Genomic DNA, 278,159 nt, shown 5'->3' on the forward strand with positions numbered 1-278,159 from the left:
GTGGACTTTGTTTTAAATTTTTGTTTTCACAAAATTAGTTTGTGTAAATCCAAGTCTTGAACCAAAAACCCTAGCTTCCGAAATTGTTCCCAAACCTTTTTCGAGGCTAAAATCCATTCTTGGAATGCTAAAATATTTTGGGTACTAAAACTAAATTTCTAGGATTTTTATTAGAATATTCAATGCTAATTATTCACTAAAGAAATAATAATTAAAACATAATCACTAATGAAAGTATTTAGACAAGGCTAAGATATTATTTATTGAGTAAAAAAGAAAATTTTAAAGAGTATAGCCGCCCGGCTATACCCGTTGAATAGCATAATCTTGATTTCTCTTTTTTAATTACTCTATTTAGTAGTTACGTTTTAATTACTATTTACTTAGTGAATAATTTGTATTTAAATATTTGATGAAATAAAAATAATAATTACCGTTCATTAAGTTAATTAAAGTATTTCATTATTCACTCGAGAAATAATAATTAAATAAGTCTAAGATATTATTTAATTACTAAGAAGAAAATTTATTGGACCTAAAAGATACTAAATTTATATTTATTTTTGAATAACATCTCTCCCGACGAAATTTCGTCGGCAAAGGTATAAGACTTGCCCCGACGAAAATACCTCTCCCGACGAAATTTCTTCAGGAAAAGTCTAATCCGACGACCTTTCGTCGGGATAGACCTTTGCCGACGAAATTTCGTCGGGAAAGGTCTTATGGCCTTTTTAAAAACAAAAACCTAAACAAAAAATTATTATTGTCATTATTTTAATTTTAAACATGTAAAATTAGTTTCTTTACTTTCATTTTTGGGCCAACTTCTTTGGTTTAATATATGTAATTAAGTAATATCATAGCCTTTTTTTTAATTACTTTAATTGGTAATTGTGTTTAATTATTATTTCTTTAGTGAATATTTAAATATTTTACTTAATGAATAGCTATTAATTCTTTTATATATATTTCTTTTTGTGGACTTTGTTTTAAATTTTTGTTTTCACAAAATTAGTTTGTGTAAATCCAAGTCTTGAACCAAAAACCCTAGCTTCCGAAATTGTTCCCAAACCTTTTTCGAGGCTAAAATCCATTCTTGGAATGCTAAAATATTTTGGGTACTAAAACTAAATTTCTAGGATTTTTATTAGAATATTCAATGCTAATTATTCACTAAAGAAATAATAATTAAAACATAATCACTAATGAAAGTATTTAGACAAGGCTAAGATATTATTTATTGAGTAAAAAAGAAAATTTTAAAGAGTATAGCCGCCCGGCTATACCCGTTGAATAGCATAATCTTGATTTCTCTTTTTTAATTACTCTATTTAGTAGTTACGTTTTAATTACTATTTACTTAGTGAATAATTTGTATTTAAATATTTGATGAAATAAAAATAATAATTACCGTTCATTAAGTTAATTAAAGTATTTCATTATTCACTCGAGAAATAATAATTAAATAAGTCTAAGATATTATTTAATTACTAAGAAGAAAATTTATTGGACCTAAAAGATACTAAATTTATATTTATTTTTGAATAACATCTCTCCCGACGAAATTTCGTCGGCAAAGGTATAAGACTTGCCCCGACGAAAATACCTCTCCCGACGAAATTTCTTCAGGAAAAGTCTAATCCGACGACCTTTCGTCGGGATAGACCTTTGCCGACGAAATTTCGTCGGGAAAGGTCTTATGGCCTTTTTAAAAACAAAAACCTAAACAAAAAATTATTATTGTCATTATTTTAATTTTAAACATGTAAAATTAGTTTCTTTACTTTCATTTTTGGGCCAACTTCTTTGGTTTAATATATGTAATTAAGTAATATCATAGCCTTTTTTTTAATTACTTTAATTGGTAATTGTGTTTAATTATTATTTCTTTAGTGAATATTTAAATATTTTACTTAATGAATAGCTATTAATTCTTTTATATATATTTCTTTTTGTGGACTTTGTTTTAAATTTTTGTTTTCACAAAATTAGTTTGTGTAAATCCAAGTCTTGAACCAAAAACCCTAGCTTCCGAAATTGTTCCCAAACCTTTTTCGAGGCTAAAATCCATTCTTGGAATGCTAAAATATTTTGGGTACTAAAACTAAATTTCTAGGATTTTTATTAGAATATTCAATGCTAATTATTCACTAAAGAAATAATAATTAAAACATAATCACTAATGAAAGTATTTAGACAAGGCTAAGATATTATTTATTGAGTAAAAAAGAAAATTTTAAAGAGTATAGCCGCCCGGCTATACCCGTTGAATAGCATAATCTTGATTTCTCTTTTTTAATTACTCTATTTAGTAGTTACGTTTTAATTACTATTTACTTAGTGAATAATTTGTATTTAAATATTTGATGAAATAAAAATAATAATTACCGTTCATTAAGTTAATTAAAGTATTTCATTATTCACTCGAGAAATAATAATTAAATAAGTCTAAGATATTATTTAATTACTAAGAAGAAAATTTATTGGACCTAAAAGATACTAAATTTATATTTATTTTTGAATAACATCTCTCCCGACGAAATTTCGTCGGCAAAGGTATAAGACTTGCCCCGACGAAAATACCTCTCCCGACGAAATTTCTTCAGGAAAAGTCTAATCCGACGACCTTTCGTCGGGATAGACCTTTGCCGACGAAATTTCGTCGGGAAAGGTCTTATGGCCTTTTTAAAAACAAAAACCTAAACAAAAAATTATTATTGTCATTATTTTAATTTTAAACATGTAAAATTAGTTTCTTTACTTTCATTTTTGGGCCAACTTCTTTGGTTTAATATATGTAATTAAGTAATATCATAGCCTTTTTTTTAATTACTTTAATTGGTAATTGTGTTTAATTATTATTTCTTTAGTGAATATTTAAATATTTTACTTAATGAATAGCTATTAATTCTTTTATATATATTTCTTTTTGTGGACTTTGTTTTAAATTTTTGTTTTCACAAAATTAGTTTGTGTAAATCCAAGTCTTGAACCAAAAACCCTAGCTTCCGAAATTGTTCCCAAACCTTTTTCGAGGCTAAAATCCATTCTTGGAATGCTAAAATATTTTGGGTACTAAAACTAAATTTCTAGGATTTTTATTAGAATATTCAATGCTAATTATTCACTAAAGAAATAATAATTAAAACATAATCACTAATGAAAGTATTTAGACAAGGCTAAGATATTATTTATTGAGTAAAAAAGAAAATTTTAAAGAGTATAGCCGCCCGGCTATACCCGTTGAATAGCATAATCTTGATTTCTCTTTTTTAATTACTCTATTTAGTAGTTACGTTTTAATTACTATTTACTTAGTGAATAATTTGTATTTAAATATTTGATGAAATAAAAATAATAATTACCGTTCATTAAGTTAATTAAAGTATTTCATTATTCACTCGAGAAATAATAATTAAATAAGTCTAAGATATTATTTAATTACTAAGAAGAAAATTTATTGGACCTAAAAGATACTAAATTTATATTTATTTTTGAATAACATCTCTCCCGACGAAATTTCGTCGGCAAAGGTATAAGACTTGCCCCGACGAAAATACCTCTCCCGACGAAATTTCTTCAGGAAAAGTCTAATCCGACGACCTTTCGTCGGGATAGACCTTTGCCGACGAAATTTCGTCGGGAAAGGTCTTATGGCCTTTTTAAAAACAAAAACCTAAACAAAAAATTATTATTGTCATTATTTTAATTTTAAACATGTAAAATTAGTTTCTTTACTTTCATTTTTGGGCCAACTTCTTTGGTTTAATATATGTAATTAAGTAATATCATAGCCTTTTTTTTAATTACTTTAATTGGTAATTGTGTTTAATTATTATTTCTTTAGTGAATATTTAAATATTTTACTTAATGAATAGCTATTAATTCTTTTATATATATTTCTTTTTGTGGACTTTGTTTTAAATTTTTGTTTTCACAAAATTAGTTTGTGTAAATCCAAGTCTTGAACCAAAAACCCTAGCTTCCGAAATTGTTCCCAAACCTTTTTCGAGGCTAAAATCCATTCTTGGAATGCTAAAATATTTTGGGTACTAAAACTAAATTTCTAGGATTTTTATTAGAATATTCAATGCTAATTATTCACTAAAGAAATAATAATTAAAACATAATCACTAATGAAAGTATTTAGACAAGGCTAAGATATTATTTATTGAGTAAAAAAGAAAATTTTAAAGAGTATAGCCGCCCGGCTATACCCGTTGAATAGCATAATCTTGATTTCTCTTTTTTAATTACTCTATTTAGTAGTTACGTTTTAATTACTATTTACTTAGTGAATAATTTGTATTTAAATATTTGATGAAATAAAAATAATAATTACCGTTCATTAAGTTAATTAAAGTATTTCATTATTCACTCGAGAAATAATAATTAAATAAGTCTAAGATATTATTTAATTACTAAGAAGAAAATTTATTGGACCTAAAAGATACTAAATTTATATTTATTTTTGAATAAAATCTCTCCCGACGAAATTTCGTCGGCAAAGGTATAAGACTTGCCCCGACGAAAATACCTCTCCCGACGAAATTTCTTCAGGAAAAGTCTAATCCGACGACCTTTCGTCGGGATAGACCTTTGCCGACGAAATTTCGTCGGGATAGACCTTTGCCGACGAAATTTCGTCGGGAAAGGTCTTATGGCCTTTTTAAAAACAAAAACCTAAACAAAAAATTATTATTGTCATTATTTTAATTTTAAACATGTAAAATTAGTTTCTTTACTTTCATTTTTGGGCCAACTTCTTTGGTTTAATATATGTAATTAAGTAATATCATAGCCTTTTTTTTAATTACTTTAATTGGTAATTGTGTTTAATTATTATTTCTTTAGTGAATATTTAAATATTTTACTTAATGAATAGCTATTAATTCTTTTATATATATTTCTTTTTGTGGACTTTGTTTTAAATTTTTGTTTTCACAAAATTAGTTTGTGTAAATCCAAGTCTTGAACCAAAAACCCTAGCTTCCGAAATTGTTCCCAAACCTTTTTCGAGGCTAAAATCCATTCTTGGAATGCTAAAATATTTTGGGTACTAAAACTAAATTTCTAGGATTTTTATTAGAATATTCAATGCTAATTATTCACTAAAGAAATAATAATTAAAACATAATCACTAATGAAAGTATTTAGACAAGGCTAAGATATTATTTATTGAGTAAAAAAGAAAATTTTAAAGAGTATAGCCGCCCGGCTATACCCGTTGAATAGCATAATCTTGATTTCTCTTTTTTAATTACTCTATTTAGTAGTTACGTTTTAATTACTATTTACTTAGTGAATAATTTGTATTTAAATATTTGATGAAATAAAAATAATAATTACCGTTCATTAAGTTAATTAAAGTATTTCATTATTCACTCGAGAAATAATAATTAAATAAGTCTAAGATATTATTTAATTACTAAGAAGAAAATTTATTGGACCTAAAAGATACTAAATTTATATTTATTTTTGAATAACATCTCTCCCGACGAAATTTCGTCGGCAAAGGTATAAGACTTGCCCCGACGAAAATACCTCTCCCGACGAAATTTCTTCAGGAAAAGTCTAATCCGACGACCTTTCGTCGGGATAGACCTTTGCCGACGAAATTTCGTCGGGAAAGGTCTTATGGCCTTTTTAAAAACAAAAACCTAAACAAAAAATTATTATTGTCATTATTTTAATTTTAAACATGTAAAATTAGTTTCTTTACTTTCATTTTTGGGCCAACTTCTTTGGTTTAATATATGTAATTAAGTAATATCATAGCCTTTTTTTTAATTACTTTAATTGGTAATTGTGTTTAATTATTATTTCTTTAGTGAATATTTAAATATTTTACTTAATGAATAGCTATTAATTCTTTTATATATATTTCTTTTTGTGGACTTTGTTTTAAATTTTTGTTTTCACAAAATTAGTTTGTGTAAATCCAAGTCTTGAACCAAAAACCCTAGCTTCCGAAATTGTTCCCAAACCTTTTTCGAGGCTAAAATCCATTCTTGGAATGCTAAAATATTTTGGGTACTAAAACTAAATTTCTAGGATTTTTATTAGAATATTCAATGCTAATTATTCACTAAAGAAATAATAATTAAAACATAATCACTAATGAAAGTATTTAGACAAGGCTAAGATATTATTTATTGAGTAAAAAAGAAAATTTTAAAGAGTATAGCCGCCCGGCTATACCCGTTGAATAGCATAATCTTGATTTCTCTTTTTTAATTACTCTATTTAGTAGTTACGTTTTAATTACTATTTACTTAGTGAATAATTTGTATTTAAATATTTGATGAAATAAAAATAATAATTACCGTTCATTAAGTTAATTAAAGTATTTCATTATTCACTCGAGAAATAATAATTAAATAAGTCTAAGATATTATTTAATTACTAAGAAGAAAATTTATTGGACCTAAAAGATACTAAATTTATATTTATTTTTGAATAACATCTCTCCCGACGAAATTTCGTCGGCAAAGGTATAAGACTTGCCCCGACGAAAATACCTCTCCCGACGAAATTTCTTCAGGAAAAGTCTAATCCGACGACCTTTCGTCGGGATAGACCTTTGCCGACGAAATTTCGTCGGGAAAGGTCTTATGGCCTTTTTAAAAACAAAAACCTAAACAAAAAATTATTATTGTCATTATTTTAATTTTAAACATGTAAAATTAGTTTCTTTACTTTCATTTTTGGGCCAACTTCTTTGGTTTAATATATGTAATTAAGTAATATCATAGCCTTTTTTTTAATTACTTTAATTGGTAATTGTGTTTAATTATTATTTCTTTAGTGAATATTTAAATATTTTACTTAATGAATAGCTATTAATTCTTTTATATATATTTCTTTTTGTGGACTTTGTTTTAAATTTTTGTTTTCACAAAATTAGTTTGTGTAAATCCAAGTCTTGAACCAAAAACCCTAGCTTCCGAAATTGTTCCCAAACCTTTTTCGAGGCTAAAATCCATTCTTGGAATGCTAAAATATTTTGGGTACTAAAACTAAATTTCTAGGATTTTTATTAGAATATTCAATGCTAATTATTCACTAAAGAAATAATAATTAAAACATAATCACTAATGAAAGTATTTAGACAAGGCTAAGATATTATTTATTGAGTAAAAAAGAAAATTTTAAAGAGTATAGCCGCCCGGCTATACCCGTTGAATAGCATAATCTTGATTTCTCTTTTTTAATTACTCTATTTAGTAGTTACGTTTTAATTACTATTTACTTAGTGAATAATTTGTATTTAAATATTTGATGAAATAAAAATAATAATTACCGTTCATTAAGTTAATTAAAGTATTTCATTATTCACTCGAGAAATAATAATTAAATAAGTCTAAGATATTATTTAATTACTAAGAAGAAAATTTATTGGACCTAAAAGATACTAAATTTATATTTATTTTTGAATAAAATCTCTCCCGACGAAATTTCGTCGGCAAAGGTATAAGACTTGCCCCGACGAAAATACCTCTCCCGACGAAATTTCTTCAGGAAAAGTCTAATCCGACGACCTTTCGTCGGGATAGACCTTTGCCGACGAAATTTCGTCGGGATAGACCTTTGCCGACGAAATTTCGTCGGGAAAGGTCTTATGGCCTTTTTAAAAACAAAAACCTAAACAAAAAATTATTATTGTCATTATTTTAATTTTAAACATGTAAAATTAGTTTCTTTACTTTCATTTTTGGGCCAACTTCTTTGGTTTAATATATGTAATTAAGTAATATCATAGCCTTTTTTTTAATTACTTTAATTGGTAATTGTGTTTAATTATTATTTCTTTAGTGAATATTTAAATATTTTACTTAATGAATAGCTATTAATTCTTTTATATATATTTCTTTTTGTGGACTTTGTTTTAAATTTTTGTTTTCACAAAATTAGTTTGTGTAAATCCAAGTCTTGAACCAAAAACCCTAGCTTCCGAAATTGTTCCCAAACCTTTTTCGAGGCTAAAATCCATTCTTGGAATGCTAAAATATTTTGGGTACTAAAACTAAATTTCTAGGATTTTTATTAGAATATTCAATGCTAATTATTCACTAAAGAAATAATAATTAAAACATAATCACTAATGAAAGTATTTAGACAAGGCTAAGATATTATTTATTGAGTAAAAAAGAAAATTTTAAAGAGTATAGCCGCCCGGCTATACCCGTTGAATAGCATAATCTTGATTTCTCTTTTTTAATTACTCTATTTAGTAGTTACGTTTTAATTACTATTTACTTAGTGAATAATTTGTATTTAAATATTTGATGAAATAAAAATAATAATTACCGTTCATTAAGTTAATTAAAGTATTTCATTATTCACTCGAGAAATAATAATTAAATAAGTCTAAGATATTATTTAATTACTAAGAAGAAAATTTATTGGACCTAAAAGATACTAAATTTATATTTATTTTTGAATAACATCTCTCCCGACGAAATTTCGTCGGCAAAGGTATAAGACTTGCCCCGACGAAAATACCTCTCCCGACGAAATTTCTTCAGGAAAAGTCTAATCCGACGACCTTTCGTCGGGATAGACCTTTGCCGACGAAATTTCGTCGGGAAAGGTCTTATGGCCTTTTTAAAAACAAAAACCTAAACAAAAAATTATTATTGTCATTATTTTAATTTTAAACATGTAAAATTAGTTTCTTTACTTTCATTTTTGGGCCAACTTCTTTGGTTTAATATATGTAATTAAGTAATATCATAGCCTTTTTTTTAATTACTTTAATTGGTAATTGTGTTTAATTATTATTTCTTTAGTGAATATTTAAATATTTTACTTAATGAATAGCTATTAATTCTTTTATATATATTTCTTTTTGTGGACTTTGTTTTAAATTTTTGTTTTCACAAAATTAGTTTGTGTAAATCCAAGTCTTGAACCAAAAACCCTAGCTTCCGAAATTGTTCCCAAACCTTTTTCGAGGCTAAAATCCATTCTTGGAATGCTAAAATATTTTGGGTACTAAAACTAAATTTCTAGGATTTTTATTAGAATATTCAATGCTAATTATTCACTAAAGAAATAATAATTAAAACATAATCACTAATGAAAGTATTTAGACAAGGCTAAGATATTATTTATTGAGTAAAAAAGAAAATTTTAAAGAGTATAGCCGCCCGGCTATACCCGTTGAATAGCATAATCTTGATTTCTCTTTTTTAATTACTCTATTTAGTAGTTACGTTTTAATTACTATTTACTTAGTGAATAATTTGTATTTAAATATTTGATGAAATAAAAATAATAATTACCGTTCATTAAGTTAATTAAAGTATTTCATTATTCACTCGAGAAATAATAATTAAATAAGTCTAAGATATTATTTAATTACTAAGAAGAAAATTTATTGGACCTAAAAGATACTAAATTTATATTTATTTTTGAATAACATCTCTCCCGACGAAATTTCGTCGGCAAAGGTATAAGACTTGCCCCGACGAAAATACCTCTCCCGACGAAATTTCTTCAGGAAAAGTCTAATCCGACGACCTTTCGTCGGGATAGACCTTTGCCGACGAAATTTCGTCGGGAAAGGTCTTATGGCCTTTTTAAAAACAAAAACCTAAACAAAAAATTATTATTGTCATTATTTTAATTTTAAACATGTAAAATTAGTTTCTTTACTTTCATTTTTGGGCCAACTTCTTTGGTTTAATATATGTAATTAAGTAATATCATAGCCTTTTTTTTAATTACTTTAATTGGTAATTGTGTTTAATTATTATTTCTTTAGTGAATATTTAAATATTTTACTTAATGAATAGCTATTAATTCTTTTATATATATTTCTTTTTGTGGACTTTGTTTTAAATTTTTGTTTTCACAAAATTAGTTTGTGTAAATCCAAGTCTTGAACCAAAAACCCTAGCTTCCGAAATTGTTCCCAAACCTTTTTCGAGGCTAAAATCCATTCTTGGAATGCTAAAATATTTTGGGTACTAAAACTAAATTTCTAGGATTTTTATTAGAATATTCAATGCTAATTATTCACTAAAGAAATAATAATTAAAACATAATCACTAATGAAAGTATTTAGACAAGGCTAAGATATTATTTATTGAGTAAAAAAGAAAATTTTAAAGAGTATAGCCGCCCGGCTATACCCGTTGAATAGCATAATCTTGATTTCTCTTTTTTAATTACTCTATTTAGTAGTTACGTTTTAATTACTATTTACTTAGTGAATAATTTGTATTTAAATATTTGATGAAATAAAAATAATAATTACCGTTCATTAAGTTAATTAAAGTATTTCATTATTCACTCGAGAAATAATAATTAAATAAGTCTAAGATATTATTTAATTACTAAGAAGAAAATTTATTGGACCTAAAAGATACTAAATTTATATTTATTTTTGAATAAAATCTCTCCCGACGAAATTTCGTCGGCAAAGGTATAAGACTTGCCCCGACGAAAATACCTCTCCCGACGAAATTTCTTCAGGAAAAGTCTAATCCGACGACCTTTCGTCGGGATAGACCTTTGCCGACGAAATTTCGTCGGGAAAGGTCTTATGGCCTTTTTAAAAACAAAAACCTAAACAAAAAATTATTATTGTCATTATTTTAATTTTAAACATGTAAAATTAGTTTCTTTACTTTCATTTTTGGGCCAACTTCTTTGGTTTAATATATGTAATTAAGTAATATCATAGCCTTTTTTTTAATTACTTTAATTGGTAATTGTGTTTAATTATTATTTCTTTAGTGAATATTTAAATATTTTACTTAATGAATAGCTATTAATTCTTTTATATATATTTCTTTTTGTGGACTTTGTTTTAAATTTTTGTTTTCACAAAATTAGTTTGTGTAAATCCAAGTCTTGAACCAAAAACCCTAGCTTCCGAAATTGTTCCCAAACCTTTTTCGAGGCTAAAATCCATTCTTGGAATGCTAAAATATTTTGGGTACTAAAACTAAATTTCTAGGATTTTTATTAGAATATTCAATGCTAATTATTCACTAAAGAAATAATAATTAAAACATAATCACTAATGAAAGTATTTAGACAAGGCTAAGATATTATTTATTGAGTAAAAAAGAAAATTTTAAAGAGTATAGCCGCCCGGCTATACCCGTTGAATAGCATAATCTTGATTTCTCTTTTTTAATTACTCTATTTAGTAGTTACGTTTTAATTACTATTTACTTAGTGAATAATTTGTATTTAAATATTTGATGAAATAAAAATAATAATTACCGTTCATTAAGTTAATTAAAGTATTTCATTATTCACTCGAGAAATAATAATTAAATAAGTCTAAGATATTATTTAATTACTAAGAAGAAAATTTATTGGACCTAAAAGATACTAAATTTATATTTATTTTTGAATAAAATCTCTCCCGACGAAATTTCGTCGGCAAAGGTATAAGACTTGCCCCGACGAAAATACCTCTCCCGACGAAATTTCTTCAGGAAAAGTCTAATCCGACGACCTTTCGTCGGGATAGACCTTTGCCGACGAAATTTCGTCGGGAAAGGTCTTATGGCCTTTTTAAAAACAAAAACCTAAACAAAAAATTATTATTGTCATTATTTTAATTTTAAACATGTAAAATTAGTTTCTTTACTTTCATTTTTGGGCCAACTTCTTTGGTTTAATATATGTAATTAAGTAATATCATAGCCTTTTTTTTAATTACTTTAATTGGTAATTGTGTTTAATTATTATTTCTTTAGTGAATATTTAAATATTTTACTTAATGAATAGCTATTAATTCTTTTATATATATTTCTTTTTGTGGACTTTGTTTTAAATTTTTGTTTTCACAAAATTAGTTTGTGTAAATCCAAGTCTTGAACCAAAAACCCTAGCTTCCGAAATTGTTCCCAAACCTTTTTCGAGGCTAAAATCCATTCTTGGAATGCTAAAATATTTTGGGTACTAAAACTAAATTTCTAGGATTTTTATTAGAATATTCAATGCTAATTATTCACTAAAGAAATAATAATTAAAACATAATCACTAATGAAAGTATTTAGACAAGGCTAAGATATTATTTATTGAGTAAAAAAGAAAATTTTAAAGAGTATAGCCGACCGGCTATACCCGTTGAATAGCATAATCTTGATTTCTCTTTTTTAATTACTCTATTTAGTAGTTACGTTTTAATTACTATTTACTTAGTGAATAATTTGTATTTAAATATTTGATGAAATAAAAATAATAATTACCGTTCATTAAGTTAATTAAAGTATTTCATTATTCACTCGAGAAATAATAATTAAATAAGTCTAAGATATTATTTAATTACTAAGAAGAAAATTTATTGGACCTAAAAGATACTAAATTTATATTTATTTTTGAATAACATCTCTCCCGACGAAATTTCGTCGGCAAAGGTATAAGACTTGCCCCGACGAAAATACCTCTCCCGACGAAATTTCTTCAGGAAAAGTCTAATCCGACGACCTTTCGTCGGGATAGACCTTTGCCGACGAAATTTCGTCGGGAAAGGTCTTATGGCCTTTTTAAAAACAAAAACCTAAACAAAAAATTATTATTGTCATTATTTTAATTTTAAACATGTAAAATTAGTTTCTTTACTTTCATTTTTGGGCCAACTTCTTTGGTTTAATATATGTAATTAAGTAATATCATAGCCTTTTTTTTAATTACTTTAATTGGTAATTGTGTTTAATTATTATTTCTTTAGTGAATATTTAAATATTTTACTTAATGAATAGCTATTAATTCTTTTATATATATTTCTTTTTGTGGACTTTGTTTTAAATTTTTGTTTTCACAAAATTAGTTTGTGTAAATCCAAGTCTTGAACCAAAAACCCTAGCTTCCGAAATTGTTCCCAAACCTTTTTCGAGGCTAAAATCCATTCTTGGAATGCTAAAATATTTTGGGTACTAAAACTAAATTTCTAGGATTTTTATTAGAATATTCAATGCTAATTATTCACTAAAGAAATAATAATTAAAACATAATCACTAATGAAAGTATTTAGACAAGGCTAAGATATTATTTATTGAGTAAAAAAGAAAATTTTAAAGAGTATAGCCGCCCGGCTATACCCGTTGAATAGCATAATCTTGATTTCTCTTTTTTAATTACTCTATTTAGTAGTTACGTTTTAATTACTATTTACTTAGTGAATAATTTGTATTTAAATATTTGATGAAATAAAAATAATAATTACCGTTCATTAAGTTAATTAAAGTATTTCATTATTCACTCGAGAAATAATAATTAAATAAGTCTAAGATATTATTTAATTACTAAGAAGAAAATTTATTGGACCTAAAAGATACTAAATTTATATTTATTTTTGAATAAAATCTCTCCCGACGAAATTTCGTCGGCAAAGGTATAAGACTTGCCCCGACGAAAATACCTCTCCCGACGAAATTTCTTCAGGAAAAGTCTAATCCGACGACCTTTCGTCGGGATAGACCTTTGCCGACGAAATTTCGTCGGGAAAGGTCTTATGGCCTTTTTAAAAACAAAAACCTAAACAAAAAATTATTATTGTCATTATTTTAATTTTAAACATGTAAAATTAGTTTCTTTACTTTCATTTTTGGGCCAACTTCTTTGGTTTAATATATGTAATTAAGTAATATCATAGCCTTTTTTTTAATTACTTTAATTGGTAATTGTGTTTAATTATTATTTCTTTAGTGAATATTTAAATATTTTACTTAATGAATAGCTATTAATTCTTTTATATATATTTCTTTTTGTGGACTTTGTTTTAAATTTTTGTTTTCACAAAATTAGTTTGTGTAAATCCAAGTCTTGAACCAAAAACCCTAGCTTCCGAAATTGTTCCCAAACCTTTTTCGAGGCTAAAATCCATTCTTGGAATGCTAAAATATTTTGGGTACTAAAACTAAATTTCTAGGATTTTTATTAGAATATTCAATGCTAATTATTCACTAAAGAAATAATAATTAAAACATAATCACTAATGAAAGTATTTAGACAAGGCTAAGATATTATTTATTGAGTAAAAAAGAAAATTTTAAAGAGTATAGCCGCCCGGCTATACCCGTTGAATAGCATAATCTTGATTTCTCTTTTTTAATTACTCTATTTAGTAGTTACGTTTTAATTACTATTTACTTAGTGAATAATTTGTATTTAAATATTTGATGAAATAAAAATAATAATTACCGTTCATTAAGTTAATTAAAGTATTTCATTATTCACTCGAGAAATAATAATTAAATAAGTCTAAGATATTATTTAATTACTAAGAAGAAAATTTATTGGACCTAAAAGATACTAAATTTATATTTATTTTTGAATAAAATCTCTCCCGACGAAATTTCGTCGGCAAAGGTATAAGACTTGCCCCGACGAAAATACCTCTCCCGACGAAATTTCTTCAGGAAAAGTCTAATCCGACGACCTTTCGTCGGGATAGACCTTTGCCGACGAAATTTCGTCGGGAAAGGTCTTATGGCCTTTTTAAAAACAAAAACCTAAACAAAAAATTATTATTGTCATTATTTTAATTTTAAACATGTAAAATTAGTTTCTTTACTTTCATTTTTGGGCCAACTTCTTTGGTTTAATATATGTAATTAAGTAATATCATAGCCTTTTTTTTAATTACTTTAATTGGTAATTGTGTTTAATTATTATTTCTTTAGTGAATATTTAAATATTTTACTTAATGAATAGCTATTAATTCTTTTATATATATTTCTTTTTGTGGACTTTGTTTTAAATTTTTGTTTTCACAAAATTAGTTTGTGTAAATCCAAGTCTTGAACCAAAAACCCTAGCTTCCGAAATTGTTCCCAAACCTTTTTCGAGGCTAAAATCCATTCTTGGAATGCTAAAATATTTTGGGTACTAAAACTAAATTTCTAGGATTTTTATTAGAATATTCAATGCTAATTATTCACTAAAGAAATAATAATTAAAACATAATCACTAATGAAAGTATTTAGACAAGGCTAAGATATTATTTATTGAGTAAAAAAGAAAATTTTAAAGAGTATAGCCGCCCGGCTATACCCGTTGAATAGCATAATCTTGATTTCTCTTTTTTAATTACTCTATTTAGTAGTTACGTTTTAATTACTATTTACTTAGTGAATAATTTGTATTTAAATATTTGATGAAATAAAAATAATAATTACCGTTCATTAAGTTAATTAAAGTATTTCATTATTCACTCGAGAAATAATAATTAAATAAGTCTAAGATATTATTTAATTACTAAGAAGAAAATTTATTGGACCTAAAAGATACTAAATTTATATTTATTTTTGAATAAAATCTCTCCCAACGAAATTTCGTCGGCAAAGGTATAAGACTTGCCCCGACGAAAATACCTCTCCCGACGAAATTTCTTCAGGAAAAGTCTAATCCGACGACCTTTCGTCGGGATAGACCTTTGCCGACGAAATTTCGTCGGGAAAGGTCTTATGGCCTTTTTAAAAACAAAAACCTAAACAAAAAATTATTATTGTCATTATTTTAATTTTAAACATGTAAAATTAGTTTCTTTACTTTCATTTTTGGGCCAACTTCTTTGGTTTAATATATGTAATTAAGTAATATCATAGCCTTTTTTTTAATTACTTTAATTGGTAATTGTGTTTAATTATTATTTCTTTAGTGAATATTTAAATATTTTACTTAATGAATAGCTATTAATTCTTTTATATATATTTCTTTTTGTGGACTTTGTTTTAAATTTTTGTTTTCACAAAATTAGTTTGTGTAAATCCAAGTCTTGAACCAAAAACCCTAGCTTCCGAAATTGTTCCCAAACCTTTTTCGAGGCTAAAATCCATTCTTGGAATGCTAAAATATTTTGGGTACTAAAACTAAATTTCTAGGATTTTTATTAGAATATTCAATGCTAATTATTCACTAAAGAAATAATAATTAAAACATAATCACTAATGAAAGTATTTAGACAAGGCTAAGATATTATTTATTGAGTAAAAAAGAAAATTTTAAAGAGTATAGCCGCCCGGCTATACCCGTTGAATAGCATAATCTTGATTTCTCTTTTTTAATTACTCTATTTAGTAGTTACGTTTTAATTACTATTTACTTAGTGAATAATTTGTATTTAAATATTTGATGAAATAAAAATAATAATTACCGTTCATTAAGTTAATTAAAGTATTTCATTATTCACTCGAGAAATAATAATTAAATAAGTCTAAGATATTATTTAATTACTAAGAAGAAAATTTATTGGACCTAAAAGATACTAAATTTATATTTATTTTTGAATAAAATCTCTCCCGACGAAATTTCGTCGGCAAAGGTATAAGACTTGCCCCGACGAAAATACCTCTCCCGACGAAATTTCTTCAGGAAAAGTCTAATCCGACGACCTTTCGTCGGGATAGACCTTTGCCGACGAAATTTCGTCGGGAAAGGTCTTATGGCCTTTTTAAAAACAAAAACCTAAACAAAAAATTATTATTGTCATTATTTTAATTTTAAACATGTAAAATTAGTTTCTTTACTTTCATTTTTGGGCCAACTTCTTTGGTTTAATATATGTAATTAAGTAATATCATAGCCTTTTTTTTAATTACTTTAATTGGTAATTGTGTTTAATTATTATTTCTTTAGTGAATATTTAAATATTTTACTTAATGAATAGCTATTAATTCTTTTATATATATTTCTTTTTGTGGACTTTGTTTTAAATTTTTGTTTTCACAAAATTAGTTTGTGTAAATCCAAGTCTTGAACCAAAAACCCTAGCTTCCGAAATTGTTCCCAAACCTTTTTCGAGGCTAAAATCCATTCTTGGAATGCTAAAATATTTTGGGTACTAAAACTAAATTTCTAGGATTTTTATTAGAATATTCAATGCTAATTATTCACTAAAGAAATAATAATTAAAACATAATCACTAATGAAAGTATTTAGACAAGGCTAAGATATTATTTATTGAGTAAAAAAGAAAATTTTAAAGAGTATAGCCGCCCGGCTATACCCGTTGAATAGCATAATCTTGATTTCTCTTTTTTAATTACTCTATTTAGTAGTTACGTTTTAATTACTATTTACTTAGTGAATAATTTGTATTTAAATATTTGATGAAATAAAAATAATAATTACCGTTCATTAAGTTAATTAAAGTATTTCATTATTCACTCGAGAAATAATAATTAAATAAGTCTAAGATATTATTTAATTACTAAGAAGAAAATTTATTGGACCTAAAAGATACTAAATTTATATTTATTTTTGAATAAAATCTCTCCCAACGAAATTTCGTCGGCAAAGGTATAAGACTTGCCCCGACGAAAATACCTCTCCCGACGAAATTTCTTCAGGAAAAGTCTAATCCGACGACCTTTCGTCGGGATAGACCTTTGCCGACGAAATTTCGTCGGGAAAGGTCTTATGGCCTTTTTAAAAACAAAAACCTAAACAAAAAATTATTATTGTCATTATTTTAATTTTAAACATGTAAAATTAGTTTCTTTACTTTCATTTTTGGGCCAACTTCTTTGGTTTAATATATGTAATTAAGTAATATCATAGCCTTTTTTTTAATTACTTTAATTGGTAATTGTGTTTAATTATTATTTCTTTAGTGAATATTTAAATATTTTACTTAATGAATAGCTATTAATTCTTTTATATATATTTCTTTTTGTGGACTTTGTTTTAAATTTTTGTTTTCACAAAATTAGTTTGTGTAAATCCAAGTCTTGAACCAAAAACCCTAGCTTCCGAAATTGTTCCCAAACCTTTTTCGAGGCTAAAATCCATTCTTGGAATGCTAAAATATTTTGGGTACTAAAACTAAATTTCTAGGATTTTTATTAGAATATTCAATGCTAATTATTCACTAAAGAAATAATAATTAAAACATAATCACTAATGAAAGTATTTAGACAAGGCTAAGATATTATTTATTGAGTAAAAAAGAAAATTTTAAAGAGTATAGCCGCCCGGCTATACCCGTTGAATAGCATAATCTTGATTTCTCTTTTTTAATTACTCTATTTAGTAGTTACGTTTTAATTACTATTTACTTAGTGAATAATTTGTATTTAAATATTTGATGAAATAAAAATAATAATTACCGTTCATTAAGTTAATTAAAGTATTTCATTATTCACTCGAGAAATAATAATTAAATAAGTCTAAGATATTATTTAATTACTAAGAAGAAAATTTATTGGACCTAAAAGATACTAAATTTATATTTATTTTTGAATAAAATCTCTCCCGACGAAATTTCGTCGGCAAAGGTATAAGACTTGCCCCGACGAAAATACCTCTCCCGACGAAATTTCTTCAGGAAAAGTCTAATCCGACGACCTTTCGTCGGGATAGACCTTTGCCGACGAAATTTCGTCGGGAAAGGTCTTATGGCCTTTTTAAAAACAAAAACCTAAACAAAAAATTATTATTGTCATTATTTTAATTTTAAACATGTAAAATTAGTTTCTTTACTTTCATTTTTGGGCCAACTTCTTTGGTTTAATATATGTAATTAAGTAATATCATAGCCTTTTTTTTAATTACTTTAATTGGTAATTGTGTTTAATTATTATTTCTTTAGTGAATATTTAAATATTTTACTTAATGAATAGCTATTAATTCTTTTATATATATTTCTTTTTGTGGACTTTGTTTTAAATTTTTGTTTTCACAAAATTAGTTTGTGTAAATCCAAGTCTTGAACCAAAAACCCTAGCTTCCGAAATTGTTCCCAAACCTTTTTCGAGGCTAAAATCCATTCTTGGAATGCTAAAATATTTTGGGTACTAAAACTAAATTTCTAGGATTTTTATTAGAATATTCAATGCTAATTATTCACTAAAGAAATAATAATTAAAACATAATCACTAATGAAAGTATTTAGACAAGGCTAAGATATTATTTATTGAGTAAAAAAGAAAATTTTAAAGAGTATAGCCGCCCGGCTATACCCGTTGAATAGCATAATCTTGATTTCTCTTTTTTAATTACTCTATTTAGTAGTTACGTTTTAATTACTATTTACTTAGTGAATAATTTGTATTTAAATATTTGATGAAATAAAAATAATAATTACCGTTCATTAAGTTAATTAAAGTATTTCATTATTCACTCGAGAAATAATAATTAAATAAGTCTAAGATATTATTTAATTACTAAGAAGAAAATTTATTGGACCTAAAAGATACTAAATTTATATTTATTTTTGAATAAAATCTCTCCCGACGAAATTTCGTCGGCAAAGGTATAAGACTTGCCCCGACGAAAATACCTCTCCCGACGAAATTTCTTCAGGAAAAGTCTAATCCGACGACCTTTCGTCGGGATAGACCTTTGCCGACGAAATTTCGTCGGGAAAGGTCTTATGGCCTTTTTAAAAACAAAAACCTAAACAAAAAATTATTATTGTCATTATTTTAATTTTAAACATGTAAAATTAGTTTCTTTACTTTCATTTTTGGGCCAACTTCTTTGGTTTAATATATGTAATTAAGTAATATCATAGCCTTTTTTTTAATTACTTTAATTGGTAATTGTGTTTAATTATTATTTCTTTAGTGAATATTTAAATATTTTACTTAATGAATAGCTATTAATTCTTTTATATATATTTCTTTTTGTGGACTTTGTTTTAAATTTTTGTTTTCACAAAATTAGTTTGTGTAAATCCAAGTCTTGAACCAAAAACCCTAGCTTCCGAAATTGTTCCCAAACCTTTTTCGAGGCTAAAATCCATTCTTGGAATGCTAAAATATTTTGGGTACTAAAACTAAATTTCTAGGATTTTTATTAGAATATTCAATGCTAATTATTCACTAAAGAAATAATAATTAAAACATAATCACTAATGAAAGTATTTAGACAAGGCTAAGATATTATTTATTGAGTAAAAAAGAAAATTTTAAAGAGTATAGCCGCCCGGCTATACCCGTTGAATAGCATAATCTTGATTTCTCTTTTTTAATTACTCTATTTAGTAGTTACGTTTTAATTACTATTTACTTAGTGAATAATTTGTATTTAAATATTTGATGAAATAAAAATAATAATTACCGTTCATTAAGTTAATTAAAGTATTTCATTATTCACTCGAGAAATAATAATTAAATAAGTCTAAGATATTATTTAATTACTAAGAAGAAAATTTATTGGACCTAAAAGATACTAAATTTATATTTATTTTTGAATAAAATCTCTCCCGACGAAATTTCGTCGGCAAAGGTATAAGACTTGCCCCGACGAAAATACCTCTCCCGACGAAATTTCTTCAGGAAAAGTCTAATCCGACGACCTTTCGTCGGGATAGACCTTTGCCGACGAAATTTCGTCGGGAAAGGTCTTATGGCCTTTTTAAAAACAAAAACCTAAACAAAAAATTATTATTGTCATTATTTTAATTTTAAACATGTAAAATTAGTTTCTTTACTTTCATTTTTGGGCCAACTTCTTTGGTTTAATATATGTAATTAAGTAATATCATAGCCTTTTTTTTAATTACTTTAATTGGTAATTGTGTTTAATTATTATTTCTTTAGTGAATATTTAAATATTTTACTTAATGAATAGCTATTAATTCTTTTATATATATTTCTTTTTGTGGACTTTGTTTTAAATTTTTGTTTTCACAAAATTAGTTTGTGTAAATCCAAGTCTTGAACCAAAAACCCTAGCTTCCGAAATTGTTCCCAAACCTTTTTCGAGGCTAAAATCCATTCTTGGAATGCTAAAATATTTTGGGTACTAAAACTAAATTTCTAGGATTTTTATTAGAATATTCAATGCTAATTATTCACTAAAGAAATAATAATTAAAACATAATCACTAATGAAAGTATTTAGACAAGGCTAAGATATTATTTATTGAGTAAAAAAGAAAATTTTAAAGAGTATAGCCGCCCGGCTATACCCGTTGAATAGCATAATCTTGATTTCTCTTTTTTAATTACTCTATTTAGTAGTTACGTTTTAATTACTATTTACTTAGTGAATAATTTGTATTTAAATATTTGATGAAATAAAAATAATAATTACCGTTCATTAAGTTAATTAAAGTATTTCATTATTCACTCGAGAAATAATAATTAAATAAGTCTAAGATATTATTTAATTACTAAGAAGAAAATTTATTGGACCTAAAAGATACTAAATTTATATTTATTTTTGAATAACATCTCTCCCGACGAAATTTCGTCGGCAAAGGTATAAGACTTGCCCCGACGAAAATACCTCTCCCGACGAAATTTCTTCAGGAAAAGTCTAATCCGACGACCTTTCGTCGGGATAGACCTTTGCCGACGAAATTTCGTCGGGAAAGGTCTTATGGCCTTTTTAAAAACAAAAACCTAAACAAAAAATTATTATTGTCATTATTTTAATTTTAAACATGTAAAATTAGTTTCTTTACTTTCATTTTTGGGCCAACTTCTTTGGTTTAATATATGTAATTAAGTAATATCATAGCCTTTTTTTTAATTACTTTAATTGGTAATTGTGTTTAATTATTATTTCTTTAGTGAATATTTAAATATTTTACTTAATGAATAGCTATTAATTCTTTTATATATATTTCTTTTTGTGGACTTTGTTTTAAATTTTTGTTTTCACAAAATTAGTTTGTGTAAATCCAAGTCTTGAACCAAAAACCCTAGCTTCCGAAATTGTTCCCAAACCTTTTTCGAGGCTAAAATCCATTCTTGGAATGCTAAAATATTTTGGGTACTAAAACTAAATTTCTAGGATTTTTATTAGAATATTCAATGCTAATTATTCACTAAAGAAATAATAATTAAAACATAATCACTAATGAAAGTATTTAGACAAGGCTAAGATATTATTTATTGAGTAAAAAAGAAAATTTTAAAGAGTATAGCCGCCCGGCTATACCCGTTGAATAGCATAATCTTGATTTCTCTTTTTTAATTACTCTATTTAGTAGTTACGTTTTAATTACTATTTACTTAGTGAATAATTTGTATTTAAATATTTGATGAAATAAAAATAATAATTACCGTTCATTAAGTTAATTAAAGTATTTCATTATTCACTCGAGAAATAATAATTAAATAAGTCTAAGATATTATTTAATTACTAAGAAGAAAATTTATTGGACCTAAAAGATACTAAATTTATATTTATTTTTGAATAAAATCTCTCCCGACGAAATTTCGTCGGCAAAGGTATAAGACTTGCCCCGACGAAAATACCTCTCCCGACGAAATTTCTTCAGGAAAAGTCTAATCCGACGACCTTTCGTCGGGATAGACCTTTGCCGACGAAATTTCGTCGGGAAAGGTCTTATGGCCTTTTTAAAAACAAAAACCTAAACAAAAAATTATTATTGTCATTATTTTAATTTTAAACATGTAAAATTAGTTTCTTTACTTTCATTTTTGGGCCAACTTCTTTGGTTTAATATATGTAATTAAGTAATATCATAGCCTTTTTTTTAATTACTTTAATTGGTAATTGTGTTTAATTATTATTTCTTTAGTGAATATTTAAATATTTTACTTAATGAATAGCTATTAATTCTTTTATATATATTTCTTTTTGTGGACTTTGTTTTAAATTTTTGTTTTCACAAAATTAGTTTGTGTAAATCCAAGTCTTGAACCAAAAACCCTAGCTTCCGAAATTGTTCCCAAACCTTTTTCGAGGCTAAAATCCATTCTTGGAATGCTAAAATATTTTGGGTACTAAAACTAAATTTCTAGGATTTTTATTAGAATATTCAATGCTAATTATTCACTAAAGAAATAATAATTAAAACATAATCACTAATGAAAGTATTTAGACAAGGCTAAGATATTATTTATTGAGTAAAAAAGAAAATTTTAAAGAGTATAGCCGCCCGGCTATACCCGTTGAATAGCATAATCTTGATTTCTCTTTTTTAATTACTCTATTTAGTAGTTACGTTTTAATTACTATTTACTTAGTGAATAATTTGTATTTAAATATTTGATGAAATAAAAATAATAATTACCGTTCATTAAGTTAATTAAAGTATTTCATTATTCACTCGAGAAATAATAATTAAATAAGTCTAAGATATTATTTAATTACTAAGAAGAAAATTTATTGGACCTAAAAGATACTAAATTTATATTTATTTTTGAATAAAATCTCTCCCGACGAAATTTCGTCGGCAAAGGTATAAGACTTGCCCCGACGAAAATACCTCTCCCGACGAAATTTCTTCAGGAAAAGTCTAATCCGACGACCTTTCGTCGGGATAGACCTTTGCCGACGAAATTTCGTCGGGAAAGGTCTTATGGCCTTTTTAAAAACAAAAACCTAAACAAAAAATTATTATTGTCATTATTTTAATTTTAAACATGTAAAATTAGTTTCTTTACTTTCATTTTTGGGCCAACTTCTTTGGTTTAATATATGTAATTAAGTAATATCATAGCCTTTTTTTTAATTACTTTAATTGGTAATTGTGTTTAATTATTATTTCTTTAGTGAATATTTAAATATTTTACTTAATGAATAGCTATTAATTCTTTTATATATATTTCTTTTTGTGGACTTTGTTTTAAATTTTTGTTTTCACAAAATTAGTTTGTGTAAATCCAAGTCTTGAACCAAAAACCCTAGCTTCCGAAATTGTTCCCAAACCTTTTTCGAGGCTAAAATCCATTCTTGGAATGCTAAAATATTTTGGGTACTAAAACTAAATTTCTAGGATTTTTATTAGAATATTCAATGCTAATTATTCACTAAAGAAATAATAATTAAAACATAATCACTAATGAAAGTATTTAGACAAGGCTAAGATATTATTTATTGAGTAAAAAAGAAAATTTTAAAGAGTATAGCCGCCCGGCTATACCCGTTGAATAGCATAATCTTGATTTCTCTTTTTTAATTACTCTATTTAGTAGTTACGTTTTAATTACTATTTACTTAGTGAATAATTTGTATTTAAATATTTGATGAAATAAAAATAATAATTACCGTTCATTAAGTTAATTAAAGTATTTCATTATTCACTCGAGAAATAATAATTAAATAAGTCTAAGATATTATTTAATTACTAAGAAGAAAATTTATTGGACCTAAAAGATACTAAATTTATATTTATTTTTGAATAAAATCTCTCCCGACGAAATTTCGTCGGCAAAGGTATAAGACTTGCCCCGACGAAAATACCTCTCCCGACGAAATTTCTTCAGGAAAAGTCTAATCCGACGACCTTTCGTCGGGATAGACCTTTGCCGACGAAATTTCGTCGGGAAAGGTCTTATGGCCTTTTTAAAAACAAAAACCTAAACAAAAAATTATTATTGTCATTATTTTAATTTTAAACATGTAAAATTAGTTTCTTTACTTTCATTTTTGGGCCAACTTCTTTGGTTTAATATATGTAATTAAGTAATATCATAGCCTTTTTTTTAATTACTTTAATTGGTAATTGTGTTTAATTATTATTTCTTTAGTGAATATTTAAATATTTTACTTAATGAATAGCTATTAATTCTTTTATATATATTTCTTTTTGTGGACTTTGTTTTAAATTTTTGTTTTCACAAAATTAGTTTGTGTAAATCCAAGTCTTGAACCAAAAACCCTAGCTTCCGAAATTGTTCCCAAACCTTTTTCGAGGCTAAAATCCATTCTTGGAATGCTAAAATATTTTGGGTACTAAAACTAAATTTCTAGGATTTTTATTAGAATATTCAATGCTAATTATTCACTAAAGAAATAATAATTAAAACATAATCACTAATGAAAGTATTTAGACAAGGCTAAGATATTATTTATTGAGTAAAAAAGAAAATTTTAAAGAGTATAGCCGCCCGGCTATACCCGTTGAATAGCATAATCTTGATTTCTCTTTTTTAATTACTCTATTTAGTAGTTACGTTTTAATTACTATTTACTTAGTGAATAATTTGTATTTAAATATTTGATGAAATAAAAATAATAATTACCGTTCATTAAGTTAATTAAAGTATTTCATTATTCACTCGAGAAATAATAATTAAATAAGTCTAAGATATTATTTAATTACTAAGAAGAAAATTTATTGGACCTAAAAGATACTAAATTTATATTTATTTTTGAATAAAATCTCTCCCGACGAAATTTCGTCGGCAAAGGTATAAGACTTGCCCCGACGAAAATACCTCTCCCGACGAAATTTCTTCAGGAAAAGTCTAATCCGACGACCTTTCGTCGGGATAGACCTTTGCCGACGAAATTTCGTCGGGAAAGGTCTTATGGCCTTTTTAAAAACAAAAACCTAAACAAAAAATTATTATTGTCATTATTTTAATTTTAAACATGTAAAATTAGTTTCTTTACTTTCATTTTTGGGCCAACTTCTTTGGTTTAATATATGTAATTAAGTAATATCATAGCCTTTTTTTTAATTACTTTAATTGGTAATTGTGTTTAATTATTATTTCTTTAGTGAATATTTAAATATTTTACTTAATGAATAGCTATTAATTCTTTTATATATATTTCTTTTTGTGGACTTTGTTTTAAATTTTTGTTTTCACAAAATTAGTTTGTGTAAATCCAAGTCTTGAACCAAAAACCCTAGCTTCCGAAATTGTTCCCAAACCTTTTTCGAGGCTAAAATCCATTCTTGGAATGCTAAAATATTTTGGGTACTAAAACTAAATTTCTAGGATTTTTATTAGAATATTCAATGCTAATTATTCACTAAAGAAATAATAATTAAAACATAATCACTAATGAAAGTATTTAGACAAGGCTAAGATATTATTTATTGAGTAAAAAAGAAAATTTTAAAGAGTATAGCCGCCCGGCTATACCCGTTGAATAGCATAATCTTGATTTCTCTTTTTTAATTACTCTATTTAGTAGTTACGTTTTAATTACTATTTACTTAGTGAATAATTTGTATTTAAATATTTGATGAAATAAAAATAATAATTACCGTTCATTAAGTTAATTAAAGTATTTCATTATTCACTCGAGAAATAATAATTAAATAAGTCTAAGATATTATTTAATTACTAAGAAGAAAATTTATTGGACCTAAAAGATACTAAATTTATATTTATTTTTGAATAAAATCTCTCCCGACGAAATTTCGTCGGCAAAGGTATAAGACTTGCCCCGACGAAAATACCTCTCCCGACGAAATTTCTTCAGGAAAAGTCTAATCCGACGACCTTTCGTCGGGATAGACCTTTGCCGACGAAATTTCGTCGGGAAAGGTCTTATGGCCTTTTTAAAAACAAAAACCTAAACAAAAAATTATTATTGTCATTATTTTAATTTTAAACATGTAAAATTAGTTTCTTTACTTTCATTTTTGGGCCAACTTCTTTGGTTTAATATATGTAATTAAGTAATATCATAGCCTTTTTTTTAATTACTTTAATTGGTAATTGTGTTTAATTATTATTTCTTTAGTGAATATTTAAATATTTTACTTAATGAATAGCTATTAATTCTTTTATATATATTTCTTTTTGTGGACTTTGTTTTAAATTTTTGTTTTCACAAAATTAGTTTGTGTAAATCCAAGTCTTGAACCAAAAACCCTAGCTTCCGAAATTGTTCCCAAACCTTTTTCGAGGCTAAAATCCATTCTTGGAATGCTAAAATATTTTGGGTACTAAAACTAAATTTCTAGGATTTTTATTAGAATATTCAATGCTAATTATTCACTAAAGAAATAATAATTAAAACATAATCACTAATGAAAGTATTTAGACAAGGCTAAGATATTATTTATTGAGTAAAAAAGAAAATTTTAAAGAGTATAGCCGCCCGGCTATACCCGTTGAATAGCATAATCTTGATTTCTCTTTTTTAATTACTCTATTTAGTAGTTACGTTTTAATTACTATTTACTTAGTGAATAATTTGTATTTAAATATTTGATGAAATAAAAATAATAATTACCGTTCATTAAGTTAATTAAAGTATTTCATTATTCACTCGAGAAATAATAATTAAATAAGTCTAAGATATTATTTAATTACTAAGAAGAAAATTTATTGGACCTAAAAGATACTAAATTTATATTTATTTTTGAATAAAATCTCTCCCGACGAAATTTCGTCGGCAAAGGTATAAGACTTGCCCCGACGAAAATACCTCTCCCGACGAAATTTCTTCAGGAAAAGTCTAATCCGACGACCTTTCGTCGGGATAGACCTTTGCCGACGAAATTTCGTCGGGAAAGGTCTTATGGCCTTTTTAAAAACAAAAACCTAAACAAAAAATTATTATTGTCATTATTTTAATTTTAAACATGTAAAATTAGTTTCTTTACTTTCATTTTTGGGCCAACTTCTTTGGTTTAATATATGTAATTAAGTAATATCATAGCCTTTTTTTTAATTACTTTAATTGGTAATTGTGTTTAATTATTATTTCTTTAGTGAATATTTAAATATTTTACTTAATGAATAGCTATTAATTCTTTTATATATATTTCTTTTTGTGGACTTTGTTTTAAATTTTTGTTTTCACAAAATTAGTTTGTGTAAATCCAAGTCTTGAACCAAAAACCCTAGCTTCCGAAATTGTTCCCAAACCTTTTTCGAGGCTAAAATCCATTCTTGGAATGCTAAAATATTTTGGGTACTAAAACTAAATTTCTAGGATTTTTATTAGAATATTCAATGCTAATTATTCACTAAAGAAATAATAATTAAAACATAATCACTAATGAAAGTATTTAGACAAGGCTAAGATATTATTTATTGAGTAAAAAAGAAAATTTTAAAGAGTATAGCCGCCCGGCTATACCCGTTGAATAGCATAATCTTGATTTCTCTTTTTTAATTACTCTATTTAGTAGTTACGTTTTAATTACTATTTACTTAGTGAATAATTTGTATTTAAATATTTGATGAAATAAAAATAATAATTACCGTTCATTAAGTTAATTAAAGTATTTCATTATTCACTCGAGAAATAATAATTAAATAAGTCTAAGATATTATTTAATTACTAAGAAGAAAATTTATTGGACCTAAAAGATACTAAATTTATATTTATTTTTGAATAAAATCTCTCCCGACGAAATTTCGTCGGCAAAGGTATAAGACTTGCCCCGACGAAAATACCTCTCCCGACGAAATTTCTTCAGGAAAAGTCTAATCCGACGACCTTTCGTCGGGATAGACCTTTGCCGACGAAATTTCGTCGGGAAAGGTCTTATGGCCTTTTTAAAAACAAAAACCTAAACAAAAAATTATTATTGTCATTATTTTAATTTTAAACATGTAAAATTAGTTTCTTTACTTTCATTTTTGGGCCAACTTCTTTGGTTTAATATATGTAATTAAGTAATATCATAGCCTTTTTTTTAATTACTTTAATTGGTAATTGTGTTTAATTATTATTTCTTTAGTGAATATTTAAATATTTTACTTAATGAATAGCTATTAATTCTTTTATATATATTTCTTTTTGTGGACTTTGTTTTAAATTTTTGTTTTCACAAAATTAGTTTGTGTAAATCCAAGTCTTGAACCAAAAACCCTAGCTTCCGAAATTGTTCCCAAACCTTTTTCGAGGCTAAAATCCATTCTTGGAATGCTAAAATATTTTGGGTACTAAAACTAAATTTCTAGGATTTTTATTAGAATATTCAATGCTAATTATTCACTAAAGAAATAATAATTAAAACATAATCACTAATGAAAGTATTTAGACAAGGCTAAGATATTATTTATTGAGTAAAAAAGAAAATTTTAAAGAGTATAGCCGCCCGGCTATACCCGTTGAATAGCATAATCTTGATTTCTCTTTTTTAATTACTCTATTTAGTAGTTACGTTTTAATTACTATTTACTTAGTGAATAATTTGTATTTAAATATTTGATGAAATAAAAATAATAATTACCGTTCATTAAGTTAATTAAAGTATTTCATTATTCACTCGAGAAATAATAATTAAATAAGTCTAAGATATTATTTAATTACTAAGAAGAAAATTTATTGGACCTAAAAGATACTAAATTTATATTTATTTTTGAATAAAATCTCTCCCGACGAAATTTCGTCGGCAAAGGTATAAGACTTGCCCCGACGAAAATACCTCTCCCGACGAAATTTCTTCAGGAAAAGTCTAATCCGACGACCTTTCGTCGGGATAGACCTTTGCCGACGAAATTTCGTCGGGAAAGGTCTTATGGCCTTTTTAAAAACAAAAACCTAAACAAAAAATTATTATTGTCATTATTTTAATTTTAAACATGTAAAATTAGTTTCTTTACTTTCATTTTTGGGCCAACTTCTTTGGTTTAATATATGTAATTAAGTAATATCATAGCCTTTTTTTTAATTACTTTAATTGGTAATTGTGTTTAATTATTATTTCTTTAGTGAATATTTAAATATTTTACTTAATGAATAGCTATTAATTCTTTTATATATATTTCTTTTTGTGGACTTTGTTTTAAATTTTTGTTTTCACAAAATTAGTTTGTGTAAATCCAAGTCTTGAACCAAAAACCCTAGCTTCCGAAATTGTTCCCAAACCTTTTTCGAGGCTAAAATCCATTCTTGGAATGCTAAAATATTTTGGGTACTAAAACTAAATTTCTAGGATTTTTATTAGAATATTCAATGCTAATTATTCACTAAAGAAATAATAATTAAAACATAATCACTAATGAAAGTATTTAGACAAGGCTAAGATATTATTTATTGAGTAAAAAAGAAAATTTTAAAGAGTATAGCCGCCCGGCTATACCCGTTGAATAGCATAATCTTGATTTCTCTTTTTTAATTACTCTATTTAGTAGTTACGTTTTAATTACTATTTACTTAGTGAATAATTTGTATTTAAATATTTGATGAAATAAAAATAATAATTACCGTTCATTAAGTTAATTAAAGTATTTCATTATTCACTCGAGAAATAATAATTAAATAAGTCTAAGATATTATTTAATTACTAAGAAGAAAATTTATTGGACCTAAAAGATACTAAATTTATATTTATTTTTGAATAAAATCTCTCCCGACGAAATTTCGTCGGCAAAGGTATAAGACTTGCCCCGACGAAAATACCTCTCCCGACGAAATTTCTTCAGGAAAAGTCTAATCCGACGACCTTTCGTCGGGATAGACCTTTGCCGACGAAATTTCGTCGGGAAAGGTCTTATGGCCTTTTTAAAAACAAAAACCTAAACAAAAAATTATTATTGTCATTATTTTAATTTTAAACATGTAAAATTAGTTTCTTTACTTTCATTTTTGGGCCAACTTCTTTGGTTTAATATATGTAATTAAGTAATATCATAGCCTTTTTTTTAATTACTTTAATTGGTAATTGTGTTTAATTATTATTTCTTTAGTGAATATTTAAATATTTTACTTAATGAATAGCTATTAATTCTTTTATATATATTTCTTTTTGTGGACTTTGTTTTAAATTTTTGTTTTCACAAAATTAGTTTGTGTAAATCCAAGTCTTGAACCAAAAACCCTAGCTTCCGAAATTGTTCCCAAACCTTTTTCGAGGCTAAAATCCATTCTTGGAATGCTAAAATATTTTGGGTACTAAAACTAAATTTCTAGGATTTTTATTAGAATATTCAATGCTAATTATTCACTAAAGAAATAATAATTAAAACATAATCACTAATGAAAGTATTTAGACAAGGCTAAGATATTATTTATTGAGTAAAAAAGAAAATTTTAAAGAGTATAGCCGCCCGGCTATACCCGTTGAATAGCATAATCTTGATTTCTCTTTTTTAATTACTCTATTTAGTAGTTACGTTTTAATTACTATTTACTTAGTGAATAATTTGTATTTAAATATTTGATGAAATAAAAATAATAATTACCGTTCATTAAGTTAATTAAAGTATTTCATTATTCACTCGAGAAATAATAATTAAATAAGTCTAAGATATTATTTAATTACTAAGAAGAAAATTTATTGGACCTAAAAGATACTAAATTTATATTTATTTTTGAATAAAATCTCTCCCGACGAAATTTCGTCGGCAAAGGTATAAGACTTGCCCCGACGAAAATACCTCTCCCGACGAAATTTCTTCAGGAAAAGTCTAATCCGACGACCTTTCGTCGGGATAGACCTTTGCCGACGAAATTTCGTCGGGAAAGGTCTTATGGCCTTTTTAAAAACAAAAACCTAAACAAAAAATTATTATTGTCATTATTTTAATTTTAAACATGTAAAATTAGTTTCTTTACTTTCATTTTTGGGCCAACTTCTTTGGTTTAATATATGTAATTAAGTAATATCATAGCCTTTTTTTTAATTACTTTAATTGGTAATTGTGTTTAATTATTATTTCTTTAGTGAATATTTAAATATTTTACTTAATGAATAGCTATTAATTCTTTTATATATATTTCTTTTTGTGGACTTTGTTTTAAATTTTTGTTTTCACAAAATTAGTTTGTGTAAATCCAAGTCTTGAACCAAAAACCCTAGCTTCCGAAATTGTTCCCAAACCTTTTTCGAGGCTAAAATCCATTCTTGGAATGCTAAAATATTTTGGGTACTAAAACTAAATTTCTAGGATTTTTATTAGAATATTCAATGCTAATTATTCACTAAAGAAATAATAATTAAAACATAATCACTAATGAAAGTATTTAGACAAGGCTAAGATATTATTTATTGAGTAAAAAAGAAAATTTTAAAGAGTATAGCCGCCCGGCTATACCCGTTGAATAGCATAATCTTGATTTCTCTTTTTTAATTACTCTATTTAGTAGTTACGTTTTAATTACTATTTACTTAGTGAATAATTTGTATTTAAATATTTGATGAAATAAAAATAATAATTACCGTTCATTAAGTTAATTAAAGTATTTCATTATTCACTCGAGAAATAATAATTAAATAAGTCTAAGATATTATTTAATTACTAAGAAGAAAATTTATTGGACCTAAAAGATACTAAATTTATATTTATTTTTGAATAAAATCTCTCCCGACGAAATTTCGTCGGCAAAGGTATAAGACTTGCCCCGACGAAAATACCTCTCCCGACGAAATTTCTTCAGGAAAAGTCTAATCCGACGACCTTTCGTCGGGATAGACCTTTGCCGACGAAATTTCGTCGGGAAAGGTCTTATGGCCTTTTTAAAAACAAAAACCTAAACAAAAAATTATTATTGTCATTATTTTAATTTTAAACATGTAAAATTAGTTTCTTTACTTTCATTTTTGGGCCAACTTCTTTGGTTTAATATATGTAATTAAGTAATATCATAGCCTTTTTTTTAATTACTTTAATTGGTAATTGTGTTTAATTATTATTTCTTTAGTGAATATTTAAATATTTTACTTAATGAATAGCTATTAATTCTTTTATATATATTTCTTTTTGTGGACTTTGTTTTAAATTTTTGTTTTCACAAAATTAGTTTGTGTAAATCCAAGTCTTGAACCAAAAACCCTAGCTTCCGAAATTGTTCCCAAACCTTTTTCGAGGCTAAAATCCATTCTTGGAATGCTAAAATATTTTGGGTACTAAAACTAAATTTCTAGGATTTTTATTAGAATATTCAATGCTAATTATTCACTAAAGAAATAATAATTAAAACATAATCACTAATGAAAGTATTTAGACAAGGCTAAGATATTATTTATTGAGTAAAAAAGAAAATTTTAAAGAGTATAGCCGCCCGGCTATACCCGTTGAATAGCATAATCTTGATTTCTCTTTTTTAATTACTCTATTTAGTAGTTACGTTTTAATTACTATTTACTTAGTGAATAATTTGTATTTAAATATTTGATGAAATAAAAATAATAATTACCGTTCATTAAGTTAATTAAAGTATTTCATTATTCACTCGAGAAATAATAATTAAATAAGTCTAAGATATTATTTAATTACTAAGAAGAAAATTTATTGGACCTAAAAGATACTAAATTTATATTTATTTTTGAATAAAATCTCTCCCGACGAAATTTCGTCGGCAAAGGTATAAGACTTGCCCCGACGAAAATACCTCTCCCGACGAAATTTCTTCAGGAAAAGTCTAATCCGACGACCTTTCGTCGGGATAGACCTTTGCCGACGAAATTTCGTCGGGAAAGGTCTTATGGCCTTTTTAAAAACAAAAACCTAAACAAAAAATTATTATTGTCATTATTTTAATTTTAAACATGTAAAATTAGTTTCTTTACTTTCATTTTTGGGCCAACTTCTTTGGTTTAATATATGTAATTAAGTAATATCATAGCCTTTTTTTTAATTACTTTAATTGGTAATTGTGTTTAATTATTATTTCTTTAGTGAATATTTAAATATTTTACTTAATGAATAGCTATTAATTCTTTTATATATATTTCTTTTTGTGGACTTTGTTTTAAATTTTTGTTTTCACAAAATTAGTTTGTGTAAATCCAAGTCTTGAACCAAAAACCCTAGCTTCCGAAATTGTTCCCAAACCTTTTTCGAGGCTAAAATCCATTCTTGGAATGCTAAAATATTTTGGGTACTAAAACTAAATTTCTAGGATTTTTATTAGAATATTCAATGCTAATTATTCACTAAAGAAATAATAATTAAAACATAATCACTAATGAAAGTATTTAGACAAGGCTAAGATATTATTTATTGAGTAAAAAAGAAAATTTTAAAGAGTATAGCCGCCCGGCTATACCCGTTGAATAGCATAATCTTGATTTCTCTTTTTTAATTACTCTATTTAGTAGTTACGTTTTAATTACTATTTACTTAGTGAATAATTTGTATTTAAATATTTGATGAAATAAAAATAATAATTACCGTTCATTAAGTTAATTAAAGTATTTCATTATTCACTCGAGAAATAATAATTAAATAAGTCTAAGATATTATTTAATTACTAAGAAGAAAATTTATTGGACCTAAAAGATACTAAATTTATATTTATTTTTGAATAAAATCTCTCCCGACGAAATTTCGTCGGCAAAGGTATAAGACTTGCCCCGACGAAAATACCTCTCCCGACGAAATTTCTTCAGGAAAAGTCTAATCCGACGACCTTTCGTCGGGATAGACCTTTGCCGACGAAATTTCGTCGGGAAAGGTCTTATGGCCTTTTTAAAAACAAAAACCTAAACAAAAAATTATTATTGTCATTATTTTAATTTTAAACATGTAAAATTAGTTTCTTTACTTTCATTTTTGGGCCAACTTCTTTGGTTTAATATATGTAATTAAGTAATATCATAGCCTTTTTTTTAATTACTTTAATTGGTAATTGTGTTTAATTATTATTTCTTTAGTGAATATTTAAATATTTTACTTAATGAATAGCTATTAATTCTTTTATATATATTTCTTTTTGTGGACTTTGTTTTAAATTTTTGTTTTCACAAAATTAGTTTGTGTAAATCCAAGTCTTGAACCAAAAACCCTAGCTTCCGAAATTGTTCCCAAACCTTTTTCGAGGCTAAAATCCATTCTTGGAATGCTAAAATATTTTGGGTACTAAAACTAAATTTCTAGGATTTTTATTAGAATATTCAATGCTAATTATTCACTAAAGAAATAATAATTAAAACATAATCACTAATGAAAGTATTTAGACAAGGCTAAGATATTATTTATTGAGTAAAAAAGAAAATTTTAAAGAGTATAGCCGCCCGGCTATACCCGTTGAATAGCATAATCTTGATTTCTCTTTTTTAATTACTCTATTTAGTAGTTACGTTTTAATTACTATTTACTTAGTGAATAATTTGTATTTAAATATTTGATGAAATAAAAATAATAATTACCGTTCATTAAGTTAATTAAAGTATTTCATTATTCACTCGAGAAATAATAATTAAATAAGTCTAAGATATTATTTAATTACTAAGAAGAAAATTTATTGGACCTAAAAGATACTAAATTTATATTTATTTTTGAATAAAATCTCTCCCGACGAAATTTCGTCGGCAAAGGTATAAGACTTGCCCCGACGAAAATACCTCTCCCGACGAAATTTCTTCAGGAAAAGTCTAATCCGACGACCTTTCGTCGGGATAGACCTTTGCCGACGAAATTTCGTCGGGAAAGGTCTTATGGCCTTTTTAAAAACAAAAACCTAAACAAAAAATTATTATTGTCATTATTTTAATTTTAAACATGTAAAATTAGTTTCTTTACTTTCATTTTTGGGCCAACTTCTTTGGTTTAATATATGTAATTAAGTAATATCATAGCCTTTTTTTTAATTACTTTAATTGGTAATTGTGTTTAATTATTATTTCTTTAGTGAATATTTAAATATTTTACTTAATGAATAGCTATTAATTCTTTTATATATATTTCTTTTTGTGGACTTTGTTTTAAATTTTTGTTTTCACAAAATTAGTTTGTGTAAATCCAAGTCTTGAACCAAAAACCCTAGCTTCCGAAATTGTTCCCAAACCTTTTTCGAGGCTAAAATCCATTCTTGGAATGCTAAAATATTTTGGGTACTAAAACTAAATTTCTAGGATTTTTATTAGAATATTCAATGCTAATTATTCACTAAAGAAATAATAATTAAAACATAATCACTAATGAAAGTATTTAGACAAGGCTAAGATATTATTTATTGAGTAAAAAAGAAAATTTTAAAGAGTATAGCCGCCCGGCTATACCCGTTGAATAGCATAATCTTGATTTCTCTTTTTTAATTACTCTATTTAGTAGTTACGTTTTAATTACTATTTACTTAGTGAATAATTTGTATTTAAATATTTGATGAAATAAAAATAATAATTACCGTTCATTAAGTTAATTAAAGTATTTCATTATTCACTCGAGAAATAATAATTAAATAAGTCTAAGATATTATTTAATTACTAAGAAGAAAATTTATTGGACCTAAAAGATACTAAATTTATATTTATTTTTGAATAAAATCTCTCCCGACGAAATTTCGTCGGCAAAGGTATAAGACTTGCCCCGACGAAAATACCTCTCCCGACGAAATTTCTTCAGGAAAAGTCTAATCCGACGACCTTTCGTCGGGATAGACCTTTGCCGACGAAATTTCGTCGGGAAAGGTCTTATGGCCTTTTTAAAAACAAAAACCTAAACAAAAAATTATTATTGTCATTATTTTAATTTTAAACATGTAAAATTAGTTTCTTTACTTTCATTTTTGGGCCAACTTCTTTGGTTTAATATATGTAATTAAGTAATATCATAGCCTTTTTTTTAATTACTTTAATTGGTAATTGTGTTTAATTATTATTTCTTTAGTGAATATTTAAATATTTTACTTAATGAATAGCTATTAATTCTTTTATATATATTTCTTTTTGTGGACTTTGTTTTAAATTTTTGTTTTCACAAAATTAGTTTGTGTAAATCCAAGTCTTGAACCAAAAACCCTAGCTTCCGAAATTGTTCCCAAACCTTTTTCGAGGCTAAAATCCATTCTTGGAATGCTAAAATATTTTGGGTACTAAAACTAAATTTCTAGGATTTTTATTAGAATATTCAATGCTAATTATTCACTAAAGAAATAATAATTAAAACATAATCACTAATGAAAGTATTTAGACAAGGCTAAGATATTATTTATTGAGTAAAAAAGAAAATTTTAAAGAGTATAGCCGCCCGGCTATACCCGTTGAATAGCATAATCTTGATTTCTCTTTTTTAATTACTCTATTTAGTAGTTACGTTTTAATTACTATTTACTTAGTGAATAATTTGTATTTAAATATTTGATGAAATAAAAATAATAATTACCGTTCATTAAGTTAATTAAAGTATTTCATTATTCACTCGAGAAATAATAATTAAATAAGTCTAAGATATTATTTAATTACTAAGAAGAAAATTTATTGGACCTAAAAGATACTAAATTTATATTTATTTTTGAATAAAATCTCTCCCGACGAAATTTCGTCGGCAAAGGTATAAGACTTGCCCCGACGAAAATACCTCTCCCGACGAAATTTCTTCAGGAAAAGTCTAATCCGACGACCTTTCGTCGGGATAGACCTTTGCCGACGAAATTTCGTCGGGAAAGGTCTTATGGCCTTTTTAAAAACAAAAACCTAAACAAAAAATTATTATTGTCATTATTTTAATTTTAAACATGTAAAATTAGTTTCTTTACTTTCATTTTTGGGCCAACTTCTTTGGTTTAATATATGTAATTAAGTAATATCATAGCCTTTTTTTTAATTACTTTAATTGGTAATTGTGTTTAATTATTATTTCTTTAGTGAATATTTAAATATTTTACTTAATGAATAGCTATTAATTCTTTTATATATATTTCTTTTTGTGGACTTTGTTTTAAATTTTTGTTTTCACAAAATTAGTTTGTGTAAATCCAAGTCTTGAACCAAAAACCCTAGCTTCCGAAATTGTTCCCAAACCTTTTTCGAGGCTAAAATCCATTCTTGGAATGCTAAAATATTTTGGGTACTAAAACTAAATTTCTAGGATTTTTATTAGAATATTCAATGCTAATTATTCACTAAAGAAATAATAATTAAAACATAATCACTAATGAAAGTATTTAGACAAGGCTAAGATATTATTTATTGAGTAAAAAAGAAAATTTTAAAGAGTATAGCCGCCCGGCTATACCCGTTGAATAGCATAATCTTGATTTCTCTTTTTTAATTACTCTATTTAGTAGTTACGTTTTAATTACTATTTACTTAGTGAATAATTTGTATTTAAATATTTGATGAAATAAAAATAATAATTACCATTCATTATGTTAATTAAAGTATTTCTTTATTCACAGAGCCCAAGAGGCCCTAAGGCCTAAGGCCCATCTTTTGATTAACTAAATATATATTAATTAACCATTGACTGAAAGGCCGAACCCACAAGCCACTCAATTGGGCCACTTGCATTTCCCGATCCAAACTATATTTTGTCCAAGAGTGTGTTTTATAAAGATCTTCAAGGAACTCTAGTTTTCCAATGTGGGACTAATTTCAACTCAAACATGTTTGTAATGCCTTGCAACAACCAACAGTAGATATAATGAAGATGTTCAACACTTACTAAATGAGCACCAATTGGACCAATTGGAGGGCTTTGGAATCTCTGATGACATCTCCACGAAAAGCTGTAACCTGTTTAAACAAAACATTTTCATTTTCCTTAAGAACTATAGTTGTTTTTGGTAAAATGGCAGCCTGAGATATAATGCACATGACATGGGCTGCATTTGCATAATTAACACAGAACAGGGTCTGCTGTTTTCTCATGCATCTAAGACCACAAGATCAAGGGTGCCAGATCTTGTTGGTTTGATTTCGCTGATGTTCGTGACGCTAGAGGGCTTTCCGGTTTGATACAGGTGTGCCTATCTGGCACATAATCAAACCCTTTTAATCATGCTTGTTTGTGACCCTTCTTTGATTCAGTTGTGAAGAATGTTTGTTTTTCAGTCAATAGCTCATACAATATTATTTGATCCATCTATTTCAGGGCAAAAATGTTTAATGTCCTCTCTCCAGATAGAAGGCTTCATTCCTCCATCCGTCGTGGGTAACTTTCAGATGATCTTAGGCATAGGATTTTCTTTAGGATGAAATCTATTGACTACCGTTAAGATATTCCTTTGAAGGTGTCATTATGGACGTTTATACTGAACTAAATCTATCCTCGTTTAAAGAGACCATAAGGTCTTCGTAACTAGACACGTGCTCAGTTAAGTAAATCGGTGTCTGATTCGTAAACTTTTTGCAAAAATGGTACACTGCGTTACACACGAATACCCCCCTCTTCCAATATTTTTGAGTTTCCCTCCTTTTCATTTCATTTTCATTTTTGGATCGTCTTCTTCCCTCCGTTTTAGTTAAATCTCTCTCGTCGGCCACAGATTTCACCCCCAAAAAAGAAAAAGGGAAACAAGAACTCAGGTAATTCTGAACTTCGATATAATTAGTTTCAACTCTATATCGTCATTTCAGATTGGATTTTAGAGAATTTTAGTTCCATATTTTGGCTAGCTATGTGATGCTGTAGATTCATGGTCGGCTTGATCTGATTCTTGCTTTTAAAGTTAGGATTAGTTGGATATGTATGTTTTACCAATTGGGTATTTGTGGGTTTTATCTCTTTTTCTGAGTTTTTAGTCTTTACCCTATACTCGGCCAGAGAAAGAAAGAAAAGAATTATATATGCTTCTTCTATGAAATCAATAAGGTCTGCTTCTATGTAACCGAAAAAAAAATAAGGTCTGCTTCTTGCCTGCAACTTGTTTGTCAAAATGCTTCATAGAGTTCATAACTTGTTGATATTTGGTATCCTTTCAGTTTGAATTGCATAAACAAGAAATCTTGAATCCGTTGGTTCGATATCTCTATAGAATCCAATTACACATCGTAAACCCAAATTTGGGTTTTCAAATGCAACCATGTCACATAAATATGGGAAATCCTAAGCAATTTAGACTGGTTCAAATACCTTTTATTAAACTACAATGTCAAAATTTTAGCCTTATATTCTATATGTCATTTCCGTTGCTGCAGGAGTCTGTCCAGGAGAAGGGAGGGAGCATTGTACGGAAAGTGGGATCTTTTCTGAAAATGGCAAGTTACTATGACATTGATGATATTCTTGTGGAAGAACAGGTTAATTCCCGTCTCTTTGTATCCTTGAAATCTAAACTCCATTTGCTTTATTTACTTAGTCATTTTAATTCTGTATTCTAAACATGTTTGCTGTTTACAAGCAGCGTGTCCCAGTTGCTTTCCAGCAAGCAGTAAATGGGGTTGATATTGATCCTAGTGCTGAAACCCATTGTGTAAGTGACCAGAGTGGATTTGGAGTGAATGGTTTTTGTGAGATATTTTCTTATATCTTCTTGGCCCTGTATTTCAGGTTGAACCCGGTTCAAAGGTAGAGCTACCTTACTGGCTTGCCCATGAGTTACACCTCAGAAAAGTAGCAAAGATGAAGGTTCCTGCATGTTTCAATCAAAGGTAATGATCTGTATAGGTTTATTTAAAAATAATTTATGGCCATTTTTTAGGGCTGAGTTGCAGGGAGTTTCATTCTGGCAAGTGGTCATTGATTTTCAGTTATTTCCGTCTTTGAAATCTGATATCCAGACATTTCTTCTCTGCGTTATATTGTGTTTTAATTGTCATATCATTGAATTTATTAGTTGGTACTGATCAAACATAGTTGCTGCCAGCCCAAGGCATGTATTAGATTTTGGGGAAGGCATGAAGAGTGACTTATGTGATTCAAGTTCAAAGTTCAAAATTAGTGATTGGTATTACATATTTAACTCTTGTAGATTTCTTCCTTTGTCAGAACAAAACTGGAACTTGGGGCTGATGGTGCATCTGTGGATTTAAGATCTCGATGTCTATACTTCTATGAATTTGGATGCAAGATAGCACCGCTGTGAGTCTCTCTCCCACCCATTTCTTGTATACATAACTTGATCAGTGTGTTCTTTTTATGCTTTTCTTTGAGTTATCTTCTAATAGGTGGATATTTCATATAAACGAACCCTAGTGTGGTAGAGGGTTGAGAAAATGGTATATGACAAGACTCCCATTCTGGATTAACTTTTTTCACTGTGAAAACTATCCCTGAAGTAATTCAATTTCTCCAACATCATATGTTCATGCTATTGAAAATTCTGGTCAAGGGATATAAAACCCTGAGTTTCTCCTATGAAAGCCAGGTCTAAACAATAGATTAATGTGTATATCTGACACACAAGTGAATGAGAAAATTGCCAAAAGCGAAAATAGAAAAAGAAAAACCAATATGTATAACGTTGAGAATTGGACATTTATTGATTGGCTTGGCACTTTTGTCTTGGTTTAACATTTGGACCTTCACTTTGTAGACTTGGCCTAGTGTGGTTTATGATCTGGTAGGAGGGTATCTAGTGTTGACTGATGCTTCTTGTCTGAATCCAAAGGAATACAACTGGATGATTTGTTTTCTGTTCTTGTTTTTGGGTGGTAAATTGGACACTGAACAATCTGTGCTGTTCACATGTACTATTTGTGGCCAGACAAACTGATTCTAACTAGTTTTTTCTTTATTTTGTTTGAATCATTTGGATGGATAGGGTTGGTGATAGAGACATGGGATCATTCCTATTATCTGCATTTAGGACCAGGTATCAGAAAATCCTGGCAAAGGCACATAACGCAGCATTTACAGCACATTCAAAATTGTTGTCGTACTTAACAAAAGAAGAAACCAATCGTAAGATTTATATCACCCTACATGTTTTATCATATCTTTCATCACTGTCTCTCAAACTTCTTCTATATGAATGTTAACTCAAAATGGTTACACAATTGTTTCTAGTGTATGAGGCAGCTCAGTCGTCAATGGCGGCCTTTAAGAAGTGGCGGATAGGTGGCCCCCGATTTGAGAGAGCTTCTGTACTTGGGAGGAAGAGGAAGGAAGCCAACTGATTAGTCGTATTGTACCCTCTCTACTCTACCTCTCATCTGATCCATCCTTTCTGAATCATTGTCCCAATTTGTAATTTTTCCTACATTGGAAAAGCTAGTTGGTAATTTTGCTGGAAGTTAATGAGATCATTGTAATTTTAATTAAACATCATTATATAATTATTTGCACTCAGTATTGCTAGCACGCACCTATTCATTTATCATTTTATCTTTAAGGCAAACAAAGAGTGAAATTTATTTTGCGGTCCCTCGTGATATATTTTTGATTGCTAGATGTTTGTTTCCTTGTCCGACCCGACCAATAGCGCACGTTTTCCATGCCCATGACCACCCGGGATTCCTCCTCCGGAGCGGAATCGAGCATGGACTTCAACCACCATGAAACCCCAACTAAACGCAGCGTTTCGGGCTCACCCTCAGTCGACGAAGAAGAGGAAGCCGAGGATGCGGAGGTGTGGGACCAGTTTAACCGCAGGTTCCGCGAGGTACAGTCCGTACTGGATCGGAACCGAGCCCTGATCCAGCAGGTGAACGACAACCACCGCTCTCGAGTTGCCGACAACATGGTCAAGAACGTGGGTCTTATCCAAGAGATCAACGGCAACATCTCCAAGGTCGTTTCGCTTTACTCCGACCTCTCCTCCAATTTCTCCACCTTCTTTCACCACCGCAACGACAACGCCAACGCCGAGCCCACAAACTAGTGTCGTTCTTCAGTAGAATGTACTCCAACCCCATCATCATTTTGGAATTTGAGTTGAATTCAATAATCGCAAACAGCTAGGGTTTTTGCAGTGTCGTAATAATAGTGTTTGAGTCGTTTGGGTTTTAGCGCGGGTTAGGCCAGTTGGTTTGGTTTGGACTTGCAACTAAGTCTTGTAAAAATTTAGACTGTCACTTGTATTAAAAAGTTTAGACTGTCACTTGTATTAAAAGAAAAGTGTGTGTTTGAGTATGTTACCCCTTTTGGTCAATAATAAATCAATGAACCAATAATATGCTGCATTGATTGGTTTGTTGTATTATGCAATTTGTGTGTTTTTTTTGCTCGTATTTCTTGCTAACACGCCCTCCTTGTTTTTTTTTTTTTTTGGGTCAAGAACACGCCCTCCTTGTTAGTTCAACAGATTCCATAGGTTTGGACTTGTGATATTAAAAGGCCTGCTCAGAATCAGCAGGTCAAGATAGAATGTTTAATTTGAATTGTCCAAGTTTGAGACCTAAAAATACAAAAAATGTTTGAGGTTAATAAACCAAGTTCTTGTTTGGGGTGATGTTTTAAGGATGTAATTGAAGAAGTGAGCCAGTCTTAAGTTGTACTTAGCCAAGTAACTGAATCAAAGACTCTTTTTGAATAACAGTAAATACACATATCAGTATTGTGTAACATGAACAGATACATATGTTATGTTGAACAAAGAAAGAAGAATCCGCTTAACATTTGTATGAAAGAACATTAGTACATGAAGTCACAATGGAAGTTCGCCGCTGTCTGTAATGACAACCTTACTCTTAGGCACCCCATTCTGTCCTACTTCTTCAACTTTGTACACAACATCCATTCCAGAAAGCACCTTGCCGAATACGACATGCCTCCCATCCAACCTTAAAATCAAAAGCAAAGCAAAATGTAGGATTTCAAGTTAGAAACATTCCATTCAAAGATGGAGGCTAAAGCATTCCTGTCAGAACCATAACCTACTTCGTAATCATACGACTCGATCAATCTTGTTGCGAGTTCTAGGATTATATATTCCCATCCCATAAATGGAAATAAAGAAACGTACCAGCTAGTTTTGACGGTTGTAATGAAGAATTGCGATCCATTCGTGTCTGGCCCGGCATTTGCCATTGACAAAATACCTGCTTGTCAGACAGAGAGTTTAAGATTCAGATAGGCAAGAATAGACTTTGCACATTTTGGAGTTTTAGCTTCACTTGAAGCTCAATAAGTCGTCATTTTGGAAGAAATTTTGCAAGAAACTATCTAGGTATATGGAGGACTTTAGCTTGCCTGGCCCAGTGTGCTGTAGTTTGAAGTTTTCATCTGCAAAGCTATCTCCGTAAATTGATTCTCCACCTCGTCCATCACCAAGAGTAAAATCGCCTCCCTGTATCATAAAGCTGGGAATAATCCTATGAAATGCACTTCCTTTGTAGTGAAGAGGCTTCCTACTCATTCCAGTTCCTTTTTCCCCTGAAACCCCGAGGGCTCGTTAAAATAACAACAACAAATATGCAGTGGCTTCCATGCAAATAATCAAAGATCACACTAAGGGAGCTAAAGTTACTTGGCTACCCGTGCAAAGTGCTCGAAAATTCTCTGCATTTGAAACAGGCAACTTTGATTAACTCTTTTCGTAGTAATATATCTCAATGGACACACACACAAAAGAAAATTGTCTGCACTTTACTGGGGTACCCACCTATGGTTTTAGGAACTGTTTTTCCAAAGAGACCCATGACTATGCGACCTGAAGCAAAATAGTACATGAATAATATAAAGGAAACAACATTGCCTCTGCCAAGTAATCTACCCCACAAGCACAAAATTCTAAACTTTGAATTGAAGTTTAGAAGTTAGTGGGAGAAATTAACAATGGGTTTTCATCTGACGAAGAATTCATACCAATGGGTTTTCCGTTGATTTCGATATCGAAGTAAACTTTGTGGGTCACTTGCTCCAAATCCTCTTCCTGTCAAACATAGAAACACCAAATATTATAAGCACTGGAAATTGGTTTCCACAGAAAACTGGTTGTTAAGAACAAGAATCCCCACCTCAAGGATCTCGGTTTTGCCAATTTTTGGCTCGTGCAGAGCCCCATCGTCGCCAAATCGAGTCTGAAATCAAATCACAAGACAATCGTAAAACAATTTAGAGAATATGTATCTTGAAGAGAAAATAAGATTGCAAAAAATAACAACAAATAGCGTTGGAGTTTCTACCACAATTACAAATAAGGTGCCGAAGAGCAGCAAAACCCACAAAACAGCTGCTGCCGAAACCAACCTTCTACTGGTGGTCATCTCTCTCTGCGTCCTCTTTCCAAGTCCGCTGGTTCACTGCATTGGTAGACTTGTACGCTGCGCTTGTGAGTCTGCGACTGTATATCTGTGTATGTGGGCCTGTCAACTGGATTAACGTATGTTTGAAAGCTGGGCCCAACTATCAAGCCTTGTCCTGACGTCTAAACCAAGCCTCTCTTTTTTTGGGTCGGTATGGTAACTCGTCTATGTTTGAGCTTCTTTTGGGTACACAAAATAAATAGTCCTTGTCCCTTTGTTACGCTAGACTTCGACATTTCAGTTTCTAATTATAATCTTCTTCAAACTTACAACTTCCGAGTATAAGCTACTCTCGGAGATTGGATTAGAACAGTTTTTGTAGAGGAAGCAGCAATCAAACTGTAAGGGGCGAAAGAAAAATAACCCTAATTATTACTTAGGTTGCCCTAAACTATTGGCGGGTGAAATGTTAACTATTCAGTACAGTGGACAGATAAGGTGTCGTATTTCCTTGTTTTGCACGTGGGACTGGGACATGCTAAACTATCTCTTACATGCTTCCGATTATGCCAAGTGGATTTAAGACCGAGTTTTGTCATTATCTAACTTTTTCATTGTTCAGATCCTGCCTCTTGGTTGATCCAAAAGTATTGGCAGCTGCAGGCAGATCTGTCTTGTATCAATCTCCACCTACCTACTCCAGTACTAAAATATATTCAATAACTCTCACCAACAGGCAAGGCAGCAGTTGTGCATTTATACTTATTTATATCCATATCATTATATAAAGGAAACACTTGCAATTTGACTTGGCTTAATATATTCTAAATCCTTGAAATGCTTTGTAATAACTAGGGTATTTGTGTAGAAGTGCGTTAGGATAGTTGGTTAAGGCAGTGTGTTTTACCCTTTTGCATGTATTAAAAAAATTAAGACTACCGCACGTATATTTTTTTATAAAAAGAAGGTGTTTGCAAAATTTTATCAGAACAGTTGACGAACTTGGTATGAGTTTGCAATGTGGTTGGCAAATTGGTTGATATATTCTGAATAGGACGGAATTTATTCATCATGACATGACCAACCAACGTGTAAAGAAAAATGTTTAGAAGAAGAGTGTAAAATATCTATCAAAAATGAAAAGAAAACGAAGAGTGTAAAATAATGCGACTGGAAAAGAAAAGTCATTGAAGGAACTGGAAAGAAGACAACAACCTCGTCAAGTCTTAAGTCTTTTGTTTTTTTATTTCTTGGACGCGTAAATTGAAATGGGCTCTCCCCTAGAAACTTAAAAATAAAATAGTATAATAATTTGAAACGAGAGAAGTTGATTGGTTGTTAACGTCCAACGATCGACCTGAATTCTAGGCACTCCCTCTCTCCCTCTTCCTCCATCGTTTCATTGTCTCTGTTACTCCCCTGTTTCTCTTACTTTCTCATCCAATCCAATCCCGAGAAGAACCAACGACCCAGAACTTGAAAAAACGCTACAAAACGAAACCGAGAAGAAGATCGAATCGAAATCGAAAACAGAGCAGATTGACAAGGCAATGGGGGATAGCAGCTACAACTACAAGATGTTCAAGTGCTTCAACAGGAAGTTCAAGGCGAGCGAGGCGGGCCCACCGCCCGACGTCAAGGCAATCTTCTCCAAGTTCGCGCAAGATGGGGACCTCATGTCCGTGGACCAGTTCCGGAGCTTCCTGGTGGAGCACCAGGGCGAGCCGGCCGACGCCGTCACTCCCTCCGATGCCCACCGCATCCTTCAGGAGTTCTCGCGACGCCACCCGGGCGAGGTTGCCCACCACCACCAGCACGTGCGGGGCCTCACCCTTGACGATTTCTTCAATTTCCTGTTTCTAGAAGAACCCACGAAAAAACAGGTAAACACAAACTCACACCCATTTTTTGTTTTGTTTTGATATTGCCACTCGAAAAATACGATAAAAAATGTTGTTTTTGGAGCATATTAGTCTAATAACATAAGTCTGGTAAGAAAACATTTCGCGGCCGCGTTAGCATTATATTAGGTTTGTTATAAGGTTTTTATTTTTTAAGAACTTATGTTTGGTAGAGGGACCACCACATTAGCATTATATTAGGTTTGTTGTTGACAAATGTATATGTGATTGCAGATACACCATGACATGACTGCTCCAATATCACATTACTTCATATACACAGGGCACAATTCCTACCTTACTGGGAATCAACTTAGTAGTGACTGTAGTGATGTCCCAATCATCAAGGCATTGGAAAAAGGTGTCAAAGTTATTGAACTTGATTTATGGCCAAATTCTGCCAAAGATGATGTTCAAGTTCTTCATGGAAGGTACTTATACTTAACCACTAGCTCAGCTCATTACAAAATCCATCTCATTTTAATTGGTGTTTTGGTTAAATAAATTGAAACAAAGTTAAATGAATTCTGTGCACTGCAGGACCTTGACCACTCCTGTGACATTGGTCAAATGCTTGAAGTCCATAAAAGAGCATGCTTTTGTTAAATCTCCATACCCCGTCGTTATAACTTTCGAAGACCACCTTACTCCCAAGCTTCAGGCTAAAGTTGCAGAGGTTAGCGTCCATTAGTTCTTGCATAATCTCTTACTTATGGTCTATTCAAATCTTGTCTATAAAGGTTTACAATTTTAGTTAAATTTTGCATCTTCTTCTTTGTGACCTTGAATTTATGATTTTGCAAAATGTAGATGGTTATCCAAACATTTGGAGACACGCTGTATTATCCGGTGGCAGAAGACCAGATGGTAGAGTTCCCATCACCTGAATCTTTAAAAAATCGAATTATTATCTCAACAAAACCACCAAAAGAAGGCAGTGGATCAAAGGATTCATCTGAAGAAGATGAAAAGGTGAGCTGAGAAATGCAAATGCAATTAGTTTATCTCCCAATTTGGTTTCTGGGTTGGCTTCTTCACATGACTTCTTTTACTGGCTACAGAGTGGGAGTGATGGTGAGCCAGCTATTGACAAGGCCAATGCAGCTGAAGCCAAATCATTCCAACAATCAGCACCTGAGTACAAACGTCTTATTACAATTCATGCTGGAAAACCTTCGGGTGAATTGAAGGATGCTCTTGCTGTTGGTGATAAAGTTCGACGTCTTAGTTTGAGCGAACAGAAACTTGAAAAGGCTGCTGAGGATCACGGAACTGATGTCGTAAGGTAGTACCTGCACAAAGTTAACTCATCCCTTCAATATCTGTGTTGTTCTACTGCTTAATGATTCTGTAACTTGCTGTTGTGCTATGTTCTCTAGGTTCACAAGTAAGAATATTCTAAGGGTGTACCCGAAAGGAACTCGATTCAACTCCTCAAATTACAAACCACATGTTGGGTGGATGCATGGAGCTCAAATGGTTGCATTTAATATGCAGGTTAGTTTCAAGTCTTTTTTGTTTGGTCAGAGGTTAGCTGCAAGTTCAAGGTTCCAAGATCCAAATAAAGGGATTATTTGTTTTCTAAAGTAATATAATTCTATCTTTGACAGATATATAGAAACCTACTAACATGTCAAAAATTCTTTAACAGGGAAATGACAAATACAATTGGTTGATGCATGGGATGTTTAGAGCCAATGGAGGGTGTGGTTATATAAAAAAGCCTGACTTTTTGATGCACAAGGGTTCAAATTATGAGGTTTTTGATCCTAAAAAGACCTTGACAGTGAAAAAGACATTGAAGGTGAGCATATTTTCTTTAACTTAAAAAGTGAAGTTCATTTTTGGCAGTTTTGCAATGGTCTCAGTCTATCAAAACATGGATGATATTTGACAGGTAAAAGTATACATGGGAACTGGATGGCACTTGGATTTTAGCCGAACACACTTTGATTCCTTCTCCCCACCAGACTTTTACACCAAGGTCAGATCAATTTTGTTTTGTATTAAGCTAATTTTATGTTTCTTTGGATGTTCAACTTGGAAGCTAATCCATTGGTGTGTGCCAACTGAAAGTCTTTGTGTTGGGGTTTATGGCAGGTTTATATTGTTGGAGTGCCAGCTGATTGTGGCAAGCAAAAAACAAAGATAATTGAGGATGACTGGATACCTGTTTGGGATGAAGAGTTTACATTCCCTCTAACCATTCCAGAGCTTGCCATACTTCGAATCGAAGTTCGAGAGTATGACAGGTCTGAGAAAGATGACTTTGGGGGGCAAAACTGTTTGCCCGTCTCCGAGCTAAAGCCCGGGATTAGGGCAGTGCCCCTTTATGATAAAAAGGGAGAGAAATTCAAATCTGTAAAGCTTCTAATGCGGTTTCAGTTTGTGTGAACTTAGAGCTGCCTAATACTTCAGGATAAAGGCACTTCCCCCCTGCATCTCTGTTTAAATTTTTGTTGTGGCTTCAACAACACCAGCTGTATGCAGGTCCATGTCTAATTACTAATCAGTGAGAGTGTTGATTATGTTTTAGCTTTGCCTTGTATTGAAGCCATGACATTGACTCATCATGACTCATGAGTTTTGCCAGTGGGATCACCTTTTGTAATATACATTAACTTTTAATCTTCACTTACTACATAGCAGGGAGAGGAATTCGAATACATAATTTCAGGTACACGAGTAATTGTTTTTAACTACTTTAAATATAAGCTCCTTATGAGTTGAGATTCTTTAATACGTAAGCAAATGAGAATTATCGGTGGTCACTTAACCCTTAACAAAATGATCAAGATTAAGCATTAAAAAAAGAATTGGAAAAGAAAAGATGCCGACATGAAGATGTAGGTAAATTATGCGGGGTCGTCGAAGTTAATGCATTTCCATCCCAAAATTGAAAAAGTCTAAGATTCGATAGATCCATCCATCCATGTATATGTTGGTGGTTAAGTCATTTTCTTTTTGATAGCTGGCATGGTACCACTACTCCACCACTATTAATGGGTGTTTTGTCCTTTTAGCTTCGAAATTGATTTATTACCATTTAATCTTTTCATTAATTTTTTTACAGAATTTTTTTTTTTTTTTTGGGGGTGAGAATGTTTTAGACATTTCTAAATAGGGAAATTGAGCATTTTCTTCTCAAAGGCAGAATAGGCAAAAACAAATATAGTTGTAGCCCAAGAGACTTGTTAATCTTAAAATATGCTAAGTTATTTTTTTAGGTAAAAAAAATATGATAAGTTTATTTGAAGCTGAATATGGCAAAGCTACACCTTATCTCGTTAATCATAATTAATAACAATTTATCATCAGCCATGTGTAAAGTAAAAGTTAACCCAACTGACTGGGGTCGGGCCCCCACCCCATTCCCCACCACCGTTCTGGAATTACTACACTCTCCCACCCAATCTCTCAAGGACAGACCGACGCATCCCCAAATCCTCCGCCTCCGGATTCCGATCCCGAACGAGCCGATACCCATGTCCAAACAGACCTATAGAGTGTGTTTCTGCTTCCGGCGACGGTTCAAGCTCGCCATATCGGAAGCACCGCCGGAGATCAAGGACTTGTTCGATCAGTACTCGGAGAATGACATCATGACCGTCGATCACCTCCATAGGTTCTTGACCGAAGTCCAGAAAGAAGAGAAGGCCACCAAGGAGGAAGCTCAGGCTACCATCGACCATTGCCTCCGCGAGCTCAAGCACCTCAACATCTTCCACCGCAAGGTTCTCAATCTCGAAGCCTTCTTCAAGTACCTCTTCGGCGACATCAACCCCCCTATCTTGCCCTCCATTGGGGTACCTCTCCTTACATTTTCATCTTTCATTTTGTGTTCTTGTCTTTTTTTGGTCGAATTTTTTTGTTCTTGTTCTTCTTCTCAATTTAGTTCATTTTGTTTTGTTTTTTTAATGAATTTTTTGTTTTTGTTTTTGTTTGTTTCATTTGTGATTAGGTTCATCATGATATGAGCGCGCCTCTGTCGCATTATTTCATATACACAGGGCACAATTCATATCTGACTGGGAACCAGCTGAGCAGTGACTGCAGTGATGTTCCTATCATACAAGCGCTTCATAGAGGAGTGAGGGTGATTGAGTTGGATATTTGGCCTAATTCCACAAAGGATGATGTGGATGTACTTCATGGAGGGTATGTATGCTTATGAAATTTGCAGTCTTTTGCTGTAATGTTGGTACCCATTTGGACAAATTTGTTAAAAATGGTGATGAAATAGTGACTTGTATAGTATAGGTATGTTTTCTTGTTGGTACCAAATTGAGAAAAAACTGGGTTTGTTTTATTATAGGACATTGACTACACCAGTGGAACTTATCAAGTGTTTGAAGTCTATTAAGGAACATGCCTTTGTTGCATCTGAATACCCTGTTGTAATAACTTTAGAAGACCATCTTACCCCTGATCTTCAAGCTAAAGTCGCTCAGGTGGGTATTTGTGATTTCCTTATTAGGATTTTAAGCTCGCATGTTCTAATATTTACTGTGTTGTCACCAATTTTTAGTTGGTCACTCAAACATTTGGAGACGTACTGTTTTCACCTGGCTCAGAGTGCCTGAAAGATTTTCCATCCCCAGAATCACTAAAGAAAAGGATTATTATATCGACTAAACCACCTCAGGAATATCTCGAGGCAAAAGATGCTGTGAAAAGTGAAAATGATCCGAAGAGCGGAAAAACCCAAGTTGATGAGGAAGCTTGGGGTCAAGAAGTCCCGGATCTCAAAGGTGCAAATGTGGTAGATGACAAGGTGTGGAGAATTTTTTGCGTAACTTGCTGCTTTGCTGATTCGGTGTGCCTATTTTTGTTTTTTGTTTTACTTCAGTTGTGTTTTTAGCAGGATGAATTGGATGAAGAAGATAGCAATGGTGAGGAAGATAATGATAAGTCCCCACAACATTTAGCACCCGAATATAAGCGTTTAATTGCCATTCATGCTGGGAAACCCAAAGGTGGATTGGTGGAGTGTCTCAAAGTAGATCCTGATAAAGTGCGGCGTCTTAGCTTAAGTGAGCAACAGCTTGAAAAGGCATCAGAAACTTATGGAAAGGAAATTGTCAGGTATTTGATCCAAATCTTTTGTGAACTAGTAAAGGGATCTCTTAAATTTCTTCCCATCTATGGCATGGCATATACATACCACTATTTTTTACTACAATACGAATGTAGCACTAGGGCGAAAATTGTGTCGTGTTATTTCAAGTGTTGTTAAGTACTAGTTAACCTTATCCCAACCTATTTACTTAAACCTTTGGATAAATTAGCACTAATTCAATTTGTTTAGTAATTGTGTGTTGACAAACATAGCTGTGAACTAGAAACTGAAGACAGAATCCTCATCCCTAAATCATTTATCACTCAGACATCCCATAAAAAGAGAAAATTCACTGTGTCTGTACTCTAGCTAAAGAAAGAACAAAAGCCTTTTGATAACACAAGCATTTATCCAATACTAGATCAAATTTCCATTCTGATGATTGGTTTCATGTAGATTTACCCAGAGGAATATTCTGAGGGTTTACCCAAAGGGCATACGCGTTGACTCATCAAACTATAACCCAATGATTGGGTGGTCTCATGGGGCCCAAATGGTTGCATTTAATATGCAGGTAATGATTTTTTATTCATTTTAAAAGTCCAGTTTTCCATATTGGTAGTGCTTATTTATTTTCCATTCTGCTATATAATTAATATTGTTTTTTTATTCTCCTTTTGGAGTGAACTTGTGTCAATAACCGTCAATCAGGTGAAGTTCTGAGGAGTAGCATTATGATTTTAGAGTAATATGTGGCACTTAGGCTTATGCTATTTTAGTGTGTTTCATTGGTCCTAGTGTTGGTTTTAGAATCAGTGCAAGATCACTCTGGTTTTGCAAGAATTTTTTTTTTCCCAGAAGTTTACCTCTTGCAATTGCTTTGAATGGGTTTCCCTGTGACAGGGATATGGAAGATCACTGTGGGTGATGCAAGGAATGTTTAGAGCCAATGGTGGGTGCGGCTACGTGAAAAAACCGGATTTTCTATTGAAGACTGGTCCACATAATGAGGTCTTCGATCCTAAATATAAGTTACCAGTTAAAACAACTTTGAAGGTGAGTGCTTTATTGCTAGGTTTCAGACTTTTGTCAGTAATTCTTAAGCTTCTTGTCACTATAATGTTCATTTCTTCATTTTGTTCTATCTCATAGCTAATGGTTATTCTTTCATTTTCCCTTGAAAAGGTAAAAGTATATATGGGAGAAGGATGGTATTATGATTTCAAGCACACACACTTTGATGCATATTCGCCCCCAGATTTTTATGCAAGGGTAAGTTGAAGACTACAACATCATTTTAATTCATGTGGCTACCTGTTCTCTGATTTGACTTTTGATATGAATGCCCTTGTTTATGTTTTTTCTTTTGGGGTAAATTAGAATTATTACAGAAAAAGAAAAAAGAAAAAAGGAAGAACCCTGAGAACAAGGAAAATACAGCGGAATCAGCCAAAAGAAGATGCCTTAAACCACAGAAAACAAGCTACCCAGCAACAGCACCAGGCCAATACAAACTAACCCACTGATGCCTTCATTTCTGTTGTCATACTTGGGAACTTGATCATTTGTGCACTTCGTTGTTCTCTCGTGGGTTTGTTCACCCACATCTTTGACCACTCCCCATTCCCAGTCTTTTGGCTTTTGTCTGGATGCTTCATATTTATAGTAGTGTTTTTGAAAATTTCTGAATCATGTAAACCAAGGAATTGACAATGTGATGATTTTATTTATACATTCAGGTAGGGATTGCTGGAGTTGCTGCTGATAGTGTGATGAAGAAGACAAAGACCCTAGAGGACGACTGGATTCCGGCTTGGGATGAGGAATTTGAATTCCCATTAACTGTTCCAGAACTCGCCGTGCTTCGTATTGAAGTTCACGAGTATGACATGTCAGAAAAGGATGACTTTGGTGGTCAAACATGCCTGCCGGTGTCGGAGCTAAGAAAAGGGATTCGAGCGGTGCCCTTACATAGCCGTAAGGGAGATAAGTACAAATCCGTAAAGCTTCTAATGCACTTCGAATTTGTTTGAAACCCTTACATAGCCCTAAGGGAGATAAGTACAAATCCGTAAAGCTTCTAATGCACTTCGAATTTGTTTGAAACCAGTTTCGTGGACGTTGTAATGGCAGAGAACAGAGAAGAAAACGCTACGATAATGTAAAGCCTTTTGCTGTTACATTGTGTGTAAAATTTGTTTGTGAGCTTGTATGTATATGGTTATACATTAAGTAGTTCTCTCTGTGTGATTAATATATACGTCGTGTACCTGGCAGTATATAAATTTGTAAGATTGAAGTAATTGAGAAGAGAACAGTTTGTACTTCACAATAAAATTTGAAATCTTTTGCATTATTTGATAATTTATTAGTTATTTTAGGTGAATGGGCTTAGTTGGACTTCATGGGCCCGCCCAAATGTTGAATGGGCTTCATTATTTTGAGGCCCACTGGCCCATAAACCGATGCACCAAATTCTGAATCCGAATAATAGAGACTCCCAACTGGGTGGCGCTCAAATTCTTAACAGACTCTGAGTCTGCCGCGCTCTGCAAAACCGGAGCAGATCACTGCTTCATACCGAAATTCCCAAAATGTCCTCACCCCACTCGGGCTCCGACACCGACTCCGACCAGAGCCAATCCGGATCCGAACCCGTCCGCCACTCCGACCTCTCGGACTCCATTTTCCGATCATACTTGGAATTCACCGGCCGATCATCAGCCACCAACACCGACCTTTCCAAGATCCAATCTTTCCTGACCTCATCGTCCTCCGGCGCTCTTTCATGCCTCATATGCCTGGAGCGGATCCGACCGGCCCACCCGACCTGGTCTTGCACCTCCGTCTGTTTCTCCGTCTTCCACCTCATTTGCATCCAGAGTTGGGCTCGCCAGGCCTCCGATTCGTCCGCCTTACGGGCTTCCACGCGCCTTCCCATTTCTGCTCAGAAAGCGGCCGAGGTATCCCTCTGGAACTGCCCCAAATGTAGGGTAGAGTACCCCCAATCCCAAATTCCCAAGACTTATTTCTGTTTCTGTGGAAAACTCGAGAACCCACCTAGCGATGACCCGTGGGTTTTGCCCCATTCGTGCGGTGAGGTCTGCAATAGGCCTCTGAATCACAGCTGCGGCCACCATTGCTTGCTTCTGTGCCACCCGGGTCCCTGCCCGTCCTGTCCAAAGCTCGTAAAAGCTCGATGCTTTTGTGGGTCTGTGCAGGACGTTCGGCGATGTGGGTTTAAGAATTTCTCATGTAATAATGTTTGTAATAAGGTGTTGGATTGTAGGGTCCACTGCTGCTCGGAGATTTGCCATCAGGGGCCCTGCCCGCCGTGCCCAGTTCGGGCAGTGTACCGGTGCCAATGTGGGAAGAGAGAGGAGGAGAGGCAGTGTTGTGAAAGGCTTGATTTTAGGTGTGAGGAGCCATGTGAGAAGGTTCTTGGGTGTGGGCAACATAAGTGTAGTAAAGGCTGTCATTCGGAGGAGTGTGGACCATGCCCATTTCAGGGGAAGAGGACATGCCCCTGTGGGAAGACAGTACATGAAGGATTGTCTTGCAAAGCCTCTGTGCCTTTGTGTGGTGCAACTTGTAGTAAGATGCTTAGTTGCGGCTACCATAGGTGCCCGGAGAGGTGTCATCGTGGACAGTGCATTGTGACTTGCAGAACAGTTGTCATCAAGTCATGCCGGTGCGGGAGCTTGAAGAAGGAGGTATGATGTCTGCTATTTTGCTCAAATTTAGATGTCTTTGGATTATAGAGGGATTATTTGAGTTCTTTTTTTATAAAATCACTAAAAGATAGTGCAATTGGATCTAGAATAGGTTCCTTGCCATCAAGATTTGACATGCGAAAGGAAGTGCCAGAGACAAAGGGATTGTGGGCGCCATGCTTGTAAGCGTCGCTGCTGTGATGGGGACTGCCCACCGTGCTCAGAGGTTTCTCTCTCTCTCTCTCTCTCTCTCTCTCTCTCTCTCTCTCTCTGCTTTCTGCTTTCTTATTTTAGGTCTACAACTAATTTGTATTGCATTGATTTTTGAACCATTAGGTTTGTGGCAGAAAGCTTCGATGTAAGAACCACAAGTGCCCATCTCCATGCCATAGGTATGTTACCCTATCACATGGCTGTGCAAGATTATGGCCTGTAGTCCATTAGTTGAAAGGACAAAATTCAAGGGAAAAATGCTGGTACATTCTGTTCATTATTATAGGAACCCTGTTTTTTTAGCTCATGAACTTGGCTTTAAAACTGGCGTGTCATTTCTTGCTATTAGTCTCAATCTGTAATGTATTTTAATCAGCTTATCATAGTAATACACCTCCATTTAGAGCAAAATAACGCACACAACTTAAGTGTTTCTTAAACTTATGAGAAATTGAAATCAATATGACAAGTCTGGCATTGCATTCTTAAACTTACGTGTTTCTATGAAAAGTCTACTTGTATTAGAGGAAAAATAAGTGAATAGTTTGAAGCCCTAGCTAAAAAAGAAAAGTTTTTAGTTTGTGAACTTCTGAAGTAGAGTTTTGTTCCTGCAGAGGTGCTTGCGCTCCTTGCCCGGTGATGGTGACGATTGCATGTTTATGTGGCGAGACACACTTTGAGGTGCGAGTTTTCTCATTGCGGATTCATTAGTTCATATTTGTACTTAGATGGTAATTCTGAATATGGCATCAGGATATATAACACATGTACTAATGGTGGCCTTGCTTGTGACTGCTGCAAAAGCATTCGTACTTTTTGTTCTTTTCTCATTTCTTTTACTTAGTTTGTCTTGGTTTCTATGATTTAGAAAAACAGACCCGGTTGGTAGCATGTCGCATAATGAAATTTACTACATCTAAGTAGCTTTGCCAAATTGATCGGAAGATGTATTTGTCACTTGCTTAATGGATTTTGATTCAGGTTCCTTGTGGTATTGAGATGGATCAAAAGCCTCCCAGATGTCCTAAGCCATGTCCTATTACTCTTTTATGCAGGCATGGAAAAAATCGCAAGGTACTAGGGGTTACTCTGGCTTAGTTTATCTCAAATATTGTTGTTATGATTTACTTAAGAGCTTTACAAGAGTGTCTTAGATTTATTCCAAAAAATGCATCTAGGTGGTTGAAACTAATGGCGTTACCATTATCATGTCTGTACTTTCCTAACATTCAACTGTTATGAATGTTCAAGTGATAGATACCTTGGACTGTAGTTGGAGGGCTGGTTTTTGTTGTATTTACTTCTCCCAACATTTGTGTATCTTTTCTTTTTGGTATTTCCACTTTTCTTTTTGTTTTATTTATTAGAGACAAGAAAAATGTTAACCTATTTAACTATGTATCTCATGCTATGGTAATAACAATCGTTTTTGTTCTTTTCCCAGCCACACAAATGCCATTATGGAGCTTGCCCCCCATGTAGATTACTTTGTGAAGAAGAATACCCATGCGGTCACAAGTGCAAGCTAAGGTTTGCAGGATTTTGCAGTGCACTATTGTTATTTTAAGCCATCCTCTGGTGTGTAGCTCCAGCATATTCTCCTTTGTTCCGCTATTTTCATTTCTTTTTAATCTTCAGGTGTCATGGTCCTAGACCTCCTCCGAATCCAGAATTTACATTGAAACCAAAGAAGAAGAAGTCCCTTCATCAGAGTGAATGTACTCCTGGTTCTCCATGCCCTCCTTGCCCAGAACATGTTTGGAGGTCATGTGTTGGCCAGCACGTTGGGGTGGAGAGAATGGTTTGTGTTTGCTAGCAGAACGTTTCAACTCAAATAAACTTGACTTTGTTATATCATCTTGTCCTCATCCACTATCATTTGTTTGTTCCTCGTATCAGATGGTCTGCTCAGATAAAACACTATTTTCCTGTGAAAACTTGTGTGGAAATCCTCTACCTTGTGGTAATCACTTTTGCACCAAAACTTGTCACCCGCTCAGGAATCAGTCTTTGCCATCAGTCCAGCAAGCAAGAAGTGAGCCTTGTGAGAAGTGTCATATTCCTTGCGAGAAGGTGTTATTTATTCCTTATATTAGACTGTTCTGCTGATTTTCTTTAGGGTTGTTTTCCTAAAATATTATCTTCAGTTTTGTTAGATACTTTTGAAACTAATGGGTTACATGATTGCTGTAAATGTCTTGATTCAGGAGAGGGAGCCTGCATGTTCTCATCCTTGTCCCTTGTCATGCCACCCTGGAGACTGCCCTTCTTGCAAGGTGCTTGTAAAGCGATCATGTCACTGTGGTTCCATGGTCCATGTTTTTGAGTGCATATATTATAACAGCTTGTCTGAAAAGGAGCAAATGGCTGCTCGTTCATGTAGAGGGCCTTGTCATAGGTAATAGTATATGTTTTCTTTCTCTTGTTCTGCTGTATTGCATGCTTGTTTATTGGCAATTTAACTCAATTGTACTAAACAAATCTTGCTTTCTGCATATTATTTACTTTTCAGTATTATTCAAGTTCTTGCTTCTTCTTTTTATTTTCTTATTTTTTAATTTTGAATTAAGAGAGGAGCTGAGAGTTGATGTTCATTGTGCAGAAAGTTGCCTTATTGTAATCATCTGTGCCCGGAGCTTTGTCATCCTGGTCAATGCTCATCCCCTGAGAAGTGCTCTAAAAAGGTACAAATACTTCTTACTTTGTATCAATAGAGTAGGAAAGAAGGATTTTAAATGAAATTTGTCATGTTGTTTGTAGGGAGAAGAATGTGAATATTATTAGCACAAATTACAAGTTCAAGTACTATTTAGCTTTCTCACCTGATTTCTAACTCTATATGCAAGGTTACTGTCCGTTGTGCATGCCAGAGCTTGAAAAAGGAGTGGTTATGTCACGATGTTCAGGCAGCCTATCGGAATGCTGGTTCTGATCCCAAAGATATATCTAAGAATCAATTTGGACATGCACTTATTCCTTGCAATTCTAATTGCAAAAGCAAACTAAAGGTTATTGATTCAGAACTACAGTTGCGTAGGCCTAAAACTGTGGAGGTAATATATTCAAATTCAAACAGGAGTTTCTTTTGCTGGTCCATTTGTATGTGGGTATTATGACTGGCAATTTTAGACTTGCTGCTGTCATCCTAATGCCAATATTTTTTATTTTTCTTTGGTCTTGAAGGTGAAGGAACCAGATACTGATAAGCATGGACCAAAGCGAAAGAAAAGGCGTGAACGGGTGCAAGAAGTGACACAAATCTCGACACTGCAAGTACGTATCTCCATGAAAGTAAAAGTGAGCACTTTGAAGTTGAACTGCCTCTATATTCACTTGCTAACTGTGACCACTGTTTGTTTCGACAGAAAATTGTTTCCAACGTGAAGCGGTTTCTTCTACTTGTCACAGTACTGTTGGTTTTAGTTGCAGTATCCTACTATGGCTACAAGGGTCTCCTCTGGCTGAGTGATTGGATGAATGAAGTTGAAGTGAAAAGACAAGGAAGATACCCCAGAATCTAAGCCATTGTAAACCTCCACGAGAGTAATACATTACACACCCACACAGATTTGAGTACTCACCCTACATTCTTTTTCCTCACAGCTAAGAAAATGGTCACTCCAAGGCAGGCCAATTCCTTTCTGCCGATAGTAACCGAAGTTTTGTTCTTTTTTTACCCCTTATTACCTCATATATACTTGTGCAACAATTACCAAGTCAATCATCCTTGCGATTTCATCATCCACCTTTGTTATGCTATTGTGTCCATGACTTGTTCTTCAACCCAAGAAGTTTCTGAATTCAACGTGACGTCTGGTTTAGAGAGGACTGGAGTTTTCCCACTTCTGGTAAATTGCAGTTTCAATAGCTTAAATTCGACGGCGCAGACACTATCAAACAAAAATCGTAATGTTCCCTCATTAGGAACGACACCTGTCTATTGCCAACGACACGTGCCTCACTTGGTCCTCTGCATCTTTTTGAAACAAAAGCAAAGATATTTCTAACGAATGAATCAAGATAATCCGGAGTATAACGTTTTTCATGTATTAGTAATAGTATAATATTTTCATGTATTCCTACCGTAGCTGGACCCCTTCTTCCTACCTTGTTTTGCAGTGTGAAAGGTTTTTTCTATTTTTATTGTTTTTGTTCAATGGAGACTCAATAGACAGAAAGAGAAAAAGAATTTACATCATGTGAAAGCTTAATGACACCTGAATTGAGGTCAACAACAACGTTTATTTTGGGCCCTAAGAAAGATTCCAAACTTTAGTCTCAGTCATAGGAGTAATTTTTGAGTGTTCCCGGTACACCACGTGGTTGGTGTACCATCTAATAGACGGAAGACATATGGAATATGTCCAATGCAGTCCGCCACATGTCATAAGAAGAGATAGATACCACCACCAGTTCACATGATTTATTTATAAAATCCCTTTTTCCCTTAATTCTTTTTTACTTCTTGTATGAAATAAATTAATACATGAATTTTGGAATTTGCTGTCCTCCTCCCTTTCCTACTCTCTACCCAATTCTCTTGTTGAAGTGAATGTCCCCATCAAAACAAAGACTTCTCAAAGGCACCAGCAGTCCATTTGGTCTCTCGTAGGCCCTAGAGAGTTAGTAAATCTTGACCTTTTCCCCTTCAACTCCATATTATGTTGGCTATTTGATTATTCCAACAGTTACCTAATCTTTCAAATTTGTGATACGATTGAGTTTGTTATCTTTAAAATTTCAAAGTTAGTCCTTACATTCTTCTCCTTTTTCCTTACATTCTTCTCCTTTTCGGCTGTATAATTCAACAGCTTCCTTCTCTTTTTTCCTCCATGATACATACATTGTTAAGAATTTGCTCCACTTTACTTTGTGATCTTGATAGTATAGAATGAATACAAAGGATTTTGTAATCTTCCGTTGATGCTGTGACTATTAATGAAATATGAGTTTTTAAGTGATCTACGATAAGAAATCGCCCTATTAAACTACGTTCATTAATGCACCATTGACAAAGATGTTACATGATACGTTGCATTTTTCATAATATTTAACTCTTTGAAGTAAAATTTAATTAAATTTTGCGGACAATCGCCATCAAACATCTCTCAATAAATACATAATCAAGGGAGGAGGTGGGTGGGTCATCGGCCACCCCCGGTCCATATTTATATATATATATATATATATATTACAGTGTTCATACTTCAAATTCATAGACAAACCCCACTCTCCCTCCATTTCTCTCTCTAGCTGTATTTAAAATGTACTTATTTATGACAAAAATAACTGCATGGTGCGCTGCGCATGTATTAATCCATAAATGCTATGCTTTCTTATTACAGTTCCCAATAGGCACCGCTAGGTTTAACGGACTAGTCTAATAGGATCTTGATGCTACACGTGTCTAGAAACTGTGGGGCCACATGGGCTTATCCGATTTGGCAGCTTTCTTTGAAGTTTCAAAGTCAAAATTGCTGAACGTGGAAACTCAAAGCTCTCTCTCTTCCCCATTCATTCAAAGGATGGGACTGGAAGTACTTTTTGCTTTATTCTTCTTTCCGTGCTGGACCATACTTTTTAGAGATATTTTAGGACTTTTGAAAAATTCTAATTTCTCTAAAATTGGCTGTTGGTTGGGTGGTGGTGTGCCATTGCGGCCTTCTTCTGCTCTGCTGCCTGCTCTCAATCAAGTACAAAGCGCAGGCCTTGGCTATCACTTTAGGAAAAAGCACATTTATTATGGTTTTTATTAGGGGTGGGCATCAAAACCGGAATACCGAAACCATCCCGAAACCGTGCCAAACCATGCCAATTTCATGCCATCCCGTTTGGTGTTGACGTGTAAACGGGATGATACCGTGTCATCCCGTTACTATTTGGCACGACATCGGTTTCACATTTGTGATCCCGGTTGGTGTCATACCGTACCGAACAGTAAATTAGTTTTATTAATTCCTAATTTAATTTCAGTTCTAACCCTATTTGAGTCCACATAGATTTTGTGTTGTCGACTGCCTCTTTTCTTTCTTTCTTTCTTTGTGTTTTTTCCTCCTTTCCTTTCCTCTGTCTGATTCTTCACTTCTCTTCTCCTTTCTCAACCAAATTGAATCCGTTCCCAACTCCTCCAACATCAATTGATCTCACCTCATCTTCTTCTCCTCCTCCTCCTCTCTCTCTCTCTCTCTCTCTCTCTCTCTCTCTCTCTCTCTCTCTCTCTCTCTCTCTCTCTCTCTCTCTCTCTGTTCTTCTCCAAAACCAAAAAATCAGTGGGAAAGGAAAACCCCAACCCAAAGTCTCTCCGAATTTCTGTGGGATCTTCTTCTTCAAGCCCGTTACCCACAGAAATTCGGAGAGACTTTGGGTTGGGGTTTTCCTTTCCCACTGATTTTTTGGTTTTGGAGAAGAACAGAGAGAGAGAGAGAGAGAGAGAGAGAGAGAGAGAGAGAGAGAGAGAGAGAGAGAGAGAGAGAGAGAGAGAGAGAGAGAGAGAGAGAGAGAGAGAGGGAGGAGGAGGAGAAGAAGATGAGGTGAGATCAATTGATGTTGGAGGAGTTGGGAACGGATTCAATTTGGTTGAGAAAGGAGAAGAGAAGTGAAGAATCAGACAGAGGAAAGGAAAGGAGGAAAAAACACAAAGAAAGAAAGAAAGAAAAGAGGCAGTCGACAACACAAAATCTATGTGGACTCAAATAGGGTTAGAACTGAAATTAAATTAGGAATTAATAAAACTAATTTACTGTTCGGTACGGTATGACACCAACCGGGATCACAAATGTGAAACCGATGTCGTGCCAAATAGTAACGGGATGACACGGTATCATCCCGTTTACACGTCAACACCAAACGGGATGGCATGAAATTGGCATGGTTTGGCACGGTTTCGGGATGGTTTCGGTATTCCGGTTTTGATGCCCACCCCTAGTTTTTATAGAAAGCGAAACTTTTGTTCACATTCCTTGTCCTACACCTTTTTAGATTTACGCAAATTCTTTGTTCATACGCAGCACAATTTGGCAATTTGGCAATGCCATATACATTTTTAAATAATAAAAACAAACCAGGAAATATAAATAAAGAGAGAACGAAGCTGAAAATCAAGACACTATTTTTTCTGGCTGTTAGTGTTCACAAAATTCTACACTACAGCTCAAATGTTAGATGGAAACTTCTCTCCTAAAATCTTCAGTCTCTATAACCAAAAAAGTAAAACGGTAAAAACGCATCCACATTATCCTAAAGAAAGACAAAGAAATTGACAAAAAATTTGAACAAATAACTCTTCTCTTTTTTACTTCTTTTCTTTTATGGGCAGAGCATCACTTACAATTCTGCAGAGATGATTGAGATTGCACCACTGGAGATGCTGCCATGGCTTTCATCGCAGAGACTAAATGCCCTTTCCAAATTGGCCACAATATCAGCCATGGTTGGCCTATCTTTCCCTTCCAAATTCACACAATGCATTGCAGTATATGCCACCAGCTCAACCGCCTCTGCTTCATTCACTTCCGGGGGCCCAACCCTTCTGTCCAACACCCTCGCCAGCTCTCCAGCCATAATCTCCGGCACGGCAAAGTCCACGACACTTATCGGCGTCCCTCCGTTCTCGCCGTCCTTGAATATTGCCCTCTTCCCTGTCAAAAGCTCCAACAGCACCACTCCAAGCCCATACACATCACTCTTTGCTGTCAACAAGTTGAGGCCATAGTACTCTGGATCAATGTAGCCAACTGTTCCAGCTGCCTTCTTTGGCCTGTAATCAGCATCTGCTTCAGGACCCATCAACGACAACCCGAAATCGGAGACTCTGGCTGTCCAATTGTTGTCCAGCAGAATGTTTGATGACTTTATGTCCCTGTGAATTATAGAAGGGACTGCATAATTGTGCAGATATTCGATGCCTCGAGCAGCATCTAAGGCCACCTTGATCCTCATTTTCCACGAATTCAATAAACTACTACTCTTTTCAACATTGTTCTTGTCATGCAAATGATCATACAGCGCACCGTTTTTCATGTACTCATAAACCAAGAGCCTCTCATCCCTCTCTTCACAGTACCCAACAAGCCTCACCAAGTGTTTGTGATGGACCCTTGACAAGAAGGCCAATTCTGAGTCAAAGGCACTCTCTTTCTCTTGAAACTTCTTCATCTTCGACGCTGTTTCGCCTCTTTTGATGGCCACCTCACGCCCATCACTCAGTTTGCCTCTGTACACAACACCAAAGCTTCCAGCGCCAATCTTGTTCTCCGATGAGAAGTCATTGGTGGCTGTTGCAAGCTCCCCCAGCGAGAACTCCTCCGCCCTGTCGGGGTGTTTCGCCGACGAGGTTCCACTCCTCTGGCGCCTCATAATTCTCGACCCTTGGCGCCTAATGGTGGACGATCTCGAAGGGGGGCTATTGTTTGATGTTGTGCCATTGCCATTGTTAGAGCTAGCAGCTCTGGTGATTGTGGGCTGCACTGAATTGTGAATTTTCTTGTCCCCAAAACAAACGCCTGTCCATAAACAATAAACAATTGTGCAAATACCTGCAAAGGTTCCTACAGAACCCACAATCGCAAACGCCAATAAACCCCTCGTCAGAGCCTTAGATGGAGGTGATGGGGGCGAAACTGATGGAGATGGCGGCAATGGCGATGCCGGTGGTGTTGGTGGTGGCGGTGGCAATGAAATTGGAAGCACACAGGGCTTGCAAATGTTACCTGAGCCATCACAGAGTATTTGATATTGAGGATAAACACCACAGTTGCAAGAAGATTGAACACAAGGGCCTGGAAGAAGTGGAGGCAAATCGAGCTCATCCCCTGACCTCAAACCAGAGAGACCAGGCCAACCAGGACCCCAACAAATAATTGAAAAATTCGTCGTGGTCAATCCACAAGTGAAATTCAACCCAGAAACAATGGTTTCAAAAAACACCCCCTTGGTTTCGTTGACTGAATATTGGCCTCCGCCCCCCCAACAAATCACAGACTGGTTTATCCTGATTGCGCAACTGTGATTACCTCCAAGGGCCAAAGCAGAGTACTCAAATGGCGAGCCAATAGGGGCGTTTAACTGGCCATGATCATTGCTCCCTTTGCAGACCAGAAGCCCAGTAATGTTGAGCCCACACACGTGCGAACCACCGGCTTCAATGCTCACCATTGACATGTTCCTGAACCCGTTTTCAATATCCTTCGCCATTGAAGTACTACCAGACCCCCAACACCGAACCCGAAGGCTAGACTTCAAAATTCCGCAAGAGAAGCGCGACCCAGATGAAATTGACAAGAATTGGTCCGACCCAGAAGGAAATTCGGAGACGTCGTCGGCTCTCCAGCATTTCATAGCGCCTGTACCGACCACTCTGGCGCAGATATGGCTGTCGCCGACTGACAGATTTTCTAACAAAAAGGTTTCGTTGAAGTAAAGGCGTTTGGATTTAAAAGTCGAGTTTTGGGACGAGAGGTTGTCCCAGCAGAGGAGGCTGTACCCGCCGGAGCGGATGCCGCAGAGGGAGGTCAGGCCGCCGGAGATGGCGGAGAACGAGATGTTGGGTTCGACGGGGACGTTTTCTCCACGGCGGTAGCAGAATATGCGCTGCCGCGGTTGGCGTGAAACGAGGCCGCATACGGTGCCGGAGGCGGAGACGATGGCGAGGGTGGAGCCGGAGCCGAAGGCATGAGTTGAGGGGAGGGTGAAGAGGAGGGTGGTGATGAAGGTGGTGAAGGTGGTGAGGAAAGAGAAGGGTAGTTTCGTCATCTAAAAGAGCGGAGATTGACGGCATGGGTGGTGGGTTTGGACTCTCTGGTCTGCTTCATTGGTGGAGCTCTCAGGCGTCTACATGCACACAGACACAGAGAAATCCGAGTTAGATTTGGGAGCTCAGAAACTGATAAAAGACTCGGGTTTCAGGTTGTTTCACAGCATTTATATTAATCCGTTTATTTCATTCTTCTTTTTCCATTTTTTGTTTGGGACATTTTCGAAACTAGCCATTTTCCTTATTCAATTTTTTTTCCCCTTTTTTATTTAATAATTTTCAAAAGCCAATTTAAAGAATACTAAAATTGTAGTCGTCTCCGAAACCTCTAGGGTCGTCGCTCCTCGAACGAACCTCTTGAGTCATGCTTGAACTCCTTCCTAGAATGTATTGCAAATATGATTGAAAATGACAATGGAGGAAAAAATATATATATATATAGGAAGGAAGAGTAAAATTTATGTGGTTATTTTCGTATTCACAATCATTATGCAACGGTCGAGAATTTGTATTTTAGTTATCACAATAGATACTCCCGCGAGCACTAAGAAGTTTACAATTTCTTATAATGAAAAATAAAAATACATTTGTGTCATACATGATGTAATCGGCTTTTGAGTGACATCCGTATAAACGCGTAACCATCTTTTAAACTTCAATAGAACCATTTAAAACTATGTTTTCTTTAATTTGATTTAATTTTTACTTTTCATTGTATTTGCTGTCGTTCTTTGAATTAATTTATTTCTTCACGTATTTTCTTTATGAAACTAGTTGTGTAGAACCAAGTTTTAGAAAGCCGCTGGGAACAAACGTAACACGTGTGGGAAAATAAATCTGAATTAGGCGCCCTGAGGGGTGAAGCACGTGTAATGTGCATGCATCATGCAATAAAAGGGATTTCAGGAAATGAAAATATTTATGAGGGAGTAGGTAGGGTGAGATATTTGACCAATTACCTACGATTAATTATTGAAGGTTTTTTTTCTTTTCTTTTCTTTTCTTTTCAAAAATGCGAAAAGCTAAAAAGAATTTGAGATCCATGTATGTATGGTAGATGATGTCAGCTGTTTTGGTAACTTAACCAATTAATATATTGTAATTAGAAACATAATCAGTGATTCAGTAACTGTAAAATAAAATTAAATGTTTTAGAGGGGGTTGGTTTCGTGGACTCGGCTTATTAATTTGCTACTTTGTTTATAGTCAAACACGTTTGACAGAGACCCCAAATAAAGGTGGGCAGGTCACTCGAAAATCCCACAGAAATACATCCCTGTCGTTATTTTTCAAGTTTACCAATTCACCCAATCTTTCACCATCACAAACAAAGTCTATCTTTTTCTTCCCATTTTTGCATATATATATATATATATATATATTAAGGCTTTTAGCCAAATTTATCAAAGCTTAATATGAACAGGGAACTGAATCTTCATTTGTTCGCTAGAGATATACTCACCACTCACATTAGTAAAAATTTAATTTTTTGACCATAAATTTGATACTACTATTAACACCAGTCCCGCTCACTTAAGGATCTACCTTAGGTCATATGCGCTCCCAAATGAGAAGGGGAAAAAAACTATTAAATGGAGAAAACTTGAGCTAATTGACCAAACAAAAAGATTGTCGTCGTCATATTGGGAAAAATAGATACAAAGTATTCAAATCATCTCAGAAAAGGTAAAGCAGACGTTTAGTTAATTCAATTGTGTAGTGTGTACGTGAATGTTGAGTAATCTAAGCACGTGGCCTAATGATAATTAATTACTTGCATTGCATTGCATTTGAAGATGAGGAAGAACCTTCTGTTCTGTTGTCTAATCGCATTTCAACGTTTGACGTGTGAAAAAGACAGAGTCTTTCTCACAATGAAACAAACTAAGGACTCTTTTTTTTTTCTTTTTTTTCATTTTTCATTTTCATTTTTTCTTCTTTTTGGGTCTGAATAGACTAATTAATTAGTAATGCATATATACTGAAGATTTGGTTGCTATGTGCATACTGCAGATTTGATTGTTTTGATTTTTTTTTTTTAAAGAAATGAAGATGTCATTACCAAACAGAGATTATAAAAAGTTCAATATAAAGTCAGAAAAAGAAAAATAAGGGCTCAACCAAAAAAGAAAATAAAAGTCCAACTTTAAGTACAAAATGCATGCCCAAAACAACAAACAACCCAAAAAAATACAGAAATTCTAGAATCAAATTCTACACACAATAAGTCACCAATGCCATCGCTGCCATAAGAAGAAGGTCCAGAGGAACCAATAAATGGGATCTGCCGAGCATATGTTTGGGGGAGCAAGCCACCAATAATTATCATACGCATGCAATCAAAGTGGGGGTCAAAATTGACCCATAAGTTACAGAGTCCACACCTCCATAGCAAAAGCTCATATTTGAGGATGGGTTGTAGGGGAGAAGCAAATGCAGCAAACCACTCGTTACTATCAATATCGATATCGTCTTCAACTTAATCACATGTATAATCCAACGAGACGAAGTTTTATAATAAAAGACATACTTTCTTATATATTGTATTTTATTTCACAATATTTACATACATTCTTGAACTTTTAGATAAAAGATGGGGATTATATTTTATCTAAACTAATGAAATAAGATAGTAAAAAGGTACTTTTGAGCTTTGACTAGAAAAAGAGTTTTGACCCAATATTTGTTGATCATTAGATAAATTTAAGCAATCTCCTAAACTGCCCAAAGAAGGGTTGAATAATTAAAGCACTCAAATGGGAAAAATAACCTCATTTATGATAAAACAATAATAAATATGTTTAAAAATAGTGTGAACTGTGACGGAAAGTTGTAGTGCATAGTTGTCAACAGAGTTAAGATATTAAAATATAAAAAAAGGCAACCAACTGCAAAAATAATTGAACAACAAATAAGCATCTGGGCCCAAGTTTTTTATTAGTATACTCAAAGCTGTTGCGCAAGATTAGGACAGAGCTAATCTAATAAATATATCCAACTTCATTATGTTTTTTCTAATTCTTTTTTAAATACATTAAAATTATCCTCACAGACTCTCCAATCTTGTGGCATATATATATATATATATATTATATGTGTCGAATGTTGACTGGCTACAGATATAATAATATATGCAGCGCAGCATACAAAGATAATGATGCAGAATTTGGCCTTTTCCAGATTTTCAGTTTTATTTATTATTGTTTTTAACAAAGGTGAAGCTGAAACCTATAAATGCTGGGCTTTTTGTGAGGTTGAGAAAAGTTGGCGATGAAACTCAAGGCAACATAGGCATGTTATCAAGATTCAGCTTGTCTGAGTTTGGCAAGTTTTGAGAAAGCGATACATTTAAAAAAAATTAAAACGAAAAGCAACAGCCAAATTACCAAGAAGGCAAGAATGAACACAAAATACAAATATAGATAATAATAATAAAAAGTGAAAAATAAGGCAGACCCCCATGCCTTTGCTTTTTGTCACTGAATATATATAAGAGCCAAGCTGTTAAAGGAAGTGCCTAACATAATGTCGGATTGCTGGCTGCTCCTAAATTAACACGACATGATAAACAACTAAACCACCTTAAAGAAGTTATGAAGAAAGAAGGGTGTCCTTCTTGCTGTGCCAGATAATTTGAGAGGCACAAAGATCAAGGTAGGGCGAGGTGAAGATATGCAGAGTTTATTTTAATTTGGCCAAGGCTCGGTGGTGGTGAGCCAACCGGGTCTAACTCAATGGAATGTTCAAACTATCATAATACTTTGGTAGTATGTGTGCGTGAGAAACCCCCTTCACCTTGTAAACTATCGCTTGTATTGAAAAAAACCTTGCTGGGGGTGAATCAAATTTTACCAGCGGTTGCAGCTGAGGCCTAGTGTTAACCATCCAACAGGCTCAGCCTAAAAATGTCAATTCACATGATGATAGTTCAGTCCAGTTTGGCCCTAAAGACTCTTTTTGGGTTTTTCCTCTGACCAAAAAGTGACACAGAGACTAGCAGTTGGGCTGAAGTTTGGTCTGTCAACGTACTTTCTGGTGGTTCAAGGGGCTAGGATTAGAATTGTTAGGTTACTTCTGGTCACACTCAACTCAGGACCAGACAGAATTGATTTTCATCCTATGTATCTATTTATGAATGCGTAGACTCGGTCTAAGCCAAGTTATACTCTGTTTTTTTTTGGTAGTTTAAGTTTCACTCTATGTAGGATTTTATGTTGTACCAGAAAAAATTGATGACAGAAAACAAAACTGAAAATATACAACCATTAGGTCATCCCCATTGCTACAGCTAAGACCATAGGATTTTATGTTGTACCAGAAAGAAACCCGTAATTTCATATTTGTGTTTGAATATAACTTAAAACCCAAATCTGGATCCAAAAATTAGAACTTGGATATTACATTTGAGATGGCCTTAGATAATCTTTGGTGTAATTCCAATTCGAGCACGTATGCTTACACGTGCAAACCGATGGCATTCCGTTGAGTTCTGACTCTTTTGATTTCATATCAGCAGCATATAAAACACAAGCACGATGAGAAACGTATAAACTGCTAATAATTATTGGCAACAATTTCAAAAAATCCTAACAAATTACATAAGGGATTGAAGAGAACAGCAAACAATATAGACAAAGTTACACAAAAATCATAGTAAACAAATCTAGATACATAAATGGTTTTCGTATGATAGTGAGATGAAGCACTTGGAACTCTGGTCAAAACACAGCCTTGTATCAACAAATTGCAGTGCACACACTGAAGCTGTACAGACACTCCCTTGAGGCTTGAACTAAGCAACGGTTGAGGATTTGCACGAAAGAAGAATGGGAATTCCATTGCATATAATTATTGAAAATCCTACTATTTCCAACTTGTTGAAGGAATCCCCTGCTTTTGAAACCATTCAAGCATGTGAAACCTTTCATAAAGCACAGGCCTTACATCTTTCTGCAGTGAGAGGTGCTTGAGGAGTGGAAGAAGAACATCCAAAAGCTGAACAACAAAGGTTAAGAGGAAAGGAAAAGGATGTGAAACCGAGAAGTTAAGTAATAACTGGTAAAGAGCCGGAAATTTCAATAAGTTTGATTTTTCTACCTGTGTGTCGTGTGTTTGCCCAGCAGAAAATGGAATGCATGGAATTCCATTCAAAGGTTGCAACAAAAAACTGAAAGGGTTGTTGTCGACAATAACAATTCGGCTCATATCCTTTGCTAGGCCAGAGAGATCCTTCACATGCTCCCGGTATTCCCTGTATTCATCCAACATTAGAGGTTTTACCAAACTAAGCAACTTAGTCTTGAGCTGGGAACAACCAAGGGTTTAAATCCTCTTAATACCAGTACTTGAGCTATTTAAACAAAATGTCAGTAACAATACTCATGGAGCCGCAAGGCTGCCTAAAAGTATACATCGACAAATTGGGATAATGACTTGAAGCAATAAAACATAGGAACACAGAAAGTGATCAACTGTATAGATATATGTCGAAAATCTTATGTTAAGTTTACATTCTATACAGAGCTTGAAATAACTATAATAACTTTATGAGCCATCAAGAAAAAGTTTGAAAATTACTAGCTGCATGCGTGCTACTCCAACATGAATACGCCTTATAACTCAATATGGCATTTATGATGTGGTTTCTTGTAAGAGCATAAATATTTTATCACACTCAATTAGAAGACAACTAGAGACTTGAGTGCTGCGGGTAATAGGCTAACTATATAGGGTGATTATATACGAAAGTGATGGTTATGAAGGACCATATGATTTCTGTGTCTGAAAGTGCTTATGACATATGACGATCTCCAAATAAAATACTGAAGCAGCAATTTCAAGAGGACAATTACACGGGCATCAACGTGAGACATATACATTTTTTTGCAAAAGCAACAGAAGAAACTCATGTAGATAGGTCGGATAAAATCTCAGATGAGGTTTTCCTTGCAAATAGCTACTAATTTTGGAAAAGAGACCCAAAACTGGTTACAGAAGATGAAAAATACAGGGAGCATCACTTACGTGCTGGTTGTTGAAGGCCGATAAAGTCGACAACTGAATAGATTATCAACATCTATTCTGTCAACAAGTGGTCTAGCATAACCTGATACAATTCAGAAACATAGACATTCCAAATAGTTAGAGGAAAAGGAAGGGCCAAATTAAGAGAAAAATAAAAAAGGAAATGGAAGGTTATAAGCAAACCTTCAAGACCAGCAGTAAACAACACCAGCTCTGCAAACTGACTGACTTGTCTTAAGAAGTCTTGCAACCCGGGACGCTCAAAGACAGTAACATAATTGACCTTTGGTTTCCCATCACATTCCTTCAAACTCCAACACACTCATGTAAACAAACTTTGCATCTTTTAAATGTAGACAAGATAATCAATTAAAGAAGAAAAGCACCTTGTCTGAAGATAGGCATTCAAGCTCAAACCACTTCAACCCACCTTCTGTAGCTTGATCTCGAACGACAGCAGGCAAGCTAGACGACTCATATGCACACACTAGAGTTTCATCCAGGTCAAGAACTACCTGTAGTATTAGCTCTTTAGTGCCAAACACACAAAAAAGAAAGAGTGGACTGCACACCCACCACACCTCCCTCTCTCTCTCTCTCTCTCTCTCTACTGAATTTCCATATCATCCATCCATTTTTAGTAAACTAATTCTTCGTCCCATTAGCTTTAATTATTCATCAAATTCGTAAATTAGCTTCTAAATTCATATGAAACACTTATTCAACTAGAAATATAGTGGAGGGAGGTGGAGAAGCTCTGATTTTTTTGTTTGAATAAATAAACAGCTATATATAACATTCCACTAATACCAAAATCAAAACTTTTTTGAATTGATTAATACAGGACATGAATAAAACAAAAAATTAGAACAAGAATTCCAGTAATTCAAGATTTTTATTTACAAAAATAGAAAGTTGCTGAAATTCGAAAGCGTACCGTGAGCTTGTGGATGCGGTCGTCGGAGTCGGCATCTGGGGTGTCGGCGATTTCAACGGCGGAGGCGGCGGGAGAGTCGTGCTCGAGCTCCGGCAACTCGACGACCGGCAGGGATTTGAAGGAGGCGGAAGAAGACGAAGCCGAAGACGAAGAAGAGAGGAGGGGGTGGTGGCCGAGGGCTCTGAGGATTTGGAGGAAGATCTGGAAGAAGAAGCCGAACCAGTTCACCAAGGCTCGCCATACTTGGAGAGTTTTGGGCGAGTAGACCACCTCGCCCTGAGTCAACTCGGCCATTGTTTTGGGTTGTCAGAACAGGAGGAGGCTGATTGATTGGGCTTTTTGTTCGTTCGTTAACTGCGACTCTTTTCTCTCTCTCTTACTCAGTCTAAACTCTCATAAGCCAATCAAAACCAAACACACTACCTCTTTGTCTCTATCGTGTTCCTTGTTTTCTCGGCGATGCTGCTTTCGACGAAGCTTAGAGCGAGGGTCGGGTTGCGGACGCCGACGCGCTGCGGAGGCGAGTGAGGGAGAGTTTTGAGGGGTTTCCGAGTGGAGGTTTTGACAAAATTTACACGCGCGAAATGAGGGCGTGGAACGTTGGAGAAAAGTGGGAAAGTAAATCCTAGTCGCGCCAATCAGAAGAGACAATCCTTTCTTCTTTAAGACCAACTTTGCTGTCGTTTTGTTAAAATCATCGCCACTGAAATAATTCAGTGTTTTTGGGTCTGCAGTCAGTGATTGGTGATGATGAGGAACATTTATTATTATTTCTGTCTTTTTTGGTCGAGGTTTTTTATCTTTTATCTTTCATTTCTACCAATGGAAAATTTGAAGGTCATTTTCTCATCTCATAAAACCTGGCACTGAGCTTCAAACAATTTCACTTATTTTATCTTATCAAGGAAAGATTTAAATTTTCTTAGAAAACAAATTCTTTGGTTTGAATTGGATAACATATCGAATGAGAAAACGACCATTTGGTGTATGGGATTGAATTGGATTGGATTGCATTGGATAACATACCGAACGAGGAAACGACCAATGTAGAAAATTAAAACTCATTGGCATCTAAAAGAACCAAATCGACGCCAAAAGGATTTTATTACATTTTCTGTGACCCAGCCACTCGGAGATTTGCTTATGGGGAGCATTTTGTACAAAGAACAAAGTATAAATATGTTAATCAGCATGAGAATATACGACAGGACAATGCAAAACAGGACATGTACACAAAACCAAAACTGATATTGCATATTGGAAGCGCATCCCACTCAGTCCTGTGCCTCACAGGATGCAACTCAACTCTGCTCACAAATGTACCCTTCAAAACTGAATGTACAGCAAATAAAGCCACGAGGGGAAACCATTACCCACCCCACAGGTTTAGAAAGGACTCGATTCGTACGTGTAGGAAAGCCATGGATGCTCCATTGCCTCCCTCGCCGTTGGGCGTCTCTCGGGATTGACCTCAACCAAGCTTTTAACAAAGTCGATAAACCCGACATCGGTTACTTGCAGGTGATTCTCCAAGGAGGACTCCTCAGGGATTATATATTCCAGTTGGCTTGTCTCCTGGATATGGGATGGCAAGCGTTAGTCCATATGCTATATTCGTTAAGTACAAATAGAAAAGTAAAGATGATTTACTATTAAGTGAAAAACCGGAAACTGCTGTAAAAGTCTATAACTACTCATTTAGAGAGAGATTTGGAGTATGCACCTCATTTATGTGGTAAAGATCTAACTCGTTTGTGAAGTACTTGTCTGTCTCCTGACCTCTCACTAACATATCCAGATCAATAGGACCAAGCATTCCAATCATACGTGCAAGGATCATTACAATCGCATCATTTGGAAAGAGCACCTGATGAAGACATAGATATTATGAACACAACTGTATTTATGTATGAAAAATTTTACCAAAGGAATTATTCCTTCAAGTTGATGAGAACCTAAAGAAAGCATCATTTGATAGGCTATTAATAAAACAGAGCCGAACATAATGAATAAAATTGAGGCAAACAGAGACATACTTCCCCAGAGCATAGCTCAGCCAAGATACAGCCCAAAGACCACATGTCAATCTTCTCGTCATAAGGGAGGCCAAGAATGACTTCAGGAGCTCTGTAGGAACGAGATTGCACATATAGGCACAAGTTGTCCGTGCGAAAACAACTGCTTCCAAGATCAATGATCTTTATTTCACATCTTCTATAACTTTTTATAAGAATGTTTTCAGGCTTTAGATCACAATGAATAATTCCCAAGTGATGCAAGTAATCCAATGCCTCTAAACATTGACGGGTTATGACCTGTTAAGAGGGCACCATTAATTTTTAAAGCAGCTGAAAAGCCATTGCTAATAGTGATGGAATCCAGTAGGGAAAACATTACAGGTTAATAAAACACGCACCTGCAACCTTCTTATTGTGAAGTAAGCTTCTCCGCCAGATTCTTGACTGAACTTCTGAAACTCGTACAAGTTTGCCCGAAGGAGTTCACAAACAATGAAGAGATGCTCCTGTTTTGCAAGAATAAATTTGGGCACATTAAATAATTTGAAGAATGCTTGCCATGGTAAGAATTCCAATCAATCAACCCAACAGAGTCATCATTCCTCCTCCTCTTACATATATAACAATTATAGGGTAATAAACTTAGCCTTGGTGAATGAAATCTATCAAGTCCCACTCAAATGAAGCAAATTATTTGAAGTTCTTTTCACATTGGATCAGAAAGAAATACCTGATGATAGAAGTAGTCGTACAATCGCAGAATGTGGTGTTCATCTCCAGGGTCATTTTTGTTGACAAACTTTAGAAGTTTAATCTCATCCAAACTCTGATCGAAAAACTCTTTATCATTTTTTATGATCTTAAGGCAAACATCGACTCCTGTGTGAAGATCATGAGCCTGTACAACCTTACTGAAAGCTGCCGAACCAAGATATTCTGTTATGTAGTATCTGCTTGCAATTACGGTCTTTAGCACAATGGGGAAATCCTTGTTTTCTTCAAATCCAGTCCTGTAAACGGCACAACACATGAGTAAAACTGAAAGCTACCTATCAATACACACGTACATGAGCTCAAACCTCTATCAAAACATAGATAAGAAAATATCCTCCCAAGGTAAATGCTTCTTCTTAGTCAAGATGAATCAATAAGTTGTCAATGCCTTACAAGTGGCAAAAACTAGCTTAACAGCACGGACATCAGAACCTAGCTTAGCTATGACAGAACCAAAACCATAGAAAGCATACTATTCCCAACAAACCTGTTCTTTCTGTGTATGATTCTTAATTCAAAAACTTCATATTCATCCTCGTTAGCATTGTACATCAGAACCTCATCAGCGTCAACACCATCTCCATCAGCAGCAGCCTCAGGCTCACAAGGTTCTTCATTTACTTCACTGTCTCCAACTCCATAGCCATCAATTCCTTTTTGCATGAAATCTTTCTCTACAACCTTACCATCTAAACCAGAGGAGCCTTTAAAGTTTTCAACCTGGTCATTTTTAGAACTCTTGCTTATTCTATGATTTGGAGCAGAAACAATGTCAGTGGGAGGAATGTCCCCCAAAACCTTTAATTGGCAATTATTGAAATCAGTTTCTTTTGAGCTCCGGTAGCAGCAATCTGCAGGATGTTCACCATAAAATCCTTCAGCTCCAACACAGCAATTGTAAAGGTGGACTGAAGAAGCAGGGGGAGCACGTCCCTCAGGCTCCTCCTCAAAGCCTCCTTCAAGGTTATTTTTCTTATCAAAATTATAATGATCTGTTACATAAAGCTCACTTTTATCATCCACGGGAGAAATATTAGTAAGACAATTCTTGTCCAAGTAATCGAGGCTTATATCTGATTGAAATGCTTCAGATTTAAAATTCAGACCCGGAAGGTTCTCGTTTTGCTTGTCGGTGTCCGAAGTCATGATGTACTTATCCTCACTGGGACAGGCAAAGAAGTCTGGCCCTTCAAAGCAAGGAGTCATGAAGTCTCCATCATCTTTCTCATCGTGCCAGAACAGGTCATTTTGCATATCAAAATCATGGTAATCACGGGCAGTGCCAAATTGAGAGAATCTATCAGATGAGGCTTTGGAACCACTTGGAGATGTTGATCGAATTCCATACGGATTTGTAAATTCTGTGAAAGAAAAAAGGGAGAGACTTCTCTAATTAACTATCAACTAACAGAAAGAAACAATGGCAAGATAATCACTAGGAAATCTTCTGTGTCCTGGCTGAAGAACTAGGGAAGCAATAGAAAATCTTACAAAGACTGAAATTCAATAAGCCTTAAGTTACTGATATTATAGGTGCTCTATGGATATTTGATTTTCCAGGATGCCTTTTCATGTGCATATCATCAGTGACTAAAAGACAATTTGCTAAAGCACAATTCAAGGAAAAGAAAATGTGAGGAAAGAAAGGAAACATAACAAAAGAAATGTCAGTTGTTGAAGTTCCATGCAGCAATGCACAAGTTTTCTTTTTGCTTTTTGGGCCGATTTCAATTTAACATATTAGAAGAAACAACAAACTGAAATGATAAGAATATGCTTATAGCAATCAACCAAAAGCTGAATTTTGATCAAAGTCAATAACTTTGAACTACCTGATGATGAGCACATATTAGAAGTAGAAGACCCCATGCTCACAAACTCATCGTCTTCCTGCGAACTCGATCTCGAGCATTCTCCGCCGCCTGGAACCTCTGATCGCCGGAAACTCGCCGGGATTCTAACCGGAGGCGGCGGAGGCACCATCGGAAACAAGAATTTCTCGTAATCGAGACAACCCAGATCGCCTTTTTCAATCATATCCTCTTTGAGAGCCGACTCTGCATCTGAAAGCCCGTTTTTCCTCAAGAATTGTAGCACTGCATCGACGTCTGCTGAGACCGCCATGAACGTGGAAAAAACTCAGAGCTACTGGAGTGGGGAAAGAGGTGAGTGCATGTGAATAAAGAGAGCTGGAAGCGGCAAAAGTGGAAGCTACAACATGGTTCAGGGTTTGCATGCTTGTAAAAGAGAGAGAAAGAGAGAAGAGTGAGTCTCTCTCTCTCCCTTCTTATGTGCTCTTTCTGTGTCTATCTCTGCTGTAAATCTGAAGCTAAAGGATAGAGAGAGAGAAAGAGAGAGAGCGGAAGGTGGTGTCTAATGTCTTACCAACTTTGAAAAGCGAGGGCCGTGGGTTTTGGGGGTTTTTGGTTTTTGGTAGGCCTATATTATCTATCATCGAAACAATCGTACACGTGTCGATATATGCTTTCTACACGTGGAAACTGGTCCCATTGATTTTCTTTTATTTCTCGTTGTTTTGGTGGCAGGTCTTTTTGGTCGTTTATGGGACCATTTTCATTTCACTTTTTTCCCCTTACTTAAAAAGAAAAAAGGAAAAACCTATAACGCGTTTTCTTTACCTTTTTCTTTATAATGACTACGTTGGTGGTTACTAGTTGCTACTTTTTTTTTCTTTGGAAGAAAACAAGGTCAAAATCAAAATGGCTTGCAACCTGCGTTGTTTGATGGTCAGATATGAAGCTTCCTATCCTAATCACCCCTTTTTAATGTCTTTGATAATTTCTTTCTATACGAGCAAGTGTAGCTTTGAAATTGAAGCGCAAGAGGATGGGTACACAATTTTAACTTGAATAATTGGTCTAACTCATGTATGCAATCTTTGGATATTTAAGCAAAGTTAATTCGAACCGGTTTGCGAAATCCAAAAAGTTGTCAAATTAAAACAATTTCTCATTTATTCACGTGGACTGATGTTGAGGTGTTCATCTTATATGCAGAATTACACATATTCTTTCTATCATTGTCTTTCTTTCTCCTAATGAATGTGTGACGAGTTTTCTATTAATTAAATGGTTTGGTCTATAATCAACCTAATAATTTCAGCTGTAAAATTGCTTAGAAGGAATGAAATTAGCAGAAGTAAAAAAGATAGCCTGAAATGCAATGCAGTAAAAGGTAATATATAAATAAATAAAACGTCGCAATCTGAATTGTTTGGTCCACCTTCTTTAATCTAACTGGCCAAAGTTCTTGTGGGGTAGGATCCAATTGTTCGATTAAATTTACTGATGCAACCTACTTTTCAATGGGGTCATGAAATAATCAACACGACCCACCGCAGACCATCATGTTGTTTTCTCAAACCAAAAAAATAAAAGTTGACAGAAACATGTATTTTTTCACTTTCTAGCTTCTTTTACACGTGACAGCGGTAAAGGATGATGAAGCCTTCATCTTTCTTCCACCTTTATTTTTTTACCGTCTGCTTCTTATCATGAGCATTCTTTTTACCTCCTTTATTTTTCTTGTCATCTTGTGTTTGCCTTTGTCTTTGAGATTTGAATGAATTGCCCGTTGGTGATCTATCATTAGGTTTAGGTTGAAACCATGCATTGCATCCAGTACAGAACTAGGTTTTTCTTTTTCTTTTTGGATTGCTTGTTTGTTTAGTTGTTTATAATGATTCATTATGACAAATGGTGTCTGTTTATCTCTCTAAAACATGAGAGAAACTCTTTGTGCTGGGAATAACAGCTATCCCTCAATCAATAACACAATGACACGTGAAATAAAACAGAGCTAGATAGATATTATAACTGACTTAGTCCAGCTTCCATCCAACCACAGGATATCGCCATTATTTTTTATAATTAGAAGCATCTTTATTAGATTCCCATGCATATTTCAGGCATTTATTAAAATATATGTTTTATAGATGGGGGTGGAATAATTAAATGAGATTATGAGACAGAAGTAGTTGAATATAATGCGTCCAAAACCCTAATCAAATAATTAAACAAAATTCCAAAACAGAATGACGTAAAGATCATTACCATCTCTATTCAAAAGCATAATTAAACACACGTTAGGTACATATATTATATTATAATCATTTCCACACAAAAAAAATATAATTTCCAGTGATGGCTCAGAGTTTTTAAAAGCAACAAATGGGCAGTTTTTCAAACAGAATTATTGAATCTTCAAATGTAAGTTTATATGCTTGATTAGAAGTGGAAGAACTTGGATGATATTTTCCTTCACTAATTTTATTATTAATATCTGACACAACACAAGACAAGAACATGTTTAATATTAAATATATTTTCCCCACAAAATAAAGATCTTGATTTTCCCTTGTTACTTTCATACGTGTGATCATGTGCTGTTGGGCAACACACGTGCGGCCATAGCAAAAACAATGCTTTCCTTGGAACAAGGATCGCTAATATCATAGATTCAAAGTGGGGTTGACAAAATAATCACATGGAGTTTAGGCCACGCCCACGCAAAATAATCATATGGAATGATGTGCATAAACCATGTGCTGAGTCTGCTGATTAATTCTAATTACAATAAGTTGCGTAAAATTTAAAGATTACGATTTATGAATTCTCATGTGTTTACTAAGAATTCAGAAAAAAAAACTTCTATTACCATCCGTACTTGAAAAATAAGAAATTAGATTGATGATAAAGATAGTTGATCTCATACACGTTCATATACACACTATTAAAGTGACGTGTGTTAGAATTTGAGATAATTGGTTTGCAAGTCAAAATCTTTTCTTACTCGACTAGTCTAGATAAGGGTTAGTTTTGATAATCCATCCTAGATTTCATAAATGAAACTAGATGACACCTTATGAACCGTGCGTGGTCTGTGTTTCAAGTTTCAATACAGAAGAGAACAAACAACATTCCCTTCCATGCATTAAACACATAAATAAATACAAACACAAACAAAAAAAGGGTTTATGGCACTGAAATCTGAATCTGGGAATGCGCAAAAGCATATCTGAGTTTGGAAAACATCGTAAGCCGAAAAGCCCACCATAAAAATCTGCAGCTTGTCTTTCTTCAACTATGAATTAGTTGAGCCCACCATGGCATGGCAATATAAGGACCCATCCAAAATGGCTCAAGCAAAGCCCAAGAATTTATGTGGGATTTAGAGGCCCAGAATTAAGCTCTGTTCGTTCCGTGTTCTTTTTGGGCCTCCTTGTTCCCAAAAAATAAAAAAATAAAAAAATAAAAATCCTATATGTTAGAAAGTTTGAAGATTTTTTCAATAATATAATGATGGAAAGTGAAAATTTGTCAAATCAAGAAACGAATGGAGGGAAAGAACTAGGTTCCCCACTAGCAAACTCATAAATTCCTATTTTTGGTAACAAATCCAAGCATCAACAACTAGGCCACTCACCCACTCACCCATGAATATGATGGCCCCACCCCACCCAATGGACTCCTCTCTCTCTCTCTCTCTCTCTCTCCCTCTTCATGTTTCACTTTTAATCTTTCTTTCTTTTTCTTTCCACATCTCCATAATTTCTTCTTTACGTGGAAAAGAAAAACTTTTTCCACAGTTCATGGATCACTTCATATGCTTGGACATGTTCATACGCATCTCCTACTAAGGAATAGGCATCCCCACCCCCACATACACATAAAATCACATTATTGGACTTGTTTCCTATCTCTTTCTAGTGGGAAAATTTTAATTGGAGTAGTATTATTGTCGCGTTGTAATACAAAATAGTTATAAAAAAAAAAAATCCAACTTATAACAAAAAAAGACACCGGTACATGGCCGCCCACGGATTGGTAGGAACCTGACTGTCAAGTTGTTTTTTATCTCTTTTTAATAAAAAAAATTTAAGTGAATTATCCTTATCACGTGACAGTACAAAATAGTAAAATAGTCACACTATACAAGTATTTATATCTTGATCGATTTTGTTTTTTGGAAGGAAGCGATTGGTGTTAGTAATGTAGGATTATAAAGTTGATGGGTGGGGCTAGAAGCCACTATTGGATTTTTGTACCACATATGGAAAAGAAGATACGAGTGGGAATGGTTCTTCCATGGCTGTGTGTAGACTTGGCACTGCTGGGTTCGCAAAGGAGCATTGGTGATTTGATTTTGAGGTCTCTTATTTCTGGCAAAGTGGGGAGCCATGTCTGAGGCTTTTCAAAATTATAAGTGTTGGTGTCATGTCATGCTCTTTGCTGTTGTTCGACTTCTTTTTTGGGTGCTCAAATTAGTGTCTTGTCACCAAAGTAAGCTTTAGGGTAATTGAGTCTGTTTAAGGTACGATAATTGACCTGATTATCAAATCTTTGAAAATTAAACATTAAGGTTTTTCTTTTTTGATTTGTTTTTTATTAAATTTTTTAAAAAAAAAAGAGGAAAAGGAAGAAAATGAAAGAATGGAAATCATATGGAGCCAGCTTTATGCGACAAGCATGTTCAATCATGGTCCCAAGGAGTTATTCAATTGCCAAGTGAAAGAGATGTTGAATATATTCGCAAATTTATATACAGCCGCAAATTTATTTATTTATATTTGTTCACATTCAAGTAAGAAATTTCGACTCATTGATCATCTTAGTTGTTTGTCCTCAAATGGACCGACCTTGCGACCTTTCAATTTTGTTTACTTATTTATTTCAATTTATTTATCCACATCTTTCTTTCAGAGTTTAATCTTATAAATAATTATGTATGAAAATAAATATCTGGTGTTTATAATGTGTTATAAATAATTATTAAGGTTATAATTAATAATCCATTTTACAAATTAATTAATTAAAACTTGGATTATCTAAGTGTTTATGTGTTATAATAACCTTTCTCCTTTTCTTTTTCCAATCCTCAAACAATTTGACAGCACCGCAGTGGACTAAAATGACAGAATGGTCCCAGTATAATGATAGCACAACGGAGAAAACCCACCGAGGAATAATAGAATTCTAAATTTGAGTAAAAAGCGTGAAAGATGGAAAAAGTTGTATACATATATATAAACACACACACACACATGGAAACGCAAATGGAGATTATGGCCCATAAAGAAAATGAGGTCAAATCCCATCAACTCCTTTTCCATATTCACACGCACGAAAAAGCTTTGAATTCAGAAAATGGTGGCAATGATGATGCCAAGAGGTTTTCAACTTCAAAAGTGAGAGGAATGTTGAATATTTACATATAATAACATGGCAAATGCATAATATAGTGACAGCCCAACACCTCTACAAACTGGAAACCCCTTATGTACTAACCTTGAATCGAATTATAGAATCAACGGCAAGTCCATCGGGCATCTGGTTTTAGTTCAAGTTTCCATCAATGGAAATTTGTTGCGATTATAAGCAAAAGCAAAGAGCTTGAATTTGTTCGTAGCTCCACCGAAAACACAAGCATGCAATATGTACCACCAAATGAGGTCTCAAATATGTCACTTTATACAACAAGGCCATCATTCAATCTAAGAACACATTGTTCTTTTCTAGTTTGTATAGCTCAGACACATCTCATGCTAGAAACGTGGGAGCAAATACTTTGACGACTAATAAGAAGGTGATACGTGGAAAAATGGATATTCTTTAGGTCGAATAATTATCCTAATTAGGGACTTATATTTGATTTAAGATAAGAATATCTTCCTAAATCAAGGAATCAATTTCTAGCAAATCTTTTTGATTAATTCCTATAATCTTTTTGGGCAAGAATAATCCTAATTAAATAAGGATTATTCTCCAAACCCTAATCAAACAACAACAAGTCTATAAATACATGGCTACACAACACACATAAGGTAATTCAAAATTCAATTTCCGAAATCCCCACAAGCTCTCTTTCTCTCTCTCTCTCTCTCTCTCTCTCTCTCTCTCTCTCTCTCTCTCTCTCTCTCGTCACCAGCCACTCGGTTTTATCGTATTCGCAAGAGACACGTCACCAGCCACTCGATTTTATCGTATTCGAATCTCTTGCGAATATTCGAACAAAACAAAGGAATAATAAAAAGATATTTAACACTATTTTGGGTGGATCTATATGCCGACCATCTTACGCTTGTAAGAGAGCCAACGGAGTCAAACCTAGGGCAGACAAGAGGTCTCATATTTGAATCTCCCTCCCCTTTAGTTAGACTATCCCTCATACTATAATAAATAAAAAGAGTTGTATGAGAGTAAAGAATAATAACATTCGCATATTGATGTAAATTTTACAAAGTGTGAAAACACGAAAGAAAAGAAAGTAAAAGATATTTTGATTCCAAATAGACTTTCGGGAGTAGTCTCTTCGGTGGTTAACTTAAAAGTTAAAAGCGTGAAGTTGAAAAATGCAGAGTTTCCAGCTTTTCTGTAAGGAAATAAAGGTGGAGAGATTCCAAACGCAGGAGATCTTCCAAGACCAGATTCTCCCTTTTCCATATCTCTATCACGAAAACATTTCAAATAAATAAAAATGAACTTTAGCTACGATTTGTGTGCGACTGAGAATGTATGTCGTCTCTTTGGCCGTCGAGAAGCCAAACATTTAATTATTTATGCGAAAATGACAGCAACTTTTTTCACTTTCGCACTCGAAAATGACACCACAGTCACCACTCTGTCTCAAAGCATATAATTTCAGCTCATCACAAACTTTATTTTTTTACTCATGTAAAAATAAATATCTCTCTCTTTCATCCTCAACCCTCCACATGTCATCCATACAAAAAAGAAATTAAAAAAAACCCCATAAATATCTCTCTAATTACAAGGCTTGGTATATATCATAAACCCTAAATAATTCATTGACGGCAATATATAACGACTAACTGTATTTACTGGACAAGACAACCCTCGGTGAAGGATTGCTCTCCACTCAACCGAAAGCTGCTTTTAGGGTACCTACTTACTAGTCGATTTGGGAAGGGGGAAGAAGGTGGCTGGGAAAGGTCTATTTGAGTGAGAAGACTGTGTTTGGTATGCGGGAAAAAAGCAGCTGAAAAGGTTAGCAAAAGCATGAGCAAAGTAGCAACAAAAAACCACATCAAATCAAACACCTACTCTATTAAGCCCTTTTCTCTCTCACTCATATACATACAGAGTGCGTTGATGAATTCAGTCTGAAAGAGTTTGGGTGAGAAAGAAGCAAACTACCAAGGAACAGGAAGAGAAGAAAAGTAGAAAACCTTTGATGATGAATCATGAGGGGTCCATTCCATTCTTCTTCTTCTTCTTCTTCTTCCAAAAAAAAAAAAAAAAAAAGGAAGGAAATCTTTTCATAAATACGATTTAAACTTGATAATGATCAATGACATGTATGTGTATGGTGGTGGTTGTTTTGTTGGGGGTTTCTTTTCTTCCCCATCACTTTTCTACCTTTACATATTTCAAGCCAAGAGGTCCTCTTTCTCCATCCCTCTCAAAAATAATAAATTTTCTCTCGCTTTTTTTTTCTTTAATAACAAATACAAAATTGACTAGATTATTATAAAGTTACCTTGTCAAAAAAGTTTGAGATCATTAGCGGAGTCTAGTCCAGTGAAAAATAATCTTGGTTTACACACTAACTAGTGATCTCATATTCATAGAACCTTAATACGTAGTGTGTGTGAGAAATCCCCCGAGCTCCTCCTCTTTTGTAATTCAGACTTTGTTTTTTTGTTCTTTTCGAAAACGATAAATTTATAATTAAGATTATAGCTTATATTAAAAAATTAATTATTCATCGTATTAATGATGGGAATAATATTATGAGGACTAGTGAGAGAGATAGATACTATATACCCATTTTCACTCCCAATAATAATATTGTTAAGTTGAAACAACTCAATGAGTCAACTCATAACACCACCCACCATGCTGTACACGTCAGCAGACAGTGACGTTGACTGTCAGTTTGTGGCCCACTCACTCAAAAAATTTAACTAAGTGGACAGAGCATCTTTCCCACAGTTCTCATTCTTTCACGCTTTCACTCTCCCCAAAACATGATGATCAACATGATCATCATGATATCTATGCTCAGCTGGTTTATTTTGCCTTTCTCGTGTGGGTCCCCAACTCCTTATGTGGGGCCCTCGTCCTTGTGTGGGCCACACCATCCACCCTCAACCAACACCACCACAGTCCAAACCCTCCACAGCAAACTTCTCTCCTTTCCTTCCCCAATAAATAATTAAAACCTCTCTCCCAAGCATGACACTTGACTCCCCCTATGCCCAAAATTCAGTCCATAATTTTTATCAAAATATTAAAAAGGTCCTCCTATTTTCTATAATCTAATCTATTTTTCTATTTGTTGGGTTCAAGAGGAATAAAAAAAAGTTGTAAAATCGTAATAAATTTTTGTTTTGTTTTGTTTTTAGTCTATTTGTATGCTCTGCGGCGATGCCTACGCCGGTTACTGTGGCCAGGCAATGCTTAACTCCGGAGGCAGCCCACGCGCTGGACGAGGCCGTGGCGGTGGCGCGACGCAGAGGCCACGGCCAAACGACGTCGCTGCACGCCGTGTCCGCTCTCCTTTCACTATCGTCCTCCACGCTGCGCGAGGCCTGCGCGCGCGCCCGAAACTCCGCCTACTCGCCGCGTCTCCAATTCAAGGCTCTCGAGCTCTGCCTCAGCGTCTCACTAGACCGGGTCCCCTCGACCCAACTCGCCGACGACCCGCCCGTGTCGAACTCGCTCATGGCCGCCGTCAAACGGTCGCAAGCCAACCAGAGAAGACAGCCCGAAAATTACCATCTCTACCACCAGCTCTCGCAGCAGTCCTCCATCTCCGCCGTTAAAGTGGAGCTCCAGCAGCTGATTCTCTCCATTCTCGACGACCCGGTTGTCAGTCGGGTCTTCGCCGAGGCGGGTTTTCGAAGCTCCGAAATTAAGCTCGCTATTTTGCGCCCTTTTCCTCAGCTCCTCAGGTACTCGCGCTCCAGAGCTCACCATCCTCTGTTTCTCTGCAACCTGACCGAGTATCCGGACCAGGTTCGCCGGACCCGACCCTCCTTTCCCTTCTCGGGTTCTTTAACCGACGGGGACGAGAATTCAAGGAGAATAGGAGAGGTTCTCATTAGAAACAGAGGAAGGAATCCTCTGCTTGTTGGTGTATACGCTTACGATGCGCTTAAGAGCTTCGTGGAAGCTTTGGAGAAAAGAAAAGATGGTGTTTTGCCTGTGGAGCTTTCTGGATTGAGTGTAGTTTCCACTGAAAAAGATTTCTCAAAGTTGATAACAGAGGATTGCGATAAAGGGTCTGTAAATTTGAAGTTTGGGGAGATGGGTCAGTTGGTAGAGCAGAGTTTGGGACCTGGGCTTGTTGTGAACATTGGAGACTTGAAGGCGTTTGTTGCAGACAATGCTTTAGGTGACTCAGTGAGTTACGTGGTTGCTCAATTGACCAGGTTGCTGGAGCTTCATCGTGGGAAAGTATGGTTGACTGGTGCCACAGCTAGCTATGGAAGCTACCTGAAATTTATTGGTAGGTTCCCGTCCATAGAAAAAGACTGGGACTTGCAGCTTCTGCCCATCACCTCTCTCAGACCTCCCTTGTCCGAATCGTATCCCAGGTCCAGGTGAGTTGTTGCTGCCCTGTAAATCTATGTATTGCATGGACTTGTTCTGTTTTAAATTTGATGCCATATGAGGTTGTGGAAGTTTTCTTTTGTTTGCTTCTGAATTATAAAATTATGTTATCTTTGCTTAGATGCTTCTGCATGTAGTTTTCCATATAATTTATTGCTGTGTAAAGTGAGAGTTGTACTTTCTTCTTATTGTTCTTTCTTTTTTTAAGTACAGATTTGTGGATTTGTGATATAGTTCTTTATTTGCGAAATTTAATATGTGGCTTGTACTTTCTGACATAGTTTGTAGTGATATAGCTTAATTTTTGGAGGAGTGAGGTGATTGACCAACGGCCTTTGTTTTTTTTTTTTTGCTGGAATATCGGCCAAATACCTGAGTTAGATAATATCAAGTTATATACTGCAATTTGAAATAGATTTATATGAGACCATATTTCATAGTCCATCCTCTAAGCTTTTGAAAAATATTTTTAGCTCTCATAAATTCATACTCCATCCTCTATGCATGTTTAAGTAATCAAAAGTGTGGAACACTTATGCATTTGTTGGAACTGTCTGTTCAGAATGTCTATTTTCCAGTTTGATTTCTGACTGTATGTGCCTGTTGAATCTCACAGTTTCCTGGTCATGATGTACTTACAGCTTGATGGAGTCATTTGTTCCATTTGGTGGATTCTTTTCAGCACCTTCTGACCTAAACCTCCCAATAAGTAGTTCATATCAGTGCGTGGCCCGCAATCATCCGTGCAATGAAAAATGTGGGCAAGAAGCATATGCTGCTCCGAAGGGCGGTGTTGCTGCTTCAATGGCAGGTCAGCATCAAGCTAGCTTGCCTTCTTGGTTGCAGATGGCTCCACTTGGCATAAGCAAGGGATTCGATACGAAGGTGTGTATCACGATCAATACATCTTCAATTCAGAAGGTTGAATTGTCAATATTGTGCTTTGTTTTTCTAGATGACAACCAGTTGGTGTTCTATCATTTGTTGGGATTTTGAAATCTTCACTTCAAACTACAGGTTTTTTTACATTATTCGTTTGAAAACTAGTTTGTATCTCTTCAGTGCAGACCAAAGATGATGGTGTGTTATTGAGTGCCAAAGTTACAGAGCTACGAGACAAATGGGGTGATACATGCCAACATCTTCATCACCCTCATCCCCTGCCTGAAGCAAACTTGTTTCCAACTATAGTGGGCTTTCAGTCTCCTGAAGACAAGGACAATCAAGGCAACAACACGAACATTTCTTCAAATAAAACTGAGTGCAAGAATACAAATTCATGCATGCCCATAGATGTGCAAACAAAATCAAGCGTTCCTCCCCAAGCTACTAATGACAGTTTCTCATCTGAAGTATGGGAAAAACCTTCGAAAGATGAAGATCTTGAGTCGGGTGGCCTCAGGTCTCCTTCCCTGTCCAATTCTAGTGTGGTTGACGGTAGCCGAACATCTGCTACATCTACCACTTCCGTGACCACAGATTTAGGGTTAGGAATATGCTCTTCTCCTGCTAGTAATACAGCCAATAAACCTCCAAATCAGAATCAAGGAGTTAAACAGGACATCTCAGGTTGCTTTTCCTCTAATGTAGATTTAGTCAATGGGAATCTCTATTCTGTTCAATCATCATCCTGCTCAAGTCTTGACAACCATGGGCAGTTTGATCCAAGTGATGCCAAGGTGCTTTTTAGAGCTCTCTTTGAGAGGGTTGGCTGGCAAATTGAAGCTATAAGTGTTATTAGCCAAAGAATAGCTCAAAATTTCGTTGGAGCAAGTCACAGAAGGGACATATGGTTCAATTTTACAGGACCTGATAGGTATGGCAAAAAGAAAACTGCTGTTGCCCTTGCTGAGGTATTATATGGAGGCCAGGAACAATTGATCTGTGTGGATCTGGATTCTCAGGACGGAATGATCCATTCAGACACAATCTTTGACTGTCAAGCAGTGAATGGTTATGATGTGAAGTTTAGAGGTAAGACGGTTGTTGATTATGTTGCCGGAGAATTGTGCAAGAAACCGTTGTCCGTTGTCTTCCTAGAAAATGTTGACAAGGCGGATGTGGTGACTCGAAATAGTTTGTCCCAGGCTTTATTGACTGGTAAGTTCTCAGACTCCCATGGAAGACAAGTCAGCACCAGTAATGCAATATTTGTTACAACTTCAAAATTCTCAAAGGGATGCAGTATTCTCACTTCCACAAACGGACCCTCCAACTATTCTGAGGAAAGAATCTTGCAAGCGAAAGGGCGGTCGGTGCAGATCACCATTGAATGTTCCTTTGAAGACAGCATGGCCATAAGCGAAAACTGGAGGGCATCCTCCAATACAACTAAAGAAGGCATATCCAACCAACATCTTCTGAATAAAAGGAAACTGATTGGTGTCAATGAGCCTCTAGAGCAGCATGAAGTCTCAGAGATGCCCAAACGTGCTAACAAGACATCAACTAGGTATCTGGATCTCAACCTTCCTGCCGAAGAAACTGCAGCACAAGACACAGACGATGGGAGCTCTGAAAACGACTGCCCATCTGAAAACTCCAATCCTTGGTTGCAAGAATTCTTTGAGCGGGTGGATGATACAGTGGTATTCAAACCGGTTGATTTTGATGCACTTGCTGAGAAAATATCGAAGGAGATCAAGAACAGTTTCCACAAGTTTGTTGACACCGAGTGTTTGCTAGAAATCGACTCAAAAGTCATGGAACAACTACTTGCAGCAGTGTATTTGACAGACAGGTATAAGGTGGTGGAAACTTGGGTGGAGCAAGTACTGAGCAGGGGATTTGCTGAAGTTCAGAAGAGATATAGCTCCAATGCAATTACTATGCTAAAACTTAAAACTTGTGAGGGGCTTTGCTTGGAGCAGCCAGCACCAAAAACTTTCCTTCCCCCCAGCATTATACTAAAATGATTTCCAAGAAAAGTGTATTCTTGTAATTATATAATATAAGGTAGCATGTAGCTTCTAGTAACCTTTGTTAGCCTCTTTCATTTTCTGTTTTCTGTGTTTTATTTATTTCTGGGCCTGTCCTTGTTTAGCCTCTTATCCCATGGTTTTAATGGGTTTTGCTTGTGCTTGTATGAAACTTCTATGTACCAATTAAGCTGTTTTGCTTTAAATGATGTGTAAAACTCCAAAAGAAAGTTGGGAAGGAATTTTATGTGAATAATTGTTACTAATTTCTTCCTAGCTTCTTTTTTTTTATTTTTTTGGGAGCAAATGCTCTATAAAATAGAAGCACCTTAAAAGAGTACAAAAGATAGCAATTTGTTCCTAGCTTTATTGTGTTCAATCAGACCATTGGTAATTTTTATTGTCTCCCATTTTATGTTACAAGCGATATTAAAAGAGGAGAAATTCGAACACAAAACCCCAAGCCCAAGCCTATTAACCAAATAGGACAAAGTTGAGGAATCAGAGTCATAAGCCAGCCCAAGCCCAAATGAAAGCCCAGGTCTCCTCCTTATCTAATCCAATCCCTTATTTTGTTTTCAAAAATATATATCAAATCACACACATTTGGGGAAAATGCCATCTTCGAGCCCTCGCACCGTCGAGGAGATCTTCAAGGACTACAGCGCTCGTCGCTCTGCTGTCATTCGCGCCCTTACCTACGGTTCTCTCTCTATCTGTGTTCTAAATTACATACAAAAAAATGCATGCTTTTTTATTTAGTGTGATGTTAATTGACGCTTTGCTTGTTTCTGCACTTTCAGATGTGGATGAGTTCTATTCGCTTTGCGATCCAGGTCGCTTCTTATTTCGGTTTTTTTATTTTTCTCTTCATTAGCTTTCTGTTTGGTTACCGAGAAAGTTGAGTAAAAATATAGGCTGGAGTATGTCTTTGTAATTATCATGAGATTTTGTTCTGTTTTGGTGCTTAGGGATAGTAGTCGTTTTAGGTTCTGACTGAGTAGAAACGCTGAAAGGCATCAGATTTAGAATTGTTGTTTCATTTCTCTTTCTACATTTTGTAGGAAACCTAACAGAGCATATTATTTTTCAGTTTCCGCTTATAGCTTCTACTAATCGTATTCCATTGATGCCTTTAGTTTAATTTCAATCAAAATTTTATTGCTTGTTTCGCTTCCATTTGGAATGGGATGCTTTACTTATAAACTGTGTGTACGTTAATATCTTTCAGAGAAGGAGAATTTGTGCCTGTACGGACACCCAGATGAGTCGTGGGAGGTGACTCTGCCGGCAGAAGAAGTACCCCCGGAGCTTCCTGAGCCTGCACTGGGCATTAATTTTGCAAGAGATGGGATGAACCGTAAGGATTGGCTGTCATTGATTGCGGTACATAGTGATTCTTGGTTGCTCTCTGTGGCTTTCTACTTTGGTGCTCGCCTGAATCGAAATGAGAGGTTTGTTGTTCTTGTCCTGAGTTTACAGCTGATATTTTCGTGAATTCAAATGTTATTTTTGATGTTGTTTTCCTGTTCTCATTCACGCAGCAAAGATCTGTCTTTCAGGCATTCATAATATTTCATGAGCTCTTATTGCCTGTTTTCATGAAAGATTAGGGGCCGTTTGGCATCCGAAAACATTTTTTTATTTCTGAATACACTGGATCGTTTTCTCTGCCAGAAAACATGTTTGACACAGCATTTTCAAAAACAAATTTGCGAAAAGATCTTTAAAAACAGCCCATTTTTAGAAAACACTATAACATCCTTTTTTCAGTTTTCTAATTGTTGATTTCAGAATTGGGGATGATATCGTATGCGGATATCTTTTCTGTATATGTCAAATCAACCACCATCTGATGCCCAAAGCCCTCAATTGGAAACTTCACCTCTTCTTTTGAGCAGTCATTTTCATGAATTTCATTTCAGCAAGCTCCAAATCGTCAATGCTCTGGTTCCCAATTTGAATCAAGCCTGAAAGTAACTTTAGAAAATCTCATCTCCAAATCCTAAAACTTGATTGAGATTAACAGTTTTTGGTTTGTCAAGAAAACCCTAGCTTTTGACCCAAATTGAAGAGATCGATGAGCAGAGGAATGAGAAGGGTCTTCTTCCTTCTCTTTTTGAATCTGATAAAGAAAAAGAAAAAGAAATCCCCCTGTGGCCATGGCCTGATTGTGGGAAAGCACTCCTCACTAAATTGTGTTTTGGTTTAGTCTGAACTCTTCCCATTTTCTTTGTTTTGCTGATTTAGGGCCTAGCAGGCTTCCTTGATGTGTATTGTATTTCTGCTGTCCCTTTTGGGTGCCTTGATGAATTATGATTTCTGACCCAAAAAAAGAGGTAATACAGTAGTAGCCCACACAATGTGTCAGTCACATAAACAAAATGTGAGGCCTGTGAAGGGTCATATACTAGCCCAAACGTGTTTATTACTTTGTTATATAATTTGGTTTGATTTACATTAACATATTTAAAATGATAATTTAATAAAATACTTTGGAATTGTTTTCAGTGCCTAATTCCTTGGAATCATTTTTAAGTGAACAGGTTCCTGATATTTCGTTTGACATAAATGAATCCTCGCTGTATATTATGAGAATAATGACAAGAAAAAATAAAGTCTTTGTTGTTACAAGATAGTTGTTAATACTTGTTATACCTGGACAATACAATGAACTGTACTTAATTGAAGCTGCTGATTTATAAGCACAGACATCCAATTCAGAAATGTCATTTTCACTTCCCTTCTATAGTATTTCCTTGCCCACCCTCTAGCTTCCTGATTCAATAGATGTTGTTCATTGAGGAACTTAGTGTTAATTGTATAATGTGGTGTGTTGTCCCACCATTTCATTTTAGTGCAAATTATCTCCTGTACCTGGCCACCATATTGAAATTGTCACTAAACTAAAAGGTGGTTTGCTGGGCCATCAATCTTGGTAACCCCAAACAAAGAAGGTTGCAAGTGTGTACATAAATAACCATTTTTTTAAATCAACAGGAAGCGTCTATTTAGCTTGACAAATGATCTGCCTACAATCTTTGAAGTCGTAACTGGAAGGAAGCCAGTAAAAGACAAACCCAGTGCAGATAGTGGAAGTAAATCCAGGAACAGTGCAAAGGTGAAAATTTCTCCCTCTCTCTCTCTGAAAATAATTGCCTGCCAACTGAGCTTTGGATGGTCTTTCCCTTTATGCAAATTTTGGGCTTATGACCAATCTCTGTGTCTTTGCAGAGATCAATTGATGGACAAATAAAGAGCAATAATAAGTTACTCGATGGGAGTTATGTGGAGGATGAAGATGAGCATAGTGAAACCCTATGTGGAAGCTGTGGGGGAAATTACAGTGCTAATGAGTTTTGGATTGGCTGTGACATCTGCGAGAGGTGGTACCATGGGAAGTGTGTGAAGATAACACCAGCCAAGGCAGAATATATTCAGCAGTACAAATGTCCTTCTTGCAGCACAAAGAAAGGCAAGTAGTAGTGACTAATGAAAAGCTCGGCGTCCAGGGATTTTACCCCATTGTAATGGTCAATTGTACGGTCGGTAGATACTCTCTGACCACGGTTTTTCTTGTTTTATTCCCACTCTCCGGCCATGCTGCCATCATTAAAACCTAGTTTTATCCCCCCCCCCCCCCCCCTCTCCCTTCTTCCTGCGTTATATGTTCCTCTGTATCCTCGTAATGTATAGATCTTGTTTCATTTGTGTTATTTATGAAATGCTCCAGAGTTTTAGTTACTAAATAATGTGGTTTATGATTTGACAGTACAACTTCTGAGTGTAGTATGAAGCTTATCCTTGTGTGAATAATTTTTCAGTCTAAGTCTCTACGAGTAATGTGTATTGTATTTATGAAATATCAATTACGTCGTCCACTAATATTATAGATCCACTTGTACAATTTGTAGATAGAGTTGAGTTGACTACAAGTCTTCACGTGCTTTGTAGAAACCTTGTGATGGCGCATTGATTGTCGTTTTTCTTACTTTAAAAAAATTTCAGGTGACATCTACATCAGCAATTTAACAAAATATGTATCAATCAACTGTATTATTGATTGGTGCTGCTACAATGACGACCTTCAGATCTTATTCTTATTTAACAAGCCCGAATAATAAAAAACGTGCTGGTATTGAGTACACGTGCTTCTTTGACTTTTACTTTTGAGGCATGCTGACATGATTATACCTGTTCCCAAACAGATGGCATGGCCCAGCTTAATAGTTAATTAAATACTTAATAATTCCATCATTAAAAGTTAAAACTTCTCCTCCTTTGCCCACTACTTGGTTGGTGCCTTTATTCCTTTTAATATATGTCATCTCCACTTGCAATGCAATCTTTAGCTTACATGCATGAACCTCCTCACTCCTGCCTGCTCACTTTTTGCAATTTACGGATACAATTCAAAGCATGAATTCAGAATGGACTTTAGAGGTAGATGGTTTCATATTTCACCCATAAGCAAATGGATTTATAATCCTTGAATTATTGGTTGGAGCATGGAGTTATTTGACTGATTCAAAGTTGCAATTCCTTGTTTTTAAAGCTCATACCGACACGGGTAGTCTCATATTCGAACTCCCATGATAATGTGTATGAAAACTACCCTTCCTCGATATCACTTGTATTAAAAAATAACTCATATAAACACGAATGATTAGAGTTGGAAGTTTCGAGCTTAAATACCATGTATGTTAGTCACTAGGCCCCAAACAGTCAAACTTTGAGGGAATATCAAACTAAACATGCCTCACCTCTTATACTTAATTATAAGGTTATTGCCAAATTGTCATCATCAAAGAAGACCTTGCTAAAATTGTTTTCATCCTTCCATGGTGTGGATGCATTCTCATAGGCATATATAACCTGATAGTGACTGATGCATATTCATAGTCCTTTTGGTTATAATCACAATTACTGCTAGCTAATCACCACACCAGTGGATATAATCAGAACATATATTATACATACGTGGCTTGCAGGGAAATGAAGCACTTTGTTCTTCTCGATTGTCAAATTAGAATTGGTTTGAGGATAAAAATCAACAAGTTTAAACTACTACGTGCCACCATATAAATCAGTAATCACAAAACTAACGTATACGCTATGGTGCTTAAGATCAATCATTTTCTTCATAGATCAAGTCTACCTTCATTAATATTTTAGGTTGAAGAAAAATTAGGAGATGTTGACCACAAATGTAAAGAGACTATAAGGAGAATACCACTATGGCATTATCCCAAGCCAATCATTTATTGTCATATATTTTAACTTTTCGGCATAACAATGCATGATAGGCTTAGAATATTGCCACGATGACATCCCCATTATATATAAATTCTTATGAACTAGAAGGCATCTCAGAAGTGATCACACATGACATGACACAATTGTAGGTTGCTATATATAAATTATTTATTAACTAAGAAATCAAACAAAACTTATTAAGAATTAAGAAGAAAAAAAGTCTTGGATTTGGATGATAGATAATGAAGGGGGCCCCACACATCTCTAGCATCTGCTAGGGACCGCCAAGGATTGCCTCACATCAGACATCACAATGAATAGAAATATACAGTGAGACTGATGTTAATAATTTACATATTAAAAAAATAAAACCATTCAAAGTTTGCAAATTTGGATCCGACAAAACTGCCCAAGATGATGTCGCCCACAACATATATTCTACCAAACGATATAAAATCAAAATAAGTAAAAGAATCTGGATTAAGTCCAATACGAGACAAAATCAAAATTATTAGATATTTGAATCAATATATACTCTATGTATATATATCTCTCTCTCTCTCTCTGAGAAAAAGCCATTCTATCATCAATACACACACATGTGCTAAATTGTTATTAATTAAGTATTATTAGAATCTAGAAGAACCTTAACAGTTGACACTTGACTTTTTCTACATGATTGAAGCATAGAAAAATGAAGCTATGCTGAAGCACGGCTTTAGACTTTAAATAAGAGAGTACATATAGAGATTAATTAACATAAATTAATGATGGATTAATAAAAAAATATTTGCACACTAATTCCACTAAAAAAAAATCGTACACTAATTAATCAAAGGTGAATCATGAACCAGTCCCCGTAATAATTAATTAATCAAAGGTGAATCATGAAACCAGTCCCTGTAATAATTAATGTAAATTGAGTCAAATTCCAATCATCCGATGTGGATGGCATTATAATTTGTGCACCAATCTAATCTATTGAACTTGTAAAATATTATATTCAATTAAGGTATTAGGCACATTTATTTCATCATAAGAAGTATTAGAATTGCAGCCAAGTTCTCCCCTCCCTCCAAGTGCATCCGGGTTCGATTCACGTATGAGACAATCTTAAGACTTTTAAATAACATCATTGAACATTCGTACACTTCTTATTTGTATGGTCTAATTAATGCCTGTTAATTTATGGTCTGAACCAATTAAAGTTAATATGATATTATGGTGTTTACCCAATCTTTACGATAAGAAGCAATGACCAACATGTTTCATGTTTTATAATTTTATATTTGTACCACAACACTAGGCTTGACTTATGAATATTAAAGAAAAAAAACAATCAATAAAACTGTAAAAAAAAATGCCATTAATATATTGTAATATTTAACCAACGGTCCAAATATGACCAAAGTATTTTATTGTCACCACAATCAATGGAACAAATTAAGTGGGAGAAAGCTGTGTCATTAGATACAATTCGAATCTTTGTAGCCCCCCTCCATAAACATCAATAATTTTTCACTATAGTTTTGTGATCCCTTTGTGATTACAAGATCTACAATTAACTCTCAGTAAAGAGGGATCGTTATATATTTATATATATATTTATATGTGCTCAGCTTCTCATGTGATTTACAGTAGGGAAGAAAATTTATAATTAATATGGTGAGGACTATTTTCGTGGAGACTTTAAAGAGTCGACTTGGGATTTGCCTCGAGGGCCATTCAATCTTATGTAAAGCCTGTACTCGTTGAATGTCATGGGAGGGTAGAGCGCAGGTCTTTCTGGGGTGACAAGCTCCTTTGCCGGCTCTATGGCTATGTCGCTCTTCGGATTGTAGAAGAAGGCCAGTGAGAGTCTCTCCTTTGCTGGGTTTACGATCACTCTGTGCTCTACGCTCTTGTATGTTGCGTTACTTAGAACCTAATCATTCAAACAAAACACAGATTAATTAGGTTTACATTAAAAAATAATTTGGTAATTCTCAAGATAAACATGTTATATTATGAACCTGTCAATCGTAACGACCGACTGCATGTTGTGGTCCACTTTTAACAATATTATACCAAACACTAAATCCGGAGTTTCTATGATTATTGTTGGGTAACGACTAATTATGCAATCAATTAGCACAAAAATGACGAAAAAAGATGAGAGTAAAAGTTTTGTAAGCACGTGTAGCTGTCTCCATAGCAAGGAAGTTAGAACTTGCGAGTGTTTATATTGTGATATATTTAATATAATATAATTAAGAATAATATTTAGTTGAAGGGGTCCTAATGATGTTCATGTTCAAGCAGAAACTTGAGAGTTTTATATATTACTTGGCGTGAAACACTGTCGCTCCAGAGTGCCAAATTAAATTAATGTATGAAAGAATTAAACTGAAGATTAAAGAAATAGTAACTTTATACCTCCATATATTGAAGAGTTTGGTTTACTTTGACCTAGTCATCAGTTGATTACCTCCCTATATGTACACGCGAACGTCTATTTTCTACCATCTCTTTTTGTTTTTTTCTCTGTTTTCAATGGCGGTCGCATAGTAATAACTTAAAATTCCATCTTTTAAGTTTGAATAGTAGGATAATGTGTGTCGCTTAGGTTGCAAAAACAAACATGTTCATGCACCCGTACTGTTTGCGCATGAATTAAATGATGCATGTTTTAGTTTTGACCAAAATGGATTGGCTTGGTTAGGTTTGGAGGAGGAGGAGCCCATCAAAACCTGACCCCTCCATGTGCCCGTGGTTCATGCATATTTGGTACCCCAAACATTTTTATTTATTTATTATTTTATTTGCAATAAGGATAATCTAGATGACAAATAAACAGATATAAATAAATAAAATTAAGAATACAAAATTATTCACCTGAATTTGATCACCAATGTTGACAATAAAAGCGTGTGGAGCTGGCTTGACAGTGATCCAAGTGTCATCTTTTCGGACCTGTAAACCTGCGACATGTTGATCTGCGAGTAGTACGGTCATGCCTCCAGGGTCTGAGTGGGATGACAGGCCCAGCGTCAGGTCAGGCTGAGGACACTTTGGATAAAAATTCACCCTTAAGCATGCCCCAATATCCTCACCACCAAACCCCTTTTGGAGAAAGTCTTGTTCTAATCCAAGGTTTAGTGATAAAATCTTCATTATCCTCCCACAAAGCTTCACTACTTCCTTCCCATACTCATCTATTACTTCCCTGAAAAAAAATACACAACTCAAATCATCACACGACACAAACAAACTAAAAATACTCCCTCGTATATTTCGGAACATAAAATTATATTTAAAATCAAAGAAAAGAGGAAATTCGACTGTGACGTTGAGTACAGAGGTAAATAATATGTCTTACTATACTCTTTTTCCAAGCATACAATAGATTATTTGAATTTAATGGCATGCGCCTACAAATTTAATTACCATGTAGGATATGTGAGACAAAACTGAAGAAAAGTATAAAGCAAGTAGGAATGGTTAATGAGGAATAATAAGCAAGAGATTAAGACAAGAGATTAGTGAGGAATGGTTAATGAGGAATAATAAACAAGAGATTAAGACAAGCTTAGAGAGCCCACTTAATTAAAGTTAGAATCACGAACATAACAATAGTAACAAACTATTAGTCTAGTAGTATTTCTGTTTCCGGTTCGAGTCTAGTGATACTTTACTTTCTAATAATAAGCAGTAGATGTCTATTTTGACTTGGGAAAGTACCTGGCATAGCCGGGGAGGGCCGGCCACTTGTCGTAGTCCTTCAAGCACAATGGAAGATAGTGAAGGAAATAATAGTCACTCCAGTCAAGAATGGCACCTTTCTCAACCCCAAGCCTGCTGCCGTACCCTTCATAGGTCTTGGGTGAGTTGGCGTAGGCTTGCTTCAGCTCCATCGGCAAATGGAAGAATTGGCGCCAAACTTCCTGGGTCCGGTCCATCAAACCGTGGCTAACGCCATGGTTCACGACTTGGAAGAACCCCCAGTCCCGGCAGGCCTCAGAAATTTGTCCAAGTGTGGTGGCTCGCAGATGATCGTGGTCCAAGCCTCGGAGGTCAATGGTTGGGATGTTAGTATGGATGGCTTGATCAGAATTGGAGAAGATTGGGGTTGGTCTTTGGGTTGGGGGCTTGATGTATCGGTCTGGAAACACACCGGTCTCGGACAAGGACTGGACCCGGACTATTGGCTCTGGCCAATCCGATGGGCAGTTCATGGTGTTTTTGTAGCTTGGGCTTCCAAGGTTTGTTTGGAAAAGAAGACGGCTGTGATTGTCAAAAGTTTGGAGAGAGATGATGAGAGAGGGGGAGGGATGGGATTGTGAGGGCGTGGATGAGAGTGAGAATGGTAGTTAAAGGAGGAGAGATGATGTAGTGGGGAGTGAAATGGACGTGAAAGAGAAACGTGAAATATATGAGGTTTTTATAACCAAGTTTCAATAAGATAGAATAGTAAATTTACGGCTGTGAATGAGAGAAGAGGAACAGCCTTTTGTATACAGCCTTCTCTCTGTCTCTCTCTCTTCACATGGTTGAGAGAGATGGCAAATTATTCTCGTATAACAAGTTTCGACTGTTGCTACAAGGAACAAAATTGTAGATTTTATATTAATCAACCATCTCAAGTACATATATATATAGTGGTTGGTACTTAATATATACGTCAATAGTCAAATTTCAAATTCACCCACCCGGAATTAATTGTAGTAGCATGTGTTTTATATTTTGTGTGGAATTCAATATCATCAGCATGTCTCGTCAATTGAATGAATAATAAAGTCGATAATCTTTCCGCATAGAATCCTCTATAATAATTTGATTGGAATTCCATATACTGCATCATGACATCGTCATATATAGAATAATAAGATACATAAATCCGATAATCTTTCCACATAGCGTGATGTTTACTAATACTATATAAAGATGTGATCCCTGGAGTTTAATTTTGATATTTTTGGAGTCTACGTGTTTGGTGAAGTTGACATGCCGACATATAAGAAATAAATCCACATAGAGGTTGGAACTTGGAACAAGTGCTTGTGGAAATAGGGCATTCAAAACTCATGGGATAATATAATTGGGTTCGTTGAAGTTAATGAGAGGGATTGGTCCCGGCTATTTCGGCGCCGTGAGCGACTTTGATTTATTCACCCCCCACCCCCACATTGTTCGTCCTTTCTTCTTTTTTTCTTTTATTTTTTTAGCAGCTTGTGTTGTACTATCGATGATACTGACTTCGCATTTAGCTACTTTTCTTTTCTCTACAAAATCCCCTTGTTTCGTTCTCACGGGATCACATGCACCATGCTTCATAAATACTTCATTTTTTTTCTTTTTTTTTTCTTCTTTTTCTTCTTTTTCTCTTTTTCTTTCTGAATACTTGCTCACCAACTCTCTGATAGAGCGTGGGACCCGTTGTATTGGCGGGCTCCACCTCTATTAGAGAGTTGGTGATCAAGTTGGTGCCTCTATTGTAAATTAACGTGGGCTGTTTTGATGATGAATGCAAGCATCTCATGTACACATGGGCCGGCTTATAGCATTTAGAGACACATGCAAATGGTAGCCTAAGTCACCTTCTCTGAGTCAAATCATCAGAGACAAAATAATATGAGGATGATATCGAGACTGATATGTATACGAATATATTATTAGTCGTACGCATTATGTATGTTCATACTGATCAACACATGTACAATTACAACTTCATGTAATAAAATAATTTATCAGGACTATATTACTAATTTTTAAGTTTATATTTTTATGTGAAGTGGAAAAACAGATCGCCATCAGGGTTGGTTGGCGGTGCCCTTACCTATCTTCATTTTGTTTTCGCTTATCGCTTGAAACCTAACTATAATTTTATGTCATTAACTTATGAAGATGTAATTTCTTCTTTTTTCCTCAAATATTACGTTGTCAGATTCGATACGAGGCTCTACATCTCCAACTCTTTCCGATGGCCATGTGTACAAAAGGTAATTTGAGGAACACGTATGAAAGAAAGAAAATAAGAAATTAAGGGCCCGTTTGATAACTATTTCAATTTTAGTTTTTTGTTTTCATTTTTGTGCTAGAGTATAGCGGAAAAAAAGGGAGAGTGGAGATGAGATTGAGAGGGAGGAGTAATAAAAGTGAAAACACAAGCTAAAAACTGAAATCTATTTGAAATTGTTTCCCCTCTCGTTCTCTCTCTCAATATCATCCTCACTCTCATTTTCCTTTATACTTATCACAAAAAATGAAACAGTTATCAAATGAGCCCTAAAAGAGAAACCAAAGAAAGCTAATCAGCCAACGAACTACGGGGAATTATATAATGTAGCGTAACTGTGTATCAAAACAAATCCAAATAAATATTCAGTGTGGTAAAGAATTTAGACATGTGAGTGACAAATGAGAACATTCTTTGTGCATAATGAAAGGGCAAAAGCCATATATGCAGCAAACTGTTCTCATAAGTTAATGCAAATATACGCAAAGCCGTCCATAATTCTCACAGTATTTGTTAGCAAGTATACAAAACGTGCATGGAGATCATCATATATATATATATAGCAGCAGAAAATGAATTAATCTGTTTAGGTGAATTTCTCATTCATTCAATAATTTCTGGGGTAATTTAAGATTCTTACTTTGCTGCGGTGCGGTGCATGGAAATGAATGTTAATTTGGGCATTGATTCTGATTGCTGTTCAAACTATTTAAAAGTAAATCGAATTTCTTGGTTGGGAAAACTCTCTGTCAACCTGGTATAAATTTCAATTCTCTGCATGTGGTATATGTGCATGTATGCATGCATGCATGGTAACTGGCATGAACATGAACATGCATGGACGTGTGGTTACTTGCATGCATCGTCGTGAGTGGAGATGACAAGTGGATGGACAGGGAACCTCCCTCTGACCCTACCTGACGCCTGCATGCCATGACTCCATCCTCCATCCTCCATGGACGATCATGATGGATGATCAGCTAAGCTAGCCAGGGTAGACTATTATCAATCCCAATCGTTATCCCATAGAACACGTGTTGCTCTGGCAATGTTCATGCCACACCTTATAATTAAACTCAATACCTTTTTATTAAATTAGTTATGTAGTGTCGATTATGTGACTATTAACTAATAATTTGCCCTTACCAAACAAATTTTTATTTTTGGAAGCCGTCATTGCTTAGGTCAGTGTTATGCCTTACATTGTACACTTGGTACTTCTGCCCACTCTTTTGTTTTTGTTCTTCCTTTTTTTGGCTAAAGACCCTATACCCACTTTCCTTTCATAGATAAACATATCACTTTGTTAAAGAACCACTAATCCTCCTAAGAGTTTAAAATGTTATAGGATTAGCCAAATAATTTATATCAAGCTTACACTTTCTCGTGCGGATCAACGTGGAAATTAAGGCAAACTAACATGGGGAGGAGAGAGATAATTTAAAATTTTCTTGTTTAGTCTAGCCTAGTCTTTATCATAGTGTGAAATGGAGAATAGTTGTCTGGGGGCGCTCTTGAACTCCATGATAGAGACTAAAAACTACTTCACTATGTGCCTAACAACAACAAATTAAGATAGCCAAGCTGTTTGGCATTTCGTTGAACACTCAGAATACCAAGACCGCTCTCCTCTCTCTCTCTCTCTCTCTCTCTCTCTCATGATAACAAAAACGTGGATTAATAGTTTGGTAGTTGGTATGCTTTCATGAAAGGGTAATGCTAGACTTATCACATTGTTATAGGGGTGGGCATCAATTCGGTCGAACTAATGAAACCGACTGAATCAAACTATGATTACCGATTTGGTTTGGTTTTGACCAAGAAAAAATCAAACGGTTTAAAAACCAAATTAGACCGTATATAATTTGGTTTGGTTTGGTTTTGACCAAGAAAAAATCAAACGGGTTAAAAACCAAATTAGACCGTATATAATTTGGTTTGGTTTGATTTTGAGCTTTAATTTTGTAAACCGGCTTAAATCAAACTGAACTGTTTATATGTATATTTATTATTTATATTTTATTTTATATGTGTAATACTATAATTAGGTAATAATTATATATGAATATTTGAATTGAGCTGTATTAGTAATTGAAATTTGAAGTTTTATAGTATGTTGAGCTTTAGGATTGTCTCGTACTCTAAAAAATGATTTAAGTATGGAGCAATTTGTGAATTTGTTGGTTGTAATTGGGCCAACAATATTGAAAAAATGCAAAAGAAAATAGAATTGCGCTTAGGCCCTGTGGGGGTCTTTTGTTCCAGTAGCCAGACGAATGGGCTTGGGCTGCTGTAAAGGATGAGCAGATGTGTGAAATTGCTCCTTTGTGTCTGAGTTCGAAAATTAAGCCCCAAGGATGCTTCGAAAGGGTAATAAGGCCTTAGGAGACACCTTGGTTACCTTCACCAATGAGAATAACAACAAATTACAGATAATTTCTTGGTGTTTACAAATAGAATCTTAGCTTAGCATGAGAAGCTTGTGGCATGGGAGCATAGTTGCCATGAGTTTAGTACTAAAGAGAAAATTAAGTGTTCCTGGGGAAATATGGGTATCAAGGAAAGGGATTTTGAAGAGAGGTTTGGTTGGGAATGAGGGAAGGAAAGGAAAAGATGGCTTGGGCGCTATTTCCGGCAGCTCGACAGTGATTCTGTCAAATGTCAGAATAGCATGACAAAGGGGAAAGCTGAGAGAGGAGATGAACTAAGCACGAAAATTGCTGGGTTTTGAAGTAAGAGAGGAAGCTTGCTCTCTGGTTGTAGATGATTTTCGTTAGGTAGAAGAGGCCCTATTTATAGCCACTAGAAGCCATCTGTTTCCCAGAAACCCTACTGACTTCCATCCTATTTTGCCAAGTTTTTGCTTCCCTTTCTCTCCTCATCCTTTCAATGATCTTCTTTTGGTAAAGTCCACTCTGCTCCTTTGCATAAAATCAGGGATTTTGAGAGCTTAATAAGGCCCTTTTCCCGCGACTGCCTCTGTGAAGCATTCATATTTCCAGATATCCTTCTTCCTCTCTTTCCCTAATTCTTTCAAGGCCAGATTTGAAGAGGGAAAGAGATGGGCATACCTGCTGGTTCAAAGGGTAGCTCTTTGCGCGCCAATATCTTTTGGTCCCTTGGATGCTTTGCTTGAAAACTTGTTCCTTCCTCCCTAGCAGCCCTTCACGTGTGGATCCCTTGGCTTCTTTGTGGCTCTCTTCTTCAGCCAAGCGCTGAGAGCTTTGGATCCCATTCATTCAAACTGTATGGGCTTTTTAATATGGAAAGCCAAGTTATCCAATAAGTGGGCTAAGTGCATCAACATTTGGGCTTCGTGGGCTATTTTGGTTAATTTTAGTGGGCCATTTTGGTTGGGATATTTTCTCTCTTATACTTACCCATGTTTTTGGGCCTAAGAAATGGGCATGCATTCCGAGGCTCCCAAGCGACCCGGAACTTCCATTTCTTGGTCCATCAATGGGCCTCATGACAACTTATTACCATCCATACCACAACCCACTCAAGTAAGCCCCGGGTATTTGAGTGGCTTGGGGCCCACTTAAGCTTGTGGCGTGACTGGGCGCGGAATAATAATCCCTTGCTTGGTGTGGCATGTCGCTTGGCGTGCTTCAATTTTATCGTCCTTGAAGAGGGACACGATGCTTGACAGGATAATTAGCATGGGCTCGTAGAGCTAGCGTATTTTATAAGCTCATTTCGATTCTTAGCATGACGGATTACACATTTATTTGGCATGACATGTGGATCGTGGCTCGTGCAAGCGTGCATGAAGAATTTCGCATGCTCCGAATCGGGTTTCTTCTTAATAAGGTGTCGCACTGGGCTGGGAATTTATTTGGGTCCAACCCTTGATTTTTTGGGCCTCAACAGGGCCAAACTAGTCGAACCAAATCGAACCAAACCGTCTGAAATTGGTTTAGTGTGGTTTTCTTCATGACTTTTGTCAAAACCTAAGTTATATTGTAATTGGTTCGGCCGTGGTTTTGAAGTGAAACTGATCTAATCTAGACCGTGTCCACCCCTACATTTTTATACCATATTGTGTACCACCTCTCTAATAGAGGTGGAGTCTACCAATACAATGGGAGGTGGTACATAATCTATATATATAAAGCAAAAGGTAGAAAATGATAAAACATTCAAAATACCAGAAAATGCTCTTAGTTAATGCAAACATTAAGAATTGAAATTATTAATTAAATGAGGATAATATGGTAAATTCACACTTTTCCACATTAAAAAAATAAAAAATCAAATTATGGATCATATTTTTATGGAACACAACTACCCATGATCTTTTTTAATTCTAAAATAAAATAAATTTTTTTTTATAAAAAAAACCTCTCACATGCGCAGAAGCGCATGCGGAGAGGTTAGTGTGGTATAAAAATGTGGTAAGCTTGCATTTTCCTTCTTGAAATAACCAAGACCAAGAATTTGATATATTCCGCTTGGCCCAATTAAGCCCTCAGTTATATGTGGGCCTTTTAATCAACTAACTCAGCTAAATAAATTTGAATGAAATCCCTAATGAAGGCCAACATAAAGCTGATTGATTAAATGGCCTCTGGGTTTCAGGTTTCACCTTGCAAAGTTTTCTCCACAGGCCACAAGCCCACTTTGTTTGTGCCCTTTTAATTTTCCTTTTCAAACCCTTGCCTTCTCTCTCTGGAATCTGATGGGGTTGACAAACCAACCCATGGGGAGCCCATATTGTTTTTTTAATTGGGAAGCAAAGATGCATAGAAGCCCATATTTTTCTTTTCCTAGGGTAATTGAGATAAACCCCATATTATAATTATTGTTTGCTTTCTTGTTTGTATTCAAACACAGAAGCTTCTCCAATAAAGATTTGTGTTAATGACTAGTTAATCTCGATCATCCATTAGATATGTTAATGGATTTAATAAATGTCACACATACATGCGATCCAATGATTGAAATTAAACGCATTAAGCAATTCTTAACACAAAATGCTTAATAGAGAGACTAACAACATTCTGTAGATACCAATTAACTAGGCATGTTTTTCTTGGACGGAAACTATAACTATGTTTCTGGTTTTTGGTTTTCATCAGGTTCTGCCTACCTAGACAACTAAAAAGGAAACACCCTTGTGAAGGAAAAGGGGGAAAACAGAAAGTTAAAATATGATCAGCTTTGTTCTTCTTTTTCTTTCTTAGAAAAATGGGAAAGGCCTGCATCTAACGAATCCTTAAGGACCAGTTGTCTTTGTCCTTGTCAAACTCAGCAAGTTCTCAACGTTTTGTTAGGATCAAGGGGTAGAAATCAAATCAAAAGTCCAACTAAACCAGAGTTAATTACAATAACATATATACATAAGATTGTTTGTATAGCACGTTTTATTCTTATTTTTATATAAATATATATATTATACAGGCTGAAAACCTGAAGGTGTGTGTTTTTTTACAAACGTCCATAGTGGAAGGCTGAGTCAGAGATTCCAATAATGAAATGGTGTCCCCCACCTCACCTCAACCTAAAGAAACGAAGTCTAACCAGAAGAGAAGATAAACGCGCTTTAGCTTGACAGCTTGGAATTTTCCTAATCCCATAATCCTCTTCGGTCACAGTTGGTCCAACCTCTTCTTCTTCTTCAAACATTTCATCTCATTTTTCAATCCCTCAGTCTCTGGTCTCTCAAATGTACAGTCTACTCGCTCTTCCCAGTCACTGTTCCTTGCCACAAAAACGACATGAAATTGAAGACTTTACGCAATTTGACAAAAGTTGAATCAATGGTCGTGTATTAGTTGCCTCAACAGCTTCTCTTACAATGTCATTATGAAAAAAATTGTCAATTAGATATAATAAAAAAGTATACTTTTTGAGGAATCAATAATTAGAGTATGAATCTTCCGAAAGACACTCGAGTTGTTAAGAAATTCCACCCACACCACACGAAAAAAGTTTCAAAAAGATATAATAGGTGGTGTCGCATGCCATTAAGCTTTTGAAAAAGTATCTCTTTTAAACGTTAATGTAATTATGCAAAATAAGCAATGAAAAAGTTGTATTATTCTTTTCAAATTTCCCATCTAAAGTAAGATTTTCTTTTATGACCATCTAAAGTAAGATTTCATAATATTAAGAAAACCAACAAAAAAAGAAAAAAAGAAAGAAGATCGAAAAAAGAATTGAAAAATAGAGTAAATAAGTAAGAAGTATAATAATTTCCTTTTCAAAAGTGATGTTCTCCGAGATAGGGCAGGAGATTGTAGCCACGTGCACAAGCGCGAAGCAGATTAAGGAAACCATGAAACATGAAACACAAGCACACGTGGCGGACAACTCCACTCGAGGCTTAGCAAATCCTTAGCGAACGAGGTGTAGGTGAGTGGGCTCAGTCAGTCTATCTTCTTTGCATTTAAGCTGAATTTGGAGTGAATTTGAATTTGAGTTTCATTTGTAGGAGAAATCCTCCCGCTGATAGGATGGTCATAAAGAAGTGGCCCTCGCTTTGAAGGTTTGACTTTGACCAAATTCCATACAAAGGAGAGAAGAAAGAAGGCGCTGAGAAAGAAGAAAAGTCACACTTTCCTGCCTTCTTCCTTGAGCAACAGGCACAGCAAGGAAGAATATAAAGGGCCACTGCCTCCCTCTTCTCATACCTCAAACTCCTCAAACTCGAGGTCTCCAAACCATTTTGCTCTCTAACAACAAATACTCAACGCTCCTCCTACTCTCTCTCTCACTGCGTGCCTCTGACGACTTAAAAGGTGAGAAAAAAGCTTCTGGGTTTGATTCTTTGAGTTTTCCTAGAACCTTAAATTTTGATGCTTTATATATTTTGATTGAATTTTGTGATGCCCTTGTGTTTTGTATGATTTTTTCAATGGGTCTTTGAAAGATTTCTGGGATTTGAGTTAAAGTTTGATACTTTGGATCTGGGTTTTTTTTAAAATTATTATTTCCAAATCGAAGTTTTGTTTGTGGAATATGGAAAGCTCATCTCAATTAAAAACCTAGAGTTTTCAAGATGTAGTTTTGGGTTGTTTCCATGGAGGCGGGTTGAATTCTCTCTCTTGTTCAATTTATGTAAATCTTAGATTCAATAATTATGCAGTTATGGAAGTTCTTATTCATTTATTTATAAATTAGATGAAGTAGACAACTTTACATATCAGCAAGCAGCTGCGGATAATTTAAATTGAGTGGTATATTGAATTTTTGTTTTATAATGATGCAGGCTTTAGGATATGTGCAAGGGTTCCAAGGATAAGCTTAGCCCCTCCAATTTCACCATGGAAAGCGGATTTCTTAAGCAGAATTCGGGTTTGGTTGAATTGTCCGCCTCAGACAATCTTGATGCTTTCAGAAGCGAAGTAGAAGAGAAAGGTTTCCATGTTGACGAGGCTGGCTTTTGGTATGGTAGAAGAATTGGGTCAAAGAAGATGGGGTTCGAAGAGAGGACACCGCTTATGATCGCTGCCATGTTCGGTAGCACCAAGGTTTTGAAGTATATTATTCAGTCTGGTAAGGCTGATGTCAATAGGTCTTGTGGTTCAGATAAGGTCACTGCCCTTCACTGTGCCACTGCTGGCGGTTCCACCGCTTCACTTGAGGTTGTCAAGCTCTTGCTTGATGCATCAGCTGATGCTAATTGCGTCAATGCCAATGGGAACAAGCCCATTGACTTGATTGCCCCTGCTTTGAAGTCACCTTGCAGTTCAAGAAGAAAGACCATGGAGATGCTGTTGAAAGGTGATATGTCAGTTATGGAAAGTGATCAGATTGCTAACCAAGAGGGAGACCAACAGAAGTTTCCAAGCCCTCAGCTGTCAAAAGACGGAATCGAGAAGAAAGAATATCCTATTGATATTTCATTGCCTGATATCAACAATGGGATATATGGTACAGATGAGTTCAGAATGTACACTTTCAAGGTGAAGCCATGCTCGAGGGCCTACTCTCATGACTGGACAGAATGCCCTTTCGTTCATCCAGGTGAGAATGCAAGGAGGAGAGACCCAAGAAAGTACCCATATAGCTGTGTACCCTGCCCTGAGTTCCGCAAAGGGTCGTGCCAGAAGGGAGATGTCTGTGAGTATGCTCATGGTGTTTTTGAGTCCTGGCTTCATCCTGCTCAATATCGAACCCGGCTTTGCAAGGATGAAACAGGGTGCACAAGGAAAGTGTGCTTCTTTGCTCACAGACCTGAAGAATTACGCCCTGTGTATGCTTCCACGGGTTCAGCCATGCCTTCACCAAGGTCTATGTCAGTGAGCGCCGCAGATATGGCCGCCTTGAGCCCATTAGCTCTTGGTTCATCACCTATGTCTCTGCCTACCACGTCAACACCACCCATGTCTCCATTGGCAACCTCTTCATCTCCCAAGAATGGAGCTTTGTGGCAGAACAAAGTTAACCTCACTCCACCTGCCTTGCAGCTTCCAGGCAGCAGGCTAAAGAGTGCTTTGAGTGCCAGAGATTTGGACTTGGAGATGGAATTGCTAGGACTGGATAGTCATTCTAGCCAACAACAGAAACATCAACATCAACAGCAGCAGCAGCAACAGCAGTTGTGGGATGAGATATCTCGTCTCTCCTCGCCAAAATGCTACAATAACGATTTCAGCAGGATCGGAGAATTGAAGCCAACTAACCTTGACGATGCTTTTGGATCCTTCGATCCTTCTTTATTGTCTCAATTGCAGGGAGTTTCTCTAAAGCCTTCAACACCAACCCAGTTACAATCTTCTGCGCATCAGATTCGTCAAAACATGAACCAACTTCGATCGAGTTACCCAACTAACATGTCATCCTCTCCGGTGAGGAAGCCGTCCTCATTTGGGCTTGACTCACCTGGGGCTCTTGCGGCAGCAGTTATGAATTCCAGGTCTGCTGCATTTGCACAGCGAAGTCACAGTTTTATCGACCGAGGAGCAATGAGCCATCCTCATGGGCTTGCTGCCCCTGCTAATTCTTCCACCATGATGCAGTCTTCAGATTGGGGCTCACCTGGTGGGAAATTGGATTGGGGAATTCAAGGAGATGAGCTGAACAAGCTGAAGAAGTCTGCTTCTTTTGGGTTCCGAAGTAGCAATGCTGGAACACCAACCACCTTTATGCCATCAGCTGTTGGTGAGCCAGATGTCTCTTGGGTCAATTCCCTGGTTAGAGATGTTTCTTCTGAGAGGTCTGAGCAGAAGTATCATCACCTCAATAAGGGGGTTCATGAAATGCTTCCCCCATGGGCGGAGCAGATGTACATAGAACAGGAGCAGAGGGCATAAGCTACAAGTCTGGCTCCTAGCTTCTCCTGAAGAAGTCGATACTTCTGAGTTTTTATTAGTATTCGATAAAATTATAGTTACTTGTAATTTAAGAAAGGGGAAGCTACACCAAACCGATTCAATTCAATCAAGCCCTGAAGTTCCGGGCAGGATAAAGGAGATCAAGTTAGGCTAGACTTTGGAGAAATCAGATAGAAGGAAGCTGCTATATTTTTTCATTATATTGTATTTATTTATTTATTTATCTCTCCATCTGGGAGATGTTAATTACTAGTTCTCCACAGAGATGATAAATGCATCAGTGGCAGGAATGTATTCTTATTTAATCTGATCAAATCTTGCAACTCATACGGAAAATGAACGTTTCTGTGTTGTAAACTTGTAACCTATCAATTAATTCATTTGAAGTTCATCCATGGTTTGTGTTATTTGTTCTGTCCAATTGTTGTGCCCCATCCATGTAGGTCTCTGTTGAACAATTTCCTGATGATCTTTGTCATTCTTGCTTCTTTAGATGTTCTTGGTTTTCTTGGTTACTTTGTCCACCAGAGTATTCTGATTCATAAGTTCAAAGGATATCTAGATAGTTCATTGCCAATATCAGATTCAACCCTAGGTCATCTCATCGGGCCAATCCAGTTTAGCTCCAATTCCATTTTAGAGACCAATTAAAGACACTACATTTTATAAAAGGTTTGATGGCAAGTGGTTAAAAGCATTTATCTTTACATTTGAAGAAATATTGTGTTCAGTTCCTTCCTCTATTAAAAAAAAAAAAGGAAACAGAAAAGAAAAAAAAAGAAAAAAGAAGAAGAAAGACACTGCGCTATGAATCATCAATGACTATGTACAACGAGCTTTGTTGGTTACCACAAACATTATCCTAATATCATGTTGGCCAAACAACATAATCAAAGGACCTAAATGGTTGCACTTAAGCACTGTCTATTAATGGAAGTTGGGTAGTCTTTTCTGCAACAGAGATGTAGACCATGAGTATGGAAAGCTAACATCATCACATCCTTGCTGGAGTGTCTCAGTGCCAGGAAAGAAAGATGCAGCAATCTGCCTTTGTTTATAATGGAATTGGAAGCAAATGGCGTGTGGGGCCCGAGCTTTTGACGTTTGTCCTTGCAAAGAAGCTTTTGGGTTTTCTGGTCCAGCCGCCCATGCGTTTTTTTCTCAATCAAACAAAAATAAAGTGTCCCAAAGTCCAATAAATGAAGCTTCCTCCAACTTTTCTTCATAGTGAGGTAGTAGGAAGGAGGATTAGAGACGCCCACTTCTTTTTTGTTTTATTGTTTTCTTTATATAAATTCCTCAATTTTATTTTATAATGAAAAACACTTTAAGTATTATCTTAAAGAAAAAAAACGCTCTGAATCCAACTGTTATTCCACCCAACATTAAACATTTGATAATAAACAGCTCTTTTATAGTTTGATTTTCAATGTGTTTTCACTAATAGTAACAGTTGCTATGAGTAATCATGTTTTTTTTATTATTAAAAAAAATACAAATAATAGTATAAACTATAATGGGAGGAAATTTCTCACATAAACTACCAATGTGTTATGGTAATTCGAACATGAGACCAATGGTTGCAGACAATGTCATTTTTCACTGGGCTAGATCCCTTTGGTCCTTCTCCCTAAACGCTGTATTTTTGTTTTTTGAAAATAACCTTGTCTGTAGTCTTTTTTTTTCTTCTTTTCTAATATAAGTGATAGTCTAAACTATAAGGGAGGACAAAGTTTCTTTCACATACACAACTAAGATGTAATGAGGGTTCGAACCTGATAACCATGTTTTTTTTTTTTAGAACCTTTCTTATTGAGAGGGGCAATTCATACACTCTACACAGATGTTAGAGTTTGAACCCAGAAACTTTCATGGTGGAGCAATTACTCTAAACCACTAAACTAATTCTCCTTTGTAACCCTGTATTCTTTTAATAATGCTAAAAAAGAACAACTTTCAAATTGCTTTATGCCAAAACTCTTAAAATATTAGGCCGGCCAAAAGAGAACTAATTTTTTTTTTCAATTTTCAAAAAGGACTTGTGGGTTTCGGGTCAAAAATTATAAGCCCATTGTGTTGGGTTGATGAAAACTAAATTTCGGGCCACAAGTGTAGTCATACGGCCCACACCTAAAGCTTTCCATTTTTGGCTACCAACCCCCAACCCAACCCGTTAAAAAAACTAAAAGAGTAGCCTTATTGCCGCCTTGCACAAGCGTCGCGCCCTTCGTAAGAAACTTTATACAAACTGGTTTGAGGTTCGCTTCGCTGCGTTTCAACGTTGTTCCTATGTACATTTCTTCGCTATTTGTGGGAGAAAATATGCTTACAGGTTTGCCTTTTGATTCTGCGTATGTTTTTAGTAGAAGTGCTTTCAAACTGTTCGGCGAATTGCCCCAGAGAGATGCTTTTGTGAATGTGAATATGAGTATGATGTTGTATGTTTTTCTGACAGAAGACATTGTGAATAAGTTTGGTTGATATGTGTAGATTTTGAAGGAAAGCATTGTTTCTTACATTGAAGTCGAGATTGGTTTTGTTAAATGATTGTAGAAGATTGGGATTCATGGAGAAGATCAATTCTTTGCCACCATCATTTCAATTGACTAATTTCATACATTGTGTGTAATCAGTGGAAATATGAAGCATTCTTGGCATTGGATTATTGAGTTTTATTATTATTTTCTTTGTTTTCAGGATTAACTACTGGAAGCCACTTTCAGCCTGACGTAGTCAGAATCTGTCACACAAGGCAAATTCCTGGTATTTCGTCTAAAATTATCTTTAGACTAGAGCTTATGTTAACTCAATCCTGTCTTTGTTTGCATGACATATCCAAGATGAGTAGATGTTAATCTAAATCATTCCCTCTACACGTGATTAAACATTTCGCAACGTTGTTATGTATTTGTAGGTTTAAAACAGGACCCATTGTGCTTTTCAAGTGCCAAATTGCATAGAAAGAAAACGATTACTTGCAGAGCTATCAAGGCGGAAGATGTCTCCTATAAGCCTGAGGAACGTAAAAAGAAGGGACCTTTGGTTAAGATGTGTGGCATTACATCTGCTAGAGATGCAGCTATGGCAGCAGAAGCTGGTGCTGATTTTATTGGGATGATCATTTGGCCCAACTCTAAACGTTCTGTTTCACTATCTGTTGCCAAGGAGATTTCAAGAGTTGCAAGAGATTATGGGGCACAGCCCGTTGGGGTGTTTGTGGATGATGATGCAGACACAATATTAAGAGCCGCTGATGCATCAGACCTTGAACTTGTTCAGGTATAAACATTTTGTCCCGTGATTAGCTTGCACATGCTGCATTGTAAGTAACAAAAACCTGTAATGCTTTTGAGGTTCTGCAGCTTCATGGAGATGGTTCCCGAGCAGCTTTTCCAGTATTAGCCCAAGATCACCGTATAATATACGTTCTTCATGCTAATGAAGATGGAACTCTTCTTAACCAGATTTCTGCTGAGCAATGTTCTCTAGTTGATTGGGTTCTTGTGGATAGTGCAAAGGGTGGTAGGTAAGGAAATTTCATTCGTAAACATTGTCTTCTTTTATGCATGTCAATTCATATAAGCAATTGTCTGAATGACAGTTTAAATGTATAATATCATATAAACTTGTTTTGATTCACTTCACTCTGAAATGCCTGCAGCGGTAAGGGATTCGATTGGAGCCAGTTTAATCTACCAAATATTAGAAGCAAACATGGGTGGCTCTTGGCAGGAGGGATAAAGCCTGAGAATGCTTGTGAGGCTCTTTCTACCCTCAAACCTCAAGGAATTGATGTTAGCAGTGGCATTTGCGGCCCGGATGGCATCCAGAAGGACGAATTGCGAATATCTTCCTTCATGAGTGCAGTAGATTCAGTAAACTACTGACTGTATCTGAGAGGAAATGGTTCAAATTTTCGAGACTCAATCAGCTTGATATAAATCTGTTACTATGGGGTTCATTGTATCCATTTAATTTGTTATGTAAGGGCAACGTTTTGGGCCTTCTGTATTGTTTGTTGAGAAGATATCAAATAAGGAGAGAGAAAAAGAGAGAAGACCAAAATGTAAGTGGTCTGATAATATTGTTCTTTTTTGATTGGTTAAGCATTGTGACTCGTTCTTGGTACCAAAAAATAAGAATTACAGCTGGTTGTTTTCTATTGGACACACTTTGTCAATTATTTCAATTCTGCGTTACGTTTATCCACTAAAAACAAGCGGTGCAATTAATGCTGCTTATGAAGCAGTCGAATTCAATTGGCCAACTTTATGGTGGGATGAAACTAAGGCTAATTGACAAAATGTATTGCCGTTTTTTCTCTTCACGTAGAAACATCAAACACCTGTAATTACCATAATGTTTACAAAATTTGGACTGGCCACTTTTCATAAAGTAAATACAATGACTTTGGTTCTAGGAAAGTGGTCCCCTCCCCTGTGTTTCTCTTTGGAGATGTGGCACAGGCACGACTTCAAAATCCATAGAATCTAAATGCTATCTTCTCACTTTTTTTTTTTTTTTTTTTTTCTGGGTCAAAAAATGCTATCTTCTCTTTTGGATCAAAATATCTAAACATTATCATTCCTTGCTGCCCAACTTGCCACAAAAACGTATGGATGCACACCTCACACATGAGGGAGGGAGAGAGAGAGAGAGAGAGAGAGAGAGAGAGAGAGAGAGGTTTTTCTTTCAAAAGTAAATCATATACTTTCACTATAAATGCCCGCGTTACAATTTAACAGCCTGCAATTATGCATGCGAGGTACCTCTTATCCTAATACAAGGTGAGGAAAGAATGGCTGCCCAGACAGTATTAATACAAAGCTGGAAAATTGTTGGTAGTTAAAAACAACTGGTCACAAAGAAGTTAAAAAGCTTTGGTACGCTTCAATTGTTGTACCTGAAAACTTAAACTTCACAACAACTTGGCAACTTCATTCTGACGTCACAGACCCAGCAAGTTTCTTATCAGTTTGATAATATACAACATCCCCAGTATCACTGACGTAATGATCAAGTTTCATGCTTCTTATAAGAACTCCCAATAAGTGAAGTGGGAGAGGCCCAGATTTCTTTGGCTCTCTGTAGTACTTCCCAAGCACAGGCTTAGCTGCCTCCGTCTGAAACGATTAATATGAACAAGAACCAAATCAAAATGGTGTACAGAATTGAATTGATATTTTTCAGCTAAATGGTGTTTAGGCATAAGTGGTACTCACTGCTTCTACTAAGTTATAGTGTGGGATTTGAGGGAACAGGTGATGTATGACATGGGTTCCAATGTCATGATGGATGTTGTTGATCAATCCATAGTCTCGATCGAGGGTTGTCAATCCTCCCCTTAGATAACTCCATTCCTGTTTGATAAATGCAGAACCAAACTTTAGCCTTATACAGTTCAATAAGTACTAAAGCATTGACATTTCTTGTATTGTGTAGGTGATAAGTTGAAGACTTCACCTTTCCACGATACCATGGGAGTTTGTCCTCATGGCCATGGTGATGCAAGTAAGTGACCAAGTCCAACCACATGACGAACAACTGCATTTGAACGCAAATCCAAAGAAATAAATGTGAGAATGAAGTCTTATTGGTATAGATTTTCGTTTTCTGCCAATGATGTAGAAGCACATCAAGCATAAAGAAATGGAACATACCCAGTATGGAACGCCATAGAGCTTAAGCATTTGGACTGGACCCATTACGAAAGACAGACCGACTAGCAGCGCAGCCATTGCTGTCCAACAGGCAGTGGAGGTAATGATATCTTTCCTTTCAATTGGGACAAACAAGTCGCTGTTTGGATCAAAATGAGAGCCACTCTTTCCGGGACTTCGACTCCACTGTGATTGAAATCAGCATCATGTACCGAATCAGAAAAATAAATCCCCAAGCTCATTAAATTATGTACATAACTAAGGAGCAAGACAGAAGGCTCACCAGATAGAAAGGGTAAGCAAGCATAGGGAATGGCAAGGTGAACCTCAATATCTGAGTAGCCTTATCCAAAGTCTTGTAAACTTTCTCAGATAACTGCAAAATCAGATGATGGATATGACTAATTCAGTGACTGAATGACTGAAAAGAGAAAACTTATATTTTCTACAAGGAGACCAATTTGCTGTCCTCATGAAAAAAAACAGAGAGATAACCATGATTAGAAACTCACCGGATGCCAAGACTCATCATTTTCGACATGTCCATGGTTCTGATGATGAGTTCTGTGACTTATTCTCCTGTGATAGTAATGACACGTATTATTATGTTAGATAATATGTTTAAAATTGTATATTGTCTCAAAAGCAGGATAGCTTATTCAGGAGTGAACAGGTTTTTCAGAAATACTAACCATCCATGGTATGGGACAAGGATTGAAGAATGAAGTAAATGACCCACCACGCTATTTAACTTTGGGTTATTAGAGAAACTTCCATGACCACTGCACAAACAAAACAACAAACAATTCACATCAATTAACTTATCGAAAATTGCCGACAATTCCATGACCAAGGAAGAAGCCAAATCCTCATTAACAAAAAGGGTTTGAAAATTGGCAATTCAATAGATTATAGAAGAAAGCAGCTTTATTTACCAGTCATGGCCAAGAACAAAGAGAGCCCAGAACATGGTCCCCTGAGCAAACCAGTAAAGAGGCCAAACAACCCAATTGTTAAAGTAGGCTGCAACAGCCGCCAACCCAAGAACCACAGCAACATCTCTCACAACGTAGCTCATGGATCTCCAGGGGTCTTTAACCCATAAATGCTTTGGAATGGCTGCTCTAATATCAGACAAATTAAAAGGAGGTGGAGCACCATGGTCGAAATCACTACCATCTTCAACCCCTTTGACACTCACTCTTCCATTATCTCCTCCATCCACAGATGGGACCCTCAATGGAGCACTCACATTTAGTGCCCAATTTGTCCCTCGAATCCCATTTGAGACCCTCAAAGAAGAACCAAGATTCTTGCTTTTGCAGACTGATAATGGCCTAGCATTGGCAAAAATGGCGGTCTTTGATGTTAGGCCTTTCCTGGCTTGAGGGTAGACTCTAGGGAGAGGTTTTAGGCCACATTCTGAGAGAACCCAACTTGCCATGAGAGACCCAGATGCAGCAAATACAAAAAAGATTTGAGCTTTGGGTGTCTCAAGCAGGCTTGAGGTATTATGAAGCTGTGAACTAGGCGACCATAAAAAGAAAAGAGAAAATGAGGAGATAACACAAGGGCCTCTCTCCTCCACGTCCAACAACTTGGGCTTCTTGTTGTTTGTCCTCTCTCTCTCTCTCTCTATCGTATTTTGCAACTGTACCTCTCCGCTGCTAAATGATAAAGCCTTTGCCTAGCTCAGTTGGTTAGTTTGAAGACTTTGATTTGTTTATATATGGATCTTGGTGCGCGTAGAGGAGAAATAAAATAAAATAAAATAAAAGCAACTTTCAATTGCAGCCAAAAGAAACAAAGTTCAATTAGACCATGTAACTATGATTAGCGGGTCCAATCAAATGCAAAATTAGGCGGGTACGGACATGGTCAAATTCTGTGTTTTCCTGTTGGTCTCTGTCAAAGTCGTTGTTGCGCTTGTATTGTACCGTTGAAAGTCAATCAACTTTCAGAGTTGGTAATTTTTTTTTCCTGAGATAATTATTTTGGTTTTCATTTTTCACCTTAGGTCGGCTTCATCAGATTGGCTGTAGTTAATTTTTCTTTCCCTTTTATTTCACAGGCCTAACTATTGAAGCACAAGTTTTTTGTTTTGTTTTTTAATCTGTTGATTGGACTCTGACCCATGAGATGAAAAACAGAAAAGAAATTGACTTTACAACAATATGAACATTGGGTGCCTGATATATTTTGGGGAAAAGGTTTTCATGGCGGGGACACCGACCCAATTTTTCACATGGTGGCTTCAGTCAACCAACCGTCCTAATATTATAATTGAAGCTGCTACTTCTGTTCTGTTCAGCGAGAAAAACATGGACGATGGACCCAAATGCTGACCAAATCAATCTTGTAAACCAAATGCTTCAATTCAGCCGCACGTGGTCCATGCAATTGTTCTCTATGAATTTCTCCCACTCGTTGAGTCGTTACTCGTTTTGGTCGGAAGAATCTGATCAATCAAAGACCAGAAGAGTATAAGTGTTTCATTCAAGAAAACCAAACCAAATCAAACCCAAATATTTAAGGAAGCTAGTTTGGTAAGTAGAAAGTATGTTAGCAAAAACATAAATGAAATGCACAGTAGATTCTTCAAGAAAGGCCACTTATGGACAGGACACGCTCATTTGGGGTACCTTTCTTTTAAATGACACTAAATGTGCCACCATTTACGATTTTCCATTCTCTTGGCAAGTTCTTTTGCCATTGATGCGAAGTCCTCTGCCCCGCTTCGCAGTTCTTCTGAGTTTTGGCTGAGCTTCTGATACATGCAAACAAGACATGCTCATCAGCAGATGAATCATGACCTGCTTAGTATTGGAAAATAAACTACACAATGCACAAATTCTGAATGTATTGATATGGAATATGAATGCATCGTATGATCTGAGACATCAAACAATAAAAAACCAGACCTCAAGTTTCTCCTGACGTTCTGCAAGCTTATCTCTTGCATGTGCGGCCGCTGCAGCGACATCCTGTAACCACCGGCCATGTCAGTCAAATCTCCATTACAAATACCGAGTCTCTTCAGGTTAAGCGTTTACAAGGGATATTCACTATTTAATTGATTTTTTCTTTTATGGAAGATTTCGTGAATTACCCCAGTATCTCTATATTTAGCCTTGATTTCTTCAGCTGTCCTCATTTTTGGTTTTGTGTCACTAGTTGCGCCTTCAAATAATCTTGCCTTCTCTGTTCCCTTGTCTGTGAAGTAAACATGGGGACATCAAGAGCACTCAAAACTCGTCGACCTAGAAAACAAAATATATTTACCTTTCTTTTCATTCTTGTTCTTTTCGAATGAAGATGAAGATGAGATAGCAACAGGTGCAACAGGTTCATTAATTACAAGATCATCTGCATCAAAACATTTAGATTACAATCAAAAAGAGAAGGGAGGTAGAGGGAAGGATGATTGAAACAAAAGATAGTTAACCTATATTAAGCTCCAGAATTTTTTGGTCATCCTTCACAGCTGTGGAAGGTTTCAAGAATGGAGGACTTGAAAATAAGTTCTCTAAAGTTTGACAATAGTTCTCATGATTTGCAGCTGCGTCCATGCTTTGCTCCATTTTACCAGCTTTTAAACCCTTAATGATACCACCTAAAATCCCAGGGACACTAACCTGTTGCTAAACATGTTCAGGTTCAGCAAGCAAAATAAATAAATAAATCAAAGAATGACAATGGAGTTTGAAGTAACACACTGCAACCTGTTTCTGGTTAAGAGATAAACTGGCGATGACATCTGTAGCAGCTGCAATCACTTTATCATGAAGACAAGGCAACGACTCCGGAATCCTAAGCCAGCCAAAAATCCATTAGAAGGTTTGATTTGTATGTGTTTTGACTTGTCAATGAAATATTTAAAGTTTAGTGACCGTGCACGCACACAACACATAGAGAGGGAGGGAGGGAGAGACCTGAATTCATTTTCATCGGACAAAAGAGATAGGAAAGCTAATTCACACCCATTTACCTAAAATGATAAAAAAGAACTTTGAAGGTTAGAGAGTGCAACACAAAGCTACAACTTGAAGATGCATAATACAAGTGCGCCTACTGCTAGAAGACTGGTTGCTTTCTGAATCTGTTAAAGATTTGGGAGACAAAATAACACATGCATATACAAAATGAAGAAAGAAAACTGACCAGAATAATTTGCCCATGATCTGAGGAACATATTGTCTTGTCCATGTTGGTCTTGAAGTTCCATCTTAGAATTGACATTAATGACAATTCTCCTACCACTTCAAGATTTGGCAAAGACCTGTTCAAAGGATGGCCTCATTTTCCATTGAACAAGTATTACTACTTTAATCATTTATGATACAATTTGGTTCAAATAAAATGATCAAACACATTGGTGCCAAATGCATAAAATTTCTCCACATAGCATATTTATTCAGCAATCAAAATGAATATATCACAGCAAAAATCAGAGAAAAAAGTGCGATGTGTTTCACCTTATTTCAAAGACTCCTGTTTGATAGAATACAATCAGTCCACCATCTTTCCCATCTTTCTTGAAGACTGTAGTCCAACAACATGGTTTTACAAGATCGACCTCTTGAGTGGAGTTACCGTCACCCTAGAATTAAGGCAGTTTCACTTATTGGTAAAAAGAGATATGGAGATGTTCAAAATCAAAATGATAGCATAAAGGCACCTCAAGAAGAGACTTCAATGAGCACAACTGTAATGTGTTCTCACAACAAAGTAAAACAGATACGTTCAATAATCTCTGTGCAAAATATGCAGTTTCTCTGGAGGTGTCCGGTTCAACATCAAGCTGTGTACTTGCAGAGTCAGCACTGGTTTGTGCATGATCGCTTTTTGCTTCATTCCTCGGAGATACTTCCAACGAATGTTTTTCACTCAACACATCGCATAAAACATCGCCATCCTCTGCATACATACAGTTCTCAGAAAGCCAAATCTACGTTTTTCTTCTAGCATAACACCCCCTCCCCAAAAAAGAAAAAGGAACTAAACAAACAGAAGCAAAATCTTATGTTTCAATTGAGAATGCTCACCAATAAGGTGCATTGAAACCGCGGTAGACTCCTTTTGTGAATGCATTGGCCAAGAGCTAATCATATTGCCAGAGGAACTGTCAATAACAACAATATGTCCATTTCTGGTCATAATGAATGTCAATCCATTTCCTGGATCACCCAAATTCTTGGACTCAGAGTCCTCTGGACTCTGTAATGAGCTACTAGTATCTGAAAATGATTTCATAGCCAGACAGATCACTGGGGAACTTGAGTTGGATACACTGTCTGTAAGAAACAAAACTGACAATGTACTAATATCAAGCATGGCAACCTGTATTATGAAATCGAAAAAATGAATCCTTGAAGTTTATTAATTTGCAATTAACATCTGAATCTAAGAACACAATTGTAGTATAATAAAATTTAAAAGATGGTTCTCACCCGGCCACATTCAAATCCCACAGCAAGTCTGCCCCCAAAATTTGCAAATTGTAGGATGCATATAGGAGAATCAAGAATAGAAAACACGGCCACACACTGAGGCCCCTTCCCTTGTTGTAAATCATGTACTGCAACCAACACGCTCTTATTAAAAAAATGAAACTGCTACTTAAAATTTAAAACCAATGAGGTACACCAACACCTTGCATCCTGCTTTGCGTGTGCAATTGATGTCAAGAAAATCTATACATATAAAAGCTTTCTGCCATTTAAAAGGAATATCTAGAGACACCTGTATGCAGTTACTAAGTATGTATGTAGCCCAACCTTCCGTCTCAGTTGTTGTCACAAAGTGCAATCTTGTTCCATCTGAACCCCCTATTATCTTATACAGACGAACCTACATAAATTCAAACAAGAATAAAATGAATGAAGTATCAAATCATGATTACCTAAGGGAAAGGCATCAACGAGGTCAAGTAACTCTTACCAGACCACATTCATCACCAACAGCTAATCGTAAAGAAACAGAACAAAAATCCATTGCTGATACTGTTGCACTTGCAACCGTAGATCTGATGGCTTTTACCTTAATTCACATTAAACAAGATAAATTAAATTTCTTAAGTTTATTCTCAAGTACACCATTAAAGGATAACAAGTAATATTAACATATAAATGTCTATGAGGACTAATAAAGTTTGTGACAGCATACACACCTCAGATCCTAGAACACAGATAAGTGACAGAGCTGGATATGTGGCATCCCATATTCGAACTGATCCATCTTGGTATCCTGCTACATATACTCTCTCAACATGATAACTTTCAGCGTCATTAAGCTGGCTGGGAACACCACCAGTCAAAGGCCACTTTGTACCGCCAGTCGTTGAAGTGTCCTCCGCATTAATCTTTCCAACTAAGATTTGCTTAATGACCAAAGACATAAAAAGTTAACAAATGCAGAAAACAGGGAAAATAAAAAGGAGTTGAATTTTGATCAGAAACTCAAACATATATACCACTTGAAATTTTCCATCTGAGACAATCTCATTAAACTTAAAAGCCTAGGTCACTAGATGGTTGATGGCAGTAGTCAAATACAACGTATAGCTTGTGATACAAAGATGCAGTACCTTAGAAAGAGCTGAGGAGCATTCCTTATCTGTATTCACCAGAGCAAGCTTTGCCACTGTCATGTATGGCTCAATAGTGGGTATGAACATAGGATACTGCACTGCTGGAACAGCAGTCTTTTCCTGTTGCTGAGACATTAAAGGAGACAAGCAAGCCTTGTCATAGACTTGCAGTTGTCCCTGATTTGTCAAAATGAATAGCAATGTGTCGCTACTCTCCATTGCAGCAGCAGCCGGTAATAAAGCCATATCTGCAAATGAACCATTAAGTGTAAGGTCTGTACGGCTTATGCATGTCAGACTTTCTATTCCTGAAGACCAATCAAGGCTTAGAACCTGTGAATGAGAGAAGACAAATTAATGCAAGTCGAGCCACCAAACGAGGCCTTAATAGTTCAGTATTGCAAGGGGTTGAAATTAGTATGTCTTTAACTAATGTGATTCAACTACTAAAACACTATCCTTTTTGAGGCCTTAAGAACATATACATAACTACAAAATGTAAAAATGCTCATCTGAATTCAAATCATACCGTCAGAACTTCTTGAGATCCAATTTCATCACCACCATAGACAAAGAGTTGGCCCCTATGATGTTTATGTAACCTATTTGCAGACCAGTGCAAAACAATTACGGGTAGTCTTCTATCACCTGATGATAATTGAAGCTTTGCAACATTGTTATCTGATTCTTCAGATTTCTGATCCTTGGTAGAGGCAGCAGTTGATAAGTCCCAAAACATTATATCACCATCTACATAGCCAACAGCAAGAATTGACCCATTATCAGATACCCAACAAAGAGAGCTTATCTCTTTCTCCACCTGTTTGCTTTCTTCGGTAGCATCAGAAAGCTCATTTCTTGTGTCTTTTGGAGAACTAGTGACTGTTTTTTCCTTCACTTTCAGGTCCTTGGAACCTCTAACAAGAACAACTCGATCTTCTGAAGCATCCCAGAGAATGATCAACCCATTTTCATATGCAATCAGCAGCCTGCAAAAGGACTCATTCTTCAAAATGCATTAAGTAGCACAAATAACCAAAAGAATATGAAATGACATAACTTGTTTTATTTATGAATCCATCTTTAATCAATGTGAATGGTAACATGTATGCAGGTGCATATTCATATGTGGTCATAGCTTGTATATGCATGTGCATATATATGTTTGTGTGTGCCAACATATATGTTCAACTTAGGAACTAGTTTGAACATCTCTTGCTACTTGAATTACTTAGCCAATACTCAATCGTGCCCAAAATATGATGAATCTCAAAGAGAGTCCATGACCACTCATAAAATGCTAAAGTAACAACTACATGCCTAATCTGGCCGTCCAGCCCATCATGTCAATACGCTTTAGATATAGAGAATTATACAAATGTTGATATGTATCATAATGCTGTTATTGAATTGTTACATGAATTTAAAAATGAACCTGGGTTTGCTAATAAGGATATGGTATCTTATTTAGATTTGCAGAAATGCACCCGCTTAACAAATTCTTGTAACAAAACCTTACAGCTACACACATCCACCACACCTTTGTCATTGAAGTAACAGATCCTCACCTAACTTAATGTAAAAATCCTTCCAGAATCGATTAGGACTCTCTCCCTTACCTTCTCCAGCTGAATAAGATCATCTTAAAAATCTATGAAGTTTTGCCACTAGTAGAAAAACATATGACAACCAAATGCATGCTTTGAAATGAAAAACCAGGATCTAGGCATAGCATTTTCACACTATTTATCTTGCCTGTTTCCAAAAGCATTAGGTTGATGGAGAACTCCAACAACAGAAAGCTGATCAGGCAATGACATTCCAGCTGCTTCTGCAAAATCAGAAAATAATTGAGCATTAGAATATAGTGGAGATTACATGACCACAGAAACACCCCAGGGCGTCTGCATTACAACAAAATATGGCATCAGCCAATTACAAGAACCTTGGCAATTACCATCTATAAAATTCGCAGTAATATAATATGGCAATAACTTAATTTTTCCATCTTCAACATCATACTTCAGAACAGAGACGATTGCATATTCGCTTCCAATGTACCTGGCAGTAATGATAGTATAATGTTATATTCCGTTGTCACGTTTTTAACTTGCATTTGCAACCAATGAATGTCAACCGAAGATGCAGTACAGAAATAAATTTTACAAGTGCTGTACATGTAATTGGCGCCATAAATAACAGAGAAAGCAGTTATATTGCATTCCCACTGTAAAGAAGAAGCTATGCGCCTCTTTTCCAAATCCCAAACCTGCCAACATCAATAACCTATTAAACCAATCTACATTGTTAGTATATAAATACAGTAAACACAACATTAAAGATAAGGATCAAGATGAAAAACTCTATGAATTGGATAGTGCCTAGTAGCAGATGTAGTTTTTAATTACAAGTTTGGATGGCTTAAGAAAAAACAATACCTGAATTTCATTTTCACTTGAGACACTGGCTAGAAAACCTTGATTTTGTAAGAACTGAAAAAAATACACAATCTACCAACTTGTTAGAGGAACAAAAAAGAAGGAAAATTTCTGTCAAACTATACACAGATCAAGTCGACTTATGAGATCCCGGAAACATTCTGAATTTACTAACCTCTAAATTTTTAAAAGGCAACGGCTTAGGAGATGTAAGAAGCTCTTGGATATTATCACCACCTATCACTTTTATCCTACCATCCCTGCATTCAGGGCAGAATAAAGTCAACTTCAAGTTAAGAAACTCCTACCTTTTGCATATAATGCCCACTTGTTAACTTTGCGTGACAATGCGCATACTGAGAACTTCTGTTAAATTGGGAAATCCGCCTAAGGATCTTCTACTATTTTGAAGAAATGACACTTTTGGACCACAAAATTTGGCTTTTGAATTTGAGCAGGAAAATTTGGAGAGCTCAGGAGAATATGTATAAAGTGAACAAAATATACATCAACAACTGAAGTGATGAAAATCTTGTGACAAGTAGAATACACATAGAACATCTATTACATAGAAAATACACATATCTATAACATGATACTTGATAGTTGTAAAAACTCACAGTGTTCCAATTGCCAACAGGCTTTGTGTGCGATCAAGTGCGAGAATGGATGCAGTGGATGGTATCCCATAGTGAACCGTGACGCGCGGATCCAAATCTGCTTGTCTGACCCTTGCCTGAAGCACATTATGCCAATAAAGAATATCAGAAAATGTTTCAGCTCAACAATTTCAAGAGCTCTCTGTTTCTCCTTCAAATTTTTTCCTTTTTCAGTGATGAAAACTTAAAATTCAGTTAGTATTCAAATTCAATCAGCGTCCATTGTAGCGAGTCAATGATTTTCACACCAAAACAATCAAAGATAAATTCAAACATTCATAAATTCAATCAAATTTTAACAAAATGAAACGCGATTAAGAAAAAAAAAACTCAAAAACAAATTAGCAATGAGAAAGCAATGGAGAGAGTACCCGAGGATGTGAAGCTGCTTGTGGCGATGACTTGTTGAAGAGCTTAGCGAACATAGTGATTCAACGACGAGATTTGGTGGAGCCTCAGCTGTTTGTATTTCTTCCTCTGCTTTTACTTGACGAAAAAAATAAAAATAAAAAATAAAAGTTTTGGGTTCGGTTTCTTGGTTTCAGGTGTGGTACGGACGGCGATGATGGCGCGCCAATCATCGCCACGTAGAGGATGTTTATTGGACAATGGACGGTGGAGGAGGGTTCGCTGACCGTCGGATGCTTTAAGATTCTTGCTTGATTGATTTCAGATGAAGGCGTTTGCATGACTCTGTCTACGTCCTAATAATGACGGGATAATGACATAACTACTTTCTCTCTTATATTTTTTCCGTATCTTTTGTATTATCCTAATTTACAAATTATTTCAGCTAATTATGAGTATTTTTTGTTACGATAAATAGTCTAATCATAACAATTAAATTTGTAATATCAGCTAATCAAATTATATCATGTAGCATGGGAAATAATATTTCGCATTGCATTTCTTAAAGCTTTTTTTAAATCATGATTTTTGAGTTCATTTTTTTGAGCATGATGCACCCTAATAATTTATGAGTAAGTCATGCTCACTCATGCTTAAGTTTTGTTCACCGAATAATACGATGAATTTCATCTATTTTAAAACTTAGGATTACGCAAATACAAGTATGACAGATTTTTGGTACAATTCCTACTTGGTATGAACGCATTTAGATCAACATACTTACTCTTTTTTATTATAGTATAATATAATCAATTATTCAATAAGAGGATATGGTATCCACGTCATTTGTTGAAATAAACAGACATCATTGTATGGCTTCAAATTCAAAGTGTCGGTAAAAGATTAAATTGTACGAGGAAAACTCAAAGAGGCAAGACCAAAACTTGATGAATATAATGGGGGCCAAACTTTAAATTAAAGTGCCCAATAATGTGATTGCTGAGGGATTCGAGATTAGCAAACTATCCTAGCCAATAATGTATTGATATGTCGAAAAGTTTTTACGCGTGTCGTTGCGCTATTAACCTAATATATCAAAAAGTGTTATTCTCATTACATGAAAGTCCATGAGAGATTAGACTTATAAGCATAAGCCAGTTTTCCAATGCTTGAATTGAAACTGGGGCTAGCTACATCCAAGAAGCAAAACCAACTGTCTCTCACTTTCTTTCCTGTATAGTCCGAAGAAAGATAAAAACACACCTTTTTAAAAATAAAGGGTTAATTCTTGGTTTTTGAGTTGATTACATGAGCATGTCTCAAAGTATATCTACCTTTTTTAAAAACATGCTGATTACTTAATGAAAACTACACATAATTTAGAAGTATATCTCCTACTTTTTTATTTTTTATTTTATGGATAAACAAAACCTAAATGGCACCCCATGCGACCTGCCACCAGCAGAGGGAGGCACAACTTCCCTCACAACAAGGCAGCAGATTGCCATTACACCTGCAAAAGTTCGGAATTTTTTGGGTTTACCAAATATATAATAACAAGAATATATATATATATATATTCAGTTCTCAATTTAGTACTCAGATGCAGCACACTCATGGTGTTCCGGAATTTTATTACTAACTGCAGCTTAAATGTCCCAAAAGCCGGACAATGTGATTCATCCAAGGTGGCTTCAAACTCATAAAGGAAACACAAAGAATTAATGATGAACATTTTTCTTTCACGTTTGTTGTACGGAAGATGCTTTATTTTTCGACAGTTTAACATGTTATCATTGTTATGCATGTCATTAAACTATTTATTCTAATCGTTGATTAAATAAATCTTTTTCATGTTTTGAAATCAAAATTAACAAATTGATAATATTTTTTTTGGGTGAAACAAATTGATAATATTGATGCATAATGATTTTATTTTCCCATAATTAACAATGCCCTACGTTTTTTTATCCATCTAATCTAGTTTCCTCCCACACGTGTCTACCCAACACACGTGCGATGCATAATGATTTTCCTTAATCTATATATATAAGCTGCGCTGCAAGTCATAATTAACTTTCACTTTCATCTCTCTCTCACTCATGTCCTCCTCAGCATACAAGCAACAGCAACAGCTACCAAACATGCACGGCGGAGCCACCTCAGCACCACCACCAACTCCGTCGACGCAGCCCAACAACCTCCTGTCCACGTCATCAGGTGCCACGGCGGACGCCCTCTCGAGGCTCCTCCACCGCCTTCCCCCCACTCTCTCCCTTCCCAAGAGCCGCTCACCCGCCACGTGTCCACCTTCCATCTCCTTATCCGACGTCCAAGCCAACCCGAGTACCCTCTTCTCCTCCTCGTCCCAGCTCGGCTTCTTCCAACTCACCAACCACTCCGTCCCGTCCCAACTCGCCAACTCGGCCGAGTCGGAAGCGCTCTCTCTTTTCGAGCTTCCTAGGCACCAAAAGGAGTCATTTTTCCCCAAGTGCTGGCCTCTGGGGTTTGAAGGGGACGACGATGACGAGGAAGACGACGGAGACGCACTCGGCGAGTCGTTCTGTCTGGACTCTTCGTGTTCTACCGAGTCTTCTACCGAGTCCACTGAGTTGTGTTTAACTTCTCTGCGTGAGTTCACTCGTGCTTTAGAGAAAGTGGGGCTGGAGATCGTTGAGCTGTTGTGTAGGTCAGCAGGGTTTGAGAATCCTCTGGTGAAGGACGACCCGACCCGGTTTTCGTCCATGATGTGGATCTCGGAGGGTAAAAAGTCACCGATGGTGGGTCGGTTTTACCCGCATGTAGTCGGGTTACAGTACCAAATAAGAAGTGGTCAGAAGTACTCTCTGCTGGCGGATTCGGGTTGGGTCTCTGTGTTACCGCCGGTTGAGTCAATTTTGGTTACCATTGGTGACATTGCTCAAGTAAGTTCTCTAAATTCCAATATTAATTATTAAATCAATAATGTTACGATGACTCGATTCATTAATCAAAAATTATTTCTTCGTTAGAAGTACTAATGTTTATAAACGTAAATTTAATTAAATAAAATATTGTCACATCATAAAGCTTATATGAGAAATCACTGTATATATATTTTTCATTTCGATAAATAAAAATGATGATATTTGCGTTATGTAGGTGTGGAGCAATGGGAAATTTAAAAAGGTGAGAGGAAGGGCAGTGGCATCTTTGGGAGAGGGTGAGTGTCGGTGCATATCAATGTCGCTGCTGGTGATTCTTCCTATAGACAGTACCAGTAGAGTGGGTCCTCTTGTTCCAATATCAGCCGTTGATGGTGATCATGATGAGGACAGAAATGACAGAGATGATGATGATGGTGGAAATCAAAACCTGAATGGGAAGAGTGATGGTGAGAATGAAGGAAGGTTGTTTAAGTCATTTTCTTTGGAAGACTATGCTTGGAGAGTGTACCATGAGCGGCTCTTTCTCAAAGACCCCTTGGATAGATACCGTTTTAATTAAGAATTCTGATAACTAGAAGAAATGCAGCATTATTGTTTTGTTTGTTTGTTTGTTTCATTTCTTTTGGGGTTTAATATACTCGGTTGTTCATTGGTAATCCATTGAATTAAAGCTTAAATGATTTGTTTAATTTGGATATCTAATTACAAGTATTTTTTGGCATGAGAAATAGTCTAAACTATCCGAAACCATAACCATTAAATTTTGTAATATCAGCGTAGTATATATGGAGAGACAAATCATAGATTATATCCTTACATGCATAGTTACTAGACACGTATGGAGAGACAAATTATGATATTGTTTGCACTAAATCTTGAGAGAAATAAGAGTTGATATTAGTAAGTCATGCTCAAGTTTTGCTAGCTCTACTATTTGCTACTAGAAAATTATCTCTGGAAACTACTAGAAAATTAGAAAATACAGTAACTAGTAGTTTTAAGAAATGCCCCAATGTTTAATGTGCTCCAATGCCCTCCTCAACCAGGAATTTGTAAACGTCTACGAGCATGTGTGGGAAGAAGGAAGTGAGCCGCTCTACTATTTGCTCTTCACTCTGCAGAAAATGAATACTAATATATATTAGGAGACGTACATTAATATAAAATTATACTTAAAACAAAAATTAGGTTTATCCTAATACCATAAGAAGCCCTTGTAGTTGCCTTGGTATTTCCTCTCTGTCTATGCCCTGCAATAATTGAATAATAACAAAGTTAAGACATATTATTATACAAATAGATTAAAAAAAAAGGAGATTCACTAATATACCAAATATAAGAGCACAAATTATAAAAATACCCTATATGAAATGGACTTTAAAAACACACTCAAAGCTCATTTATAACATAACAAAAAAACTTTTAACTTCTTTTAAATTACAAAATTGCCATTGATTTCTCAAAACAAACCAAATCCCAAAACATATAAACAAGCCAAAAATACTCAATAGGACATCAAAGTAATTTAATAATCAAAATTAAATTCAATAGGGCCAATTGTCATTTTTTGGGTTTTTTTTTTTATAGAAATTAAATGGTGTAGGGTTTATTTATAGTTTTAGTGCTAAGAATGGGTATTTGACTAAATATCTCAAAGAAATAAACGGTGACCAATTTACATGTAGTCTTTTTTGGAAGGAATATAAGACGTGATGGAAGTTTTATAAAAAAAATAATACTTACTACGTTATTTTAAGTTATTTTATATTTTACTTTTATTATTTTATTTCATATTAATTAAGTCATCTTTTTTTAGAAGTCTAATTAATAAAGGATATTTCTTAGTATTTTGAAAGTTACCCTAAATTCTTTGGGAAAAAAAAAAGGTTTCCCTAAATTATGCATTTGTCTTTAATTATATAAAAGCCTCTCTGCAAACGTTATAATAGTCTGTCTTTTCATTCTTTGTCTCCATCTTTCTCCTTGTTTTTGTGCGTTTAGAATTTAGAATTTGGAAGACTACGTCAACAATGGGTGGATCAGTGAAGGATGTGCAATTCAAGGAGCCTGATAGCGTGGTCTGGCCCTCGAGGTGCGAGGCTTCGAAGCACATTGACGAGGTCTTTGCCCACTTTTCATATGTACTTGGGTTTTTTCTGGTGCTTTGTGTGTGTGTGTTGGTGTTTTGTTTTTAATCTCTAATTATTGATAAATATTGTAGGTTGAAACTGAAGAACAGCCTGAACCTTTTTCGGTTTTTGATGTGCGGTACTCTGCCTTTGTGAAGGTATGCTTATTGGGTCAACCTGTGCATTAAATCCTTTAGCCTTTTTCGTCTCCAATTGCGGATAAAAATTACAGATTAATTGCATTAAATCAAGTTCCAAGTCTCTGTTCTTTATACTTTTATTTTCAGTCAACCTGTGCATCATGAGTTTTTTTTTTCTTCTTCTCTTTTTGGCCAATTTAAAAACGTTTAGAGCTTAAAAGGAGTCAAGCACAACTAAGAATACTTAAATTAGCTACCTTCTTGAGTTCAGTCTTAGGAGGAGGCGCCTCATAATAGAAATTAGGTACTGCATTTGCTTTGAACACCATGCTCTTCCTTGATGGCTGCTTCTTGCTCTTCCTGAAAGTGTCATGGGAAGAAAATTGCAAATTTATGACTTCTCAAACAGCTCTCATCATATGCGGAACAATTAACACCCAAAAGCAAACAGAGATCCATATTACGCCAGTGCACATTACACAAGAAAATGATATATACATGTTTGCTTAGTTATTTGAGGCTGATTGGTTTTCTGTAAGCATACTTAGTTTGTTGGATGTGAGAATATATTGTTTTCACCTTTCAACAAAGTTCTGCATTTAAATATTAATCAAATTCTGTGAATATGGGGTATTTAGTTTGAAATTTAGTTTTGGGGTTTACTATTATTGATAAATTTTAGGTCCGAGTGAATTTTAGAAGGTGGTTTTCTTTGTTATACTGCAACTTGAGGTCTTTATGAATCATGTGCTCAAGCCTGGGACTGTTGAGTGTTCTGTCACAGGATTTATGATCATTAATCAACAGTTTGGAAGATGAACAAGAAACTTAGATGTCCCATACAATATATAACGTTTACTTTGATCGGATAACTTGAAATCCGTGCAAGTATGAATTGAGTTATGATTGGAAAAAGAATTTTGCTGTTGATAAACGTTTGTCACTAATTTCATTGTTCGTTTGGGTTCTCCCATTGTTATGCATCTTGTTATTTTTTGTTTGTGCTTTCTTTTGTTAGGATGGAAAGGTGGCTGATTCATCAGAAGGTGCATATCCATCTAGTTTGGTCAATAAAATTGGTAGGGTTGCTGGGACAGTTAAGCCTGGAGAACCTGCTGCTGCTCCTCCTGTGAGCCCTGAGACAATCCAAGAGTTGACAAAAGAAAATGAATCTTCCCAAGAGCAAATTCAAGTGCAAGATGGCCTTGATGATGCCTTGAAAAGGCGGCTGCAGCAGCTGATTAACTCTAATCGAGTCATGCTTTTCATGAAAGGAACCCCTGTGGAGCCCAAATGTAAATTTAGCAGAATGGCTGTTAACATTTTGAAGGATGAGGAGGTTGAATTTGGAAGTTTTGATCTTCTTACGGATAATGAAGTCATGGAGGGGATACAAAAGTATTCTAACTGGCCACATTTACCACATATCTACTTTGAAGGGAGGGCTCGTGGTTTCTATCACATAGGAACTTTAATGAAAGGTATCCCAAGTGATAGCGACGATGATTTTGCATAGATTACACAATAGAAAAGTTGCGCAAGAGAGAGTACTGAACTTGATTACAAATTTATTTTTCTTTTGATTTTATTATTTTATGTATTTGACTATTATTTTGGCTTTTTTTTTTCCTTTTGATTTTATGTATTTGATTATTATTTTATTCAAAATTACAATTACTGAAGGAAAAAGGATGAAATTTCGAAAAACTTAACGGCAATTTTAGTTTGTCTGCCGCGCAAATCTCACGGCCTGGAGTTCCGGGCCGAGGGGATGTGCGTTAACACGGGGTTTCCTGTTTTTGGGTGCGGTGCGGTTGTGCGCGGGCGTGCCAGCACGGTTCACCGTGCGTTGATGTTTTGATGGGTGTTGGATGGATGAATGGTGCGCCTGTTTGATTTGTCTTCCTAGTCAAACGATTGTAGCCGAGAGAGGAACTGGTCTCGGCTGTTAGGTTCACGGCCTGAACTACAAGGCCGTCGAGTGATGGTGTTGGTGGTGGATTTTGGGCGGTGCTCCGGCGCGCTGCTCAGGGAGCAACGGTCGTGTGATATATGGGGTGAGTGAACGAACAACAAGGATGGTGCTCTGGCGCCTTGAAAATCAAGGGTCGTATGATATATTGATGAATGGATTCTGCTTACAATCTAGCACTACTCCTAGGAAAGCAAGTAAAGATATTAAAAGTGCATTACAGGAAAAAATAAGTTGCTCCGTGGGAGGCTTGTTTTGGTGTTGAACCCTTTGAATGTAGCTCGAGTCTTGTATTTATAGGAAGAGTCCCTGGATGAGTAATCGAGGCTGAATTTACGCATAGTGGAGTCTGATTAGCGCAAGTGGGCAGTCCAATCGACATTTGGGATCGTGAAGTATGGTGGTGAGACTCCAGAAATCCCGGTGAATCTCGGCGGCCGCTCTCGATCGTGGGTTTTGAACCTCTGGCCGTGGAGACGCATTTATTGCCTGGATAGCTGGTGAACCAACACCTCAAGCTGTCAGAATCCTTGTGAGAATGTCCACGTCTAATCACTCTGATCTCCATCACCAAATCCTGACTTCAGTCACTTCCCACCTTTCCTCATGCATTAAATGCTACTTTGTGGCCAATGGGTTCGCTGCATTAAACAGGCACTACTTCATTAAATGAAGCCTGGGACCCTGTTGTCACGTGATGATTTGCCTTTAATGCCTTGGCCGCAATTTTGTTCGGCCTCGGCCTCGGCCTCGGCCTACGCTTGAGACCGAGATAATCATGCCTTAGCATTTCCTTCTTTTATTTCAGGAAGGCGAAATACCCTGGCGAAACGCTGCGTTTCAGCCTCTGCAAACAAATGCCAGGGCCGAGAGAAAGGGCTCCCTCGGCCAGCTCATGGCCGTGATTTATCAGGCACAAACATAGTTCAAGAGGTTAAGTTCGATTGGGTCCTAGTTCCATTGGATTCTTAGTAACACTTCTAAGCATTTAAGAAGTTAGCCCCAAGCCGGATTTTCTGTGTTTTCTGATGCATCAATGGTGTACACTCCAATCTTCTTGGAAAATCTATTCAATTATATTTCTATAATGTAAATAAGCTTTTGGGTCTCAACTTATTTAAGTGCATAAATTAATTTCGAGGATGCACTCGTGCAGTTTTCTACAGTTATTGCAATTGATATTTGACAGTAAAGGCGTCTTATTGTTGTGGGGAAGGAGGAGGGGACCTTGTTACAGTATACACATCATTGAAACTATAATTAGATATAGTCGTTGAAATTTGTCCAGCATGGCGTAGTAAATGCCACTATAGTATATACCTTCCCTATCCATCTTATTTGAGGAGATTGTTGTCCTGTCTGAAAGGATATGTCCTCTCTTATTTTTTTTATTAATTTATATTTTTTCCGGTAGATGAAAATGTGTAACGTGTGGTCTATGTACCACCATTTCTTTTTTGGACTAAAAGGCTTTCATTAAGAACAAAAGAGGAGTACGAGAAGCCACTAATATGAAGAGTAATACGAGACTCAGGGAAAAAGGCTAAACTCGCAAAGTCTAGAAACCAAAGATTTTCCCCAGAGAGACAAAAACACTAAACTATTACACTTATAGGGGACTAGGAAGTCCATCAGAAGCCAGAACCCGCAGGTGGCTGGTTAGCCCATCCTTACTGAAACACCGCCCTTAATCCTATCGCTGCAGTCACATGAGCCGCACGATTTGCTCCACGAGGGATCCAACACCATTCCACATCAGAAAATCCCCCACTCAGACGCCTGATCTCATCCAGCAACGAGAGAATGGTCCAGGCCTTTGTGCACGCGTTGCCCTTTATATTGTCAATGAGGACTTTTGAATCCGATTCCATCACTATCCTTGAGTAGCCTCTCTGTCTCGCGCACCTCAGAGCTTCAATGGCTGATTCAGTTTCTGCATTTACAGCTGCGTTTACTAGCATATCCAAAGCAGAACTCCTTGTTCTGATTTCTCATCACCACACCTAAAACCCGCCACATGGTTTTTCCAGGTAGCACCCAAATTGATCTTAATTGCACCATTTGCTTTCCAGATACCAGAGGGCGGGGTGATGACACCATCCCCATTTGTGGAAGAGTCAGCTTGACGCTTCACAGCTTCAAATTCCGCCGCTGCAGAAACAGCATTGTCCACCACTCTTCCGGGATCAATCATAAGGTCTTCAAAAAGGAATTTGCACCTTGTTTTCCATATCTCTCCCACGCAATAAAACTAGCCAAAGACGGAACCCAAACTTGTTCATTCTTGGACAAAACATGACAGTTTAACAATCCATTGAACCAACGATTAATAGTGGTGAGACTTTGAGGGTTCACTCGGTAATTCAAGGGGGAGCCAAACCAGACCGCTTGGGTCCAAGGGCACAGAAAAATAGTATGTTCCTCATATTAAGCCTGGTGCAGATGGGGCAGATGGGGGACATAATAATCCTTCTACGATACACATTTAGCCTGGTGCGCAAGGCCCTCCCCATCATGCGCCAGAGAAAAAAAACTTGATTTTTGGGAGAGTGGAAATCGTCCATATGCCTTTCCAAACACATCTCTTAATCACATGGGACGAACGGTTATTCCCCCCAATGGAAGAAACAGAGACCACCAGCTTGTTGTAACCAGACTTCACAGAATACAAACCGAAATTGTTCCAAGGCCACACAATTCTGTCGTCCCTATGCAAATTGCCAATAGGATTCTCACAGATTAGCTTAATGGTGTCTTGGCTCACATATTGAGCTATAGCTTTTGTGTTCCATGTTCTGGTCTGACCATCTAAGATCTCACTTACCAATTGAGGAGCATTCAACGGCACATTGATCAATGGATCAACAAAACCGTGGTGAGGAGGAAGGAGCCACCGGTCCTGCCAAATATTGGTATTGAGGCCATTGAAAACTTGATGTCTCATATTCTCCCTTATAACCTCCCTGCCTTCCAACAGACTTACCCAACCCCAGGAGGGATGGTGACCAACCACAGCATTCATAAATTCACAATTTGGAAAATACCTGGCCTTTAACAATTTTGCCCAGTAGGTATTAGGGTCATAAATCAGTCTCCAAACTTGTTTACCAAGGAGGGCTAAATTAAAACTTGTTTACCAAGGAGGGCTAAATTAAAAGTGTTGAGGTATCTAAAACCCAGCCCACCCTCAGATTTAGTCTGTGTACCACCATGGAAAAGTATGAGAATGGTGCACGTGAAGGCAACTTTTAAACATGATATCCCCACGCCAGTCATTGGGTCACACCACGCCAACCACGCTTGTTTGCTTGTAATTTTTGTTACTCTTCTTGTCTTTTAAATGTCAGCAATATATTCTTAAATTATTACACAGTTTCTTCCCAGCCTTCTGGACTTGGTGTAGATTTTTGTCCCTTCCCATAAAGGGCCATCCAAGTATTTGACGGTTCGATTGCATTGAGAACTGGAGGAGCAATTGTAAAGCCATTAAATTCAAACCATTTAATGGTGCACATAAAAGGATTTGGGGGCAAATAATACCTTCGTAAAATTTAAATTCAAACTATATGATGGTGCACATAACAATGGTCATTCATGTCTAGTTGCTTAGCAAGTCTTTCTATTAAAATACAGTATACTAACCCCATAAGAAAAGAGCAAAATATTGAGATAAAAACCACCTTTTACTTGAGACATTTTCTGAATAGATGAATTCTCACATCTTCAAGCATAAGAATATAGTAGACCATGTGCTACAAATTGCAATTCATTTGCAATAAACACAGTACACGTTGTAGACATCAAAATGGTAGGATGCATCGCATTTATGGAAAACGACATAAAAGAGCACTCATTTCTCTTTTGCTTCAATTCTAGAGTACAATTAAGTCTCAGTTCTCTAATCTTTCAAAGGGCGAATCTCGACAGAAAAAGAACCAGTATAAGGGTCGTAAGTAAAACCACAATTTGCATCGCGTTTCGGGCACTCAAATTCCAAGTGTTCACCTTCCTTCCCACATATTGAACAATCCTTGAGAAATGCACGTCCTAGACTTGTGCCACAATCAGCACAACGTGAGTCTCTAAAGAGGCAGCCACATACAAGACATGCAACCACACAACTCTCGCCAACAATTGCGTCCTTTGGGACTTTATACTCGTAAGAGCATTGGTTTGTTGGGTGCTTATTCACCTTTAAACAATACTTACATTCACCTGTGTGCGAAATTTGTAAATCCATTGTTAAATACAACGAAAGCAATAAAAACAATCATTTTTTAAAGACAATGAATGAATGAAGATGATAAAACCCAAAAATCAGTATTGTGAGCATATTACATGGAATAACAACAAATACATAGATATTACGTAAATAGAGAAGCCGCATGCACCCTTTTCTTTTTTTTTGGATCCCTAAAATCAAAAGCATACCAATAAGATTAGGACGGAGGAGGCTATTGCTTACCAATAATATAGTTAGACTATCACTAGTACTAAAAAAAATCAAAAGCATACCAATAAAACATCCTTCATCCTCTGATTCTTCAGTCTCTGATTCTTTAGACTCTGATTCATCAGACTTACTCCCTGTTTCCATGCAATTACATTGTTAAATACACGAAGAAAAAAAATAAAAATAAAAAAAGGGTGATGATGTCAAAGAAGTTAGAAGGAATGACATCTATGATCCCGTCAACTATATTATTAAATATCGGTTTTACATCATGCAAACACCAAAGTAACTTGGCTGGAGAAGTCATCCTTTTAACATATGAGTTATTTTCCACATGACAAAGAATAACAACAAATGCATAGATATTATGTCATAAAATAGAGAACCTCTCGTCTCTAAAATAAAGAGCATACCAATAGAATTAGGAAAGCGGAGGCTAGACTATCGATTGTACTCACACACAAAAAAAAAAAAAAAAAAAAACAAACAAAAGCATACCAGTAGGACTATGAGGGCCCTCGAACAGATAAAAATAAGTACGAATTTCTTCTTCCGTTAGATCTGATAGTTTTGTACTCTCTGATTTAGTCTTTTGTTCTTCAGTCTCTCTATCTGCTTGCACGCAATTACATTGTTAAAGACCGAAAAAGAAGGGGAAAGAATGGGTGATGATGTCAGAGAAGTTAGAAAGGAATGACATCTATGATCCCATCAACAAATAAACTAAATTATTAAATATCGGATATCCATATAAGGCACACACCAAAATAACTTAGATAGGAAAATCATCTTTAAAAACTAATTCAAAATTTTGGCATAACATATGTCCTCTAATTACAGCAACAAAAATAAAAGAAATTTCATATAATCTTCCTCACAAACCCTAATAACTAAAATCAATAGCATACAGGAGCCGTAGGACATAAGGGAGGATATAATAACAATATTACTGAGTGGAGGCAAGGGCCTTCACTGGACCCTTCCGCCCATGCTACTGGACAGACCAAATGTGAAATATTTTCACTGTACAAAGAAAAATTTTCATATACAAAAGTTGTGGCATAAAATTTAAAGCCCAAGTAATTAAATTGCTGATAGTCTTGGTCACCCTTGATTAAAAGAAAAACGAAAAGCATATATACATACCGATTATTGGCGTATTGCAATTGAGGGGAATTGTAGCTGGCGAGAAAAGGTCCTTTCCGCCGCCGTCCTTATCAAGCTCTTCCGACTGAGAATCCAATTTCAGCCACTCCAAAGATGAGACGCTGTCCATGGTTGTGTAGAGTTTGGTGTTTGGCTTTGCGGTTGCGAGAGATAAAACGACGGGCGGTTTGGGTGTAGCGTGAATTGTGAGAGAAAGAAAGAATGCGTTTCTTACTTACATGTTATATAGGCGGTTTGGTGGCTTGATTGAATAACCGACCATATTAGGACCATATTAATCAATATTATTTTTTCCATTTAAGTCTTGATTAAATAAACAAATACCCCAATGCACGCATCTTTAATAACTAGGGCATTAATTTCTAGTTTTGATTTTCCGATTTGGTTTGGGATTTTCGTTTTCTCTACTGGAGCAGGAATATTTAGGTGATTTTGAGTCCCAAATAAAAAAAAAAGTTAATTTAATGTGGTTTTTCCTTTGTTTTACGTTTCCTTTTGCTTTTCAAGTTTGCGCTAATACTTCCAATCCAATCCCATTCCCCTCTGCCATCCTTCCTCTTTTCTTTCCATCTCCTCCTTGGACTCCTCCTGCTCTGTTGCATGCTCAAGCCCTCACTTTATTTATGTTTTCTTTAACAATTATTTTGTGTGCTAATTTGTCTTTAACCATTGGTTTTGCCTTTTCTTTTTTCTCTTTTGTATCATATATTTTGGAACTCTTTTTAAAAAAAAATTCATTGGAGTAATTATCTGCAATGATGGAGTTACTTCTCAACATGGAAATCAAATTACTTGTTGACACTACTAAAAAAAGGGCAAAAGACGACCAGTAAACAACGACGGTAGATCAAAAAACCGTCGTTGTTTTTTAAAAGACGACGGTAATAGAAACCCGTCGTAGAAACGTACTTTAAACACCTAAAAAACGGCACACGTATAGACATTTTGAAACCACGACACACCAAATTAAAAAAGCGTCGTCTTATTACAAAGGTATTTTTCAGAGTTAAAATCTGAACCTAAAAACAACGACTGCATCTATGAAATCACCGCCGTAGAAAGTAAAGACGACGATATAAAAATAAGACGCCGTGTTAATTAATTAATAAACACGACCCAATTTTCTTAGTCAGCGATGCATAAATTCAAAAAAAATCGCCGATTTAAATTAAGTTACCACGACTGTAAATATAAATTTATCGACTTTTTAATTATACTATACTACGACGGTATCCATAACTCTATTGTCGCATAATTGTACTAACCACGACGGTTTGTTAAATTAACGACGTACAAATTTTATGCCATTATTCGTCTATCATTACCAGAATGAACTCTGTTCCTCATCATAATCGAACAATTATTCGTTTTTTACCATTGTTCATCATCATAATTGAACCAGAATGAACAAAGGCAATGTTTTAGAAGTGGATGATGTGCCAATTACTCTCACAAGGAGTTTGAGGGCAAGAAGCTTGTCTCAGCCGCCAAGGAAGGTCTCAAGCTTGATGAGAGTGAAGACGAGGCAAAGAAGAAGGAAGAGTTGAAGGAGAAGTTTGAGGGACTCTGCAAGGTTGTGAAGGATGTTTTGGGTGACAGAGTGGAGAAGGTTGTGGTGTCTGACCGTCTGACCGTGCTGGACTGCCAACATGGAAAGAATCATGAAGGCTCAGGCCTTGAGGGATAACAGAGCGGCTGGGTACATGTCGAGCAAGAAGACCATGGAGATCAACCCAGAGAACCCCATCATGGAGGAGCTGAGAAAGAGGGATGATGCAGACCTTGTTCTCTTTCTGTGCAGAAGGACAATTTTTTAGATGATGTGTGCGTGTTTGTGTCTTTCAGATACACAAACGCGCACACACATCAACATCCAAACTGAAAAATGAAAGCGAGATGAGACAGAGAGGTGATGTGCCTCCAGAGAGTTGAGAAAAAATTGAAACCCTAATTGAAAAATGAAGACGACATAAAGACAGAAAACCATTATTTATAAACAAATCTTATATACCACGTCGGTTTTTTTACATTATCGACGTTTATATATAACATACACGTCGTTTAAATTTAAAATAAGGTCGTATAAATTATTTAACAACGACGCTATATAAAAACGACGTTGTAATTTTTTGGAAAATTAAATTATTGTGTAATTAAAAAAATTACACGTCGGTATGAGTAATTAAAACGACGTGGTATTAATTTTTCACGTCGTTATTATTGAATATAAGGTCGTTTGGTAAATTGGAAAATGACGATTCATCTTTTTTGAAGAAACATGCGTCGTGTAATTCGATTTAAAAACGTCGTTTCATTAAAACATAGCGTCGTGTAAAGTAGTATTATAGGGCAGTGTTAACAATAGCGCCGTATAATGTATCATACTAGGGCGCATACTATTAATAGCGTCGTTTTTATGAAACGGTTTTCGATTATTTTAAACTTTTCGCCTTCCTGACCCATACTTGCACTGTTTCCAAACCCGAGAAAAACTTTCAAGCTTCTCTCATTTTTCATTCTCCAAGAACTGTTTCAAACTTTCAAGCTTATCTCCTCTTCGTCTTCATCTCTGAACTGAAACACCAAACTCCAGAAGAAAGCTTTCATCGCAAGCAAAGGGTAAGCATTTCTCGAAGGATTTTTGTTCCTGTTTTGCATGCGCATATCATTTTCGTTTTTTTAAATCTTTTTACATTTTTTCTTTCCAAGTTTGATAAAATTTGCAGACAAAGACGAAAAGTTTCCAAGTTTGAACACTACTCTGGTTCTTTTACTTCAACTAAATAAGACGACGGTGGCTTTTTATTTACGTGGTTAGATTTATAGACCACGACGGTTCGTCAGTCACCCAAGCGTCGTGTGAAAGTGTTCTTCGTTGTTTTTTAAAATGATATTCTTTTTTTGTTTTTGATTTTTAAGGATATATTCATCGCAGGTTTGATTTCTCTGAACAATGGTTTGATTTTTAAGGATATATTCATCGCAAGTTTTTCCTAATTTGTTTTTGTGGTATAGACGACTGTATATTAATATTTACGTCGTTTTATTTTCAATACCACGGCGAATTTTTATTATTAACGTCGTTGTAATATTTAATACTCTGTTTTTGATTATATCATAAGACGTCGGTTGTTTATTATTGACGTCGTTGTAATATTTTATCACGTCGGTGATTAATTACCGTCGTGTAAATTTATTATTACGTCGGTTGTTTTTTTCTTACGTCGTTCGAAATATTATAATACGTCGTAGTTTATAAATAATCGTCGTGGTTTTACTTAATTTCACTGATATATTTTCACTTGCAGGTTTAATTTGTCTGTAACCATGGTTTCTCAATCCCAAAGTAAGGAGTCTGGCTTGAAAAAAAATGAATCCTCGAAGAAGGAGCTTAGAGTTGTAAATCCTCAAACCAAGTCCTCGAAGAAGATGAAGTTTGTTTCATCTTCTGAGATAGAACCAGCCAACACGGCAACTATTTCTGAGGAGGCAAAGTCAGGTCGGGGTATGAGCACAATGCCCCGTGTTGTGCAGAGAAAAATTCAAAAAATCAAGCCTGTTGTTGAGTACAATGAAGAAGGGAAACCATATGGCCGTGCACATAATGAGATGCAGTCCTACATTGGTGTGCTGGCACGCTCCAGAGTCCCACTTGTGAACAAGAAATGGGTTCAAATATCCAAGGATATAAAAGAGCAGATTTGGGAAGCCGTTGACATGGCTTTTGTGGTTGGTAAATGGGGCAAGCAAATGGTGCTATCTTCTACACTAACGAGGTTTCATATCCTTCCATTCATCAAGGAGCATGATAGATTAAGGCAGCCCCCTGAAACATACAAATTCATAGAGAAAGCTCAATGGGATGCCTTTGTAGCTTCAAGGTTATCTAAAGAATTTGAGGCTGTGCATGAAGAACAATCACAGAGGAGGGAGAAACTCGAGTACAATCATCGATTGTCTCGAAAAGGATATGTTGGTTTTAAGGAGGACTTGAAGGAAATCATGCCTGGGGTAGATATTGATCGATCTACCTTATGGAAAAAAGCAAGAGAAGACAAACATGGTAACATCCCGGATCCAAAGACTGCAGAGAAAGCAAAATTAATTGTAAGCCTACTCACTCTGTTTTAAAAATTTTATTACGTCTGCTGTTATATTTTTGCGTCGTGTGAAAAGTTTTACTACGTCGAAATATTTTAAAACGCGTCGTTAAAGGTCTGAATCTGGAATCCATGCTGTTTTTTGTAATTATATCATAAGACGTCGGTGGTTTATTATTGACGTCGTGTTAATAAATTAATAACGTCGGTATTTAGTTAGCATCGTCTGAAATATTATATTACGTCGATTGTTATGTTATTGAGTCGTGTGAAATATTATATTACGTCTATTTTTTATAAATAACCGTCGTTTGTTTCCTTATTCTGACTTTTTATTATGTCTTTTTGTTAGGATGATTTGCAAAAGCAAGTCTCTGAAGGCACTCTTTCTCTGTCAGGAACCAATGATGTTTTGACATTGGCTTTGGGTCCCGAGCATCCAGGAAGAGTTAGAGGGGTAGGGGCTGGGGTTTCCCCTAAGCAATACTTCAATTTACCTAGACAAGAAGGTAAAGTTTGCTGATCAATTGAAGGAAAGTGTAAGACTTATCCTTCAAGAAGAGACTTTGAAAATGGAGGCTAGATCAAGGGAAGAGAGTTTAAAGATGGAGGCTAGGACCAAGCAATTGGTAGAAGCTGAGAGGGAAAATTTGCTGAGTCAGCTTTCAAAACTCATCCCCAATTTTGATCCAAGCGTGCTGAAACTGAATACATTGTCCCAAATCCAAGGGCAAAGTCCCAAAAATCCAATGTCGGACAAAGCAAGCTGCTCTGGGGCACTTGATGTTAGAGCCCTACAATTTGAGGAGGATACTGCCAAGAATGGGGAAAAGCAGGAGGAAATGGTAACATCTTTGAACTTTGAATTCTCTGTTTCACTGTTTATATTTACCGCCGTGTTAACGTTATACCACGACGCTTTTTATTAAACCGTCGTTTTATGTTATTCAGACGTCTGTAATTATTTCATACCGTCTTCTGTTAAGGTTTACCACGACGGTTTATTTATTTGTTTTAATTTTTCTACAATGTCATTTATATATTTCTTTATTTCTTAAAACAGAAATCCGGGGAAGTAGAAAAGAGAGTAGAAGGAAAGATAGTTGAGATAGTTGAACAGGTAAATTCTCATAACTTTACTTTTTTCATTTTTTTTCAAAAAAATGAATTACCACGACGTTTATTATTTAACGTCGTTTAATGAATGTTACACGTCTGTAATTATTACATACCGTCGTCTGTTATTTAGTACAACGACGGTTTAATTTAATTTTTTACTTTTTGTACAATGTCATATATATTTCTTTATTTCTTATAACAGAAATCCGGGGATGTAGAAAAGATAGTAGAAAATATAGAGGAAAAGAAAGATGAAAAGGTAAATTCCCATAATGTTTAAATTGTTGTACAAGTTTACATAACGTCGTAGTATATGAAATACCACGACGTTTATTATTTACCGTCGTCTAATTAAATATAGACTTCTGTAATTCTTACATACCGTCGTTTATTATTCATTACCACGACGGTTTAATTTAATTTTACTGTTTCATTTTTTTTTACTTTTTGTACAATGTCTTATATACATTTCTTTATTTCTTATAACAGAAATCTGGGGATGTAGAAAAGATTGAAGAAAAGAAAGATGAAAAGGTAAATTCTCATAACTTTGACTTTTTCATTTGTTTTTCAATTTTCAGACGTCTATATTTTCTTTAAACCGTCGTTTGTTTTAAATTTCCACTGCATTTTTTATTTAATTGAATTTTTAAATTGTTGTACAAGCTTTCTTATATATATATATATCTCTTTATTTATTAAAACAGCAATCCAGTGTTGGAGAAAAGCAAATTGAAAAGGTAAATTCATTAATTATGAATTTTGCATTTGAATTAGACGTCGGTTTTATTTAAACGACGTAATAAAGTATTCATTACGACGGTAGTTTTTTCCCCGTCGTGTAACCTTTTTTAAGACGATGTTTTGTTATTTAAACCGTCGTATTTATTAATTTACCACGTCTTTTTATGTTGCTTTATTTCTTCAAACAGGATACTGTAGTACCAGATTATTCAAAGCTGGAGTTGCCATCTTCTTTACAATCCCTTTGTAGTTATGTGGAATCGACACTAAAGCCTCAGCAGAAGGCTATGACCTTTACTATTGAGAAGGAGGTGTTTGGCATAGATCGTAATACCTTCGTCTTGCATGAAGATATTAGCCAATTTGCTGCCATGGAGGAAATTGGGGCAACTGTAGTTGCAGTATATATGAGGTTTGTCCTTATCAAATATTCATTTGACACTCTCCTTTATGCTGAAAAAAAAAAACACTCATGGTTTCAATTCATATATTTAGGTGCCTATTTGATCATTTGAAAGCTGCAAATATGATGAATATGGTTGGCTTTATCAACCCTGCTCTAATTAGTGCCGACGCTGGTTCATTAACTGAAAGATCACGTATCGTATTCAGTCGACTTCAAAAAACAGATGGTGAACAGATTTTCCTGATGCCTTACAATCCAGGGTTAGTCTCCAAACAAAAAACAGTATTTTGTTTGTATGATGCTCTGCATATAAAACTATTTAACCTTTTTATATTTATTTTGTGCAGCCGTCATTGGGTCTTGATCATTGTGAGAGCAAAGAAGGAGACCGTCTATTTTCTGGATCCACTGCCTGGAAATCGAGTGGTGGATGAGGACGGGAAAAACATAGTGAATAGTGCTTTAAAAATGTATAATTCACACATAGGCAGAGTAGGCCGTAAAGCACCTCTTTGGAAAACTCTGCCCGGCACTCCAAAGCAACCAAGCAGTGTAGAATGCGGGTATTATGTGATGCGCTTTATGAGAGACATCATCTTCGATCCTTCCCTGGAATTTGAGAAGATGGTAAGAAGAAAATTTTCAGATTTATTTTTATGTGGGTTTTTATATTATCAACGACGGCAAATTAAAAATAACGGCGTTGAAAATATATACTACGTCGTTAAATGAAAAATAGCGTCGTCTGTGAGATTAATCTTTGTTTATGGACTGCAGTTTGCCAAGGGAAAGGATCAAGCGCCATACCCCCAAGCTGCCATTGAAGAAGTTAGGAAAGAATGGGCAGAGTTTGTTTGTGTTCATATGGAGTAGAGGAATTTTAGCATACTTAAACATTTTTATAAAATGTACAAATTTTGTTAGAATTAGACAAGTTTTTGTACAAAATTGGTTAGAATTAGACATAAACATTCTTAAACATTCTTTATTTCCCTATGAATTTCAAATAGGTTTTCATTATTTTTAAAAAACGGAAATTGTGTGACCGACGTGTAAACGCACTTGCAACGACATAATTCTATAGAATACCGTCGTCTTTATAACTATCAAAATTCAAAATATTCAAAATAAATTTAAAATATAACCAAAAAATGCACCGTCAACCTCCCTGTAAATTTGTTGAGGTTTTCAGGTTGTGAAAAACCCAAGATCACGCTGAACCAAATTTGTTGAGGTTTTCATGTTGTGAAAAACCGTAGTTTTTTAAAAAGACGTTGAACACACATAACAACGTCTCAGTTTTAAAAAGCGACGTAAAAGGATTTTCAAACGACGTTGTTGGTTCTATAGACGACGTTGTTTTCTTGATTTTAGACGGCGAGAAGTTAATAGTTTAGGTCGTGGAAAATGGTTTGTACGTCATTTTCTGTGTAAAAATGGCCATGGTTTTAACTTTAAACGACGTTTGTTTAAAAATTACGTCGTTTATTATAATTTAAAACGTCGTTAATTTATTAACGCCGACGTGGTTTGTGGGTTTTTTAAATAATATTTTATTCTATTTAATTCGAAATATTCATAATAAATTTAAAATAAATCCAAAAAATGCAACGTCAACTCCTATGAAGTCATTGAGATATTTTCTTCCCCCTTAAGCTTTAAAAAATTAAGTTTGAGTTATACAAATTTAAAATTACCACCAAAAAGAAAAATGGTTTCATGAGTCACAACATCACTTATACTTTCATGGTTTAGGGTTTAGGGTTTAGGGGGATAAAGGTTTATTTTTGGGGTTTAAGGTTTATGGTTAATATATATTAGGCAGTAAAACCATAAACCCTTTTCTAAAATTATTTAAACATATATATATATATAATTTAGGGTTTATATTTTATGGTTTAGGGTTTAGGGTATAGATGTAATAAGCGTCATGTTTATTTATATTGTTAACGACGGTTTTTTTGTTTTCCGTCGATGATTATCGAAGTGCGCATTTCTAAACCGTGGTTTCTTTAAAATGACGTTGTACACACATAACAACGTCATAGTTTTTACAAAGCGACGTAAAAGGGTTTTCAAACCGTCGTATTATAAATATATAACGACGATAAATAATTCATAACAGACGTAGTTATCACAACTGCCGAACGACTGTGTATTTTAATAAACGGACGTGGTTGCTTTGGCGTTCTGAAAACGACGTCGTTCTCTTTTTAATACTCGCCAAATGACTTTTGGATTTCTGATGTAGTTATGACGGCGCTTGTTTATCTAAAATGACGTTGATTATTAAAATATGACGTCGCTATGTATATTAGAACCGACGTTGTACTTCGATAATTTGTTTAAATATGATTTTTTCACGCGTTTTTTAAACTCTCAGTTTTCAATTAGGGTTGCAGAATGATTCCTCACAAGAAATTGTCTTTCTGAAAGCAAATGGGTTTGCAGAATGATTCCTCACAAGACCAAGCATGGGTTTGCTACATCCTCCCGTGTAGCAAGGGTGAAACCAGCTTGAGAACCTGCATGAGTGTTCCTGATGCTCGCAGAGACGGACTCAGGTGGTGGCTGTAGCTGGGAGTGGGCTTGAGGTTCAGAATGAGTATGTGGTGTCTATTCATTCTGAACCTCAAGCCCACTCCCAGCTTCACCCCAAAGGCACAACCCACAACAGGTTCTAAGGCTGGTTCCACCTTGCTACACAGGAGTTTTGAAGTTGATCACTGTGGAAAAGGGGACTACAATGTAACCAGGAATCGAGGAGTGAGGGTTCACACTTTGTTGATTTTGATTTTGATTTTGATTTTGATTTTGATTTTGATTTTGATTTTCAGGAATCGAGGCTGTGCAGGAGCTTGAGAACAAGAGGAAGGAGAGGGCCCAACTTGCATATGAGAGGAAGAAACAGTTGAACATATATTTGCCACGATGTATTTGCCAAATTTGTGTACATATATTGTGTAAATATTTAACACGAAGAGATTTGCCTTTTAAGATGAAAATGTTGTTGAGGATTGAGAATTAAATTTTGTTTTGTGTTAAGAAAGATATTACCAAAATAAAAGAATAATTAATTAATTTTAAAAAGCTATAAAAATAAGACGGCGGTTTACAGAGAAGGCAGACGTATAAATTGAAAAAATACGACGGTAATTTTTTACTTAGGACGTGGTAAATAAACACGACAGTAGTGTTGTAGGTACCGTCGTAGTATACTCCAAAATAATAAGTCGATAAATTAATCTCTCGCGTCATGGTATATTATTTAACACGTCGTTTTTTTTAATATACCGACGTGTATTAATTACATTATACACGTTTAGGTCGTGGAAAATGGTTTGTACGTCGTTTTCTGTGTAAAAATGGCCATGGTTTTAACTTTAAACGACGATTGTTCAAAAATTACGTCGTTTATTATAATTTAAAACATCGTTAATTTATTAACACCGACATGATTTGTGGGTTTTTAAATAATATTTTATTCTATTTAATTCGAAATATTCATAATAACTAGTACTTCTAGTTATTCCCAGTTTCTCAGCTGGAAATTCAGAATGTAAGAAATACTTTATTGTGTGAATCTTGTATTCTTAAATTGTTGTTTTGTTGTTTCCTAAATCGAATTAGGCTGTTACTTACGAAACCAGTTGCAGCCTACGAATAAAAATCAGGGAGAGAGAGAGAGAGAGAGAGAGAGAGAGTGAGTGAGAGAGTGTGTGTGTTTGAATACTCACGACATGAGAATCCCGGAGAACTGATCTGAAGGATTCAAACTCTCATCGCTGCAAACAACGAAAATTTGACTCGGATTTTCCGGAATGAAAAACACTAAAAGTTTTTATGTCTTTATATGTAATGGACCAATTTATTCAAAGAATTTGCGCCACTTAATTTTCTGGGCAATGGGCTCTGGGCCCAGGCCCGACACTTCAACCCCAAGGGAAATAGGACTTCGTTTCCTCTTTTTTGGGGGAAAGTCATGTTTGCATGTATATAAATAGGACTTTGAGGCTGTGAAATAAACCCTGAAAGTGAAAAAGAAAGAGACGGTACACAGAAATAAAGAGCCAAGAGCGCCAAGTTTGTAGTATAGAAAATGCCATCATTAGCTGATCTCATCCGTAGTAATGATGTTGTATGGAAGGACAATCGTGTTGTGTACAAGTACCGCAGAATTATTCGGTTAGTATCCTAACAATTGTACACCTATCTCTTTTTTTGTTTCTTTTTCTTTTTCTTATAGTTCCAATATATAATTCTATACGTCATTAACGTGTACTATTTTTATTCTTTTTCACAGTGACATTATTGAGCTATTTGCCGAATTCATGCTCTACGATCAATATTGCCATTGGGATATTCGACACATAAATATCGTTGATGATCGAGTTCGGAAGGATAGTATTTTAAATCCTGATAGTGGACCTATCATGAGAAGAAAGTGTAAGACGCAATTCATATCCATGGTTCGAGACATACTTGGGAATGATAACAATAAAAGGGAGCTAAACCACTTTTATAAAATGGCTAACCATGGGTAAGGAAACAATTTAACTAACTCTTTCTTGCTCTTTTTTCCTTTTATTACTATTTTTTTAATGGAATATTTTTATTTTTATTTGTAGTGTGGATTTTATGGAATTATGGCATCACCCACTACTCATGTCATGTGATGAGAGATTCTATTTCCCTATGCATGCCTTCTTAAGACTTCTTTTTTTTTTTGGTCGAAGCCTTCTTAAGACTTCAACATGTGCCAAAATGGAAAGAGGACTACACTACATCCTACTCGAGGTTTATTAATATCAGGGAAAACTTGGACAAATCCAATTATTCTTGGGCTTTTCAGGAAATTTACGAGGACAAAACGTATGGACATGTTAATTATGGAGATGATGTCGTGGGATTGCTTGCTTACTCAAACTACGTAATCAATCATATCGGTGAAAAGTTGGCATTGGTATGATGTAACATTATTTACTTTGTAAATTTGTTAATACAAATATAATAGATAGAAAGTATCTTAACATATCATTTTTTTCTTCTTCTAGAAAACACATGAAGTAGAAGAAGAGCTTACTTCAATGTTTCCTGAACGACTCACAGATTTATATGATTTCTTTGTTAAGAAAAGCATTAGCATGCGGTTCTTAGCGAGGTAAGGTTTCCTACTTAATGTTTTTTTTTAATTCTATTTTTTTCCCTTCTAACATCTAACCCATCATATTTGTTTTTGTCAGTTTCGACGAAGACGTTTGATGATCATCAACTCCATCTTATCCTGGCAGCAACAGAAAGAAGTATTTGATGCTTAGAACGTTGGGAAGCTTGGAGACACAAATGTGAATGGATCTTTTTCAAACCTAAGGAGATATATATATATATATATATATATATATTTCATATCGATTTCTTAGAGTGGTGTGAGAGTTGTTAGTTGATATGCTTTAGAAGTACAGGGTTTACAACCCATAAATATTTACATTTTTTGGATTTGTTTTATTCCTATAATTAAATTGATTGCAAAAGGAGTCTAACCCAATGAAATCCTTATTTTTTAAAACAAAAAGTTTTATTAACAACTTAAACTTGGTCCAAAATTTCTGATTGTAGAAGAAACTAAAAACTCACGGCAGCAAACTCACAAACAACAAACAGACCAAACACCAAATGATGGCACGCAGATGAAAGGCACGCAGATGAAACCCAAAGAAAATCAAGCAAGAAAACACTCACTCAAGAACTCACACAGACTCAGAAGAGAATAGAAGGAAGAAGACAGAAGCTAAAACTGATAAGCTTCGTTCTATCTATTTTTTTTTTTAAGTTTCAACCAACAACAGCCGCACTTAATACAAATAGAGGCAACGCCTCTTTTAAGAGAAAGAGAGAGACCTTTCAGCAAAAACAATAAAAACATTCTAGAGACAAGTGAGCACACGGCCGACAGCCTGCCTAATACAAAACTAGCCACAGTAGCCTCACTCCTTGAGCCAATAAACAAAACACATCTGACATAAAGCATGGGCATGCTTTTACAAAGTGAATAAAGTATTAAAAGTGGCTTTGAATTCGGTGGACTTGGTTTAACTCTCAACAGCCTCCCTTAAACCAAGCTCATCATAGCTCTCCATTCCCATCATCTTCTTCAGCTTCATGAACGCATCCATCTTGAGACCCTTTGTAAATATATCTGCAATCTGTTCTCCAGTTGGACAATATTGGACTTCAACCACCTTGTCATTTACCAAATCCCGAATGTAGTGGAACTTCACAGGTATATGTTTAGTCCTCCCATGAAAAACAGGATTCCTTGCCAATGCAATCGCTGAATTATTGTCACAATAAATTGTTGTGGGGCTTTTCTGTTCATGATGAAGATCACCAAGTAATTGGCGCAACCATACTGCCTGTGTAGCAGAATTTGTGGCTGCAATATACTCTGCTTCAGTAGATGAAAGGGCTACAACTTGCTGCTTCTTTGATGACCAAGAAATCACTCCAGAACCAATATGAAATGCATAGCCAGAAGTACTTTTTGCACTATCAACATCACCAGCCCAGTCACTGTCCGTGTATCCTACCAGCTTCACAGGACAATTAGCTGAATAGAAAATACCATCACTTTGAGTTCCTTTGACATATCTCAAAATTCTTTTTACTGCCTGCATATGTGACTGTCTTGGACTTTCCATAAATCTACTAATTAGCCCAACACCAAATGTGATATCTGGCCTAGTAGCATTTAAATAACGCAAGCTACCAACCAACTGTTTGAAAAATGTTGGATTAACCAACTTTCCAGCTCCATCTCTCTGCAGCTTCAATCTTTCTTGAACTGGAGTTGAAATTGGCTTGCATGCCTCCATTCTAAACCGTTTGAGGATGTCACCAGCATATTTCTTTTGAGAAATAAAAGTCCCTTGTTCAGTTTGTTTCACCTCAATACCAAGAAAATAACACATCAACCCCATATTAGTCATCTCAAATTGAGATGCTAAAGCCTCCCTGAATTCTACAACCAATCTCATATTATTTCCTGTAATTATCAAGTCATCCACATACAGACAGACAATAACAATATCCCCTTGCTGATTATTTTTGACATACAAAGTATGTTCATATAGACACCTTTGAAACTTGTGCTCCATGAAGTAAGAATCAATTCTGGTGTACCATGCCCTTGGAGCTTGTTTAAGGCCATACAAAGCCTTTTTCAGCTTATACACCATATCATCTTGCCCTTTTTTCACATAACCTGCTGGTTGCTCAAGATAAACCTCTTCTTCCAAAGTTCCATTCAAAAATGCAGATTTTACATCCATTTGGAATATCTTCCAAGCATTATGGGCAGCAAGAGAAATAACCATTCTAACAGTATCAAGCCTAGCAACAGGAGCAAAAACCTCAAAATAATCAATACCTGGTTTTTGCTTGTAGCCTTTAGCTACTAACCTTGCCTTGAAACGATCCACATCTCCATTTGGCTTGTACTTTGTCTTGTATACCCATTTAACTCCAATAGGTGTCTTTCCTTCAGAAAGAGAAGTAAGCTCCCAAGTGTCATTCTTTTCAATTGCATAAATCTCTTCACCCATTGCTTTGATCCAGTGTTCATGTTCACATGCCTCCTCAAATGATAGAGGATCACAATCTGCATATAGGGCAAAATTCACAATTTCTTCATCTGAGGCAACATTTCCTGTTCCCATTTGATAATCTTGGAAACGAGATGGCAATCGATGCTCACGTGTTGACCTTCTTGGCTCAACTTCCTGTTGAATTTCTGGTTCATTTACTTGTTGATCATCTCCAAAATTATAATTATCAGCTGCTGGAAAATATGTTGCAGGTCTGCTTTCATTCAAGGACCAATCCCAAGTTCCTTGCTCATCAAAAATGACATCCCTGCTGATTATAACCTTCTCTGTCTTTGGATTATAAAGCTTGTAGCCTTTTGTGACTGTGCTGTAGCCAATAAAAATGCATTTTTCTGCCTTCTCATCAAGTTTCTTTCTAATATGATCTGGGACATGGGAATAAGCAATACATCCAAACACACGAAGATGCTAAATATTTGGCTTCCTGCCACTCCAAACTTCATAAGGAGTTCTTCCATTCACACTTCTGCTAGGAGCCCTATTCAAAATATACACAGCACAAGCAACAGCTTCTGCCCAAAAATACTTAGGCAAATTCTTCAATTTCAGCATACATCTCACTGATCGGTTCATAATTGTATATCATTTTGTACCCTTTTAGCTTATGATTTGGTTATGTTATTGAGTTAAACTTGTGCTTTTAATCCATTTTCTGTTTTGATAAGTCCATAATTTCATACACTTGCTTGCCTTCTTTACTTAGTGATTTTGCTTAGTTTCTCTTTATTTTGAGTCACTTACCTCTATTTGTGTGTTTTGTAGGTTAAGATAGCAAGAGATCACATTTGATGCAATCCATGCATGTTAAGGGCTGATTGGCAAAGAGCAAGAGCTTAAAGACAAAACCAAAGTTGGGCCACACTTCTTGTCAGTCCAGTTTCGTAAGTCACCTTGCAGGTCTCATTTCAGCAATCTGCACAACTCGGATGAGGAGACATTCTTCATAGAAGTTGTTCAATTGGGTGTTTAGTATAACATATCCAAACTTCAGCCCAATTGAACATATGTGGAGTCCTTAGCCCGTCCAACACTGAACCATGCTCAGGAGGATTTGCAGCTGCCAGCTTTGAGCCTTGTCTCCTCCTTTAAGCCATGTGCCTCACCCATGCTGCAACTGACTTTGGATCCAACATAATGAGTGAAGTGGGGAGGCATTCCAACTATGAAATTCTAAAGGAGCAAGTTGGTACATGCTGGAGCTATTATAGAGAAAGCATGTGCATGCATGTAAAGCAAAGAAATGAAATGAAGTCAATTCCAGTCTCTGTTCGGCTGCCAACTTGCAAGGCCCAAAACGCACACTTCTACTGCTCCGATGGGAATACTTTCTTCATAGAAGTTGTTCCAATGGGTGTCTAGTATAACATATCCAAATTTGAGCACCATTGGATACGTTTTGAAACCTCTGGCCTTCCTACACCAAGACTGGTTCAGAAAACTCGTTTTTCAGCAACCAAAAGGCAACCACATGGGTTGGCAACCAAAAGGCAACCACATGGGTTGGCAGCAAAGGCAGCCACAACTGATCACCTTTGAACCCATGTGAAGATGCTTGAGGTGCAGCAAAAGATGAAGGATGGTGTGGGAGTTCATCATGATGTTCCTCCCTCTTAGCCCTATAAATAGAGAAGCCTTCAAGCTTCAAAACACACCCCAAGGGGGGGAGCTCTCAAACACTTCTCTAGAGCTCCCTTCCCTTCTCTCCCTCAAATTCTCTTAGTTTCCTTTCTAGTTTTCAATTGTTGTAATGAAATATTTGTGCTGAAATTCTCCTTAAGTTTTTCAAGTTCTACTTTACTTTTATTTGTAATGTACATTCTTTCTTAAGTATTCAAGTTTAATTAGTTTCCAAGTTTCAATTATGATTTTTGTTCTTATTCATTATGCTTATAAGTTAATATGCTAGTTTGAATGATTGATCACCATTTAGGCTTGCATGTTAGCTATCTTGGTTTGAATTAAGAGTAGACACCATGCTTTAATTCGAATTGAACTATGAATAGGAAGAGTATGTATGGACATTCGACAACAAGGATTAGATACATGCTTGGTTGTTTAAATTTTTCTTCTATGCTTAATGGGTTCCTAATGCTTAGTTTTAGGTTAGACAACAAATATTTTAATTGGATAATTAAATAATTATCCTAGTGTAATTAGGATAAATAGAAATATACATTAATTTATTTCCTAATTTAATTTGATTTCCAACATGCATTAGGGTTTAGGACGTTGAATTAAAATATTAGAAGATATCTATTTGTATATAAATAGGGGAGCTGGATGAGCAATTGAAGACATATAACAAATATTTTCATCTCCAAAATCCGTACATTAGTCTTGATCAAGTGAACAACTTCTTGCGGATCCAATTCTTGATGGACGCCTTACCCACGGAAATTCATCAAGTACCTCGACTTTTTCTTCTTTCTCCCTCTCCCTTTGGTGAACAAAGGATGCACCCATTGAAATACGATGGCGACTCATTGACAAAGAGCAAACATGCAATTGTTCCTCAATTAAAGTCCATGGGTTCTTATTATGAGCACGATTTTATTTTCTGCAACTTGTTTGGCTTTACGAGGGCTGATGTGAGGAATGGAAGATCATTTGTCTTGGTGAATCCTTTGAAGAGAGAAGTTCTAATGCTCCCAACTAAGAGTGACCTCCAAGTTCCACCTAATAGTTTCTGCAACAGTGATACTTTTGGCATGGGATTTGATAATATGACAAACACCTACAAGATTGTTCGTGTCTCCCGCTATCTAAAGGAGGACCGCCAGACAGTGGTGACGGCTGAAGTTCTTGTATTGGGGACAAGCTCATGGAAGGAGTTACCCTCAGCTCCCCCTTGCTATCCATCTTGCACTGTGGCAACATCTACACATGGAGCCGTGCATTGGCTGATTAGTGGAGATGACAAGTTGTCGGTACATATACTTTCTTTTGACTTCAAGAACGAGGAGTTCTATTGGACTCCTCATCCCCTTGCCTTAAAAATAAAGCTGGATCTTTCGCTTTTTGTTCACTTGCTTAATTTCAGGGGATCTTTGGCCCTAGTTGATGTTTCTTCGTCAGATATAGAGATATGGGTATTGGTATTGAAAAATTATGATGGTAAGAAGAAACATGAAGAAACATGAGTGGGTGCTAAATTACAAAATATTTATGCACAAACATCCTCTTCGTCTCGGGACTCATGCGTCTGGGGTTTTCGACTTTGGCGAGTGGGAGCACGGTATATTTTTCCACGAGGAGAACTATCTATGTAGGAGAAGTATATTCTTTGTGGATCTAACACGTAAGTCCATGAAGAGTGTACTACTCAAAGATAGACAAACTCATATGACGATCCATAGTTGTACCGACAATATGATTTCTCTAAAGAATTATGGGGATTTGGTTGAAGAAGAAGAACAATGGCACTCAAAGGTTATTCTATGAGAGTGAGACTAGAGGAAGTTTGTGATCTTATTATTACTATTTTATATTTTTCTTTTTTTAATATATCGGGAAAATTTTGAACTTCTGAACTCTTGTAACATTCATACAATTTTTAACGCCATGGCCAATTAGTTACTGGTGTGTCAAGTAATAATAAAATTAGAATACAGTGTTTTTTCATATAATATTAATCAAAACACTGACCCGCCGAGTTTCTTATCAGTTTGATAATATCCAACATCCCCAGTATCACTGACGTAATGATCACGTTTTATGCTTGTTATAAGTTAAGAAACTCCCAATAAGTGAAGTGGGAGAGGCCCAGATTTCTTTGGCTCTCTGTAGTACTTCCCAAGCACAGGCTTAGCTGCCGCCATCTGAAAAGATTAATATGAACAAGAACCATATCAAAATGGGGTACATAATTGAATTGATTTTTCCCAGCTAAATGGTGTTTAGGCATAAGTGGTACTCACTGCTTCTACTAAGCTATAGTGTGGGATTTAAGGGAACAGGTGATGTATGACATGGGTTCCAATGTCATGATGGATGTTGTTGATCAATCCGTAGTCTCGATGGAGGGTTGTCAATCATCCTCTTAGATAACTCCATTCCTGTTTGATAAATGCAGAACCAAACTTCAGCCTTATTCAGTTCAATAAGTGCTAAAGCGTTGACATTTCTCGGATAGGTGATAAATTGAACACTTTATCTTTCCACGATACCATGAGAGTTTGTCCTCATGGCCATGGTGATGCAAGTAAGTGACTAAGTCCAACCACATGACAAACAACAGCATTTGAACGTAAGTCCAAAGACATTAATGTGAGAATGGTAGAGATTTTCATTTTCTACCAATTATGTAGAAGCACAAGAAATAGAACATACCCGCCATAGAGCTTACGCATTTGGCCCGGACCCATTACGAAAGACAGACCGACTAGCAGCGCAGCCATTGCTGTCCAACAGGCATGGAGGTAATGATATTTTCCTTTCATTTGGGACAAACTATTCGCTCTTTGGATCAAAATGAGAGCCACTCTTTCCTGGACTCCGACTCCAATGTGATTGAAAGAAATCAGCATCATATACCCAATCAGAGAAAGAAATCCCCAAGCTCATTAATTATGTGTAAATAACTAAGAAGCAAGACAGGAGTCTCACCGGATAGAAAGGGTAAGCAAGCATAGGGAATGGCAAGGTGAACGTCAATATGTCTGAGTAGCCTTATCCAAAGTCTTCTATACTTTCTCAATTAACAGCAAAATCAGATGATGGATAGTACTAATTCAATGACTGAATGACTCAAAAGAGAGAACTATAACTGAAGAATTTTGAAGCCGATATTGAATGAAAGAATGTTGTGCCACTAAACGCAGGGTTTTTGTTGCCCCTTAGATATGCTTCTTTGAATCTCCCTTATATTTTGCAAGTAATAAGGGCAGTTTGGGATTTCTGTCACTTTTTAAAAAAGTTGCTTCTGTTGTGCTTTGAAAATAATTAGTTGTAAAGTAAACAAACAATATTTTTAAAGTGCTGTTAATACAAAAAGCATTGTCAAAACGGTTTGGTAAATTTTAATATAAAATTATTGTAACTGTGAATAATAACTAAAACAGACATGATGTTGAAAGTGTTACGCGCTAATCATATAGTGGTAGTGGTGGTGGTGGAGGTGGTGGTGGAGAGGATGGTGGTTGTGGAAGTGGAGGTGTAGGTGGAGGTGGTGGAGGTGGAAGAGGAGGTTGTAGTGGTGGCGGAGGAGGAGGAGAAGCAGTGGCGGATCTAGGAATTTTTCAGGGGAGGTGCAAAATCCTAATGTCACTCATAATTAAAACAAATAAGAGTAACTAATGGATTATAGTCTATATGGATATCAATTAATATGAACAAAATCCTTGTCATTGACATAGTTAGTTTACTAAAATTCATATTAAATATGAATAAAAATCCATGTCAATTACATAATTAATCTAACAAAAGTCAATACCAATTAATCTAACCAAAAGCACATGTAAATTGGAGGTCATGAAATAAAAGTACACGTGATTAAAAGTTTGGGGTAATTTTCGGTGAATTTTTTGGCACACATATGGGTTTTTAATGAATTTTTAAGCTAGGCCAATTAGAAATAGACATGTGTTGGCTTGCTATTGGCCATTTAAAAAAGAATCAAAATCAGAAGCACGCGGAGTCTTCTTCTTCCTTAAACTGTGCCTCTTCAACTTAACTTCAAATATTCAAGAAAAACTTCGAAAATTCATAACTTTGGTTGTGTAGCTTCGATTGATGAACCGTTTTCTCCTACATGCTTGTGAGATCGAGCCCAACAATATAAGGTAAATATTTAGGGTCTCACACAACAGCAAACAATACAACGTCTTTGAGGCATTTAGTCGAACAATTGGTGGGCACTAGCAAAGGGGCAAATTCCGGCATCCCCAAGGAAGTTTCCGGCGAGGGGAGGTGCAGCTGCACCTCCTTGCGCCTCTGTGGATCCGCCAGTGAGGAGAAGGATGTGGTGGTGGTAGTGGCAGTGGTGGTGGAGGTGGATGTGGTGGGTCATTTTTAAAAAATTAATGATGATATTTTGTGAATTAAAAAAATTCATCAAAGGTTCATCTCTGCTTCTTTTAAAAGTAGTTTTGAAAATAAACCCAGAGTCTACTTTTAAAAGTAGCTGTCAAAAGGCCACTGCTTTTAAAATAATCGGGATATTTTATTTTTACCCAACACCTTAAACTACTTAACTTTAAAGTGAAGCAGATTTTTGGCCAAAAAAAGCAATCCCATATGGAGAAGAAGAACTTGAAGAAGAAACAATTAGGGTTCAGGTAAGGTTCTAAAATAACACAAATTTCTATAAAATAACCGATATTAGAGAGAAACTACACAAATTTCTATTAATTCAACTCAATTTAGAAAAACAGCTACTTCGATGGAGATGTAAGCTTTGTAATGTAACCACTCTAGTCAAATAGAATGAAATCCAATGGGGTTTCTTTCTTCCAATGTAGCAAAAACAAACATGAGCAAGGGGAATGGTATCAACACTCATTAACACATAGTATTGAAAAACCTATGTTTAGTTAGTAGTATATATCCACACAAAAATTACTTGCCAATTTTAAGAATAAAGCATGCGGAAATAAATATTTATGTGTCGTAAGCCTTATACTTCTAAACCTAAAGCATCAAATCAATAGGAAAAATTAAGTACATTATTGTTGCAAGTAGATAATTATTATCTTCAATAACAAAAAAACATTAATATTATATATCCAACCAAACATTAATATTACACTAGGATAATTATTTAATTATCAAATTAAATTAGAAAATAAATATTTGCTCCTACTTATAACTTTCATTACGATATTAGGAAATAAATTAATGGCTATTTCTAATGCATGCTGGAAATCCAGTTAAGTTAGGAAATAAATTAATGCATATCTCTCAAAGAAGAATGAAATAATAGTATATCTCCCATATATAAATTGCATATTTTGCCTTTATACAAATTATACAAGTGATAATCTACTTCTAATCTAATCTAAACTACAGGAATGAGGATTCAAACTTGAGTAGAGTGGAGAGCATATCCTCTCTAACCCACTTGGCTAAGCTCATATATGCATGTTTTGCCTCTTAATATACAATGTATGTTTAAAATCCTCTAAACCCCAATAGAATTTTCTTAAATCAATAGAATAAAACCTTAAAATTTATTTTTTCAATTATATATACATTGTATTTAGGCTTCATCCAAACTATTTTAGAGGCTATAATTATTTCGGCCCTACAAACCTTCTCACTCTTAATTTGATGTTTCCTTTGTCTCCCTCATATTTCAAGTGTTAGAAAACCATCGCCGTCATACCTTTTTTTATTTCCATGCAAGAGCAGAACTTATTCTTTTTTTTTTTTAATGACGTATTTAGTTTTTATTTTTCATTTTCATGGATTGACATGAGCTGTAAAATGTCTGCGTTGAAGTGGTTTTGCTGAAGCATTTGGCTTGACTTGGAAAATAAGCAAACTCTCCACCCATCAAACTACCACGCAGATGAAGTACACAGCACAAACCAGAGAATGTTGGTATACTCACTACACGAAAACATAAAAAACAAAAGTAATTAAAAAAAGTGTTCCTTAGCCTTTACTTTTCTCAAACATAAAGTTATTCATAATTATTAGGATTTGTTGCTGTAAAACAAATCATTATGATCAAGAGCCTTCAATGATGCATCAACTATACGCTTGACCGGTTGAAGCTTTGTTGTTGTTGGGGACAAAGAAAGCTCACATGCATGCTATATGCCTAGACCATTCGAGACTGCATTTTACAACCCTATTTTCATATTCATAAGAAATAACTTCAATTTACCAACATGGTCTAGTTAGTGGAAAAGGCCTTGATTGTCGAGGGTTCGAATTTCCATAGTACCTTAGTAGTGTGCGTGTAAGAAACTTCATCCCTTTGTAGTTTAGACTATCGCTTCTATTAAAAAAAAGAAATAACTTTAATTTTCACAGTTTATTTACATGGACATAAATAAAAGGGTATGATTAGGTGACCTTTTTAAAAACTAATGCATGATTAGATGACTTTGGGCAAACTAATTATAATGAATTTTACAGTAATTAATATTTGTGGTTGTGGCCTAATAGTTTTAGACTTCAGACAAATTTTTTTTAATGTCTATGAAAAAACCTTTCTGTTAATTTAGTTTGTTCATTAGCAAATGTTATAATTTATGAGTTAGGTTGAGAGTAATTATTATTTTAGATTATTATAAATAAACCCAATCCTAGACACGTATTTATAAAAAAACCCACGCACTATTTAAACATAGAAACACACCCAAAATCAACCTCAAAATCAACAATTGTATATTTTTTGGGTGTGTTTATAAATGGGTTTTGAGTGTGTGTAATGATGGGTTTTGGGTGTGTTTATAAAGTGTTTTGGGTGTTGGGTTTTTTTATAATTTCAGACCCCATTTTAGGTGTTTTAGTGAAACTCCCTTATTATTTCCTATACCCTCTACTTCCTTACCCATGGCATAATAGGTTGAGAGTTATATATTATTATTTGGGAGAAAGTGGTTATATACAGTGACAAACAGGAGTTACATGCATGAATGGATTTAATAATAGCCAGCACAGGCTCAATCCAAAAAGGCAAAGCACATTATGGCCAAAGTTCATCACTCCTAAGAAGAATTTCAAGCACTGTTTCAACACAAAATCATAGTTTTGTGGACATGAATTAGTGAAAGGTGAAGGATGAAAATGGACAATGCTCATAAATCTATATCCATGGCCATCTGATTGAAACTATCCATCCTCCAACAGTGTTGACCAAACTATTTATTATTAGCCTTTTTGACTTCATAGAAATTTGAACTTTTTAAGAACTGTATATGACTGTTGAAGCTTCCCCATCAAAATCCACAGACAAAAACAGACTGCCTGCCTTTGTGTTGAGTGCTTAATTCCATATCATCACCACAACCTGCTGATCATTCTCATCTAACTGAGACTAAGACCAACTTGGCAAAGCTTTGAAATTACTTCTGTCTCTCTGTCTCTCTCTCTCTCTCTCTCCCTCTCTCTCTCTTTGGGCCAAGTTGAAGGAATTAGTTAGCCATGGCTTATAATAGAAATAAGCAAGCAGCAACTGAGAAAGACAATTCTCCCTCCACCAAAAGCCAAAGCCATTTCTTCAAGATAACCCCATTTCACCGAACACCCAATTAAACAAACTTAACCTAATAATACTAAATCAGCAAATCCACTTAAACTTAACTTCATGTTGTTCATTTCTTTCTTATATTTCCTTCTTTCTCCCTCTCCCACTCCATCTCTCACTACCTCTTCTTCTCCACTCTCTCTCTCTCATGCAGCTACCTCGCAGAAAAACGGCATTTCCCCTTGAATCTGTGTCAATGAAGGCACGCAAGAACAACAACCTCCCCATATTCGTGGTGGTCTTCTCAATATTCCTCTTTGGGATCTTCATGTACAATGAAGATGTGAAGTCCATTGCCGAATTTCCATTCTCAACGCCTAAGGCTCAGGAGCTCCAAGAAGATGAGTCAAAAGAGAGCAACCCTGTTCAAGAATCAAAACAGAGCATCCCTGTTCAAGAAACAAAAGAGAACACCCCTGTTCAAGAGACCAAACAGAGTGACTCTGTTCAAGAAACCAAACCGAGCGAAATCCAACACAGGGTTTCACTGAGTTCAAGAGCTCAATTGGAAGAAACCCAGTTGGAGAATAGCTCCGAGGAAACCCAAGAACCGGTTGATCTGAAATCCATCACGGAAAAAGACGATGAGCAGAAGATTGAATTGTTGGGTTCTCAACAACCAGAGGAAGAGGAAGAAGAGGAAGAGATTGAATTGCCTCCAGAAGACTGTGATTTGTTTAATGGAGACTGGGTTTTCGATCCTGTCACCCACCCTTTGTACAAAGAAGATGAATGCGAGTTTCTCACAGCGCAAGTGACTTGCATGAGAAATGGAAGAAAGGACTCTCTGTACCAACATTGGAGATGGCAGCCCAGAGATTGTAATCTTCCAAAGTAAGCATACATGCCTTTGATTCTCTGATTCCATCTTTTCACATTAATTTTGATTTTAATTTTAATTTCTGGGTTTAATGATGATGATTGTTGTGTGCTTAAGGTTCAATGCAAGGCTGTTGCTGGAGAAATTGAGAAACAAGAGGCTCATGTTTGTTGGAGACTCATTGAACAGAAACCAGTGGGAATCCATGATATGTTTTGCTCAGTCTATCATTCCTCCAGGCAGAAAGAACTTGACAAAGAATGGCTCTCTCTCTGTTTTCAGAATTGAGGTGCATAAAATCATCTTCTTCTTTACCCTTTTTTTTCTTCCCGTTCTCTTAATTTACTCAAGCAGAAAGTTATTTACACATGGCCCACCTTAGCTTTGTAGAAAAAGAACAATTATTTTTGTTTCATGCATGTAAGTCTGTCTGGCATTCCAGCAAGCCAACAGCTCTAGTGGTTAAGAATTGGCATATTTATGAGCAGCCGACACATATTTCTGAAACTGGATTATGATGTTTTGTTGTTTTTTTCTTCTTTTTATTTATAAAAAGTTTATTTGTTTATGTGGTTATAGGACTATAATGCTACAGTGGAGTTCTACTGGGCTCCATTTCTGGTGGAGTCGAATTCAGATGATCCCACAATGCACAGCATATTGAATCGTATAATCATGCCCAAATCAATCAAGAAGCATGGAGAAAACTGGAAGGGTGTGGATTTCCTCATCTTCAACACATACATTTGGTGGATGAACACTTTCAAAATGAAAGTTCTGTAAGTAGCTCATTTAATCACCTCAAAAAATATAAATAAATTCTGCCTCCAAATTAATAATGTTAATTTTATTTGTTGTTTTTTAATGACAAAAGACGAGGATCGTTCGATCAAGGGGCCACGGAGTTTGATGAGATCGAACGGCCTGTAGCGTATCGGAAGGTTATGAAGACATGGGCTAAATGGGTGGACAAGAACATTGACCCTAATCGGACCACTGTCTTCTTCACCAGCATGTCTCCTCTCCACATCAAGTAATTTTCACACTCCTTTACTATATTATTTTCTTATGCTTCAAAATGTGGAAACAGTTTTGCCAAAATATTTGCATTTTTATTTAAAAAAAAGAAAACGTAAAACAAAAGCATCGATAATAATTACGAATTAATATTCTCTGCATTTACAAGAGATTTATATAATCAAAGTCATTTGTCTCACTGGTAAGATAATACCAAGAAACAACTGTAAGTGTGTTCACCACATGGGCACTCAAGAATCTTAGTTTGGTGATTCTTGATTAGGGCCCTAATTAACTAATTTGTAATGGTTTTAGATTTAAACAAAGATTAGAGCTTTAGTGCCAACTTTTTAATGTAACTTTACCCGATTGTAAATTTCAATTTACCCAACTCTGCTTTCAATCAATTCATTGTGAATTTGTGAGGCAAGTCTTAGTCCTGGGCCAAGTATTCGTTCAGAAAGTGCATTTATAGCTCAGCTAACATTACTTTTTCTAATTGTCCAGAGGTTATGTGAAAGGGAAACAAGAATATAATAATACCCCCATTAGGTGAGCATGAGCTTTGGTGGTTGATAGTGGGTGTATGAATCCCCAAAACCTTTGATTAGACCCTAATTTATGGTTTTGGTTTTGGTTGGTTAACCACTACATATTTGATATTTCCAAATAACAATCATTGTATATAAATATATGTTAAACGAGTAGTTGTGCAACAGTCAGTCGAACATGAGCTCGTGATGCAACGACAAACAATCGTTGATCAAAGCAAGCTCACACAATAGCGTTTTCCACATAATATTATTGACATAATGAACATTACATGCGTGTTACACGAGTAATTGTGTCAGTTTCAGTCGAATGTTTAGTTGTTGTGCTAGCATCAGTCGCACATTGAACATTATTGACATAATTAAGTAATATTGTGCATGAAATGAAATGTAACAGGAGTTTGGATTGGGACAACCCAGATGGCATAAAATGTGCAAAAGAGACGACACCAGTTTTGAACGCAACAACTCCATTGGAGGTGGGCACAGATCGCAGGCTGTTTGTGATTTCAAGCAACATAACTCGATCAATGAAAGTGCCTGTTTACTTTCTTAACATCACAACCCTCTCTGAGTTTCGCAAAGATGCACATACCTCAGTCCATACAATCAGACAAGGCAAAATGTTAACACCAGAGCAGCAAGCAGACCCAGAAACTTATGCAGATTGCATCCATTGGTGCCTTCCTGGGTTGCCCGACACGTGGAACGAGTTTCTCTACACACGTATCATTTCCCGCTCTTGACACATAGGAAAAATTCATACTTGTCTTGTAATTTTTTGTTTTAATTTTGGGTCCAGTTCATGTAATTTCTCCTCAGTTTCTTCTTTTAATTTCGTATAGCTTGAATTTTAGGGTTCAACCTTTTTTTCTTCTTCTTTTTTGGTTCATTTTTCAACCAAATCTGACTGAGGTGAATGCTACTGTTCTGCCAAGTCTCACAATTTGCTAAGGCTGAAACGCCACCTGAATTGTATAATTCATATTCGAAAGAAAAATAAAGAAAATGCAAAACATTACTTCACATGTTTATTAACTCCTTTTCTTTTTAGTGTATTTATGTTTATTTATTTTTTAAACCAATACCACTGCATAATTGTGTTAATTAGGCAAAACTTATGATGGAGCTGTTTGAGGGCAGCTTTGACAAATAACAGGGGAATTCACCGTTGGTTTTTGCTTAGTTCTTACATTTCATAACAATTTTACTTCCCAAGCAAATAGAACATCATAGATCTTAGCAGAGCATGCCATCTTAACAAGGAGACATTTACCGTTTACCAAATACTTGCCCGCGCATAATTTTTCCTATTGGTTTCTTGTGATGCACACCATATGAAGAGAATTGTTTATGAATTAATTGGAGAAATGATTTTTTTTTATTTAAAGATTCCATGGAAAAGTAGGGGTTTATGCGTATATATGCCATTTTATTACAGTAGTTTAAAATCATTTTAATGGCTTAAACATAGAGGTTAAAATAAAACGAAATTTAAGTGCTTATCGATTTTTTTTCCTAAGATGATGATAGAGTTCAAAGTGATGCAATTAGTGCATAGGATAAGTGAAGTATGCAAAGAGAATTCTAAGTTAATTTTTCAATTTTTGTTTTCATAACCCCTCTTTGCTTTTCTCACTCATCTTTTTATAAATAAATAAATAAATAAATAAATTTCACACATCTACAATCGGACATTTCGAATCTTGAAACCAATGATTGAGAGATGATACTACTAAGATAAATAAATTTCACATTTAATTGTGTCATTTTACATATACATGTAGATAGGGGATATTGTATCCGTCCATGTTAACAGATGGGGTCGATGCCTTGCAGATGAATGTGATTTGCTCCACGATATTTAGTATTACTCGAGTGGGAAGCACAGAACAAGACCATACCAGGAGTCTGGAGATGAACATTCTGTTACAAATGGTCTGTACCATCCATGCCTCATCGGCTGCCCTAAGATGAAAATAACTTATCTATCTCAGCAATGGCATTGATGTGGGTTCTCGGAAATAGTAAATGCAATAAAGGGACCAAAGATGACGACTTCAGCTTGGGCTTGACTTTCTCCACGGCCACCTTAATTACGGATGGAGACGGTACACCAAACCACTGAACGTACCAAGAAAGGAGTAGTCGCCGTTTATCTCCCTGTGATTCCCCGTTCGGCCACCTCCCGGAATGCACATAATTACAGAAATCATCCTTCAAGTCCTGAGAACAGTTTAGGAGCTCTTCCACCTGCTTCCTAAGACATGCTATAAAGTTAGATTGAACATTGCCACCTCTTGAAGAGGTCAATCTTCCGCTCAGCAAAGCCTCATTGTATGCTAGTGCAAGCTGCAAGCAGAAGGGGGTAGATGAAAAAATACAGTGCAACAAGTTATGTCATTGACAAAACAAAAATTGATTAACAAAAGAAAAAAAAATCGATGTGATTTTAATCAATTGCACATTTAACTTGTTTTTCTTTCTTTCTTTCTTTGGTTAATATCCAAATTGCATATTCAACTCATCCTAATTCAATCAGTGATCATATTGGTCTAAAGTGGCTTAAAATATCATCCTTATGAAATGGCTTTGTAATCGAAGTTTCACTCGGGCACCATCAAAATAATACCAATGTTCAACTCTACATAATTAAAACAATTTTGAATCATTGCAATGTAAGGTATAAGTCGGAAGAATTTAAATGTCTATAGAATGCCACCTTAAGATTAGAGATAGCGAGTGAGTCACATAAAACAACAGAATCACTGCTAAGTTGCCTTGCCATTGATCCAATTGCCGTGTATAATGACAAATAGACCTGCATAATTTTCAGGAGATCACATCGAGTTCATTATAAGAAGGTCGCAATAAGAAATGGAGCATCTAATAAGCATTAATTAAAATGAAAAGCATAATCCACTTGACATTGAATAAAATGAAAAGCAAAAGTCAGGTTGCATTTGAATGTGTCCCATCTAAATAATGTCAATCTATACCTCTCTGCAGGTACAAGCAAATAACAGCCCTTTTGGCATCCAACCATACTGGAAGAACTAACTCGGTAATTCAAGGTTCATTTAAATTGACAAGACAGAAAAATAAGCTCATCCTTGCATATTTTATGGTTACCTGTAAAAGAGCAGGTCTGTCCTTGCTCACACACTCGAATAATACTTGCAAGCAAAACTCCTGGAAATCAATGTCAGATCTGCATATATATTTTAAGACTGGTTATTTGAGAGAATGGAAAAGAAAAGAAACAGAAGGTAGCAAAATGTGAAGCTAAAAACTGGAAAAAAGAAAGAAGAAAAAAAATCTGCATACTTACCTGCTCTTCCATGAAGGGTCGCAGCAGAGTTGTGCAAAAGCAATTAAGCTAGGATCAGATGAGAAGGTAGCAACCAACTGGTCAACAGTAACAGAACCAGGTCCATTGTCCCCAGTGGAGCATGAATCGCGTGCTTTTAAACTTGTCAAACCAAACACCTGGACAAAGAACAATTTGGTATCCACAGTATCATCCAAGACAGATCTCAAACATATTTACCAGTGGTAGAGAATTTTTAACCTTATGCATTGCCCGTGACAGCAGTGACTGACACCCTATAGGATCATCAATATAGGAACAAGCTCCAACTTTTCTCTTGATATACAAAACACCAGAATTAAATGGGCTATTCTTGTCCCCAGGGGTCCACCAAGGTTTATCTGTTTAACAAAACATGGAACGCAGCTAAACATTGCAGAGCCTTGAAATAACAAAAATAAAGTTTTTGTTTGACTATTAAAAGTAATCAAATTATCGGAAGTAGCATACATTAGCAAAAACAAGCAGCAACAAGTGCATACCTTCAGGGACTAGATCTATTACTTGCGGCCAATACCGAGGGCCACAAATGCGTATTGCCTTCAGCTGCAAACAGCAGAAAATCAAATAACCCATCAACCTCAAAGCTCTAAGTTTAAATTTTTTTTTTTTTAAAACATATATAAAAGAGCCGACAGATTTATTTCCAAGGTAATTAATTACGTAAAGTCACACAGGAACATAAAATCTGCATATAAATATATTGCATTTGGCGGTCCATAAAAGCTCCAGTAAAAAATTGTCATGGTAAAAAAACTAAAATATTTTATATAACAATTTCTTCAAATATTTTTCTTGAAAATCCAAGAGGACGAAAATTTCCATGCAGAGCTAGCAGCAAATTTTCCCAAGTATATGTCTCATACTCACTTCAATTATATGGGGAGAGAGAAGGAAGATAAAGAATTGACTTTATTCTTAACTGTTAAAACTTACAATGGCACGTTCTGGCAGAAGACAAGGTGTAACCTCACAAAAACTTGTTTCTGCATAATGTTCAGTTTCCCTTATAGTAACTTCAAGAGGGGCATACACAGGTAGACCGGTGTCAACATCAACCGTCTGAATCCAACGAGCTTCCGTTGCAAGTACATACAAGTGCCGGAATGCCTGAAAATACACTTCATAAAATCATGATACTAATAAACAGCAACCAGATATTATGGGGGGAAGAAGCAATCCCTCTCTATTGGCATGACATCAAAGTCACCTGACTGAAATATATATATATATATATATATATATATATAAATATCAAATGTTTTTCCTTATGGCCATTTTTATTCAAAATCCAAATAAGGACAGTTCTTCAAATTTCAGTAGCTGTCCAATGTACCACAATAACTAATATTGCTTATTGGTCCACTGATATTATATAATAAACAATTGAATGAATTTTTCAAACCCAATTATTGATGTATGTAATGCCTGAGAAAACCTTTTAAACTTCACTGAATTTTACTGTACCTGGAGGTGGCATCGATTATCATTTGGTCCAGTAGGCAAACGTGGATAGAGAGTAATCAGCAAAGCAGCAACTGAACTGTTGCTTGTTGAAAATGTCTGCGTTCCTCCCCCAAGGAACAAGAACCCAATAGCTAGGCTTACCTAGAGTCACCAGAGTTACAAATGCAACAAAATTTAAATTGGAACAGAATACAGTCCTTTCAACATAATTGACTTTCAAATTATAAATGTATAATTGCAAACATAGTGCCACTGCCATTCATTTGAGAAAAAAAAACCCCAGGAATGCTCATCTCATCTCATCTCAAAGTACATCATGTAGAAAGTCAAATGTGACTTAGAGGATGGAGCTTTCAAAGCATTTCACATTATTTTTATATTGAGGATTCTTCATAGAAATGCTAAACATCTCTTGCACATTACATGAGACTCAGAGAAAACCAACCACCTTTTCTTATCAAACTATGTTTTTTGATAACATGATTATGGAAAAAATTATAAACACAAGTAAAATAAAATCCTCAGCAGCTCCTGCGTAAATGAACTCTGCAGCATTTGGAAGGGCATTACAACAGTGTAAACATGATGGAATGCATGGATGAAGCAGAATGGGCAATGAATCCCACATCTTTTTGCATTGTGTATATCTCCCAAAACACACCACCAACAAACAACAGCTTAAAATTTAAGCATTTGCAGCTAATATCACAATGTTGTCCACATAAAGATTTGCATATACTCACATGTTCAAGGGGAGCAGTGATTTTCTTGTCAACAAGCCCAATAATGGGTATGCCGTCAAAAAAATTTCAAGCAAAAGAATGAACATTTGTATAAGAAATATGAGATCAGACAATAAGCAGTGGAAGACTTACCGCCATCTGAACACCATAATTAACATGTCCATCCGCAGAATTTCTGTTCCGGAGAAATCTCAAGAGCTTAAAGGTTTGTAAATGTCCAGAACCAGCCATAACCTGCTCTCTCAGAGAATTAGCACCAAACACTTGACGGCATTAATAACAGAAAATATTAGAAGAGAAAGCAAAACAAAAGAAGAATGAAAAGATTACCACAGACAGGGAAAGAACAATAAGATGAAGGCATATCTCCAATGTGCCCCGATCGACATAGTGAGACAATCCCCTTGGGAAGGTTCCACTTGTAGCAGCAACTGGCTTGATCTGCAAACACTAAAAATAAATTATTTACTACTAATGGATGGATGATTACAAGTTAAGAAACATCATGCCAACTGTCTGACCTCATTTAGAAAGTAAACAGCATAGTTGTAAAGTAACTCCTGAGCATTTCCATTCTTTGTACCAGCGAATCTCAACCCTGCCCGTGATAAAAGATAATGGATTTCAAGGTAAAAGTAACATAGCGAGTTTATGTCTAACTTCTACTAAAGTTTTGCATGTTTATCGAAACACAAATAAACTATTAAAAAACATTAGAATCATTTTGTTTGTAACCAAATAAAACAGCTATTCATACCATACAACTAAATATGCTCAAATATCATATAATTGAACAATTAGAACAGAAAACTGCAGGAGGCATATCCTTTATAAAAGATAATGGATTTCAAGGTAAAAGTAACATAGCAAGTTTATGTCTAACTTCTACTAAAGTTTTGCATGTTTATCGAAACACAAATAAACTATTAAAAAACATTAGAATCATTTTGTTTGTAACCAAATAAAACAGCTATTCATACCATACAACTAAATATGCTCAAATATCATATAATTGAACAATTAGAACAGAAAACTGCAGGAGGCATATCCTTTATAGCTTGCCAAAGAAAAAGCACTATATCTAATGAAATTAAATGAAAATGAAAATTGCATCAATATCCTCCAAGTCAGATACAACTACATAAGTAAATGCCATTCTCATTAAATCAATATAAAAAAAATTAAAATCACATCTTACCAAGAGAAATGCAGGCTCCAGCCACTATATTGACATATGCCTGCACAAATGCTTCAGCATCCATTTCATCAATATCATCAGTGTCATCCCCAAGGCAATTGACACCATTTTTTACAATATCAGGAATCTGAGACTGTATCCAATCTTGGGAAGGATGAACCCTACAATAAAACATTGTCAAACTATGTATGAAAAGTAGCTATATAGATTATTGAAAGACCCACTACCTGCTCCACATTATTAGATTTCGGGCAATGACACGAAGCATGATGAAATCAGGCCTCACATATTGCAACTCAAACCGTGTGTGAGGGATAGAGAGCTTAGACACAATTGCCTGTGATTCAGTCTGTTACAAAGAGCTACATGAGAAAATCTTCATGCAGACAGATAAGCTAGTGGAAATATATTGTTCAAATCTGTATAATCTTTACTGGAAATTACCTTCAAAAACATTAAAGCAAGAGCAATCGTGGCTCCAGGTGCAGTGGCATCAACATTTACTGCAGTTCCATCCATCATCTACAAGACAATATTAACACGGGGTAAAACATGTCCATATCAAAAGCTGCCAAAAAAATACAGCACAGAAGTGGGTTAAACTAAAGACTGTTATGCAATTGAAAGGTTACAAAAGCTAGTGTGAAAAATTCAAACCTGTGCAGCAGCACGGTTGTGTTCATCTGCTGATAGTTTTGATGAATTGGATCTATCCTGATGCAGATCAACAGTTAACTTTCATGTTAGAATAACCACAAATTGAATAAATGGTAGGACGCAATTCTTGTGCAAGACATTTGGTGTACAGATTATACACAACTGAAAAATAACACAGAGCAATGAAAGAATTATGGATTCAACAGCATACATTGTAAACTTCTTTTCCACCAATATAATGGAACAATTTATCAACCATTGTGTCCATGAAACCAAGAGCATCTTCTCCACGACCTTCATTAAAAATCCAGAGTTATGACCACATCTCAACACAATTGAAATAAGCATATAACTGTTCATACCCAATGCAACAAGACCCAATGCAAAGCCTGCAGAAACAGCATAACCCTCCCTTTCAAGTACATTATCCCCTGCACTTCTACGTCCTATTTCAATCTGTTAAAATGGAGCATATAACATACAAGGTTAGATACAAGGCATCTTATGAACAAGATAAGATTAAAGCGCAATTAACATCAATCACCCACTAAAGAGAATAAAACAAAATGGCATAGTATCTCATGCAAAGGATGAATGCATCTTGTAACACAAACCATGCATTCACTAGGTTACTAAGTAATAGAAAATGTGCAAACTAGTGGAGCAACAAAAAAAACAGGGCAAACCAAGAGAATCTGCATTGTTTGTGGGTGTGCTGATCCTTCATAAAGGAGCCCAACTGACATTAGACCTGCTGACTGTTACAACAAGAAAAAAAATAAAAAGGATGAAGGTGGCATGCTAGTAAACAAAGCATCAAGTGCTTCATTATGCAAAACTAGCCGGAAAGTTGAGGAAAATTAAATTAGTAATTCCAGTAGCATTATACACTAGCACAAGAGAAAGAGGTAACAGAGATGCATGCAGAAATGCAAGTTTGCCAGTAGCAAGAGTAATATAATAACAATAGCACGATGGATACCTGCACAAGGGTCTGTAACTCTACTTCAAATGAAGGCGGATTTCGAGCAGGTATATGAACATAAAGACACTGTCATGAAATTGTAATAAGATAAGGTTACACCACACACAGCATAGGCACTATATTACTTTAATTTTCAACTGAAAAAGCAACATAAGTTGCACCCGGTGCTTAAAGGGCATATGTCATTACCTTTGATATTGCTGGTTGCATAGTCCCTCTATAAGAAGCTGCCAGGCCAAGCATCATGCCAACAGTTGTGATTTCATGTTCCTAAGAAATTGAAGTGTCAAGTAAGCAAATCAGACAATAACTGGAGAACTAAATGCAGAAGAAAAAGAAAATGATGATGATGATGTCAATGACGATGGCAATCAACAAGGAACAAAAGGCTAGGCAATCAACTTCTCTTTCTCAGTTGAAAATTTCCCAGCATAAAAAGTTATATAAAGCCTCTAAACAAATCTAGTGAAGCCCCCATAAGTCAAACAATTCCAGGTAAGAACCATCAATATGATACCTCTACTACTTTAATTCACAAGAGTTGAAAAGAAATTTGAGTAGAAAAAAATTTACTGAGTCTAAAATGTTTTAAATTAAGCAGGTTTTAATCAAGACGTACCAAAAGCAGGTAAACAGCAATTCAAGGAACTGAAAGGCATTGAAAATGAAGATAATAAAGAACTGAAAGTCGTGCAATACAACACCTGATAAAGATACTGATATATGTCCGTAATAGTTAAGACACGCAGATAACCATGTAATCCTAGCGCAAGGATAAGTCCAGCATGGATAGCATTTGGCTCCTCTGGTTTGTTATATATAATCCACATTCTTGACATTTTTCCCTGGAATGAAAAGCCAAAACAAGACACAAAACTCAAGAAAGATCACATAAATATTAAAACAACATATATAACATATGTTGGGGAAATGAACAGAAGCATGAAAATAAATTCAATATAGTAAACATAAACATGAAGGCACATATCTATGTACAATTTCAAGGTAAAGCAATACATAAACAAATAACTCACCAAAAAAGGTAATTAAAAATGGAAGTCATAATACAGAAATCAGGATAATATGAGTGCTATTAAATTTAGATCTAACAAAAACCATTTAGATAAGAGAGAGCAGGGGAGAGAGAACCTGAAGAGGAGCCAGCCTTAGTCCAGCAGCAACAGCATTGTTGAATTCAGGCCAAGATTTGATTTCTTGTATATTCCTCACATTTGGATCCAGATTAACCTTTCGTAGAGAAACATTATGTAAAACGCCTCGCCTTACAGGAGGTAAATAAACACAACATTGCTAAGAAAGAAAATCTGAACATACAGTTGCATTTTGCTGGGCAGGCAACCGACCTGCTAAAACAAGCTTTGGGACTACAAAGGCCTAGAAAATGTGGAGTTGGGGAGAAGAATCTGTTAGTGCACTTTAAGCATTCGATGTAACAGAAACACACAGACAAAAAACAGAGGTACCTCTGTCAGAAGTGTATATATGGTTGCAAGAGTGAATGCCCCACGACCGAAAGGAAGGGCAGTGGTCCTTTGTGCAAGGTGCCATAGCTGGGCCTTTACAACAAAAGAAGAACAGCAAGAAAATGCAGAGATGGCATTAAAAAAAATTGTATGTCCACTGAGCAGGAAACAATAGGGATATCAAAGCTTTCATGATTCACAAATGCAATAATTGTCGTTCAATCCTTTAATCTGCCACGATGAGTTTGTAAAATGGATGACCAAAAAAATCACAAAGCTCTTTTAATTTTAATTAAATAACTGACCGTGTACTAATCAAGGGGGAAAAAGAACTGATAAACTAAGTATACTTTTAAGCTTATTACAAGCAATTAAAAATACACCTGAAGTCGCAACACACATCACAAGAAGTCAAGAAATCATCATCACTACACAAACAACACACAGGCCTGCAGAAACAGATGCAGAATCTCTGAAGTACTTGGCCTTTTTTCACCTTTTTATTTCCAAATATTTTAACTATGAAAAAGCTGAATCTAACCATGTTCAACTTGCCAACGCAACGAATATGATCAACACAAATCATGGCAGATACCTTTGTTGGATAAACAGATATGATACAGCAGCACTTCAGAGCAAAACAAGGTCGGGGAAAAACTCAAGAAGACTCAAATTAGATAGATTAAAGTTCATTAACTCTTAACAGTTTTATTATGTTAACAGCATTCTTTTAATACAAGCCAAAAGAGACAGATGCCATTAGACAAATGGTTGGTCAAGTTACGTCAGCCTCAAAGTAGTTTACAGTTGATGCCTAAAAGTTCAAAAAAAGTAATGGATAACTAATAAGGTGTACCTGTTGGAGGTCCTGATCAGAGGCACTAGGATTAACAGATGTTTGAATTGCCACAGGTCTTGCAGAGCACAGGAGCCGTCTAACCTGGTGGAAGCAAAAGTTTCTTTCAGACACGTATAGTACAGTTCTATTCAGAAGATACTTTAGAAGACCCATAACAAGAACAAGCAAATCTAACAAGTACACATGCATTACAATAATTACTATAAACGAAAGAGCAACCACTCCAACACAATAATGCAGGCCAAGTGATAGCATGTTAAAGGGAAAACTAAGGTAAGGAGAACTAAAATTCACCTCATTCAGTCGCAAATCACGACCATAGCGCAACTGTGTACTAGAGTTGAAGATATGTTCCATACCATCTGTCATAGACCCATCAGCAGAATCTGCATCCTCAAACTTGGTATTATCAAATCCGATTGTATCAGATACTGCAGAAGGAATGGTGACTGGATGCAGATGTAGCATGTAAGGTGCAGACATAGAAATTAAATTCACATTAGTTTGGGTTTCCAGTTCCTTAGATTTGCATGATCGTGCCAGATATGACAAAGCCAAATCTTCCCGACCAAGAAGAACATATGCAGCTGCAGGCCAACCAATCGGAGGAGATTCCCTGCACTTACCCAGTGCCTATAGAACACAGAAATAAAGGATTCTGTTGATTATGGAAAGTTAAAAATACAAAAAATTTGACAACAAGGAAAGCAACAAGGAGACTCACTAATATTACAATACTGACACAGAAATAAACAAAAGTAAAACTCCCTTCTTCCACAGAAAAGTAAAAGAAAACAACAGCAAATTGTCCTCTCTTTTTTTCCAAAACATTCTAGGATCTCCGTGGTTTCAATAAGTGACACTTAACTACATGGATGTAGCATTACTTACGTGTCGCAAAGGAAGAGACACACCAGAAGGCAGTGAGTCAAGCTGTTGCAATCCAAACTTTTCCCCAACCATTGCCAGTACTGTGAGTTCCTCGTTTGTGTCGTATGATCCCGTGGCAATATTGCAGTAAACACCAGATGAGAGTTTCTTCCCTATATGTTTAGCACCAGATAACAAACTATAAAATGAGACTATTTTCCGGGCCCAGCTTACAACAGAACTTCCATCTTTACAAATCAATGGCGGAAGATCATTGATATTAGCTGAATTATATCCATGTAGCAAACAGTTTTCAAGCCATCTGAATAAACTTGGAGGATTTTCCTGTGAAATGGAGGTATCACATATCCCAACACTTCCAGAAAGGCCAGGAAAGTCACGAATGTAATGGTCCACATAACTTTCCTCCCCCAAAAACTTAGCAATATAGCATGATAGGAATCCTAGAAGCTCCAAGTCCCTAAAAAGCAATTATAGTACAGTTTAAGGCAAATTTACAAATTAAATAATAACAAAAACCACACATGCACACACACAAGTCAATAAGATGTGTTTGCCAGGTTACACACCCTGACAGGTTGTAGTTTAATTAAAGTTAAAGAGCTCAACATGAAATGCCCATAGGAACAGATGAAGAATCAATAGCAGTTCATGTCTCATGCAACTCTCCAGTAAACAATTGGCGAACTGAAACACCCCTAACCTTTTATTTTAGTGCTGAAAATGTTAATGGTCCTGCACTTAGCATGGCAAGCATAAAAGAAGCGCCTTAAATAGGTAAAACATCAAAAGAGGCACTCCACCTATACTATCGATTTCCAAAAAACTTTATAAAGGTTCACCCAAGTCACTCAATTGGCACGAATCACTACATCTCACGTGCATGCAATATAGCATGCCACTGAAAAAAAGAAAAAAGCAAGAAGATTAAAAGATAACAAGACGCACCTTTTGCGAAGACTATTCAGTTTCAGGTTCTCATATACTGCATGCAAACAATGTAAACTCTCCATCAACAGCTCATAGTAAAATGTTCTTTCTGGCCTTTGTGTACCATCTGAATTTAACCAAGAGGAGTCCAGTCTTTGCACATCCAATGACATGACAGAAGAATTTTGAGTAATAAGGTTATGTTTGCAGTAATTGTTGTGAAATTTACTGTGAATAAGAAACTCCCATGACGACTGAGGCATTGGACTTGAAATCTTTTTAGAAGTGGCGCTTGATCCACAAATTTCCATCATAATGCTACAAAAAGAGTCCCATTCTGAGGGAACACTAGAATCAGCTTCTGATAGATAAGCCAAGTCACCATCTTTCCAAAGCAGACTAAGAAAATGGCTGTAGAAATTGGAACTTAGTCCCTCAGCCATAGCTGTGATGCAATCATTTGCCAGGGAAGATGCAGGGCTTCTACGTAATACACACCGAAACATCTGGACAACAATGAATAAACAAGTCCATAAAAAAAAAAAGCTTTCATAGCAAGTAACTCAAATTGATAAAGACATCAGCAGTCACTACAAATATCGAAAATGACTAGTACATGTTACATTGAAACATATGGACGGCAGTTTGACTTTAAACAACAAACATAGGAAATCAAGAAGGGATGACAACAATAAACATGCAAGCCACATTACCTGCCCATTATTTACTGTAACATTGATACGCCCCTCAACAGCATCAGCCAATCCTATAATCTTCAGGCCCTGGGAAACAGATGTTGTTTCTGGAAACTCTAACTTATGTGAAAATCGGCCTTTACTCAATGAACAAGGCAACATATACCTACATAGGCAGTGCTTCCCTGACTGCAAAAACAGAAAAAGTTGATTGCACAAAATGTTACACTCATACAATAAGAAAAAAAATATTATTAACTATGAAAATAAAAAAAAATAAAAAAAACTATAGTTTCTCAATTGATCAATTCATTACTACAAGAATCGAAAGTAATTTCCAATTCCAATTCCAGGTACTAATTGAACTATTGCAGAGAGTGTCAACAATATTATTAACTATGAGTAACTCAACGGATATAAGCTACCAAGTTGGTATAGCTTACATAGAGAAGAAGGACATTTTCCGGAGACAAAACAAGCATGTCTGAATATGGCAGCAGTCCCACTTTCACTCTGGAAAAGTAAATGGAGAAAATCAATTCCATAAAATTTTCAAACAGACTTGAGATAAAAATCAAAAGGAAAATGAAACATGAAATGCAACCATACCTAGGGCGGGTAACAATCACAGGTGCTGCTGCAACTGCAGGTATGCTCCAGCTCATATCAGGTTTAATGTCAAAGAGAATCTCATTATTTATCTCAACACTTTGAAGCCTTACACACAGCAACTTTTTTTGTTCGTGGTGAAGAAAACAAATAATAGGAGCTGCATCATCGTCCGTCGCTAGAAAAACCTAGAATACATTTTACAGTTAAAATCAGAAGAAAAGGGAAACTCACATTTACTTAAGTAAGGTACAAGCCCAAAAATTAAAATAAAATAATAACAAAAAAGAGGCACCTTACAAGCTGCTGTGTGGGCACCCTTGCCTTGCCATATTCTACGGAATGAGAACTGTTTTGCTAGAACACCAGGAGGAACTGCATCCAATAAACTAGCACCTGCCATTTCATGGTTAGAAGAATTACTAGTTTCCGCAACCCACACAGAGTGTTGCATCCTTCCTGCATAAAATGTGACAACGTTATATAAACATAACACAACATACAATAACGGGGAAATCAAATTGGAGTCGGTAATGTAGACATCTAAGAAACCTGTATTATAAGATGCCATAAGAGGAATCCGATCACTCGTCCAAATAGTTGTTTCATCAAATTCCTTCATTATGTTCAATTTTCCTCTTTCTTCAATATAAGCCAACTGAAATATTTTGAGGATTAAAAAAAACATACATAAAGGAAAAAGGGAAAACAGAAAATAGGGAAGCTAAGTAAAAAGTCCAGTGGCATACATGAGGTTCTTCCAATGGATCTTTCAGAATTAGATGTGAGGACATTGAAATTGCTTCTCCCTTGGCAATATGGTCAAGTGCAGTTACAGAATTGACATTATGCTGTGGACTATGTCCACTTTCTCTCCTAGGACGGGATAGATCTCGTAGGCCAAACAAAGGATTTGACGATGAAGGAGGAGCAGGTGCAGTTGAATTAACTTCGGCTGCGTGCTGAAGTAGCAAACCAAATGGAAGAGGCCATATCGATTTGATGGTGCGAGGAAGAGGGACAGAGACTACTTCACCTATTAAACAAAAAAGAACACAAACGATTTTTTTTTTCTTCAGTTTTTCAGGAATTTATCTACCATTAAGTTTCTTATCAGAAATATAAACTATATCAAAATTAAGTTTAAGAGGATGGGAAGGTGATTTTGTTTAATTTTTCAGAAATTTATCTACAATCAATTTTGCACACCTGATGTGTTGTAGATTGTTAAAGAAGCAATTTGTAAAACGCATAAAAGAGCTTCGGTCATATCACCCAAACGACACCAGCAAGCCTGGAATTTACAAACAAATAGTTCTCAACATAAAATTATATCATTCTAAAGTAGCAAATTCAAGCAAATTTGAATACCATGATTACTGGCGACGGCAATGTGAACCTCTTAAAGACTCGTGGACCTGTTGACCATATAATCCTGATACAAACATTACGGATAAAGTCATTTCATAATTCCACATTTTCGGAAAATGGAAAAAAATTGCAAGAAATTACCGATTTCCTCGGATGAAAAGCTCGTGATCACATCGATCGCTCAACGCGGAGGCCGATGCTTCGTCAGTTTCGTCTCTTTCTCGAACGGTTTCGGGGTCGAAGAGGAAGTAATCGTACTTATCGGTGACATTATCGGCAGGCTTTCCGTCGACGGCTTCGGCGATTAAGCCAAAGGGCTTGAACTCGCCGAGCACTGTGAGGTGACGAACGCCCAAGGACGACGACATTTCTTAGTGAGAAAAATGGAGCTCAGTGGAGTGAGAGACTGTCTCTCCCGCCCTTTTTTTCTTTTCGTTTTGCTGTGTTTGGTGAATCAACGGGTGGGAATTGGGGAGAGTGAGTTTTAAACCCTAAAGTTTTTAGGCGTTTGGTTGCGTGGATTAGCTTGTTCCAGTGAGGATTTAGACTTTCGCGGTGTCTTATTTTTTTTCTGACAACAGCATACTGGGCCTATTAGCCACAACCAGACAAAGCACATCCTCAGATAGCAGCCCAATGGGTCACGTAAGCCCATTCCAAAAAGTAAAACTCAAATTCATTTTGACTTTTTTTTTATAGCTCGTTTTGTTATATTGTAAATGGACTTTGAGTGTGTATCTAAAGTCCATTTCATGTAATGATTTTTTTATAATTTTAGCTCATATATTGGATATAATAGTGAATCTTCCAAAAAAGTAATCAATAAAACCCTAGACACACACTCTGTTAAGCTCTACTACATAGAACTATTCTCATGCACACCGTATTAAGATCTGCTACGTACAACTATTATCGTGCACACTACACTTGTATATATTACAAATATCATCTTGTAGCTTCTAGGTCTGTAGAACTGATCATGTCGAGCTTGATCTGGTTTTGTATTTAGACTCAGCAATGGGAATTCCCTCCCGAGCCGCATGTTCTCCTCCCGGCTCGTCGGTTGTGCTAAGCCCGCCCTTGCGACCCATCTCCTGGTACCCTTCATGCCCTATCTGCTTCTTCCTTGTCTGCCCGCCTTTGCTCCTCCCTAATATCATCCATCATTCCAAAATAATAACGAAAACACAAAATACAGACAAAGAAGTCAGAAAAAGGAAAGCACACAAACATACATGTAGGCGTGCATGTATATATTTGCGTTAGTATGCCCGCCTTTTGCACATGAATTCGGACTAACTCTCCGGACATTAGAATAGTTTATAAATCGCTCTTGTTAAAACAACAAAGGTATATATAGATTTACGCACCTTCAGCAAGGTGTTCCTGGGCTTCTAGAGTTTTGCCACCAGTTCCTCCAAGGACCACAGTCTGGCCCTGCCTAGCCCTGGCGTCAAGCTCAGCCCTTTCCTGTTGCGAAGACACTTCTCTTACTACTGGAACCACTTTTCGCAGATGGTAAACACTTATCACGAACGGCGGCGTTCTCATAGTTTGTATTACTAACTGCCGGAAGAGAGGTGGAAAATATATATACCAAACGGCTTGGCACGGGATCGAATGACACGTGGTACGTGAGGAGTCAATAGTTGGAAAGACATACTTGACACGTAGGGCAAAGGGCCTACATGGAGAGACACGTAATGCGCCATCCTGTGTGGAACCTTGCCTGAGTAACACGTGTGTACTGAGTGAAAGCAGCCGCAAAATTGGAAAAAAAAAGTATTACTGTGTTTCAGCCGCTGTTTTAATTAATGTGTTTAATTATACTCCGTGTTGCTTTCTGATTGGTGGATGAATATAAGAGACCACTTAACACGTACACTACCACTTAAGCTACAGTTTATGGACAAAGACAATTAATATATAAAGTGATTATTTGGTTAAATAAAATTTGTTCCCCTTCGTATAACACATGAACAACGTTGTTTTCATGCATAATTAAAACTCATGATCCACGTTAAGGGTTTGAGAATGACTGGACTAAGTTTTGCTTGCAATATATGATCAAACAATCAAAGGTAGCAGTTGGTCCAAAGTCCAAACTCAAACCACACTCTCTGATGCACAAAAGAAGACAAAAAGTCAATCCACGGCTTTAACACACAAACGTTTTCCATACCCCTACTAAAAGAACAAAAGAAAAACAATGAGATCGGTTGCAGCTTTTTTTTAATTTCATATGACTTAATTAACATATGTGATTAAAAATGAATTAGAAGCGTCAATCGGGTCTAGTCTAGTGGAATATAGTTGGATTCTTGCATATAAGTGGTGTCATATTTGAATCTCTTAGAGTACCACGATACTGTGTGTGTGACAAACCTCATCCCAGTATAGTTTAAATTATCGTTTATATTAGAAAAAATAAAATAAAATAAAATTAGAAGCCGATCTATTGTGGACATAATTAAAAAGCAAATCTCGATTTGTGTCTTTGCATCTTTGTTGGTTTCTTCTAGCATTGCAAACATCGACTGTAAATATATTTATATATAGTATGAACTTTAGTGTAACTTTTACGGAAAAATTCTGTTTATAAACCATATCACTTCAAAATATAGAAGCCTTAGACTAATTAAAATTTATAAGAAGTATAACTTGAGTTTATTTTATAATTTATAAGGGAGTCCATTATAATATTGGCGCGCATGCCACCGACTGTGGACTGCAGTTGTAGACAGATGGCCTGTAGCTGGAAACAGGGATGCTGCGTAAAACCCTGATCACCGACGTCCGCCAATCAAAATCTGCCATGTGCAATTCTATTTTTCTTTTTGTTCTTTGCAAGATTTCCGTTCGTAAAGAAAAAGAAAAAAGGAAAAGGATGGGATGCCGAATATGGACAGGGTGTTACAAATAAGAACCAGACGAAAAGGCATGTTTGACCGTTGAACAAAACTGGTCCAAAAATAAGCACCACCCACTCCACAAGAAAATTTCTCCATTGGTTTAATTTTGATATTTCTAGAGATACGGTAGGCACGCCCCTTACTAAGAGGAGAGCGTGTGATGCACTCACCTCCATCACTGTCTGACTCAATCTCAATTTTGAAAACCTTTTTAACGTTACGGATCATGCCTGATGTTATTAATTGTAAGATGTATATTATTTATTACTATAAAATATATTTTATTTTAATTTTATACATATTTAATTTGATAATACTACGTGGTGCGACGGATGCAACAACTATTTTTCGTCAATCTTAAGTCAATTCAAATAACTGATATAAGACCTCGTCCGTCCTCCATATAGTTTATAAATAGCATACAAATTCCGCTATCGACCAAATACAGAAATAAACTCAGAACCAGAGACAAGAGAAGCAAAGAGAAATACAGTCAAAGAGGCAAAAAAGAAAAACAGAGGGAGGGATACAAAGAGAAACAAAATGTCTTGCGCTTTGGTGGTGCCAAACTCTCCGATTTTCTCACCGTCGAAAATTCCTTCCATCTTTTTCAGATCATCATCTTTATCTTCTCCTTCTTCATGTTCTTCCCCTAGAGTCCTCCATGGCCCGCCTCCTACGCCGTCACGATCTTCGTCTTCTACAGCGCCTTTAGAGTCTCGGTTTCAGAGGCACGAGATAAGTGGCTGCAAGACGGAGCCTTCGGGTTTGGCTTTGAAGAGGAAAAGGCCGATGATGATTGATATTCCAGTAGCGCCGTTGAGTTTCAAGGTTGAGTCGCCTGATGGAGCGGAGAGAGTGGACGTGGTGGAGGTTGAAGAGGATGATTACTCGGTGTATTGTAAGCGAGGGAGAAGGGGTCCCATGGAGGATCGCTACTCAGCTGTTGTTGATCTTCGCGATGATTCGAGACAGGTAATTCTTTTGCTTTGTCAAAATTATGTTTGTTTGCTGAGAAAATTGTGGAAATGGAAATTAATTTCTTTAACAGAAAGGGCTGAAGCTCTCTGCTTATTACCGCGGTTTCAAAAGATTAAGATATATGTATCATCAAGTTCAATTTTTTGTTTAGCTTGGATAAGGTTGTTTCAAAATTTTGTGGGGAATTGAGCTTAAGCTGAGAGCAAGTTGATTATAATTAATAATCAAAGAGACCGCTTTTAAAATGATGGTAGCATAAAGTTAATTCTTTTTTGTTTTTGTACTGAAATTGGGCGTAGCACCATACGATTATACTAATAAGAAAGCAAAAATAAATGAAAAGAAATGGTGATGGAGATTAAGAGAACAAGAATTGGGGTTTTAGAGAATTTGGGAAACATAAAAATATGGAATTATGTTTTGGATTCTTTTGAATTTGCTATGCGAACTTGTGCTGATTATGTGTTTTATGGTGACAGGCCTTCTTTGGTGTGTTTGACGGACATGGAGGGGCAAAAGCAGCCGAATTTGCAGCCAAGAACATGGACAGAAACATTAAGGATCGTTTGACCTGCGGAAGTGAAGAGAAAATCGTGGAAGCAGTCAAAGATGGTTATCTAACCACTGATATCGATTTTTTGAAGGAGAATGTTGGGGGTGGTGCATGCTGTGTGACTGCCCTAATGCAAAAGGGCAACCTTGTGGTCTCAAATGCTGGTGACTGTCGTGCCGTTATGAGTCGAGGAGGTGTTGCAGAGGCCCTTACATCTGATCATCATCCTTCTAGAATAGACGAAAGAGCTAGGATTGAAACAACGGTAAGCATTCAAATTTGTGCATATGGGCTTGAGAATTTAATATTGTCACCTAAATAAAGATTGAAATGGAAGATCATAATGGACCTTGTCACTTATTGGATTTTGCAATTTTTCCTGTTGCAGGGTGGTTATGTAGATTGTTGCCGTGGGGTTTGGAGAATACAGGGCTCTCTTGCTGTTTCAAGAGCAATTGGAGATCGACAACTTAAGCAATGGGTGATAGCAGAACCAGAGACTACAATCTTAAGGATAAACCCCCAATGCGAGTTTTTAGTGTTAGCTTCTGATGGTCTTTGGGACAAGGTAACTTTACAACAAATCTCACTTCATGTTTCTTCTCTTTTGAATCATTACTTCAATCAAAGTTGTTTGAATCTAAATATGAACTTTTCATTTCTTACAGGTTACCAATCAGGAAGCAGTAGATGTAGTTCGCCCTTTATGCGTTGGTACCGATAAGCCGGAGCTGTTTTCTGCTTGTAAGAAGCTTGTTGATCTGTCAATAGGGAGAGGTTCCATGGATGATACAAGTGTGATGATAATCCAATTAGGTCGTTTCGTCTCATGATTTGATTTTAGGTAAAAGGAAATTCAGACCATGACAATCGACTTTTTCTTCCACTGCAAGTGAGTTTTTTCAAGAAGCTTGCAGCTTCAGAAATAAGCTAGGAAGACAAATTCTTCTGGGAGCGGAGCGGTCCTCTGTATCTGGTTGCTGTCAAAGATGGCGGCTTTAGAAATGACACTACCAGAAAAGCCATTGTGGTGTAGAATGGCAAATCACACCGTCAAGGAAATGACAAATTTTATGCTCCCTTTGATTTTGTCTCAGCAGTAGGAAGAGAGTATCAGAAAACACATTTCATGATCCTTGTAACTGTAAATTTTCCCCCTTTCAAAGTTAATAATAAATCATCAAATTATTTACCATGTGTCAATTTATCGTCTTATAATTATTGTATTTTGTTCTACATTATGATAATATGTTTTGCCCTTTGTCTTATTGAAGTCAACTCCTATTGCACATGGTCTTATTTTGCTGTTGGACCAGGTCAGTCCTGTTTGTCAGCTGCAGCCTGCAGGCTTAGTATTCTATATTCTTCTGCTCGCACTTGTTCAATAATGGATCTGTGCCTGATTCCTGACGTAGTCTCCACCAGTCCTATTTTGCACTTCGCTTTCATGTACCGAGTGAATTGTGACTGGATTGTGAATTGTGCCTATGTCTGTCTTAGCCGCTGTAATGGTTAGTCGTGAACTCTTTCGAATACTCTCTTTTCTTTTTTTTGTCAACGGGAGATTCAATTCAAACTTTGCAACTCTTTCCGGCATTAGTAAGAGAAATACCATGCATGCACAAGATTAAGAGCTGATTAATCATACTGTTATGATCTGAAAGTTTCGACGCCGACGTTGAATAATTAAAACGTTAAAAGAAGTTTAACAGCCAAAATATTAAATCTTATTTCTATATCTTCCTGTCGTTTGCTCATCAGCCTTATCTTTGGGGCCCTTCTCCTCATGCCAATCATGCTACATAGAGAACAAAGACAACGAGAATAACTATGAGGAGGACCTATGATTTTATATGCTAAAATGTACATAAACAACACTTCATCTGCTTTGTGTTTTTGTCCAAAGATGAGCCTGCTACACACTGAGTCCCATATTAACTGTTGTTGTGCTGGGGCCTTTGCTTCTCTTTTTGGCTGTGTTGTGTTGTGTCTTGCTTTTGTTGTGGTTTTTAATTGTAAGTGGGCCAAAGAAAACAAGTATGACAATTCTCCCACGCCCAAAACAGTTTGGTTGAGTGGATTTTTAGTCTGTTTGTATCTGTGTGTGGAGCATACTTAACTGTAAGTCTCTATTAAACCAACATACATAATCAGTTGTTTTCATATCAAAGTAAGGGAGATTCGAATCCGAATGTAAGAGTACGGGCACACTGCCATGATCAAAAGACCTACTTCGTATATACATTATGTTGACATTAATTTAATGGACTAAGTTTTTTTTTTCTTCGGCTATACATTAATTTGTGGGGAAGTTGTTAATAAACATCCACATATAGCCTCGTATTTTTCAATTAAACTTCTAACCCCTTCCGAGTCCAAAAAAAGAAGTTGCAAAATTTGTAAGTTTGTAACAACTGATGAATCATGCTTGCTTAGCCAGAAAGTAATGTGCTTTACAATTTTATCTGAAAAAAAAGTAGAAATAAGAGAAGAAAGATAAAAGAGAAAGGGAAGCCTTTTTAATTGTTTGGATTGAATAACAAGTATTTGTATTTGTCAAATTTTTAAAAAAGTCAAGCAACACAATATTTTTATTATTTTATTCAAAATTTTGCAGTTTTATGTAGAAAATAAAACCTATAAAATTTATTTTATGGCTTTTAAATCCAAATATATTGTAAATAAGTTATATATATTTTTTCCAAGTAAATAAGTTATTTATCACACAATGAAAAGACCTTACTATCCATTAGAAATTTAGAACAGTCGTTTAAAAAGGTCGGGTTGAATCCAGACCCGCAGAACCCGGCGTCAATATAAAATAAAACCAAGGCAAGAAAAAAAAGAAAGAAAGAAAAACGAAGCACCACAGAACATTTTTAACACGTATTGATATTTATTTATTTTTTACTCCAGACGAAAAGTTAATTATTTATTTAAATAGTTTAGCTCTGGAAGTGGCTTGGATGAGATCTCCGCTTCTCGTTATAATTCACTTGAAAATTCCACATTTTATAAAATCCCAAAAAACTCTCCCTTCTAACCCCCTTTCTCAGATCTCTCTCCCTTGTTCGCTTTTGCGGGTCTAAGGGTTTCGTTGCTGTTCTAGATCTCACAGCGATTCGAATCCCCTGCAGGGTTCGAAACGCTTTCTCTCTCAATCTTTACATCTCTTCACTTTGGACTCTCAGTTCACGGCTGGCCTAATCGCATCCGCAGATCCAAGCCTTCCTTTCCGAGCCGTCGATCTGCGCAACCATGGCGGCCGCGAACGCTCCGATCACCATGAAGGAAGCCCTAACGGTCAGTTCTATCTTCTGATTCGATGCTACTTAAGCTCAATTTCAAATTACACTTGTTTTCTGAGCTGAAATAGTTGCTGTTTGGTCAATTATTTTGCTCGATTTATCGTTTAAGCTTACTTAGTTGGTTTCAAGCTTCACATGGATCTGGTAGTGTCTAAAATTTGTGGTCTATGTTCAGATCTGATAATTATCTCACTAGGGATTGCTAACTTAAGCAACTATGATTTTGAACACAACAACTATTTACTGAGAGGTTTTGACTAAAATAAAAAAGTGATTGATGAGTTTATGTGATCTGATCTGATTGCAGCTTCCGAGCGTTGGGATTAATCCACAATTCATAACATTCACACATGTTACTATGGAATCCGATAAGTACATATGTGTTCGGGAGACTTCGCCGCAGAATAGTATTGTTATTATTGATATGAGTATGCCGATGCAACCTCTGAGGAGGCCAATCACTGCGGACTCTGCACTTATGAATCCAAATTCCAAAATCCTTGCATTGAAAGGTATGCTATAACTACATGTTTGCATTGCAGGAATAATTATTGTGCATTGACTTCTTGTCACTGTTGAGAAATGCTCTTGCTTACCGTTCTAGTTTTGATCTTAATGTGTTGTGGATGCACTTAGTTTATTATTTTGTTTCAGCATAAACTTATTGACCCTTAGTTTACTTGATTAGTATTGCAATAAGTTTAGTCATAGACTGATAGACTCACCATGTACCCTGCTAATTCATCTACAGCATATAGTTAGTTGGACCAGCGGCATTTATCATACACATGTTATGCTCGTAACCTTATTTACCTACTGGTTTTTACTTGCCAGTGCCTTACCTTTCTTTATGGACTTTAGTGTATACTTTTGTTAATGTTGCACTATTATTTATTTATTTATTTGCTCATGTGTTGTCAAATCTGTTTGAAGCCCAAGTCCAAGGTACTACTCAGGATCACCTTCAAATATTTAACATTGAGATGAAAGCAAAATTGAAATCACATCTTATGCCTGAACAGGTACGCACTTTATTGGTTTACTAATTTGTATATTTTTTCGCATCTCTTCAAAATTTTGTGAGAATATCAGGTTCTTATTATTTTCTGCGGGGTTTTAAGCAATCTAGCTTACCTATCCTGTTGGTTCATTTGTAGATTGTTTTTTGGAAGTGGATAACCCCAAAGATGTTGGGTTTAGTCACTCAGACTACAGTGTATCACTGGTCAATTGAAGGTAAGATGCCTTAAACAACTTATTGGAGTAACCAATCATACATCTTCAGCTTTTTGTCACTTGGAAACATTCAAATTTATGGGATCAACTCCCTTGTTTTGCTAATTCTTTTTGTTCTTTATGTGTTTGTCCTTGTAGGGGAGTCGGAACCTGTCAAGGTGTTTGAGCGAACAGCTAATCTGGCAAACAATCAGATAATAAATTACCGTTGTGATCCTTCTGAGAAGTGGTTGGTTTTGGTTGGAATTGCTCCTGGTGCTCCAGAGGTATGCTGTTATGTCTATTAATGCCTGTCCAGCATTCATTTCTTATGTTCTCCAGGATTCTTTTTCTCAGCTGAGGAAAATTGTCAGAAACTGCAAAACTCTTTGGGTCTTTTGTCGCCCTGTTTGAGTTCCTACAAGTGCAGTCCTATTTTCTTTATTCTTGCTCAATGAGTGTTTGTGGTCAGCCCGTTAATTGTCAATCTTTCTTTGCATTAAGATGTCTCGACTTTTATTTGGATTAGATTTGGTGTAGCTTCATAAACAATACTGTGGCAACTATGTTAGCCAATGATTGATATTGTGGAACAACTCTGCTGCCATATTAGTTTTGTTTTCATTTCCTTTTATGGAGTTCCTTTTCTTATCTGTTTGTAGAGTTTACAATATGTCAGACGAAATATACAACCCTTCTCTTTTAAGGCCACTTTTATGCTGTACTGCTTCTGATCCTTAGTCTTGTTTTGTTTGTAGAGGCCACAATTGGTTAAAGGAAATTTGCAACTCTTCTCTGTGGATCAGCAGCGCAGTCAAGCTCTTGAAGCACATGCTGCATCATTTGCTCAATACAAGGTGTGCCAATTTCATTTTCCCATTTTCTTACTCTGTATTTGATCTTTACACTCTTGCACTGCATACAATCCGTTAGTACATGTGTATTTATATACATATACCCATATATATATATGTATATGTATATGTATATGTATATTTGAATATTGTTGATCGTTTTCATTTCTTTTGAACAGGTTCCAGGGAATGAGAATCCCTCGACTCTTATTTCTTTTGCCACTAAGACCCTGAATGCTGGACAGATTACATCAAAGTTACATGTTATTGAGCTCGGTGCCCAGCCAGGTTGATATAAGGATTATATTAAAGTTACATGTACATGAAATGAGCTGGACTGCCTTGTTCTGTGTAAACACATGTTTTGTCGTTTCTTTACCCACAATCTCCGACACATTTGTAAAGGGTGATTATGTTTAGTAGGATATTGAAATAGGGTACTTCATTATTAGTGGTAATTAGTCATGGAGATATTGGTTACATATGCTTAGAATCTAATTTTGAATAAGTTTAATGTGCGCTCATAAAGTTAATTAGTGGAATGAGTCATGGAAATTTTTTTGTTTTATGTATTGTATTTTGATGATTGTAAAGTTAAAGGAACATATTGTGAGTTTGAATTTCTTTTTTTTCTTCTTCAGGGAAGCCATCTTTTACGAAGAAACAAGCAGATCTGTTCTTTCCTCCAGATTTTGCTGATGATTTCCCAGTTGCCATGCAGGTTCTGAATTTACTAATGTTTTTGACTAATCTTGTATAATACGGTACATATGTTAATAATGAATTTGTTAATTTGGCAGATGTCTCACAAGTACAGCTTGATTTATGTAATTACAAAGCTTGGGCTACTGTTTGTGTATGATTTAGAGACAGCTAGTGCAGTTTACAGAAATAGAATTAGTCCGGATCCAATCTTCTTGACAACAGAGGCTTCATCAGTTGGAGGGTTTTATGCGGTTAATAGGCGGGGCCAGGTGTTGTTGGCTACAATTAATGAACAAACTATTGTGCCTTTTGTCAGTGGTCAGGTATGTTTGAAATATTTTTCTCCTTTCTTGTTATGGTGTTCCTAGTAGGATGTTGTGCTTAAGATACTTTTTTTGTTTTAATTTGCAGTTAAACAATTTGGAGCTTGCTGTCAATCTGGCCAAAAGAGGAAATCTTCCTGGTGCCGAAAATCTTGTAAGATATTCATTATTATTCAATGTTAAGCTTGAGTAGTAGTAGGTTTTCTGTAAGAGTAATTTAGGATCCATATATCATTGCTCGATGAAAGTAAGATATCGTTCAAATGACAATTTGATTGTTAATGTTAGGCAGTGTTGTATCCAATTTGAAGTTGTCATGATTAGTCAGTATTTTTGAACTGGATGCTCAAATAAGGTGTGCTTGTTAAGGTTGAGTGGGAAAAGGGAATTTATCCATATAGTGTATTTACTTCTACTCATGGAATGTTGATTTTATATCTATTATGTTTGTCTTGTTTTTTATTACCCTTTTGAGTGAGCTATTAGAGTCCTTAGAATAAAGGAGGTGAGATGAGAGAAGGCCGTATTCTATATGGTGGTCAACAATTTCACCTTGGCTTATTGTTGACTTGGCTGTACTTGGTTATCTTGCATGTATGTCATAATTTGAGAAAGTATAATCACCTCTATGTGAAATTGCTGACATGCCTACCTGAATCTTACAGGTTGTCCAGCGTTTCCAAGAACTGTTTGCCCAAACTAAGTACAAAGAAGCTGCTGAACTTGCTGCTGAGTCCCCACAAGGAATTCTCCGTACACCTGATACAGTTGCTAAATTTCAGGTTTCATTTTGCTTCTGTACTTGTACATGTTTCGTCCATTGGCTAGTATTTTCGTAACTTCAGATGATTTGTCCTGCATTTGTCTCCCATGTATGTAGTATTATTGTTTTTAGTTGTTTTATTGGTATCGAGCTTCTGGTATGAAGCTTGTTGTGTTCAAGTAGTTCATGCCCTTTGGCCATTTGGGATGTCTTTTTAATGGCTTGATTGCAGTATTCTCTAAGAGGCTACATCTGATAAATTTTGGTATAAGAATTTTTTAAGCTTTAGAATATTAATGAGAAATGTTAATGATGCTTTCTCGGTGAGGAGAATAACAAATTCAAGTTTCTGTGTCTGTTTCAAAGCTGGTGAGAAATGAATGAATAATAAATGTGCAATAGTGGACTAAATTGAGATAAAACTTGATTGGTAAAAAGGCATAATGTGCTTGATAAGTTTAGACTTGATGTACACTTGTTTGAGATGGTGAGAGTTACAATTTTTGTGTGCCTTTTTAAGATAGACTACAACTTGATGAAATTTAACGGTCATGGTTTTATTGTCTCTCCAATGTGTTGCAGAGCGTTCCTGTCCAAACTGGGCAAACCCCACCTCTGTTGCAGTACTTTGGGACCCTCTTGACACGAGGGAAGCTCAATGCGTTCGAGTCATTGGAATTATCACGTCTTGTAGTGAACCAGAACAAAAAGAATCTTTTGGAGAACTGGTTGGCAGAGGACAAACTCGAATGCAGCGAGGAACTGGGAGATCTTGTGAAGGTTTGTTTTGCTATTTGAATTTAAACTTGGCTATCTTTTGGATTATTACATTTTTGGTGTTAATATAGTTTTTTTTTTCTTGTAGACTGTGGATAATGATCTTGCTTTGAAAATATATATTAAAGCCAGAGCAACTCCAAAAGTTGTTGCAGCTTTTGCCGAGCGAAGGGAATTTGACAAGATACTGATCTACTCAAAGCAGGTGAGGAAATGTTTCTATGTAGCAATGGTTTCTAAATGTTTTCGTATTTGGTAAATGGCTGTTGGTGTCTGATATCCATTCTCTTGGTTGCTTTAGGTTGGCTACACGCCTGACTATCTGTTCCTTTTGCAAACAATTCTTCGAGCAGATCCGCAGGTATGCAAACAATACTCAGCAAGCTTATATTTTCTATTTTAGTCCTTGAAAGCCGAAAGCATAACTAGATTACACATTGATCCTTGTTCATTGAATGTCCCATTGAAATAAAAAAAAGTCCTTCTATTTGTATTTTTTCAGTTGACACCCACATCACTGTGTACATTTGGCTTGCAATTGTATTGGGTTGAACTTGAACTTCTTTTAAGGAGTTGTATAAAGTTGAAACTAAACCAGGTTATGATGTGATTTTGAATGTAGGGTGCTGTTAATTTTGCATTGATGATGTCCCAAATGGAAGGTGGTTGTCCAGTTGATTACAACACCATAACTGATCTCTTCCTTCAGGTTTGTTCATTCTCATTATGACTAAGGGTTTACGATACGGTATCCTTCTTTTCATTTTCAGTGTTTTGTGTTCTATTATTTCTCAACAAAGTTCATGATAAGGCATAAGTTGTTTTGTTTTTTTCGTAAAAGAAAGTTATATGAAACCTTTGAAATTATGGAAATATTAAAAGATGAATAAAAGACTCACATGCTTTTTGTTTCTCTTTGTCATTTTAGAGGAACCTGATTCGTGAGGCGACCGCCTTTTTATTGGATGTTCTGAAGCCAAATCTTCCAGAACATGCTTTCCTGCAAACCAAGGTTTCTATCCTCAGAGCTATTTATGTATATCTGAACTTTCCTGTTTTCAGCTGGTTGACATATTTTCATCCTTGCAGGTCCTTGAGATCAATTTAGTGACTTTTCCAAATGTGGCTGATGCTATTTTAGCCAATGGAATGTTCAGTCATTATGATCGCCCTCGAATTGCCCAGCTATGTGAAAAAGCTGGTCTTTATGTGCGAGCTCTGCAAGTAAGCTGTCTTCTTGCAGTTCTATTTCCTTTTCTTACCCTCTGTATTTTCCAATGATGACATTTGTCTTAAACATTGTATTTCTGATGCAGCATTACTCAGAGTTGCCTGATATTAAACGTGTTATAGTGAATACACATGCAATAGAGCCACAGGTTGTATTCCTCTCTAACTACATCAAATTGGTACCATTAACTTGTAGAACTGTTACTAAAATTGTTTTTTTTCTTCTTCTACAGTCACTTGTAGAGTTTTTCGGCACTCTTTCACGAGAATGGGCATTGGAGTGTATGAAAGATCTTTTATTGGTCAATTTAAGAGGCAACCTTCAGATAATTGTGCAGGTATACACTTTTTTTTTTCTTCTTCATATAGTGATGTTAAAAAATATAACTGGAGATTTAACTGAAGCAAACTAATACCTGCACAGGTCGCTAAGGAATACTCTGAGCAGTTGGGTGTTGATCAATGCATGAAGCTTTTTGAACAGTTCAAGTCATATGAAGGGTTGTACTTCTTCCTTGGGTCGTTTCTGAGCTCAAGGTAATCTGTTCAAGAAGAGAAGTTTTCTCTATTGTCTCCTGTTGTGGATGTCACATCCAGTTTATTCTTGATTCTTATTTTCCTAATGTGTGACAGTGAGGATCCTGATATCCACTTCAAGTACATTGAGGCAGCTGCTAAAACCGGACAAATCAAAGAGGTGGAGCGAGTTACTAGAGAATCAAACTTCTATGACGCTGAGAAAACAAAGAACTTCTTAATGGAAGCTAAGCTCCCAGATGCACGCCCACTCATTAATGTTTGTGATCGTTTTGGATTTGTTCCAGATCTGACCCACTACTTGTACACGAACAACATGCTTCGTTACATTGAAGGTTATGTTCAAAAGGTACTATTTTAGCCCTCTTTGACACTTCAAAGTGCATGACTATGGGTTTTTAGTATTGAGAATGTTTGGCACTTTGCATAGGTGAATCCTGGGAATGCTCCTTTAGTTGTGGGACAGTTGCTTGATGATGAGTGCCCTGAAGATTTTATCAAGGGCTTGATTCTTTCTGTCCGTTCATTGCTTCCTGTGGAGCCCCTTGTGGAGGAATGCGAGAAGAGGTGGTATCCTAATTTATGTCCTTCCATCATCTCTTTTTCTTCGTCATACTTAATTTTCTTCTTTTTGTCCCTCTCATTAGGAATCGACTTCGTTTACTCACTCAGTTCTTGGAGCATCTTGTGAGTGAGGGAAGCCAAGACGTACATGTTCACAATGCTTTGGGTAAAATCATCATTGATAGCGGCAATAATCCAGAGCACTTCCTTACCACAAACCCATATTATGATTCACGTGTTGTTGGTAAATATTGTGAGAAACGTGACCCTACCCTTGCTGTTGTTGCTTACCGCCGTGGACAATGTGATGATGAACTTATTAATGTCACAAATAAAAACTCTTTGTTCAAATTGCAAGCAAGGTTGGTGATTTAGTATTTGATTGTTTAAAAATATTTCATTTCATTCTGGTTCCTGGAGGTTTACTTGCTACTTCTTTGTCTCAGATATGTGGTTGAGAGAATGGATGAAGATCTTTGGGGAAAAGTTCTTGACCCTGAGAATGAGTACAGAAGACAACTTATTGATCAAGTTGTTTCTACTGCCTTGCCTGAGAGCAAGAGCCCAGAACAAGTTTCTGCGGCTGTTAAGGCTTTCATGACTGCTGATTTGCCCCACGAATTAATTGAACTTCTTGAAAAGATTGTGCTTCAAAACTCTGCCTTCAGTGGCAACTTCAATCTGCAAAACTTGCTAATTTTGACAGCCATCAAGGCAGATCCGTCTAGAGTTATGGATTATATTAATAGGCTAGATAATTTTGATGGACCTGCAGTTGGGGAAGTAGCTGTGGAAGCCCAGCTGTATGAGGAAGCATTTGCAATTTTCAAGAAGTTTAACTTGAATGTTCAAGCTGTTAACGTCTTGCTGGATAACATCAGAAGCATTGATAGGGCTGTGGAGTTTGCATTCCGTGTTGAAGAAGATGCCGTTTGGAGCCAGGTTGCAAAGGCTCAACTCCGGGAGGGGCTGGTGAGCGATGCGATTGAGTCATTCATTCGTGCGGATGATGCCACCCAATTCTTGGATGTTATTCGTGCTTCTGAGGATGCAGATGTCTACCATGACTTGGTGAGGTACCTTCTGATGGTTAGGCAGAAGGCGAGAGAGCCCAAGGTGGACAGCGAGCTCATTTATGCATATGCAAAGATTGATAGGCTTGCTGACATTGAAGAGTTTATTCTTATGCCTAATGTTGCTAATCTCCAAAATGTTGGTGATCGCCTATATGACGAGGCCCTCTATGAGGCTGCAAAAATAATATTTGCTTTTATATCTAACTGGGCCAAGTTGGCAATAACACTAGTGAAGCTCAAACAATTCCAAGGTGCTGTTGATGCAGCACGAAAAGCCAACAGTGCAAAGACATGGAAGGAGGTTTGCTTTGCTTGTGTTGATGCTGAGGAGTTCCGCTTAGCTCAGATTTGTGGCCTCAACATTATTATACAGGTGATTTGCTGCATCTACTTCTCATATGTCAATCTAGATTTTGTTGCATGGATTCTTTGGATGTCTAAAAGAGGGGACCTTTCGTGTGTAAAGAAAAATATTTGTTTAAGTTGTTTAATGCCTGGAAGCTTCGAAATCTGGTTTCTCTTCGAGTATTTGCTCCTTTTTTATACATTTCTCACTAAATCTGTGTGCTGTTTTAAATTTTACAGGTGGATGATTTGGAAGAGGTCAGTGAATACTATCAGAATAGAGGATGCTTCAACGAGCTAATATCTCTAATGGAGAGTGGTCTAGGGTTAGAACGTGCTCACATGGGAATCTTTACTGAGTTGGGGGTTCTATATGCTAGATATCGTCCGGAGAAACTTATGGAGCACATCAAATTGTTTGCAAATCGTCTAAATATTCCCAAGCTTATACGAGCTTGTGATGAGCAGCAACATTGGAAGGAGCTTACCTATCTGTACATTCAATATGATGAGTTTGATAATGCTGCAACTACCATCATGAATCATTCCCCTGAAGCCTGGGATCACATGCAGTTCAAAGATGTGGCAGTTAAAGTTGCTAATGTGGAGCTATATTATAAGGCCGTGCACTTCTACTTGCAAGAGCATCCAGATCTCATTAATGATCTTCTAAATGTGCTCGCACTTCGTGTAGATCATACACGTGTGGTTGACATTATGCGGAAGGTAATTGATTGTGCATGTATTTACTGGCAGCTTAGATTCTTAATGCCCCTCCCCCATCCAACATTTTTTTTTACTGGAAGTATAGATAATGAATTTCATTTCCATGGCTCTTATGTTGAGATTCTTTTGCATTTGAATATGTTAGGCCGGTCACCTGCTTCTTGTGAAGCCATACATGGTTGCAGTTCAGAGCAACAATGTCTCTGCTGTTAATGAGGCTTTGAATGCGATATATGTTGAGGAGGAAGATTATGAAAGATTGCGTGAATCAATTGATTTGCACGATAGCTTTGACCAAATAGGCCTTGCTCAAAAGGTGAAATGCTTTCTATTTGTAGTTTGTTCTTTGTTTAATGTGTTTATGTGCAAGAGCCTTAAACTGTTTGTTTGGTCAGATTGAGAAACACGAGCTTCTGGAAATGAGACGTGTTGCTGCTTATATTTACAAGAAAGCTGGAAGGTGGAAGCAGTCCATTGGATTGTCAAAGAAAGACAAACTTTACAAAGATGCCATGGAGACAGCCTCACAGTCTGGTGACCGTGAACTTGCAGAGGAGTTGCTTGTTTATTTCATTGAACAGGTAAGGAGCTCTTTGAAAGAAAAAAGAAAATCCACTTATTGTTTTTTATTTTAATATTATTAGGGTTAATAAATGTTTATTTTTTTGTTCAAATTGCAGGGAAAGAAAGAATGCTTTGCATCATGCCTGTTTGTCTGTTATGATTTGATTAGGGCAGATGTTGTCCTTGAACTTGCTTGGATGAACAACATGATTGACTTTGCTTTCCCATATCTGCTACAGGTAATTTTTTTAAATCTTGTCCTGAACTTTCTTGTTTGTCAAGGGTCAATTAGCTGTCTATTTTGTTTGTGGTTCCAAGCATTCTGCTTCTAAGCATTCATTGGACTTTCTTTAAATTGAAGTTGTTTGGTTTCGATTGGAATCTTTCATCGAAGCACTTGGAAGAAGCACATTCAACCCAGTTGAACATTATGTAATGGCGATCTTTCACATTCTCTGTTTTGCAGTTTATCCGTGAATACACTGGCAAAGTTGATGAACTAGTGAAGGACAAACTTGAAGCTCAGAAAGAGGTTAAGGCTAAAGAGCAGGAAGAGAAAGAAGTTATTGCACAGCAGGTATTCACTTTGAGATTGCTCCTATACTATTGCCTTGTATAAAACTGTGTTCTATCAATTTGCCTACGTTCACTTAAAAATCATTCCAAATTTCCCCTTCTCGACTAATCTTTCTTTGCTTAAACATCATTTTGCATTATGATTCATTGAATTGAATATGTTTGCAGAACATGTATGCTCAGTTGCTGCCTCTTGCTTTGCCTGCACCACCAATGCCTGGTATGGGAGGAGGGTTTGCTCCACCGCCACCTATGGGAGGAATGCCACCAATGGGCATGCCACCTTTTGGCATGCCACCAATGGGCAGTAGCTATTGAGATGAACTATTCTTGTGGAACTCGATCTTGAATTTGGTGTTTTAGTCAGTAGGGCAACCTATTCGATAGAGCGTTCCATTTAGTGTAATTTTATGAAGGCTTACATGCCGTCATTTCCTTTTTATTTTATTTTTCTAATTTGTTTTTGATGGGTTGAAAGGGTGCAGCTTAAATAATTGTGTCATAGGTTGTGTGGATATGTCGTCTTGTAATATTCTTTTGTAGCAGAGGCATTTTTTTCTTTTTGGCTGTTGGTTGAGGGCGAGCTTAGAATTTTCTCCTCTGTATTATTGTTCTCGTTTTTCAAACTTGCCTGAGTATAATACAAAACACACCACTGATAATTTTGAAGTGCTTTATTTACACTCTTCTTTAATGTATGCCCCAGTTGATAATTGATTGGTGCAGCAACCATTTGTTTTCCAACTGCAAGTGCAGTTTGTTGACTGATTTTTTATCCTTCATGTTTATCTTTTAAGATTTTGAAATTATCATATCTTGTCGTCTGCTTATAATATCACCAAGAGCCTTTGAGAGCCCGTTCTTCTCAAACCTATTCAACGTTGAAGTTCCAAATCCGCTTGACATTGCTTTGGGTTCAATGTGATAGGCAAAGGGATAATAAATAATATATTTTAGAAAAAGAGAAAAAGAAAAGAAATGCATCGAAAAATCTGTCTAGGTGGGAGCCTAGGTGGAGTGCAATTTTACTGTTACCAAATCCCCTATGCTCCTATTTCCTCAGTTTTGTGACATCTCGCAAACAACTGAAACACTAAAATAACTCTCTTCAGCCCTTTCAAAACAATTAAAATACATATTTGATAAAAACACGTTCGCATGCATAGGCGATAGGATCTGATCACCATTCATGAACCAGTTTGTGATTTTCCTCTTCATTTTTTGATAGTAAACATTATAATCTCATATATAATGTATTTCTATGAATGAATGAATCGTAGTTGTTAACTCAGAGAGAGATGTGTGGTTTGACTAATGGAGAGTTGGAGAATATTTGAATATAATTATAGCTGTACCATTAAAAGCGTAGAGTCGAGCGGCTATACTATTAAAATATTTAAATACATATATAGAGTATAGCCGAGCGGCTGTACGATTAAAATATCCGAATATATTCAAAAGTATAGTCGCGCGGCTATACTATTAAAATATTCGAACATATTCAAAAACCAAAACGACATCGTGTTCGTTCTGTTTAGTGTTGTTGTATCTTTGGGTCTCGTTACATAATCAGAAAATCGAAACGATCGAGTTGTTTGTCCAAAAAAAAAAAAAAACGATCGAGTTGATTCCTTTTTCATCATTCAATTTCCGGGCCTCTCTACAAATCTCCCCAGACGATCAATCGACGTTAATGGCTTACCAATTCGTGATTTGGGTTCTGATCACAGCTCTCTCAGCCTTGATCCTCAGATTCTCTCTCCAAATATTCACCGCCAGAAACAACAGAAAACGAGCGGTGGCCTTCTTCCACCCCTACACCAACGACGGCGGCGGCGGCGAGAGGGTCCTCTGGTGCGCCGTCAAAGCCATCCAGGACGAAAACCCCTCCCTCCACTGCCTCGTCTACACCGGCGACCATGACGCCTCCCCTCTCTCGTTGACCGCGCGCGCCCTCGACCGCTTCGGGGTCAAACTCCTTCACCCACCTAAGGTACTCTCTCTCTCTCTCACTTTCGTCTTCTATCAAGATTCAATTTGTTTTTTTTACTTGAATTTTGGGTTTGAATTTGAAGGTGGTGCATTTGAACAAGAGGAAGTGGATCGAGGAAGCCACGTACCCACGCTTGACCATGATTGGGCAGAGCCTTGGCTCTGTCTACCTCGCATGGGAGGCCTTGACCAAGTTCACTCCTACTTACTATCTCGACACCAGTGGCTACGCCTTTACGTATCCCCTTGCCAGGCTGTTTGGATGCAGGGTTATCTGCTACACCCATTACCCTACAATCAGCTGCGACATGCTCTCTCGTGTTCGTCAGCGGAGCTCCATGTACAACAATGACGACTTCATTGCTCAGAGGTATGTTCATCGTCACTATTAACATGTGCTGATTGCTGATAGTGATTGATGAATGATATGCATTGCTATTTGTTTAGCCGAAAAAAGCTCAACATGGATTGCTTTTGTTGTGTTGTTGTAGCAATTGGTTATCCAGCTGCAAAGTCATCTACTACAATATATTTAGCCGGATGTATGGGATTGTAGGCTCTTGTGCCCATCTTGCTATGGTTAATTCTTCCTGGACTCAGTCCCATATCGAAAAGCTCTGGAGCATCCCGGAACGGACTATACGTGTCTACCCTCCTTGTGATACTTCTGGACTTCAGGTTTGTTACCAGTGTCTTGACATTTTACTTGGGAACATGGTTTTACCAGTTATGAATGTGACTATGATGTGCTGCAAATATGCAATTTGGATTTGCCTTTTAACAAGTTTCTGCCCGAATAGGTGCTTTCTTTGGAGAGGCCAGCGGAACCGGCAAAAATTGTATCTGTTGCACAGTTTCGGCCAGAGAAGGTGGGCATATAAACCTTATGAGCACAAGGTACTAAGATTTTTGCGGCTCATTTTTGGGGCCCTTACTTGTTGTGGCTGCTGGCAAGTCCTTATGAACTTTGGTTATTGATTTCTCAGGCACATGGCCTCCAACTTGAGGCCTTTGCAGCTGCCATAAGGAAATTAGATGCACACTTGCCCAGACCTAAGCTTCAGTTTGTGGGTAGCTGTCGGAATAAGTCGGATGAGGAAAGATTACAAAGTTTGAAAGATAAAGCAATTGAATTGCAAGTGGACGGGGATGTGGAATTTCATAAAAATGTCATGTACAGGTCTGTGCTAAGGATTTCATGTTCTGTATCCTTTTATGCTCAACAAATTAATCTAGTAAAATGCTTTTGCAAACATCTGAACTACTCTCTATTTGTAAATAAGTTTTCTTGAACTTGTTGGGTATCTTTTGTTCTTGTAATTTGATGACCCCTATTTGGATTTGTCATTGCTTTCTTAGCTTGGTTTGTTTTCATGTCTACAGGGACTTGGTGCAACTTTTGGCAGGAGCCATTGCAGGAATCCATTCAATGACTGATGAGCACTTTGGAATAAGTGTTGTGGAGTATATGGCTGCAGGAGCCATCCCAATTGGTGAGCATCTCAAGTTATCTGTCATCTGAATCTGAACCAACAAACTCTGTAACTTATCTTATTCATTCTTTCCTGTGCTGATGTTCCTCATGTTTTCCCTTGTTTCAGCACATAATTCTGCTGGCCCAAAAATGGACATTGTCTTACCTGAAGATGGACAGCAAACAGGATTTCTTGCCTGCACCGTGGAGGAATATGCAGATGCCATCCTCAGTATCATAAAAATGCCAGAAACAGCGAGGCTCAAGATGGCTGCAGCTGCAAGGAAACGGGCTGGCAGATATTCTGAGCAAAGATTCTATGAAGATTTCAAAGCTGCCGTCTCTCCAATACTTAACCAGGCTTCAAAATAGAGGACTTGAAATCAATCACAATATACTTGTAACTTAATAGAGAAGAGCCCTTCCATCAGCCCTTAGTTTTATTACATTTATTTTTTCACTCGAAGTCTTACCAGTAACTCAAAAAGTTAGATTATGCTGCTGTCTCCAATCTGATTGTTATAATTTCGATGTCTATGATTTCATGTAGTTGAGAAATCCAAGTTTTCTGAGCGACTCTGTATTGCCTTTCACATATTTACAGTTCTTCTAGACATCCAATTTAGCCCTTGGTTTCCCTTTTTTTTTTTTTTTTTTTCTCTTTTCAACGTTAATGTGGACAATGTTGAGCCGTTAGATTTTTAATTCAATCAAGTTTGGATGAAATAAATGAAAGACCGCATTGTTACTTCATTGTTTTTCATTATAAAACGACATGTCGTTGGGACACTGGAAAACAAAAAATAAATAAGGCGGCGTGCTAAGCACGAGCTAGGATAGGCTGTGGTGCCATCAAATTCTCATCCCCTTTCCTTGGATTACAGACCATCCACTCCTTCATTGCACCACAACGCAGACACACAGTGTGTAACTCTCTCTCTCTAAATGGTTGGGCCGTAGACGACCAGAAAATGGCTGTTTCATTCTACTCGGTAGTTGGCTTCAATTCTATGGTAATTTCATGCTCCTCTTATGCGCCATTCCTTCTGTTGTCTGTGTTCAATTTGTGTCTATGAATGCATGTTTATAGCGAATTACTACAACTTGAACCAATTTTTTTCTTCTTTGTTTTCAACCCCTTCTGGGTTTTTGTTTTTCTGGTAGTTACTACTGATAATACCCACTTCAATATCTTTTTCTTTTATAATAATCAACTGGGTTATGACCTTTAATTTGGATTGGAGCAATGATTTTCTGAGTTGTTTGCACTAAAGTAGATATTAGATGGTGTTAAAGCTGAACCGAAAGGATGAATCTTGGCTCAAGGGTCTTTTTTTTGGTCTGGATAAGGCTTTCTTGTAGTTGTTGAGGTTTTTGACTGTCAGGACTTAATCCGACTGATGACTATTGTGCCCAATTTGTTTTTGTTTGACCCAAGTTTCCTGGAAGAAAGGAAGGCGCCTATGGTGATTTCATTTTTCAGAAAAGAAAACTTATGCCTCTCCTTTTATGATTTTCATCTATTCCTGTGTCTGCATGTTAAATTGTTTGCTTAAGCTTCATAGTCAGAACTCAAGGGCGAATTTTTGTTTACCTTTCAAAACTTCGGTCTGTTTTATGAATGGAGAAGTACTTAGCTTCACTCTTAGTTAGACTTGATCATTGATATATGCTTTCTACTTTTTTGCATGATTGGTACGATGTCTCAATGCATCTAAATTAGAAATTAATTGTACATTTCAAAAATTGTGTTCTATATAGCTGAATAGTTTCATGCTCTTATTGCTAATGAACGGTTCAAGGGACTGTTTCTAACTATGATGGAGATGATTGTTCAACAAATGATTCTATAATTTACGGAAGTTTTTTGTTCTCCATTTGAAGTTAAAAGCCAAGCACCAGAGCGTGTCACAATTTTCTGCTGGAGCTTGTATACCTACGGCTACCCAATTCACATCTTCATTCGGAACATTTAGGCCAAAGAGGGATATAAGCAAGAAAAGATGGGGCTTATGTCTTTCAGTTGCTGATAGCAATCGTCTTACCACAGAGACCGATGATAAGGCTTCTGGAAATACTGCAAGTTCTCCTTCTGATGACCGATTACCAGTTGTGAATTCTTCATCTTTGGGTTCTTCTGCCAACGATAGTCAGTTCCAAACTAGTGTCCTAGATCAGTCAGGGACTCAAACCTCTGAGGCTTCCAATGGGTCTTCAGTTTCCTCAAGCCAGGAGCGGGAGGCACCTCTGTCACCTAACGTGCAATCTAAATCAAAAAGATTGCCGCTAACAGCTAGGGAGAGACTGAGGGCAGCCAAGGTTCTCAGGCGTTATAACACTGAAACAAAGCCAACCAAAAAATCAGATAGGGGCAAGAATGTATTAGATGCTCTCAGAGACAGTGAACGTGGGAAGAAAAGATCCGGACTTCCAGAGGCCCCTACAAACATTTTTGACGACAGCAAGCGAGGGATGCCAAAGCAGGGCCTAACTTGGGATTTTCCAGGGGGTGCTGATTTGTTTCTAATTATCTTCTCATTTGTATTTATCAGCACGGTCATGTTTGCTACAACTTACGTTGTTTGGAAACTTGGTGCCATCCATTTCAATGAAAACTGAGTGATGGACTGTGGATTCGAAATCAACGTCGGGCGAGCCACCTTGACGCCTCCGTGTACCAAAGTTCTCCTCCTTCGCAGCCACAGCTGCAGGACTAGGATTTGAAATCATTTTAGGCAAGATATACACGTCAATGTACAAAGATTTGTAGGGTCAATATTTGTTGTATCATGATCATGAGTATTCAACATTTACTGCTCGTATACTTTTGTAGCTTCATTGAAGATAAACATATGGTAACAGCTATTGAATTCCTTGAACTTCTTCCCTTTGTTTCCTTGTCTCCTCAAAAACAAGTCTTTCACTTTGTTGAAAATGAACAAAGAAAAAGCATTTCACTTTGTATTTCTGTCAAAATTTACATTGACCTTGAGATATTTTAGTGCAAAACGCAACCATGAGTTGCGGCTCATTTCATTTGGGCAGAATCTGATTCGTCCCAAATGTCCTGCCAGCACTTTTAAAACATGAGCTTTCTTAAGTTGGATCAAACATGCATTAGCTCACCCATCTGTTCTCATAATCAAACACGTGCTCATTTAATTTGCTGTCATCTATGACCAGAGAGAAGACCAAAGTGGGCTATCTACTGGAGCCATTCATATTTTCAGAGTCTTTAGACTTGTCACCTTTTTATCATGGCTCCTGCCGACGGTTGATATAATTCAAGCAAATATGTTGAACCAAATGGGACCCGAAAAGACTGCGTTTGAGATATGGATTTTTAGAAATGAAGGAAGAGGAAGATACGGGAGCTATAAACACCACACAAATATGAGAAAATGGGCAACTCTGCAAAGCAAGTGGTTGATCAGATGTCGTATCAATCTTTAAAGTCCTCTTTATGGTGAGTTACAATGTTTGAGTGAAATCAGGGCCCTATATATCCGGCCGTTGATTCTTATTGAAGTATTTTTGTCTGCTTGTGCCGTACATTACAAGCAAAACCCATGAAAGAGGACAAACCGAGCCACTAAAATGAGTGGCAACTTGTTAGGTTAATAAGGCATACAAGAAATAAATCTTGCTAGATTTAAGAGATCTCATGGAAATTATCTGATCTGACAGTAAGATTATGTTTGACAATTGTCAATAAATTCAACCCGATTCTATATATTTAACTATTAACAGTTTTAGTTCGCTATCTGAAAACATATCATGTCAGACGACGAGAAAAAACTATTAAACATAAACAATATTGCACAATTGTCCTAATTTAGTGGGGATGAAAAAGCGTAGTGGTGAGCTTTGATAGTGGTTCCTGAAAAAGCACAAGTCAGCTGCCAGCAGCTGTATCTCACTTGAATTATGGGTGATGTGGCAGTGTGCTTTAGTCTTGTTAAAGTTGTGTTAAGAGTAAGTTAGAACTTCCTAACAATGGTTGGTTTAAGGGGTTAATAGGAGCTTTGTATATTTAAAGGCTGAAAAGCATTGTGCTAATATGAGTCAATTCTCATTAAACATCATAAAATTTCCTCTCTAAGCCTCATCCTTTTTCCTTCATGGGAGCTTACATGCTCCTCAATGCACACTCCAAATTAAAGAGAAAAGATGGAGGGAAAAATGGAGGACAGATTAGACAAAGTTACAACATTAATTAGCATTTTACAAATCTTATTCTCGTCGTTTTTATCACAAATTAAGTTCTTCCCTACTATTCTGTTACCAAATCAATCCATGCACAGCAGAGCAGCTGCTATGAACAATCACTTAGTTTCTACCACAACAATTTCTATGCCATTGCCACTTGCCGGTTTTATTTCTCTTTTCATATTTGATAGTTTGATAACATAACATGATCTTCTCCTACAATATTTTACTACGATTTTTGCAAGTTTTGCTATACGATGTTTCTAAATTTGTTTTGGTTTAGAAAGTTGATGTGGTGAGACAGATCTCTATGTCCTTTTGTGAACCCAAATGCAGTGAAATATATAGTGGATTAAGCATTCTTCGATTTTTCTAATTATCAAGATCCCTTTAAGGTTTTGTTGTTTACTGATGAATGAAAAGAAAAGCAGGAAAAAAAAAGTACAAAATACAAATAAAAATCGTATTGAGAACAGCCGGATACAGCCAAAAGCAAGTTTCATTTGACAAGTTAAAGGTTTTATGGATAACTACCGATCACTATCAAAGGTGTGGAGATCACACATTATTAGTGCAATGAACAGTAGATCTTGATGTGAGATAAAAAGGCAAAGGGGATGGAGAGTAAGGTTTTAGAGAAGTGTTGGTTGTTTTTGGCTATGGAGAATTGTTATTGTGCTGGTCCTCAAGGGGCAACCTGGGCTCCCTACAACTCTGCTGCACTGAGCAATGAGTCTTCCAGCTTTCCACTTCCATGGCCTCCTCATGCCTCCAGCTCTACCCAATTCCAGTTTTGTGGGTTCCCAAATTCTTGGTCCGCAACAGCTGAAGGTGCTGATGAAGAAGACAGAGCTGCAAGTGCTTCAAAGAGCCACAGCCAAGCAGAGAAAAGGCGCAGAGATAGAATCAATGCACAGCTTGCAACTCTAAGGAAACTAATTCCCAAGTCCGACAAGGTACTTAGTACAATATCACTTAATAATTCTCGATTTTCGATTGATTGACTGTCTAACAACATAACATGTTGACGTTTCTACAGATGGACAAGGCGGCTCTGTTGGGAAGTGTGATCGATCATGTGAAGGATCTAAAGCGAAAAGCAATGGAAGTCAGCAAAGCCTTCATGGTTCCAACTGAAATGGATGAAATAACCATCGACTCTGATCCTGCTCAGGCTGCTGCGAACTCCAGCAGCAACAATATTAATATGAACAAAAGCAGGTGCAGTATCGTCATAAGGGCATCTGTTTGCTGCGATGACAGGCCAGAACTGTTCTCGGAGCTCATTCAAGTGCTCAAAGGCCTAAAGCTGACAGCAGTGAGAGCAGACATGGCAAGTGTGGGTGGCCGAATCAAAAGCGTTTTGGTCCTCTGTAAAGATAGTGAAGAAGATGAGGCTCTCTGCATAAGCACTCTCAAGCAGTCACTTAAGTTGGTTTTGAGTAAAATTTGCGCATCATCTATGGCACCAAACTGTCGAATTAGAAGCAAGAGGCAGAGGTTTTTCTTGCCATTTCAATACCCAAATTAGATCTTATTTTGTTCCCAAGATTTTTTGAAGTGTGTGAATCAAGTGATTTATAGAGTACATTGAGTCTCTATTCTTTTCTTTGTGTTCTTCCCTTGGGAGACATGCTTCAATCATGGATTGTATTGACATGTGGAGAGATTAAGCTATAAGCTTGGTGGCATGCATAAGGCAATAAGGCAACTGTGGGCACAACAAGGAAGGAGCAGGAGGTGATATATCATCTGTGGCTTCCTACCATATTGAAGAAGAGAAGTTTGCATGATTAGATTGAACAATAAATATATATGATGTTTTGCTTATTTTTGCCAAGTTGCATTAGCTGGCATCTTGTAATTGTACGCAATTTTGGAATTCGATAACAAATAATCGCATTTCTGTTATTTTGGCCTAAGTTAATCTCTAATTGCTTAATAAGAAGAGGGTGCTTGCCATGCTTTGCTTCACACATAGGATCGACTACTACTTTGTTTGAAGAATCACCATATTTAATTATTGATGCTTTGTACGAGGGTTGTAACAAGTAATTTTTTCACTGGTATGATCTTAGGGGGACGGGGGAAGCTCTAACAGTGGCAAAGTTCCCTTTCCCGCTTGTGGTTGTGTAGGTAGGCTAACTAGGTAGTCCGACGACCACTACACCCTTATGTGTAGAGATGCTCGCCTATTTGTACTTGTTTTCATCCTGCATTATCAATAAAATTATATCACCTTCGGATGCAAAAGAGGAAGAGGGTGCTTGTAGGGATAGACAATGGGTACTCCCTGGACCCAATTACCACAGCACCACCACATTGCTAAACACTAAATGGGTAACTATATGGTCGTCCATGTCCATTAGTAGAGAGACTATAATGACACGGAATCCTTAATAGTCATCCGATCAATTACAGAGTCATTATTGTACCCTTTTTTTTTTTTTTTGGTGGGATGATAAGCAATAGAATATTATTGTACAGTTGTATTAAACCCCTCAATATATCCCCTTTTTGGTGAATTTGTAAAGGTGCCATTTGAGTCTACCGCTCCAATTTGACGCAATTGAGGTTTGAGATGTTAATGATTATATACCTAATTTCTTGATAATAAAAAATGCATTTAGCTACTCCACTTTGTTATCTGCATCTACTTATTTCAACTCTTGTCAATCTTTTTTGCTCACAAACTTTGAATTCGATGCCTGCGAGTGTAGTAGTTGGAATTGATGTCATGTTGTAGAATTAAACTTGTTTACCAACTTGCTTTTTCCATCGTAATTAACTCCAGAAGGTGAGTTAAAAATAATATAGTTTACTTTTTAACTGTTTATCCACCCCTATAATCTCGGTTGGGCAGTTCAGCAGTTGCTTCACACTCCTATTCCGTTCCGTTTACGTTCCATTAAGAAACGGATAGCCGTTACCCACTTCCCTCTCTTTCTATCCTACTCTACATTCAACAAACTGCCCTTACTCTTTTCTTTTTTTTCTGTTAATTCTTACGTGTGTGTGTGTGTGTGTGGGTTTTTTTTGTCATCAGCCATCATCACCGTCCATCTCAAATCGAAGTCATCAGTCTTGAGGGATCAGATTGATCTAGAGAATTGAGCTAAATATATTAATTTTCTTTTGATTAGAGAGCTCAGAGTATTGGAATGAAGAGGGGAAGTTATAACCTCCTACTTCTTAAACCCAATAGACAAGTTTGACAACAACAACAACAACAAAACCCAGCATTTCCCAGAGGCTTAATAATAATATTATCGTACAAAATAAAATTAAAAAACGAAAAACAGAAAGGAAAGAAACGCGTTTGAAGTTAATTTCTGTTATGTGAATCAGAGCGGTTTTACGGTTCATGCATGTCGCCTAACCCAACCCCCCCCCACCCCATTCAAACGGTTAAAAACACTCTTCAACTCCCCCTCTCTCCCCTTCCCATTCTCAAATTCACACAATCCATTTCTCCTCTCTCTCTCTCTCTCTAACTCTCTGTGATCATCATCGTCGTATGATGATCATCATGAGCGTGATCAACAGTGATGAGGATCGAGTGAAGGGGTCGTGGAGCCCACAAGAGGACTCCACGCTCATCAAGCTGGTGGCCCAGCACGGCCCACGCAACTGGTCCCTCATCAGCACCGGCATCCCCGGCCGCTCTGGCAAGTCCTGCCGCCTCCGGTGGTGCAACCAGCTCAGCCCCACCGTCCAGCACAAGTCCTTTACGCCGCAAGAGGACAACATTATCGTCCGGGCCCACGCCCTCCACGGCAACAAGTGGGCCACCATCGCCCGCCTCCTCCCCGGCCGAACAGATAATGCCATCAAGAACCACTGGAACTCCACGCTACGGCGTCGTCGCCAACTCCCCGAGTTGTCGTCCGCGTCGTCCGATTCCAACTCGGCCGCGCCGATCAGGTACGAGCCGGGCATGAAGCGGCAGTGCCTGAGGGCGTCGCCGGAGCCAGATAGCTTTAAAGAGGACGTGGGAGGGGACGGGGTGGTAGAGACGTCGCTGACGCTATCGCCACCCGGCGAGAAGGAGGAAAACGAGGTCGTTTTGAAGAGCAAGGATCATGAAGCGGTGGATAATGATGACGAGGGGAAATGTGCTGTGGAGATGGAAGAGACGTGTTTGCTGACGATCATGCAGCGGATGATAGCCCAGGAGGTGAGGAATTACGTTGATAGCTTACGGGCCGAGTATGGTCCCACGTCGTTTGGGCTTCAGTCAGCAGCGCTCCAAAATGATCCGTAACGCTAGAATATTTTCTATTTTCACTCTTCAGTTTTCAATATCGTTTGGTCTCTGTTGGGTTGTGAATTCTCACTTTCATAATCGGCGTGAACTTGAAAATCTTCATGCGCATGAGCATCATCATGCGCATGATGTTAGTTATCAACTCTTATTACTACTTAAAGTTTCAGTTTAGCAATCTGCCCAAGTTTTATTTGCAATCGACCAACAAAATTAAAACCGTCTGAGGACATTGATTGAAATCTTAAGACTGCAATAATCCGTACGCAATGCGAAAATACATTGTGGACACAACAAACATTAACCGCATATTCTGTTTAGGGTTTTCAGTGTTTATACACATATGGCGCTGTTGCAGGAATATAAAAATGGAAACGCATAAAGTTGCCGATTTATAACTTTTCCTTCAACCGAGGAATGTAGTTCCATTTCTTATGCGGAGGATATATTCGCTTTCGAAAGGTAAACAAAACTGCTGGCAGGCATATGCCTTCCGCCTCCTTTTAAGAGTAAAACAGAACAAAATTGCAATTACGAGTGCCGACTCCAACACAGAGAATAAAACTCATATTTATACACAGTACACCTTACCAAGCAAGAACTGCTAGTAAGGCATGTATTATATAGCATTGCACAAACTAAAAGTGGGAGGTCATGGCATTTTACAGGAAACCTATTTCTCATTCAAAAACGCATGCTTCTGCATATTACCAAAGTCTTAACCATACAACCTATTTCTCATACAACCTAACCAGGACAGTGACGCTTTCGATCATACCTACCTAAAACACCTCTTTCAGTTCCGATGACAGAAAATCATGTCCAACCCAATCCAAAATTTCAACTACAGAATTCAATAGACCTATCCAAAATATATGCACCCACTATCGTAATTGACTTCAATTAACTTACAAAGCAAACAAGTCCAAATGAAGCCCAGTCTTTCATCTGTTACTCATCCTAGAACACAAACCATGCCTGCTCAACAAGGCTAGGCATTCGCCCGACACATAGATCACACCTTCCATGGCGCCCAAATACTAAAATCAAAGCCTAAAAAATTCATCTCTATCTGGCAAATAGACAGTGATATCTAAATAGTTCATTTCTCACACAACAATCTATAGCCTACAAAACAACCTCTCGCATCTATCGCAACAGAACACTCATCAACTACTATATTCTAACTCGGGACACAATATTTCAAATCACTAACAAAGAAATGCGATTCACAACACATAAGAGATATCCATCATCACCATCAAAATTTAAAATCACGATACCAATGCTCAGATAGAAAATGAGTTATTTTAAAGCTCATAATATGGTTTGAAAGCTGACTGAAATTAAGCAAAACTTGTTCAAACTGAGAAAATCACAAAAGTACAGAACGACTACAAGCTGACTAATCGGTACTGATTACTTGATTAGAAAACAAAACATGGGGATCGGGTGAGAGACAACGTCGATTGATGGAGGATGGCGGCAAAACTACTTGGATCTCTGTCTCATCTTTCGGCGCTTCCTCTTCAACCTCCTCATGCGCTTCTTCTTCCACTGCACACGCCACAAAACAAGAAGAAACAAATCAATAAACGAACAAAAACAAGGAGTAAGAGAAAGCGCAAGTTGGGAAAGGAGATGGAGCTCTTACCTTGGCTCTCATGGTGACGATGAAACGAAGTTCGCTCTCAAAACCCTAGTTCTGCAAAGAAGGCTGCGGAGAAAAGAAGTTATCGTATCTTTGAGAGTGTTTGGATATTAGCGCTTTGCGACTATTTATAATAGAAGAAGAAACCCTAATGTTAAAGTCGGGTTTTGAATTTGGGTTGGGCAACTACTTACCATCCTCAAAATTTGGGTTGAAAGTTCTTCAATGTCAATCCGGCCCAATAATGGACTTTAGGCCGATGAGCAGATTGGGTTTTGGGCCGACTATAACATTAGGATTTTGGGTCGATCAAAGGAGTAAAATATAATTTTCTTTTTAGAAGCCCGATCTTCGGATAATCAAAAAGCTCAAATTTTTAAAAAATGTAAATAAAATATTGAGACGTGAGCTTAGCTAATTGATCAGTATAGTGAGCTTGTTCTTTAACACCCGAGTTCGAGTCTCCGTTATAAATTAAATTAATTAGAATAATTAATTTACACTACTCCTTGTATTAGAAAAAACAAATTAAGAAGAAAAAGAAAGAAACTGACAAACTCCAGGACATTCTTCAAACATATGCCGCCAAATGTATAAACAACGCATTTGTTTTTTATAGGGAAAGAACAAAGCATTCATTTTTATGCCTCAATCTTCGTCTGGTTTCCTCAGGCAATAAAATATATCGAAAATCAAACCACGACAAGAGTAGGAAAAGGAGAAGAAAAAAAACTCTAAAATATCTCCAAACAAGACGATAACACGAAGGACAGTTCTGCTTTACAAGAATTTACAAGATATAGGATAATAATGAATTAAATTATTCTACATCCAAATAGAAAAAAGAAAAAAAAAAGTAAATTCTTTCCAAAAAAAAGAAAAGCCCAAACAAAATCAGGAACTAGTGGACTGAGCTTGGAGCTGAGCTCGACACAGCGGGCAACTCGACCGAGTCGCGAGCCACGCATCGACGCACTCAGAGTGGTACCAATGGCTGCAACTCGGCAGAACCTTAACCTTCTCGCCATCTCCGAAAACCCCGAGGCATATGCAACACTCTCCGCCGCCGCCGCCGCCAGCCTCCAAGTCCCGATCCGATTGCTGGTACAGGACGATTGGCAAGGCTCGGATGACCGCGGGGTCGAGTCCCTTGGGCTGACTCTGCGGCGGCGCGTTGGGCGGCGCGTTGGATAGGGAGGAGGTGTTGGGGTAGTAGTGGCATACCCAGCGCGCGTAGAGCATGAGGACTGTGACGAGGAGGACGACGGTGAAGAGGATGACGACGAAGAAGAGCGTGCGGCCTCGGATATGAAACTGGGCGTCGTCCAGCACCGTGAAGTGGCCGTCGAAGGGCTGAGATTGTTGGGAGGAGGAAGCCATTTGGAATTTAGAAGGTCGGTGGATCGCCTTTGATTAATGAAGATTTGAAGTGGGTTTAAGTAAGATTAGAATGTGAGTAGCAAAAGAGGAAGGGTTTATATAGTAAGTAGGGGCTGGTTGGTTTGGTGGCGGCGAAATTGTTTGCTTAAAGACAGCTGAGAGAGTAGTGGCTTCACACATTTCTTGAATGATGAATTTATTTTTTATTCTTTTTCGGAATAAGATATTTCTGTAAGCAAACCCATTGGGCTTCTGCTATTGGATGAGGGCCCACATTTGACTTGGAATTTTGCTATCTTTATCCTCAAAATTAACTTATTCACGTTTTATTTTTATTTTTCTGGGCCTCCTTTTATGAAATTTCTCCTTTATTTTTATTCATTTTTGATCTTGTATTCTTCAGACAGTTGCTTCTCTGAAAATTCTATTTTTATTTTTATTTTTGTACTTTTACCGTCTAATTAGAGAGGTTTTGGGTGTTTCTTGTTCTCCATTCTTTCTTTGCTTTTTGATAAGGCAAAATTGCGTGTTGCAAATGTTTATTAGTCGGAAGTTTTAAATTATTAATCCATCTGAACATAAAATAGGAAACCAATCTAATCAACGCAAAAGATAAGTTGGGTTATCTTTCTCTTTTGTCTTATGAAGAAAATTTCAACTTGATCAAATTTTCTCCATTATTGTATATATATATATATATATAGTACTCTAAGCCTAGAACATTCACAAAACTTTATATCACCAATCATTGAACTGACTCCTCATTTTCTGTTTTTATATATATGGTACATGTGCTTCTAGTTGTTGATTCAAGAATAGTAATTATTTTGTGGGTGTTGTTGGAGAAAAGTTGTATTCATAATCGGCACCTTAATTAATTTGTACTTGTTTTGTTTATCTTATCAATAAAATATTATCTCTCTTTTAAATTATAAGTGTTTTTGTCCTTCGATCTGTTGTCAATATCTACCGAGATATCATAAAGTAATTAATTAGTGCTTTGCTACGGAGGTACGTACTGATGGTAAATAAAAATTATAATTGATTGTTATGAGGGGACACGAAGAAATCTAAGTTGGGAAATTACTTGATGGAAAACATGTGTCACCTGAAATCAACTTAGCATTGGACCGTTTTAGATATTACCATGTAAAATCGACAAAGTTGTTGGATTATGTTTCCAGAATATAAAACTGAAATATGAAGAAGATAATATATACAATGAAATGAATTAAAATAGTTTGAATTTCCAAGTTGTAAGAATTTACTGGTGTACTTGTGACACACTTAATATTGGTTTACATGCACTTTTGAGCAGCAAAGTAGGAGGAGCCTTGTAAGAATAACACTGAAGTTAGTGGTAGGAAACTACTAGAATCAAATTAGCCATCCAGAAAACGAAAGGCCACCTTAATCTTTGAAAGGACGTTTTCTATCTATCGGGGAATCGGATGATAGCCCAAACTCACTCTCAAATCAACCTTTTAGAATGAGGAAAACAGCAAACAACTTTAGATTCAGCTTAGCTCACGATAAGAAATTGAAAACAACGGTAGAAATTGGGCCTAACCTAAAAATACAGACATTCAAGAATCAAATTGAACGTCTTTCTAGCCCTCAAATGCCAAACGTCAATCACTTATTTCACATCAATACTTGTAGTGCATTACACAAGTATTGATTTATACAGTATAAAATAAATCCATGTCCAAATAATTATAACGATAAGCAAAGCTTAATTTTGTCATGATTGGAAATGCATACATACTAAACTAATAAATCTAAAGTAAACATCACAGCAAATAAGTACCAATTGATGCATGGCTCAAATCTTCTCAGTTGGATCAACTTATGTTGTCCCATGACATAATTAGTCGGTACTTCAATATCTAGCTCAACGAAAAATAGGTAACGGAAGAAGTTATATATACAAAGGCGCATTTAAAAGATACCACCCTCTTTTCAATGATTTCAATCAATTTTTCATTGACACTAAACCAAAGATTGATCATATATAAGTTAAAGATTATCAAGAGGGTACTTAGTTAAACTTGAGACATTTCTAATTGTTAGACAACCACTAGGCCCTATGCATACAGATCAAAGACGGAACATGTGCAGCCTTAACATACAAGAAATCACTCGAAACATAACGAAATGGGGCTTGGAGGATTCGAACTAAGGAGCTCGTCAAACTAGAACTTTAATACTATGTTAGACAACCTCAAACCAAAGTTGTGATACCATATGTTAAACAACCGTTAGGATGAAAAAGCTATGTTGTCAAGAAATTGGCTAACAATAATTACCTAGTGAACTATGAACCTCACAATATATACATGCATAGTATACATATCTCTACTTGTAGGTTGACAATTATGAATGAAGTTCTAAATTTTGAAGCTAGCACAAAGAGCTTAAATGTAGTGACAAGATGAAGTCATACCTGAAGATTGATGCTTTGATGATGTGTGTCTTGACAGATCTTAAGTAGCATAGATACTAATCCTTTTTCTTTGGTTTTGAGGCGCACCAAAGCCCAAAGAAATAGGAAGATTAGCTAGCTCTTGCCACCATCAAATATTACAGGAAAGAGAAGATATATGCAACCTTACATACCAACATGTTGAACAGAACAAAATAAGCTAATACACACAATTAATTACACAATAAACCCCAAATTTCCTTTTCAGATCAAGAAAACGAGAGAACTAATTAATATATTTTTTGATATTTATATATATGTTCTTTAGAAAAGGATACAATATTTCCTCAGTTCACGAAAAATAAATAAGAGGGATCGATGGATCGAATTTCTTCTTTTGTCCCAAACTATCCTAAAAAATGAGTAAAACTCCCTATGTATTAAATAATAATCTGATATTATAAAGAGATAATTAAAAAGAAAACCTAATCCTTCAAGTTTTGAGATCTTCGTAAACAAATCATACATATAATCAACCTTACCTTAGATCGATCTTTCTGCAGCATCATCATTTATCAATTTGCTAAACCCTTGTGCTCACCAAAGCATTTCTATCCATCACCACCAGCTTCAATCCAATACTTCATTATGCCTTTTGTAACCTCGTGAATACCAAACTCATATGATCCCCAGCACTGTTGTCTCATCAACTCCATAAGCGCAAGCAAGTTTTGGCCCGATCTTGTAAATTAATATTCTTCATCAACCCATTTGTAGACCAAAATCACTGTGAAACCTTGCATGCAAGCCCAGTCTACATATAAAGCTTCAAACTTCGAAAGGAATGGAGTACATCTGTATCTCTCTTGTTCTTCTTCAAAAGAGACATGCAGAACTATAAATATATATAAATATATATGTAAAATCTTGAATTCTTCATCATCAGGAATCAAATCCTTTAAAATCCAAAAAGAAAGGATCACCATAGTCCCAAAGACTCGGCGCACACTCTTCCTCACTCGTCAACGGCCACATTAACGGAGACATGGGTCCCACTCCGCCCATCGGATCCGAGCACCCCGGTGCAACGGGCATGGGTTGCGAAGACGACAGAGACAACCCGGAGCCCATAATCGAATTCCCGTCATCGAACGAACAAGAATCGGCCTGATTGTTTTGAGTATGATGAAGTAGTTGTTTGTTTTGATCATGGCTAGGGTTTGTATTTTGATATGAGGTTGACGTGTCACCACCGCCACCGCCAGATACCGGGTACTGATGATGAAATTGTTGCACCACAAGATGCTGCTGCTGCTGCTGTTGTTGTTGTTGGTGCAATAATGGATTATTTTGAAGATTATCTTGGTCTCTCATATTAATATGATGAGGATGATGCTGACTCAGCTGTACGGACGATGTAGCAGCAGCAGCAACGCTAGGGTAAACTCCGACACCAACACCATACGGAACGAACCCTGATGCCATGAGCGGGACCGGGTGGGCGGATGAGGGGAAAGGGAGGGTAAGGCCGAACCCTGAGGGGCGAGGAAGCAGAGGTCTTAGGGTTTGGGTGGAGGAGTTACAGGAGGAGGATGAGGAAGAGGAGCCACGCGTGGACGATTGAGAGTTGGAACCGGAGGGCTGGAGGTTGAGCTGGGCCCTGGAACCGTAGAGGATGATGGCGGCCCGGTCGTAGGCCCGGGCGGCGTCCTCGGCTGTAGCGAAGGTGCCAAGCCACTTCCGCGTCCGCTTACGAGGCTCGCGGATCTCGGCCACCCATTTCCCCCAACTGCGCTGGCGCACGCCGCGGTACCTGAACTTGTTGTTGTCGGGGCCTCCCTTGCCCTTGCACTTTTTGTTGTTGGTTTCTGTTGGCGTTGTGGCGGTGGAGGCGGTGGTTGAGTCAGGGCTTTTGTTGTTGTTGTCGTTGTCTTGGGGAGGGTGATGAGGTGGGGCTGCTGGAGGTGAGAGGGGGTGCTCGTCTTCCATAGGGTGAAGTTGCGGCGAGCTTTAAAGGATTGAAGACAGTGGGGGGGTTTTGGTTTTGGTTTTGGGGGAAGAGAATCAAAGGTGGATGGATGGAGACACTATACGTGCCCTACCTCGTTCAGTGTTCTCGATTAGTCGAAAGAAGAGAGAGTTTCTCTGATATTGGGTCTCATTTTCAATGCCATTTCTGTTAATGGTCGAATAGGGCGGTGCTTCCTCTTTTATATTTATATTTCGCTTTTTTCTTTTTTTTCCTCTTCTTTTACAAAATATTGATAGAGTCTGTGAGAACGAGAGAGAGAGAAAGAGAGGGCGTGATTGCTGTGCAGTGAAGAAACAGACCAGGCTCAGTGTCAGTGCGCACATTGGTTTTGGAATTTGAAACCATTTACTTATTTTATGTGCTATTTCCTTCATTCATAGGGTTTGAATGTTTTTATTAGTTTCTTGTTTTCTGAAGAAGAAAAAAAGTCATCTTCATCTCCTGCGTAATAAGTTACCTAATAAGTAATGTTCACGTTCAATTAAATCTGTAAAAATATTCAATTGCCTCCACTTTGACTAATTTGCAGAAAATGTGAAACAAAAATTTGATGATCAAGTTGGAAACTCTTTATTCATCATGTGTAATTAACAGGGAGCAGTACTTATTTTATGTCATTTTATTTTCATTTTTGTTAGAAAGAATATAGAATTTGCCAGTATAATTTGGAAAATGCTAGGCATATTATATTTTTGTACCATAGAGGTAGGCCACATTGTATTGGTGGGCACCGTTTCTATTAGAGAAGTGATACACAATGTGGTATGCCTAGTATTAGAGTATCTACAATCACATTCTCTATTTTTTAGCTAAAAACATATAAATGCTATCTTAGAAGCTCTCTATAAAATGTAGCATGCTATCTTAGGAGTTCTCTATACTCCAATCATACTCTCTAGAAAGTGGATAGAGGGCATGGTTGAAGTTGTATTTTTCTTATTTCTCGCCAAATTTTGTCTAAAGATGTGATTTAAAGAGCCCATTATGAATGCTCTTACCCGTATAATTTTCCATGTTGTTTAATTTCATTGATTTTAACTTTTACTTCCTGTCTGGTTACATTAATTTCGTTGAATTTGGAATTAGTGGGTGGCGTAGTAAATTTGTCTTTTGACCCAGGGACAAGCAGCCTTCCTGCTCTACTATGCCATTTTTCTTTTTTTGTTCACTAATTAAAGAGGAGAGAAATTAGTTGGGAAGAGATATTTTGATCTTAAATTGAAGCCCAGGTTATAATTAACTTCAACCTCAACCAGGCTTGTTTCAAGGTCCTCAAAGTCGGCCATCTGACTCATCTGAAATCTGAATTGCTTAAAAGGGATTCAAATTCTTTTGAATTCTTTTGAATTGCTTTTTCATAGAAAGGTCATGAATTGGTTAAAAGCTAATAGGATAAAGAGCATTATTGCTCATACCTAGATACTTAATAACCCTAGCTCATGCAAATTTTCTGTGTCATATGATACATCCCTATCATTATTGATTCATGAGCGAAAATATCACAGCATATATTTATATATATATCGATGGCAGGCTATATATTACAAGCAGTATGTGTTCATGGCTCTCTGTGTTTTCTATGACAACTATCAGACAAGCACGTAATAACGAAGCTGATTGTTAATTACAATATATATATATATATATATATATATATATATATATATATATATATATAGGGTAAATTACTCAAATGATCCTCAAATTTGTACCATATTTACATTTTGTTCCATAAACTAAATTATTCGTTCAAATGGTCCACCAACTCTTTATTAATCGGCGCTTTGGTCCTACCGTTACATTTTCTGTTAAATTTAGTCACGTGAGCAGCACATGCTACATTTGTGGGGGTAAATAAGACTTTTGACCTATGTATCACCCCTTTATCACCACTTTATCACTTATGTATCACCACTTTATCACCTATTTGGGGAACATAGGACAGTTATGGACGGTTTTACCCTTACATTTGACGGCAACATTAACATAATTTAACGGTAGGATCAAATGAAGCGATTAATATAGAGTTGATGGACCATTTGAATGAATAAATTAATTGAGGGACCAAAATGTAAATCGGGTATAAGTTTGAGGATTATTTGAGAGCGAGGCAGAGGGAAATTACCTTAGGCGTACGAACGTTTAGCTTGTTGCACGCTTAGTGTAGCGAGGTGTGGCGAGGCGTGGAAGGAGCGAAAAAGCGCCGCTATCTGCAAGTCAAAGCGCGAGGAAGAAGATGACCTTGTTTGAATTTTTTTTGTTAGGGTTTGTTTTAATACAACGTCGTTTCATCTAGTTACTTATGTGTTTTTTTTTTCAAACTGAGGTGTTTTAAACGCACATTTTGGGTGTTTTTAAATTTTATTTTTTCTTCTAAGTAAATACATTAATGGACATATATGTATATCCCTAATGTGATAATTTGCATCAATTTTAATTCTCTCCATAAGTTGAAGCCTCTCTCTCTTTCGGCATGCAATTCTCTATCCATAAAACCCACTAAAAATAACACTCAAGTCCACATATAAATGCCAAATATCATAGCATTTGATGTTTCGTGATGAGGAGTGGGATGCATGAATTGACTTTTTCCTTTGATGTTGAACAAGTATTTTATGTTTTGGTATTAATTATTATGCTTAAGTGACATTTAGTACTTATATTTGATAGAATATTTTGGCTCAATAAGAATTAGTAGTACAATTTATTTATATTGTATTATTTATAATTTTTTGAATTTAATTAAATCAATGTTCAAAAGGCTTATGCCTCACTGCTTCAGGATTTATGCCTCGCGTAGCGGACTAAAAATGGCTCGTCTCTACACCTTGCCTTTTAAAACATTGATATATATATATATATATGAAAATAAATTAGATAAAAATTGGATCATGAAGAATAACATGTTTCAATTATATTTTAGGGTTTGCATTAAAAAAATTATATTTTTGGGTGTATCTGTTGTGTGCATGGCTTTCTTGTAAAGTACTGTATATGTTGTGTGTATATTGATAATGTATACAAAAGAACCAAAATATGGAGGAAATCAAGAGAATATGATGTTGCCAACGAGGTTGGTTGGTAAGCTCTCTTAGCTATCCAAGCCTAGGTTGAAATATCGCTGCCAACAATTCTTCTTGAGGAGTATTCTGTAAAAACCAAAAAAAGGGTTAAAATAGTCTCTATAAGTCCTCAAAGAGGCTTTAATGTACCCTTATCTTGGGATGGAGTTGCTTCCCCTCTTCCTAAATTATTTTTCATAAATCGAGAAAAGAGAATGATGTGGAGGAGGAATTTTGCATGAAGGGGATGGCGTGTCCGCTGGCCAGAGGAAGTGCAGGAATAGTTAGGAGCAGGCAGCATGTGGTGTCCAGCCCAGCGCCTTGGAACTCGCAAAGGCAGAAGGCAGAAGAAGGCAGAAGGCAGAAGGCAGAAGGCAGCACCACAGCAACTAATATAAATGGAACCTGTTGGACTGTTAAAAGCCACCCAAATAGAGAAAGGAAGAGGGATAACTTCTGTCTTCCGATACGATAACCTGTTGCAAAATTTACTTACCCTAATATTTTATGCAAAAGATATTAGGTGACCTTTTGGAAATATTGAGCAGATTGCTTATATATTGTCGTGTCGTGGGTGGGTCTGGTGGGCTTGTAAGCTTGGTGTTGGTGGGGAGCTGTTCCAATTTGAACCATATATAACCTTGTAGCTTTTCCCTCATATCATTTCTTAATTATGTTTTCCTTCTCATTGCATGACAATCTATCTGTACAACCTATACCACGTTCCCTGTAACATGATCTAAAAGGCATCAAAACAGATTGAATAGGCCTTTCCCATAATGTATTCACATTATTGTTTATAAAAGATATATAAACCCTTGGTGTATTGGAGCAAAGCCCTCCCAAGTCTCAACCCAGAAGTTAAGGAAACTTAAAGCAAAAAAGAGAGCAATATGCTTGTAACTCAAGTTGTTAGGAGCATTTACCAACACGCCCGAGTCTAGATTCATTTCCCTCAATATTGCTTGTATAAAATGAAAAATGACAACAACAAAAAAATGCAGTCTAATGGGATATATGGTAAGCGCATTCAAATATTCGAACCCATCAACTCACAGTGTCCTCGGGTTGAACATGTTCAATTTCGGCATTTGGGCTGATGAGTTCTAATGAGCCCAATCAAAACAAAATTAACAATCCCCAGTCATCGGTGGAACCTGCCATGGGCTACAATCCCTTGACATCTTTGCAAAACTTGTGATCCCTGTACAAATATTTTCTCACCGCACCTAATGCATAACAAAGAAAACACAACATGATTAAGTACGTGATTTACCTAATCAACCATGCAATTTGATGTCCCAATTCTTTTTTTATAATTTTCATAATCCATAGTCTAAAGATATTCTAATTTACGAGAGAGAGGAAAATCGAACTTGGTAAATGAAAGAGGATAAGCCGTTTTGATCAACTGACCAAACCGATATATATTCTACTGCAGGAATCAGTTTAGGCATATTCCAGCATGAAACCCTTTTAATTAAACATGTTGTTTATTTTGTGTAGCATCGATATGAATTGGATCCATTATGATGCTTTATTTTTTTTTCAACTCTCTGCACACATCATATGCACATTCAGTTGAAAGACAAAATCCAAGACCAAAATACAAGATTCTTCCTCTAAAATTGAAGTGCCTCTAATAAGTCTCCGATCCAACGGTTCTCGTCGCACCTTACAATTTACCACTCGCATGGACCATGGATGAAAAAATGGAACACAACGGAACCCGTTTATATTATAAATCAGGAAAAAAACTATACAAAGTCAGCGCATGTGAGCTAAGCAGAGAGAGAGAGAGAGAGAGAGAGAGAGAGAGAGAGAATCGTGTTCGAGTGGTCCTCACGAGTATGGACTCTTGACCAATATCTCGTACTTGTCAACTGCACTTGTGGGGACAGCCACCATCACCTTCACAGATTCCCCCTGATCATCACCATCATCATCATCATCATCATCACCACCTCCTCCCTTATTATTTTTACTACCGACTGGCAAAAACAGGCAGTACCTGTCGCTCAGTATGGGCCCCACATGCACTGGCCTCCCCATTCCAAAGTCAACCCTTTCCAATCCCAGCCTTGACCACTGCGACACGATCAGCACCCCCACCGTGTCAGGACTCGCCTTCGACTCGCTCACCGACTCCACCACCCTCCGCACGTGCTCCTCCCCCACCCTCTCCTTCGCAAGCTTCACCAGCCCCGCCGCGTGCCCCAGCCCCTTCTCCTCCAGATCCTTCACGCTGCTCTGCGCGCACCCCAGCACGAACGCATTGCCGTAATACCCGCCGGGTAGACTAGGCTTCACTCGGTTCCGTACGTTGACGCTGAAGAGGAGCTTCAAGATTTGGTTTGAAGCTAGGTTTAGTGCTCTGGCCCAGCTCCTCCATACATGGGCTGAGAGAACCTCGAACGAAGTATAGGCCGACTCGGTGCTGAGTCGACTCGTCGACAGAGCGAGTTTTTTCAGCTCGCTTAGGTATATGTTTTCGAATGTTATGGAGGTTGGGATAAGTCGTTCGTTGGAGAAACGGTTCATGAATCCGCAACGGTCGGGGACCTTGTTGAACTCGGGGTGACTCGCCGCGTTAGGAATTCGATGACGTGGCATTACATGATTTACTGGTTGTGGGTCCAGCAGGTGGCGATCCCATACAGGATTGGGTTTGAACTCGTTCGCGAACCCGGGTTTGCCAGCTGCCAACTCGGCGAACGAGTTGAGGAACTCGGCGCTGCCGATCCCGTCACAGAGGCAGTGGTTGAATCCCACGCCGAGCGCCGCGGCTCCGTCCTTGAGCCACGTCAGCTGGACGACGAGCGGCGGGGCACCCTTGAGAACGTCGGCCACTTGGAGCGACAGTAGCTTCCTCCATTGCGCCACGTATCGCGGGGCCCGCTCGAAGTCGGAGAGCGTGGCGCGGTCGGACACGGCCTCGATGAACACGGCGCCCTGTGCTCGACAGACAACCTCGAGGCTTGAGCAGTCGGCTTTGGGCCGGACCCGACCGGCCAGCGGGTAGTAAGGGACAAGGGCCTTGGCCAGTGCGGACTTGACACGGGTCGTGGTGGCTTCCTGATTGAGGGCCGGTCGAGGGGCGTAGACCAAGAGGTACTCAATGGTGAATCGAAGGAAGAGTTGCGAGTCAATTGCTGAGAGGTTGAGGACGCAAGTTGGGGTGGGCTCGGAGGGCGCAACGACGACAGCCTCTTTCACACGCACAGAGCCTGCCATGAGTGATTTGTTTATCTTCTTCTGTGCTTAGTTTGAGTGGTTTTTGGTAATGTGGTGGATAAGGAGGAGGAGGATGAGGCGGAGGAGGGGATTTTGGGTTTTGTTTTTGGTGTGATTTTCTTAGTTTAGAAGAGACAGACAGGAAGGAATATATGGTGAAGGGTTTGAGGTGAAGCAAGTGACATCGGCAATGTGTTATGTTTTGCTGGTTTGTTTACTGTGAAAGATTTTTGCCAAGATTCTCCGGGTATCGCTTTATGGAGAAAATGAATATCAAAACAAAAAAATATTGACAACTTGGTCTCCTCGAGGAAAAGAAACTTTTGTTGTAACCGGTGTTATCCCATGTCGATAACACAATAAAAAATCGAAAAGTTATTTCACGTGTCATTGTGTTATTGGCTAGAAATAACAAAACATGTTATCCATATTGTACGAGAGTTTCTCTCCTCTCCCGAGACTGATAGCTATTGGTTCTGGTTTTATAAATTATGTGCACGTTTAATTTTGACATGTAATAATAATCTGTGTAATTTTATTTATTTATAATTATGATATAGTTTAATGGGGGGGGGGGGGTGCAGTGCAAGTGTGCAACTGTGCAACTGTGCAACTGCAGGGGGAACTGAGGGACGTGGAGAGTGATAGCTGTCAATTTCATGTCTGGGGTATCTTATGCAAAAAGATATTGATACAATCATACCAATATTACGTAAAACCTGCTTCTGTGTGTTCTTGTGTGTTTGTGTGGTGGTGGGATTGGGATATGAATATATGATATGAAGGAAGGAAGATGAAAACCGGGCTTTTTCTTTTGCCTTTTGGCTTTTGGGGTGGGTGGGGTCTATAAATAATTTTACGATTATTTTGTGTCTCTGTTATTAATCTAAGAAGGACATTGATTCCTGCAGACCAAAAAATATATTGTATATAATTATATGGATGATTTGGAACGGCATTTTAGGAAGATCCACTGTCACTGTGCCACACATCTCATCACCTTGAAAAATAAACAAAAATCTAAAACGCATGTGAAAGAAAAAAACACTTCCCTTCTCTCCTCTCTGTTCACTCGTGTCAAAATACAAGTCTAGTTTTAAAGTTGTGTGTTTTTTTTTCAATCTAAATTTACTGCAGTGAAGTGCAGTGCAATGTGCAATGTGCAATGTGCAGTGCAGCATAACTGAATTAGTAGTAATAATTTTCGGTTCTTAATCTTATTATATTGTATAGGCAGGCAGGTAGGTATCTATCATTTCGTTCCTCAAACTCTTTGAAATGTTTTTGCCTTTCCTGGGGGTGGTTCTGAAGTGCTTTTAGTTGTTTATAAAAAAGAAAGCCATGTCAATTTAATATTATCCAAACTTAGCCTGCCCATGTACTATTGAATGTAAAGTAAACAGTATTTTAGGAGCATATATATTAAGTAGCAAGTGGTGGAGATGCATTGTGCCTCCCACATAGTTTAGTTACCAGCATGGTCGGAATCAATGATTTCAAAATGGAGTAGGTTAAATTTAGCTTCTGTGTTAACAAGATAGAAAACTTGATGATATAAGTGAATTTCATTGATCTCTTAGGTTTTTTATTTTGACCCGACACTATAAAAGTAAGACAACATGTCAACAACTAATTAATTCATCAAATCTCACTAATTGATAATTCATTATTTATACAATACAAACAACAACACTAAAATCATTATCAATGTTTTCTCTATTTCATGACAATAAAAGCCTTTGACTGCTTTTCTAATATAGGAACTCTATGACAAAATGTAATGGAAGTTGTAATTCTTTAAGCTATATATAGCCTGAAGAAAACGAAAGCTAGTGATATGAATGGTTTTCCAAAAAATCTAAAAATAGTTGATCACGTGTTTAACAACTCAGTAATGGTTTTCTTAGTACCAGATAATTACAACCATCCTAAATTTCCAATTGACTAACTATTGACTTTTGAAGCTACAACAGTTCTTCATTATTAATTCTTCCTTTAAAAGGGGCATGGTGAGTGCTAAAGAGGGTTGGTTGAATTGGTAAAGATTGTTTTCTTCATTATACTTGGGTTTCGAATCCCACTGCCGACAATCCCTCTTGGTGGGTAATCTGTAAAAACAAGAGAAGGGGCTGAGACCCCCTTTACAAGTTCTCAAAGAGGCATTAGTATATCCTGACCTTGGAATAGAGTAGCCTTCCTGCCCCTAAACTTTTGATCAATACAAAAGGAGCATGGTGAGTTGTCTAGCGCCAACAGATTTAACCGCACACAGTTTTTCTTTTCTTATTTAATAATTTGGTTCAGTTAGACATATTTGGAGAAGAAAGGATCACGGACAAGGGAAACAAAGTAAAACCAAAAACTTTCAGACCCAAAAAAAAAAAAAAAAGAACAATTCTCTTGAAAAGACAAACGAAGCTCAGTGGCTAGAATCTTAATGGATGCTAGCTCTTAATCAGATTCAAATATGCTTTTGTTGAGAATTTAGTTTATAAATAACGTATTAATTGTCCTAGAGCTTGTGGCAGGCAGGTTTATAATTAAAGAAAAGAGTTTCGCATCCCAATCTACATAGGCAGGCAGGCTTACTTTAAAAAGGACGTCCTCCACTGTGTGTGAACCTTAAAGATAGTGCCTTCAGCTTCAGGCTTTCTTTTTATAAATTCCTCCCTTAGATATGGACTACATATTGCATAAAGTTGATGAAGTCAGCTAGCTCTGTAGATTTGGTATTGATGCCTATGAATCTCTCTGTTTGGGTGCCTTTGTCTTCCTCGATTGTCTCTTCCTTTTTGGTTTTAAATCTTCCTGCAGAATATTTACTTACTTGGATATGCACATAAAGTTGATGACAGAAAGTTTAATCTCTCTCTCGGAATCTTAATCGCTCTTGCAATTAAAACCCATCACAGATTGAGATATGATTCGTTAATGGTACGTACTGATGATCCAGGTGCATCTTGCATGGATGTCATAGTTTTTATTCTCTTCTATGCACTAGGTTTTTAATTGTTAACCTGTCTCGTCCTAATTTTATTCTCCATCTTTTTTCGTAATTAACTGCTGAGAGGAGATTCGATGTTGGAAATATCTTTCAATATTGAGAAGAAAAATACTAATACGATAAAGTTAAAGTGAAGTTTCCATAGAAATTTTGTTTTAATTATTGTTTTTATAATAAGAATTGGACTTAATTCCTAAACCTTCTTGACTACTTCTCCTTCTTTCACTCCAATTCCACTTAAGGCGCGATCAAACATGCATGACTTAACATTACACCAATAAAATAATTAATTTGGACAATGTTACGTTACTAGGTACATAAATATACATTAGGTGGCTTGAGACGTCCATGAAAAGTCATGTATATAAAAAATTAGAAGTTCATAGTCTAGGGGACTAAGGGGAGGTAACGTACGCCTGTTTTATTAATTATTTGGATTCCATATCTTCAAGTTTGCTTATAAACAGATGGGATGGTCGGATCTGGATGTTTAAACAAATCCTTAATATCTGTTTCCCGATTTCTTTAGCGAACCCTATCTCACTAGAAAATCTTGGAAATCCATCTAGCCATGTGGTCCATTTCATCTTTGTCCAACCAAGGCATGCAATATTATTCTCAAGTCTCAAATAATGTGATTGCCATGCTCATTGTTTAAGAGTTGTATTATTGTTCGAGGCCGGCCCTTTGACTTTATTAATTTTGGGGTACTATATATAAATGTGTCCCCAAATTCTTTGACTTTAAACTAAAAAAAGCGAAAGGATCCACTACTGTAGTTGTTTGAGACTTGAGAATAATACCGACCTCTTAATAGGAAAGGTTCTCAAACAAGAAAAAAAACTAATATAATTAAACATCAAAATTAGTCCCGTCGCTCACCATGTTCTGTGTGACCCTTGAAGAATCATTAAGGGCACTATCTATTATAATTTTATATGCGGGTCTGAGATATTGCCTACAAAAAAGAAAAGAAAGGATATGGATAGGTTTATAAAAACTTGTTGGCATAAAATGAAACCCATAATTGTTTGAATTATGATTCAAAAGTACGTATTAGCTAAACGTATTTCATAAAGTATAATTTGTTCAAAAGTATTAGATTTTGATTAAGACGAGACATACTCATTTCAACAAAGTGAACGTTGCAGCTCATACTGAGACAAATTTATCCGATGGTAAGAAAACAAAAAGGAAAAGATTTGCGGTGTCGGGTCAGCTGTAAAATTGTTAGGTAGCTGGGGGTATCTACAACAACAACTACAATACAAGGAAGTCATTGATGTATGTAGAAGAAGTCATATGGATCCAAGTGCCCGATATGATCACGACATTACCATTTACCAGAGAGATGCCATGGTCAAATCAAGACTTTGTTCCCCCCTATTAACTTCTTCTTGAAAGATGCTCTGCGAGTCCGTGCGTTTTCTCACACAGAGAGAGAGAGAGAGAGAGAGAGATGGGTACAAATACTTTCATTTGCAATGTTTACTTATTTGAAATGGGAATGTGGAGAGAATAAATGAAAATTAGATCCTTCTTTCATTAATACAATTCCACAATTTGAATGAATGGGGTAGGTATAGTTCTTCGTTCGAAGAAATATGACTATAATGAGCACAAAATCACCTCCGCATTAAGCTAGATCAGATACAGTTGATGATCATCAAGATTCTGCTTCGACACTCTCTAACCAAAAAAACAAAAAAATATGATAATTAGAAGGACCCAACGCTAATATTCTTGTGAACTACAAGGAACTCATGTAAATCTGTGAGTCTTTTGAGGAATAATGAAGTGAATGCTTCTTCTACTTCATGTGTTTCCTACAAAAATAAAAAAAATATTTATATGTTAAATATACTTATCTAAATTAATATATCTTTGTATTAAGAAATTTAGACAGTAATTAGTGTGATGCATACCAAAGGGTTTAGCTTGTTCTTGGTCAAATGTTCATTGAGATAATGTACAATGCGGTTTCAGTAAGTAAGCACCCCACTACATTATCTTCATAACTATCTTTATCTTCATGCTCACAAACGGAATTAAAAGCTATATTGTACTTGGAACTTTGAATGTTTTTTTTTTCTTCAATGCTAATTAAAAAGGAAACAAATTATTCTAAGAACAATAGAATTATAAAAGGTTGGGGAGGGTCGGTCAGAATGAAACTTTGATTAAAACCCGAACTCAGGATTCGAAACTGACACAACGAGATATAGTGTAATAGGGAGATCGAATGATAACTCTAAAGTAACAATGTCGGAATTCACTAACAAACTGAAATTCACCAGAAAATTGAGTAAAACTTAAAGGTATTTGATTGATAATAAATTGAATTATCTAAATACAATGTCATGAGTTGGCTTAAATAGAAAACAGAGAAATCCTTACACCATAGGAAACCTGAAGTTCCATAATATTCCTAAAACTTAGCTAACAAGAAAACAAAAAAATCCTAATTAAAATCATATGAGGAAAATAATATCTTTTTTTTTTTTTTTCCAAACGAAGAGAGTTTAAAAAGAGACGAATAGAAAGGTTTACATCACTAGCTAAAATATCAAAAATCCACTCAGGCCACACTTGGTCCCAAATGTGGTTAACACCTACTATAGACACAAAGGCCGCAATCTCATGCGCTGCCTTATTACACTGACGGGAAGTAGCTATAAAAACGACCTGTTGGAGCTTACCAGCAAGCATCTTAATGTCAAACACAATAGCTTCCACTGCAACATCAACTTGACTCTCACCTCTAAGGAAAATAATATCATGATTGATAACTTATTCTAAATATGTAAAATAAAACATTAAAGTAAATATAAATCTTGACAGAATCTATAATTGCTTCAAAATTCACGAATCAATCCAAAAATTCCAACGATACACATTCCTTTTTTTCGTAGCGCCATAATTGACATTTAATCGAAACTTTCCTCTCTTGCACGATTTGCTTCCAACTTTGAGCCACTTTATTTTAATGAATTTTTCACACCATAATTAACTCATATTTCATCGTACATAAGAAACTAACATAACTCTGTTGACAAAAGAAAAAAAAACATAACTCTGCATCATGATTGAAAGAAACAGGAAGAAGATCCCAGGCGCTTGCGAATAGAGCAGACTTTGTTGGGAGAGGTCCCTGCTTTGCGCCCGACAGTACCTCGAGGGCTAGTCCCCGCAATCGCGCGGGGGATACCTTGGTTTTCATCAAAAAAAAGAACCAGGAAGAAAGACAAATCTCCCAGATCATGATAAAACAGCAATTTAACATGCTTCAAATCTCGTCGTCTTGTTGCCAACAATACTAGTTTTCTAAGCAAATTTGATAAATTTGGTGTAGTGCAGGTTGTATGTAATTAGAAAGAAAACATAATTTGCATTAAAGGGTAAAGGGTTACAGTATTAACGCACAATTTATTGTTGTGGTGCAAAAGTACACCACACCCATGCTAAAGGTGTAGGATTCTCAATTGACTCAATTAAATGTGGTTAAATGTGGGTCATGCTAGAATGAGTCTATTTGTAGAAAACCCTATAGAAAATTACCCAAAAACAATTTATATGCAACAAGAATTAAGTAATCTTAGATGCTTTTACATATATGAGAATTGGGGTTTAAAAAATCCGAGTCTACGATTCGTTGGATACTCATTTTATATATGCCGACTCACTCAACTGTTCTTGGGCAAGTCTAGTTTCAACTTTTTCTTTTTAAGACTGAGGCATACCAGGAGGCTCAAGAAGAATAGTAAAAGTGAAAAGGGGAAGTCAGCAAAATAGGTCAAACTAGGTCCCTACGGGAACAAAGATGATGAGGCATATCTGATACATCCCTGTTAGAAAAAGGCATAAAGTTGAAAGCCAAACATAGAGCCAGATAAGAACGCCGACGAGAGAGAGAGAGAGAGATATCAAAATCTTACTCTTTGCCAATGGGTTCCCACCACAGTGGTGGTGGATTCCCCCTTCCCCCCATGGCACCCAGGATCGAACCCCAGTGGGGTTTCTTTCCTCCAATGTAACCAAAAAAAAAAATCTTACTCTTTTTTCTTCTTTTCTTTTGGCTTCAATGGATATGCATGCTTTCCATACGCATGCATTGATGTCGTTGATCTTATTATTCTTTTTTTTCATAGGCCCTGGCCGCCAGGCCTGTTGTCTGTCTCCCTTTTGTCCAGCTGGTTTATGATACAATCCAACACGTCTTTTCACAAAAGCCACAAAAGCCAGACCAAGACAAGCTTGCTTAAAGGCCATTTTAATTAGCTTATCCTGAGATTCTTAGGGGTTCGTGGTGTGATGTGGAAATTTTTGGTTTTGATTGATCAGCCTGCGATTAAGGGCACCCCATTAACATGGAAAAATTCCATATCTCGCTCGTCATGTCACCTATGACATGATGAGGAGGGAAATAGGACGAGAGGACATTGACATCGGGGTAAGAAAGTCTCTCTCCAACAACACGACTCACGACCATAATGTATAGAACAAGTTGTTTGTTACCTTTGAAATGTGTGTTGTTGGGTCGCCATCCTCATAAATTAGTCGGCATTGTAGATGGCAAATTATTTGTCTATAGCTGAACTTATAGTCATAATAGTGTTCTGAGGGACATGTGAAGTCGGTGCCCTGGTTCATATGTTGGAGGTGGAGGACTTTGGTTTTGGTATTAAAAATTGTTGAAATAAAATTGAAATTCACTGATCAATCACCATTGATCAAATTTCAACCACAAAAGAGTTTTTTTAATTACTTTTCTGATGATGATGATGTTCGTATAAATATTTTTTTCAATAATTTTAATAAATTATTTTTACATATGTATCGACCTGTAATTTGTGTGTGAGGAGGAATGACTTCTTGCATAATGCATTGCTAGAAACAAGCTTTTTTTGGTTAGAGAAATACTCTTTTCTTTTGTTGCATGGGGAATAAAGGCCCAAAAAAAATCTACAACAAGCGTTACTTGGCCCATAAAGATCCCGTTTTATTTTTAAACAAATGGAAAATAGCCCAGCCCAAGAAGCCCATTTTCAAACCAAAACCCCCAGCGACTACTCAATTGGTGGGGTTTTGATTGAGACTACGAGCTTCTGCTTCTTCTATTCAGCAGCCTTAAACCCTAAACCCTCAGAGTCAGAGCCAGCCATCCATGGCACTCCTCGGAAATCTCCCCCACAAACCACTAAATTCCCAATATATCCTTACCGTCGCCGCCCGATTCTTCACAACCCAAAGCCCCAATTTCAACACTTTCCCCGATATCCCCACCTCAGCCTACTACGATGACGAGGTCAATGCCGCTGGCCGTTCCAGAGACTTCGACGGCCTCTGCCACCTCCTCAACAAGCGCGTGAAGGACCACTGCTGCAACACCACCAACACCTTCAAGTTCATCACCAGCACCGACGCCTCCCTCTCCCTACTCGATGATCTCTGTCGAACTCTGGCTCGTCTCGACAATGGCTTCGCCCGAAAGAGCGCGTACGACTCGCTCATCGCGCGGCTCTGTAAGCTGCAGAGGGTCGACGAGGCGCTGCGCGTGGTGGAAATGATGGCGCGTGGAAACTACGGCCTGAACGCGTGTAGCTTTCACCCCCTACTCAATGTGGTTACCAGGAAGAAGAGGATGGAGGAAGCGTGGGGCGTGGTGGATCTGATGAGGAGGCTTGGGGCTCCGCCGGATCTGACGGCGTACAATTATCTACTGATGGCGTATTGTTTCTCCGGAGAATTGGATCCGACGGCTGCAGTGCTTAAGAGGATTGAGGAGGAGGGGATGAGGGCGGACACGCGTACGTACGACGCGCTGGTGCTGGGCGCGTGCAAGGCGGGGAAGGTGGAGGGGGCTCTGGTGCTGCTGAGGAGGATGGTGGACGATGGAGTGCCGATGCAGCTTTCGACACACGTGTACGTGATTGATTCGCTACTGAGCGCGGGCTTTTACGATCAGGCGGTGAAGTTTGTGAGGAGCTTTAGCGGGAGGGACACGTGGCTGGACAAGGAGAATTTCGGGAGCTTGGCGAATCGACTCATCAAGTTGAAGAGGTTTGACAAGGCAAAACAGGTCTTGGACGAAATGAAATCCAGGGGTTTAGAATTAGATATAGGCGATAAATTGAAGGAGAAATATGAGATTATTTATTGTTAATCAAATAATTTATTTTCTCAATTAATTAGTGTTAACAGGCGTTTTCCACAGTAAACCGGAGACTAAACAAATGCTGACAGTAAAACCGAGCTAAAACCATCGACAACGTCGTACATGGTTAAATTAAAGCGGTCAATGGTATGGTAGTCCGTCCAACCCCCATAGAGGAGCTGACGTCACCGCCGGTACAATGGACGGCCAGATTTCCATTTCCTTCTCAGTCCGATTTTTTCCTCATCTTTCGATCGACACCCAACCCATCATTATTACCCACACCAAAAAAATCCCGCTGTTTCTCTCTTTCTCCGCCACCGCCCCGAACCGAACCCGAAACCGTTCATGCATCGCCCGACCCGGACCCGCGCCCCCGGTGGCCGGGATGACTGTTGGAGCGAGGGCGCCACATCGACGCTAATCACGGCGTGGGGCGACCGTTACCTCCAGCTGAACCGCGGCAATCTCCGTCAGAATGACTGGAAGGAGGTGGCGGACGCCGTTAACTCTGGACTAAACGGCGGCGTCAAGGCGTCCAAGACGGACGTCCAGTGCAAAAACCGCATCGACACCCTGAAGAAAAAGTACAAACTGGAAAAGTCTAAGCCTAGCCCTTCCACGTGGCCCTTCTACCACCGCCTCCACTCCCTCATCGGCTCTTCGCCGGACTCCGCCGTTTCGACCAAAAGAAAGCCCTCAATTCCCACTCTCACTGTCAAATCCCCAGACCTTAAGCCTAAGCCACCGGGTGGGTCCACGGAGAGCTCAATTGGATGTGAAGATGGTGAGGATTGTAATGATGATGGTGTAAGGAAGCGTCGGATGGAGGCGGTGGGATTATCGGGTGGAGCGGCGTGCAGGGAATTGGCGGGTGCAATATTGAAATTTGGGGAATTATACGAGCGGATGGAGAATTTGAAACAGGAGCAGATGATGGAGCTGGAGAAACAGAGGATGGAGTTCACAAAAGAACTCGAATTCCAGAGGTTGAATATGTTCAAGGATGCTCAGGTCGAGCTGGAGAAGATGAAGCGCCCCAAGTACACTCCTTGTAGAGGTAGCTTGAAAAATATATTCTGGGTTTTGTTTGATTGTTAAGAGATTTTTGCAATGTGGTGAGTGTTGGTTTCAATGCTTACTCTGTCTGTCTATATTTTGAATTGGTTGGTTCCAGCGAACTTTGTTTTATGAATCAGCTATTGTGTCTCAAGAATCAGTATGTGATGGTTTGGTGAAATTCATTTCATTGCTTTACTTGATTGAGATTGGTTTCTATTCATGTTCTGATAAGTTTTCTTATTTCTTATACCTTAAACAGGAAAGAAGTTATAAGCCTGACTCTCCGTTTTCGAATGGGAAGTTGTTTCTGTCAAGCCACAAATCAGACCATGTAAGAAATCTAAGTGGAAAGCTCGATATCCAGATCGCTACTTCTGAAGTATGCATCATGAGCTCCATGATTTATATATCTGCAGTTTCAAGTTCAAGGCTTTGGATGCCTATGAATTATTGTAATGTTTCTGGTGTACATGATTAGTTGTTAGCCCTACAGACTTCCTGTACTTTTATGTTTCTGTAGTGTAATATTATTTGTTGATAATGATCAAGCTCCATTCATAGATTACATGGATTGTATCAGCTTTTCTCTTGAATGGCAATGCTAATTTGATCACTAGTAGTTTCTCTTCTGAGTTATAGAATCAATCAATGGAAGTTGGTTTGTATAGATTGCTTGATGGAGGAATTTCTGAGGTTTAACTATTCTTCTTAGTCTTGTACTGTGTAAATCTTTGGATTCATCTTGGAATGCTTGGCTAGAGAAAATTGGTCACACCAGACATGTCTACAACTAGCGTGCTTTCTGTTGATATTTCATCTTGGATATGAGATGGTGTTTGAGATTTCGAAATTTCAGATTTCCAGGCTTCTCAAACTTGTTTAGGAGCATCTAAAGGTTAATGGAAGAAGAACAAGAAGAACACTTAAACAAGTCACACTCTTGCTAGCATTGTAGAAGCACCAACAGCTACTTTTGCATTCTATTCTACTAATCACAATTCATTCTTGGAAAACAATCTAAAGGCAAGTGTTCTGTGACACGAATTGGGTTCTCAAACTAGGAGGCTGAGCTGAAAATAAATATGCTGCCCCTCCCTTTGCTTTAAATTCTCACCGATCCCATTACTTTATTATAATCACAAATTAAGGCCACATATTCCCAAATTACCATCACAGATGGAGACACAAAGAGATCATAATAAAATTCACAGTATATATGGGGCGCAGCTAAAATCACTAGTTTGTCCATGCTGGCTATGGCTGTTCAGTTCAGGTGCACTCTGGCTCATGAAACTATTACTAAATCCGCTGCAGGCAGGAAAGCCAACCGCACTTAAAGCAGCCTCACTGAGCTGATCATCCAAGACACCATAACAAGAAGAAGCAGAAGCTGTTGGTGACGATGATGATAAAGAATTGGAAGCATAACAGGCAAGACGGGCTCTAGCAATAGCCAGATCATGTTGCAGCTCAATCATCTTCCTCTGCAACATAGCTATGGCACCAATGCAACCGTAAACCGGATCTCTCAGCCTTGCCTCTGCCTCATAAGCCAGCGAATTCACCGTGTCCTCGCGTCGTTCCTCCGGCACTTCAGTTAGGATCTTGCTCACATTGCTTGCTCCAAACACTTTATGAACTTTGGCAAACTTTTTGGGCTCGTCGGGGAGAAAATATGGTGCGAAAATGCAGGTGGGGCTGCACTTTCTTTTCAGTAACTTGCAAGCTGCACAGGATGAGCTTGAACGAGGCTCATGACTTCCCTTCATGTTCATGGCTTCATTAACTAAATCCACTTCCAATTTCTATAATGAGTAATCTCCTTTCCATCATATATATATAAAATAAATTTTAAATGGTTTATTTTCTAAATAATGCTTCGGTTGGGTGGAGTGTGTCATGCAGGTTGCAGGGTCCAAATACTTTGCATGGTCCATTTGTGGTTTGGATTGACCTTTTTCTCTTTACTAATTTAATTTCTGAAATAATTATTTGTGTGTTTTTTTTTTCTTTCATTTTTTTGGAAATAAAAAAGAGAAGCCAAATAATTGAAGATGGGGCACCATCATCATGCGCCATCGGTGGGTTATAATGGGATATGATGGTTCATCAACAAAGATGACATATTTCATTTGACTGACGGAGGAAATTTCACCAGAAAAGTAAATCAAATATCAAGAGAAAGCTGGATTTGTCCACAAGGAGGAAACATGGCAAGGTGCAAAAAGATGAACTTGGAATCTATATAACCCATGGTGGTGCCCAAAGCATCACTATAACACCATTAATCTTGCTTGTGATTAATTCCTAAAAACATAAAAATCTATCATCAACCATTTTTCCAGCTGGGTTGGGTCGTCAAAATGATTCTAATTCTTCTGATCAAACATATTTTTGCATCCTGCAATCAAACCAAGTGAAAGAAACCAATGCCAATTATGAAATAAACATGATTAGTACCTACAAACATAAAAGTCTTCCTACAATTGTGATAAGTCATAAGTTTGAATTTTAGATAACAAGATCATTAATCAAAATTGTCTGATAAGATGTCGTTTTTTCATAAAAATAAGTAAATGATCAAATGAGTTCATACACAAGATGCTAATGAACCTAAAACTAATCATTTGCCACATTCTTTCTTCTTTGATTTGTTGACATTTTGCCAAACTCTTTCTTTAGTCCTCTTAACTTTGATTTTGAACACTTCAATTTTGTCACCAATATTTTTGAGCAAATGAGGAATAAAATGTCACTTCAAACATTTTATGGCAAAAAGAAAGTGGAAATGGAACAAAGATGAGAATAGTGCTCCTCCAACTCCAAGAGCCCACTTGTTGAAATGGCTGTCGTTTTCCCAGACCACACAAACCAAACGACATGACGGAAGTGATCCTCACGCGGTACGTGCGATTCAAACCCAACCCAACTACTGCCCGACACGCTCGTGAAAAAAGCGTGGGGGCCGAATGTGCATAGAGGAAGGAATATGGGCCGGCCCAAAAATGAATCATTAGGGTGGGTTGATAGAGATTGACATTTTCGTTTTTCTTTTGGGTTTTTTTTTTTGAAATATTTTTCTTTTGGGGATTTAGAAAGAAAGAAAAGTGGTGTCATAGACTGTAGCATATTTTTTGTGGCTTGACTTTGGGCATGATGATCTTTGCTCCACTTTCCCCACCATTTTCCACTTATTCATGTTTGAAAAAGCTATTCATGTTTCTAGATTTGACTTGTAGTAGGGCCCATCACATGTGATTGTATCGGTTGTTTGAGCATATAGATGGTTGTGAGCCGATGATGCATTGTGAGATTTATAAACCTGAATGATTAACAACTTTTTACATGTACATGAACGGCTGATCCTAGCACTCCACAAAAATAGAAAAGCCTGAAGCTACATGGGCTGATAGTGGGGTTTTTTAGAAGAGGCTATAACATGGCAGGCCCAATATGATGCTTTTCTTTTTGGTCAGAAGTCGAAGTAGCATGTGAATTGCTAGAGGACTTCGGACAAAAGAAATAGAATATGCATATGATGTTATGGAACATGATTATAGTAATTCAAAAGAAATAAATTTTGCATAGCATACGATGGAGCTTTCATTCTTTTGTTGTTAGCAGGATACGCAAATGGATTTATTGTTTGACGTGTAATTATTATAATTATGTCATTATTAATTAATGTACGAGAAGTCGACTAATAGCACATAATCCAAATGAAAAAGTTTGTTTCGGTGGGTAGCCAACAGCCAAGTCAAACCGCCTTCTCACTGTATTTTTTTTTCTTTTTTATTTGAAATTCTAGGATTACATTCATAATTCAGTTAAAAAAACTGTTAGTCGCAAAAAGCTAATACAAATTAGCCACAACAATTAAAAAATACAGTTAAATATTAGCCCACTTATCTTTTAGAATCCAACCTATCCTAACCACCCAAATTAGATTTTATTTTCTTCTACCCACAATCCTACCATATTTTATAATATATATATATATAATCCTACCATATAATATTAATTAGCCCAAAAATTCCTAGTTATAAAAGATCTCCCAAAAAAAAATAAAATTAGCCCACTTCTAGAAAAATTTCTAGGTCCGCCATTAGGTGCGTCTCTAATAAGAAACTTTGACATAGGCATTCAGATTGTAAACTCATAATAAAAAAAAAGAAGATAAAGTATGAAAAAACTAAGCCATAACAATACAAATAAAACTCTCACAAAGGAGAGATGAAAAGCTCTCACAAAAGAGAGGTGAAAACTATACAAAAAAAAAAAGTTTTTAATCATTAAAAAAAAAGAAAAAGTTTTTAATTAGATTACCTTAACATCCTCGGTCCTTTAGGTTTTGGGAAACAATAGGGTATCCTTCTATTTTTGGAAGTTATCCTTTTATTGTTATGGTAATTTTTTTTTTTTTAAAAAAAAGAGAAAACATTGTCACCATCATCTTCGTAATCATCTTCGTCATACTTGATGACATTTGTGTAATGGATGAGATGAAATTAGACCGACTTATGTTTACAGGATTAGTAGACTTGGTTAATTTAAAGTTTAAGAAGAACTTATCTTGCTAAAACAGAAGCAATTATAAATTAGCAACATCTAATCCCGCTCTTTTTCTCTTTTATTTTTATTTTTAATTTTGAACATTTTACTTATTCTTCCCCTTTCTTTCTAATGTTCATGTTTGGCAATTTGTCCTCACAATTAAGTCGCATTTTCTTGGTCGATTTCTGTGGTGGGCTCATTTTATTATTATTTAATATATGTATACATGTAATGTCCAAGTTGTAGTAATGTATAATTAGATTTTTTATTTTTTGTCTTTAGGTATACTTAATATTGGTTTGTAACTCAAGTGATTAAAAGTAAGGGTGAAATCACAATTCGATGTGCCATCAGTTAAGAGAATCTATCCCTGCAGCAGCTGATGTATTGTGTTCAACGTTCGCCTTCCCGATACCGCTAATATAAAAATAAAAAAGACTTTTAAATGAAGAATGCTTAGTAGATAATATTATATATTTCAAATAACATACATTGTAACTTCTAAGCAATAGAGTGAAATCGGTTTCATGAAAAATCATAAAATATTAGAGATAGTAAGAAACTAGTTCAAAATAAATATTTGTAGTTACCAAAAGTCCATATCTATGGTCTCTGCTGCGCCGAAGGCTCAATGCTTTCCTAATAAGACATTCCATATATGGACATAAAAGAGTTGCAACGAATTGGGTCACCGAATTTAAGTTTGAAATGGCTCCACTTCCATTCAACGTTTCTGGCAAAAAAATTTAATATAAAAACTGGCGCGGAAAATAACTAACCCTAGAAGGCCGGACGTCCCTCCAAGTGGCAGCAACCCATGAATCCCTCTCACTCCTTCACTTACCATCTTTTCTATTGTCTTCTAATGTCAACTTTCCAAACAGAAACAGTCAAGAATCCATGCAATTAGATTAATGTTCCTTTCTCTAGCCATCATTTTAATATCGAAAGTTTAGTATATGTAATTTTTTGTTTCAAGAAACAAACGTTGTTGTTGTTGTTGTTGTTGTTCAAGATTCAAGGAAATTAAATTCCTAACCAAAAGAAAATTTTGGCACAGAAATTAACAGAAACATATTCAGATTTAGAAGAAGCAGAGGATAGATATACCATGGATGTTGCTCTTGTTCCTCCTCTGATGGTTTTCACAGGTTTTTTGCCAACAGGGTCTTTGTTACAATCATTGATTCACATATGCAATGAGGTTTGCTCCATGGAAAAGCTTCCAGTTCTGCAGGCTAGGAACATCTCAACCATGATCAGGAGGATCAAGCTTCTTACTTCTTTGTTTGAAGAGATTCAAGAATCAAATGGCCCGCTTCCCCCGTCTTCGATCCTGTGCCTCACCGAGCTTTTCTCCGTCATTCGAAGAGCTAAGTTTCTGATCCAAGATTGCAAAGATGGCAGCTTTTTGTGGGGGCTTATGCAGACAGAGTTAGTTTCAAATCAGTTTTATGTGCTAGTGAAGGAGCTGGGGAGGGCACTTGATATTTTACCTCTGAGTTTGCTAAAGGTTACAGCAGATATCAGAGAGCAAATTGAGCTTCTTCACAGGCAAGCAAAAAGGGTGGAGTTGTTTATTGACCTTAAAGAGCTGGAAAGAAGAGAAGAGCTTCTAGTTTTGATGGGCAGCAACAGTGAGAAGAACAAGAAGAACAAAGGGTTCATAGACTTGGTGAAAGTGAAAGATATACTTTGCAGCATTGGTCTGAGAAACACCATGGATTACGAGGAAGAAACTTTAAAGCTAGAGGCAGAAGCTCACAAGCAAGCAGGGAGTGGTGGACTAATTGTGGTATCAAACATAAACAACCTTATATCTCTTGTTTCATACTGCAAATCCATCATTTTTATTGATGACGAATTTGAAAAACCCAGCAAAGGGGACTTAAAAGTGCAATCTACACCCTCAAATAGATATTATGATCATTCTTCATCTTCTCAATCCTTGATCCCCAATGTCCCAGACGAATTCCGCTGCCCTATTTCATTAGACTTGATGAAAGATCCTGTTATTGTAGCATCCGGCCACACTTATGATCGAAATTCAATTGCCCAATGGATCAATTCAGGGCACCAAACATGCCCCAAAAGTGGGCAGAAGCTAATTCACATGGCACTTATACCCAACTATGCACTCAAGAGTCTAATGCAACAATGGTGTGAGGAGAACAACGTTCCCCAAGTTCAATCCTCACCATCGTCTTCCTCAGATTTGGAGAGGAGCAACAGCAAAAGAGACTTGTATGAGCATGCTGTTGACCATATTTCTGTTGTGAAAGCTGCTGTTGATGCTGTCAAATTGACAGCTGAGTTTCTGGTGGGAAAACTAGCAACTGGCTCACCAGATATCCAAAGGCAAGCAGCGTATGAGCTCCGATTACTTGCCAAAACAGGCATGGACAATAGAAGGATAATAGCTGAGGCAGGAGCTATTCCATTTCTAGTGACATTGCTGAGATCCCACGAACCAAGAATTCAGGAAAATGCTGTCACTGCGCTACTTAACCTTTCCATCTACAACAACAACAAGATTCTGATCATGGCGGCCGGAGCAATTGACAGCATAGTAAATGTCTTAGAATCAGGGAACACCATGGAAGCAAGAGAGAATGCAGCAGCAGCAATTTTCAGCTTGTCGATGATAGATGACTGCAAGGTAACCATTGGGAAGCGCCCTAGAGCCATTCCAGCATTGGTGGGGCTTTTGAAAGAAGGCACTCCGGCTGGTAAAAAGGATGCTGCCATAGCACTCTTTAACCTTGCAGTTTACAATGCTAACAAGGTGAGTGTCGTGTCTGCCGGGGCGGTTCCTCTGCTTATTGAGCTGCTGATGGATGACAAGGCAAGCATTACAGACGATGCCTTGGCTGTGCTGGCTCTACTTTTGGGTTGCTCTGAAGGGCTGGAGGAGATTGGGAAGAGCAGGATTTTAGTGCCTATTCTTATTGATCTTTTAAGATTTGGTTCTCCGAAAGGGAAGGAGAATTCGTTAACTCTTCTGTTGGGGCTATGCAAAGATGGAGGAGAGGAGGTTGCGAGGCGGCTGTTAATGAACCCGCGTAGCATTCCTTCTCTTCAGGGCTTGGCTGCTGATGGATCCTTGAAAGCTCGAAGAAAAGCCGATGCACTGCTTAGATTACTCAATAGGTGCTGCTTTCAATCTCAGAATCAGATTGGATGACAGTGTTAAAGAGTGTTTGTTAGATACAGAAGTGTAAATTTGTGAAGATTTAAGCACAGAAATGAAAGTGGGGTTGATAAGTGGATCTCAAAAGCTAAATTGTTGTTTGTTTCCAGAATAATATTCATTTTCCTATTCATTTTTTTTTATAGCGATGGTGGCATTTCCTTGAGCATTGTAGACCACTTTATTTCGCTAAGATTGGATGTAACTTAAGATCTCACGAAAATGCATTTTATGATCTAAAAAACAAAAAATAAGAGCTATATCTCTTGCCAGATTAAGCAATTCTACTCAAAAGCAATAATTGAACACATTTGTAAGCAATTCTACTCGTAAAATGAAATAATTGAATACATTTGATTGCTAAACTTCATTTTTTTTACATCAGTCTTTTGAGGAGGCCCTCAAACTTTGCTCCTCCTCGCCAATAATAAAAGAACAAAGAGATGTAATTGTACTACTATTACATAAGAAAGAAATTAGCTTGAAGATGAAAATGGTTTAACCATGTTAAACCTAACAGGCCTGAACATGCCTGAAATCATGAGAGTGACCTCGGTATCCATCTGTGAACCATGATTCACCTATGGTAAGCATGAGTACTATTTACAGTGTTTTACAACTCTACCATCTCCAACTGAATGTGTGTGCCCTTTATGCTGTATTCCCAGTACCAGCTTCCACTATCCATCATGTTCTGTTCAATAGGATCTAAACGGACCGCTAAACCTGTATAATCCATGAAATGATGGATGAATTGATCATGGTCTAGCACACATGTAAGTATGTCACAATGCATTCAGGTCAGCGTGTAAATTAGAGAGAGGGGGTCAGTTCTAACAGTTATCATCAATGTTAGGCTTGATGATAGTAAGAGTATGCTTTTTAAGGGAAATGAATTCTAGTAGGAAGTTAGATATCTTAAGTCTACAGACAAACCAACCAATTATACCATGAAAGCCTCATAACTCTACAAACCTGAATCTCCTTGTGTGATCTTCATTTTGTAGGAATTTGGAACTTCAAATATATGATTTCCCTGCATCAGTTAGTAAGCAGCAAAAGGAGCTTCTTAGATTTAACTTGGAAGATAAATTTATAACAAGCTTATAATTCAGAATAGGCCAGCTGGAGAGGTGAACTCCCAACAATTGAATGTAACCCTCCATTCACCAAAGTCATCGAGGGAAATTACAAGGTCCAAATTGGACTTAAATATTAAAAACCTGTTAAATTTAGATATTTTGAAACATTTGCCTCTTAGGGAATTCAATACAATAAAAGCAATCGCATGGGTAGATTTTATACTATAATACTAGTAACACGATATCACATCCCCAAGGCCATCTTTAGTAAAATAATTTATTTATTGAAAAAATGCTTTTTGACTGGCTCTTAATGATTTGAATATGTCTAGGACGGCAGGAACTGAAGTAGGAGTACCTCATATAATCTGTAAAAGCTGGAGGTTTTATCCTTAATTGATAGAATGAAATTTTTTAATGTTTAAAAAACCTCTGAAATTCAATATTTTCTCAACGATTTGTCCATCCTCCATGCATATCTACACTGATTGGTTGTCAATCTAACCTGTAAGATTACATCAGTTGCTTCAAATTCAGCATTTCCATGCAGTACGACCTTACATGCCTCGATGCGTTGAACATCATGCTTCCAGTATACATTGTCTCCAAAAGTCCAGTCAATTCCCTCATTCAGTACTTTGACATTCTGTAATTTACATCTTCCACACCTACGGGATGAATAGATTGGAAGTATGAGTCCAACTGTAAAACGGGTTCACCATTTCTGAACAGACTTAATAAGTAGTAGAAATTAGAGCAACATGCTACCTGTGTCCATATTGTAAAAGGGGTTCACCATTTTGATCAGTCTTAGTTGAGCCCATAACGTTGTCAGCCTCTATGATCAGGCTTCCATCAAGCTGCAATATAGGAAAAAGAATAGCTAAGGAAACAACAGTTTACCTTAATGTTCTATTTGAAAAGTACAAACCTGAACATTCCTCCAGAGAAACTCTGCAACCTCTACTTGTAACTCAGAGCCCTTGGATATTGAGCCTTCATAGAACTGATAGGCAAAGACAATTTACTGCTTAACTATTGAGTTCTTCAATATTTGAATGAAGTAAGTAAATAAATAAACAACACAGTCTTGGATGCCAAATGAAATTTCAAAATGGCCATTTGACTTTTACAGCATGTGAAAAAGAAGCAAGCATAACTCAATGCAGAGAGCATCTTAATATGGTAATTGGTAACAGAAGAAATCATAATTACAGTAGGAATGTAAATGACGATCCCCAAAGTAAAGGGAGAAAATAAGTTGAACCTTGAAAAGGCGCATTAGGAAGATTCTTGTTGACTTACTTTTTGTCTGGTGACCTCCCAAAGTGGGCCAAGAGCAGGATGCAGAAGGATAAGAAATGGTGGTCCAGAACTTAAATACTTTTCATTGCTTTCAATCTGCAGCGTAGTGTGAAGTAAAATACCATAATTGAATATAAAAAGAAAATTCATAAAAAAACTCTACAGCTTGCTAGAAGGATATATTAAATTTACCTTGAGCCAATACTTAGTGTCTAGTGATAGCTCACGTGAAGTGGAAGTAAGTTTGGCAACATTACTACAAAATATGTAAGAGGATCTACCTCAGGAAGTTCAATATCACATTGCGAAAGAAGATCATGGGCATTCCGTAGGATATCCAACAGTGAACCATCAGGAGTCTGCAATAACTCAAACATATTAACTTAGGGAGAAAAATTATCATGTCCACCAACTATGCTATGCCAAAAAGTAAACTTCATTCAGTCCAAGCTACTCCCAAAATTGGGGACAGAGAACACGTACATACTTGGTGTAAAGATTTGTCTGCAAGTCTTCTTTTCCTCTTAGCAGATGACGTGACCCTTCTTCGTTTATTAAAAACAACAAAAGTATCGAGCTTATCTGCCAACAGTTATAGAAATTGAAGTTTTTGATAAGCATAAAATGTTAATAGGAATTGGCATGCCACAATTTAAACATAAATAATACCTTCAACACCCTTATAATATCGAGATGGACATGTATTAACAAAGCTGTCAGCAATATTTTGCATCGTGCATTCAAGTCTTCCACCAGAGACACTAGCAATTGAGAAGTGATTACAGTCAGGCTAACATCATTCATGTATGCTTGCGCTACAAGTCCTGACTCTTTTTGTAGTGTATATGTACTGGTTAGCATTAATAGTCATTATAGATGAAAGAAGGTTCTTTGAGGTTATCTTTGCATGATCTGGTATCAAGTATCATTGACGCAGACAACATAGCCACTTGAGAAAACATCATTTAAAAGTTTCAAGAAAGTACCTGTGTGGTTTTCCAAAATGGTCTACAAATGTTATTGGCTTTTTAACATTCAGCACCATGCCTGGTAAGCTGTTTCCACTATTACTTGACCCAACCAACTCTGTTGAAGGCAAATCTACATATAAGATGTTTGTATTGGCGGGGAACTCTGCCTGCAACCTTGGAAATAGAAAGGATGGTTAATGTTATAGCATACTGAAAGTTTATACCGTAAAATAACAACCATGGCAGAAGAAATGAATGGCCCAAGAACTTATAAGATGAGTTCATGAACCAAGAGACAAGATCAACTTGCATAAGACAATAATCATTACAGATATTCAGTCAACAAATGTATCTCTACAGACAACATATAAAGGAACATATCCTATGTGAAACCTTTAAACCAGAACTAATCAAAGATTAATTAGAGGATGCATAAGAAGTTGCAATTAAGATAAGGGGGTCTATAATCCTAACATGTACCCCATCTTTTCCAAATGTGACTTCATAAGAAAAAAAGAACATTACTGAGTTATTTCATTTTCAGCACAAGTGGGGATAACTTGTATATCGTTGGTGCTTTTATGCAATTATCGAAGCAACTAGAGCTTCCATATTATAATTACATGAATTAAAACATTTACTATTTTGTCATGATATTTGCCAAACTTATCAAATCAAGAACCATGTATTTGTGATTTTGCCACTTATAACTGAACCCACACGACAGAAGATTTCAGAATATTTGGGAGCAATACTCTTCTTAACACTTAAAAGTATATTAGAGAATCTGGAACAATAAGCAAAATTTTGTGTCACTGAATAACAACATTGGATATCCTTAACGGGAAGAAGAAAAAAGTATTGTATTACTGGCATACTAGTAAGCATATTGGTCATATGCTAACTTCAAGCATAAAGGATATCAGATCACAGCATATCATATAAACTAGATTACAAATTTCAATTAACAGAAATGTATACCTATTATGAGAATGAGGTCCATCTGCTATCCCAAACTTGTCAAACTCTGTGTACTCGATGCACGACAAACCATATGCCCACCTTCCATCAAGATTTTTTTTCTCAATTAAAACATTAATTCCTTCTGTAGCACCCAAGTTCCTCTTACAGGAGGCAAACCCCAGTTTCTGTTCCATAAACTCAAATGAACTCCATAGCAATGCCAATTGTATACGTAGTAGGTTGCTTGATATAACTATTTAGCAGGTGCCAGAAAAGGAGGGGGGTCTAAAATAAATTTTTGAAACAAGTGTACCTTTCCATGGTGTAAACCAATCCCAGCCAGTGCCAAAAGGGTCAAATCTGTAGCCGCCACAACATTGCTGGAAAGTCACCATTATTTATGTAAATGCAGAGTTTGGCATCCAAATTATGAAAAATTTCCAACTGAAGAAGAACAATGGACTTATTAAATTTACTACTTATGACTCACCTAACTTGTCGTACAATTGCACCCTTCCGTCCATGATCATAAAACCATTTGAAAATACCTTTATCATGAGCAAGTTTCCATATCACCCCATGACCACCAGGCTTGCATACGGGTGCAAAAGGTTTCATGATTACCCACTGCCCATTCTCGACACTAACAGCTGGAACAACGGGCTGGAAATTCACAAGTAATTATCTCAGCAATAGTATTCATTGCTCAAACCACAGAAACTATTCCACCATAGAGAAGCAATAATAGCAAATATCCTCGTAGTTTCACGCATTAAACCTGTTCAAAAAGTTGGAAACTTGTTCGACCTCTTCGAAACCATTCAAGTTTTTCACAAAGAGAAGTTATGCGTTCATGGTTGTTCTTTGCAGAGCTTGTCATGATTGCGACAGGGGTGATGCATTGTTTCCCGTACATCTTGAAGTACAGGAACTCTCTAGCCTTGCAATTGAAACACACAAATGTTAGATGCATATACCTTCTGTCATCTACAAAATAATTCTAATGTTATTCTTGTCAAGTTGCAACTTGCAAGCTTGACAAACAGAGAACTTATACCTGAAGATCTCTTATAAGACCTTCCAATAAAGTCCGTCCACAATAAGGAAGCATTGCAGCAGGGAGACATTCACCTGTGCCAGGATCAACCAAACCAAGCCTATCCGCGGAGCCTCCCAAGGGATAGATTTCACCTAGGTCTGGCAAACCCTAAAATGGATAAGATCTTTTAGTTCTAGACAACCTGTGTTGCATTATCATCCTTCACGTTGAATGAACAGTACAGCCTGGCGCTAACCTGAATTCCCCATAAAGCAGCTTGGGATGCATATTCTGGATTTTGAGAAAGATCAAGTCCACTAGGAGCGTGAATTTCCAAAAACTGGCATTCCATGTGCTCTTGTATGCTCTTTGACCAGTTTGTAGTCTGCATTTCAACACTTGATTGGGCTAGAAGCTCCAATACTGCTATCTGATATCTGCACCAAGTATGTAATTAGATGCATCTCAAATCTGTACAAGGTAACAATATACATCCTAATTCAAAACCACTTATAGAAGTAAATTTATCAATGTAAACAAAGGTAGATGCAGCAGATTATTTAACAATAGAAAAACTACACTCAAGACTAAATCATGAAATCATTATACTTAAAGTTAACAGATGATAATAAAATAAATAAATAATTAACTGACCCTATAATTCCACCAATGCAGTTATAGAACTGTTCAATTTCTCCCAAATTCTTTAAGAGCTTCTTCAAGTCCATAATATCTTCATCATTCAAAGCCACGCCACCAATCTTCTCCCCCGAACCCTCGCCATTCACATCCAATTTCTCAATCATTGAGACGAGCGCATAAAGCGCGCTCTTCACCGAGCTCCTCACCGATTCCATCTCGCTCTGAACGAACTCAAAACCCCAACCGAGCACGTGCTCTTGCCCGGCGGCAACCAAGCACTTGAACAAAAACAACTCGTAAGTAGTCAAATTGAGAGAAGCTAAAACCGTAGAGAAGCCATTGTTGCTTGAATTGAAGAACCGCTTCACTCTGGGATCGCCCTCGATCACACTGAGCTTGGCGCGGAGGGAATCGGAGTCGGCGAGCCTGGAACGGAGCCTCTTGAGGCGCGAGAGCTCTTGGTGAAAATCAAAATCGGGAGCTGACGGCGCGTACTCTACTGGCACGGTGGTTACGCGCGCAATACAACAAGAAGGCGAGCACGATAAAGAAGAAGGAGAAAGTGAGAGTGGGTGTTTGGTGAGGCGGAGAGAGCTGAGAGAGCTGAAATGAGAGTTCGGAGTTTTGAAGGTGAAGAGCAAGTGTGTGTTGTTCTGGTTAAGTATTGGAGTTGTGCGCGGCATTGTTTTCAGAGAGAATGGTAGGCTTTGAAAATGATGATGAAGAAGAAGGAGACAAAGAGGTTTTGTAAATGGAGGAAAAAACGAAGAAGAGAAAAGGGAGGGAAGGATAAGAAGGAGATGCTGAAGGAATATACGGAGGTTGAAGAGAGCGCGAGAGAGAGGGAGGAGAGAGGAACTATTTCCTTCCAAAACGTCCAACGGTGGACTCGCGGAGAGTGTAGATGTTGATGACGTGTCCTAATTCTCATCTCCTCCTGCTATTATTCGGATAGGGTTAATTACTGTAGACGTCCTTGAATTATGGCCCCAGTTGCAATTGGGTCCGTGAACTAAATTTCGTGGCAATTTGGTCCTTTAATTAGACAATAAGTTGCAATTAGGTCCTGCCGTCCAACTCTGTCAATTTGTCCGTCAAAATGAGGGGTAAAAGCATCCTTTCAAGTTTGAATAACAAAACCCAAATCCCAAACTTAAAAATAAATAATTTTTAATTTTAACCGAATAACAAAAAATTCAAAAAAATAAAAACTAGAACAAGAATAGTGGAACCAAACCTAGAAGAAGGCAACCCCCATCTCATCTTCCCCCATCCCGACCTCCCCTTCCCCATACTCACTTAGGGCAGTTCCAGCAGCCCCCTAGGCAAGGGCGGGGGGGGGGGGCCTAGGGCAAGGGCGGCAGGGGGGGGGGGGTTAAAACGCCAAAACCCATTTCCAGCAACAAAGTCCAGCCCGGGCAACTACTGGGGTCCACCTGCCTGGGCTGGCCCGAAGGCAGAAACAGCCCGAGTGCTGGCCCGAAGGCTGCTGACGTCATCTGCTACAGTAATGCTACAGTGCTCCGCTACAGTGCCGCCAACAGCTCTCTGCCAAGTGTCGCATTCTGGGCTCTCCGATCAGAATTTTTCCTCCAATCCAACGGCAGCCAATTTTTGTGCAATAAAAAAAAGAAAAAAAATCGAATTTTTTTGAAAAAAATACCCAAAAAATATGTAATTTTTTTCTATACCCAAAAAATCGAATTTTTTTTTAAAAAAATACCCAAAACTCTTCACTTTCAACACCAAATCCTCATACATTTTCTTCTACTTCTACTATTATTCACTTTTTACTCAAGTATTGACAAGTACGAACCCAAAAATTTTATCCAGAAATATTGTCCAAATTTATTGTTTAGGTAAACAAATTTGTGAAAAAAACAAAAAATTGAATAGTACTTGCCCTTTGCCCGGGCAACTGTTGGAAGTGCAACTTACTTTTTGCAAGGGCAGACACTATTCATGTGAATAGTGTCAGCCTTAGCCCCCCCTTGCCATGGCAAGGGTTTGACTGCTGGAAGTGCTCTTACGATGCTCAAAATTTTTTTTTCTGCCCTTAATCCCCACCATTAATCCTGACCAAACCACTCAGCCGTCACCAACCCTACCCCAAAACGCAGCATCTCCATCACCCCCATCCTTCTTCTTCCTCTTCCTTCTTCTTCTCTTCCACCATCCCCACCTTCGTTTCCAACACCCATTTCTCCTTCAGACCTCCACGCTCATCACACCACCCTTCAACTTCACTTCCCTCATTATCAGAGCCTCATCATCTTCCCCATTCTCAACCGACCACCTCCACAAAACCCCCAAAATCCAAAATCCGACACACCCAGATCTGCCCTGTCAACACTATGTCGTCTCTCTCTCTCTCTCTCTCTCTCCCCCCACCATATCTGAGAAAAGGAGGACCCTTCAATTGGAGAAAAACTTCCCTCTCTTAGCTGAGAAAAGCATCACAAGGCTAATTATTGAGATGGATTCAGTTTGTATTGTCAAACTTATACAGGATCATCATATTCTGGAATTACACCCTCTTGCTGCGCTCTTATCCAGCTGTTGGCAGATGATGAATCAAATTGAGAATTGCAGTATACATCACATCTACGGAGAGAATAATAGTGTCGCTGATGGTTTGGCTAACTGGAGCCATAATCTTGACCTGGGCCCGTGCTTTTTAGAGGAAGCTCCCAGTTGGACTGGGTCTAAAGTGTTGGATGACTTGCTTGGGGTCATGAGGACTCGAATGGTCTGTTGTAATTAGTTTGTTGTTTGTTTTTGTTTTTGTTCCTTGGGGTGCCTAACCCCCCTATTTCACCCAAAAAAAAACTTCCCTCTCTCTCATCCATTAATCTCTCTCTTCAATCACTCATCCACCATCATCGTCACCCAAACGCCCCTGCATTCACTCCTCTTTTTCTCTTCAATCACTCAGCCTACATAATTAATTTGTTTTTCAATTTAAAATTTTACAAAGCATTTTCACCTATGTTCTTCCTCTTCTCTCTCTCTCTCTCCCCCCATTCCTCTTGCAGTCCCGAAAAAAAAAACTATGTTCTTCTATTTATGGTGTTTCACTTCCTCTTCAGTCACTCCTTCAACACTGTTCGTACCACTTTTACAAAAATCAAAGGAGATAGTATCGTATAGTAGTGTAGCTCGGAAGTCCGAGTGTCGTATCCACAGAGAGCAGTGTAAAGAAAATAACAGAGATGAAAAAGAACAAGTGTGATTGAGAGGTAGAATTATGCAAGATTTGATTTGGAGAAAATTTAATTGATTAAAACACTAAGGCATTGGGTTTCCACTTTTAACATAAGCATGCAACTCTTAATAATTTGATCCACAAAATATTTTCCATTGTAGTTGTTCAAAATAATTAAAGCTCTTTTTAATTTCCTTTAGAAGTATTCTAAGCATAACTTGTACCATTGGCAACAAACTATCAAAAAATAATCTTCATCAAAATTCTATTAATCTTTAGTAATTCTCTTCTCTTTTAAAAGCATGAAAGTTTTTACTACACTATGGGAAAAACATGATTGAACCCATGAAATAGATTATCAAACATTCATCAATTAATTAAAAAGAAAACTACAAATTCCATTTGAACAAAAACTACAAATTCACATTAAAGCTTAAGTTTGGATCAAACTAATAAAAATTACACACTTATATTAAAAGTTTCCTCCCTAGCCCTAGCTAGGGAGTTAGTTCCCCATAATAAAATAAAACTAAAAACAGAATTTAAGACTTAGAAATATGGAGGGAAAAGAGAAAAAGCTCAAGATTGTGGAGCTTGGTGTAGTTTTACAATGCCGTAGCTCCATCTATTTATAGGAGGATGGGAGCAATATTCATGATTTTAATATGTCTTCCACTTGCCATCAAACCAATTGCCAAGTTGCTTCCTTTAATTAATTCATTGTGATGATGACTCCTTATCTAAATTCTTCAAAACTTTCTTCCACTTGAACACTTTGTCATGCATTTCCATACTTTCCTTCTTCTCATTGTCGGGTATCACTCTTGAATTTCTCCACACCACTCTCCACTTGCTTCTTTACTCCAAGCTTTTATCATTTCAAATAAGTACCCATCATTTTCAAATATATTCCTTAATCTTGGCCTAGTTCCTTGACTTTGGTTTTCACAAAGATCTTTGAGTCTTCTTATCAATTGCTCCACTTGCTCATCTATCGTATCTTCTCATAAAAACTGCAGCAACTTTCCTCAAATTGTAGCTAGATAACAACTCAAGCATCATCATTCTTCTTTGCATTCATTGGTTGCAAGTAGTCAATTTGAACTTCTCCTTCATTGTTTATTCATTCTTTCTTTATTTCTTCAATGATGGAAGCTTTGCATGCATGTCCTAGAGTATATTCATGCAATTGATTGCTTCTTCTTTTCATTTGTTTTATCTTCAATTGCATTTGCTGCTGCACAAGTTGTCTCGAGCAAATTTCCTTGGCTTTGGCTGCACATATTTCTTCTCATCCTTTACTTTCTTCTTGCAACACATTACTTACTTCTTTTCCTCAACATGCTATTGGTGGAAGACACTTAATATCTACAAACAACCACTCATTAAATATAAAAACAAAGATTGGAAAGAAACAATAAAAATACTTTAATAGATTTATATAAAACAAAAGAAAATACTAACCAATATAAATTTAAGGATAAAACTTGTATTAATTTTGTGCTCATCAAATACCCCCAAACCTATATTTTGCTAGTCCTCGAGCAAAAGAAAATAAAAACTAAGTAGAAAAGAAAACTAAGCCACTTTCGCAGGGATCTCGATTGCATTTAGCATATGCAACAAGCCTTTAAACCCCTAGGTTACCCTAGTGGACGAGTATAGTCTCGTGAGGGCTTTCAGTGATGATACCCACAAACATCGAAATGAGAGTTTAAAAATTTATGCTACAACAAAATTTGAAAATTTAAACAAATGCTTAACCATCATCAAAAGCTATTTGGATTGAAAAATTCATGAACAATTTTTAAAAGAGCAAACATGCTTCAAATTAATCCCCACATAAAGTTTTGATCACTTATAATCATTTAGTAAATTTTTCATTTGTTTCCTTTGGTGTTTAAGTGAACCAACACATTTTAGAGACAAAAGTTAATTTCAATCATAGTAACCTCATTATTTCAATCATTATCAAAATTCAGTGCAAATAACTAACCAAAGCATATATATACAATTTTTTTTTTCTTTTTTCTTTTTTCTTTTTTCTTTTTGATTGTGACTGTGCAATGTTTAGTTCCATTAAGCTTTCTAATTAACCCATGTAGCGAGATTTAGGCCAACGACTCTCAAACCAAAGGTTTTAAGGCATTAGGTGTAGAAACACCCCTAAGGGCTTATTAACTCGAGTTAAAAAGGCTACAGAACTAAACTAGTCACAAAATGTATTTACCCCAAAACTTTACCGTTTGACGCGAACACTCGCTGCTGTTTAGGCAAGAGGCCCGGTTACTAAGTAAAACTCTGGATAAATTAACATCATTATTATTATTTTATTTATTTACTTATTTGTTTTTTTACGCCAAGGTCAATCAAGAGCAATGTCTTCTAACTCTACTTAAAACAACAAAGTTAACTATAATTGATCTTTTCTTTCATTCTCACTAAAGTGTTGATGTGCATGTGAGAGTTCAAAGTATAACTCATGAATTATCCACTAAATAGAAATAAGTGAAAAAAAAAAAAAAAAAACTAAAATTATGGGTTTAAAATTTAATAATATGTTTCCAATCGTAAAAATCATTCATGAGTGTTAAATCTGATTTGATGATAGTAAGCATAAAAATCTAGAGATAACACCATTTTTATTTTTTAATTAAATTTTTTTTAATTTTTGGGTGAAATAAAATAATAAAAAAAAACAAAACAAAACTTCTAAACCTTACCCCCAAACCTAAATCAATCATTGTCCTCAATGTTGAAGAATGTAGGTATCAACAAAGTTATAACAAGAAATGAAATGGAGTAAAGCAATTAAATAAAAGAACAAAAAAGAATTAAAATTATAATTTAGTTGCAAAAATAATAAAAAATAAAAATAAAAATAAAGGAAAACAAAAATAACCAAACAAAACAGTAAACCCTAACAAACAGTTCTACGCAAACCGAAACCCAAAAGATGAAGAAGTCCAGCCCATTGGAACCTCCAAATCAATTGAAAACCCAATCCAAACGAAAGCCCAAATTTTTTTTTTTTTTTTTTTCGGAAAGAAAATAAACTAAGTTATAAAAGAAAAAGAAAAAGAAAAATAAACACATTTCCAAAATTTTAAAAATATATATATATATATATATATAGAAAAACAAAAACAAAAACTGGAAAGGGAAGGTCACGGATAAAAGAAGAAAGGGATGTGTCGGCGTGCAGAGACAGCGTTCAATAATTAAGCAGAAAACACGGAAAGTGAAAGTGAAAGTAAAAGTGAAAGTGAAAGTAAAAAACATGAAGGTAAAAGAAAAAAAATTGTCTCCCCTCTAAAAACACGCGGCTGCAAAACGTTAGGGAATCCGAGAGAAACAAACGCAGAAGCCGAAGTCTATTTAACCCGTCTCTGTGGAGTTGAGCTTGCGTCTGTGTTTCATCCTGAAAACTCAGAGTAAAACATCAATAAGCAAGAAACACAAATCACAATGGCAACCTCACCCACTTCCCTCGATGATTTGAATCTAGAGTTGGCCCTTGCGCCATCAGTGGCTCAAGTAAGTGCTCCTCCTCAATCCGTCTTCCCAAACTCCACATATCATCATGGCTCGGCCTCAAACTTTGCTGAGGCAATGCCGAGAAGAGTAGTGCTGCCAGGAGGGATGACTGTTAGGAGACTCACACCGGCAGATCATCTGTACATGACACAGAGGTCAGACAAGGCCGCGGTGGAGGAGTCTCATGATTTAACTGTTCTCCACGCAACCTCCTCCACAAATCTGGGCATAAGATTACTGGCGAGGACGCGAGAGTGCGCAGTTCTGACCGAGGAAGTAGCCTCTTTGAAGGCTCAGGTGGCGGATTTGCAAAAGCGGCTCTACTGTGCCAACCAGCAAGTAGAAGCACTGTGGAAGAGAAACAATGATCATGCAGAGCTTTTGCAGATTCTACAAATAAGAGAAAATAGAGGCAATTAGTATGATGCCTCAGGTGGCTCAATATCTGGGAAGAAACATGTGATTTTTAAATATATGTATGCATTTTCACGTCTATGTATGTAATCACATGTTTATGAAATGAATAAGTATTCGAGCCAAATTTCCGTGTGTGCAATCAAGAAGCAATCTACTTCCCAAACTTAACAACAAATTAAATACATAAACAAGTAAAAGAAAGAAAGAAAGAATTACAGTAATAAAAGCAAAGAGAAACAAGAAATTCAGAATTGCCTTAGTTGGAGATCGGGTTCCGATCTGTTTATTTATTTATTTATTATTTTTATTTTTATTTTTTTACAGTACTGAAATAGAAAGATAATACCTGGAAAATATGCGTGTCAATCCCTTTGGTATTTATCCCGTACAGAATGAAAGACAAAAATAATAAATAAATAAAATCCAAGCAAAAAGAAATAAAGACCAAAATAAAATAAAACACACAAAAAGAAAACTAAAATCTATACAAATACAAAATAAACAGTCATAAAAAAAATACAAAAATAACCACACAAAGAAATAAGCAAAAATTATATTGTTTTTTTTTTTAAAATTATTTTTTTATTTTTAACACTTTGTAAAAAATAACTTATTTTAAAAACACAAATATACAAGCAACTCACGGATGACCAGTTAAGGGCCTCAGAAAACACAGCCAGGGGATCCGGGAAGGTTGGAGGGGTCACAATGGTCCCGCTTAAAACCCAAACTTCTTAAACACCAAAGGTGTCGCCTATAGAACTCCTAGACACTGTATTGACGAAGACACTCACTGGAGTTACCAAAAGTCAGCTCATATGAAAAATCTTTTTTTTTTTTTTTTTTTTTTTTTTTTTTTTGTGTGTGGGTAATTTCTACAGCTTATGAATATCTAAAAAAACATAAATAGCACAAATAAATAATAAATACGAAACTAAAGATAGTCTGAGAATTCAATCCTGATAAACAGGATTCTCCAAGTGAATCGTGTCATCCTGCATAACAAAATTATCCAAAAATGGTTTAAGACGTTGACCATTAACTTTAAAAACATTACCATTTTTTGGATCCTCAATCTCCACTGCTCCAAAAGGAAAAACTCTTGTGACCACAAATGGACCTGTCCATCTGGAACGAAGTTTACCAGGAAAAATATGCAATCTCGAATTATATAAGAGAACTTTCTGTGATGGTTCAAAGTTTTTCCTCAAAATATTTCTATCATGAAAAACCTTCATTTTCTCTTTGTAAATTCGAGAGTTTTCGTAAGCATCATTCCTTAATTCTGCCAACTCACTCAACTGAAGCTTCCTATTTGAACTTGCATCATTTAAACCAAAATTAAACATTTTAATTGCCCAATATGCCTTATGTTCAAGTTCAACTGGTAAATGACAAGCCTTACCGTAGACAAGTCTGTAAGGTGACATCCCTAAGGGGGATTTGTATGCTGTACGGTATGCCCATAAAGCATCAATTAATCTCAAAGACCAATCTTTACGGTTAGGACTCACAGTTTTTTCCAAAATTTGTTTTATCTCCCGATTAGCAAGTTCAACTTGACCGCTTGTTTGTGGGTGATATGGGGTAGCGACTTTATGAGTGACACCATATTTTTTCATTAAAGCCTCAAAAGGTTTATTACAAAAGTGTTTTCCCCCATCACTTATAATAGCTCGAGGTGTTCCAAATCTTGCGAAAATATTTTCTTTTAAAAACCGCAAAACAGTTTTATGATCATTATGTCGACAAGGAACAGCCTCTACCCATTTAGAAACATAATCAATACCGACCAAGATATAAAGATATCCAAAAGAAATAGGGAAAGGACCCATAAAATCAATGCCCCAACAATCAAATATTTCAATTACCAAAATTGGGTTCAAAGGCATCATGTTTCTACGGGTAATTGCCCCCAACTTTTGACAACGGTCACAAGTTCGACAAAAAGAATTAGTGTCTTTAAAAAGCGTAGGCCAATAGAATCCACACTGCAAAATTTTTGCAGCGGTTTTCTTTACAGAAAAATGACCGCCACATGCTTCATTATGACAAAAAGAAATTACTGCATGGATTTCATTATCAGGTACACACCTTCTAATGATCTGATCAGGGCAATATTTAAACAGATAAGGGTCATCCCAAAAGAAATTTCGAACCTCTGTAAGAAATTTCCTCTTGTCTTGAGCAGTCCAATCAGATGGAATTTTACCTGTAGCAAGAAAATTAACAATGTTAGCAAACCAAGGTAATTCTGAAATAGCAAATAATTGCTCATCTGGAAAAGAATCATTAATTGGCAATGTTTCAATGATATCCTCAAAACTCAATCTAGACAAATGATCAGCCACTACATTTTCTACTCCCTTTTTATCTTTGATTGTGATGTCAAATTCTTGAAGTAGTAGGATCCACCTAATCAGTCGAGCTTTAGCATCTTTTTTTTCAAAAAGGTATTTTAAAGCTGCATGGTCAGTGAAAATAACAATAGGTGATCCAACTATATAAGAACGAAACTTATCCAAAGCAAATACCACAGCAAGGAGTTCTTTTTCAGTTGTAGAATAATTCATCTGAGCACTGTTCAAGGTTCTGCTTGCATAATGTATGACATGTGGCTTCTTATCCTTTCTTTGCCCCAAAACAGCTCCAACCGCGTAATCACTAGCATCACACATAATTTCAAAAGGTAAAGTCCAGTCAGGTGGTTGCATAATTGGAGCAGATGTGAGCATTTTAATTAATTTCTCAAAAGCCTTTTGACATGAATCAGACCACTCAAATTTACAATCTTTTAATAGGAGATTACACAAGGGTCTAGATATTGCACTAAAATTCTGAATAAATCTCCTATAAAAACCAGCATGACCTAAAAATGATCTGACATCTTTAACAGTTTTTGGAACTGGCAATTTTGAAATCAATTCAATTTTAGCTTTATCCACTGCAATTCCTTTAGATGAAACAATATGACCAAGAACAATTCCAGAAGAAACCATAAAATGACACTTCTCCCAATTTAAAACAAAGTTTTTCTCTTGGCATCGAACCAATACTTTTTCCAAATTACTCAAGCAATTATCAAAAGAATCACCAAAAACAGATATATCATCCATGAAAACTTCAAGAAATTGCTCAACCATATCACTGAAAATACTGATCATGCATCTTTGAAAAGTAGCTGGAGCATTACATAATCCGAAAGGCATTCTACGAAAAGCAAAAGTACCAAAAGGACATGTAAAAGTAGTTTTTTCTTGATCTTCAATGGCAATTTCAATTTGATAATAACCTGAGTATCCATCTAAGAAGCAATAAAATTCATGACCGGCTACCCTTTCTAAGATTTGATCAATAAAAGGTAAAGGGAAATGGTCTTTTCTAGTTGCAGAATTCAGCTTTCTATAATCAATGCACATACGCCAACTTGAAACCACTCTAGTAGGTATCAATTCATTTTTATCATTTTCAACCACAGTTATGCCAGATTTCTTAGGTACAACTTGAGTAGGACTTACCCATTTACTATCAGAGATGGAATAAATAATACCTGCATCTATTAATTTTAACACCTCAGTTTTAACAACATCTTTCATGATTGGGTTTAACCTACGTTGTGCCTCCCTAGAAGACTTGGCTTCATCCTCTAAAAATATTTTATGAGTACAAACAAGAGGACTAATTCCCTTAATGTCAGCAAGAGTCCAACCAATGGCAGATCTGTGAGAATTCAACACATTAAGTAACTTACCTTCTTGCAAAGAGTCAAGTTCAGAAGATATTACCACTGGAAAAGTGTTGTTGGACCCCAAGAAGGCATGTTTAAGTCCCATGGGTAAAGGCTTCAATTCTAGATTAGGAACTTCCACATTTGATGGCAATGTCTTTTCCTTTCGAGGTGGAAGCTTCTCAAACCTTGGAGTCCATTTATCAGCCTGTAAGGAATTAAACAACGAATTAAGATAAGCAATTTCTGGCTCCTCAAGTAATTCGGATTCTTTAGAATTCAATAAAAGAGTCTCAAAAGGTTCAGAAATACTAGTCTTCTCAAATTGATCCTGTACAAGAACTTCAATCAAGTTCACCACTCCACATTCATCATCTTCATAAGGTTTCCTGAAAACATTAAAAATGTTAATTTCCAATGTCATGTTACCAAAACTGAGTTTCATTATCCCACTCCTACAACTGATGTGTGCATCACATGTAGCAAGGAAGGGACGTCCTAAAATGACAGGAATTTCATTTTCAGAATGCAAAACAGGTTGTGTATCCAAAACAACAAAGTCAACAGGGTAGTAAAATTTGTCCACTTGGACCAATACATCCTCAATTACCCCTCTCGGCACTCGTACAGAACGATCAGCAAGTTGCAACTTCATTGTTGTGGGCTTCAATTCACCAAGACCTAACTGCAAATACACTGAATATGGCAACAAATTTACACTAGCCCCCAAATCAAGCAAAGCACAATTGATGTAATTTTTTCCAATTACACATGAAAGAGTGGGACTTCCTGGATCTTTGTATTTAGGAGGGACCTTATGTTGCAACAATGCACTCACATGTTCAGTCAAAAATGCAGTTTTCTTCACCTGATGCTTTCTTTTAAATGTGCACAGATCTTTTAAAAATTTAGCATAAGAAGGAATCTGTTTAATAGCATCTAACAGAGGAATATTAACTTTGACTTCTTTAAAAACATCCAAAATTTCATGATTTTGATTCAATTTCTTTGGAGGATTTAAAGCTTGGGGAAAAGGAGCAGGAAAATTATTTTCATTTAATTCACTCAATTTGGACTTGTTTAGTTCATCATTATTCTTAGATTTTTCAACTTCCTTTGGTGAAGGTGTTGTATCAATTATTTTACCACTTTTAAGAGCAATGACAGACTTAGCATGTTCAATTGAGGTTTCACACAAATTAACATTTTTTGGATTTGGTTGAGTTTGAGAAGGAAATTTCCCTTTTTCATTTATTGCAAAAGAATTTGTCAATTTAGAAATTTGGCTTTTAATTTCTTTATTTTCATCAACCATTTGACCAAACAAGGTATCATACCTTTGATTTTACTTCTGTTGTTCCTGCATAAATGCTTGAAGAGTATCGCTCAAAGATGGTCTAGCATTAAATGTATTAGTTGTAGGAAATTGATGATTGAAAGAATTTCTCTCACTTACCTGAGGTTGTGAATCATTGCTCCAACGAAAATTTGGATGATTCCTTGTCGCTGGATTGTAAGTGTTGGAAAAAGGAGAATATTGTTGTTTGAAGTTTCCAACAGCAGCACAACGCTCCTCATAAGCTCCTTTCATTTCCTGAAAAATTGGGCAATTTTTAACAGTATGACCAATCTCATAACAAGAATCACATACTTGATTAACATCAGCTTGAAAAACAGGTTGAGGCAAATTTGATTTTTCCGTTTTCAAAGCAGCTATCTCTTTAGTCAAAACCTCAAATTTTAATTTCCAATCATCTTCTTCTTTTAATTGATAAATTCCTTTATTAGTAGAAGATGTGGCAATTCTTGACCGATCAGTGGTCTCAACTGGACTGGGGACAGTCCATTGATGAGCTTTTTCAGCAATTTCATCCAAAAATTCTAGGGCATCATCAGGGTCTTTTTGCATAAAATTTCCATTACACATTGACTCAACAAATTGGCGATCACGAGGGAGAAGTCCCTCATAGATATAACTAGCAAGACGCCAATTTTCAAAACCATGGTGTGGGCACAAATTCAAAAGCTCTTTAAATTTTTCCCAAGTTTGATACAAAGTTTCATTTTCCTTTTGAGAGAAATTTGAGATTCTTTTCTTAAGAGCAATCGTCTTGTGATTAGGAAAATACTTGTTAAAAAATGCTTGAGTCATTTCCCCCCAAGAACCTATGGATCTAGCCCTTAATGAATACAACCAACTTTTAGCCTTTTCTTTTAAGGAAAAAGGAAAAAATTTCAACCTTATGAAATTAAGCCTATCAAGTTGAACATTGTAAAAAGTGCCAATAGCCTCTTCAAATTCCCTAACATGCACATAAGGATTTTCACTTTCCATGCCATGAAAAATGGGAAGCAGTTGAATCATTCCAGGTTTGAAATCATAATTTGGCATGTTAGGTGGAAACATGATGCATGACGGATTTGGTGCACGAATAGGATGCAAAAATGTCTCTAAAGTTCTAGGTGCAACTACTTCTCTCATTTCATTATTCTCAATCTCATTATTTTCAATATGAGCATTAATTTCTTGTTCATTATTCGCAATTTCTTGTTCATCATTCACAATTGCTGCCATGCTTTCAGATTTGTTGGAATTTTCAGTTGAAGAAGTTGAAGCAGAATGTTCTAAATTAACAGTTTCAGACTTTTTGACAAACCTTCCTAGATGATCTCTAGGTCGCATAAAGAAAATAAATAGATAAACAAAAAATACAAATACAAATATATATTAACAATGAGATAAGTTTGGAAAGAGTGTACCAGATGTGAAGAATTTCACATAACCAGCAAACCTTTGACCAAGGGGATCTCTGCACTCTTTGACAAGCCGCTCCCCGGCAACGGCGCCAATTTGTTCGTACCACTTTTACAAAAATCAAAGGAGATAGTATCGTATAGTAGTGTAGCTCGGAAGTCCGAGTGTCGTATCCACAGAGAGCAGTGTAAAGAAAATAACAGAGATGAAAAAGAACAAGTGTGATTGAGAGGTAGAATTATGCAAGATTTGATTTGGAGAAAATTTAATTGATTAAAACACTAAGGCATTGGGTTTCCACTTTTAACATAAGCATGCAACTCTTAATAATTTGATCCACAAAATATTTTCCATTGTAGTTGTTCAAAATAATTAAAGCTCTTTTTAATTTCCTTTAGAAGTATTCTAAGCATAACTTGTACCATTGGCAACAAACTATCAAAAAATAATCTTCATCAAAATTCTATTAATCTTTAGTAATTCTCTTCTCTTTTAAAAGCATGAAAGTTTTTACTACACTATGGGAAAAACATGATTGAACCCATGAAATAGATTATCAAACATTCATCAATTAATTAAAAAGAAAACTACAAATTCCATTTGAACAAAAACTACAAATTCACATTAAAGCTTAAGTTTGGATCAAACTAATAAAAATTACACACTTATATTAAAAGTTTCCTCCCTAGCCCTAGCTAGGGAGTTAGTTCCCCATAATAAAATAAAACTAAAAACAGAATTTAAGACTTAGAAATATGGAGGGAAAAGAGAAAAAGCTCAAGATTGTGGAGCTTGGTGTAGTTTTACAATGCCGTAGCTCCATCTATTTATAGGAGGATGGGAGCAATATTCATGATTTTAATATGTCTTCCACTTGCCATCAAACCAATTGCCAAGTTGCTTCCTTTAATTAATTCATTGTGATGATGACTCCTTATCTAAATTCTTCAAAACTTTCTTCCACTTGAACACTTTGTCATGCATTTCCATACTTTCCTTCTTCTCATTGTCGGGTATCACTCTTGAATTTCTCCACACCACTCTCCACTTGCTTCTTTACTCCAAGCTTTTATCATTTCAAATAAGTACCCATCATTTTCAAATATATTCCTTAATCTTGGCCTAGTTCCTTGACTTTGGTTTTCACAAAGATCTTTGAGTCTTCTTATCAATTGCTCCACTTGCTCATCTATCGTATCTTCTCATAAAAACTGCAGCAACTTTCCTCAAATTGTAGCTAGATAACAACTCAAGCATCATCATTCTTCTTTGCATTCATTGGTTGCAAGTAGTCAATTTGAACTTCTCCTTCATTGTTTATTCATTCTTTCTTTATTTCTTCAATGATGGAAGCTTTGCATGCATGTCCTAGAGTATATTCATGCAATTGATTGCTTCTTCTTTTCATTTGTTTTATCTTCAATTGCATTTGCTGCTGCACAAGTTGTCTCGAGCAAATTTCCTTGGCTTTGGCTGCACATATTTCTTCTCATCCTTTACTTTCTTCTTGCAACACATTACTTACTTCTTTTCCTCAACATGCTATTGGTGGAAGACACTTAATATCTACAAACAACCACTCATTAAATATAAAAACAAAGATTGGAAAGAAACAATAAAAATACTTTAATAGATTTATATAAAACAAAAGAAAATACTAACCAATATAAATTTAAGGATAAAACTTGTATTAATTTTGTGCTCATCAAACACCACACATCGTATATTGATTTCTCTTTGTGTTTTTTTTGGCTTAATATATTTAACTGAATGTGAAGAAGGATAATACTTTGTGATAATGGAATGGCAAGAGAGATTCCTTAGATCTGGAGAAGAAATCAATACATGGTGCGATTTGACTCTCCAAAATCGCACATACACTGTTCCCTGACAGAACCCAAGCTCACCCAGCGAAAACTCGAATATACCCTCACAACAAGAGCACGTGTCATTCACACAATCAAACTCGACGGATTCTGTTACGGCAGGACCTAATTGCAACTTATTGTCTAATTAAAGGACCAAATTGCCACGAAATTTAGTTCACGGACCCAATTGCAACTGGGGCCATAGTTCAAGGACGTCTACAGTAATTAACCCTATTCGGATATCTGTGACTGGTCCGTTTTATTTCATAATACTTTCCCTTTTTTCCCCTACGCTTTTTAGTCTTCTCCCTCCTATTTTTTTTCGTTTTTTTTTTCTCCCTCTAATTTTTTTTTTCAAAAATACAACCAATAATTTAAATTAGGATTTTGAATTACTTTAAATTAATATAATTTATCAAGGAGGGATACGAATTTAGGTCCCTGACTTTTGGATGGCCCATAAATTAGTACTAGCCCCTTATTGGTTTTATTTTTTATTTTATTTTTAGAATTAAGAAAAGACTAGCCTCTCTGCATGCGCTTCCGCGCCTGTGAGAGGCTTTTTTTAAAATTAAAAAAAAAAATTATTTTAGAATTAAAAAAGATAATGAGTAGTTTTATTCCATAAAAATAGGATCCATTATCTGATTTTTCTTTTAATTTTAATTTTTTTTAAATATGAAAAAGTGTGAATTTACCATATTATCCTCATTTAATTAATAATTTCAATTCTTAATGTTTGCATTAACCAAGGGCATTTTCTGGTATTTTGAATGTTTCACCATTCTCTTCCTTTTGCTTTATATATATAGATAACATGGGTAGTTATGTTCCATAAAAGTAGGACATGTTATCTGATTTTGTTTTAAATTTTAATTTCTTTTAATAAAAAAAATGAATTTACCATATTATCCTCATTTAATTAATAATTCAATTCTTAATGTTTGAATTAACCAATGGCATTTTCTAGTATTTTGAATGTTTCACCATTCTCTGCCTTTTGCTTTATATATATAGATTAGGCCCTTCTACTTTGTATACGAGTAAGGTTAAACAAAAAAGGGAAAAAAAATTCTGCAAATCTTGCAGAACTTGGATTAGTTCAAAGGATGATACAATGCAAATCTACAAAGAAAAAATTATAGTTAAATCATGCAATTAAGAATACATATCTTTTGATCACACTTTAACTCCAACAAAATAAGAAGAATATGGCACCTAATAAAACTAATGATTTTTTAACGTTTAATCTCTGGTATTTTGAAGAACTAGCACTAATTTTTATTTTGAATTATTAAGTTTTGAACACCTAAGAAAAATTAGCATTAATATAGGCCCAAATACACATATATACATATTAGCCTCTTCGCACGCACTTCTGGGCTTGTGAGAGGCATTTTTTTTAAATTTTAAAATTTATTTTAGAATTAAAAAAGATAATGGGTAGTTGTGTTCCACAAAAAGAGGATCTATTATCTGATTTTTCTTTTAATTTTAAATATTTTAAATATGAAAAAAATGTGAATTTACCATATTATCCTCATTTAATTAATAATTTTAATTGAGGGCTGCTATTTCCACCCCCAATCCTATTTTCTCACCCACCTTATCTTCCCACCCACCATGTAAATTTGAAAAAACATAATCCTATTTTTACACCCACCATTATTCCTAAAATACCCTTTAATTATTCATTCAAGCAAATTCTTCTTACTTTCATTCAAAGCATGCTTCAAACCTTTAACCACTGTCAATCAAAACGAGTGGGATCCTCTGTAAAGTATTATTAAAAATTAAAAAATAAAGAAAATCGCTCTCAATGTTCATCGTCTCTCCACCGAACGAAAACAATAACGGAGAGAAATGCCAGAATTAGAAAGAAGATGAAGAGCAAATTGAGCAAATGGAACAGAAAGCATGTGCCCTTGGGTTCAGAAACTGAGGAGAAATAAGATGGGATTGGATTGGACCCAGTTGGAAATTTTGAAGCTTTATTGGAATTTTGATTTGGGTTTGGTCGGGATGAGGGAGAGAGGGAAGGGTTGGGGTTTGACAAGGATGAAGGAGAATAGGTGTTTTTTTAAATCTAAAGTCCAAAAGTCATTTTACAAATGGATAAATTTGTTTTTAAATTTTGAAGATAAGGTGGGTGGGGAAATAAGACAGGTAGGTGGAAATAGCAGCACTCTTTTAATTATTAATGTTTGTATTAACTAAGGGCATTTTCTGATATTTTGAATGTTTTTTAATCAATATTACCTTGGTCAATTCAATTGGCCTAATTCACGTTTGTCTTTTATTTTTTTCTTTAAAGAAAATTGTGTTATTGTCATCCCGTTTCTATTTTCCCACCGAAATTGCCACACCCTATTGTTCCTATATTGCCCATGCTCCCTTTCTCCAAACCTGAATTATTCTAACCCCAAAAACCATGCATTGTACACCTTCACCTCTTGGTGGATTTTTTATGTGGAAAGTAGAGAAAATTTCCTCAATATCTTTTATTTTTCAAGGAAATGTTATTGCCTTATTGAGATTTCTTTTCTTTTCCTAAGAATCCTAACCAAGCTTTAATACAAATAGGATTTAATTATTCAAATTTATTTTGAAGTGTGAAAAGTAAGACGTCGTTATAAGTTGTAACTCTAACCACCAGTGTTTAGGAATGACTTTAAGTTCTAAAACAAGTGGTCATGGAATCCATTTTTAATTACTTTTGGGTCTACTCCTTCTAGAAAAATAAAAATAAAAATTGTTTGTAATCCCCTTCGGGGCGAAAGGAAGCTTTTTAGTAATTTGTCAAAAGAGAAATCTTTGGGGGTCAAAAGGATGAAAGTTAGACTTTCTTTCATTTGGAACTTTTTTGGGTCCAGAATAGCGTATCCAGTCAGTATGAGATGTCAAAAACCAATTTCAATTCAACCCGTTGACCACTTTCAAATTGTGAGAAGTTAAGATTTTATTTTTATTTTCCCATTTTAACATTTAATGTGATAATAATAAATATTGCATGTATAGAGTTGCCAGCTGCTCTCCTTTACTCTCCTAACTAATTTAGGGTAACAAAGTTTGTATTTAAAAGAGTCCAAAACTTTGAATCAAATCCAAACTCAACTATCCCAAATCTCTCTATAAAATCAACATCTTTTGGTTCATTGTAATCTCTTTATTCCATCTTCTTCACACCAAGAAATTAATTAAAACACCATAATCGATCATCATGGAGCAAAAAACCAACCTCCTCCTTATACTCTTGTTCTCTTTCGCCTCCTTGCTAACTCAACCAATTCCAACCACCGCGTCTCAACCTATCTCCGCTGTTTTCGCCTTTGGCGATTCGACGGTGGATTCAGGCAACAACAACCGCCTCCCCTTCACGCTTTTCAAAAGTGACCACAAACCCTACGGCAAAGACTTGCCAAATCACGTCCCTTCCGGAAGGTTCTCAAATGGAAAGCTCGCAACAGACTTCATGGTCTCCAAACTCGGCCTCAAGGACCTCCTGCCCGCTTACTATGACCCGAAACTGACCGACCGCGACTTGCTAACGGGTGTCAGTTTCGCGTCCGGAGGTGGCGGGCTGGATGATCTGACCTTGGCTGTGTCCAAGGCCACGAGTATGTCGAAGCAGTTGGAGGCCTTTGATGAAGCGTTGGGCAGGATGAGGAAAACTGTTGGGGAACAGAATTGTAGCGAGATTGTGAAAAACGCTGTGTTTGTGATCAGTGCTGGTACAAACGACATGGTGTTTAACATGTACGAGTTGCCTGTGACTGTTAGGAAAATTGGGTTTTCACCTTCAGGGTACCAGGATTTTCTGCTCCGGGCACTTGGATCTTTCGTTCAGGTAATTAAATATTAATTATTTGCGTGCCATTGGCGATATTAATTCCTGTAATTGAAGCCAAGCATATAAATTCTGGCCATCACGTCAAAACCAAAATATGCCGTAACCTAATCCTGGTTTATTAGTTTACCTTAATTCATTGTAAAAATTACAATCAACCTGAATCAAATCAACCTGATTTTCTAGTAACGTTACGCGGACATATCATATAGGCACAGAAATAGAATTATTATATATCTCATATATATATATATACGGTGTGGGTTTTTTTTCGGGGTGACAGAACCTATACAAGAGGGGAGCAAGGAGGTTCCAGGTGGCGAGTCTTCCACCAATCGGATGCCTGCCAATGCAGCTGACAATAGGCAGCATCTTCAATGGGCTTCGCCGTGTGTGCGTGGACCAGCAAAACAAGGACTCTCAGGCCTACAACACCAAGCTCCAAGACCTCATCTCAAGGTTGCAAGCCTCACTTTCTGGTTCCAGGCTCGCCTATTTTGACACCTACAATCCCATTATGGACATGTTCTCCAACCCAGACAAATATGGTACGTACGTATAGCTAGGTTTCCAATTCTATCATCTCTCTCTCTCATTTACTCGTAAAATCGTCTGATACCGGATATCAATTTACAGTATCAGCTAATCAATCTCAGATTTGTATACCTTGAACTGTTTTTTTGGGTTTCACTGCTTATTTGTTTTAAATGTAGGGTTTTCACAAACACATGAAGGATGCTGTGGAACAGGGCTGGTAGAGTTGGGCCCTTTGTGCGGCGAGCTTTCATTGACATGTCCAGACGCTTCTAAATTTCTGTTCTGGGATTCGATGCATCCTTCCCAAGCAGCATACTCCGTTCTTGCTGACATGGCTCAAAAGACGGTGTTACCCTATCTTATTGCTTAAATATTAGATCATTTTTTGTTTTTTGTTTTGGTCAATTAGTCTGAAAAATTCATCAGTAGGAAACATATAAATATGTACTTTTCTTTCTTTTAAATATAGTTTTTGGTTAGCGGCTTTTTGAAGCTTATCGGTGTCAAGTTCATCAGTTGAACCATTTGTGTATATGCTAAAATGAATCATTCATGCCTTTGCACTAACATATAAAAGTTGATATATAATCATGGCTAAATGAGAGATATATAAATTCATGCAATTCAAAATGAGAGATCTCATAAGGAAAACGTTACTGTTTGCAGAACATTTCAAAGATAACATATAAAAGTAGATCATTTGAGATTTCCAATAAATATGGTTTTTTATTGCCCTAAATCACTAATCAAACAAAAGATTTACCAGGAAATAGGAGCCTAAAAACTCTCAAAACAATGTACATGGCCACCAATTGTGCATATATTTTGGTAATACCAACGAAGAAAAAAATCTTCGTCTCTATCGTTATTCACCATTTGAATATCTTTTTGCTAATAATAATATTGCTGGCTATATATCATGGATCGATACAAGACAATACATACAACAAAAGATCGAACAAATGAACAAGTATAGTGGTGATCTTTACCTTTTTATGGCGGTAGAATATGACAACGGTCAAGTTCATTCATTAATTTGGTCGAACAATATCTCGGCAAGTACCTCAAGATCTCACTTAGAATATCATTGTCTCATTCATAAAGTGAGGTCCAGAGTACTTGGCATCCTCCCATGCTCCCCCCTGCCATGACCACCACCTTCTAGTTTCTTCATGCTAAGCTTCGAGGATGAAGATGAAGACAAGGAAAGAGATAAACTACAACCCTCCAAACCCTTTCCAAATCCATGATCATCTTTTGGTGGAACTTTCAGTGATAAATTCAGATCTAAGTCACAAGTAGTATGATCTGAATCCGGAGCCTTCCTTTTCAGCATGTTTTGCCCGTCTCGAATTGCTCTCCAACTATGATCTTGGCATGGCATGTGGATCGTGGATTGGAACGACTCGTCCCGGATTTGATGCCTTCTCCAAGTGGTTTGAACATAACTGGGAGATGGATTATTTGTATGTAAGTGATTGTTTGCTGAAGTGGGATTGTTGTTGTTGTTGTTGTTTCCAAATATCCTGTCAGCAACTGAACCATAAAGTCCAATGTTTCTGGTATTATGATCAAGTAGGGCAGTCCTGTGTGTATTGTAAGGGCTATAAATCTGGTGTTGGCGACCTCGCCAAGAGGCATCAGTGGCAGTGCCATATCTTAAGCGAAACAAATTAATTAGTACTGGTTATTAGCTCAAATTAAGATTCAATTAAAAAGAAAAGACTTGATAAATTGCTCAAAAGGGAGTAAATTAATAGAGCTAATTTATATATACCTTAATCCGGAAGAAGGCCATTGGTTGAAACTTTGTAACATGGAGAGTTGAGTGAGGTTGTAAATATGGTTGTCTCCGCCTTCCATGAAAAAGCCTTGCTGCGACATAACTGTCATAGAAGGAAGTAAGATCTCACAAAATTGCAAATATGTAACCCTAACTTTTTCTACTAATTGTTGCAGGTAGCTCTCTGTGTGTATAAATTAAGTTTACCTTGATCGGGGTCTTCCATCTTCTTGCTCCTATACATCTAATCAGAGCCAGAAAAAAGAACATAAATCAGATATTTGAACCTGAATTTATATATTTTCGATCACAGTATTGAATTTTATATAGTACAAGTAGGAAAAATATATGTATAGATCATGAATCTGGATCAAATTCATTACTTGAAGATGGCTCTTGACATGAGCTATGCTAAGACCCTTGACATTCATCAATTGAAGCACCAACTTAGGTGTTGCTCCTGCACCATTAAATCACAATTAATACTTTTAGGAAACTGCTGGGCAGAGGCAAATTAAAATCTTAAATCATCACAAACTTGTGATTTATATATGTACTGGACTTACTTTCTTGTCCACCTAATCTCTCAACTGCATGAACAAAGCAAAGATGGAGATCAGGTGTCCACCGAAGCCTCGATGTCTTGGAACGAACATACTGCCGCACAGATCCAGAAACTCCCTTCTTCTCATTCCCTTCAATGGTGCTGTTGCTGGAACTGACACCATTGTTCCTCAGCTGCAGGCCATCTTTGTCCACCTCCTCCTCTTCACCTTCATCTCCCTCATCCTCTTCATCTTCAAATTCCTTCTTGCTGATAGATGGGCTTGTTTCAGAAACTTCTTCAGTGGAGCTTTTACTCTTCATCTCTTTATGTCTTGGGATTGATGGGCAACAAGAAATAATGATAAGATCCTGATGAGATCATCATCTTCCTGTTTATGAAATTATATGCTCTGATGTCCAGTAGAGTAGATGCTTGAGGAGATCCATTATTTACATACAAGCTAGGCTTGAGCTATAGCACTTGCAAAAATGGAGAAATTGGAAAACAATGGAATTTCTCTCCTAGCTATGACGCATGTGATTTAAGTATCTAAACCATATCTCTTTCTCTCTCCTCTCTCCTCTACATACATTATACAATACATGTATATATGATGCAAATTTTGTCCATGCCTTCATGTATGTATATATACATATACATGTACATGATATTAATTAACCAAATTACTATATAGGGGACCAATTACATACTTAAATGGTATAATAATAATCCTTATAGAACCTAATTAATGTTCATATAAGTTAAACAAATCTTTCTTGTCCGCACTTGTGTATGTCTGAGACCAATAAGTTTTTGTGGTAAATGGTAATTTTTTATATATTTGTTATCATAATATTTTTTGTTAGGAAATTGTCATGTTGCTCCTGTAATGAACTAGGGCTCGTTACCACATGGAGACTGGGGTAAGTCAACTTTGTGAAGAAACAGCTAGTGTTTTGCACGAGCCTCTGTGCTGTGAAACAAGAATCCTGTGGGTTTGTACGTGGCTTTATATAAAAAGAGGTTAGCTTGTCAGCTCGTGACCTGTGACTCATTTACATGCATTATCACACACATATATATATATATATCAGACCAAAAAATATATAATGTTTATTTGTAATTTGGTCCTGGCAATTAGGTTTTGAGTTCATTAATCCAAAACCTGATTGGCCTTCCTCTCTGCCCTCCAGTCACTAGCAAGCAAATGTAAATATTAGAAAAATGCCACTGCCATTTTACCTAGAATAATCATGGATACATATATTTTGTCCTTACTGGAGGAAGTGGTTCCAAGAGTCAACTATATCATCTGGGAAAGCTCTAGAATTTGGATCAGTTCACTTTTGGTATTCGAAGAACTAAATCAGTGTTGGGACCTTTATTAAATGAAGATGAACCCATAATCATGATACTAATTCCAGTTTTTCATTTCTAATATCTTTTGAGATAGGGTTTCCACACCGTGGCTGAAACCATTATAAGGAGAAAAACTTCTTTACTCCCAGTTTATTGTCTTTTTATCGAAAAATAAGAAGCATGAGACAATAAAACGGATGTAAGGAAGTATTTCTCCGAGGCCCGTTTGGATGAGAAACAATGGCCTTATTAAATGTTTGAGCTGAAAACCAAATATTCTGATTCTGGCCTCGTGTATGTGTAGCCCTCTCATTAATATATATGCATTTATAGGTTACAACAAATATAATATGAAATATACGTAACCACTAAAGACTAAAGTTGTTCACCCCATCACAAGCATCCTGTCCTGAGAGAAATCACAGCCGTCAAACAAATGCTAGCTCTGTATCTTCCAAGAAACTTCATCACCAGGAAAAAGTATAAGAATTACAATAAACTCACGACCCAAGAAGCCCAAGCCGATGGAATAATATTAATATGGTGTGTTTTTACTTTGCTGAATTGGTCCAATACTTAACTTTATCTCATAATAATATAAAAGACAGACAAAAGAGAAAGAAATATTATACGATTGGCACAAGTTCAGACACAAAATGTGAACAAAAACATATCGAAAAGAACATTATTATTATTTTTCTACACATGACATTTACCATGGCGGGCTCTGGTTTTTGGCTGTGAAAGCTATTAAAATACAGAGAGAGAGAGAGAGAGAGAGAGAGGTTTGTCTAAAAAGATTCGGCAGCGTCCAACTGTGAATTAAGTCAACTCCCAACAGTACCTCGGTTTTATTCTTTGGGTTTTTTTTATAACTTTGTTAATGTAATTGTTGATTTCTTTTTTTCTTGCATGAGAACTCGTGATCCTATTTATGCGGATCTATTTGGTTGGAGATGAGGATGTCTGTCTTTTTCTCATCTACCTAAATTTAATAATAAAAATCATCCATTCATCATCATGTATAATTATTTGCATGGCAATATACCATGCCATGCCATGCATGTTGCCATAAAAAACGTCCGTCAATATGATAATAATAGTTATTATTATATTCTGTTGACCATAATTCTACTCTCGGTCGATGGCTCTTTCAAATTTGAAAAAGAAAAAGAGAAAAAAAGAAATTCAATGAAGACTCGCAAGAATATATAGAATTCGCAACTGCCCTCAATTTTCATATTTTATACATATTAGTATATTCCTAATTATACCCCATACTTCCTTCCCCTCATATATATATCAAATCATCATGACATGCAATAACTGAGCTATATTATATATGTGTCAAAACTCACAATGGACCTAAACCTCTTTGTAAGGGGTTTGTAACTCAAATGGTTATGAGTCGTTACTCCTGCACATGAAGTTATGTATTCCAATTCTCCTATTCCCAATATTGCTTGTGTAAAAAAATAATATATATATATATATATATATATATATATATATATATATATATATATATATTCTCTTATCCGAATGTCCGCACGTTATTATTGTGCGAATGCTATTGTAAAGGAGAAAAGCATGGAGAGATAGTAAAAAATACATAGTGTCCACACAAGAATAATAATAAGAATATATATTAATTTTTGCGATTCTTTAATTAAATGGGCATGTTGAGTATATTATGTAACAAGTGGTGTCACACAATCCTAATTATACTATAATGACGTATGCATGCATTAAAAGGAATAACATTGAACCTAATAATAGTTTAATGTCAAGGTATATTAGTCTCCTTTTCATTTGAGGCAATTTGTGAGGCCCGCAAAGGCGATGTGTTACTCACCGTAACACCTTATGTATCATTATATATATATATAAAATGTGGGGTAGCATTTGTAGTAAGTATGCGATGATGAAGTAAATAAATAAACAGTTACTACAAGCAAGAATATATATATATATATATAGTTATTCCTAATCAACTTCAATTTCTCATAATTAAAACCGGAAACCAATCTAAACTTTCCTTTTCTTTTCTTCTGATAAATCTTTCTACACTATAATTACTCCGTTTGTCATAATATATCAAGATAATTATTTACTTGATTAGGAAAATATTTTCTTTTATTATTTATCTTCCAAAATACATTAGGGTTTTGACCCTATAAAACTAAAACTATATGCAAACAGATAGTGAGTTTAAGAAATTTGAAGTCAAGCAGATCAACATGGGTGATGGTGGTGCTAGTGTTAGAGATATAATATTAAGCGGTTGTGGTTCTGATTTTGATCCAGAATGGGCAAGCCTTCCTCTGCTCGTTGTGTTTTTGGTGCTTGATAAGTTGTTGGAACCCATCGACCATGTGCGATTTGCTGCCGTTTGCAAAGAATGGTCTTGTCTTGCGAAAGACTACAATCGTTCAACTCAGCGCTGGTCTCCCATGCTCATGATCCCAACCCAATTGGCAAAGTCTAATCAAACACTAGTCTATAGTGATTGTGAAGGAAAAATCTACAAGAATATTCAGGGTATTGAACTCCCAGAACCAATGCCTAAAACCGAAATTACACATAAATATAATAGGCACTGCTGTTCCCCTGGATATGGTTGGTTGGCCATTGTAGATTGTTATTGTTATTATAATGCAGACAGACACCACCAAGTCATTATAACTCTCTCGAACCCTTTCAGCAGTAGCAAAGCAGTGCCGCCGTCCCACATCAGTCTCCCTCCCTTGGAATCACGTGACATCCTATACGCCCTGTCCTCCGGGAGCGAAGTCAAGACTCTCGCAAAGGTTATGTTGTCCGCTGATCCAGCTTTGAATCCTGACAGTTATGAGGTTATAGCATTATTCCCTGGTGACTACCATATTTTTTACACTGGAGCAAGATTCACTGATGAAGAAGGACGAAGTATTTGGCGCAACTATCGAGATGTATCATTTCAATTGAGCTTAGACCCATAAAATTCATTTTAAATCACCTACAACCCTTTCCTTTAGTTTTCTATTTAAAATACCCAATTTTTTCAAATAATACCCGATGACTAGGATCCAACTAAGCAAGTTACCTAATATAACTTAAAATTTGATTTATTGTATTTTTCGGATTCCAAACCTACGCCTATTTATAAGTTATTGTGTTATGAGGGGGTGTAACTAATGACACACGTTGAATTTGGAAAGATCTCCAAATAGTTATAATGGATGTAGGAATTAATTTAGAAACTTATTTGAAATTAAATATTAAATTCCATATTAAAGTATTAGTAATCTATTTTTGAATTAATGTTGTTTTCCTTTTATGAATTATGACTAGTAATCTATTTAACTTATTAGTAATTTAAATTCAATATTAAATTTAGGAATTAATGTTGTTTTCCTTTTATGAATTATACGACTAGTATTCTATTTTATTATAGTTTTATGAATAATAATGTACATTCTAATTATGTTGAAAAATAATTTGATAATCTATTTATTATTTGTTTTTTGAAAAACATTTTTTTTAATGAACCTATTTTTTCTAAATGAACTTATTTTTTCTCTCCAAATAATGTACCTATTTTTTTTTTCTCTAATAATGTACCTAGTAAAACAATTTACCTAGTATAATGAACTTTTTTTTTTGCTAAATTTTGTATCTATTTTTTTCTCTAAATAATGTACCTATTTTTTTTCTCTAATAATGTATACCTAGTAAAACAATTTACCTAGTATAATGCACTTATTTTTTTCTTCTAAATAATGTACCTATTTTTAATTTATAAAAAATGTGCATAAATTTCAATTATACGACATACCTATTTTATATAAATTATTGTGTACCTATTTTTAATTCCTGAAAAATGTACGGAAATTTCAATTACAAAGTAACTGACCTATTTTTGTTAATTTTTTTGGTAAATAATATACCTATATTTTTATACATATATATTTATATTTATATTTTTCATATGTACATTATTGGATATGTAATTTACATTTTTTTTTTTGTTGCAATTTTAGGGGAATGGCAACCAAAAGAAATGGGGTGATTGCTATGCTATTAATAGGGAGTTTTAATTACAATTATGGCAGTTAATGAAATGCTTGGAATAAATTATAAATAAAATATGAAGTCTGATGGCAAGGATGTAAAAACATAGGAATACTATGACCTATTATATCTTAAGTTTGAAATTGGGTTTTACACATAGATTTATAGAATGATGGGTATATGTCTAGGAAATAGAAATTGTAGGGACCTATATCAGACAAGCCCTCAGTTTTATGACGCTATTTTTTACAAAGGCCTGTCTATGCAGCTGATAACGTTCGTTGGTCGATTCACTCGTTCGACCTTAATTTGTTGGAGGAGGAATTTAACTACTTACGCATAAGTTTTCCAGCACAACCTTATTATAATATGTTCAAACACCATCCCTTTTGTCCACCATATGTTGTGAAATCAACCAAAGGGGACCTGTTACATGTTGTAAGATTTTGTGAATTGAAGAAAGAAGATGGCTCGTCCTCATCCTCGTCCTGTGGGGAGTACATCACCACGCACTTTATGGTTTTTAAGGTGCCACCATTCAACCATGAAGAATGCGAAGGGTATGAAATTGCGGAGGTCGAAAGCCTTGGAGATGAGGCTCTCTTCGTTGGGGACAATTACTCTGTGTCAGTTTTGGCTTCCAAGTTTGGTGGGTGTCAACCAAACTGCATATACTTTACAGATGATTCCATCAATTTTCGACAAAATGCGTCCATAGCATGTGACATGGGCATCTTCAACTTAGAGGATGGAACCATTGCCCAACATTGCCCTCCAAGTTGTTGGGAAAAGGGCATGCCAACACCATTTTGGATTACGCCACCCTTTAGTGGACTCTACTAAATTAGCTCTAGTTCATCTTAATAATTAATCTCAGTAGCCAAGCCATGTATACTTTGACTTGTTTATTAATAATTTTTTGTTGAACCCATTACTGGTTTTTGAGCAGCCTGCAATTATATTTCTTATCTTGTACTTAAGGCTCACATGGAGAATTGCTATTATTTCTTCAATCCTTAGCTTTTACTAAATCAAATCTATGGGGTCATGATTGAAGCACAATTTCTATATCTAACTCAACATAAAGGAACCAAGTATTTAGGCATCAACGGTCCGATTAGATTCATCACGCCTATTGCATTCAAAGATACGAGTAGATAGGAACTTGGCGAAGAAGAATTCATCACTATAAGTGCTAGTATCATAAGCTTTGAGAGTGGAATATTCAAGTGCTTGGGCAATAAGATGCATATTCTCACTCCCATCATCAAAACAATATAGGCGTCCAAAACAAGGTGAAACGAAATACAAGTTAGTACCTCCCAGATGGCTAAAACTATACGAGGCTGGCTTCTCTCTAACATTCATCATGGGCCCTTGGAGGCGGCTGCAAAATTAGCATACACACCTAATACGAAACTCGTTGTTATGCATTATTCATTAGTCATTAAATGCTAATTAGCAGTTTCTTAATCAGCAAACATGAACTAATCCTTGATACTAGGGTTAAATCTCACATTGCCCCTAAACGTTAAAGTGACCCACATTGCCCCCTTGACCAATGTTTACGTTTCACTTTGCCAATCACTGTCAACTCCATCCAAAACTCTATTAAAATTGCTGACATGACATGGGTATTTTTGTAATTCCATACATGTGGCCAATTTATCCACCAATATGAGTTGGTGATGTGGCAAAGTGGAGCCCACCTTCAACATATGAGTAAATTTTGCTCCCACAAGTAAGCAAATATTTAGAAGGCGAAGCAATGTCCAGTTAGAGTTAGAGTTCTCGTAACATAAATCATGCTTGCAATAGTATGGATATAACAAACTCTCATGCGTATATGCCAAATAAAATTCATATTTATCTCAATCTTTTCTTTTTCAGTAATAACTTCAGAAAACCATTTGCAGGAATTCTGATGTATTTTGTTCAGCAACATACTCATGCACGCATATAACTTGACAACTTTAAACAAATCATACAACTATAAATTACTCATAAGTACGTTTGTCACACGCAGTAGTTTCTTTGACTAAAATTAACACAAAATAAGCAATTAGATCAATCTAGGCAAAATGGCAGCGCGGCAACTTTCTAATATTTATATTTGTTTGCTGTGACTGGAGAGCAGAGAGGAAGGCCCAGCTGGTTTTCGAGTAATGAGCACAAAACTCAATTGCCAACCCTGCAACCAAATTACAAATAAACATGATATTTTTTTGGTCTGAAAGATTATAAAAAATTAATGTAAGTAACAATTAGAAAATGACAAGTAGCTAGTGGAGGGTTTTTCTCTCCAAATAGGCTCTCTAAATGCCATATTAGATGGGGCCTATTTGTGGAAAACCCTTTTTATTATGAGATATTTAGTCATATACCCATTCTAAGCACTAAAACTATAAATAAACCATACACCATTTAATTTCTATAAACAAATCCAAAAAAAAAAAAACCCAAAAAATGATAACTGGCCCTAGTGAATTTAATTTTGATTATTAAATTACTTTGATGCCCTATTGAGTGTTTTTGGCTTTTTTATGAGGTTTTGGGGTTGGGTTTGTTTTAAGAAATCAATAGTAGTTTTGTAATTTAAAAGAAGTTAAAAGCCTTTTTGTTTTGTTGTAATGAGTTTTGGGTGTGTTTATAAAAGTCCATTTCATATAGGGTTTTTTTTTTTAAAAAAATTTATAATTTGGGTTCCTATATTGGGTATAATATATAGTGAATCTCCCTTTTATTTTTTATCTAAACCCTCCACTTCAGAAAACTTACCATATCGAGATGATGCATGAGTCATGTCCAGTCCTAATGCTTTTTCAAATTATTTATGTTCTGTGAATTAAAATAGGTATGTTAGTTAAGCAATTTTATTATTTTGCAATTGGATTGATTCAGGCATTGGTCTTGTGTGCTTGTATTGTTCTTCTCTCCCATGATTTTGTGCGCAGAGTAAGGCCTAGTGTTTGCCTTGGCTTGTCCTCACAAGTATTTACATATGTGTAGCAGGTTCTGGGGTTGCATTGTTGTTCTTTTGGTATATGGTTTTTTATAGTTATTTGCTCATTCCCTTGAGGGGTGTGGGCATACTATGAGTCTCTAGAGTTCCATTGGGTGACTTACATTTCCGATCTTGAGCACTATTTTGGTGGAAAAATAGCTTATCAAACTACAAATTTCCATGAGATTGAGGAGAAAGATAAAAGCTTAATTACGTATGGAGAACTATTTCGAAATTCCATTGGGTTATGTTTTTTATCGACTCGAGATCTATTTTAAAATTCTTTTTTTTCTTTTTATTTTTTAAAATGCATTTTTATTTTTATTTTATACAATGGACAAAAATATTTTCAAATTTTTTAAAGATGCCATCTAGAACCTACTTAACGTCACATACTCTACATTATTAGGGCTTCCTATTTGTGCTTTGCTTAAATATCCCTAAGGAGATAAGAATCTTATCGTTTATTCACACCCTCAAATTAAAGTTCCATTTACATGTATAGGACTTTCCCAAGAAAAAAAAAAACAATATCCCATTTACTTAAGGAAACAATATCCTAGCACGTTACAAAAGGGAGCATTTTGCTCACCACTTTAACCCAAGGTGTATGCTCACCACCATTCTCAACATTTGACACGTGTCCATAAGTGTAACCATGGTTATATAAATCAAAGTAAAAAAGTTAACCATACATAA

General features: G+C 36.0%; 40 protein-coding genes, 1 non-coding gene and 1 pseudogene across 53 annotated transcripts; 25 read left to right on the forward strand and 17 right to left on the reverse strand.

Annotated features, from left to right (window-relative positions):
• Positions 1-38,388: 38,388 nt before the first annotated feature.
• Positions 38,389-41,503, forward strand: LOC110749705 (DNA replication complex GINS protein PSF3-like). 2 transcript variants are annotated; one of them, XM_021949867.2, is made up of 7 exons: positions 38,389-38,787; positions 39,400-39,501; positions 39,606-39,674; positions 39,752-39,852; positions 40,190-40,282; positions 40,965-41,104; positions 41,210-41,503. In XM_021949867.2, exons 2-7 carry the CDS (start codon positions 39,457-39,459, stop codon positions 41,317-41,319), a joined length of 558 nt encoding a protein of 185 aa, XP_021805559.1. In that variant the 5' UTR covers positions 38,389-38,787; positions 39,400-39,456; the 3' UTR covers positions 41,320-41,503. The 2 variants fall into 2 exon arrangements, with proteins under 2 accessions (XP_021805559.1, XP_088105853.1); XM_088249727.1 differs by lacking the exon at positions 38,389-38,787 and adding an exon at positions 38,848-39,073.
• On the forward strand, positions 41,483-42,349 carry ELF4 (EARLY FLOWERING-like protein (DUF1313)). The gene has a single exon (XM_021949868.2). The coding sequence runs from the start codon at positions 41,637-41,639 to the stop codon at positions 42,021-42,023; it is 387 nt and encodes a 128-aa protein (XP_021805560.1). The 5' UTR covers positions 41,483-41,636; the 3' UTR covers positions 42,024-42,349.
• Positions 42,350-42,648: 299 nt separating this feature from the next.
• On the reverse strand, positions 42,649-44,430 carry LOC110749745 (peptidyl-prolyl cis-trans isomerase CYP19-4). 3 transcript variants are annotated; one of them, XM_021949918.2, is made up of 8 exons: positions 44,269-44,430; positions 44,101-44,163; positions 43,949-44,015; positions 43,746-43,793; positions 43,619-43,642; positions 43,334-43,516; positions 43,107-43,182; positions 42,649-42,924 (listed from the first exon to the last, which is right to left on the reverse strand). In XM_021949918.2, exons 1-8 carry the CDS (start codon positions 44,347-44,349, stop codon positions 42,789-42,791), a joined length of 678 nt encoding a protein of 225 aa, XP_021805610.1. In that variant the 5' UTR covers positions 44,350-44,430; the 3' UTR covers positions 42,649-42,788. The 3 variants fall into 3 exon arrangements, with proteins under 3 accessions (XP_021805610.1, XP_088104498.1, XP_021805612.1); XM_088248372.1 differs by lacking the exon at positions 43,619-43,642; XM_021949920.2 differs by lacking the exons at positions 43,619-43,642; positions 43,746-43,793.
• A 1,105-nt stretch (positions 44,431-45,535) lies between these two features.
• Positions 45,536-48,863, forward strand: LOC110749744 (phosphoinositide phospholipase C 6). Its single transcript, XM_021949917.2, has 9 exons — positions 45,536-46,211; positions 46,464-46,660; positions 46,770-46,905; positions 47,040-47,201; positions 47,291-47,514; positions 47,609-47,726; positions 47,881-48,033; positions 48,127-48,213; positions 48,330-48,863. The coding sequence occupies exons 1-9, from the start codon at positions 45,879-45,881 to the stop codon at positions 48,621-48,623; spliced, it is 1,704 nt and encodes a 567-aa protein (XP_021805609.1). The 5' UTR covers positions 45,536-45,878; the 3' UTR covers positions 48,624-48,863.
• Positions 48,864-49,577: 714 nt separating this feature from the next.
• Positions 49,578-53,644, forward strand: LOC110749742 (phosphoinositide phospholipase C 2). Of its 3 annotated transcripts, none has more exons than XM_021949916.2 (9): positions 49,578-50,035; positions 50,191-50,387; positions 50,545-50,680; positions 50,758-51,003; positions 51,091-51,314; positions 51,745-51,862; positions 52,192-52,344; positions 52,474-52,560; positions 52,669-52,979. In XM_021949916.2, exons 1-9 carry the CDS (start codon positions 49,715-49,717, stop codon positions 52,804-52,806), a joined length of 1,620 nt encoding a protein of 539 aa, XP_021805608.1. In that variant the 5' UTR covers positions 49,578-49,714; the 3' UTR covers positions 52,807-52,979. The 3 variants fall into 3 exon arrangements, with proteins under 3 accessions (XP_021805608.1, XP_021805605.1, XP_021805607.1); XM_021949913.2 differs by lacking the exon at positions 52,669-52,979 and adding an exon at positions 53,028-53,644 and having other exon boundaries at positions 49,580-50,035; XM_021949915.2 differs by lacking the exon at positions 52,669-52,979 and adding an exon at positions 53,028-53,644 and having other exon boundaries at positions 49,582-50,035; positions 51,094-51,314.
• A 139-nt stretch (positions 53,645-53,783) lies between these two features.
• Positions 53,784-59,357, forward strand: NFXL2 (NF-X1-type zinc finger protein NFXL2). Its single transcript, XM_021949912.2, has 13 exons — positions 53,784-55,001; positions 55,114-55,227; positions 55,338-55,393; positions 55,829-55,895; positions 56,196-56,288; positions 56,659-56,744; positions 56,853-57,015; positions 57,114-57,287; positions 57,422-57,612; positions 57,817-57,898; positions 58,061-58,267; positions 58,398-58,487; positions 58,580-59,357. Exons 1-13 carry the CDS (start codon positions 53,883-53,885, stop codon positions 58,733-58,735), a joined length of 2,598 nt encoding a protein of 865 aa, XP_021805604.1. The 5' UTR covers positions 53,784-53,882; the 3' UTR covers positions 58,736-59,357.
• Positions 59,358-62,301: 2,944 nt separating this feature from the next.
• On the reverse strand, positions 62,302-65,202 carry CCR3 (CRINKLY4 related 3). Its single transcript, XM_021949859.2, has one exon. It carries the CDS (start codon positions 64,962-64,964, stop codon positions 62,538-62,540), a length of 2,427 nt encoding a protein of 808 aa, XP_021805551.1. The 5' UTR covers positions 64,965-65,202; the 3' UTR covers positions 62,302-62,537.
• Positions 65,203-69,501: 4,299 nt separating this feature from the next.
• LOC110749733 (Haloacid dehalogenase-like hydrolase (HAD) superfamily protein) lies at positions 69,502-72,464 on the reverse strand. Its single transcript, XM_088248411.1, has 6 exons — positions 71,927-72,464; positions 71,376-71,504; positions 71,173-71,293; positions 70,990-71,071; positions 70,063-70,216; positions 69,502-69,960 (listed from the first exon to the last, which is right to left on the reverse strand). The coding sequence occupies exons 1-6, from the start codon at positions 72,218-72,220 to the stop codon at positions 69,829-69,831; spliced, it is 912 nt and encodes a 303-aa protein (XP_088104537.1). The 5' UTR covers positions 72,221-72,464; the 3' UTR covers positions 69,502-69,828.
• Positions 72,465-72,973: 509 nt separating this feature from the next.
• Positions 72,974-77,129, reverse strand: LOC110749732 (Protein kinase superfamily protein). Its single transcript, XM_021949901.2, has 7 exons — positions 76,551-77,129; positions 75,206-76,079; positions 74,675-74,954; positions 74,343-74,450; positions 73,963-74,241; positions 73,650-73,793; positions 72,974-73,501 (listed from the first exon to the last, which is right to left on the reverse strand). The coding sequence occupies exons 1-7, from the start codon at positions 76,840-76,842 to the stop codon at positions 73,313-73,315; spliced, it is 2,166 nt and encodes a 721-aa protein (XP_021805593.1). The 5' UTR covers positions 76,843-77,129; the 3' UTR covers positions 72,974-73,312.
• A 7,728-nt stretch (positions 77,130-84,857) lies between these two features.
• On the forward strand, positions 84,858-89,499 carry LOC110749748 (Double Clp-N motif-containing P-loop nucleoside triphosphate hydrolases superfamily protein). The gene is made up of 4 exons (XM_021949925.2): positions 84,858-84,998; positions 85,106-86,305; positions 86,957-87,200; positions 87,383-89,499. Exons 1-4 carry the CDS (start codon positions 84,955-84,957, stop codon positions 89,228-89,230), a joined length of 3,336 nt encoding a protein of 1,111 aa, XP_021805617.1. The 5' UTR covers positions 84,858-84,954; the 3' UTR covers positions 89,231-89,499.
• A 283-nt stretch (positions 89,500-89,782) lies between these two features.
• AL1 (alfin-like 1) lies at positions 89,783-92,985 on the forward strand. Its single transcript, XM_021949955.2, has 5 exons — positions 89,783-89,936; positions 90,037-90,069; positions 90,465-90,687; positions 92,234-92,354; positions 92,468-92,985. Exons 1-5 carry the CDS (start codon positions 89,849-89,851, stop codon positions 92,714-92,716), a joined length of 714 nt encoding a protein of 237 aa, XP_021805647.1. The 5' UTR covers positions 89,783-89,848; the 3' UTR covers positions 92,717-92,985.
• A 2,847-nt stretch (positions 92,986-95,832) lies between these two features.
• LOC110749717 (jasmonate-induced oxygenase 2) lies at positions 95,833-99,086 on the reverse strand. Its single transcript, XM_021949882.2, has 3 exons — positions 98,210-99,086; positions 97,364-97,694; positions 95,833-96,413 (listed from the first exon to the last, which is right to left on the reverse strand). Exons 1-3 carry the CDS (start codon positions 98,701-98,703, stop codon positions 96,162-96,164), a joined length of 1,077 nt encoding a protein of 358 aa, XP_021805574.2. The 5' UTR covers positions 98,704-99,086; the 3' UTR covers positions 95,833-96,161.
• A 7,949-nt stretch (positions 99,087-107,035) lies between these two features.
• On the forward strand, positions 107,036-110,160 carry LOC110749724 (zinc finger CCCH domain-containing protein 29). The gene is made up of 2 exons (XM_021949890.2): positions 107,036-107,227; positions 107,698-110,160. The coding sequence occupies exon 2, from the start codon at positions 107,708-107,710 to the stop codon at positions 109,742-109,744; it is 2,037 nt and encodes a 678-aa protein (XP_021805582.1). The 5' UTR covers positions 107,036-107,227; positions 107,698-107,707; the 3' UTR covers positions 109,745-110,160.
• A 1,776-nt stretch (positions 110,161-111,936) lies between these two features.
• Positions 111,937-113,930, forward strand: LOC110749725 (N-(5'-phosphoribosyl)anthranilate isomerase 1, chloroplastic-like). Its single transcript, XM_021949891.2, has 5 exons — positions 111,937-112,097; positions 112,463-112,528; positions 112,680-113,044; positions 113,128-113,291; positions 113,427-113,930. Exons 1-5 carry the CDS (start codon positions 112,055-112,057, stop codon positions 113,650-113,652), a joined length of 864 nt encoding a protein of 287 aa, XP_021805583.1. The 5' UTR covers positions 111,937-112,054; the 3' UTR covers positions 113,653-113,930.
• Positions 113,931-114,449: 519 nt separating this feature from the next.
• Positions 114,450-117,136, reverse strand: FAD8 (fatty acid desaturase 8). The gene is made up of 8 exons (XM_021949941.2): positions 116,361-117,136; positions 116,118-116,207; positions 115,938-116,004; positions 115,709-115,801; positions 115,426-115,611; positions 115,229-115,309; positions 114,988-115,125; positions 114,450-114,888 (listed from the first exon to the last, which is right to left on the reverse strand). Exons 1-8 carry the CDS (start codon positions 116,867-116,869, stop codon positions 114,703-114,705), a joined length of 1,350 nt encoding a protein of 449 aa, XP_021805633.1. The 5' UTR covers positions 116,870-117,136; the 3' UTR covers positions 114,450-114,702.
• A 429-nt stretch (positions 117,137-117,565) lies between these two features.
• Positions 117,566-125,795, reverse strand: LOC110749769 (transducin family protein / WD-40 repeat family protein). 3 transcript variants are annotated; one of them, XM_021949953.2, is made up of 25 exons: positions 125,483-125,795; positions 125,073-125,188; positions 124,628-124,712; positions 124,453-124,506; positions 124,192-124,283; positions 123,972-124,075; positions 123,770-123,845; positions 122,544-123,003; positions 122,012-122,347; positions 121,595-121,804; positions 121,366-121,464; positions 121,203-121,275; positions 120,876-121,003; positions 120,471-120,765; positions 120,104-120,342; positions 119,901-120,025; positions 119,587-119,704; positions 119,358-119,413; positions 119,148-119,235; positions 118,871-119,060; positions 118,708-118,791; positions 118,535-118,638; positions 118,347-118,409; positions 118,068-118,192; positions 117,566-117,883 (listed from the first exon to the last, which is right to left on the reverse strand). In XM_021949953.2, exons 1-24 carry the CDS (start codon positions 125,534-125,536, stop codon positions 118,085-118,087), a joined length of 3,357 nt encoding a protein of 1,118 aa, XP_021805645.1. In that variant the 5' UTR covers positions 125,537-125,795; the 3' UTR covers positions 117,566-117,883; positions 118,068-118,084. The 3 variants fall into 3 exon arrangements, with proteins under 3 accessions (XP_021805645.1, XP_021805644.1, XP_021805646.1); XM_021949952.2 differs by having other exon boundaries at positions 118,871-119,066; XM_021949954.2 differs by lacking the exons at positions 124,628-124,712; positions 125,073-125,188; positions 125,483-125,795 and having other exon boundaries at positions 118,871-119,066; positions 124,192-124,300.
• A 1,730-nt stretch (positions 125,796-127,525) lies between these two features.
• On the forward strand, positions 127,526-129,075 carry LOC110749709 (2-oxoglutarate (2OG) and Fe(II)-dependent oxygenase superfamily protein). Its single transcript, XM_021949871.2, has 2 exons — positions 127,526-128,383; positions 128,601-129,075. The coding sequence occupies exons 1-2, from the start codon at positions 127,562-127,564 to the stop codon at positions 128,943-128,945; spliced, it is 1,167 nt and encodes a 388-aa protein (XP_021805563.1). The 5' UTR covers positions 127,526-127,561; the 3' UTR covers positions 128,946-129,075.
• A 1,292-nt stretch (positions 129,076-130,367) lies between these two features.
• Positions 130,368-132,255, forward strand: LOC148297027 (monothiol glutaredoxin-S17-like). The gene is made up of 3 exons (XM_088247749.1): positions 130,368-130,506; positions 130,608-130,673; positions 131,674-132,255. Exons 1-3 carry the CDS (start codon positions 130,417-130,419, stop codon positions 132,169-132,171), a joined length of 654 nt encoding a protein of 217 aa, XP_088103875.1. The 5' UTR covers positions 130,368-130,416; the 3' UTR covers positions 132,172-132,255.
• A 3,974-nt stretch (positions 132,256-136,229) lies between these two features.
• LOC110749739 (uncharacterized) lies at positions 136,230-138,477 on the reverse strand. 3 transcript variants are annotated; one of them, XM_021949909.2, is made up of 5 exons: positions 138,227-138,467; positions 137,579-137,692; positions 137,143-137,214; positions 136,966-137,040; positions 136,230-136,842 (listed from the first exon to the last, which is right to left on the reverse strand). In XM_021949909.2, the coding sequence occupies exons 1-5, from the start codon at positions 138,354-138,356 to the stop codon at positions 136,526-136,528; spliced, it is 708 nt and encodes a 235-aa protein (XP_021805601.2). In that variant the 5' UTR covers positions 138,357-138,467; the 3' UTR covers positions 136,230-136,525. The 3 variants fall into 3 exon arrangements, with proteins under 3 accessions (XP_021805601.2, XP_088104266.1, XP_088104265.1); XM_088248140.1 differs by lacking the exon at positions 137,579-137,692 and having other exon boundaries at positions 138,227-138,477; XM_088248139.1 differs by lacking the exon at positions 136,966-137,040 and having other exon boundaries at positions 138,227-138,458.
• Positions 138,478-154,733: 16,256 nt separating this feature from the next.
• Positions 154,734-155,420, forward strand: LOC110749737 (F-box/kelch-repeat protein At3g06240-like). Its single transcript, XM_021949907.2, has one exon. The coding sequence runs from the start codon at positions 154,734-154,736 to the stop codon at positions 155,418-155,420; it is 687 nt and encodes a 228-aa protein (XP_021805599.2).
• A 492-nt stretch (positions 155,421-155,912) lies between these two features.
• LOC110749736 (omega-3 fatty acid desaturase, chloroplastic-like) lies at positions 155,913-158,287 on the reverse strand (annotated as a pseudogene).
• Positions 158,288-161,200: 2,913 nt separating this feature from the next.
• Positions 161,201-164,890, forward strand: LOC110749711 (xylan O-acetyltransferase 1). Its single transcript, XM_021949872.2, has 5 exons — positions 161,201-162,310; positions 162,414-162,585; positions 162,876-163,075; positions 163,171-163,329; positions 164,262-164,890. The coding sequence occupies exons 1-5, from the start codon at positions 161,625-161,627 to the stop codon at positions 164,608-164,610; spliced, it is 1,566 nt and encodes a 521-aa protein (XP_021805564.1). The 5' UTR covers positions 161,201-161,624; the 3' UTR covers positions 164,611-164,890.
• A 631-nt stretch (positions 164,891-165,521) lies between these two features.
• On the reverse strand, positions 165,522-179,611 carry EMB2771 (E3 ubiquitin ligase). Of its 2 annotated transcripts, XM_088248320.1 has the most exons (38): positions 179,265-179,611; positions 179,124-179,187; positions 178,962-179,046; positions 178,502-178,788; positions 178,305-178,410; positions 178,048-178,211; positions 177,753-177,940; positions 177,587-177,656; positions 177,162-177,332; positions 176,467-176,954; positions 175,519-175,978; positions 174,922-175,260; positions 174,625-174,708; positions 173,769-173,861; positions 173,620-173,679; positions 173,434-173,532; positions 172,989-173,129; positions 172,474-172,554; positions 172,282-172,350; positions 171,986-172,057; positions 171,662-171,755; positions 171,511-171,593; positions 171,300-171,356; positions 171,087-171,164; positions 170,870-170,991; positions 170,643-170,803; positions 169,966-170,042; positions 169,775-169,885; positions 169,577-169,678; positions 168,702-168,842; positions 168,171-168,344; positions 167,717-167,780; positions 167,436-167,575; positions 167,196-167,353; positions 166,997-167,075; positions 166,587-166,685; positions 165,999-166,216; positions 165,522-165,827 (listed from the first exon to the last, which is right to left on the reverse strand). In XM_088248320.1, exons 1-38 carry the CDS (start codon positions 179,489-179,491, stop codon positions 165,821-165,823), a joined length of 5,313 nt encoding a protein of 1,770 aa, XP_088104446.1. In that variant the 5' UTR covers positions 179,492-179,611; the 3' UTR covers positions 165,522-165,820. The 2 variants fall into 2 exon arrangements, with proteins under 2 accessions (XP_088104446.1, XP_021805624.2); XM_021949932.2 differs by having other exon boundaries at positions 165,522-166,216; positions 179,265-179,609.
• A 178-nt stretch (positions 179,612-179,789) lies between these two features.
• Positions 179,790-180,692, reverse strand: GEA6 (Stress induced protein). Its single transcript, XM_021949866.2, has 2 exons — positions 180,494-180,692; positions 179,790-180,273 (listed from the first exon to the last, which is right to left on the reverse strand). Exons 1-2 carry the CDS (start codon positions 180,672-180,674, stop codon positions 180,101-180,103), a joined length of 354 nt encoding a protein of 117 aa, XP_021805558.1. The 5' UTR covers positions 180,675-180,692; the 3' UTR covers positions 179,790-180,100.
• Positions 180,693-182,458: 1,766 nt separating this feature from the next.
• PP2C5 (phosphatase 2C5) lies at positions 182,459-184,772 on the forward strand. Its single transcript, XM_021949860.2, has 4 exons — positions 182,459-183,010; positions 183,496-183,834; positions 183,958-184,137; positions 184,238-184,772. The coding sequence occupies exons 1-4, from the start codon at positions 182,579-182,581 to the stop codon at positions 184,400-184,402; spliced, it is 1,116 nt and encodes a 371-aa protein (XP_021805552.1). The 5' UTR covers positions 182,459-182,578; the 3' UTR covers positions 184,403-184,772.
• A 1,765-nt stretch (positions 184,773-186,537) lies between these two features.
• LOC110749734 (clathrin heavy chain 1) lies at positions 186,538-197,809 on the forward strand. 2 transcript variants are annotated; one of them, XM_021949904.2, is made up of 30 exons: positions 186,539-186,872; positions 187,185-187,389; positions 187,811-187,899; positions 188,035-188,113; positions 188,252-188,379; positions 188,851-188,949; positions 189,126-189,234; positions 189,588-189,667; positions 189,747-189,974; positions 190,063-190,128; positions 190,640-190,756; positions 191,320-191,517; positions 191,603-191,719; positions 191,816-191,875; positions 192,137-192,223; positions 192,443-192,526; positions 192,604-192,738; positions 192,831-192,893; positions 192,978-193,082; positions 193,169-193,281; positions 193,378-193,630; positions 193,712-193,848; positions 193,929-194,207; positions 194,292-195,294; positions 195,507-195,992; positions 196,138-196,308; positions 196,388-196,573; positions 196,673-196,795; positions 197,023-197,133; positions 197,301-197,809. In XM_021949904.2, exons 1-30 carry the CDS (start codon positions 186,828-186,830, stop codon positions 197,448-197,450), a joined length of 5,106 nt encoding a protein of 1,701 aa, XP_021805596.1. In that variant the 5' UTR covers positions 186,539-186,827; the 3' UTR covers positions 197,451-197,809. The 2 variants fall into 2 exon arrangements, with proteins under 2 accessions (XP_021805595.1, XP_021805596.1); XM_021949903.2 differs by having other exon boundaries at positions 186,538-186,872; positions 192,831-193,082.
• An 888-nt stretch (positions 197,810-198,697) lies between these two features.
• Positions 198,698-201,219, forward strand: LEW3 (UDP-Glycosyltransferase superfamily protein). Its single transcript, XM_021949961.2, has 7 exons — positions 198,698-199,125; positions 199,208-199,494; positions 199,616-199,802; positions 199,925-199,993; positions 200,111-200,304; positions 200,508-200,617; positions 200,726-201,219. Exons 1-7 carry the CDS (start codon positions 198,826-198,828, stop codon positions 200,968-200,970), a joined length of 1,392 nt encoding a protein of 463 aa, XP_021805653.1. The 5' UTR covers positions 198,698-198,825; the 3' UTR covers positions 200,971-201,219.
• A 210-nt stretch (positions 201,220-201,429) lies between these two features.
• Positions 201,430-203,477, forward strand: LOC110749779 (uncharacterized). The gene is made up of 2 exons (XM_021949964.2): positions 201,430-201,611; positions 202,483-203,477. The coding sequence occupies exons 1-2, from the start codon at positions 201,570-201,572 to the stop codon at positions 203,215-203,217; spliced, it is 777 nt and encodes a 258-aa protein (XP_021805656.1). The 5' UTR covers positions 201,430-201,569; the 3' UTR covers positions 203,218-203,477.
• Positions 203,478-205,409: 1,932 nt separating this feature from the next.
• Positions 205,410-206,718, forward strand: LOC110749756 (basic helix-loop-helix (bHLH) DNA-binding superfamily protein). The gene is made up of 2 exons (XM_021949934.2): positions 205,410-205,763; positions 205,847-206,718. The coding sequence occupies exons 1-2, from the start codon at positions 205,425-205,427 to the stop codon at positions 206,336-206,338; spliced, it is 831 nt and encodes a 276-aa protein (XP_021805626.1). The 5' UTR covers positions 205,410-205,424; the 3' UTR covers positions 206,339-206,718.
• A 1,477-nt stretch (positions 206,719-208,195) lies between these two features.
• LOC110749757 (transcription factor MYB25-like) lies at positions 208,196-209,234 on the forward strand. Its single transcript, XM_021949935.2, has one exon. It carries the CDS (start codon positions 208,325-208,327, stop codon positions 209,069-209,071), a length of 747 nt encoding a protein of 248 aa, XP_021805627.1. The 5' UTR covers positions 208,196-208,324; the 3' UTR covers positions 209,072-209,234.
• Positions 209,235-210,396: 1,162 nt separating this feature from the next.
• Positions 210,397-212,291, reverse strand: LOC110749758 (RING/U-box superfamily protein). Its single transcript, XM_088248965.1, has 2 exons — positions 210,726-212,291; positions 210,397-210,628 (listed from the first exon to the last, which is right to left on the reverse strand). The coding sequence occupies exon 1, from the start codon at positions 212,100-212,102 to the stop codon at positions 211,617-211,619; it is 486 nt and encodes a 161-aa protein (XP_088105091.1). The 5' UTR covers positions 212,103-212,291; the 3' UTR covers positions 210,397-210,628; positions 210,726-211,616.
• A 2,524-nt stretch (positions 212,292-214,815) lies between these two features.
• Positions 214,816-216,693, reverse strand: ABI4 (Integrase-type DNA-binding superfamily protein). Its single transcript, XM_088249579.1, has one exon. The coding sequence runs from the start codon at positions 216,514-216,516 to the stop codon at positions 215,470-215,472; it is 1,047 nt and encodes a 348-aa protein (XP_088105705.1). The 5' UTR covers positions 216,517-216,693; the 3' UTR covers positions 214,816-215,469.
• A 4,542-nt stretch (positions 216,694-221,235) lies between these two features.
• On the reverse strand, positions 221,236-223,123 carry LOC110749714 (HXXXD-type acyl-transferase family protein). Its single transcript, XM_021949877.2, has one exon. The coding sequence runs from the start codon at positions 222,853-222,855 to the stop codon at positions 221,464-221,466; it is 1,392 nt and encodes a 463-aa protein (XP_021805569.2). The 5' UTR covers positions 222,856-223,123; the 3' UTR covers positions 221,236-221,463.
• Positions 223,124-230,921: 7,798 nt separating this feature from the next.
• LOC110749764 (pentatricopeptide repeat-containing protein At2g40240, mitochondrial-like) lies at positions 230,922-232,047 on the forward strand. Its single transcript, XM_021949946.2, has one exon. The coding sequence runs from the start codon at positions 231,024-231,026 to the stop codon at positions 232,020-232,022; it is 999 nt and encodes a 332-aa protein (XP_021805638.2). The 5' UTR covers positions 230,922-231,023; the 3' UTR covers positions 232,023-232,047.
• Positions 232,048-232,147: 100 nt separating this feature from the next.
• LOC110749765 (sequence-specific DNA binding transcription factor) lies at positions 232,148-233,742 on the forward strand. Of its 2 annotated transcripts, none has more exons than XM_088249157.1 (2): positions 232,148-233,131; positions 233,335-233,742. In XM_088249157.1, the coding sequence occupies exon 1, from the start codon at positions 232,362-232,364 to the stop codon at positions 233,112-233,114; it is 753 nt and encodes a 250-aa protein (XP_088105283.1). In that variant the 5' UTR covers positions 232,148-232,361; the 3' UTR covers positions 233,115-233,131; positions 233,335-233,742. The 2 variants fall into 2 exon arrangements, with proteins under 2 accessions (XP_088105283.1, XP_021805639.1); XM_021949947.2 differs by having other exon boundaries at positions 232,163-233,073.
• Positions 233,743-234,124: 382 nt separating this feature from the next.
• On the reverse strand, positions 234,125-234,949 carry LOC110749768 (LOB domain-containing protein 21-like). Its single transcript, XM_021949951.2, has one exon. It carries the CDS (start codon positions 234,848-234,850, stop codon positions 234,281-234,283), a length of 570 nt encoding a protein of 189 aa, XP_021805643.2. The 5' UTR covers positions 234,851-234,949; the 3' UTR covers positions 234,125-234,280.
• A 3,567-nt stretch (positions 234,950-238,516) lies between these two features.
• LOC110749771 (U-box domain-containing protein 1-like) lies at positions 238,517-240,941 on the forward strand. Its single transcript, XM_021949956.2, has one exon. It carries the CDS (start codon positions 238,741-238,743, stop codon positions 240,811-240,813), a length of 2,073 nt encoding a protein of 690 aa, XP_021805648.1. The 5' UTR covers positions 238,517-238,740; the 3' UTR covers positions 240,814-240,941.
• A 208-nt stretch (positions 240,942-241,149) lies between these two features.
• Positions 241,150-247,725, reverse strand: UGP3 (UDP-glucose pyrophosphorylase 3). The gene is made up of 17 exons (XM_021949949.2): positions 246,834-247,725; positions 246,436-246,616; positions 246,198-246,347; positions 245,919-246,080; positions 245,631-245,803; positions 245,454-245,520; positions 245,159-245,325; positions 244,193-244,351; positions 243,876-243,967; positions 243,694-243,788; positions 243,488-243,565; positions 243,207-243,302; positions 242,833-242,907; positions 242,670-242,761; positions 242,407-242,569; positions 241,795-241,855; positions 241,150-241,545 (listed from the first exon to the last, which is right to left on the reverse strand). Exons 1-17 carry the CDS (start codon positions 247,502-247,504, stop codon positions 241,433-241,435), a joined length of 2,595 nt encoding a protein of 864 aa, XP_021805641.1. The 5' UTR covers positions 247,505-247,725; the 3' UTR covers positions 241,150-241,432.
• An 11,979-nt stretch (positions 247,726-259,704) lies between these two features.
• Positions 259,705-259,811, forward strand: LOC148297028 (small nucleolar RNA R71). The gene has a single exon (XR_015834197.1). It is a non-coding gene; the product is annotated as a small nucleolar RNA R71 (small nucleolar RNA).
• A 5,656-nt stretch (positions 259,812-265,467) lies between these two features.
• On the forward strand, positions 265,468-267,190 carry LOC110749778 (SGNH hydrolase-type esterase superfamily protein). Its single transcript, XM_021949963.2, has 3 exons — positions 265,468-266,177; positions 266,461-266,725; positions 266,891-267,190. The coding sequence occupies exons 1-3, from the start codon at positions 265,551-265,553 to the stop codon at positions 267,082-267,084; spliced, it is 1,086 nt and encodes a 361-aa protein (XP_021805655.1). The 5' UTR covers positions 265,468-265,550; the 3' UTR covers positions 267,085-267,190.
• Positions 267,191-267,437: 247 nt separating this feature from the next.
• Positions 267,438-269,573, reverse strand: LOC110749761 (Homeodomain-like superfamily protein). The gene is made up of 5 exons (XM_021949940.2): positions 269,064-269,573; positions 268,881-268,957; positions 268,705-268,741; positions 268,492-268,600; positions 267,438-268,372 (listed from the first exon to the last, which is right to left on the reverse strand). The coding sequence occupies exons 1-5, from the start codon at positions 269,362-269,364 to the stop codon at positions 267,811-267,813; spliced, it is 1,086 nt and encodes a 361-aa protein (XP_021805632.1). The 5' UTR covers positions 269,365-269,573; the 3' UTR covers positions 267,438-267,810.
• A 3,070-nt stretch (positions 269,574-272,643) lies between these two features.
• Positions 272,644-275,299, forward strand: LOC148297029 (uncharacterized). The gene is made up of 3 exons (XM_088248701.1): positions 272,644-272,944; positions 273,065-273,354; positions 274,916-275,299. Exons 1-3 carry the CDS (start codon positions 272,644-272,646, stop codon positions 275,297-275,299), a joined length of 975 nt encoding a protein of 324 aa, XP_088104827.1.
• Positions 275,300-278,159: the final 2,860 nt, after the last annotated feature.

The sequence above is a fragment of the Prunus avium genome, chromosome 2 (assembly GCF_965620075.1).
Source record: "Prunus avium chromosome 2, drPruAviu1.hap1.1, whole genome shotgun sequence".
NCBI classification, from domain to species: Eukaryota; Viridiplantae; Streptophyta; class Magnoliopsida; order Rosales; family Rosaceae; genus Prunus; species Prunus avium.

Coding starts and splice junctions, on each gene's coding strand:
- LOC110749705 (XM_021949867.2), top strand. CDS start 39,457: ATGGCAAGTTACTATGACATTGATGATATTCTTGTGGAAGAACAG. Junction 39,675..39,751: donor CTAGTGCTGAAACCCATTGT/GTAAGTGACCAG, acceptor CCTGTATTTCAG/GTTGAACCCGGTTCAAAGGT. Junction 39,853..40,189: donor CCTGCATGTTTCAATCAAAG/GTAATGATCTGT, acceptor TTCCTTTGTCAG/AACAAAACTGGAACTTGGGG.
- ELF4 (XM_021949868.2), top strand. CDS start 41,637: ATGCCCATGACCACCCGGGATTCCTCCTCCGGAGCGGAATCGAGCATG.
- LOC110749745 (XM_021949918.2), bottom strand. CDS start 44,349: ATGACCACCAGTAGAAGGTTGGTTTCGGCAGCAGCTGTTTTGTGGGTT. Junction 44,164..44,268: donor GCACCTTATTTGTAATTGTG/GTAGAAACTCCA, acceptor ATTTGATTTCAG/ACTCGATTTGGCGACGATGG. Junction 43,643..43,745: donor AACAGTTCCTAAAACCATAG/GTGGGTACCCCA, acceptor TTTCAAATGCAG/AGAATTTTCGAGCACTTTGC.
- LOC110749744 (XM_021949917.2), top strand. CDS start 45,879: ATGGGGGATAGCAGCTACAACTACAAGATGTTCAAGTGCTTCAACAGG. Junction 46,906..47,039: donor TTCAGGCTAAAGTTGCAGAG/GTTAGCGTCCAT, acceptor TGCAAAATGTAG/ATGGTTATCCAAACATTTGG. Junction 48,214..48,329: donor CACCAGACTTTTACACCAAG/GTCAGATCAATT, acceptor GGTTTATGGCAG/GTTTATATTGTTGGAGTGCC.
- LOC110749742 (XM_021949913.2), top strand. CDS start 49,715: ATGTCCAAACAGACCTATAGAGTGTGTTTCTGCTTCCGGCGACGGTTC. Junction 50,388..50,544: donor GTGGATGTACTTCATGGAGG/GTATGTATGCTT, acceptor GTTTTATTATAG/GACATTGACTACACCAGTGG. Junction 51,004..51,090: donor CAAATGTGGTAGATGACAAG/GTGTGGAGAATT, acceptor TTGTGTTTTTAG/CAGGATGAATTGGATGAAGA.
- NFXL2 (XM_021949912.2), top strand. CDS start 53,883: ATGTCCTCACCCCACTCGGGCTCCGACACCGACTCCGACCAGAGCCAA. Junction 57,016..57,113: donor ACGTTGGGGTGGAGAGAATG/GTTTGTGTTTGC, acceptor TCCTCGTATCAG/ATGGTCTGCTCAGATAAAAC. Junction 58,488..58,579: donor CACAAATCTCGACACTGCAA/GTACGTATCTCC, acceptor TTGTTTCGACAG/AAAATTGTTTCCAACGTGAA.
- CCR3 (XM_021949859.2), bottom strand. CDS start 64,964: ATGACGAAACTACCCTTCTCTTTCCTCACCACCTTCACCACCTTCATC.
- LOC110749733 (XM_088248411.1), bottom strand. CDS start 72,220: ATGGCCGAGTTGACTCAGGGCGAGGTGGTCTACTCGCCCAAAACTCTC. Junction 71,072..71,172: donor GTTTACTGCTGGTCTTGAAG/GTTTGCTTATAA, acceptor GAATTGTATCAG/GTTATGCTAGACCACTTGTT. Junction 69,961..70,062: donor GGCAAACACACGACACACAG/GTAGAAAAATCA, acceptor TTTGTTGTTCAG/CTTTTGGATGTTCTTCTTCC.
- LOC110749732 (XM_021949901.2), bottom strand. CDS start 76,842: ATGGCGGTCTCAGCAGACGTCGATGCAGTGCTACAATTCTTGAGGAAA. Junction 74,242..74,342: donor TCACAATAAGAAGGTTGCAG/GTGCGTGTTTTA, acceptor CCCTCTTAACAG/GTCATAACCCGTCAATGTTT. Junction 73,502..73,649: donor ATCTTTACCACATAAATGAG/GTGCATACTCCA, acceptor TCCCATATCCAG/GAGACAAGCCAACTGGAATA.
- LOC110749748 (XM_021949925.2), top strand. CDS start 84,955: ATGCCCAAAATTCAGTCCATAATTTTTATCAAAATATTAAAAAG. Junction 86,306..86,956: donor GAATCGTATCCCAGGTCCAG/GTGAGTTGTTGC, acceptor ATGTACTTACAG/CTTGATGGAGTCATTTGTTC. Junction 87,201..87,382: donor GCAAGGGATTCGATACGAAG/GTGTGTATCACG, acceptor TCTTCAGTGCAG/ACCAAAGATGATGGTGTGTT.
- AL1 (XM_021949955.2), top strand. CDS start 89,849: ATGCCATCTTCGAGCCCTCGCACCGTCGAGGAGATCTTCAAGGACTAC. Junction 90,688..92,233: donor CGCCTGAATCGAAATGAGAG/GTTTGTTGTTCT, acceptor TTAAATCAACAG/GAAGCGTCTATTTAGCTTGA. Junction 92,355..92,467: donor AATCCAGGAACAGTGCAAAG/GTGAAAATTTCT, acceptor GTGTCTTTGCAG/AGATCAATTGATGGACAAAT.
- LOC110749717 (XM_021949882.2), bottom strand. CDS start 98,703: ATGAACTGCCCATCGGATTGGCCAGAGCCAATAGTCCGGGTCCAGTCC. Junction 97,695..98,209: donor GCCCTCCCCGGCTATGCCAG/GTACTTTCCCAA, acceptor ATTTTTTTTCAG/GGAAGTAATAGATGAGTATG. Junction 96,414..97,363: donor ACATTGGTGATCAAATTCAG/GTGAATAATTTT, acceptor TTGAATGATTAG/GTTCTAAGTAACGCAACATA.
- LOC110749724 (XM_021949890.2), top strand. CDS start 107,708: ATGTGCAAGGGTTCCAAGGATAAGCTTAGCCCCTCCAATTTCACCATG.
- LOC110749725 (XM_021949891.2), top strand. CDS start 112,055: ATGTACATTTCTTCGCTATTTGTGGGAGAAAATATGCTTACAG. Junction 112,529..112,679: donor TCACACAAGGCAAATTCCTG/GTATTTCGTCTA, acceptor ATGTATTTGTAG/GTTTAAAACAGGACCCATTG. Junction 113,045..113,127: donor CAGACCTTGAACTTGTTCAG/GTATAAACATTT, acceptor GAGGTTCTGCAG/CTTCATGGAGATGGTTCCCG.
- FAD8 (XM_021949941.2), bottom strand. CDS start 116,869: ATGGCAAGTTGGGTTCTCTCAGAATGTGGCCTAAAACCTCTCCCTAGA. Junction 115,612..115,708: donor TTGCTTACCCTTTCTATCTG/GTGAGCCTTCTG, acceptor TTTCAATCACAG/TGGAGTCGAAGTCCCGGAAA. Junction 115,310..115,425: donor TCTATGGCGTTCCATACTGG/GTATGTTCCATT, acceptor GTTCAAATGCAG/TTGTTCGTCATGTGGTTGGA.
- LOC110749769 (XM_021949952.2), bottom strand. CDS start 125,536: ATGTTCGCTAAGCTCTTCAACAAGTCATCGCCACAAGCAGCTTCACAT. Junction 124,507..124,627: donor TGCCTTTTAAAAATTTAGAG/GTTAGTAAATTC, acceptor TATTTTTTTCAG/TTCTTACAAAATCAAGGTTT. Junction 121,004..121,202: donor GACAACAACTGAGACGGAAG/GTTGGGCTACAT, acceptor TGTTGGTTGCAG/TACATGATTTACAACAAGGG.
- LOC110749709 (XM_021949871.2), top strand. CDS start 127,562: ATGTCCTCCTCAGCATACAAGCAACAGCAACAGCTACCAAACATGCAC. Junction 128,384..128,600: donor CCATTGGTGACATTGCTCAA/GTAAGTTCTCTA, acceptor TGCGTTATGTAG/GTGTGGAGCAATGGGAAATT.
- LOC148297027 (XM_088247749.1), top strand. CDS start 130,417: ATGGGTGGATCAGTGAAGGATGTGCAATTCAAGGAGCCTGATAGCGTG. Junction 130,507..130,607: donor CTTCGAAGCACATTGACGAG/GTCTTTGCCCAC, acceptor TAAATATTGTAG/GTTGAAACTGAAGAACAGCC. Junction 130,674..131,673: donor GGTACTCTGCCTTTGTGAAG/GTATGCTTATTG, acceptor TTCTTTTGTTAG/GATGGAAAGGTGGCTGATTC.
- LOC110749739 (XM_021949909.2), bottom strand. CDS start 138,356: ATGGACAGCGTCTCATCTTTGGAGTGGCTGAAATTGGATTCTCAGTCG. Junction 137,693..138,226: donor TTGCAATACGCCAATAATCG/GTATGTATATAT, acceptor GCGTGCAAGCAG/ATAGAGAGACTGAAGAACAA. Junction 136,843..136,965: donor TGTATTTGTTGTTATTCCAT/GTAATATGCTCA, acceptor TTTCGCACACAG/GTGAATGTAAGTATTGTTTA.
- LOC110749737 (XM_021949907.2), top strand. CDS start 154,734: ATGCACCCATTGAAATACGATGGCGACTCATTGACAAAGAGCAAACAT.
- LOC110749711 (XM_021949872.2), top strand. CDS start 161,625: ATGCAGCTACCTCGCAGAAAAACGGCATTTCCCCTTGAATCTGTGTCA. Junction 162,311..162,413: donor AGAGATTGTAATCTTCCAAA/GTAAGCATACAT, acceptor TGTGTGCTTAAG/GTTCAATGCAAGGCTGTTGC. Junction 163,076..163,170: donor ACTTTCAAAATGAAAGTTCT/GTAAGTAGCTCA, acceptor TAATGACAAAAG/ACGAGGATCGTTCGATCAAG.
- EMB2771 (XM_021949932.2), bottom strand. CDS start 179,491: ATGTCGTCGTCCTTGGGCGTTCGTCACCTCACAGTGCTCGGCGAGTTC. Junction 173,533..173,619: donor CTGCCCAGCAAAATGCAACT/GTATGTTCAGAT, acceptor TCTCTACGAAAG/GTTAATCTGGATCCAAATGT. Junction 170,992..171,086: donor TTGCTTTAATGTTTTTGAAG/GTAATTTCCAGT, acceptor TCTTTGTAACAG/ACTGAATCACAGGCAATTGT.
- GEA6 (XM_021949866.2), bottom strand. CDS start 180,674: ATGAGAACGCCGCCGTTCGTGATAAGTGTTTACCATCTGCGAAAAGTG. Junction 180,274..180,493: donor CCAGGAACACCTTGCTGAAG/GTGCGTAAATCT, acceptor GGATGATATTAG/GGAGGAGCAAAGGCGGGCAG.
- PP2C5 (XM_021949860.2), top strand. CDS start 182,579: ATGTCTTGCGCTTTGGTGGTGCCAAACTCTCCGATTTTCTCACCGTCG. Junction 183,011..183,495: donor TTCGCGATGATTCGAGACAG/GTAATTCTTTTG, acceptor TTATGGTGACAG/GCCTTCTTTGGTGTGTTTGA. Junction 184,138..184,237: donor CTGATGGTCTTTGGGACAAG/GTAACTTTACAA, acceptor CATTTCTTACAG/GTTACCAATCAGGAAGCAGT.
- LOC110749734 (XM_021949903.2), top strand. CDS start 186,828: ATGGCGGCCGCGAACGCTCCGATCACCATGAAGGAAGCCCTAACG. Junction 192,224..192,442: donor TAACTGATCTCTTCCTTCAG/GTTTGTTCATTC, acceptor TTGTCATTTTAG/AGGAACCTGATTCGTGAGGC. Junction 193,849..193,928: donor GTGGAGGAATGCGAGAAGAG/GTGGTATCCTAA, acceptor CCCTCTCATTAG/GAATCGACTTCGTTTACTCA.
- LEW3 (XM_021949961.2), top strand. CDS start 198,826: ATGGCTTACCAATTCGTGATTTGGGTTCTGATCACAGCTCTCTCAGCC. Junction 199,803..199,924: donor GTGATACTTCTGGACTTCAG/GTTTGTTACCAG, acceptor CTGCCCGAATAG/GTGCTTTCTTTGGAGAGGCC. Junction 200,305..200,507: donor CATAAAAATGTCATGTACAG/GTCTGTGCTAAG, acceptor TCATGTCTACAG/GGACTTGGTGCAACTTTTGG.
- LOC110749779 (XM_021949964.2), top strand. CDS start 201,570: ATGGCTGTTTCATTCTACTCGGTAGTTGGCTTCAATTCTATG. Junction 201,612..202,482: donor TAGTTGGCTTCAATTCTATG/GTAATTTCATGC, acceptor CTCCATTTGAAG/TTAAAAGCCAAGCACCAGAG.
- LOC110749756 (XM_021949934.2), top strand. CDS start 205,425: ATGGAGAGTAAGGTTTTAGAGAAGTGTTGGTTGTTTTTGGCTATGGAG. Junction 205,764..205,846: donor TAATTCCCAAGTCCGACAAG/GTACTTAGTACA, acceptor ACGTTTCTACAG/ATGGACAAGGCGGCTCTGTT.
- LOC110749757 (XM_021949935.2), top strand. CDS start 208,325: ATGATGATCATCATGAGCGTGATCAACAGTGATGAGGATCGAGTGAAG.
- LOC110749758 (XM_088248965.1), bottom strand. CDS start 212,102: ATGGCTTCCTCCTCCCAACAATCTCAGCCCTTCGACGGCCACTTCACG.
- ABI4 (XM_088249579.1), bottom strand. CDS start 216,516: ATGGAAGACGAGCACCCCCTCTCACCTCCAGCAGCCCCACCTCATCAC.
- LOC110749714 (XM_021949877.2), bottom strand. CDS start 222,855: ATGGCAGGCTCTGTGCGTGTGAAAGAGGCTGTCGTCGTTGCGCCCTCC.
- LOC110749764 (XM_021949946.2), top strand. CDS start 231,024: ATGGCACTCCTCGGAAATCTCCCCCACAAACCACTAAATTCCCAATAT.
- LOC110749765 (XM_088249157.1), top strand. CDS start 232,362: ATGCATCGCCCGACCCGGACCCGCGCCCCCGGTGGCCGGGATGACTGT.
- LOC110749768 (XM_021949951.2), bottom strand. CDS start 234,850: ATGAACATGAAGGGAAGTCATGAGCCTCGTTCAAGCTCATCCTGTGCA.
- LOC110749771 (XM_021949956.2), top strand. CDS start 238,741: ATGGATGTTGCTCTTGTTCCTCCTCTGATGGTTTTCACAGGTTTTTTG.
- UGP3 (XM_021949949.2), bottom strand. CDS start 247,504: ATGCCGCGCACAACTCCAATACTTAACCAGAACAACACACACTTGCTC. Junction 246,617..246,833: donor TGCATTGGTGGAATTATAGG/GTCAGTTAATTA, acceptor TACTTGGTGCAG/ATATCAGATAGCAGTATTGG. Junction 242,570..242,669: donor CTTTTACAATATGGACACAG/GTAGCATGTTGC, acceptor TTCATCCCGTAG/GTGTGGAAGATGTAAATTAC.
- LOC110749778 (XM_021949963.2), top strand. CDS start 265,551: ATGGAGCAAAAAACCAACCTCCTCCTTATACTCTTGTTCTCTTTCGCC. Junction 266,178..266,460: donor CACTTGGATCTTTCGTTCAG/GTAATTAAATAT, acceptor TCGGGGTGACAG/AACCTATACAAGAGGGGAGC. Junction 266,726..266,890: donor CTCCAACCCAGACAAATATG/GTACGTACGTAT, acceptor TTTTAAATGTAG/GGTTTTCACAAACACATGAA.
- LOC110749761 (XM_021949940.2), bottom strand. CDS start 269,364: ATGAAGAGTAAAAGCTCCACTGAAGAAGTTTCTGAAACAAGCCCATCT. Junction 268,742..268,880: donor ATGTCAAGAGCCATCTTCAA/GTAATGAATTTG, acceptor GGCTCTGATTAG/ATGTATAGGAGCAAGAAGAT. Junction 268,601..268,704: donor GATGGAAGACCCCGATCAAG/GTAAACTTAATT, acceptor CTTCTATGACAG/TTATGTCGCAGCAAGGCTTT.
- LOC148297029 (XM_088248701.1), top strand. CDS start 272,644: ATGGGTGATGGTGGTGCTAGTGTTAGAGATATAATATTAAGCGGTTGT. Junction 272,945..273,064: donor AATCTACAAGAATATTCAGG/GTATTGAACTCC, acceptor ATTATAATGCAG/ACAGACACCACCAAGTCATT. Junction 273,355..274,915: donor TTTGGCGCAACTATCGAGAT/GTATCATTTCAA, acceptor TGTGAATTGAAG/AAAGAAGATGGCTCGTCCTC.